At 50.0% G+C, this 285,760-nt stretch overlaps 2 protein-coding genes and 1 long non-coding RNA gene across 5 annotated transcripts; 2 read left to right on the top strand and 1 right to left on the bottom strand.

Moving 5' to 3' along the window:
• The first annotated feature begins 31,517 nt into the window (after positions 1-31,517).
• EIF2S2 (eukaryotic translation initiation factor 2 subunit beta) lies at positions 31,518-42,637 on the top strand. Its single transcript, XM_059862346.1, has 9 exons — positions 31,518-31,659; positions 35,831-36,014; positions 36,947-37,050; positions 38,012-38,147; positions 38,426-38,526; positions 38,912-39,060; positions 39,876-39,932; positions 40,349-40,434; positions 42,163-42,637. Exons 1-9 carry the CDS (start codon positions 31,645-31,647, stop codon positions 42,336-42,338), a joined length of 1,008 nt encoding a protein of 335 aa, XP_059718329.1. The 5' UTR covers positions 31,518-31,644; the 3' UTR covers positions 42,339-42,637.
• An 8,832-nt stretch (positions 42,638-51,469) lies between these two features.
• Positions 51,470-192,395, bottom strand: RALY (RALY heterogeneous nuclear ribonucleoprotein). 3 transcript variants are annotated; one of them, XM_059862698.1, is made up of 10 exons: positions 192,358-192,395; positions 148,443-148,526; positions 75,512-75,776; positions 68,767-68,839; positions 61,872-61,919; positions 60,934-61,091; positions 58,382-58,495; positions 56,985-57,130; positions 53,275-53,323; positions 51,470-53,048 (listed from the first exon to the last, which is right to left on the bottom strand). In XM_059862698.1, exons 3-9 carry the CDS (start codon positions 75,765-75,767, stop codon positions 53,279-53,281), a joined length of 840 nt encoding a protein of 279 aa, XP_059718681.1. In that variant the 5' UTR covers positions 75,768-75,776; positions 148,443-148,526; positions 192,358-192,395; the 3' UTR covers positions 51,470-53,048; positions 53,275-53,278. The 3 variants fall into 3 exon arrangements, with proteins under 3 accessions (XP_059718681.1, XP_059718680.1, XP_059718682.1); XM_059862697.1 differs by lacking the exon at positions 192,358-192,395 and adding an exon at positions 191,627-191,738; XM_059862699.1 differs by lacking the exons at positions 148,443-148,526; positions 192,358-192,395 and adding an exon at positions 191,627-191,717.
• Positions 144,065-147,772, top strand: LOC132335725 (uncharacterized). The gene is made up of 2 exons (XR_009488724.1): positions 144,065-144,258; positions 146,797-147,772. It is a non-coding gene; the product is annotated as an uncharacterized LOC132335725 (long non-coding RNA).
• Positions 192,396-285,760: the final 93,365 nt, after the last annotated feature.

Below are 285,760 nucleotides of genomic sequence, written 5' to 3' on the forward strand. Positions count from 1 at the left end.
TGTCCAGGACTGCTGATGGCTCCTCTCTGCACCCTGTGGGACTGTAGCTTGCTAGTGAGGGCATGGCTTGCACTGGGGCCACCCTTGGCTTCTGGCTTGTCCCCCTCCTGGGGAAGCCCCATTCTTGCTGCTTTCTGATGCATCTTTTTGCAGAATCCTCATTTGGGAGTTCCAGCCAATTATTGCTGCCTTCCTGTGGCATTACAAGCTGCCTTCTGCCTTATGTTTGCAGGGAGCAGAGCCCACAGCAGCTGCTTTGGGATGGAAACCAGAAGAGCAAGGACAAAGCAGATGTTTTGTGAGCAGTCCCTCTCTCTGGCCTTGGTGGCAGCTGTTCCATGGTTCAGCTGCTCTGAGCTTGTTTTCTCTTAAGATTGCTTGGGTCACCTCCAGGCCATGCTGCTGCTGCAAGGGGAGCAAGGATTCAAAGGGAGCATCCCCTTGGGGGTGGTGGCAATGCTCACAGGTGTCATCTGGTCACATTTGTGGGAACCCAGGAAATTCCTCTGGCTGCCCTGGAGGGCTTGAGACCCTGCCCAGGGGACTCAGAGCCTTTGGCACAGAGCCCAAGACCCCTGTGCCTTTAATTTAGCCCTTGGAAAAAACAATTATCAACCTTTATATGAATAATTACAAGCCATGAAAGTTTAAGTAGAATGGTAGTGAATTTATCACGGGGTGAAAAATAGATTTTTGGGGTTTTTAGAATGGGGGTTCAGGGGGCAAGATGGAGGAATCTGGGTGTGTCCAGCCTTTCTCCTTCTTCTTCTTGGCCTCCATCTTCTGCTGTGATGTTGGCACTTTTAGATTGGTTTAGAGTAGAAGCTCACTGTCTAACACAGGTATTGGGAAGTTATTGTAAATAATGTACACGTAGTTTTTAGTATAAAAAGATAACACTGCCCCGGGGGCAGGCAGAGTGCCTCTGTCTGTCCTGCTGGATGGACCTCAGCAGGGCAGGAGAAAATATTTTATAGATAAGAAAAAAATCAACAACCTTGAGACCGAGAACTGAAGAGCTCTGAGTCCTTCTTCAAGCGCTGGGCTGGGAAAAGAGACTTTGTGACACATCTCGGGGTCTCTGTGAGCAGCTGGAGGCCCCGAGACAACATTGTCACTAAAAAGGGCTTTGAGGGCCCTGTCACTGAGCTCGGGCTGGGTAAGGAGTGCTCCCAGACCTGAGCTTGCAGAAGTGTCAGTCAGCCAGGGAGGAGGTGCTGAGTTAGCCCAAAGCAGCCCCACAGCAGCTTCCAGCATTGCGTGCCTGGTGCAGGGTGCTGGGAGAGCACGGGAAGCCCAGCCTGCAAAGGGAGGCCTGGGATGAGCAGACCTCAAGCTCTGCATGGCTGCACTGAGTGTATAGTGAAACATTTTCCTGAGGCTGATGAAGTAAAACATAGAAAGAATATTTTTCCAGTTGGTGAAAGACTACATGATTACGTGTTGAAAAGAAAAGGGAAAAGGGAAAAAAGGGAAAAGGGAAAAAAAGGAAAAGGGAAAAAAGGGGGAGGAGGGAAGGGGGAGGGGGAGGGAAGGGGAGGGAAGGAAAAGGGGAAGGGGGAGGGGGAGGGAAGGTTTGGGAAGGGAAGGTTTGGGAAGCGAAGGTTTCGGAATGTTTGGGAAGGTTTGGGAAGGGAAGGAAAGGTTTGGGAAGGTTTGGGAAGGGAAGGTTTGGGAAGGGAAGGTTTGGGAAGGGAAGGTTTGGGAAGGGAAGGGAAGGTTTGGGAAGGGAAGGTTTGGGAAGGGAAGGTTTGGGAAGGTTTGGGAAGGGAAGGGAAGGGAAGGTTTGGGAAGGGAAGGTTTGGGAAGGGAAGGGAAGGTTTGGGAAGGGAAGGTTTGGGAAGGGAAGGTTTGGGAAGGGAAGGGAAGGGAAGGTTTGGGAAGGGAAGGTTTGGGAAGGTTTGGGAAGGGAAGGGAAGGTTTGGGAAGGTTTGGGAAGGTTTGGGAAGGTTTGGGAAGGGAAGGGAAGGGAAGGGAAGGGAAGGGAAGGGAAGGGAAGGGAAGGGAAGGGAAGGGAAGGGAAGGGAAGGGAAGGCAAGGCAAGGCAAGGCAAGGCAAGGCAAGGCAAGGCAAGGCAAGGCAAGGCAAGGCAAGGCAAGGCAAGGCAAGGCAAGGCAAGGCAAGGCAAGACCTGAAAATGGAATGGGTGCTTTGGATTTTCCATGTTAATAAAGGCATTTCTGATAAAGTGTTCAAAGTACGGAAAAGGCTTTAAAAAGCCACAAGAGAAAAAAAAAATCCAAACCCAACATAAAACACACAAGATGAAAACAAAGCTTACTGCCAAGAGAAGAATACTCAGCCCTAGACCATAAAGAACAATTGCAGTCCAGACAGAAAGCACCCTAAATACAGAGACAGTCTGACTTAGAAATCATAAATGGAAACAACTGTCAAAATAAACTTCAGTAGGATAAAGAACAGTCTAAATCTTAGGAAAATAAAGTCTTTTCATAAAGAACCTCATAACAGTACAATGATTGATTAAGCCCTGCTCTACTCAGTGACATTTATAGTTCCAAGGTGATTTTTTAATGTGATATTTTGAACTTGTTTGCCATGTAATTAGGAACACACACGTTTTTCTGCTTAGCTTTTAAAAGTGGATATGTTATAGCCCAATGTCTCTGCTTTCAGGATCAGTTTTTGATCCTGATGCTCTGAACATGGCTCTGAGCTCCCTGGAGCTCAGCCCTGCTGCTGTGCCCCTCACACAGCCTTGGAAATCTGAGCTCCTCTGCTCCACCTCAGGAGCTCAAAAGCAGGTCAGGACTGCTGTCCTCATGAAATCTTGGGTTCCTACAGCAGTGCAAGGGGGGAAAATACCAAGTCTCTTTGGTAGGCTTCTTATTTCCATAATTTTGGGCAAATTTTAAAGGCCATAGAGGTTTTCTGTGGGAAAGCCAATGAGAACCTGTCTCCACTTAATAGAAACGTTATTTTAAATGCCTTCACTGAACACAAACAATTCCCTTGTGTGCAATGCAAATCCCAGAATTGTGTGATCTCAACTTTGACCTCTCATTGGTGCAGTCAAAAAGAAGAGGCAACTTCAGAGGAATTAAAGACCCTAAGTCTCCTTTATAGGAAGCCCTGTGAAAACAAGAGACTCTTCCAGTATGTAATTTTAAAATTTTATTTGCACTTTGGAGATTATGAACGTGTCAAAACTTATTTTTAAGGCTGATTTGGCCATACCCAGTTCATCTGGGGCTATTTTATTTTGCTTCTGTCATGGGGTGCATGAGAGGAATTTAAAAATTCAGTTAAGGAAAAGATTGCAGGACCTGCAGTTGCCTTTGGATGCTTGTACCTGACGCAGGAGAGAGACACCTGGGCAAGCTGCAGAGATCAGTCTGTTAACACAGAAATGTAACTCTGTCCACAATACAAGGGTTAAGGTAACTTTAAGAAAATCCAGATTTTTCAAGGTTACATGACCAAATCTCAATCTAAAATTATTAATCAAAAAAGAGATCATGAGTACTGAAAAAGTGATATTTTGATTTTGCAGAATGAGCTAAACATCTTAGCACTGAGGAAGAACAGTTCAAAAAGTATAAAAGCATTTAATAAATGAAGGTTTTCTTTTGGTTCCTATTTAGTATCTGTTCCTGCTGATTTGTTTTTGTAAATCAGAGTATTGAAGAAGGGAAAAGTGCTCATCAGAAAAGGTGACCTAAGGGATTTTATTGAATTGTTATCAGCATTAACAATTAATAGTAATTGCTAATAGCAACAATTGTAAGGGCAGTCTATAGACCTGATGGGAATCTGGTTTTACCCTTTCAGGGGAGGTGATGATAAACCCTAATCCTGCAGTAAAGGTTTGCAATATGCTGTCCAAGCTATTCAGTACTACATAAAGACACCTGGAGCTACTCCTCCTGCAGCCTGGAGGCCTCAGGGGGTGTAACCTCCCACCAGGTTTCACTCCCGGTGGGAGGTTACACCCATCTCCAAAGTGGTGCTGGGTTTCCATCTCCTGCCTCCAAGTGGACTGACTGCAGTCCTGACAGAGGAAAACACCAAATCCTTGGGTTTTAGCCCAGGGGTCTCCCCAGGTTTAGGAGAATTTTCAGGTTCTTGTGTCCATATTCTTTCTGGGATGCAGGGTGTACTGCCTGGGGAAATATTCCTGCATAAAAAAAGGCTGATGATGTTTTTTTTATATTACAGAGAACCAGAGAAATAGGATGTTAGAGCAGTTGTGTTCAAACCAGGCCTCTGTGCAGCACCCAAAAAATTTTAACTGAAGAAGCTCCAAATTGTGTGCAACTTCTGTCAAGGGCTCCCTGGCAAAAGGAAGGAGGCATGGAGGGTGTTTGATGTGCAGCGAGTTTTTTCCCTTTTTTTTTTTTTTATTTTTTTTTAGATGCCTTTTCTATACCTTTTATGTATCCTCAGTATTCTTAGCATGCACTCTTGTAATTCCTTAAGTCTGAGAACTTAGCACAGTCCTGGTATCCTCTTAGGCCAGGAGACCAAAATCCTAAAGGCCTAGTGGCAGGAGACCATAAAACCCCACACAGTCTTGGGAAACCAAGGTCCTCTCTAGAGTATATCCTGTGAAATGGAGATCTGGCCCATCCAGGGGGGAATTACTCAGATGGGGCAATATCATGCCATCCATCCAGGCCTCCCATTGGGGCATCCTCGGTGGACATGCTAATTTGTAAGGTCTATGAATTGTACACACCATCTATTGTGTGTGTGCACTGCAGCTGTCTTGGTTTGAACAGACAGGTGTCTGCTAAGGAAGGCTGGAACGTACTCTGAAATGGAGAATGCAAACCCCTCCCTACAAACTATTATAATTCTGTAATTAAGGGGCTCTCAGGCAAAGATATGGGAGTAGGAATAACAGTTCTTCAATAGGAAAATTTAAAATACAAATGCAATAGTGCAAAACAAAGCCACTGCCAGAGTCAGACAGGCCCTGGCCCCTGTGTGTCAGGGTGGTGGCACAGTCCCATCCCAGGGGGGCTCAGGGTGGTGGCACAGTCCCATCCCAGGGGGGCTCAGGCTGGTGGCACAGTCCCATCCCAGGGGGGCTCAGGCTGGTGGCACAGTCCCATCCCAGGGGGGCTCAGGGTGGTGGCACAGTCCCATCCCAGGGGGGCTCAGGGTGGTGGCACAGTCCCATCCCAGGGGGGCTCAGGGTGGTGGCACAGTCCCATCCCAGGGGGGCTCAGGGTGGGGGCACAGTCCCATCCCAGGGTGTGTCAGGGTGGTGGCACAGTCCCATCCCAGGGGCTCAGCCCTCCTGCAGTGCCAGCTGTGGTTCTGCTGGAGCAGGGATCCTGCACAAGGGGGGAGTTTTCCTCTGCAGCTCCAGGGCTGCTGGAGATGGGCCTGCTCTCCCTCTGGGAATGCAGGGCAGCAGAAAGCTGCTCCTCTGGGAATGCAGTGGGCAAAGGCTGCTGGGCTGTTCCCAGGGCAGATTGGATCCAGGTAGGAATGCTTGGCTCCTCCCCTGAGCGGAGCATCTCCCCATGGGATGCTGGAATTTGATCAGCCCTGCAGGGACACTCAGTGGCCATGGCCAGCAGAGATCTCCTGGAGGGAGGATGGGCTGTGGGAGAGATAAAGAAAACTGCCCCAGGAACAGCAGAGAGCTGCCCCAGCTCTGACAGATGGGAATGCAACACCCCTCAGACACATCTTGTATTTCCAATCTAAGGCAGCAGCACATCCCACAGTGGCCAAGGTGCACCAAGAGGATCCTCATTAAACACTGAGGTAAAATCCTCTTATCCCTTATCCATGTCTGGCTCTCAATTTTTAAGACCAGGAAAAGGCATCAAGGGCACCAGTGGCTTGTGAGCCATCCCAGCCCCTGTGCCCACAGCATCACAGCACAGTGGAAAGGCAGGAATTGTACTGGGAAGAGGGAGCAGCTGGAAGGTGTAAGACAAATGTGGACTAGACCTGGCCCTCCACACAGTGCTCAGGCCTTGGAGCAGGGAGAGAGCCAGTGCTGGACATTGCAAGAAGAAAATGGGGGGCTGTGAAAGGGTGCAGGAGAGATTTGTAAGGGCTGTTTCAATAAGGAGACGGGGACCTAAAGAACTGCACTCCTGGTTTAGGGCAGCTGGAAGTATTCCAGTGAATGAACCCTGGAGTCCTGGTTGCTATTTGGCTACTGTAAAAGTAGAAAGGGTTGAGCAACAGGCAAAAATGTGAAAATACCACATTATTTTCAACACTTTCAAGGTATTTCTGAATCTATAAAAATGTCAGTTCTTCAGACTTTTAGGGAAGAGACAATTTCCTGCTGATCTGATCCCAAAACAATTAAAAGTTTCAGCTCAGCAGTTAAGTCCCTGAGGTAGAACCAGATGTGTTGTGTGCTGTCGGGTGAGGAGGGAGCCGAGGCGTGACCCAGCCAGCCCTGCCAAGGCAGTGCTACTGCTTCTGACCCAGCAGTTGTAAAAATTAAATTAAATGCAGCTCCTGTGGTAGCAAACACTCAGAGTGCCATGTGAGCTTCAAAGGCAAGAGCAGAAGTAGAAAAGAAAGAGGAAAAATATTATCTAAAGGAGCACAATTCCAATGAAAGCAGAGAAGTATATTTGTGATTGAAGGCTGATGTTTGTGGTCTTTTAAATAAGAGCTGGACAAGGCTCCAAATTATGACCAGGTGGTATCTAAAATAACTTTAGTAGATTTCTGACCCCAGAAATGTGTCCATGTGTCTAACCTTAGGGTGTGTAGATGTGGGAACAGCATGGGATGCATTAGAAGGTCTGGGTCAGGCAGGAATAGATTGAAATAATGAATATAGCTGAAAAATAAAATAAGAACTGTGAATAAAAGGCATAGCCTTTGCAGCTATAACTCCCTGGCACATTCTCTTGGGGAAGGACAGAAAAGGAGGGTGAATGGGTAAAAAGAAAATGGAAGACTTTGGGGAGCTTTAGATAAATAACGCAGGAATGGATCTGCAACAGGAGAAACATCAGCTCAGTATGGAAGTGACCTTAAGGGATGGGGAGGATATAAGACAAGGGTTCAGGATGTGCCTTACTTGATCCCCAGGCAGAGACCAGGATGGAAAAAGGGAAGGTGAGCCCAGGGCCTCCATCTCATCAGGTGTGGATGACACAGGTGCTGGAAAAGCAGGTGAGGGACTGGATCCTGCAGGTGCAGGGACTTCCCAAGGTGTCAGAGCAATAAAAGGATGCTTCTGGGTACTGGGGTGTCCACACCTCCAGCACATGGGGCCACCACAACAACCATGAATCTGCTATGGGATGCACAGCAAAATCCAAAGGAATTTGATGTCCTGAACTACACACTGGCTTCAGAGGGGGAATTAGAGCATCTTGTGCACAGCCTAATGCTACTGCCAGAAGAGTAGGAGCAAGACCTTCTGTCTCCAGCCTTTTTGTGGTAAACTGAATTAATACTGGGTTTAGCAAAGCAGCATCTTCATCTTCTGTCACAGAGAAAGTTGAAATAACCTTGGCCACAGTGGAAAACAGGGAGCCAACCCAGAGAGGCTCATTAGAGCAAGGACTGGCCATAGAGTGCCACATCCCTCTAAGGATCCTGTTTAGCATAGCCTGAAAGCAGCTGCCAGGGCTCCTCAGCAAACACCTTTCTGTTTATTAACAATTCCAGTTTGGATTTTCATGTGGGTATTTGTATCAAGAAGATTTTTATTACTGATTTTTAGGATTCAATGCTGTTATGTGCCAAACACCTGTTGCAGCTCACCCCTGTGCCTGCAGCCCTGACTGCAGCTGGGACAGAGTGTAGCAAACTTAGGAGGTGTTTTACTCACCCTGCTACTAAGGGGTGTTGCTACAAGCTTCTCTTGGCAAAGGACAGCAGCAGGGCTTGGGTTCAGCAAGGGTTTCACAGTGCCCAGCTGTGTTATCCTTGCATCATCTGGATGCAGGAAAAGTTATCTGGAGTTTACCTGGATAGCCTGTGTTGTGTATGTGGCTGTGGTGTTTCATGGTCACTCAAATATAAGATAAAAAATGAATTAACCAAGCATTAGTTATAGTTATGGAAACAGGATTCAAAATAAATTGGGAAGAGACCTGCCTGGTACAGAACAAATTGAAATGTCTGGCAGTAGATTTGGGTGAAAAGGTCGACTTTCAGGAGCTCTTCTGGAAACACACTCATTTCAGACCAGCCAGGGTGTGTGAGCCAGGTTGGTGAGACCTGAACAAAGCTCTGAACCCCCAGACTGGAACTGTCTGCAGAGAATTGTGCAGCCTGGTACGTGTGGCTGTCAGGGCCTGGTGCCAGCAAGGAGGCTGTGAATGAGGGCAGGGTTTGGGGTGCTGCTAGCAGCTCTCCAGCCACACCCATGGACAAGAGCAGCAGTAGAGATAAATTAATTTGGATGTGCTTTGCATTCTCAGATAACCCAATGCCCTCAGAGAAGAATGAAAGTCAAGACTCTTGCCCTGACCCATGCAGCTCAAATGAAAATAATGGGGGAGTATCTACTTGTAGGTTGTGGCATACCTTAGGGTTTTGATATTTGTTTCTCCTTCCCTTGGTTCTCAGTTTCTTCTCTCTTTTTTTTTCCCCAAAAAAAAGAAAAAAAACTTCAAGCACAGAGCTGAAGTCCCATGTTGGCTCTGAAGTCCTACCTGCTTCTGGGCACAGTCCAAGTCATTGTCATTTGTCCCTGTTTCAGAATTCCCCCTGTTATGAATTGAAGCAAACTCCAATAAGCTTAGTCCAATTGGAATTTATTAATTACAGCAAGCAAGGCATAAGCAAAATCAGCGCTGGGCGACAGGGGAGCCTCCGCTCGCCAAGGAGTGCCGCACCCACTGTTCGATCCAGTCTAACTTTTATACTGTATCTCTTCTCGTTGGGGACGGGTCCAGAAAGTTCTCTGCGCATGTGTCTTCTTGGTGCTAAGGGGTCCTCCTCTGCTGGGAGTCGTCTGATGAAGGCTGCTAGTCCTCCCCGGCCGTCCTCCGGTCGACTCCTCCTCATCTAGTGGTCATACCTAAAATTCTAGAACTTATGGTTTATTGAGCAAGCATTTATTAAGCAAAAATATTTTAAGCAAGCATTTATTAAGCAAAAATATACTTGTGATTGTATGCGGTTTTGGTTACACGTGGTTTTAGGTCTAAGTGTTTTATTCCCTCTATCTTTAGCCCTTTAGTGAACAGAACATGAACAAAACGCACCAGGTTCCACCACAACCCCCTTGGGTAACTGATCCTTGGGTTTTTTTCAGCTGGCTGCAAAATTAGGAATTGGAAATACAAAACGGAAGAATTCACATTTCAAACTGCACAATAAGGTCCCCAAAAGAGCAAATAATCCTGTCAGTCTCAGGAGTCACCTGAATAAAAACAAAGGTCAGAATTTGAAAGAGGATGGCTAAACTATTAGAGCCTATATAGGTCTTGATTTCAATGGCTTAAATTCAGTTTTCCTTGAGGAATTCTCACAGTATGAACTAGAAAGCTATGTACATAATTTCCTTGTTTCCTCCTTCTTCTCAATTTCAAATATGTCTAATTCGAGGCACATTTGCTAGATCAGAAATAATTATTTTTGTTGTTTCTGTCCTGCACCTCAGGCAAGTAATTCTAAGCTAAAATCTCAACAAAAGCTGGCAAAAATATACCCAGCTTATATCTTATTTCTTACCTAGATGGAACTGTTAAAGATAAACCCCAGAAGCCATATGGGGCAGAGCCTCAATGCCTAAACAGCCCCAGTCCTGCTGAGCCCTTGAGCATCCATGGAGGGCTCCTGTCCTGCCTGTGGTGCCCCATTGGCATCCTGACACTGCCTAGGACAGCCTGGATCCATGCAAAAGTGGCATGAGGAAGGGAATTATATCTGCTACAGGCATTTGAGTCTGCCCTGGCTCCATCCTGGATGAGCCCGTGGGAAGCAGGACCAGAACTGCAGAGCTACAGTGCCAGGACACTCTGGCTGAACCTTAATGAGCAAACAGCTCCCTAGTCCACTTCTGGATGCTGATTTTTCAGACTTGTAATAGGACCACAGATCAGGCAGGGAGCATGACCTGGGGTGACTTTATGATGCTTATGTCCCCATTTGTCTGTTTAGCCCAGAAATTAGTTTTGCACCTTTAAGGCTGGTTCTGAGAGCCAAGGTGGGGAAGAAGAAGCAAGGTTCGTTTTCAGAAGCTGCACTCACTCCTCCACATTCCTGCTCCTGGACTGTTTTGTGGGAAAGTCCCATTGCTGTGCTTCAGCAAGGAGTGGCTTCTTCCAAAGACACCTCTGGTTAACTGCCTCTTTCAGGAGCCCCTTCAAATCATGATCTGTCTGGATCATTTTCATCACCTTGAGACAGAGTAGAAATTTTCCAGGGTAGAAGTCCATTTTGATTTAGGTGAAATGTACATCTTTAAGTCTTTAGTTTGAAACCATAGCTATTTAGTCTGACTGCCTGTTCTTGCAAAAACCTAGGCTCAGAGAAACTGCTTCAGTGAAGGACAGAGATAAGGGGGAGGAGACAGAGATAGATAGGGAGAGAGACAGAGACTGCTGAGGGGGGCAGGTCAACCTGGCCTAAGAATTCTGTCTGATAACAAAAGAACTAGCCTAAATGCAGGAGAAGTTTGTAAAATGAATATGTATGAACCTATTGTGAAGTTGTATGCATATGTATTTGGGGAGGGGGATAACAAGGGACCTGAAGTTCCCAGAGGTACGCATGTCATTTTAGGGGAATGATTCCCACATGTGTCCAGCGCTGTAATAAACATACCGGCTTCACAACTTTCACAAAGTTGTAGAGTTTTGATTATCTCCACAAAACAACCTTTCTTAAGCCACTCTAATCACACAAGTGATTACTTGTTACCTGCTTCCTATCCTGCCATTCACCCTCTACCATCCAGCGCTGAGCCACTGATCAGGAAATGCCAAAATGCCTCTCTTCACCTGCTGGTTGGTACTTGGTGTTTACAGGTGAAGGGAGGAAGGAGAAAAGGTGCCTGGGAGGAAGCTCTTGGGAATATCCTGCAGAACACCCTGAGATGTGATGAGGGCAATCCATTTGCTCCATGTGGCATCGGTGGCATAGTGTCTAGAGGGAACCTTTCCTTTAAACATCCACCCCAGCACTGGCACTCGGGGTGCCAGGAGAAGTTGTACCTCTATGCCAGTCACCTCTGAGGCAGCTTGAATTCCTTCACAGGCTGCTAACACTAGAAATTGGGAATAGAAATGTCACTTGCATTCACATCTCTTGCATGCCAAGGGGCTGAGGCACTGGAGGTACCAGGTTTGGGAAATGAGGAGTGGAGATGTGGAGAACAACAGGGTTTCTGAAAGGAGGAAAGACAAACCTTTGCAGCTGGGTTTCTTTTCCCCATCTTTGTTTCTAAGAACGCAGGAATTTTCTTTCTTTTCCTTCCTAGGAATTCAATAGATACTCTAATTTGCTGGGATTTACATTCATTACAGAAAAATATGTCTGGTCTTTCCTTCTTCTTTCTGTTTCTTCCTTTCTTTCTCTTATACACTATCCATTTCTTGCTCTCTTTTTTAATTTTCTTTCCTGTAGAAACTTGGATTTCAAAAATCTGCACTTACCTGTGGCAGAACAGCTGTGCAGAGGTAATATATCAGTACATCCACTTCTAGGCTCTTTGCCTTCCCTTGAGAGAGACAATGGGCCTAATGACTGGGGGCATTTCCACTGGGTGATTAACCAGGGCTCGTTAGTTTTCATCTGCAATTATTCTGATTCCATGAGGGTTTGCTGCTGACAAATCTGTCCTACAGATAAAGGTGTAAGAAATTCTTCCCTGGAAGGGTGGGCAGGCCCTGGCACAGGGTGCCCAGAGCAGCTGTGGCTGCCCCTGAATCCCTGGCAGTGCCCAAGGCCAGGTTGGACAGGGCTTGGAGCAGCCTGGGACAGTGGGAGGTGTCCCTGCCATGGCAGGGGGTGGAACAGGATGATGTTTAATCTCTCTTCCAACCCAAACCATTCCATGTGCTCCCAGGTGCTAAATCCCAGTGAATAAGGATGAACTCTACTGCAGATTTATTCAGTTAATGTTGATGTTTTGATCCCCTCTCTTGTTTTTTTCTTCACACATTGCAAGAATCAAAATGTGCTTTGCTGCAGCCATACTCGAGCCATGCCAACTGCATTAAAATCAAAAAGTCAACTAAGGGATATTACATCATAAAATATCTAATAAACACAGAGGTAAGGCTGATACATCCTTTGTAGATAATATCTAATGTATATAATATGTTGATTTTGGTCTTTGCTAAGCTATAAATACCACTTTTTTAATTCTTTTGAAATATAAGATTTAAAGGCCGTGGTGTAGGCAAACATGTACTTTTATGAATGATTGGGCAGCGAAGAGCAAACCATTTCCATGTTATGTTTGGGGTAGCCTCAGGTGGTGCACAGGTCTTAACTTCTTTTATTCCAGCGCATGCCATTTTTATCACATACTTCTGTTCTCAGTTCTCTGACTTCTGCATCAGGAACAGAAAATTAATTATTTTATCTGAATTACACAGAACAAATTTACAGTAGTTTCTTTTACGTTCCCCATTTTGCTCTGAATAACCTGACCAGACCTGAGTGCATCCAATGGAGCACTGAAAACCCATCTGATTTATAGGATGTCTTCTAAAAAAGAAATCCAGACTATACCTTAGTACTACTGCTACTGTGACCCAGGAGCAGATACACATAGTGAGGGGATGCTTTTTCCGTATCTGAAGAAATGCACATAACTTGTAAACCTATAAAATGGGCTGCTGTGCCTTAGGCAGGGACTGAGCCAGCCCAGGAGTTATCACCAGGCCTGAGGAGCTTCACGCTGACACCTGGAGAGGGCTCAGCTCAGGGACCAGAATTTCTCAGTCAGCTTCTCAATGTCTGTCCTCTTCTTGGTAAATACAAATATTCCTGTTAGTCTTATGATTCTCTAGCCCTTTTCTGGATGCTCTTCAGTTCTTGACTAGTTTTATTTCATGTCTATGACTTTCAATCACTGAGGTAAGAAAACATCTGTTTGCAATCTGCTGCCTTTCACTTTGTTATGTCTTCCCTTGATCTTCCACTAAGTAGAATAGATCCTGAACCACTGGGGCTGAAAAAGACATCCAAGATCATCAATCCAACTGTTAACCCAGCACCACTGTTCACCCAGTGCCACATCCATGTTTTTTGTTTTTAAAGCCTCCACTGTTTCCCTGGGCAGCTGTTCCAATGCCTTACCACACTTCCCATTGTCTTAGGTTACAATGGAAGATGTAACCAAAACTACAATCTATCACCATCTTCATGAGCTGTTAAAAACAGCTGGGGCAGTGTTCTCTATCTCCTCCATGATTCATCTCTGATAACTCCCTCCAGGAGATCTCTGCTGTCCATGGCCACTGAGTGTCCCTGCAGGGCTGATCAAATTCCAGCATCCCATGGGGAGATGCTCCGCCCAGGGGAGGAGCCAAGCATTCCTACCTGGATCCAATCTGAGGTGCTGGGAACAGCCCAGCAGCCTTTGCCCACTGCATTCCCAGAGGAGCAGCTTTCTCCTGCCCTGCATTCCCAGAGGGAGAGCAGGCCCATCTCCAGCAGCCCTGGAGCTGCAGAGGAAAACTCCCCCCTTGTGCAGGATCCCTGCTCCAGCAGAACCACAGCTGGCACTGCAGGAGGGCTGAGCCCCCCTGGGATGGGACTGTGCCACCACCCTGAGCCCCCCTGGGATGGGACTGTGCCACCACCCTGAGCCCCCCTGGGATGGGACTGTGCCACCACCCTGAGCCCCCCTGGGATGGGACTGTGCCACCACCCTGACACACAGGGGCCAGGGCCTGTCTGACTCTGGCAGTTTAAGCCAGTGTTTTCTGCTTTTATTTTAATTTTCCTATTAAATTGTATTGACTTGAAATTTCCTGCTGGTTTGTTTTCAAATTAGTACACCCACGACAAACTTCCCCTAATATCACACTCAAACCTTCCCTGGCACAACTTGAGGCTGTCCCTGTTCCCTGGAGCAGAGCCCAACCCCCCCCCCCCCCCCCCCCCCGGCTGTCCCCTCCTGTCAGGAGTTGTGCAGAGCCACAAGGTCCCTCCAGAGCCTCCTTTTCTCCAGGCTGAGCCCTTTCCCAGTTCCCTCAGCCCCTCCTGGGGCTCCAGACCTTCCCAGCTCTGTTCCCTTCAGACATGCTCCAGAAAACTTGATTTTCCCCCAGCAATAAGTACAATCTTTTGTAAGTCTGTCTATTTCCACCCGTTCTTTTCTTCAATTTCTTACTGAAATGAAGAAACAAATTAGCATCACTGTACCTTTGCAATTTATGTAACAAACACGTGGAAGATAGTGCAGAGAACTTCTGGAAACTTGGCTATTTTCATATTTTTCATCATTTGTCTGTCTAAACATTAACATTTCTTTGAACACAAGGAACATATTTTATAGTCAGAAATACTGTTTTTGCAGATGGCTCTGTTTCATCTCAATAAATAAAGCTTTGTTTGGGATTGCACTGAAGTAAACAATACATTTCAGAGAAGATAATGCAAATAAAGGAAGAATGAAAATTGAAGCTATTTAGTTTTGTCTCAACTTGAAAATCAAGTTTCATGTTTGGGACCTTTTTGTCCAATCAGAATTTTGCCACTGTTATTAAAACCTTACAGAGACTATTTCATTCCCTTAATGAAGGGATGTCACTGCCTGGAGAACCATTTCATTTTGCAATCTTTCAATTACAGAGACATTAAATCTTTTCTCAAACCCAAAAGAATGATTTGAGCCTACTTTTGAACATATTGCAATATTGTCCAGAAACTAAATAATTTTCTGTGTTTTTTACAGAGAAGATGCCCAAACTTTACAGATCCTAATGGCATATAGGACCGAGGGATGGGTGGATGCTTTTTGTTGGATTATTTATAATCAATTATCCATTCTATTTGCAGACCTAAATATTTTTTTTTTTTTTTTGCTTCACATTTCTTTCTTTTTTTCTTGACAGACAATTGGAAACATCTTGAGTTTCCTGGGTGTAACCATATCAAGGTGTGATTATGAGCTTGTCTTCAGCCTGGAGTGTCAGTGGTTTCTTAGTCCTTTGCTTCTCAGAGCCATTGGCAAGGATTTGAGCAACAGCACCGAGTCATCAGTGAGACAGAACTTCACGAGGAATAATGTGATAATCCCCAGAATGGAGTTTTGCACGATGTGGAAACCCAGGGCACTGGGAATATTTCTCTGTCTGCTCTGGGATGCCCTGAACCCCAGGGGAGCTCTGACTTTGACTCTTCATTAATAGAAAAAGTTTCCCAGACTTCAAGATGGACTGGAATCCACAAAAGTGTGAAATGGATTATGGAGAGCAGTGTGGGTGTGTCACTGGGTGAGAAATTGAGGGTTTGGGGTTTTTAGTGTGTTGTGGATGGAAGCAAGATGGAGGGCACAGGGTGTCATCCTGGGCTTCTCCTTCATGCTTCCTCCTTCTCCATGGGTTTGGGTGGCATTTTGTCATTGGGCAGAAAAGTCCCCATTGCAGCTCTGTGGGATCAGTTATTGGGTTAAAAGGGAAAATAATCCAGGTGTCAGTTCTTAATGGGATAGTTTAGCTTTAAAAGACCTTGGAACTAGAGACTGTTGGCCATTTTGTGCCTGGCTAATGAAAAGCTGCTGAACTCACAGCAGTGAGACTGTTTTACTGATAAGAAATAATAAACACCTGAGTCTGAACATGAACTACTCTCTGAAGTGCCTTCAGTCCAGACCCAGAGAAACCAACAACTGGTACCCTCACAGCAGGAGTGCACAAAGTGCTTGCAGATGGGATAAATGACATCAAATATCTTCAGGCAGAAAGACAATCTGCCTTACCAGTTCCTCCTGCTCCCCAGACAGGCCACCCCTGTTTCTGGTTTCCTCTGACTATATTTAGAGTTTCCATAAGGGTATTATTTTTCCATATCCAAGATCACTCTCCTGAAGCCTTCCTTTGGAAGGCTGCATTTTGGCAAAGAAAACCAGTGCTGTTTGTCCAGGACATATGTGTTTTCTTGTTCCATCTTCTGCCCTCATTCCTGTCCTTTAAAACAATGCCAGGGATATTACTGCAATCTGGGATCCTCTTCAGTGTTGCAGATTATCCTCAATACCATTTATATCATTTTGAGTTATGTGAAAGCTAAAGGAGGGGCAGCAACATTGAAAGGAAAAACTGCAAAGCAAAAAGATAAAAATGAAAGAAGTCAAAAATAATCAGGAATGTGGGATATGGCTGAGGAAGATGGCACCTAGCTGCTTGTTGAAGAAGGGATATTTCTCCTAAACTGTGTCACCTTTTGGGATTGCTGGGTCTGCACAGGCAATCTTCTCCCAGCATTGCCAAGACGTCCCCACAACTGGCCCGAAATGGAAAGGTGCCTTTGGGTGCCCCACCACACCCTGCCCATTTTATGCATGTTTTGCCTGCTGATCTTGAAGATAAGCACCTCAGATTTCCCTGGAGGTGTAGAGTGGGACTCTGTGAAGTACAAGCTAGGACTCACTGGAATATTTGAGCAGAATGGTTCTGTAATTGTTTAGACATTTGGGCTTTCCTCCTAATCAAAAGCAAAGTATTTGAAATGCAGCAGTCTTGTATTAAAACATATTTTTGACTCAACCAAGCATCAGATGGCAGGAGAGATTGGAAGAGTACATTTTATTTTTTCCCCAATCACTCTGTTGCTCCCTCAGAACATGTTGTTCCCAAAATCCTTGTCCAGGCCCTGAAGCTCTGGGCCATCAGCTTCACTGATGATCCATTGCCCTGAACACCTCAGGCACACGACTCAGGAGTTTGATTCCAGCCAGGCTTTTCCTCAAGGCTGCTGTGAATCCAACCCTCACCAACTTGGACAGACTCCCAGAGAGAGTCAAAAGCAAAGTGTAATTCAGGAATCCCAGCCCAACACCTGATAACCTGACCTTTGCAAGACTCAGCTGTTCTTTAATGGATAAATCATTTTGGCAAGGTGGCAGGCAGGAGGCTGTGCCAGCCTCCCAGGGCAGGAGTCACAGTGCAGCTGCTGGCATTGGTTGTACTGCTTCCAGTGCAATCTTGTCACCTCCCTCTCATACTGGCTCTCCCTGGAGCATTGATTTAAGCATCTAACTCTGACCAGCTGGACGTCCAGGATATCCCACAGCATGCACCACAGTCATGGGGATTATCATGTGCACGTTCTCTACCATGATGGTGCTGCCTTTCTTCATCCCTCATTGAAGAATCTTCAGCTAAACTGCATCACTCTGCACTTAGCATGGCCTAAACTTTAAAGACACAATTTATGGATTTTAGTGAGTGTGGTCTAGTGAACAGTAGCTCACCAAATGTGGCAACTTGCCACCCAAACCCTAAATTCCTCATGTGTTGTTTCCTGGTTTAAGTGTCATTGTTAGGCACAAAAGCATCTTTTATACATTGCAATGCATAAGTGATAAAGCAGACAGAAAGAGAAAATGTTGAGGCAGAAATAGAGAATGCTGTATTATAGAATCCCAGGATGGGCCAGGCTGAAAGGGATCACGGTGAGGCAGCTGGTCCCAGCTCCCAGCTCCAGCAGGGCCATCCCAGAGCACATCGCTCGGGATTGAGTCCAGACGGTTCTGGAATGTCTCCAGTGAGGGACACTCCGCACCCTCCCTGGGCAGCCTGTTCACGGTCACTGCGCAGGAAAGCATTTCTTCCTCCTGTCCAGGTGGAACTTCCTGGGCATCAGTCCCTGCCCGTGGCTCTGGTGCCATTGCTGGGCCCCAGGGAGCAGAGCCTGGGCCCTGCTCTGCCCCTCCCTGCACACAGGCACACCCAGGGCTGAGGGCCCCTCTCAGCTGGGGCTCCTCTCCAGGCTGAGCAGCCCCAGCTCCCTCAGCCTTTCCTGGGCACCGAGATGCTCCAGGCCCTTGCTCAGCTCTGCAGCCTCTGCTGGCCCCGCTGCAGGAGCTCCTGTCCCTGCTGTGCTGAGGAGCCAGAGCTGGACACAGCACTGCAGATGTGCCTCCCAGGGCTGAGCAGAGGGGCTGGATCCCCTCCCTGACCTGCTGGCAATGCTGTTCCCAGAGCTTTCCAGGATCCCAGTGGCTTTCTCAGGCCTCAGGGCATAATTCCAAGCACTGCTGGCTCATGGTTAGTGGTGAAGGACCAGGGAGAAGGGTATTTGTTGGTGTGACCCTTGTTACAGACCAACAGAAGCTGTTATTCCAGGTACCCTGTTTGAACTGACCCATTCACAGCCTGAAGCAGGCAGTGTTGTGCTGACATGCTCCTGGTGCTGGCAGAAATGCAGCTCTGGAGATGGGCCACGTGCCTCCCTTCCAAAGAGCACTGAATGCAGAAAGAGAACTGGCTGAGAGTAAAGTACCTGCAGTTTTCCTTGCACAGCTACTGATGCCTTGTGAAGGCTGACCTAGAACAGACCTGGACAGAGCTAAAGAATAAAGCAGGGATTTATTAAGAGGCCTCAATTGATCCACCTTGGGCAGCACAACCCAAAATGGCCCCAAAATGCACGGCCGGGCACGGGGTCTCTCCCTGGGATCAGCTCTGCTCCATTTGCACCTTGCAGTTCATTGTCCCATTCCAGCTTTAGCCCAGGCAGTCCCATCCTGTTTTTCTCTCTTCATTCTGCCACTGTTTGTGCTCTTGGGCTGAGATTTGGGTCATTTGTCCTTGGTCCCCAGCTAGAGAAAGAATTGTTTTGTCTCCCTGCTCTGTGCAGAGAGCTCACGATCCCATAATATGAAGCCCAGACCCACACACTAAAGGAGCACAGAATCTGAAGAATATAAAAGCTAAAACCTGAGGCATCACTACATCATCTTTTTTTTTTCTTTTTTTTTTTTTTTTTTTTTTTTTTTTTTTTGCTAAGGACTCCAAGCTGCACATAAATCTAATTAAAACCACATGATACATGTGTTAAAGCTATAGCAAAAAGTTGTCTGGTGAGGCCAAAGATGACAACAAAAAGAGTGAAAAATGTTCCTTGGTAAAAAAAAAAAATTACTTCATTACCGGATGATGAATACCACTCACTGGGAATTCTCAGTTCTCCTGTAAAACAACTGAGCTGCAATTTTTCATAGTGAGGTTTAAAAATAGTTCTTGATGGCAACTGTGTGGAAAGGAGCTATATTTTTCAGGAAACCTGCTATTCCTTTGAGTTGTAGAAAGTATTTGCTTCCTGTCTGCAAGCTGAAATTCTCTGATGAAGTCTTTGACCAGGTTGTTATTTCTACTTTCATTTCAAGTTCAAGTTTCTTGCAACAAATAGCTTCAATTATCACTGTAAAAGAGGATTTTTATTTTCTGATATGAAGAGACTTTGTTCTAGATTTTCCAGGGAGATTCCTTCTGCTGTTACCTATTCAGAAAGAATATAACTCTTGATCTGGGTTTTCTAAATTTCACTGTGTATTAAAAATTACAGCAACTGTCAGAACTTGTTTAATGCCAGTTCAGGTAGAGCAGGCAGGTAAAATGCCCCATGCCAGGATTTATGCCTGTGGAGCAGACCTGGATAAAACACATGGCTGCAAGCACAGGATGCATCCCCAAAGAAAAAATGGTTGGGATGACTCCACAGATTTGTTCCTACATCTCTCAGGGCAGGAACTGTCTTCCTATATACTTCCAGAGCCCACGCTGTGAAAAAGCCATAGACATGAGGGAATGAGCCTAAGGAATGACCTCATGGATTGTTCCATGTGTGTGCTGGCTCAGGCCTTTCCCAGAGGCAGGGTGGCATCTGGTATCCAGCCAGGGCCAGCCCACCACGTGCTCGTTCATCTCTGGGGGTGGGTCTTGAGTTTCTGTGGTTGAGATGACCCTGAGGTGTCAGAAAGTCTCTTTTCTTCCCAGCCCTGCAACTGAAGAAGTCGAGATTTGTCGGTTCTGCTTGTCAAGGTTGTTTATTTGCTCTTATCTATTCCATTCTTTCTCTGCCCTGCTGAGATCTGTCCAGCAGGTCAGGTTGTGGCACAGTCCCTGCCCCTGTGGTGGTGTTAGCTTTTTATACTAAGAACTACGTGTACTTTATTTACAATAATTTTCCAATGCCTATCACCTATGTTAGACAGTCTGTCTCTAAACCAATCCAGAAGTGTCACCGTCCCAGCAGAAGACGGAAGACAAGAAGAAGAAGGACAGAACATGCCCAGATTCCTCCATCTTGCCTCTTGAACCCCCATTCTAAATCCCCAAATTCTACATTTTCACCCTGTGACAAATTCACTATCATTCCACTCAATCTCTTGTAGCTTGTAACTCCTCAGACAAAGTTGGTAATTGTTTCCATGGGCTAAAATGGAAGGCACAGGTGTCTTTGACTCTGTGCCAAGGTCTCTGAGCCCCTGCCAGGGTCTGGAATCACCCAGAGCAGCCAGAGGAATGTCCTGGGTCCTGACAGCTGGGGTGAGCTCCAGATTGGGCTTAAAACAGAAAGGAAAGGCAAGAGTCAGGGAGAGAAGAAATCTCCAAGTCACCAGTGAGCAGATGAGCTAAACATGACTTTATGGGCTGGATTTATCTCCGTCCTGGGTTACTGTTCCTGGGTTGCTGTTTACCATGGCTTGGTTTTATTATTGCTGCAGCAATAATAAAGTCATAAATTTGGTCTAGACACAGCACAGTCTGTTTCTCCTAGAAAAAGGCAGGGATAACAATAGGCAGTGAATTGGATTTTCTCCCCTCCTGGCAACAAAGTGAAGTAACTTTGGGATGGCAGACTGCTTACTGCAAGGGACTTGAGTCAGTTATTGGAGAAATCTTTCAACAAATGAAGGATTCCCAGCTTCTCCTGTGCAGAAGGGACAGCAGGAACTTCTGTCCCTCTCAGACACCTCTTTCCAAATGGCTCCCTGGCTGGGCTGTCCCTCACCTTCCACCCAGTGCCTTGAGTTACAGCACAAATCTGTGCTTGCCCTGTCCATGTGGCCTGTGGCACCAAGCTCAGAAAATCACTTGAGTTGTGTCCTCAAGGGGTGCCAAGGAGAAGGAGATGCAAATGGCAGGGAAGTGCTGAACTTCAGGATCCCTGGGCTCTGCAGCCTGTGGTTTGGGAGCAGTGTGTAATCCAGAGCAGAACAATGGGCACAAACCCAGTGTCAGCCATGGCAAAGCTGGGGTTTGTTCTGACAGGCAGTGGAATTGAAGTGAGATGGTCCAAGATGCTTTAGTGCACGGGGTTCCCAACTCTGGGTAAATTTTTCAGGGGAAAGAGGCACATAAAAAGGGATTTTACTCCCTTTCCAGTGCTGCTGCAAAATGTGGTGCTCACAGGCCAGGGAGGAAATGCTAAAACAGTCATGCTGGAACTCCTCAAAGTCAGGCTGTCTCCAAAGGGGCTTCTCTGCAGAAAGGGTTTCATTATAGAATGAACAATCTCCCTCCACTGAGCCAAAATCTGCCCCTTCACCAGGGCATGACTCAAACCAGCCTCCTGGGCTAAATCATTTGAGTGTTTCAAGTAAACATCATCTTCCTGCAGGACTTGGGTCCAGCCCTGGCCGTGATTGTTGCATCCTCATTTAGGAGGTCAGCAAAAATGAAAGGTGCTCTCAAGGATGCTGCTAGAGGCCTTCAAACTGTGCAAACCTCCCAACTCTTAGAGGATATTTTAGTAACTAAATACCTTGAGCCTTTTCAAGATGTAGATGGGGATGGATAAATCTTTGTGGCACTCACATTCTCACACTAACAACTGACTGAAAATTAAAATCTATTGTGTGGAGTAGAAAATGCAGCCAAATGAGAGTGTAGTGTTTGAGGGCAACAAATCAGCTGGGTGTGAGGCAATGCTTCATAAATCTCCAGGCACATTTCAGCTGCTTTGCCCAAGCCTTCAGATGATTTAGAGATCAAGGTGTCTGGAGAAGAAATATGGTTTTCACTTCTGCAACTTGGGCTCCTGACTTTTGTTTTCTTTCTCACTTGTCTCAATATAAAAAAAAGTATTCAATACCAAGGGAGATGTTTACTTGTTAGGAATGTCATATGGCTCTCTTACCATGAAAGAAATACTTATGGGAAAGCAAACTATTATGGAATTACTTATACTGAAATTACTCTGTGGGAGTCCAGAGTTTTCCAGACAGCTGCACTGGGATGATGATGGTGCTGCTGGCCGATCAGAAGGGGTGCCTGCTTCCCTTTTCCACCTAATGCCTTTCTTTTCTGGACTTTTATGTTCAAACCCAGAGCTGGGAACCAGTTTCTATTTAGATTTGTATTTGCAGTTCAAAGACAAACCCCCATTAGATGGGTGGCAAAAACCCTGAGCTATTTGCAGCCTTTGCCCTTCCTTTTGCTGTGTATCCCACAGATCCTAAGAAGGGTCTCCTCCTCTGCTCCAGTGGCCACCAGGATAAGGCTAATTGCTCCCTTTTTTCTCTTTTTCTTTTTTCTCTCTCTCTTTTTTTTTTGTTTGTTTCATTGGTGTTTTTGTGGGCTTTTTTGTTGTTTGTTTGGGGTTTTTTGTTATTGCTGTTGGGTTTTAGATTGGCTGGTTGTTTTTTTGTTTTGGTTGGGGTTTTTTTGCTTTAGAGTGGTGTCAGTTGTGTTTGTCTTAACCTCTTTTTTTTTGGTCTGTTTGTTTGTTTGTTTGTGAGCAATCTGTCGGTTTGTGACCAGTAATCCAGTTCTGTTTGGCTTATTGCTGTAACACAGAATATTTTCTCTGTAGCTGTCCATCACCTGCAGAGACTGAAGAGAGAAGCAGCAGCCAGAACAAGACTCCCTTGCCATGTCCCTTGCTGGAACAGAACATCAGCTCCTGCAGATAAGCAGGGCTGATTCAGGACTGTACACACACTAGACAGCCCAGAGAAGGGAAAGGGAGCGTGCATTCTTGCTCTGTAGGGATTCAGATTGCCTTCAAACATGGAGCTGGGAGACAGGTTTTTTTTTTCCATTCTGTAAAAGCTCCAGTCACGGAACTGAGTGCCCAGAACCTGCTGCTATGAGAGCCTGAGAAGAGGAGGGAGGGAGGGAGGGGCACACCAGGCTGCCTTTGGAATTCCCTCTCCCAGCTGCAGCTGGGTTGTACCCACAGGTCCCAGCTGTTGGAGCTGCCCACCACTGGAGGTCCAGCAGATCCAGATGTGCTCATGTGCCCTGAACACCCTGTGAGGCTTCCCCAGTGTATTTGGTGCTGTTTGGTTCTGCCAAAGGTGCCTTTAGCAAAGCAAACACAGCCATGGTTATCCTTATGGAAAAGATTTCATATGGGAAATCTTGGGCACTGGAGCAAGACGAGATTTAAGGTCCCTTCTTACGCAAAGCATTCTATGATCTTTTTTTTGCTTTTGTGCACAAGTGCAGGCTCAGGTTTAAACTCCCAGACATTTGGATCCTGCACACTTCTGGGTCTCTGGTAACAAGAGGCACTGAAATCACCCTCAGCTCCCAGGATCAGCATCTTGTAAAGCACTAGGTCCAGTGTTATTTTTCTGAGTATGGATTTCATGGTAGCGATGCCTGCATGCTCACACTAGAAACAATCTTTGTGCATTTCATTTCAAACTGCTACTAAGATACAGAAGCAGCATTCTTGGCCCAACAGAGCTTGTAAATTGTTTTAGTGCCTTGAAGACAGGTTGCCCTGAAGTTATGATTTGTAAGGCAATTCCATGAAGCAAACAGGCTAAAAATATTATTATTTGTAGAGAAAGCCCGGTCTGATATTCACCTAAGATATATTTATCCCGTTTCATTGCATAACTGAATCTTCTGCCTGTTTTACAAAGCTATTTGTCTTATTTTCAGCACCTTCACCTGCCACTCAGATCCATCTGAATTCTGGATAATTGAAAAAAAATCTTACATCTTGTTTAAAAACTGCCCCTTTGTCAGAGTGTGTTCCTCAGGAAGGCTGAGCACTGGTGTACCCTGTGCAGGGGCTCCAGTGATATTCAAGTGAGAAATTAATGGCAATTGGGCACTTTATATCTTCTCAGAGCCTGGGGCAAAGTGTCAGCAGCTCCAAGTGTTTCTTTCTGGCTCCACATTCCAAAAGGCCAGTACTGTAAAGAGCATTGTGGGGGAGGATTCAGGCCCAGAACTGCCACAACACTCGTGCAGCCCCACAAAACATCACTGGCAGATCCTCTCCTGCCTTTCCAGGGGCACCAGCAGCCTCAGAGGGTCAGCATTCCGTGCTCCCAGGCCAGCTGAGGTGTGTGTGAGATGGTGTAATGCTGGGACTCTTCAAAGTCTTTTTTTCTCGTCCATGGCTGTGAGTGCCAAAGCACTGGAATCTATCAAAAGTGTAACTAATCAAACCATCCCCTCATTAACCAAATCAGCTCCTTTTAATTTACTGAATGCTGTCTGTGGGTCTGCTGTCACAACTGAGGCAAGGCAAAAGCTTTCAAATGTGCCAAATACACAAACTTTCTGAATAGTTTCCTAAATAGTTTCCTCTCCCTGTGAAGGAAAGGCATTTCCAGCTTGCTTCCATGATATTACCACTTGAAAATAAGGTCAAAGAACCAAATATTATTTCTTTTTGCTTTTTAAATAATTCACAGAATCAAAGAAGATCCTTACCGTCAGAATGATTTAACAAAATGTTCATTTTCAGGCCAGCAGCTTCAAGATATTGGAGGCAACTTTAGCATCCCTGTGAGCAAGGCCATGGTATGCCCAGAATAACACTTCTCATTTTTATTTTCACTGTGTACAAAAACCACTGAGCCTCTATTTTCCAACCACGACAGTACAGAAATCCCATTTACAAATGTGGGTGAGTTGCACAGTGTCCCTTAACCCAGCTGACTGCTCTGGTGTTTGCAATTCTTTCCTACCTTGCACAATAAGGTGCTAATTAGAAAAAGACTGAGCAGAAGTCGTACCAAGCCCCCTGATTTTCCTCCTGGAGCCGACAGCCCTGTCCTGGGCTGCAAGGTATGATTTAGGGCTGTGTGCATTCTGTCCCCATCTGTCAGAGCTGGGCAGTTCTCTGCTGTTCCTGGGGCAGATTTCTTTATCTCTCCCACAGCCCATCCTCCCTCCAGGAGATCTCTGCTGGCCATGGCCACTGAGTGTCCCTGCAGGGCTGATCAAATTCCAGCATCCCATGGGGAGATGCTCCGCCCAGGGGAGGAGCCAAGCATTCTTACCTGGATCCAATCTGCCCTGGGAACAGCCCAGCAGCCTTTGCCCACTGCATTCCCAGAGGAGCAGCTTTCTGCTGCCCTGCATTCCCAGAGGGAGAGCAGGCCCATCTCCAGCAGCCCTGGAGCTGCAGAGGAAAACTCCCCCCTTGTGCAGGATCCCTGCTCCAGCAGAACCACAGCTGGCACTGCAGGAGGGCTGAGCCCCCCTGGGATGGGACTGTGCCACCACCCTGAGCCCCCCTGGGATGGGACTGTGCCACCACCCTGAGCCCCCCTGGGATGGGACTGTGCCACCACCCTGAGCCCCCCTGGGATGGGACTGTGCTACCACCCTGAGCCCCCCTGGGATGGGACTGTGCCACCAGCCTGAGCCCCCCTGGGATGGGACTGTGCCACCACCCTGAGCCCCCTGGGATGGGACTGTGCCACCACCCTGAGCCCCCCTGGGATGGGACTGTGCCACCACCCTGAGCCTCCCTGGGATGGGACTGTGCCACCACCCTGACACACAGGGGCCAGGGCCTGTCTGACTCTGGCAGGGTTGGTTTGTATTACTGCATTTGTATTTTAAATTTTCCTTATTAAAGAACTGTTATTCCTATTCCCATATCTTTGCCTGAGAGCCCCTAATTTCAAAATTATAATAATTTGTAGGGAGGTGGTTTACATTTTTCCATTTCAGGGAGGCTCCTGCCTTCCTTAGCAGACACCTGTCTGTTCAAACCAAGACAAGTCTCCTCCTGTGTGTGCAGCTTCTGCTGATGCATCCAGCATCTGTCCCTGCTAATGTGTGGGTGCTGCTAGAGTGGCACGCCTTGAACATTGAACCAAGTTTCCATGGTCTATGGGGTTTTAAAACCCACTCAACATTTGTTTTTTCCTTTACTGCAGATTTATTTTGACTGGCCTTAAGTCAATCACTCATAAATTTAGATAATAGGAAGACAAGGAGCTGCTTCAGTGAAATATCTGCATTCACAGATCTGTGACAGCTTAGAAATGGATCTAATTGTTTTTATTTTCACCAAGGACTTTGTTGGAATTCCAGAACCAAGATGTAATTTGGGTCTGTTAACACTTAAACCCTGCTGTTGATTCATATTGCCCATTATCACCAGTAAGTATGTGTCAACTTCTAGTTAAGGGGCTACGACAAGAAAATAAATCATACATCCATATGTATCCATTTTCCTCCCACTCACAATGTGTGACAGAAGATTGGGAAAAGGTTTTTCATGCTCCTGTATCATTCCTAGACACGTCTGTTAGTGTTCAGGAACACATAATCACAGAATGATTCCATGCAGGTGCTTTTACTGAAGAGCTCTGGGTGTCAGGAGTACAGACCCAAATCTGACTCCCACATGGGTTCAGGATGAACATGGTTTTATACCCTTATTGTCATATAACTACATATTAATTATAATCTTATATTGTTCTATTGTATACATTGATTTCATCCAAGCATGGATTTTGTAATTTCCATCAAACCTCCCAAACATCATTTCTCATGATTCTTTTTATGATTAAACAATAATTATATCCAATTACCAAACAATCATTGCATTTAACAATCATCTCATTTATCATATAACAATCATATAGTTTATCATAGTCATTAAATGACTATACAGGTGCAGTTTCATATGATCCAGTAAAGCCCAACATTTTCCCAGGTCCTACCAGACCCAACCTTTCTTTCCAATCCCCCTGAATACCCCCTGATTTTAGAAACATTTTATCACTACACCATCACATACCGTGCTTCCTGGCCATTCAGTCAGGATTTACTCCCTGCTTAAATGGCTGCAATTAAAATATTGTGTACACAGGGTGGGCCTGGACCAAAGCTAGTGACAATTTTTCCTGAGTGATGTGTGAGTCAAGAACTCCAGCAGTGTTTTGAACACTTTTGATCTCAATTAGCTTTCAAGGGAAGGAAAGCCTCCAGTGAAAAAAGTGACACTTCTACAAATGCAAGCCTTGCATCTGTTTTCTGTAAGAGGAGAAAAGGCTGATGGAGACAGGGAATATCAGTGTAGTTTTGGTTATGTGCAAAGGCAGAGTAGTCTGTTCCTCGTGTGCAGGAGGGACTGCTCTTTCTCAACCACACGTAGAGCTTGTCCAAGCTCTGTGTTCATTTTCCTGGCTTTTTTAGTATCCAAAGATGTTAAGATGTTTCTCTCTTTCTCTTTTTATTTTTTTTTTTTTTTCAATCTGTATTGGAAAGGGTACCTATCAAAATCTCTGTCTGCATATTATTTTATTCCTAAATGGATTTTTCTTTGATTTTTATCAAGCAGAGCAATAAACAGCAACAACCTGTGCATTAGGGCTCCAGGGAGCTCCTGGACAGACTCTGCACCCTGGCTACCAAAGCAGGCTGGCAGAAATCTGACTATAAAAGTTACATGACAAAGGCTACAGCTCCCAACATGAGCATTTCTCACACACTGGACAAAATATTCACTTCAAAGGGCACTCTCTATGGCTGTCCAGGCAGAAAGTTTAGCAAACTGAGCTGTGAGAGAAGGGAAGTTGAGCTCTCTTCACCTACAGTTTTTGGTGAATTTTGAGTACCTGGTTTGTTCAGTAACTGTTGAAAATGTCTGCAAACACCATGTTCAAATTATAGCAAAGAGCTGGAGACAGTCAGGAGAAGAACAAAGTCCTGCCTTCCCCTCTTCTGAAATAGCGAGTGGTGTGTTTAAACTTCCCTTTGCAAGCAATGCACAAGCAGTATCAACCATAAACCTCTGGATTCACAGTTTCTGGCCAATTTGAACTGAGAGCTGACTGATCTTCCAATATTCTGGGAAAAAAGAGTGCTCTGAGCAGTAACACGAGCCACTGTGCCCCACTCCGCCCCTTTCCAAAAGAGGCGCAGAGGAAAGGGGAAAACCCCTGGGTTGCTGGGGCCAGGCTGCCGTGTCCGGGCTGTTTGCGGGACTCCGCGGCGCCGCCCCGGGCATTGCCCGGGAATGGCCGAGGGAATCCGGGTGTCCGTGCTCGGGCAGGGCAGGGCAGAGCACTGCCGCGGGCATTCCCCGGGAATGACCGAGGGAATCCCGAATGCCGGTGTCCCGGTGTGCCGCCCGGGCCCCGCTCCCGCCACCATCAGCCCGGGCTGCTGAGCGCGGGCGCCCTCTGGCGGCGGCGGCGGGCGCGGCCTTCCCTCGGCATCCCCTCAGGGCCCACGCGGCCCCCGGGGTCGGGAGCGCTCCGAGCCGCGGCCCTCTGCGATGACTGCTGTGCCCATGGCTCTTCCCACTCACGACCCACAGGGATCGCTGAATTCCAGAACGGCTTAAGTGGGAAGGAACCTTAAAGCCCATCTCGTTCCATTCTCTGCCAGGGACACCTGTCAGGACACCTGGACAGGACCCAGGGCATGGCTGGAGCTGTGCCAGGGAGGGTCAGCCTGGAGATCAGGAAAGGTTCTTCCCCAGAGGGTGCTGGCACTGCCCAGGGAATGGGCACGGCCCCGAGGCTGCCAGAGCTCCAGGAGCATTGGGACAGCGCTGCCAGGGATGCCCAGGGTGGGGCTGTTGGGGGGTCTGTGCAGGGCTGGGGCTGCCCTGGGTGATCCTGGGGGTCCCTCCCAGCCCAGGATATTCTGTGATTCTCTGATTAAAGAAGAGCTGCCTGCAGTACCTGAAAATCTGCAGCATCCCTGTGACACAAGAGCAAGTGACAAAGACACAAATGTGGGGCAAATACCCAGGGAAATGATGTGGTACGGAAGCAAGAAAGAAAAGTAATCTTTTGAAGCTGGTTTTCAGGGGTTTAACAGAAAAGTATTGTAGACATCTTGGGAAAAGCTAAAACTGGTCCTGTCTTGGTGCCTGCTTTGTCTCCAAAGTGATGGCTTTGCTAACAGAGCATGCTGGGGGCCCTCACTGCCCACTGAGGCAAGGGGGAAAGGCAGAGGAAAGGAAGACCAAGGATAGACAAAATGTTTCTTGTAGGTGATGACAAAGTTAAGTGAGAGAGTGTGCATAAGTTTACATCCCCTAATGGGAAGTTATGGGCCTTCAAAAATCCAAAAGGTTTGGAAATATTAAAATGTAGAACAAACCCTTTAACAATGTTTGGGCTGATGGCTCTGCCTGCTCTGACACTATATCTTGCATGAAACAGATGACCTTTAAATGTCAGAGTTGGTTGGGAGGCAGAGTTTTAACACTTCGTGGTAAATTGCTGTTTTCATTGGTGCCACACTCTTTTCTTATGTAGTATTAGGGAAATGGAATGAGGAAGGTATTCCTGCCCATGGCAGAGGCTCAAACTAGATGATTTTTAAGGTCCCTGCCTACCCAAAACATTATGTGATTTTATGACAATGGGTTTGGAGGATCTGAGATCTGAGGAGAAGCTGAGAGAGCCTGGTCATTCAACCAATAAAGACAAGGCCCCGGGGGATCGTATCACAGAGGTGAATAGAAGACAGAGCCAGACTTCTGGGTGACAGAAAGGGCAGAAGACACAGGCTGAAATACAGGAAATTCTGCTTAAACCTAGAAAAATGACATTTTATTATGAAGATGGAACAGGTTGCTCAAAGAAGTTCTGGTGGCCCCATCCTCAGAGATACTCAAAACCCAGCAGAAGGTCCTGAGGAACCTCTTCCTGCTGCCCCTGTATGAGCAAGGAGCTTGGACCAGATACTCTGAGAGTCCTTTCCTACACCCACAAGTCTCCAGTTTTGGGGAGCACACAGGCTGACCAACCAACCTGTACCCACACAAGCTCACCAAGGTCAGCTCTCTTTTCCAGGTGGTACATGACACCTGCCTGGGGGCTTTAAGCTATTTATTTATTTAAATAGTTTAAACTGTTTTAAACTATTTAGGAGGAATTTCTTCACAGAAAGGGTGATTAGGTATCGGAATGGGCTGCTCAAGGAGGTGGTGGAGTCACCTAGAAGTGCATAAAGAAAGACTGGATGTGGCACTCAGCGCCATGATCTAGTTAACACTGTGGTGTTGGCTCATAGCTTGGGCTTGATGATCTCAGAGGTCTTTTCCAGCCTAATTGATCCTGTGATTCTGTATCCAAGAGTGAGGAACTGATTGTCTCCCAGGAGCCATGATCTCCAAAGGTGTTTTCACATTATTAAAAAGCAGAAGAATGCACATTTTTACATACAAAAAAGCCCTTCATGTTCTGACAACAGGATATTTACAACAGCATGTCCCATTAGAGACATCAAGGGCTCGCTTTTAGGATATGGTAGAAATTTCTGTTCAGAGCCAGGTCAGGAAAAGCTCAGCAAGCAAAGGAGACTTGCATGGGAATGCCAACATCCCAACACCAAGAGAGAACAGTGGCACAGCTGGAGGCCTGTCATTAGTGGTGTCCCCCAGGGCTCACTCCTGGCCCACTATCCTTGAACTTCCCCATCAATGACTTGGATGAGGCAGGCGATATCTCCCCATGAGGGTCGCTGTGCATCCCCTCAGAGGGATCTCAGCAGGCTGGGGATGGGCAGAGAGGAACCTTCTGAAATCCAGCAAGGTCCTGCACCTGGGGAGGAGCAGCCCCAGGCACCTGCACAGGCTGGGCCCAACCTGCTGGGAAGCAGCTTTGTGGAGAAGGACCTGGGGGTCCTGGTGGACAAGAAAGTCTCCACGAGCCAGCAGTAGGTCCTTGTGGCCAAGGGGGCCACTGGGATCCTGGAAAGCTCCGGGAACAGCATTGCCAGCAGGTCAGGGAGGGGATCCAGCCCCTCTGCTCAGCCCTGGGAGGCACATCTGCAGTGCTGTGTCCAGCTCTGGCTCCTCAGCACAGCAGGGACAGGAGCTCCTGCAGCGGGGCCAGCAGAGGCTGCAGAGCTGAGCAAGGGCCTGGAGCATCTCTGTGCCCAGGAAAGGCTGAGGGAGCTGGGGCTGCTCAGCCTGGAGAGGAGCCCCAGCTGAGAGGGGCCCTCAGCCCTGGGTGTGCCTGTGTGCAGGGAGGGGCAGAGCAGGGCCCAGGCTCTGCTCCCTGGGGCCCAGCAATGGCACCAGAGCCACGGGCAGGGACTGATGCCCAGGAGGTTCCACCTGGACAGGAGGAAGAAAAGCTTTCCTGCGCAGTGACCGTGAACAGGCTGCCCAGGGAGGGTGTGGAGTGTCCCTCACTGGAGACATTCCAGAACCGTCTGGACTCAATCCCGAGCGATGTGTTCTGGGATGGCCCTGCCGGAGCTGGGGGTTTAGACCAGCCCCGTGGTCCCCTCGAGCCCGCTCCGTGCTGGGACCCGGGGCTGTGCAAGCACGGCAGGAGTTGAGTTGAATTCCGTTCCGTTCCGTTCCGTTCCGTTCCGTTCCCCGCCCCTCAGCCCTGCCCTCAGCGCTCCCGCCGCCGGCCGCGCGTGCGCAGGGCTGGAACGCCGCAAGTCGCGCGAGGCGGCGCGGCGGGCGCGCGCAGGCGCGGGGCGGGGCGGGCGCGCGGCGCTGATGCAAGAGCCGAGCACGGACTGACCCCGCGGCACCGAGCGACCCCGGCCCCTCCGGCCCGCGGCCCCCGCCGCAGACATGTCCGGCGACGAGGTGAGACCCGCCGGCCGCCGCCGCCGCCCGCGGGAGGGCCTCGCCCGGGGGCTGCGCTGCGCCGTGCCGGGGCCGCCGCCATGTGGGCGCCGGGCCTGAGGCCTGCGGCGAGCGCGGCCTCCGCCCTGCGTGGGGCCGGGGCCGGGGCGGGCGGGGGTCCCGCGGGGCCGGGGCTGAGGCAGCGCGGGGGGCGCAGGCCGGGCCGGACGCGGGGCCCTCCTTGCCCGGAGCCCCGGCGGGCCGTCGGGTGTGGGCTGGGGCCGCGAGTGCCGGCAAGGCCTGGAGCTCGTCTGGAGCTCCCGGTGTGCTGCCGGCGGCCGCTCCTGGCGCGGAGCAGCCGGAGAGGGAGGCAGATGGCACCGCCACCGCTTCTCCATCGTGTTCTGCGCTCTTTAGCGAAACGCAGCCTTTAGGCAGTTACCGCTCGTTTTCTGGAGCTTTAATAGCTCGGGTTTTAACCTTGAGAGCCGAATAGCGACATCTGAACAAATAATAACTAAACGTTTTCCGGATCTGGTGGTGTTTGTCTAGGCACAGTACCGGGGAAGTTTATACATCCGTGTCTGAGAAATTTTTCAGTTGTTGTATATGCCCTGTGTTGTCAGCTTTACTGGCCTCATTTCCATTGCTCTCATGGGGAAAAGGAAAGTTTTCCGTGTGTGAGGTGTTTATCAGCCTGGCGTAGCCCGTGGGAAGCTGCTCCGGCCGGATCCAGGAGATGGCTGCTTCTGGCTTTGTATCTTCTCTCTGGTGTTGTTTGAAATACCAGTGTGCATTGTTTCCTTCAGAGCAAAGCGATCACTCTAGCCTTGCAGAGAGGCTTGTCCTGCGTCATAAAAGAGAACTGCTGTAATTACGACTTATTTTAGTGGTAGCTGTGACTGACTTACTCAGCTGCTTTAACATCTAGAATGAATACGTTGCAGTTTTGTGCCTAGATGTGTCATGGAAGCTGCAGTTCTCATGCCTGGGCTGTTCTCTGCACTCAGGAATGCTTGCATCAGGTGCTGTCTTACTCAGGTGATCACAGGGCCACGGAGCAGTTCATGGAGTGTCCTGCTTTGAATTTAGTTTGTATCAGTAAAACTGGGGTTTTTTGCGTAGTTGTTTAATTTTACATTGAGGTGATTCCCGGGATCCATAGTGAAGTTGCGCCTCTGGGCTGCTTTATGTGACAGAGAATAAGGATGATGGCAGATAACACAGTGGAGCTGGCACTGTTCTTCAGGTTGGTGTGCAGTGAGTGCAGGTGCTTTCCAGAACTTCTGGGTCTCTGGTTGCTGGGAGCCAAATACTTTGATATTGGTGTTAAGTTGGTGAAACTTTTTAAAGCCTGTGAAGTCAAGGAGGGTGAAGCCATATGAAGACAAATTAACGCTGGAAACTGGGATAAATGGTAAGAAGTTAATTGTGTGAGCTGTAGCCTAAAGTTTTCAGAGTTGTGTAGGAATGAAACTCATTGCTGGGAACATCCCTGATGCTCCCCAGAGCTGGGGCACAGCAGGGGCAGCACAGGCCCATTTGAGGGGAGAAGTGGTCTGTAAATGTCTGTTCAAAATCCTACAAAGTACATAATCCCGCTGAAGATCTAGAAGTTCTTTGAACCCTGCAGTTTTGTGAAGCTTCAGGCAGTGATATTAGAGAGTGCTGTGTTTTGATAAGTTTAAGTGCTGCTTGGTCTTAGTAATTTTGCCCCTCATCCTGGACATAAGGCAGTGTAGTGTAAGGACACCTGAACTGACTTGATCAGGGCAGGGGTGATGTCTGCCTCTTAGACATGCATGTGCTTATTCAGACTAAGGAAATGGGATTTGCGACTTCTGTTGGAATCCCTGCCCTTTGCTACTGTCTCAGCAGTTCAGAGGTTCATTGGCTTCAGTCTTGAGTTGCATTTGGGCTATGGAACTTTGATTCTGTTCCCCCCTCTGTTTTTTCACTTGCTAATTTTCTATAAGTTGGGATTTGGACTGTGTAGGCGCTTGAAGTAAGCAGCAGGTATATGGAGATGGTTGTGAGAAGGAACCTGGTGGTCTACAGAGGGGAAAACCCCATATGGGAATTTGGCTCTGAGGGCAGGAACAAGACAGGAATTTTGAATTTCTTCACACAGGAAAGGCATCCAGGTTTGTTGTGTTTGTGCTGGGGGCTGTGGTTCCTTCAGTAGAAAACCTGCAACTTTGTAGTTTGGCAGCACTAAATGGTGTCATAAAGTTCAGACTAAGCCAATGTGCTGAGCAGAGAAAAGGAATAAAGAAAGTTTGGAAACAGCTGCCTCAGAAAGCCAGAACATGAGCAGCTGGGTTATCAGGCTGATTCATTTATGTCATGACTTGTTAAAGCAAATGTGACCTAAGGCTCCTGCTGAGTGTTCCTTGAAGCCCTTGGTGAGCAAAACATTTCAGGCTTAGGCCTCCTCCTCCTCAGGTTGTGGAGTGTGCCATGTTCTGAGTAGGTGCTGGATGTGCAGAAGCCTGGCTTGCCCTGCCTGGCTGGGGTGGCCCTGCTCAAGGCCATGTGGGTTTGATGCTGAAAACCAATCTGCATCCAGGAATTGTCTCGGTGTGTCCAGCTCAGTGTGGTCAGGCTGCAGACAATCAGTCTCTGTAGACACAAGAGATGCCTTATGGTGGTTCAGATGTCTTTTCCCTCACAAAAGGAGTGATTTGGGGTGGCTGGGCTGGTTCCTTCTTAGAAGATGTTCCATCTGATTGAGGCGTGATCTTAGGTTTGTTTCACATGAGAGAATAGAAACCTCTTCAGAGTCTTGCAGAGCATCTTCATGGAAATGAGTTGGCCCCTTGTGCTGGATGCCAGTTCTGTGCACTGGGCCCAGGCAGGCAGTTCTCCTGCTGTCCCAGCAGGCTGGGGAGTCCAGGAGGAAGCAGACGTGGAACCAGTTGGACATGCTGTGATTTCTGTGCATTGCAGCAGCATGATTCACACCACTATCTATGGAAGCAGCAGAGAAAAGCCCTCTGGCTTTCTTTTGAAGATCATTCCAGCACAGTGTGTGCAACTAAAGACCCACTTCAGCAGCTTGAAAGCCTCAGGGGCTCCCGTGTATGTGCAGGCTTTGGGGATGTTGTGCTTCAGACACCCAGAGCAGTTTGATGCCTTTGGTAGAGCCTGTATGAAACATGTATGTTTCAGTAAATGGGAAGAATATCACAAGAACAGCCTGTGTAGGAGAATGAGAAGTGCAAAGAAAGGTTGTGTTGTGGGGAGAGGGAAACCACCAGACTTCAGGGGGTAGCTGGGTAACAAGTTGGAGAACTGCTCCTTGGTGAAGTGCTGGTTCTTTCCTGAGTGAGGCTGCTCATGATGGTGAAGTACAGCTCTGTGAGAACATTCTTCCATTACTGGATAAGGAACATTGGAGAAGGTGTCTAAAATGGTTTTATATAATGTGCACTATGGTGTGATAGTCCAGACAGATGTGTGTAACAAAGTGATCAGCTGCTGGGATGTCATCTTGTGTCTGAAGTGAAACAAAAAGCTTTAATGTGTTGAAATAAATCCCTCATGTCTGCAGATAATGAGTAGGTTAAAAGTGAGTCTGGGGTTGGTGCCTTCTTCACAGCCAGACAAGGTGAATTAAGCTACTTTGCTGGCTTAAGAGCTCATTAACAGCTTTTAATCACTTAATGTCTGAGGTGAAGTTTCTCAGTGTGGGGAGGGAGAAGGATGAGACCTTTGCCATTTCACAGTGTTCAGAGCTGATGCAGGTCTTGCTCTATCACCAGCCCCTTCTAGGTTTCCTCCTCATCCAGAGTGTTCTTGTCAAGAGAGTGCTGGCAAATCTTGCCTTGAATAAATCTGGGAATCAGTGTGTCTCACAAATGGAAGTGATATGTGATCAGACCATGTGCTTTGGTGGGGTTAAATTGTCCTTGGTGTGGAGTGGTGCTGTATTACTGCAAAACTGGAGTCCATAATGGTCATAAAATAGAGATAGTAGCCAGTCTGTCAGAGTGCTGCAGCTTTAAGATATTTTCAGCTGCACTAATAAACAGGTGACAGGAAACTAGGACTGCAGGAAAAGTAGCAGATGCTGTGAACTCTGTCAGTTTTCCCTTGCTGAGATTGAAGCTGAAGAGCAGTTTGGGAAAAGTTACAAATAATAAATAAGGGATGATTGTTGAGCTGCTAAGGAGCTCTTTGACTTTTACAGATGATTTTCGATCCTACTATGAGCAAGAAGAAGAAGAAAAAGAAGAAGCCCTTCATGCTGGATGAGGAAGGAGGAGGAGACACACAAACAGAAGAGACTCAGCAGTCAGAAACAAAGGAAGTTGAACCAGAGCCAACAGAAGACAAAGATGTTGAAGCAGATGAAGAAGACAGCAGGAAGAAAGGTAAAGTGAATCCGTGTAGATAAACTCAAAGGTGCTGTTTGGAGACTACAAGCCCAGTTTCAAGAGTTTGGCATCTCAGAGTTTAATGCCAGAGCATTGCTGTGTTCAGAGATCTGTGAGTGATCTCTGCTGCCTGTCTGGAGGGCAGCTTGCCCTCTTGCTTGGAATCACCTTCACAGACATCACCAAGCTCCCAGGGGCTTTTGTAATTTCCAGTTTTCTAACTCAGACCGTCCTTTGTGTAAGGCACTGAAAAGAGACTCTCTAAAATAATGTGAAGTTTAAAATTCCATGTGCAATTGTTGCAATAGTTCCACAATTATGGCTCTTTTTCATTTGAACAATTAAGCACAAGTGAATAACAGAAACATGGTTAAAGGAGTTCCTAGTTTTTGTACAATTCTGAATGTGATCACCAGAGTGTTCTTTGGAATCTTTCAGGAAGTAAGTGTATGATTGTGTATAAACCCTTGCTTTTTAAATTGAGGTCAATGTAATTTCAGGATTACCTAATTCAGAGGGCCATTAATTTAAATCCAGTTTGTTGCTAAATTGGCTCCTGCTGCAGACCAAAGAAACTGTATCTTCCTCCTGCACTTCTCTCTCTCTCTCTCTCTCTCTCTTTTTTTTTTTTTTTTTTTTTTTTTTTTTGTCCAAGCATCTCTAATGACAAAAGTAACTAATTTATCTTGTACAGCAGAAAGAAAGATGAAACATTTGAAGAATCAAAAGACACAGTTAGAAGGTACAGGAACTAAAACAGTATTTGGGGGCAGAGGGGAATGATTTCTTCAAACCTGAAGGATATCCACAGTGGTTACAGATTGTGATGTTTTGAAGATTTGGATTTTGGATGTCAATTAGAAACCTTAATGTCTGAACTGTTTCTACAGTTACACTTCTTTAGGCAATCCTTTGGTTTTGTTTTTTAGATACAACAGATGACTTGGATGATTTAAACTTCTTCAATCAAAAGAAAAAGAAGAAAAAAACAAAAAAGATATTTGATATAGATGAAGCAGAAGAAGGTGTAAAGGTTTGTTTACATAACTTGATTATGGCTGAAAACTCTCTTGCTTCCATTTTCTTGAGGTTGGCAGTGCAGGAGTTGTCTCAAGTCTGTCCTTGTGTCTTGTTCATAACTAAACTTTACATGTCTTTTGGTTTTTTTTGATGAACATGTTGCTCCTGCCTGGGCTTTTTGTCCAGAAGTGGGAAAACCTGCCTGCTCTGCACAAAGAGCAAGTAATTCACCAGTCTGTAGGAAGGGCTGATTAACCTCAAGGTTAATTGTCTTTTGGGGTTAAGTGGATGTCAGAAGCCACACACAGAGCAGTCCTCTAAAGGCCAGCACTTCAAATAAAGTGCACATATCTGCCAAGACATCTGTTTTCACTCTGGTGTTTTCTTTAGAAAGGATTGGCTACTGTGCTGTGTTCCAGAAGGTGTACAAGATATTTTTACTCTTCTCAAGTTTTATTCCAAGTAGTGTTTTTGTATCACATGTCAGTGTAACTGGCAAGCCCAGAGAGCAAGAGGACAGAGAAATGTTATGTTATGCATAAACCTCCTTTTCAGATTCTGCCTTTTGAGGAAGAAAATGTTCCTCTGATCTGCCTCAGGGGACAAAATACGTGCTCTGTGTTCTTTCAGTGTGCAGAATTGTGATAACAAATTAGAGTAGCACAGCTTTGCTTTCCCTTACTGCTGCCATGAGGGGTGTTCTGTTCCCTCCTGAGATGGCTGCTGCCTTTAAGTGCAGTCTGACCTTGTTCCTGGCTAGCCAGAACTTAAGCCAGAAGGTGCAGATCTGGCCCTGCTTATGGCAGTAGTGCAGGGTATAGAGCTCTCTTCAACATGCTGGAATTCCATTCTTACCTGTTGGGTTTCAGGGCTGTGGTGGGTGTCACCAGTATTCACTTCTACAGTGGTGTCATTTCTGGTGCTATGGAGGGCTGTGGTTAACATGGATAAACTACAGTCTTACTTCTTTGCAGGAATTGAAAATTGAAGGAGATGTGCCAGAGACAGTAGAACCTGAAGATGACCTTGATATCATGCTGGGCAATAAAAAGAAGAAAAAGAAGAATGTGAAGTTTCCAGATGAAGATGAGATAATGGAGAAGGATGAAGGTACAAGTATAACCTAGCTCAGTGAGATGCTGAAATGTAGTCCACCTTGTGTATGAATAAATTCTGTCCAAGTGCCTTTTTTGTTCCAAAATTTATCAGAAGTGTTCTATGAAAGCACTGTATAAATTTTCCATGAGTGCTGGTACCCCTTGTTGACAAACAGAGAAGACTTGAGTCCACATCTTAGTGGAATTTTCTCTTGTGAACCTTTTAGAAATCATGTAAGCATGAGGTTAAAGAAATGTTTCTTAATGAATCCCCAAAAACTTTCTTTACAGCATTTGAGGATGAAGATAGCAAAAAAGATGATGGAATTTCTTTTAGCCTTCAGTCAGGACCTGCGTGGGCAGGCTCAGAAAGGGACTACACATATGATGAGGTAATGTTCAAGAGACTTTTAAAACATATTTTCCATGTTCATCTGCATCACTAGAGCCTTATGCTCATATTTCCTATTTCTAACTTCAGATTGAAGGACTTGTAGTCAGTAGCTCATGAGCAGAAGCTAACAAGGCATGTTTTCTATCACAGTAACTTTCCCAGGGGGCATTATTGGTTCAAACACCTCTGCCATGGGCAGAGCAAACCCTTGGGGAAGCAGTGTTGAGATTTTACATTTATCAGAACACTTTAAATGTGTTCTGAACAGCAGGGGAAGTGCTCTTAGGCAAAGATAGTCTGATATTCACTGTGAGTGCTGTTAGAGGTGAGCTGCTCTGAGGACTGGCCAGTGCTCACATGGCTGTGACTCTCTTGTTTTGCAGTTGCTCAACAGAGTTTTTAACATCATGCGGGAGAAGAACCCGGACATGGTGGCTGGAGAGAAGCGGAAATTTGTCATGAAGCCCCCGCAGGTTGTGAGAGTAGGGACCAAGAAAACGTCTTTTGTCAACTTCACAGATATCTGCAAATTGTAAGTTTCTCCTTTGGATTTCCCAGGAGTAGCAGATGGATGCACTGCTCTGTGCTCCTGTAGAGTTTTCTGGCAAGTGACTCTGGCAAACCAGGAGTGGAAGCTATTTCAGTCAGAGAGTTCATTACATTTCTCTCTGAGAAGATATTTCTGAACGTGATTTATTGAGATAATTTCTAATTTTATACTTAAATTACAAGAATGGTACATGGACTGAAAACTTGGGGGGTTCATTGGGTTCTAGCAAGTTGGGTCACCAGTGACGTTTATGTGCAAGCCTCAAGGAGAAGGGTGGGGAAAGTTCTTCCTAATTTGAGCTGACTACAAATACTGTTCTCCTGGTAAATGATACGGACTCACTGTTTTTTGCAGTGATATCTGTCTTAATTATATGTTGTAAAGGCAGCTCTGTTCTTTGTGAGCACCTCTGTGAATGCAGATCTGATGGGTATCAAAGGTGTGCCAGAAAACAGGCCTAGTGAAACCCTGCTGAGGATCTGGGTTGTGCAATAAGGGTAATGGTAGCTACTAATGTTTTTTCAGGGGATGGGACAGTAAGAATGAAAAATCTTTAATGGAAAACTTCTTTTCACTTGTTGCTGTAATTTTGAGCTGGGGACAGTGGGAGGTTTTTTTGTGTGGATTATTCAGGTTCCTTGTGTCCTCAGTAATTGTGTGTGTGCTCTTTGGTGCAGACTCCTGGCAGACCCCTTTGAAACTTTCTGACTTAAGTTGGATTTACCCTGCCAGTCCTGTATGAAAACCAAATTTCTCTGAAGGGGGAAGGTTAAAAATTTCCTTACTTTTATTTTTAGATTACATCGTCAGCCAAAACACCTCCTGGCATTTTTGTTGGCAGAATTGGGTACAAGGTAAGGCTGCTGGGCTGTGTGTGTGCTTAGGATTGATATTGGTCAAATATAACATTTTTGGGGTTAGATCTGTATAGATGTGCTGGAACATGAGGGTTTTGTTTCCTGCACTGCAGTGCTGTGCTGGGTGATTGAGGAGAGAACATTTTAGTGGGGAGGTACAGAGGGAAACTCCAAGTCCAAGGGAATGGTCTTGTTCCCTCCCCTGAGACAGACAGGTGAGGGTTGTGCCTGGGCAAAACTTCCTCTAGGAAATAGCTCTTAAGTACCTCAGGATTTTGCATTTTTTTGTCCCTACAACACAATTCTGGCTGTGCTCTTCTTGAAGAATATATCCTTGTCTTGCTTCGTGTTCCTGATTTGTTTTAATGCTTCACACCTGCACATCAAATAATTAATTTTCTCTTTTTAATTAGTGGTTCAATAGATGGTAACAACCAACTGGTAATCAAAGGAAGATTCCAGCAAAAACAGATAGAAAATGTCTTAAGAAGATATATCAGTAAGTAGAACTCCCTTTCCCCTGCAGTTTTCTCTCAGGCCCCTTTGATGCCCATGGGCCCATGTATGGCCTAGCTGTGTGCCCACCATGCAGGAGGCTCAGGAGCCACAACTTTCCTTTATCATAGAATAATGCAAATACAGGTGCTGTACTCTGTCCTGCACTGAAGCATGCCAGGGAAAACAGAGCATTTGAGAACTGCTTGTTTTCATCTGAGCCTCATATCTTGGCTTTGATGAGGACTGTGGAAAACAACAGTAATTGTTGAATTTGCAGTCTGTTGTACCCATGAATTGACAGATGCAGTGTTAAGATAAGTTCTGTTCAAATGCCATTTTTGTTCTAAAATTTATCAGAAAAATATTCTATAAATTTCCCATGAGTGCTGGTGTCCCTTGCTGACAAACAGAGAAGACTTGAGTCCACATCTTAGCGGAATTTTCTCCTGTGTACCTTTTAGATCACGTAAGCATGAGGTTAAAGAATGTTTCTTAATGAATCCCCAAAACCTTTTTGTGCCACAGCTGGTCAGAGGACTCAGATTATGTGTCACAAAGCTCCTGCTTTAGTGCTGTGTCAGTACCAGAGCTGCTGACACTTCAGCAGAGGAACTCAGGGAGCACCAGTGGCAAATCTGTACTGGTTATTAACATTAAAACAGTGTCAGTGCCTTTTGTACCACAGGGCCTCCTCTTGGTTAACCAGGGGTGATGTTTAGTGTTCCCAATCAGCCCCTGTGAGCTGGTGGCTGTGTTTGAGCAGTGTTTGCAGGCAGCTGTGCAGCAGCAGCAGGGACCCAGGTCACAGGAATAGTATCCAAGGAGGTGAGAGGCCAGGCTGTGAGAAGGATTTGAACACAGGCGTTGAACAGAAATCAGTAGCTGCGCAAGAATGTAGCAGTTCAGATTCAGTCTGGATGGAGAGCAAACTGCAAAGCCTCTCCAGCTCCTAAAAGAATTGCTGGGTTTTCTTTCTGAGTTGTTCCTGCTGTGGTGAAGGTCAGTGCCTTGTTGCCAGAGCAGCAGAGGAGCAGAGGGGGATCAGGACAAGCCTGTGGAAAAGGTGAAAGGTGAAAACCTTTCCTGGTTTTTGCAGCAGCGCCAGCAGGCCCAGAGCTGGAGGCTGCAGAGGGTTGCATTCCCTCAGTGTCCATGGGAGCAGCCAGGCTTAGGCTGGACCTGCCTGGCTCTGCCCCTCATTGTGCTCTCTGCATGTGGAGCACAGCTGGCAGGTCACAGCTTGCTCTGCTGCCAGGGCTTTGTCCACCTTGGGACAACTCAAGTGGCTGCAGTTTGGGTGTGGTGGTGTTCACAAGGGTCCCAGGACAAGGGAAGAGATGAGAATCTTGACTCCATGTTTCAGATGGCTGATTTATTATTTTATGATATATATTATATTAGATCTATACACAAAGAATAGAAGAAAGGATTTAATCAGAAGGCTAGCAAGGAATAGAAAAGAAATGGAATGATAATAAAATCTTGTGAGTGACCAGAGAGTCTGAGATAGCTGGACTGGGATTGGCCATTAATTAAGAACAACCACATGAGACCAACCAAAGATGCACCTGTTGCAGATAATTATTGTTTACATTTCATTTCTGAGGCCTCTCAGCTTCTCAGGAGAAAAGATCTTGGCAAAAGGATTTTTCCTAAAATCTGTCTGTGGCAGTTAGGGTTCCTAGCTCAAGGACTGTGGTGAGCAGTGCCATGCCCTTTGTCCCTGCAGAGGAATATGTCACCTGCCACACGTGCCGCTCCCCCGACACCATCCTGCAGAAGGACACGCGGTTATACTTCCTGCAGTGCGAGACCTGCCACTCCCGCTGCTCCGTGGCCAGCATCAAAACCGGCTTCCAGGCTGTCACAGGCAAGAGAGCACAGCTCCGTGCCAAAGCTAACTAGCTTTGCTAACCAGCGCTGCAGTTGGCAAAGTGTTCTGGGGAGATGGGACTGGACAGGTTTGCCATCGGAGTGGATTTACCATTGTATTAAAGTGAGGTTGTAAAAACCACAAGAAATTTGGCTTTTGATTGATTGGTCTGTGAAATCCTTGCAAGATGCAGATCCTCAAGCTGTTCACATACATTTGCTCATTGAATATATTTTACCAACTGTAAGGAGCGTGGTGGGAAAGGAGGTGCTTTTTAATCCGTTCAGACTTCTGTAAAAGACGAGATAAATTAAAGATACTATAACAGTGAGTGTCTTGGATTTGGATTTTTCCTTCAGTTTCCTCTTCAAACACTGGTGGGAATGGTTGGTGTGTTGTTCTGCAGATCATGTTGCTGAGCTATGTCCAAGACCCAGAATGAAATTTTAAGATAAAGGTTATTTTGCTTTTACATAACGGGCTTATTTTAGTTATGCTGTCATGAAATAGAGAAACCAGTCACAGAGTCCCAGGGCTGACAGGCCAACATGAGCCCTGCTCCTGCTTGTACAGCCATGGGTGCCTTGTGCACAGGCTTAATTAGGCAAAAATAGCTCTGAGACAGTTCAGGCACCAGATTGGTGCTGAGTCTTAACACAGAATCAATAAACTGTACTGTAAGTTTTCATAGTGTCATAGTACTAAATTTTGCTATTTCTAATAGAGAAACGTTTATATTTCTGAAGTCCTGCACTCTTCATCACTTTAAAAAGAATCTAAATGCAGCAAAAAACAAAAAAGTAATAGGTCTAAATGTCATTGTATGGTGGCTGCAACTCAGTCTTCTATAAATCCTGAATTTGCAGGAGACACTGCCAAGTAATTTGGGTTCCAAATTAACACTTATTGCTTCAGGATCTTCCCATGCCCTTTCTCTGCTGGCAGTGTCAGTGACTTGAGGGGACACCTGGTGCTGTCCTCGCTGGGTTTTGTGTAGAAGTTCTTCCAGCTGGGAATGCAGAGGGTGAGTGAAGGTCCCCCCCGGGTTGCAGAAGTGGGGACAGTTGTCACTTGGTTGCCAAAATGTCCCGGGGGAGGGAAAGGTGCAGCAGCTCAGAGCCCCGGGCATCCACCCCTGCAGGTCAGGGGAGCAGCCTCCTCCCCAGGGGAGCTGGTCCTTCTGAAGGCAATACAGCAAACACCACAACTTGAAGGCTTTCTACTAAGTTTTAACCTTTGTATGTTAACATAGAGCACAGTATTGCTGGGGAGTCACTCACTTGCTATTTGAAAACTTTGACAGCACTGTAAGGTGAAAAATCAAGGTTTTATGGTTGGTTTCTTAAAAGCATTTTGAATTTCAAGTGAGCTATAACAATGTTGGATGTATCTTAAAGTGAATAAAGCCAGGATCAGTGCCTCTTGTAACATTATTGTTGTATTCTTGTTTCTTCCTCTAGCAAAGAGTCTCCTGTTGGGAGTTAAACCTTGGAGAAGTGAGAGTTGCCTTTTTGTTTTGGTGACTTGCTGGTGGGGTGCCTTGAAATAGCTGAAGAGCAATGATACTTTGTTTTTAAATGCTTGTTTTTTTCCTGGGTCAAATACCTTTAACATACTTTAAAAAATACAGCGTGGCCTTGAGCTGCTGCTGTATTTCAGTGCTTTAAATGAAAAGTTTGATTTAGTGAAATAGGATCAAAAAGATCCAAGTTAATAAAAGACTAAATCATTGTTCCAACCTCTCAGTTGTGAGCTCTGGCTTGCAGGAGAGTTTCATAGGTGTATTTTGTAGATGTGCTTTGAGTCTGTGCATGAAACCCTGAAGGCTTTTAATGACTGATATTTGAGTGCAGCATCTGGAGCTGTAGGCTCAGATCCTGCTGTGGAATAAGAGTAACCTCACTAATGCAGGAAAAGCCTGTCTAGGAGCAGATATCAGTTGGGGCTTATTTTTTTTTTTAGGAAAAACTTCACAGTACATTCAGGTAATGTTGTATGAACACAAATGCCTCATGATGCTTGTGAGGCTGATGAGAGTTTGAAGTGCAGTTGTGTTCAGAGGCAAAAAAGTTTTTACTTGAGCTGGCTGTGAGAAAGCAGCTTAGAGATGGAGTTCTTAACAGAGGAGCTGTGGTTCCCTGTGTCTGTGTGCAGATACCTTTTTGGAGGCAGAGCTGTTTTTTTCTCTCAGCTGAAAATTGGTTGTGTGGAGATGTGGGAGCCAGATTTTAGGTACTGAAAGTCCCTGAGTGAACAACAGCTGGGCTGCTCCTCTCCATGGATTTTGCTATGCCCTGTTCTCCACCTGACCCAAGTAATCTGAGCAATGCAGGGCTGTTCCTTCCCAGCAGTGAAGGTGAAACATCTTCCAGCCCAGACCATTCAAGAGAAAATCATCTGAGACTTGTCCCTGGAGATGCTGGGAGAACAGAATTGCTGTTGTGGTCAGTCAGCCTGAGCTTCCTTGGAAGAGCAATCTCTTCATCCTCACTTCTGCCAGGATGTGCTTTTATCTCCACTGTCAGGTAGTTGCAGCTCAAGGGGTTGGGAACCTTGCTCATGTCCCTGAAGTAACCAGGGAAATGGGAACATCTCCTCCCCTAATTGAGCACAAATCCGGGGGCATCAGCTGCCCTGGGGCCCCTGTGCTTCCAATTTCTGCTGAAATCACTGGTGGCTGCTATGAAAATCAGTGAGGATAAAACTCCACTGCTGGGAGCTTCTGGCCAGAGCAAGAATTTAACCATTTTTGTAACCACAGCTGGTGTAAAGGAGGGGCATTTATGAGCTGGCTCCATGGAGAGCTGGGAGGTCCTGGTTGGTCCCAGATTGTGACATTGTGCAGTGTGTCCTCCAGGTATGGCCACCACAGCCTGAGATCTGGGGCTTGGGGCAGTTCTGGGGCAGCTTTCAGGGAGACTGGGGCACCTGGGGTTGTCAGCAAGGAAAGGAAAAAGCAGATTTTCAAAGCTGCTGCTACCAGGACAGGGTTTGTCATGAACTGCAGGGGGTGTTGAGCTTTAATCAGGTGAAAGGACCTGTGTTGGTGGCTGGGGGGGAGGCACAGGAATAGAAACAGGAAATTGCTGAAAATCAAGAAAATGGGAAGGTGAGTGTGATGCTGACAGCTGAGAATCATTAGAATTTATCTGTTCATATTCTAAATAATATTTCTCCAGCTCTGTTTTGGCCCTGTGCTCAGTTTTCCCCTATAGGATTATTCCAGATTACTGGAATAGTATCCAAGGAGGTGAGAGGCCAGGCTGTGAGAAGGATTTGAACACAGACGTTGAACAGAAATCAGTAGCTGCACAAGAATGTAGCAGTTCAGATTCAGTCTGGATGGAGAGCAAACTGCAAAGCCTCTCCAGCTCCTAAAAGAATTGCTGGGTTTTCTTTCTGAGTTGTTCCTGCTGTGGTGAAGGTCAGTGCCTTGTTGCCAGAGTAGCAGAGGAGCAGAGGGGGATCAGGACAAGCCTGTGGAAAAGGTGAAAGGTGAAAACCTTTCCTGGTTTTTGCAGCAGCGCCAGCAGGCCCAGAGCTGGAGGCTGCAGAGGGTTGCATTCCCTCAGTGTCCATGGGAGCAGCCAGGCTTAGGCTGGACCTGCCTGGCTCTGCCCCTCATTGTGCTCTCTGCATGTGGAGCACAGCTGGCAGGTCACAGCTTGCTCTGCTGCCAGGGCTTTGTCCACCTTGGGACAACTCAAGTGGCTGCAGTTTGGGTTATTGTGGGCGAACAGTCAAATCCTATGGCAGAGAAAAAAGCACAATTCCATGTGTCCTTTCCCTCAGATGCAGGAGCTGAGGGAGCAGAAAGAAACTCTGATCAGTTGCTTAAATGATCTTGTGACTGGAGGAGGAAAAAGGCTTTTAGGAAGATGTTATGTAGCAGTATCTTCCTTCTAAAGTGAAACAGCTTTTTCTCCTAAAGAGATACAAGGTCAGGGGCTGGTGCTGATCCTTAACACACATTATCTCACCTGGACAGGCCTCTGCTTTGAGGGGATCTCACCTGGCTTCAGTCCCTGGGCTAACAAGTTTGGTGTTTGCAGCTCTTTCATTATCTTAGCTTTTTTTAGTCATTATTTTAGCTCTTTCATTATTTTATCTATTTCAGTGATGAAGACAGGGCAGTGCCATCGTTCAGCCAGTCTTTAGTTTTTAGAAAAAGCCTGGAGAGCTTTTCCTGTAGGTGTTTCACCATATGTGGATATAGATAAGCTCTACATTAACATTCACAGAGGTATCACAGCATAACCATTACACTCTAACGTATCCTTGATACAGAATGCCTGTCAGTCTGTCCCAAGCCCAAGGCAGCAGTTCTTTATACAGAAGGAGAAATTCCAGCTGGCCCTGGAAATGTGTTGCTGCCCAGCCAACCCAAGGAACTGGGTTTTCCTCACCAGAAGAAAAATACTCCCTCACTTCCTTCTTCTCTTGTCTGTATGGACAGGCTCTGTCCTTGCTGTTCGTCCTTTTTTCCTTTTGGCACATTGCAAACACCTGCATAATTCTGGAATAAAGCAGTCCCCACTTTACCTCTGTGTTGGGAAGCACTTTTCTGCTCAGTACCCACCAGAAACGTGTGGTCCCTCTGTCCCTCCCTCCCTCTTCAGCCCACTGCATCCCCCACAGTGGTCTCTGGGCTCACAGAAATTCTGCTTTTTTTAACAGAAGCAGCATCCTTAATTCTACATTCTGTAGTAAAGCAAATCACTTTTAAAATCCATTGTTTCTTCCCCCAGGCCTGCTTTGGGTAATTATCCCATGAGTTTGGTGTTTTTCTTTCTTCAGTGTGAGAGAACTGCACTGGGGGGAGCAGGACTGTGGGAGCAGTTTGTGCCCTGATTGTCACCAGTGGCAGGTGCTTTATTACAGGGAGGAACTCTAGATGTGATTCATTTTGAAAATAAGGCACAGAAGGCCAATAAAAATAAATTTTCAGTTACATTTTTCGTTTTGTGGACTGAAATGTCTCTATGCTGCTCATGGCCCTCAGAACCTGCTGCAGGTGTTTTTGTTCAGCACCAAAATTTCTGTTTTCCCACCAAAGCTGTGAAAAGTAAGTTCTGAGAAATGTGAGCTCATCTGAAATGAAGCTTAAAGCATTTTTCTTTGCTGCCTTGTCCCCACACTCCCTGACACCCTTGGATAAGAGAGGGGGGAGTGGTTGTTTTCTTTATTCTTCTGAAGGAGCTGACTGGGGTTCTTCTCATGTGGTGAGGTGTGGCTGCTGATGTTTCCCTGGTGGTGGGAAAGCCCTTGCTTGGGGCTGCCTGTGGAGTCTCAACTATTGCACACATGGCAGTTTGGTTTTACTTCTAGACTTTCTCCACTTTCCCAAAATTCATTCAAACAGTGTGCTGAAGCACACTGTTTCCCTCTGCTCTTTGTTCTGGATGAAGAAGGTGGCCTTTATTTAAATCCTGCCCCTGGCCAAGAACATCCCTGGACTTGAAGAAGGTGGAGTGTGCTGGGGCCGGGGCCCCTCTGTCCCTCTGGAGGTGCTGTGGGCACAGAGGCCACTCCTGAGCTGGCCCAAAGCTACACAGGGGCCACTCTGGCCTGTGGGGACAGCAGGGAGGGGCTGAGCTGGAGCACGGGGTGCAGCCCAGGAGGGGCTGTCCCAGCTGAGCTGCCAGACCTGCTCTCCTCACCTGGCTCAGGCTCATCCAGCTCTGGGCAAATCCATGGAGTGCTGGGGGCTCTGCACCCTTGAGCCTGGGCCAGCCTGGCAAAGGCAACAATCCCCCTGCAGGGAGGAAATCTGGGCAAGGAAAGGTGCTGAGCTCGGGGTTTTCTTGCTGGACCAGTGCAGGGTGTCCATCCTGCCACATGTCCTCTGTGCAGGGCATTCCCAGTGTGGCTGAGTCCTTTTGGCACCACTCCCCATCCCAGGCCTGAAGGTGTTTTCATGCCAGAGGATGGACAGGCTCCACCAGGAGCCTGTGGGGCTCTTGGCCACATTTCCACATGCAAAACTTTATTGAGAATGATGCCTTGTGAAGGCTGCCCTAGAACAGAGACTGGACAGATCTAAAGAATAGAGCAGGGATTTATCAAAAGGCCTCCATGGATCCACCTTGGGCAGCACAACCCAAAATGGCCCCAAAATGCACGGCCGGGCACGGGGTCTCTCCCTGGGATCAGCTCTGCTCCATTTGCACCTTGCAGTTCATTGTCCCAGCCCAGCTTTAGCCCAGGCACTCCCACCCTGCTTGTTTTTCTCTCTTCATTCTGCCATCGTTTATTCTCTTGGGCTGAGATTTGGCTCATTTGTCCTTGGTCCCCAGCTAGAGCAGGAATTGTTTTGTCTCCCTGCTCTGTGCACAGAGCTCACCATCCCCTTACATGAAACCCAGACCCACACACTAAAGGAGCACAGAAGTGAAAAATATAAAAGCCAAAACCTGAGGCATCAAGAAGAGGGAATTGAAGCTCCTGCAGTTAACAAGAAGACAATACAGGAGGGACACAACCACTGTGACAGACCCAGCATGTGGCTCTCACTAATTCCCCAAAGGACAGTCCTTTTACAGCTGCAGTTGCTGAAATGTTCCCCAAGTGCTGCACAGCCTGGAACTGTGATGCTCATCAAAGTCAATGGGAGTTAAAAAAGTCAGGGGGGGTTTTGTTGCATGTCCTGACTCAGACTGAGGGAATGATTGCAGGTGTTTTGGCCCCAGTGATTGTTTGTCCATGTCCAGAAGCAATGGAAGGAGCATTTGGGACTGGAGGAACGCTGCTCCACTGCTCTAATGCCTGTGCAGGGCAGCAAGGGGAGACCAGAGCACTAAAGCTTCCTGCACACCTGCTCATGCCATGCCATGCCATGCCATGCCATGCCATGCAACCCACAGTGTGTCAGCAGCCTCCGACATCCCTGTTCCTTTGCAGAGGTGCAGGCAAGGCAGCAGGGACAGACTTTGAGGGTGTTTCTAAGCAAGACCACGCTGCTTTTGCCACTGATGGGATGGGAGCAAACAGCAGCACAAGGGAGAAGCCAGGTGAGGTCCAGGACACTTGGGAATGGGACCTTTCCTCAGTGGGTGGTGGGGAAGGTTTTTCACAAAAGTTTTATTTATTAGTTTTCAAACTCACACCATGGCAGCTGTGTATGTTCAGTTGAGTGTTCACTTTATGTTGGTCACTTTTCTTCAGAACATGCAGCTGTGGAATTAATTGTTGCCTGTGGGGTTGTTCTGGAGAGAATGAACTGGCCCAGCCCTTGTCTTCCCACATCCCAGCAGGGCAGGGACAATTTCTAGGGAACAACCCCATGGGGACACTGGACCATGGAAAAGGAGGTTGAGTGCAAATAGGGTGGGAGCCTTTACATCCCTTCAAGAGCGAATGGGATCTGACACATCTTTTTATGTCATGGATGTTTAAAGGGCCTTGGGGAGGACCACACCTCTGTCAGGCAGGACAACCCTGAAGGGCCAGGAGCTGGCTGTGCCTGTGAGCCAAAAGATGAGACGGGGAAGAAAACTGGCTTGGCTGAACTTCTGCTTGGAACTGAGGAGAAAAGAAGAATTTTTGACTTTTGGAAGAACAGGGAGGCAATTTAGAGCAACAACAAGGGTGTTGTGGGGTTATGCAGGGAGAAAATAAGAAGGGTCTGAGCTCTACTTGAACTTATCTGGCTACTGCCATAGAAGACAATAGAAAATATGGTTGTAAATACATCAGCAACAAGAGTAGGGCTAAGGAGAATCTCCCTCCTTTATGGGATGTAGCTGGGGGCTGGTCTCTTTTCTCAGCTATCAAGGGACAGGACAAGAGGTTGTGCCAGGGGAGGTTGAGGTTGGGCATAATGGAAAATGTCATTTTGTGTTGGTCAGGCATTGGAACAGCTGCCCAGGGCAGTGGTGGAGTCCCCACCCCTGGAGGGGTTTAAAAGAGGTGATGTGGCACTTGGGGACATGGGTCAGTGATGGCCCTGGCAGAGCTGGGGAAGCTGGACTGGATGGCCTTAGAAGGCTTTTCCAGCCCAAATGGGTCTGAGGGAAAGCCATGCTCAGAGCAGGGGTGACCCCTCTGGCCCTCATTCCTCTCCTGACAGACCAGAGGAGCCAGCAGGGAGCTCTGCAGGTCCTTCATGGCCCACAGGTGGATGGAAGGGTGGGGGTGTCCCTTTCCCCCCACTGCCCCCTCAGCTGGGCTCTCTGCAGGCTGATGGACAGACATCACTGAGCACCAAACCCCACAACTCCTGTCCCTGGGGCCCCACCTACACCAAGGGCAGAGTGAACTGCCCTGCAGGGGCCTGCTCAGAGCTCCCCAAGTCCCTCCCTCTCCTCCAAGTAATGGACAAAATCCAAGCAGCTCTTTGCTAGGAGGCCTTGTCTGTGCTCCAAGGCTGAGATGCAGCGAGCCCCTGAGGCCCTGCAGCTCTCCCAGCTGGGTACAGGGCTCAGCAGACTGAAGGCTGGGCTGATTCCCATCTTCGTGACAGCCAGCTTGACTTGGTTTGGTTTTGGTTTTTCTTTTCCCCCCTGCTGTTGTTCCTCCTTCCAGGCACAAAGACACCCAGCCATCAGCCTGGTGCTGCTGCTGTCTCCCCTTGGAGGGAACTGGTGGCAGCCTGGATGGACAGGTGGGTGCTCAAACATCTCAGACTCACCAGAAACTCACCAGTTTTGCTCTCCAGGGCTGGATGGTGGCTCAGCCACAAAGAACTCATCCAGACTGGGTGGGCCTTGGGGAAACCTGGTCCCCTGGAAGGTCCCCAGGAGATGATGTTTAAGGTCCTTTCCACCCCAACAATTTGGGGTCACTGGTCCCTCCTGACGTGCTCTGGTGTCACCCAGAGCAACACTTGCTTAAGGAGCAGTTTTTAGCACTGCTGTCTTGTGCAACCTGGCAAAGCAGCCAGACTTTTCCAGTCCATTATGAGCTGGACCAGTGAAAAAGTCCAGAGATTAAAGGCCTGGATTTGGCCCCTGCTCTCCTGCACCAAAGAAGCTTCCAAGCCTCCAGGGAAAACCCCAGAACTCCTGTGAACAGAGATGTTTTGCTCAGCCCAGTGGGATATACCTTGGGCAAGGGAAAGTAAAACCTACAGGCAGAGCTGAGGCTTGGAAAGGGAAGAAAAGACTTGTCTGGAATAGAAGAAACAAGTGTGTGTGTATGGCAGAGAGAAGAGAGGGGAAGCAAATTAGATTTCTTTCTTTTATTATACAGGATCGTATGTACAAGGTCACCTCTCCCAAACAGCAGCAGCACAGTCAGTTCACAGCCAAACCTGCAGCTCATCTCTCCAGGCCTGGAGAACAGCTCAGGACAACTCAGTGCAGACCTTGCACAGGAAGTGGGCAAGGGCAGGGCAAGCACAGGGCTCCCTCCAACCCCTCCTCAAGCAGCCCAAACTAAGAAATGCAAAGAAAACTTTGTGCTTCAAGAGCCATGCGTGCTCCAGGATGGCACCAGGGACAGGGAAGTGTCACCCACCTGGAATTGTTTTCCCTTCACCCTTCCAAGAGATGCTGTGGATGAGGTTGGAGCACTCAGGACCACCCAGGTGTTGTGACTGGCCAGGGGGAAGGTGTGGACTCTGCTCTGGGTTCCAAGCACTGCTGGGTGTGTGTGTTCTGGAGGGAAAGGGGCAGGCGGGACACACCAGGTGTGAGTAAAGTGCCGTGTGAGTTTCATCCCGGGGAAAACGGGAGGAGCCCAGGAAGGACAAACGAGGAGAGAACGGCCGAGGCCCCCGGGCTGTGAGGAGCCCTCTGCTGCCAGCACGGGGCAGGGCACAGCAGCTGGGAGCTGGGAGCAGGGGAGGTGCTGCACAGCCACAGGCACCTGTGCCCAGCCTCGGGCATGCTGCCACCCTGGCCACGGAGCTCAGGCAGGAGCAGAGAGGTCACACCACGCTCCTGACATGCCCTGACTGGGGAAGGAGGAGGCGTGGGCAGCCAGGGAAGGTCTCTGGCTCCAGGCTGTAGGAGTTGGGTGCTCCACATCCCTTCCAGGAGCAGCTGGTCCAAGGAAAGGGTCTCATCCATGCCCCTCACTCTGCAGAGGCCTGCTCAGCCCTGACACGGTGGAGAACGAGGACACCAAACCACTCAGGGTGATGTTTGCTTGCTCCCTCCTGCTTGGGATCACTTGCTTGCCTGCAGCTTCCTCTCCCCTTCCCTCCTCAAGCAGCTTCCCAGAGCACAGCAGCTGCTCCAGCACCGACTCCTGTGCACCTGGAAGTGACTGTGGACACACAGCAGCTCATGGGGCACAGAGAAGTGGCAGGAGGTGGCTGAGCTGGAGGACAGCTCCCCCCACAGCCTCTGATCAACACCATCTTCAGCACAAGAACACAAACTGTCCAGACTGAGACACTACTTTCCCCTCAGTTAGGAAATGCTCTGGCTCTCACCTCACACAGGAAAAATGTCTTTATTGGGCTGGGCTGAGCTCTCTCTGCTCTCCTGCAAGCAGCTCTAGAACACCTCTGGCTGCCCTGGGGACACTCCTGCTCTCCCCGCTCTCTGTGGTGGCTCTGGGTTGTGCAGAGCTCCTCTGCTGGCTGCAGAGCTCCGAATCCATTGCAGGGGTGGTGGGGATCTGCTGGGAGGATGAGTTTTCTTTGCCTTTGCTTTACAGATGGATGGAAGATGTCAGGCCTTGTTTCTCCTTTGAATGCCAGGTAGAGATGACAGCAGCACTTCCATTCAGCTTGCCTTGCTCAACGTGCCAGGACAGGGTTTAGCCTCGTGCTTTCCTCACACTGTTGCTCACAGCTGCAAGGAGAGAAGGGGGAGCTACAGCACTGTCCTTGAACCCCAGAGATTTGTCACTCAGGAAAGGGGGTGAAGGGCTGGCCAGTGACCCAGCTGAGCAGCCAAGGTGCATGCTAGGAAAACACAGAGGATCAGTGGGAAAGAGCCTCCCCTGAAGCAGCAACCCCCCAGGCCCAAGAGGCACAGAAGGAGAGCTTTGGCTCCATCAGCAGCACGGGGGCTGTACCTGGTTACTGTAGCCTGGCATCCTCCATGTCTGTGTAATGGCTGTTCTCCTGCAAGGAAAAGGGAACCACAAACAGCGAATCACCCTCCTGCCCTGCCTGGGACACTGGGACACCTCCCATGTGGTCACCAGCTTGTCCCCTGCTGTGGGAGAGCAGGGCCAGGGTGCTCAGTGTGATGGACAAGCTACAAAACACACCTGGTATGGACACCTGGCAAAACCACCCATTTCCTCTGGCTGCCGATTCTGAAATGGCTCTGCCAAACAGACCTGGGGTGTGCAATTCCCTCCAGCGCGTGGAAGTAACAGAATCACAGAATCATTCTGATTGGAAAAGACTTCCAGGATCATCAAGTCCAGCCATTAACCCAGCACATCCATGTTCACGTCCCAGCTGTTCCAATGCCTGACCACCCTTTCAGTGAAGAAATTTCCCTGATTTCCAATTTAAACCTCCCCTGGCACAGTTTGAGGCCATTTCCTCTCATCCTGTTTCTTGTTCCCTGCAATTGCCCAGTGCTGCCAAGGTGCCTCAGTCCATGAAGGCAAATCAGTGTCCTGATTCTGCTGCTGAGCACAGGAACTGCTCCCAGTTTGCAGCAGAACTCATCGTCCAGAATGGTAACACTCATCCAGCATTCCAAAGGCCACAATAATGGCCTTTATAATAATAATAGTGCTGAACTGCTCCCCAAGCAGGGCTTTGGAAAGCATAGCATGTGTTTGGACTGTCTTGGTGGTCTTGGAAGTCTTTTCCTGCCTTTATGGCTCTCAGTGGAATTTGCTTCTGGGGCTGCAGTGCAGAGCAGCATCACTGGGGAATGGGGTGCTCACAGTGGTGTTTAACCTCCTGCACAGGGTGGGGATTTCGGGGGTGGAAATGGATCCAGTTGTTGTCTGCAGGGGACAGAAGGGGCTCCAAAAGGAAAGGAAAGGAAACAGGCTGTGCCTGAGAGCCAGGGGAGGTGGCCTTGCTCAGGGCAAGGCAGAGCCAGCTGCACTGGATGTGCCTTGGAAGGACTGGGAGCCAGCTGGGAACCTGTGGGGGAGGATCAGGGTGACACCCAGCTGGTGACACCACGGCAGGCATCCCCTGTACACCACTGGTGCAGAGACCCCTGGGGACCCCCCTGGCATCTAGGGGGAGGAGCAGGGCTAGAGCAAGAAACAAAGACTTTGGGACAGCATCAAGAGTAAGTTCTGACCCAGCTGAGCAGGGAAGGCTTTGTTCTGGTTCCTGATGGCCCAGGCACACCTGGTCAGGGATGTGAAGGTGGAGAGAAGCCCTGGCTGCAGAGCCATGGGACTGTGAACCTGAGTACCCCAGAGAAGTGACCAACACCAAAAGTAGGATCCCTGAACTTGAGAGAGAAGATTTGGGGCTGTTCAGGGATCTGCTTGGTAAAATCCCAAGAGATGTCTCTGGAGGCCAAAGAGGCCAGGACATCCAAACTCCTCTGGTGTGAGACTTCAGTGGGCACCAGCACCAACCCCAAAAACTGTTTAGATGCATACTGGGCAGGTAAATGACCAAAACTGCATGAAACCAGAAGAAACTCTGACTGCAAATCAACCATGGTGTGCTGTAAACAACTGAACACATCAGGAGTCCTTTAGCTTTCCTTCCAGAGCAGCTGTCTGTGAGCAGGGATCTCCCATTGAGCAGGGTCATCCCTCAAGACACCCCTCAGATGACACCAGGCATTGATGGGCTGGCAGGTGACATTTTTTGCCTACATGTAACATTTAAGGCACATCCACAATAATCTTTGTATGCCCTACTAAGTGTAGTAAAAAGCACTGACCACCAATCCAGCTACACTTACTCTGAGTTTTCCATATCCAAATTTACGGCTCAGAACTCAATCAACTCCCTCAGCTCTGTCTGAGTGACCTCTGGCTCTTCTCCTGCCACCCCCCTGCCCCTCAGAGCCAAAGGGATTTTAGGGACCCCATGTGGGTGCCATGTCCATGGTGACAGCCACGCTGGGGTGTAGGATAAAGGAGTCACTCCCAGGAACTGGGGGGACCTCAGAACTGCTCAGTGCTGTGAGCTCTGCTGAGCTCCCTGCACACACTGCCCTGACCATCCAGAGCACTCGGGAGCCTGTCTGAGAATGGCAGTGGAATGCTTCTGGTCTTGATGCCACACCAGGACCAGGGAGTTCCAGAAAATAGAGATGTGAGCTGAAACAGTCATCTTTTTCTTCTCCTCCTAATGAGGACCAGCTCTTCCCAAACCACTGCCAGCAGATGTCTCTGCAGTGTTTTCTTACCCCTGCAAAGGTAGAGAAGTGCACATTTTTTGTTGACAGGCTGTGTGCTTCTTTATCATCATTAACATCAGCAAGTTTCCCCCTAATGTCTACCATCTGTTTGCCCTGATGTAATTCAAACCTGGCCTTCCTTTTCCTGACACAGCTTGTGCCTTTCTTCTTCCCAGTGCCTGGAGTGACCTCCTCCCTCCAGCAGGGCTGAGGGATTCCAGCCACGAGGCCCCAGACCTGGAAGAGCTGAAGGACCCTGTTCAGAGCCCTTACCCAGCATGGCTCCAGCAGGACAGAGCAGGAGAGCCCAACCCAGCTGGGAGTGTTTGGAGCTGGAGCAGTTTAGGGCCTTGGGAAGGGCTGTGGATGTGCAGCGTGGGCACCCCAGGGATGGGGGGTGAGGAGGAGGAGAGGGATGCTTAGATTCATCCTCACTTCTGCTGCCACCAGTGCTGGGGTGGGGAGGGACTGGAGCTGTTCCACGGGCCACTCAGGGCAAGTCACGTCCTTCTACCCTGCTTCTCTCAGCCTGGATCTGGAGCTGATCCTGTTCTCAGCAGGGTTTTGGTTTGATAAATGACAGTGCTGCCAGTGTTACCACAGTGCCTGTTCTGTACCCAAACACTGGGCTCCCATCCAAATGCACAGATTTGTCTCTGGGTTCACCAGGAACACCCTTGTTTGGGGCAGGACTAGGAGCACTGAGGCTGCTGTGTTCCCCACACACGGCTGGGGTCAGACCTTGGCTTGTGCCATGGGACAAGTGCCTCTGGAGAGGGACTTTGGACAAGGGCCTGCAGGGACAGAACAAGGGGAATGTCTTCATACTGCTAGAGCAGGGACAGATGGGATACTGGGAGGGAATTCCTCCCTGTGAGGGTGGGCAGGCCTGGGCACAGGGTGCCCAGAGCAGCTGTGGCTGCCCCTGGATCCCTGGGAGTGCCCAAGGCCAGGCTAGATAGGACTTGGGGCACCCTGGGACAGTGGAAGCTGTCCCTGCCATGGTAGGGGGTGGAATGAGAAGTTCTCTAAGGCTCCTTCCAATACAAACCCTCCTGTTACTCTGTGAATGTCTGGTCAGCTGCAAGGGCACTGCAAATGCAGCTCATTTAACACAGCCTGTCCTTGTCGTGTGTTTAAATCCATCTAAGAATCACTTGGGAGCAGGGTGGATTGGTTTAAACCACTCCTAGCTGTGAAATCAAGGATAAATGTCTGAATTTCAAGAGCCACCCATGTTTCTTCAGCACCTCCACACATGTTTGCATGGGCAGTGCTTCTGCAGGCTTGGAAGAACAAGCTGTGAGCAACAATCATATTTAAATACGGCCAATTTCTTTGGAGGATGGAAAAACTACTTTTCCTGGGGATTTGGCAAGTTCCAGTAAAACTGTGGCCCACTTGTTTGCTGCAGGGCTGCATTACCCAAGCTCTCTCTCTTACCAGTTCATCTTCACACTCCTCCCGTGCCAGCCCCTCCTCCTCGCCCTCATCCCCGTTGAGCGGCTCCTCCACAGCAGCCTCGGCCTCGGAGGCCGTGTCCTCCTGGGACACCTCGCTCTTGCTGCTCTCCACCTTCTTCCGGGCCTCTGCGGGGACAATGGCCACGTCAGGGCTGGCAAATGGGGACACAGACTGATCCACAGAGCCACGGCTGGGAAATGGGGCCAACAGACTGACCCCGGGTCAGGGCTGGCAAATGGGGCCAACAGACTGACCCCGGGTCAGGGCTGGCAAACAGGGGCCACAGACTGACCCCTGGGCCAGATCTGGCAAACAGGGGACAGAGACTGACCCCTGGGCCAGAACTGGCAAACAGGGGACACAGACTGACCCCTGGGCCAGATCTGGCAAACAGGGGACACAGACTGACCCCGGATCAGGGCTGGCAAACAGGGGACACAGACTGACCCCTGGGCCAGGGCTGGCAAACAGGGGACACAGACTGACCCCTGGGCCAGATCTGGCAACTGGGGCCACCTGAACCCCAGGTCAGGGCTGCAACAGAAGCCACAGCCTGAACCACGGAGCCAGGGCTGGAAAATGGGGCCACAGACTGACCCCTGGGCTATGGATGGAAACTGGGGCCACAGCCTGATCCCCCAGGTCAGAGAGCCCCACATCCACTGGGATGGGGAGAAATAATAATGGTGGGAATGCTTCCTGCCACGGGGAGTTGTGCTGATTTTGAGCAGGCAGCCTGGGACACCGTGGAGAGGGCAGAGAAGGTTCTACATCCCCCAGCAGGATAGGGATAGGGATGGAGATAGGGAAAGGGATAGGGATAGTATAGGGACAGGAATAGGATAGGGATAGGGATTGGATAGGGGGGATAGGAATAGGGATAGGGTGGGGATAGGGATGGGGATAAGAATAGGATAGGAATTGGGGTAGGGATATGGACGGGACAGCGATAGGAAAAGAGATAGGAAAGGGGTAGGTGTAGGGTAAGATAGGATATGGGTAGGACATGGGATAGGATGGGATAGGATAGGGTAGGATAGGAGAGGATAAAACAGAAATAGGATAGGAAATGAATAGGAAAGCAATGGGAAAAGAATGGAATGGAATATGATAGGATAAAATAATGATAGCATATGACAGAGTAAAATAGAATAGCAGAACAAAAAATGCAAACTAAAAAAATACAAGCTAAAAAAAAAGACCAAAAAAAAAAAAATCTTATCATTTTAAATCCCAACTCCACAATTTCAGGAATTTTGGTGTGTAATTTTAGCCTGTGATTCTACCCTGGAACCTGGGGGTTGACACTTCCCTGTCAGAGTCTGGAGGAATGTGTGGTGCCCAAGGCCAGCCCCGAGGCATCCCCTCCTACTGACCTGCAGACAGCTTCTGCTCCTCAGCAATCTGCTCCAGCCGGCCCAGGAGAGCATCAATGTTGGATTTGATCTGTGTCAGCTCCGTTTTGATTGTCTGCAGCTCGCTGCTCTTCACTTGGGGGGAGGAAGAAAGGAAAGGAAGGCACTCAGCACCCTGCAGAGTAACCCCACCCCACACCTGGCCCAGGGCAGCTCCTTGAGCAGGAAGAAAAAACAGGGAGGAAGCCCAGGCTGGGAACTGGCAGGGAAGCTGCTCCCAAAAGAGCCTGGGGTGCTGTGTCCAGGCAGGCTGCAGAGGCTGACCCCAGGCCTTGGCACTCTCAGGCTGTACCTGCACTATAGCTCCTCCAGAACTGTACAGTAATATTTACACTAAACATTTTTCAAAGCAAATCAAATCATATCAAATTGGATCCTTTTCCTTCCTGAAACACCCCTGGAACCCCAAGGAGCAGAGCTCCTGGGTTCTGTGAAATTAGATTCTCATGTTAGTTTTAAATACACAGGAAGCAATCAGTCTAAAACTTAAAAAATGTTTCTCCCTATCACCCTGTGAATAAGAATCAAACCTTCAGGTACAATTACACTTCTGTCAGCCTTTCTAAATCCAGCAATGTGGCTGCCATCAGGAATGTTTCTAGTTTATAAAGCCTGAGCCTTTCAGTGGCTGGAGTAGAATATAAAAGCAGTTGTACCCCACAGTAAATTTGGATTCTTTGACCAGTGTGAAAAATGTGTATTTTATGATTGGCTTTTCGCAAATATTAAAATGAATATTATATGTGTTATGCTAGAAAGTTATGCTGTATTAATTTTCTTAAGTAGTGTGTTAAATCTAGTTTAGGTTATAACATAAGGTTAAAATAGAAACTATGCTATGTGAGATACTTTTTTCCTAAAGAAAGGACTCACACCAGATAGCAGCCACAGGACACCTAAATCTTTCAGAGAAAGAGAATTTATTGCTCTCTTATCAAAAGAAACGAACTTCTTCCTGCCTCCTCAGCCCTGAAGACACCGTCAGGATTCAGAGGAAGAAGCTGACACCGACGAGACAGAATCCTGTGTTTGAATGGAGTTTATGCATCATGGATGAGGTGTATGAATATGCAACAGGCTGTTGTTTTAAGGGTTAATCCTCTGTTAACATGGGGCCTTTTTCGGGCTTATTTTGCCCAGAAAGAGGTACCCGGACTGTCTGTAACTCTTTGTTTCTATTGTCTCATATTGTCCTAAATCCAAATTGTCCAAAATTTTTATTACCCTAATTACGTTGCTATTTTTATAACCATTTTATTACGGTCAACCTTTTAGAATTTTAAAAACAAGTGACTGGCGTTTTTCACCACCAGCACAGCGAATCCCCGCCTCATTGCCGACACTGCACTTCCCTAGGTGCACCAGCCACAGGGGCTGCTGTTCCCAGCCGTTCTGAGGTGTTTTTGGGAGCTCCCCGTGAAGCCCGAGCCCTTTCGTGGCTGGAGTAGAATATAAAAGCAGTTATACCCCACAATAAATTCGGATTCTTTGAGCAGCGCACTGAATCCCCGTCTCGTTGCCGACACTGCACCTTCCCCGGGCGCGCCCCCGCAGCGGGGCTGCTGTCCCCAGCCGTTCTGAGGTGGTTTGGGGAGCTCCCCTCTCTGTCCCCAGCCGTTCTGAGGTGGTTTTGGGAGCTCCCCTCTCTGTCCCCAGCCATTCTGAGGTGGTTTTGGGAGCTCCCCTCTCTGTCCCCAGCCATTCTGAGGTGGTTTTGGGAGCTCCCCTCTCTGTCCCCAGCCGTTCTGAGGTGGTTTGGGGAGCTCCCCTCTCTGTCCCCAGCCGTTCTGAGGTGGTTTGGGGAGCTCCCCTCTCTGTCCCCAGCCGTTCTGAGGTGGTTTTGGGAGCTCCCCTCTCTGCCCCCAGCCGTTCTGAGGTGTTTTTGGGAGCTGCCCGCGCTGTCCCCAGCCGTTCTGAGGTGGTTTTGGGAGCTGCCCGCGCTGTCCCCAGCCGTTCTGAGGTGGTTTTGGGAGCTCCCCTCTCTGTCCCCAGCCGTTCTGAGGTGTTTTTGGGAGCTCCCCTCTCTGTCCCCAGCCATTCTGAGGTGGTTTTGGGAGCTGCCCGCGCTGTCCCCAGCCGTTCTGAGGTGGTTTGGGGAGCTCCCCTCTCTGTCCCCATCCGTTCTGAGGTGGTTTTGGGAGCTCCCCTCTCTGCCCCCAGCCGTTCTGAGGTGGTTTTGGGAGCTGCCCGCGCTGTCCCCAGCCGTTCTGAGATGGTTTTGGGAGCTCCCCTCTCTGTCCCCAGCCATTCTGAGGTGGTTTTGGGAGCTCCCCTCTCTGTCCCCAGCCGTTCTGAGGTGGTTTTGGGAGCTGCCCGCGCTGTCCCCAGCCGTTCTGAGATGGTTTTGGGAGCTCCCCTCTCTGTCCCCAGCCGTTCTGAGGTGGTTTTGGGAGCTCCCCTCTCTGTCCCCAGCCGTTCTGAGGTGGTTTTGGGAGCTGCCCGCGCTGTCCCCATCCGTTCTGAGGTGGTTTGGGGAGCTGACCGCGCTGTCCCCAGCCCTGGCCCATACTCACACTTGATCTTGGCCGAGCTGTTGGCGATGGCCGACCTGGCGAACAGCTTGACGGGCAGCGAGGCCTTGACGCGCCGCACCAGCGGGATGGAGACGCGCGGCCGCTTCACCGGCACCACCCGCGGCACCGGCGACACCCGGCCCCGGTACTCGAAAATCCTGAGGGGAAAGGAGGGGAGGGGAGGCAGCCGGGGCTGGGGCAGCGCTGCCGAGCACCGCCCCAGCCCGAGCCCCGCCGCCATCCCGGGGATTGGGGCCACGGGATGGCAGCCCACAGGCTGGGCTGGACACCCTGACCCCAAACCCCTCCTTGCCTCTAAATCCCCCCAGCCCCCAAATCCCTCCCGCTCCCAAACCCCTGCTGCACCCAAACCCCTCCTGCCCCCTGACAGGAATAGTGGATTTGTCTTTAAAAAGAAGCTGTGGGTCTGCTGGTAGATGAAACCAGGACCGAGAGAAAAGAAACAATGATGAATGGGAAAAGATATTTGCCTTCACAAATAAACTTTAGGTTTGCTGATAAATGAAATTGGATATTGAAAGATGAAGGCAACAGTGGGGAAGAAGAACCCCTAAATTCAATAAGATTTAAAAATGAAAAGGGAGGGTTATACATGAGAGGGAAATCTTTGGTATCAGGCATTCTGGGAAGTCTGCACATGCCAAGTACCTCAGCCATGGGGAAAGAGAAAGGAAATATGGCTGGGAAATTGGGATAAAAAGGGAGGCTGAGTCCTCCAAAACTTGGAGAGACTCAGGGGAATGCCCCATGGCCCCTGCCTTGATTGGAATAAAGTTACTGCTTTAAGGACTGCTCTGTCTCCTTTTTGGACATAAACCTCTGATGTTTGAGGATTAATTTTCCTAACACCCCAAATGCCTTCTGCCCCCAATTCCCTCCTGTCCCCGCCCCACAGAGCCCCTCGGGCTGGCTCTCACCTGTCGTAGAAGTCATCTCTGTAATAGTCATAGTCGAAGTCGTAGCCACTGCAGAGACAGTCAGGGCACCAGGGGTTAATTAGTGCTGGTAATTCATTATTGCTGCTCCCTCACTGCCTGCTGGGCCATCGGGGATGGATCCCGTTCATGAGGGACCCTCCTGGCTGCAGGGAGGAAGACTGGGGGGGTGAAGGCAGAGGAGGGTGGTGTTGGCAGAGGGTGTTAACCTGCTTATCTCAAGGAGGAGCAAGAAGATGTGTGTGGAGAAAAGTCGGGACAAAGGGGATGTTTATGGGGATATTCATTGATTTAAACCTCTCTCCCCAGGCAGACAATGACCACGTCCTGTTTTCTTAATCTTGAGCTGCATTTTAACCCAAAGTAGGAGCATTCCCCACTCCCTGAACACCCAGTAACACTTTCCCCCTTGCTGCAGCTGGTTCTTCACGAGGCAGCACAAACCAGGTGGTTTGACCCCACACACCTCGAGCAGCTGCCCCAACTGAACACAGCACCCTGCCCTGGTATGCTGAGCTCATTAACACGCAATTAACACGCAATTAACGGCTAAGTCAGACGTGATGCTGGTGGTCTCCTCTCTCTCTGAACACACAGAATTAGTGCAGCCCCAAAAAGCAAAGCCTGTCCTGCCTCCTGCAAGTGGCTGAAAAGAATGAGAGATGGATAGGGGAGAGGGAAGGGCTGAGCCGGAGGGACAGGGGACGGGGCAGGACGACCATCCAAGAGTGCAGGTGAGAGTTCATCTGGGCTCCTGCATCTTTGACAGAATTGGCAAAAAAACCCGTGTGGCTCACTGGGATGGCTGGTGGGAAGTGTGGCTTGGACCAGGAATTCCAGGAGGCCTGTCCTGCCTATTGTGGCACTGAGCTTCCCAGACAGTGCTCAGTTTCAGTAACTGGCTGGCTTCTGAAAGATGATTTTTTCACCCTCCTTGGGTTCCCAGGTGCCTGTGGCAGCATCTGGAGACTCAGCCTGTGCCTAGGGGGGACCTGAGCATGGCTGGAGACACCAGAGCTACTTTGGGGCAAAAGAGTTGGTGCCAGGGTTAAGGACAAGGAGGTGGCTCGTGCACCTCCTGCCCCAGTCATGCCCTGCCCTGGGGACTTCAGTGAGGAGATATTCCATAAATGCCTTATCCCTGAGCAGCTGCTGCCTGTGGCATTCCATGGGATGGGCACTGCAGGGTCTCACTGCTGAGCAAGGAGACTGGTGGGGAGATGTGACTGTGGAGGTGTGATCAACACAACCCTCCCAGATTCCACTGCATGGTGGAAAAGAACCTTTTTTGACAGATGAATTCCAGATTCTTTTCAAGGCCCTTCCCTTCTGACCTGAGTTGTAGCCAACATTCCTGCTGGGCTCAGAGGAGACAGGAACATCCCACAGCCTCTGTCCCAACCTCTGCCTCATCTGTGTTTGTTTATTCCCTCTCTGGATTGAAAGGGAAAGGCAATTCCTCCCAGGGCAGCTGTTGCTGGAATGAACCCAGCTGTTGGTGGGGCTGAGGGGATGGAGATCATAGAACGAGGCACTTCCATGGAGCTTTTCATGATGGGGAACTGGATTTTTGTTCTAGCCCAAGGTGAAACCTGGAGATACAAAAGCCCTCCAAGAAAATAGCTCCCCTCAGCCTGCAAATTCACTTTGATCACTGAGGATGTTTGACTCCAGGTCTGTTTGAATCCAATAAATACAAAATACCATCAAAATAGGAACCCATTTGAAAGGAAAATTGAAGTTGGATGCTTCTACGCTGTTATACTCTCCCTCTTCAATTTTTTCCCCCTCCTTAGATGCAACTCAAACGAAATTGCTGCAATTTTGTAATATTTTCAATCCTGACAGGCTCTGGTGAACTGCTTCTGGCTCTGTCTAGCAGAGCCAGTGCTGTCCCCAGTCCCAGGGAAGAGGAGCCAGTGGGATCTCCCTGTGGCTCCAGGGCTCCCAGTGGGATGAAGCAGAGCCTTCATCCACAGCACAAACTCCCTCTGATACCTTGGGTTTTAAGTTTTTCTGTTCTGTTTTGGTGTGCACCTTTCAGCTTTATATTAATGTTACTGGGATCTTTTCCCAAAACAATCCTATCCTCGCTGGAGACTCAAGGACAATCTCTTCAAACTTCAGGCCCAAAGCATCAACATGAGAAGAGGAGGGTGGGCAAGCAAGCAAGGAGGATGAAGCTTCATCATTTGAAGCTATTAATTGGACAGTGAACTCCTGTATGCAAATGGACTAAAACTTATAAAAATGTGAGATCTCATGGCCAAGCTCTCTTTTGCTTCCATCTTGGAGCCATCCAGGTGCTGCCAGAGTGTGGCCTTTGAAGGCACCTCAATACATCTCCACTTTGTTCCTCTTAGCTCCATCCAGCCTCTCTTCCAGCTCCCTGAGGCATCACCTCCACGAGGAGCTGCTCCTGATGGGAAGCTCTCTGTGGCTTGGAGACCATGAGGCAGCTTTGGAGCATTTGTTCATAAAGAATGCAAACCCTGAGGGTGTGGGGCAAAATTCTGACATGCCCAAATTCCTTTCTCCTGACCCCAATTCACCCTCCTGGTCTGAGCCAGCTTCTCCTCCAAGCCTTTGCTCCCCAGCAGAGCTGTGGGATCAGCACATGGGCAGCTCCATGGGGCTGTGGGGATGGAGAGGAGCTGCAGCTCCAGCCCCAGCACACAGCACTGCCCTGCTGCTGCCAGCACTGTCCTGGGCACAGCCTGGCACTTGGGAACAAGGGATAGAGCCCTGAGTGGGGTGGGCACCTCCCTTTCCAGCACTGACCCTGCCCTGAGGTGTTTGGGCACCTCTGACCCACACCTGGGCTTGGCTCCAGCACCGATGGGATGAAACTCAGCTTCAAATATCTGTAGATCCCCCCTAGAGAAGGCTGGAGAAGAGGTGTAGAAGGACTGAGATGCCCAAGAGCCCAGGTGAAGCCTCTTCCCAGACCAGTCTGCTGGATGAAGTGCCAATGAACCCTGCTGATGTTACAGCACTGTGTTATTCCCTGTTTCCATAGGGATGTGGAGCAAAGCTGGGCATGCCTGTGTTCTCCTGGTGGGAATCACTCCTGGCACATCTGCAGAGCATTCCCAGAGGCACTGAGGGGGTCACACTATGCCTGCACTGCAGGGCAGGGGCCCCAGAGCATCTGTGGGTGCAAAGCCCAAGGGTGAGGGCTTCTCCTGCCCTGAATCTTTATGGGATCGGAGACACTTCCACCCTTTCCAAAGGAATTGGGAGCATAATTATGCCAGGGAGCTGGTCCTGACCTCCCAAAACACGAACCCAGCCTCTGCAGGGCTGCTTGGATTCCTGCTGACTGTGGGGCAGCCCTCAAGGAAGGCAGGGGGCTGGATGAGGGATTTGTGCAGCCTGTGGCTGTGTGACCCTGCTCTAACACAGCAGTCACTCACAGCTTAACAGATGATGCCAGGGAGGCAGGGCTGGATGGTTTTAGCAGCACCCCTGGAATCAGGCTTTGAGCACAGGGCAGGTCTGCCAGGATGAATCCAGGAAAAAAAGCAGGTGAAAGGGAGTGCTTTTAGAGGTGATTGATCCTGAAAATTCCACTGCATGTAGGATAAACCATCCAGAGACTGAGAGATCATTTCTCAGTGACCTGGCAGCTCTGTCTTTGTGTACAGGAATAGTTTCTGCTGTTTTTCATTTAGCTGGTGACATTGCACCCTTTCAGAATAAAGCAGGGAAAACCAGAGAGAAAGGCTGGAGAGCAGGAAGGCTTCAAGGAACACCCTGCTTCCACCTCCTGATGCACTGCCTCTGCTTTGTTGGCCTTTAGCAATCCAACATTCCTACTGCCTCAGGTTCAAAATGCAACTGTTCATAACTGAGGGGTGATTGTTTGCACGTGCTGCCTCTCCACCACGCTTGGGGGGCCACTTCTGAGCCCGGAGTGGAACAGCAAATGTGCATTTGAGCATCTGTGCTTTAATTCCTGCCTGGTACTGCTAATCATGAGTGCCATGGTGAGCTCAGCTCCCACTCTTCTGTCATGGCATTACTGCAGTGGGCAAAGGAAAGCTGCTGGAAAATGTGGCACTGATCCAACAGATCTTGTGGAGCTGTGTGAGACTTCTTCCTCCTGCACACAGCCAGGGCAGGGGGAAATAAAGGAACGTGGCATGAAGCCTGGCATTCCCAAAGTGCTGGGGCTGCTCTAGGCTGGGACATCACTGCTCACCTCCCCCTCTGCCCTGGGGCTGCTCTCAGCCCTGTCCAAGTGCATTTGGTATTCACTGCTCCAGGACCAGGGCCTGGGAGGGGTGTTTGGGGATGGGCTGACACCAGCTTTGGGTGTAGAAGGGGACGGATGCCGGGGGCTGTGACAGTCAGTCAGCAGTGCTTTGTCCCTGCCACCCCTTCAGAGACCCCTCCTGGGGCCACTGAGCTGCAGACACCCAGCAGCTCTTGCTCGGGTTGTCCTCTCTGTCCTTGTGGCCATGGAGCAGCTTTAGCCCCAGCTCTGCAGGGCAGGGCAGGGATTTGTGCCTCCAAAACCCCAGAGTGGCACTGGCAGAGCCACCTTCCCTTCCCAGCCAGCTGACAACATCTGGGTGGGATCTCTGGCACCGACCTGAACGTGGCCACAAATGCCCCAGGAAATCCTGTCCAGACGTTTGCTGTGCAGGCAAAAAAAAGTGTTGGCAGAAAGCAGATTTAGAGATTTTGGACGGGCAGTGAGTGACTCCCTGGGGACACAGTGACAGCAGCTCACTGCCCAGCCATCCCCATGGCAGCAGGGCCACGTCTGTGGGGGTGGCCAGGGTGCCAGGCAGGAGCATCCAGAGACCTGCCCTGTGCAAAGGGATGCTCTGAGAAGTGCCAGAGAGAGGGAGGGAGAGAGGCCCAGAGATCCAAGAGTGGAGGAGAGCAGGGATGGCAGCAAGGCTTTGTAAGAAGTGAAGGTGCCTCATGTGGAGACACCTGAGAAAACTGATGGTGGCACGAGCCTGGGTGGAGGTGGATGGAAGCCTACATCCCCAAGGATTTCTGTTTAACACCTGGACACCCACCTAGGCTGGTGGATAGGTAAAAATGTCACAACTGTTTCTTCCTGTATGTTCAAAATGGAATTTCCCTTGCCTTTCCCTCAACCCTCCCATGCAGACTTGGAGTGAGGCAAAGCAAAAGCCAACCTATGGAAAAATCCTCTGCTGTGTTTAACACAGCACTTCTGTAAATTACAGCGCTGTGATTTTCTGCAGTCTAACATTTAGAAAAATTGATGGTGGTTTGGGAAGCTGTAACCACAGCTCGCTGCAAACCTGGGATCCCTGTTTTCCAGGAGATATCCTAAGTTCTGCCAGTCCAGATGGCAAAGTTTTAATCTGACAGCCAGTCTGGGATGAAATATTGCTGGGAACAGGAGCAGTGCAGTTCTCTGGCCCATATTTTAGCATATCCATATTTGTGGGAGGGAGCAAACATCTCTCTCAGCAGTCTGAAGTCTGAAATATTGGTCATTGCAGAGGAAGGGATTAGTGCTCCAGGCAGGGCTGAGCAGTAAATGCAAAGCTCGTTAGTGCAAGATGTATGGAAGGAGCTGATGTGTGTGATGGCCCCAGCCCCACGTGAGCAGTCCACGTGCAGCTGAACTGCAGGATTTGTGTCAGCTCTGCTCCCACCTCTTTCCTCTCGGGTGGAATCCCCTGGGAGCCCCGAGAGCCATGTCCTGTGAAAGCCCAAATTGTCCCAGGGTGGGAGGAGAAATGTGCCTGAAAGCTGCTCGGGGGGAGCTTGGCTGAGAGGCTCCTGGAAGGAACCTGGGGATGCCCTGTGGGTAGTGGGAGGCTGCTGGGGCTCTGGCTGTGCCAGAGCTGCATTTTCTAACCAGGATTTGCCATTCCACTCTACCCCAGTGCAGGACCACATGGTTGAGTCTGAATCACAAGGTTCTCTTCACCCTTCACACTTTTTTCTTTTTTTTCTGGAAAAATCTCCAGTTCTCTCATGATTTCCCCTTTTGCTACACCCACCTATAGCCCCAATTCTGATTTTAGTCTTTTCCTCCCAACCTCACACCTTCCAACTCCTCCTCAGCCCCTCGGTCTCCTCACCAAGAGACTGGCATCAAAATCATGACAATTTATAAATAAAACATGTTTGGGGACCTTGTTTTTTGGTTTTGGGTTCCTCACCCTGCAGGGCACTCCTGATATACCTTTTCAAGTTTTCCCTTCTGCAACCAGAAGCAAGAACTTAATGAATTTCTCCTGCATTCCCCTGACTCCAGAGCCTGGGACTTAAATGAAAATCTTCACTTCTTGTGGAAATGATGATAAATTCTCTTGAGCTGAGGGCTCCCTGGCATCTGTAACATGCTCCATGTTCACAGACCTCTCCATGTCCCACCTGCCCCTCCTGTTCCCTTGATCCCTGGGCTGTGCTCCTCAGAACAGGCTCCCTCAGGACTTCCCCCAGCCACCTCCTTGGTTCACCTCCATCTGGCACCCCAAGGGCTTCCCACTTTCTACCCTTTTCCTCTCCCTTTGACAATCATTCTCCTCTTTCCCTAAATGATCCCTGTTCCCTGTTTTCCCCCACACCCAGCACCTCTGTGCCCACTCCTGCTCCCTGGCTGCAGGGGTTGCTCCTCTTGCTACCCCTCCTCTGCCCAGCCTGCCCCAACCCTCTCCAGGTCCAACACCTGCACAGGCGGGGCCATGCCCAGGAGATCTCCCACAACACCAACCCCAGGGGCACTGCCAAGGGAAGGAGCCCTGGGAGAAGCTCTGGGGGTGCAGCAGTGCCCAGGCTGCTGGGGGCAGGCAGCAGGGAGCTCAGGGCAGGGGCTGGGGGGTGCTGGAAGGCAAACACAAGCCCAGAGACCTCACCCACTGTGGTGAACACCTACCTGTACAAGGCAGAGGCTGCTCTCTTCAGCCCTTTGGGTCTGTTGGGTTTGGGCTCCCCGGCCATGTTGATGTCTGCAAGGAAGGGACACGCAGCTGTGACGTAGCACATCCCTGCCCACCTTCACCCGCACCCCCAGGGAGCTGGGGTGGATGCACACAGCCCTGCCACAGAGAAATGAGCTCCCCCCACCCACTGCCACCTGCCTCTGGCAGGGCTGGGGCCTGCTGGGGCTCCACAGGAAGGTGAATAAACCCTGCACTTGGGAAACCTCTTCCTTTTCCTTTCCAGAGCCACTCACCATTCCCTGAGCAGTCAGCACCCTGCAGATGGTCCTGTCCACACACACAGACTCAGGACAGTTTTCTTGGGAGAATTCAGTGTGATAAGGCAAAATCCAGACCTGCTGCAGGGTGCTGACTGCTGAGCATCCACCCCTGGATCCTCTGGGAATAACCAGGAATGCTGGGCACTGCCAGCTTGGCACTGCTGTGGGTCTGGCTGTGTTAAACTCTGCATGGTGCCCGTGCCTGAGCTGCTCTCAGGGCAGCATCTTCTGCCAGGGGAGGGGAGAACGAGCTCCTCTGATCCCCTGAGGGAATGTCACTCCTTGGCCATGGTGCCAAACGTGCTTCTGATGTAAGAATAAAGTGACACCGCCAATTTCATGGAGCTGCTGAGAGCCTGGCAATCCAACATCGGGTGTGGAGCCAGAACTCAGAGAGGTGAGCAGTGGCAAATGCCCCACTGCCTTCCCAATCAGCCCTAAACCCTGCTGGTTCTTCAGGTCCTGTGTGCATGAAGAGGTGTCAGACCTCTGGGCATGTCAGATCTGAACTGAGCAAGACAGGATTTGCTCATGTGGACCAGCACTGCCAAGCCCACCAGGAAAACATGGCCCTCAGACATGGCAGGAATAAAGAGAAAGGAGAATTTATGTAAAAAACCCCTCATATTTCAAAAATCCAAGTAGTGGAAGGTGAGGGAAGGAAAGAGCAGCTGCTGAGTCCATGGGGTTGGTAAGAAGCTCTTCATCAGCTGGTGTGAAGCCAGTGATCTCCAGGAGCTTAGAGGAGCCACCCCTGTGTTTCTGGAAAAGGCTGGCTGGGTTCAGGAGACTCTTCATCACAGCTGGGTCACCTACTGAACGTGTTGGTCCCTCAGGGGTGTGCCCTGACCTGCCCTGAGGGACCTGATCCCCCCCCAGAGAACCAGGGGCTGAGACTGTCCCACCCATGGGCACATCCTGCAGCTCCATGAGACCAGTGCCCCAAGGGAACTTTGGGATGGACCAGAGAGGTGGTGGGAGAAAAAGGTCCCAGAATGGGTTGGGTTGCAAGAAATCTTCCCTGAAAGCCCATCCCATTCCACTCCTGCCAAGGCAGGGACAGCTTCCACTGTCCCAGGCTGCTCCCAGCCCCGTCCAACCTGGTCTGGAACACCCCCAGGGATCCAGGGCCTGCCCACTCTCACAGGGAGGAATTCCTTCAATGAAGCCTTCCTTTCTGCTACCTCCACCTTAGGGGGCATCCAACCAACTTTGAGCACATCAGGCCATTCAAAACTTTTTTTTTTTTGTGGTTTATCAAGGGACTTTATGAGGAAATGTGGACAGCTGGGTCCACACCCCATCAAAATCCAGAGCCTACAAAGTGATCCAAAGGAACATCCTGCTGACTTAGGTATAACCTGGAAAATCATCTGCAGGAGCACAGGGAGGCTGCAGCAGTGCTGGATGAGCTGAGCAGGAGGAGCACAGACTGCACATGCTGGACATGGCTCTGGAGGAGCATGGACACACTGCCACTGGCCAGGGCCTTGCTGTGCAACTCCCTGGCTGCTTTTCAGGGTCTGTCAAGACCTTACTCCTGCTGAAGCTGGAGCCTGGCCTCTCTCTGAGCTAGAAGAACAAACGTGGTGTGGCTGGCTCAGCCATGGCCTCGAGCACTGCTCTGGGGGCACATTCCCATCAGAGCCTGTGTCTGCCTTGCTGCCCTCCTCCCTGCACCCTGCCCTGCCCAGCTGAGGAGAGCCTGATGGACAGAGGGCTGCACATGGGCACAGGGCAGGTGCAGGGCCAGCTGCTGCCAGCAGGAACATTTCACACACAGCCTGCTGAGCCACCAAGGCTGCTGGCACTGCCAGGGAACAAAGGGACCAGCCCTGACTTGCTGCAGACACAGCCCTGCCCAGCTGCAGCTGCCTGGCTCTGAACCCTTTCTGCTGCCAGGGTGCTGCTCACAGCTGCCAGTCACTGCTCCCACAGGCTTGAGAGCCCCTGACAGCACCAGGCTGGGAACACTCTCCAAGGGAGAGGCACTGGAAGCCCAGGAGAGGAGAAGGACAACAATTAGCTCCATGTCCTGGGTTGTAAGATGTGGTTTGGGGCTCTGTATCCTATTTGCCATCTGTCAGAGCTGGGCAGTTCTCTGCTGTCCATGGGGCAGTTTTCTTTATCTCTCCCACAGCCCATCCTCCCTCCAGGAGATCTCTGCTGGCCATGGCCAGGGAGTGTCCCTGCAGGGCTGATCAAATTCCAGCATCCCATGGGGAGATGCTCCGCCCAGGGGAGGAGCCAAGCATTCCTACCTGGATCCAGTCTGACCTGGGAACAGCCCAGCAGCCTTTGCCCACTGCATTCCCAGAGGAGCAGCTTTCTCCTGCCCTGCATTCCCAGAGGGAGAGCAGGCCCATCTCCAGCAGCCCTGGAGCTGCAGAGGAAAACTCCCCCCTTGTGCAGGATCCCTGCTCCAGCAGAAGCACAGCTGGCACTGCAGGAGGGCTGAGCCCCCCTGGGATGGGACTGTGCCACCAGCCTGAGCCCCCCTGGGATGGGACTGTGCCACCAGCCTGAGCCCCCCTGGGATGGGACTGTGCCACCACCCTGAGCCCCCCTGGGATGGGACTGTGCCACCAGCCTGAGCCCCCCTGGGATGGGACTGTGCCACCACCCTGAGCCCCCTGGGATGGGACTGTGCCACCAGCCTGACACACAGGGGCCAGGGCCTGCTCTGACTCTGGCAGTGGTTTGTTTTCTTTTTTGTACTATTGCATTTGTATTTTTAATTTTCCTAATAAAGAACTGTTACTCCTGCTCCCACATCTTTGCCTGGGAGCCCCCTAATTTCAAAATTACAATAATTTGTAGGGAGGGGGTTTGCATTCTCCATTTCAGGGGAGGCTCCTGCCTTCCTCCTGCCTTCCAGACACCTGTCTGTTCAAACCAAGACACTTCATTTGCTGGTCCCCACTGCTACAAACAGACCTGTGGAGCCCTTGCTGGCACCTGACAACAGCAGGGAATTAATACTCTCAGCTGTGGTGGTGATGGGCAGTCAGATCCCACAGGATTCCCTTGGGAGTGAAGAAGGAGGGACAAGAGCTCAGCAGGAACATCAGCCTGGACAAATTTTGCATCTCATTCCCATTCTGGCTCACTCCTCTGCATCACTGACTCCATCTGCCCACCCAAGGCAGCCCTGATCCCTCCTGCTCACACCCAGGCACCTGTTCCCACACTCAGGGGGAGCTTGTGCTTTTCCAGTCCACATGGCAGGGAATGGTGTGGATCCAGCTTCCAGTGCCTCCCTCGGGCAGCTGCCTCCTGCAGTGTCTGCAGAAGGCACCCCAGAGGCTGCCAGGACCTGCAGGGACAGTCCCCTCAGCAGGATGTCTGCAATGTCCCCTGGCAGCCCCAGCCTGTCCTCCCTCTCCACATTCCTACACAGCCATCCCTCCTGTATTTAGAGAAAAGCCTCCAACCTTGATTTTCTCACCACAGCTCTTCTCTGCTGGGTTCTCCTGCAAGGGGAACATCCCAGAGCTCACTCCTGCCAGGGAAGCACCCCAGAGCTCACTCCTGCAAGGGGATCATCCCAGAGCTCACTCCTGCAAGGGGAGCACCCCAGAGCTCACTCCTGCAAGGGGAGCATCCCAGAGCTCACTCCTGCAAGGGGAGCACCCCAGAGCTCACTCCTGCAAGGGGAGCACCCCAGAGCTCACTCCTGCCAGGAACACCCCAGACCTCACTGCTCCCAGGAGCATCCCAGAGCTCACTCCTGCCAGGAACACCCCAGACCTCACTGCTCCCAGGAGCATCCCAGAGCTCACTCCAGCCAGGAGCACCCCAGAGCTCACTCCAGCCAGGAGCACCCCAGAGCTCACTCCTGCAAGGGGAGCACCCCAGAGCTCACTCCTGCCAGGGGAGCACCCCAGAGCTCACTCCTCCCAGGAGCACCCCAAAACTCACTTCTCCCTGCAGCACCCCAGAGCTCACTCCTGCCAGGAACAGTCTGAGGAGCTCTCCTGTGCTCAGCCTGGACCACGAGGGGCAGGCAGATCAAAGGCAGCTGAGTTTGCACCTCATCCAGGACATGAACAGGACACCCAGCTATCACACAGTCCTTTTGCCTCCTTCTGGAATTCCAGCCCTTTGGGACCAGCAGTGATCAGAGGTTTCCTGAGAGGAGGTTTTCCTCACAGCAAACCTTTCATCTCTCTCTTCAGCTAAGTGAGTAGGTGCTCCCTGTCTCTTGGCCCACACCTCCTCTGTCTGGAGCATCACAAGGAGCTCCTGGGCTCCATCCTATCTCAGGCTGCACATGTGGGCAACATCTGGGCTGGAAGCATTCCTGGCACGCTGAGCTCTGCCAGGTCTGCAGCTCGACTCTCTGGAGCGCGAGAGAAGTGAGCAGAAGTTTCTGGTTAAACCTCAGAGGAAGCAGCATGGCCTCAGGACAACTTCTATGTCAGGCTGTGCCAGCAGCAGGGTGGGAATAGGCTGCAAATTGCTTTCCTTGGTGCCCATTGCTGCAGCAGGCTTGGAAATCACAATTTTTCATTAAAAATCACCATTTTTCATTAAAAATCCTCTCCCCAGTTCCAGTTCTCAGCTTGGAGCTGGTGACACCTCAGAGCAATCTGAAAAAGCAAAGATGCAGCTGGGGAGATTTGCTTGTTAGCTCTCATGCCACAGCAGTGCAGACTGGGGGAAGTTCTCTCATTTAACATCTGCTGGCTGCAGTCAGGGTGAGCTGGTCTGGAGATCAGCTCTCCTGACAGGCTGAGGGTAAGGCCTGCTCCTGGGAGAAAAGCACTGAATCACAGAATGAGCTGGGTTGGAAGGGTCATAAAAGCCCATCCAGTGCCACCCCTGCCATGGCAGGGACACCTCCCACTGCCCCAGGCTGCTCCCAGCCCTGTCCAGCCTGGCCTTGGGCACTGCCAGGGGTCCAGGGGCAGCCCCAGCTGCTCTGGGCACCCTGTGCCAGGGCCTGCCCACCCTCACAGGGAACAATCCCTTCCCAAAATCCCATCTAACCCTGCCCTCTGGCAGTGGGAGCCATTCCCTGTGTCCTATCCATGTCTTTGATACTAGGCATTGTCTTTCCCCACCCTTGTTCTTCCCCAGCAGTTCCAGAACAAGGCCCTGGGATGATCCACAACTGTGGTTTTGCTGTTTGGCTCCTACAATCACAGCTCAGAGATGAGGTTTTGGGCCACAGTGTCACACGTGCCTTTGATCCCATCCCACAGGGGAGGGGGGAGCCTTCAGCCCCTGCCTGGGGGTGCTGTTGGAATGCTGTTCTCCAGCTCTGTGCCTGGCCATGGATCCTGCTGACCCTGCCTTGTCACTCTGGCCCTGCTGGGTCATCACTGGGTCAGCTCTGACCCTCTCTGCAGATCCAGCATCCCAGTCTGACTGGGCACTGGCCATCCCTGCACCATCCCCCATGGGACTGGTGCTGTTTGGGTTTTGCCTTTAGTTCTTTGATATCTTCTCTGTATTCTTCACACATTATTTGTAACTCTGTCACCTATTGTGACTATTTTTCCCCAGTAACTTTCCAAGGCCTTTCCCCAGGCAGAAAACCAAAACACATTCCAGAGCTCCAAGCCCCGAGGGGTACAGGACTCCAGTGCTGCCTTGGTTGTTCCTGAGAACAACTCTTGGAGATCCATTCCATGGACAGAGCACAGCCAGTGCCAAAGGGGGACTCCAGAGAAGGGGCTTGACCTGGGGGGGAGTTGCCTCACCACCTGTGCTCCTAATTGGTGCTTTTTGTCAATTATGCTAATTTCCTAAAACCTATAAATACGTACTCACCCCTGGGGGGGTGGTAGGCTTTTGTGGACATCTTTCCATGACTGCCCCTGAAATCCTTAAAATAAAAATCCACTTTTATATTTGTGGAGGGATGGCTACGTGACAAAGGCCACGTAGACATGCTCTCGATAGCTGACCAAGAATTGGGAAAGTACCAGACCCAGCTAATCTGAGTCCCTGCACCTGCAAGGACATTGTGGCCTTGAGCATAGCTGTATTATGATAACAAGATGCTGTAGCTGAGAGAGAGACACGAGAAAAAGAAGATGTAAGTCGTAAGGAATGAGGAAGTAAGAGAGGAGCTGATATCTATAGTAGAACCAATAGATTGCTTAGCTTACAGAATATGTATGAGCTTATTACTTGTTGTGCATAAATGTCTGATGCTCTCATCAATAAACAAAGCTTGCTGATCACTCATATTGAGCGTCCGAGTTCTCCCTCACTGTGACAATATTCCCAGACTTCAAAGAATGAATTATTTGGGGAAGGCCACAGCACAGCCCAGCCCTCCCAGGGTCTGATAGGGGAAAGACCACAGCACAGCCACAGCCCAGCCCAGCCCACCCAGGGCTGCTGGAGAGAAAGGCCACAGCCCAGCCCAGCCCGGCCCTCCCCGGGCAGGGCGCGGGGCACTCACCCAGGCTCTGGCCGGCCAGCACGCGGCCGTTCTCGCCCAGCACGGCGGCGCGCGCGTGCCGCTCGTTGGAGTACTGCACGAAGGCGTAGCCCTTGTGCACGGAGCAGCCGACCACGCGCCCGTACTTGGAGAAGATGGTCTCCACATCCGACTTCTTCACCACCGCCGTGTTCAGGTTGCCGATGAACACCCGCGAGTTGATGGACTTGGGGTCATTCTTGTTGGTGATGTTGCTGGTCTGCACCTTCAAGGACATCTTGGACACCTGCAAGGAGAGGTGGGGAGGCAGGAGGGTGTGAGAAGGAATTCACAGAAAAAAGGGTGGGGAGGGGGGCAAAGCTCTCAGTGGAGGAAGCAGCTCCTCAATTTCAGCTGGTCACAGCGGGGCAGATCCCATCTCTGGGAGCCCCTGGGTGTTGGGGAACCACTGGCACAGTCAATCCTAAATTCAATCTATTTATTTTCAATTCAATCTATTTTCAATTCAATCTAAATTCTTGATTCTGGAAATCAATTGATCAGGCTGGCCCCTGGTTGGTTCTGTGCAGGGCCAGGAGATGAACTTTAATGATGCTTGTGGGTCCCTTCCAGCTCAGGGTGTTCTGTGATTCTAAGCTGCTTTAAGATTTAAATCCATTTCACATCTAAGTGAAAGCTTTAATGCTGTCATACCACAGCTTTTACCTGTCTATGCTAAACCACAATTCAAAGAACTCTTTGTGAAGCAGTCTGCATCCAGCACCTCGGTTCATGCCCACTTTTCCAGGCTTTCCCCTGCCAACAGTGCCCAGCCCAGCCCTCACCATGCATGAGGATGGGTTTGTCCCTGTGAGGCCACACTCACACCTGGAAGGGGACTTGGGATTTCTGGATATAAATGAAGAGATGCAAGCAGTGATCAGCCCGTGTGCTCCTGCGGGCACCTGTGCTGCACTGCCTGCACGCCGGGCTTTGGGCGGGACTTCGTGCAAACAGGAGGTGTCACTGTTAGCCTGGAAATCGCCATCACAGCAGCTGGGAACCACTCCAACCCCTTCCCGTGGCTGCCAGGCAGATAGGATCCTCCTTGGGCAGCACTGGGGACAGGTTTGCCCTCTGAGCAGGAGGGACAGGGCTGGAAGTCGTGTGAAACTCAAGGCAGTGTGACCTGGCTGCTCCAACTCCAGCACAACCCCCAGCTGTGCAGAGCTGTTCCCACCTTCCAGAGCCACAGGTATGTTTGGGATCCTGCTGTGCTGCACACACAAGCTGTGGGACTGTACAAGGTGTTCTGTGATTCACAAGGAGGTGCTGCTCTTCCCCAGCCCCTTCCAGCAGCAAGCACAGGTGTCCCCACTCCCCACCACCAGGGCGTCCACAACTCCTGAGGTCCCCAAGCCTGGCACAGGGGTTGTGCAGCTACCACAGGGCCCGGTGTCCCCTGCCCTGGCACTGCCTGGCTTGGGGGTTTTGGCTCTCTGGGTCCCAAGTCTGAGCAGCCTGGTCCGAGGTGGGGACAGCTGGTGACATTGCACCCTTTCAGAATAAAGCAGGGAAAACCAGAGAGAAAGGCTGGAGAGCAGGAAGGCTTCAAGGAACACCCTGCTTCCACCTCCTGATGCACTGCCTCTGCTTTGTTGGCCTTTAGCAATCCAACATTCCTACTGCCTCAGGTTCAAAATGCAACTGTTCATAACTGAGGGGTGATTGTTTGCACGTGCTGCCTCTCCACCACGTTTGTGGGGCCACTTCTGAGCCTGGAGTGGAACAGCAAATGTGCATTTGAGCATCTGTGCTTTAATTGCTCCCTGGCATTTCTAATCAAGAGTGCCTGCCTGCCCTGGCACAGCCCCTGTGCACCCTGTTCCCCTGGTCTGCTGTCCCCAGCCCAGCCTGCCCCAGGCACTGACAGGGCAGTGTGGGATGTTCCAGCTTTGCTGAGCCCTCAGCCATGGAGTTCCCTTTCCTACACTCCTGCCCTGGCAGGCTGAGCCTGCCAAAAAGCCACAATATTTGGGGGTTGCACCAGGATTTCCCAAAACCCCAGTGCTGCTTCTTCCTGGTGCTCTCCTGCACAGAGATTCCCCACAGGACACAAAATCTCTGGTTGCTTCTCTCTCCTCTGTTAGAGGGGAGAACATCATCACACCCAGCTCACCCTTCACCAGGGGAGCTCCATTTTGGCTCCTCAGGGATGTTTGTGGGAAATGGATTCGTAGAAAATTCTTGAAACTTGACAGGAGCAGCTAAAGCTGACAGGCCAAGAAATGCTCATAGTGTATTGTAATTAAGAAATTGATTGTAATGACATAAATTATAACATCTGTATTATCTCACCCTTCTCGTGAGACTAAAAAGAAAATCAAAGTTTTTTAAAAGCCTCTCAGTTGCTCCCTCTCTAGGTCAGAAAAGGGCACAATCCAGCAAATGCTCTCCCTTCTGAGCTCCAGCCCCTCAGGATCTGCTCCTGCCACGGTCCCACCCTGCCCAGAGTGCCCACACAGACAAGCAGCAGGGTCAGGGCCCCCCAGCACCAAATCCCAGCATCTGAAATCCCAGGACAGGGACATGGCAGGAGACTGCCCCATGGCCACAGGCAGAGGGGTTTGCAGCCTGAGCCATCCCCCAGCAGCGGGCTCTGTGCCCAGCTGCCAGGGCACAGCTCCACCTTCCCAGGGAGCACAAAGGGCTGCACACCCCATCCCTGTCACCATCCAAAGCCAGGCCACACAGAGCACTGCAGACACTGCAAGTCTGAGCCTCTCTGTGAGGATGTGGCTCCACAATAAATCTCCTCTGGCTCCAAGCCCTGCCACTCCATTAACCTGCCACTGAGGCTGGAAATAATCTGCCTGCTAAATCCAATCTTTAAAAAAAAAAGAAAAGTTAGACTTGGTCTGAGTCTGGCTCGTTGTATTTTCCCTTTCACACTTACAGACTAAAAGAGCCAGAGACTTTTGTTTTATTACTTTAAAACCAATTCCTGGCAGGCAGAGGTTTCCTAAAAACACTGGAAAAAACAGCCAAAGGACAGGACTTTCAAAGGAATCTAAGTGAATTCAATTCTCAACCTTTGGCAAGTGGTGCTCCAACTTCCACCCCTGTATCAGCCCTTGTTTAATGCTCTCGATTTGAACTTATTTTTGCAGTGCCACCTGGAAGAGGGTCCCAAAGGAAACTGGTGCAGATGGGGAGAAATGGAGACTTTTCCCAGCTCTTTGGTCACTCTGGGTACCAGCCTAAGCCCCAAGGACTCATTTCACAGAAATCCTGAGGATCTGCACCAAGCCCAGCTGGAGGCTGCTCCAGGGTGGCCCCAGTGCCCAGGGAATCTCCATCCTGAATGTGGCCAGTGCCCAGGGAATCTCCATCCTGAATGTGGCCAGTGCCCAAGGAATCTCCATCCTGAATGTGGCCAGTGTCTCCTGGAATCTCCATCCTGACTGTGCCCAGTGCCCAGGGAATCTCCATCCTGAATGTGGCTGGTGTCTCCTGGAATCTCCATCCTGAATGTGGCCAGTGCCCAGGGAATCTCCATCCTGAATGTGGCCAGTGCCCACTGAAATCTCCATCCTGACTGTGCCCAGTGCCCAGGGAATCTCCATCCTGAATGTGGCCAGTGCCCAAGGAATCTCCATCCTGAATGTGGCCAGTGCCCAGGGAATCTCCATCCTGAATGTGGCCAGTGCCCACTGAAATCTCCATCCTGACTGTGGCTGGTGTCTCCTGGAATCTCCATCCTGACTGTGCCCAGTGCCCAGGGAATCTCCATCCTGAATGTGGCCAGTGCCCACTGGAATCTCCATCCTGACTGTGCCCAGTGCCCAGGGGATCTCCATGCTGAACATGCTGGCAGTGGCTGAGGCTGTGCAGGACCTTCAGAGAGCCTGCACACTGAGGGGTGTCTGCAGTCAGGTGGCCCTGGGTGGCCTTGCTGCCCTGAGGACACATCAGACCTGCTGTGAGCCCTCCTTTCCCTGGGGATTCAGCACTGTCACAGCAGTGACTCCACATGGGGGACTCCTGGAGCTCCTGTATTTCCTTGTTTCAGAGCCAGCCTGCCCTGGCACCTCTTTCTCCCAGCCCAGGCCATGCCATGGGGACACCCTTGGTCCCTCTAAGCTGCTCTACAGCTCTACAGGATGCCTTCTCACTTTTCCATCCTCATCTGCTGGAGTCTGGGCAAGTCTCCAGCCCATGTTCTACCCACCCATGGCCCTCCTTTCTTGCAGACCTCTGAGAAATTCCCCTGGTCCCTGGGCAGAGTCTGAGCCCCTCTCCCCATCCTTGGAACCCCCCATCCAGCCTGCACTGCCCACCTGGATGCCAGGATGCTGCAGGACTGTGTCCAAAGCCCTCCTGAAGTTAGGGCAGACATCAACCAGTCACTTTGGCACAGGAGAGAAATAGCTTGGTCAAGTTTGGCCACCCCATTTCCAGGTGAGGAATGTTCCCTTCCTCAGAATCAGACGCAGCACTCACACCAAACACACCCCTGGCTCTGCTTTCACACCCCAGTACTGCAGAGCTTCACTGCTGCCACCCCCCAGCCCCCAATCAGGCAAAGCCCAAAGCCTCCCCAGGGACTGATCAGCCCAGTCAGGTGTTATTTACATGAGCCTGAAGCTCTGCCCAGCTGTTTGCAGCTGCAAACCCGAATTCCATCAGGGGCTGAGCTGATGGAGGGATCCCTGTGGAGGAGGGATGTGGGTTAAGCTGCCTCTGTGCCTGGGCTGGAACAGGCTGGGATTCAGGTGGGATGTGGGGAGGGTGGGGGTATAAAACTTTGTTTTCCCCCAGATTTCATGGGCTCTCAGCAGGTGCCACATGAGCCAGCCCTGCAGCTGCCAATGGACCCTCCCCATGTGGGTTTGCTATTAAAAAAAAGACCTGGATGAAGCTGAGGTGTGGGCAGGAAGGTACCGGATGGATCTTCACTTGGAGAAGGAAATATCCTAAGGCATCTCCCAAAATGAAGATTTTGGCTGCCATGGAGCTGGAGGGGTTGTTGGAAAAGGGGAATTTGTGCATCTCCTGGGTCCCTGCTGCCCATCCCCACCTCACACCCTCCTTGTCTGGCTCCTGTGACCTTCCCCACACTCCCTGCAGCTGTGCTGTGGTTGTTCCCTGGGCTGTGTCCTCTCCTGCCCACCTGGGGAGCTGGATCCCAACAACCCCATACAGCTGGACATGGGATGAGCAACTCCCCCTCAGGTCATTCACTTAAGAATTCACTTAGGCTTTATAAAGCCTTGCCTAAGGGCAGGACACCCCACATTGCAGGGGGCAGTGACAGAGCAGGAGCTCATCCCTTGTGTCAGAACCCAGGACATTCCTCTGGCTGCTCTGGGTGATTCCAGACCCTGGCAGGGGCTCAGAGACCTTGGCACAGAGTCAAAGACACCTGTGCCTTCCATTTTAGCCCATGGAAACAATTACCAACTTTGTGTGAAGATTTACAAGCCACAAGAGTTTGAGTAGAATGATAGTGACCTTGTCACAGGGTGAAAATGTAGAATTTTGGGGATTTAGAATGGGGGCTCCAGAGGCAAGATGAAGGAATCTGGGCATGTTCTGTCCTTCTTCTTCTTCTTCTTGTCCTCCATCTTCTGCTGTGATGGTGACACTTCTGGATTGGTTTAGAGACAGACTGTCTAACACAGGTGATAGGCATTGGAAAATTATTGTAAATAAAGTACACGTAGTTCTTAGTATAAAAAACCAACACCACCCCAAGGGCAGGGACTGTGCCACAACCCAACCTGCTGGACAGATCTCAGCAGGTCAGAGAAAGAGTGTGATGGATAAGGGCAAATAAACAACCTTGAGAATGAGAGCCAAGGAATCCCATCTTCTTCTTTGGTCTCTGGGCTGGGAAAAAGTGACTTTCTGACACCTCGGGGTCATCTCGACACCAGAGACCTCGTCACCATTGGAATTCCCACTGGCCCAGGGCCACCTTGGGACACAGGGGCAGTGCCCACCAGCTGCTTGCTCTGCTGTGTCCACTGAGAGCAGAATTAAAAATGAAATAAGGGCTCAGCTGGAGCCAGAGCCACAGAGAGTTGTGAGCCAAAAGGTGAACAGCTCCTCTCTTCACTGTTGCAGTGCATTTTGTATTATGGAACAGGAAAGAAACTTCAGAAAGTGACAGAGAAGTAGTACACTATGTCAGAGCATCACAGACTGTGGGGTTACTTTAACAATCACAGGTCTGTGCAGGGCTGATGGGAGATGGGACAGGGCCACCAGATGGCCAAGGCAAGGTCAGGCAGGGTGATGGCCACGCTGCTGGCAGGGCTGGGCAGGGGGACCTGGTGGCTCTGCAGATGGAGCTCTCCAGGGCCATCTGCCCACGCTCTGCGGGCCCTGCCCGGGCAGGCAGCAGGGATTTGGCAGCAGGGACAAGGCAAGGCCAAGGCTGGGGAATGCTCAGAGGGCTTGGGCCCCATCACTGGTGTCTCACAACCCCCTGGGCCCTGCAGCCTGTGCATGGTGCTCTGCTGCTGCCACACACGAGCCAGCCATCCCCTGGAGAAATCAGCCTCCCTTTCTCCTCTGGGATTTCTTCTTAAACACAGCACTCACTTGGCACCACTTACTGGCCTCCTTCTTCTAACAACTGGAAAAGGACATTTTAACCATGGCTGTTAATATTTCATACCCTATCCCTGCATTCCAGCAGGGAATGTGTGTCCAGGTGAGATCCAGCAGAGCCATCAGCTGGAGAACAGCACAGCTCCACAGCTGGGGGGGAGAGTGGCCTCTCCAGCCACCCTGGAACATCCAGCAGGACTCAGTCAGAGCAGATGTGTCTGCTCAGAAACACCCACAGAGCACACACATATTCCTGGTAATTCCAGGACATTCCAGTAACCACTGCTGGCATCAATGCAGGGCCATTTCCACAGCTCTGATTTCACCTTTCACCCCCCATTCCACAACTGCCAGAAGATGAACTAGGATTGGAAAAAAGACAAAAGGCAACCAGGAATAATACTTGGACATGAATAAATGAAGGTGTAAAGGGGTTCTTCACCTTCAGCACCCCAGAGAACATCAAGGACAGAGTTATTAGGATTATCCCTATTTTCTGCAAGGGAAACTGAGCTCCAGACAGGAGAGGTCTGGGGTGGAGGGGGGTGTGCCCCCAGCCTCACCACAGAGATACTGCAGTGGCACTCCCAGTCCCAAATGCCCCTAAAGACACAAGGAGACTTAAGGACAACATTGCCAGGAGTAACATTCCTTCCTTCCTTCCTTCCTCCCTTCCTTCCTTCCTTCCTCCCTCCCTTCCTCCCTCCCTCCCTCCCTTCCTCCCTTCCTCCCTCCCTCCCTTCCTTCCTTCCTCCCTTCCTCCCTTCCTCCCTTCCTAGAATCACAGAATCACTTGGAGGTGGAAGGGACCTTAAAACTCATCCAGTGCCACCCCCTACCATGGCAGGGACACCTCCCACTGCCCCAGGCTGCTCCCAGCCCCAATGTCCAGCCTGGCCTTGGGCACTGCCAGGGACCCAGGGACAGCCCCAGCTGCTCTGGGCACCCTGTGCCAGGGCCTGCCCACCCTCACAGAGGAGAATTTCTTCCAAATATCCGATCTAAAGCTACTCCCTTTCCTTTCCTTGCTTGCTGCCTTCCTCCCTCCTGCCCGTGCCATCCCCTTGGACAGCACTGAGGCCACAGCACAGTGACCCCAGGAGCAGCTGGGGACATCCACCTGCACCCAGGCTGGGCTCTCCAGCACCCTGTGACCACCAGCCCTGCCACCTGAGCCTCCACACAGCCCTGGAGCCTGGCATCTACCCAGGGTTCTCCAGGGGTTCATCCCACAAGGGCACCTGTGTGCAACTGCCAGGTGAGAAGAAAACACGGCAGGGATGAACTGAGCTTTGCACCCCAGACATTCAAGGATCCCCTGGGCCATTTTTAGGGGTGGTGAGGATCACTCCAGGGTCCCAGTGAGCTCCCACACCCCAGGACAAGCTGTGCCCACCTGCACATGCCCCTGTTCCATGCTGGGAGGGGGATGGATGCCAGCAAACTCCTCTCCCTGCCTCTGCTTCTCCTCCCTTCCTGTGACAGCAATGTCACACACTGTCCCTCTGCTGCCAACGTGCAGGAATCCCTTAAAAATCCTGCTATCCACCCAGGAACAGCCCGAGGCTGGCACTGAAGTGCTGATAGCTGTCCCCTCCCTGCTCTCAGTGCCTTGTTTCCCAGATTAGAGGGTAATTGAGAGCCAGGTGTGCAAACCCCAGGGGAGTGAGGAACTGTCACAGCAGGAGAAGGGAGAGCAGAAAGCAAACCCAACCCCCCTGTGCCTGCAGGAGCTCTTTGTGTCACTGTGACAGCAGCAGCCTGGCTCTTCTGTCCCTCTCATCATGTTTGCTCACAGGAGGGGAGATGGGGTTTTCTACCCTGGGGTTTCTATCCTGTTTTCCTGTCCTGGGCTTTTCCTTTCCTGGGGTTTCTATCCTGCCCACATCTCCAGCCAGGAACACCATCACACGTTTTTCCAGCTTGGAGGTTTGACAGATGCAAAAATCCTGCAGGGACCTCCAGCACAGGGACAAAGCTGGTCCCTGCCAGGTTTGGGGCAAATTTGGCATTTGGGGTATTGGAAAAAGCACCAACAACCTGGATGGATGGTCCAGCCTGTGGAGCCCCAGTGTGAGTGGGGTGCACCTTGTCCAGGTGTTCTGAACCGTCTCAGATACTCCTGTGCAGGGCAAAGCCCAGCCCTGACCTCACTGCTTTTTGGAGGTTGTCCTTGCTGCTTTCATCCCAAACCCTTCATGCCCAAACATCTTTCTTGCCACTTGCAAGGCAGCAGCACAGTAAATTTTTAGAGCTTGATGGGGACAAAACTCTGAGTAGGGTCTGTTGTGACAGGACACAGGGGAATGCTTTGAACTGAAAGAGGGTCAGTTTTGGTTAGATATTGGGAAGGGATTGTTCCCTGGCAGGGTGGGCAGGCCGTGGCACAGGGTGCCCAGAGCAGCTGTGGCTGTCCCTGGATCCCTGGCAGTGCCCAAGGCCAGGCTGGACATTGGGGCTTGGAGCAGCCTGGGACAGTGGAAGCTGTCCCTGTCCATAAGATGATTTTTGTCCCTTCCAACCCCAATCATTCTGTTTCTATGAACTAGAAGGCTGAATCAGCAGCATTACATGGGAAGACAAAGCTCCAGCACAGGAGTGATTTGCACTTTCCTGCAAGCAGCCAGAAAGGTGAATTTTAGGTAAGGCCTGGGCAGTGAGCATTGCCCAGCACAGAGAGATTGTCCTGGCTGTCCCACAGGCAGGATCTCACTTTGGGCAGCCATCAAGGTTCTCCTCGGCTCTGAGGGGGGATCTGGGAGAATCACAGAATGATTGGGTTGGAAGGGATCTTAAAAATCATCCAGTTCCACCCCTGCCATGGCAGGGACACCTTCCACTGTCCCAGGCTGCTCCAAGCCCTGTCCAGCCTGGCCTTGGGCACTGCCAGGGGCAGCCCCAGCTGCTCTGGGCACCTACTCCTGTTGGTTTTTTTTACTTTAAGCTGAAAAAAGGCAGTTTTGAGACAGGGGATTGCCCTGCCCAGCTCCATGGGCCATCCCCAGTGTCAGTCACTCCTCCCTGGGGAGCCCTGAGCCAGTCCCCAAACCTGAGAGCCCAGCTCTGAAGTGTTGGTTTAATAACAACACAAACCCTGCACTCTTTTCAATAACTCCTGAGTCCCCAGCAAGCCCTGCACACAGAGCTGGAGGGCTCAGCCCTCCCCACAGAGAGCAGGAAGATCCTGCTCACTGCTGTGGGCTCCAATAAACACAACCAACTGGGAGGAAAGAAACCAGTGCTGGGGTTTTCTGGGGAAAACAGCTTCAATCCTCCCAGACATGAGTGTTAAAGGACTGGGAAGTTATTAAAAAAGGGGGTAGACAAAGAGGGCACAATTATTAGACAGGTTCTGCAGGCCCAGGGCAGAATGGGGAATATTTGCAGTGCTGAGATCTGGGAGGGGTAGAAAGGTGGAGATGAGCTCAGCAGGAGGCAGACTGAAGTTGTGGGGTCCCTTTGCAAACCCTGTTCCCCCTGTAAGAGCAACCAAGCGCATCCCAGCAGGGGAGGATCCTTTCCCTGCAGGCAGAGCAGGTCCTGGGGTCCCTCCAGTGCCACCCTGGGCTGTCCCCTCTGCTGTCTGACAAGGGGCTCCTTCTGCAGGGCCTGTGAACTTCTCCCAGCACTTCCCAGGGCTCCACCTTGCCCATCATGGAATCATTAAGGTTGGAAAAGACCTCTCTGAGATCATCAGGTCCAAGCATCCACCCAGCAGCCCCTAAACCCCATCCTCAAGTGCCACAGCCCCAGGTTTTGGATCCCTTCCAGGGATGGTGACCCCAGCCCTGCCCTGGGCAGCCCGTGCCAATGCTCAACAACCCTTCCCATGAGGAAACTTTTCCTAACACCCAATCTAAACCTCCTGTGGCACTGCTTGAGGCCATCAGCATCCCACCCATCCAGTGGCAGTCCCTGAGCTCCTACTCCTCTGGAGGTGGCATCAAGCCCCTGCTGGGGACCCCTGGCTGTCCCCCCTGGCTGTCCCCTACCCCCTCTCTATGGCCAGCCCACCCCACCAGGGCTGTGTGGCCAGAGCAGGGATGCAGAAGGCACCAATGCAGCCCTGCAGCCCCTGTGCATGCCCACTGGCCCCCAGGGTCCTCCTGGGAATGCAGGGGGCCCATGTCCTGCCTGAGGACGTGGCAGGCTCAGGTTCAGCCCAGCTGCCACCCAGGGCCAGCTGTCACTCCTCAGGTTGGGGACAGCCCCAGGGACAGAGGCTGTGATGCCTGTGCACCCCCTGGGATGGCAGAGCACCCAGACATTGCTGCCTCTGGGTACCCCCAGGGACCTGGGGCTGTCCCCAACCTGAGGAGTGACTGACCCCAGTGCCTGCTCCTCTCAGTCTGTGGGGGGGGATGGGGGACAGGGCTCCACTTAGAAATGGAGTCAGCAAAGATCACAGACTGTGATTAGAGCTTAACAAGGAAACTGACTGACTCCAGGGGGGGATAACTGAAACAAGGCTGGCAATGACAGCTGATACAACAAGGATTTTAAGAGTGCAGGAGCCATAAACACCACTGGCTTTGAAGAGTGAGAGGAGGTTTGGACTGTGGCCAGCAGGCCAAGGAGCCCCAGGAAGGGGCTTTACCATGAGGAAGAGGTCTTACTTCCTCCCCAGAAGCCCACTGACTCAATTAAAGAGAAAATTACACAGCCATTATGGACATCCAGCTAATTATAATATGAGGTGAGAGCTAATGTTTATGTAATAGGTGTCATAGAAACCATCCTGGAAACAATGTGAATATGTAAAACCCTTTTGGATAAACAGAGCAGGAGTTTGTGACCCTTCACTCCTGGCTTTGGGAGGTTCCTCCCCATCTGTCCAGAGCTGGAATTTTAAGGGCCTGACTGAGGGATGTGGGACTCCAGGCGGCTCTCCAAAATGCAGTTTATTGTATCCAAGAGTTACAGCAGTCCAGGGCTGTGGGTGACAGAGCCTGTGCCTACAGCTGCCAGCTCCAGCTGCAGGCAGGCCTGGAGACCCTTTGGTTTTGGTTACAGTGCATTATATACTTTCCTTTGCTGAGCATCTTCATACAGTAGCACCAATCTATCCCTTATCTATTACCTATAGCCTATCATTACTACTATAATTACCATATTCATGTTACTATTCTCCAGTCATTAGAAGTAAGTACATTACAGCTTAAGCTAGAAGTTGTTTTTCAGTTTTCTTGCAGTGGAAAATTCTGAGACCTTTTTTCTACTTGCCACATCAGCAGGCTTGTTTGCCTGTGCTCTCTTCCTGCTTGGTAAAAACATCTTGTTTGAGGTGGGTTTATCCTTTCCTCTAAGCCATAAAACCCCCTTCTAACTAACATACACTTTGTCTCCTTAGTTATCCAGTTGGACTGGCTCAGCAATTCTTTTCTTCTATATCAAAACTTGCTCCCATCTCTATTCCTTCATCAGGTTCTACATTCAAAAATCTTTCTGCTGGGCACACATATCTGTGAGACCTTCTTGTCAAACTTTCCTCCTTCCCAACAGTAATAAACAAACTCTCTTTTCAGCTTGAATTAATTGAGGAGTGTTGTTCTCAGAGTCTCTGTGGTTGAGATGACCCTGAGGTGTCAGAAAGTCTCTTTTTCCCAGCCCTGAGACTGAAGGAGGAGTCAGGATTCCTCAGCTATGGTTTTCAAGGTTGTTTACTCTCTGTTATCCATCACACTCTTTCTCTGCCCTGCTGAGATCTGTCCAGCAGGTCAGGCTGTGGCACAGTCCCTGCCCTTGGGGGGTTTTATCTTTTTATACTAAGAACTAGGTGTACTTTATTTACAATAATTTTCCAAGACCTATCACCTATGTTAGACAGTCTGTCTCTACTCTGAACCAATCCTGAAGTGCCACCATCCCAGCAGAAGATGGAGGACAAGAAGAAGAAAGAAGAAGGACAAGGCATGCCCAAATCCCTCCATCTTGGCTTCTGAACCCCCATTCTAAACCCCCAAATTCTATTTTTCTACCTTGCGACAAACTAACCATCATTCTCCTTAAACTCTCATGGCTTCTAAATCCTCATATGAAGTTGGTGATTGTTTCCATGGGCTAAAATCAAAGGCACAGGTGTCTTTGACTCTGTGCCAAAGTGTCTGAGCCCCTGGCAGGGGCTGGAGCCCTCCGGGGCAGCCGGAGGGACGCGCTGGGTTCTGGCCCCTCTGTCGGTGCTGCAGTGGGGGAGCTGCTCCCACCCTGCTGCCCTGCCCGGCCCCGCCCGGGGGGTGGGGGGCTGCGGGCTGCCAGCAGCAATCCAGGCTGCCCTGGCAGATGTGCCCTGCAGGGGGTGGCCCCAGCCCTGCTGCTGCCCTGGCCACGCTGAGCACCGGGATCTGCTCTGGGAGCAGCTGGGCTGGCACTGGGCTGGTGCCACCTGGGCTGCCAAGGGCAGGGGCGGCTCCTCGAGCCCCTCTTCTCTGCAGTGATGTCCCCACCAGTCTGGTGAAACAAGTATATACTCCACAAAACCAAAAAAAAAAAAAAAAAAAAAAAAAAAAAAATATATATATATATATATATATATATATATATATATACACTCCACAAAACCTATATATATATATATATATATTCCACAAAACCAAAAAATAAATACATTCCACAACCCCAAAATATATAAAAAATATATTTCACCAAAAAAAAGTATGCCACAAAACCAAAATATGTTCCATAAAATCAAAATTAATATATTCCACAAAACAAAACCTATATATATATATATTATTCCACAAAACCAAAAAATAAATACATTCCACAACCCCAAAAAATAAATACATTCCACAAACCCAAAATATATAAAATAAAAAATATATTTCACCAAAAAAATATTCCACAAAACCAAAATGAATATGTTCCACAAAATCAAAATTAATATATTCCACAAAACAAAACATATATATATATATATATATTCCACAAAACCAAAAAATAAATACATTCCACAACCCCAAAAAAGAAATACATTCCACAAACTCAAAATATATAAAATAAAAAATATATTTCACCAAAAAAAAGTATTCCACAAAACCAAAATGAATATGTTCCACAAAATCAAAATCAATATATTCCACAAAACAAAACCTATATATATATATATATATTCCACAAAACCAAAAAATAAATACATTCCACAACCCTAAAAAATAAATACATTCCACAAACCCAAAATATATAAAAAATATATTTCACCAAAAAAAAGTACTCCACAAAACCAAAATGAGTATGTTCCACAAAATCAAAATTAATATATTCCACAAAACAAAACCTATATATATATATATTCCACAAAACCAAAAAATAAATACATTCCACAACCCCAAAAAATAAATACATTCCACAAACCCAAAATATATAAAATAAAAAATATATTTCACCAAAAAAAAGTACTCCACAAAACCAAAATGAATATGTTCCACAAAATCAAAATTAATATATTCCACAAAACAAAACTTCAAACATATATTTCAATATATATTTCAAAACAAAAAAAAATATATTTCATAAAACCAAAAAATATACATATTCCACAAAACCGATATGTATTTCACAGAACAAAACAAAATTTCACTAAACCGAAAAATAAATAAATAAAAATAAATTTCCACAAAAAAAAAAATATATATATATTTCACAAAACCAAAAATAAAAATATATTCCACAAAACCAATATATATGTCACAAAACCAAAAAATGTATATATTCCACAAAACCAAAATACATATATGTATTTCACAAAACCACAAAAATAAAATAGCATAATTTAACATTAAAAAATTAAAACAAATAATACAAAAGCTTTCTATATAATTAACAAGCTTTAAAACCACTAAAAGATGAAACATGCCTCTATAAAAAGCACATATTAAAAACAAAAATCCCCCCAAAAAACTGTCTCTCTTCCAACTAACAAAACAAATAACACAACCAAACCCAACTCCTATCTCAACCACACAACCCTACAAAAAAACCCCAAACCTCTTTCCCAAAGTGCTCACTGGCCCCCCCCATCAGCTACCAGACAAAAAAAAAAATACCACAAAACGAAACCCTTTCCAAAAAAGAACCAAAACACAAACATAAAAAACCCCATAAAAACACAATAATAAAAAAATTAAATCCCCCCCAAAACAACCTTAATTTTAAAACTAAAATCCTCTTATAAAGTATAAAAAAAACTTGTTTTCCCTATAAGTTTCCCTAAAAAAACCAGTTCAACTTAATATTAAACACGAACCTCCATAATAAAATACACAAATAATAAAATAATTATAATCCCATTAAATTTTAAAAATAAAAACTAAGAAATAAAAGCCGGTGAGCCCTGGCTGATGCAGGGCTGTGCCCAAACACTGGGGACAGAAGTGGCTCCCCCCAGCTCTCCTTCAGCTCTCCACCCTGCTCTGCAAAGAGCCTTCCTTTTTAATTTTTAATTAAAACAAATCATTTCAAACTGCAGCAATCCTGCCAATCCTTTGAAAAGCTGGCTCTGGTTTAAATTTCTGAAATCCTCTGTAACATGCCATAAATAATCAATAGCTGTTTAAACAAGTATTTAATCAGCTGTTAAAGGTACAATAGTCACCAAGTCAGCACTCAGTTTATGGCTGGGGCTCGTTACCATCTGCCCTATGTATTATTTATGCCTGTAGAAGATTAAAAATCTATTCATTAGAGCATTAAATCCTTCCTAATAAGAGTGATAAAGGATGACCTAGAGCTGGACTGTGGGAGCTGTCCAAGCAGCTCCTGCTCCTCACCCTGCCTTGTGTCCACCCAGCTGGGGCTCCCCCAAATGCTGCACAGAACTCACAGAATCACAGAATGACCAGGTTGGAAGAGACCTCCAAGATCATCAAACCCAACCCAGCCCCAACCCCTCAACTCACCCCTGGCACCCAGTGCCACATCCAGGCTTTGTTAAACACCCCCAGGGATGGGGACTCCACCACCTCCCTGGGCAGAACATTCCAGAACTTTATCACTCTTTCTGTAAAAACTTCTTCCCAATATCCAACCCTATCCAAGGGTGAACTTCAGCTGCTTCCTACAATATTTGCAACTGCTCACCACTACAAAGTTATTCAAGACCCTAAGTTCTTGTTCACTTATGCTAGCTTATCCAAGAGTCTAGATGTTCCCAGACAGAAGATAAAGAAATAATTTTAATAATTCTAGTTAAAATCTTTAGTAAAAGTGGGTGCTAATTGATGGAAAACTGTGGGCCATGAAGCTCAGTCACACAAATGTAAATAGTAATCATGATGCATGATCAGTCATTATTTACTCATCTGAAATCAAAGGTTTTTTTCAGAGTAATTTCCCTTGTATTCCCTGTATTTCCCTTGGCACAGCTGGATACTGTGTCACAGAATTCCCAGAATGACCAGGCTGGGAGAGACCTCCAAGATCGTGGAGTCCAACCCAGCCCCAACCCCTCAGCTAAACCCTGGCACCCAGTGCCACATCCAGGCTTTGTTAAACACACCCAGGGATGGGGACTCCACCACCTCCCTGGGCAGCCATTCCACAACTTTATCACCCTTTCCATGAAAAACTTTTTCCTGATATCCAACCTGCATTTCCCTTGGGGCAGCTTGAGGCTGTTTGTCACTGTCATATTTTCTGGAAAAATTCCCTTGCCCAGGATTTTCTCCTGGGAAGCTGAGAAGCCTCAGCTTCTCCATGTTTTGCTGCTTTGGAATGTGGTTTGGAGATTGTTTTATCAAACATGTGAATGGTTTTAACTTAATGACCAATCACAGCCAGCTGTGTCAGACTTGGAGGAATCAGTCAGGAGCTTTCATTATCATTCTTGTTAAGCCTTTGAGGTATCTTTTCTGTATTCTTCAGTACAGTCTCAGTACAGCATTCTTTAATATAATATCATAAAATAATACATCAGCCTTCTGAGAACATGGAGTCAGATTCTCATCTCTCACCTTGTCCTGGGGATCCTCACAAGCTCAACAAGTGTGAGCTCTGGTTGTGTCAGTGCTGCTGCAGACAGAGCCCAGCCCCAGCTGAGCACAGGCACCTTTCAGGAGCTGTGAGAGTGATGAGGGCAGCCCTGAGTCTCCTTTTCTCCAGGCTGAGCACCCCCAGCTCCCTCAGGGGTTCCTCACAGGTTTGTGCCCCCAGCCCCCCTCCAGCCTCGTTGGCCCCTCTGGATGGGCTCCAGCCCCTCCATGGCCTTCCCAAACTGAAGGACACAGCACTCCAGGTGTGGCCTCACCTCACAGGGCTGGGGTCACCCTAGAGCTGCTCCTCTGCACCCCCTTTGGAGACAGTTTTACCCCAAAGGATCATGGAATAGTTTGGGTTGGAGGGGACCTTCCACTGTCCCAGGCTGCTCCAAGCCCTGTCCAACCCAGCCTTGAATATTCCCAGGGATAGGGCAGCCACAATCTCCATCTGCTTCTGCTTGACAAGGCTGAAATTTTGTCTTTGAAAGCATTTTCTCCATGAAAATCTATTTTAAATTAGGGCACTTTTCTCCTAGAAGCCCTCCCTCCCCAAACAGGAGCATCCTTTGATTGCAGAATATGCACCAAGTGGAGATTTCAGGAGTCTCTGCTTCCAATCATCTCAGAAATCTCTCGTGAACAGACCAACATTCTTTTTGACAGCAGCAAAATAAATTTTAAAGGTCAATTGAATCAGATAAGCCCAGTCTGGCAGCCCTTTTAGATGCAGAATTCCAGGGACAACATTTAGGTTCTGTTCAAGAACAGAAACAAAATTCTTTGGAGGAAAAAATCTTCAAAAGAAAAAAAAAAAAAAAAAAGGAAGAAAATGAAAAGGAAACAGCAATTAAACAGAATGTCATCCATAATCCCACCAGTGCAAAACCTGATGATTACCTACCAGGCACTGGACAATGCTACATGCACTAATCTAATTAAAGGCCTTTTTTACAGGCAGCTGAAGCCAGCTCATTAGTGTGTTACTGAGATGCTCATTAATGGCTGGCCATGACTAATTTCTTGAGAATTATTCTTTAATTCCTTATCATTCCCAGCCTAACAGAAAACCACAATGTTTCCATCCCCCCCTCCCACTCACACGGGTTCTGATCATTGCCTTAATGAACACCCCCCACCAGCCCAATTGTTGTTTTAACAGCAAATAACTGATTTATTTACAGGGAAAACCAAGTTTTTGGGAAGTTTCTCAGCTGGTAATGAACTGGCATTACTGCTGCTGCTGCTTTCAGCATCCCCTGTCCCCATCCATGAGCCCAGGGCTCTCCTCCTCACATTCACACAAATCCCTCTGGCCACAGCCAGGAGCTCTGCCAGGCTCCAGGGCTGGGCCACATCCCCTGTGTCCAGGCCAGATTCCTGTGGGAAGGACATGTGGATCTCTCAGCACAGGGAAATGCTGAACTAGAAGGAAAATCTCATTTTTGTGCTGCCAATTAATTTAATGTAACCCCCCTCAAGGGCCACCCAGCTGCCAAGGAGGAGCTGCTGGAGGTGGAGCTTCACTGATGGAATCCCCTCTTTGAGCTCCACTGTGCCTTATATCATTATGGTTGAAAAAGACCTCCAAGATGATCCAAGTCCAACCATTAACCTCATCTCCTAAGCAGAGATGCTGCACTGTGCTCCAGAGCTGCTGTAGCACCCCAGAGCTGCTCTTCCCAGCCAGACTGGTCCTGCTCGTCCCCCAGGTCACCTCTGCCAAGCCAGGAGGGTGATGGCTGCTCCTTCTGAGTGACTGAGCAGAAATCAGGGATTTCCTGTCCCTGGGGATTTCAGCACAGCCCTGACCATCAGGAGACCTGGCAAAATCCTGAGCTGAGGACAGCAGGACAGTCCCCAGCCAGACTGAAGGGGTCCCAGAGCTGACTGAGCCTTCAAAATGCCTGCCCATGTTCTCCTGCAGAGAAAACCATTTAAAAAAGGTTTTCCTCCCACCTGAAGGACCTCCTGTCATGGGCAACACCCAAGTCACACAGCTGCTCCCAGAGATTGGGCTCGTGGTGTCCCCCATGCAGGGAACTGCTCCTGATGGTGATGATGGTGATGATGGTGATGATGATGATAAGAAGTGTGGAGAGCTGGCTGGGGAGCAGCTGGTGCTGCACACAGTGCTGGGGCTGCAGGACCCTGCTGGCTCTGCTCTGGGATGGAGGTGGCTCCCCACAGATCCCCCTGGTAAAGCCAAAGTGCCCAGGGCTTGTTCCTGTGTGGTGGATGATGAACCCCCAGGGAATCTGTGCTGACCCTCCTGGATAAACCCTGAGCAGCCAACCCAAACTCATCTCCTCTGCTGAGTGCTCACCTGCAAGTGCTCAATGAGCTGCTGTGGGCTGTGCCCCTGTCCCTGCACACAAACACAGGACAGGGGCTGAGGAGCCTCAGGAGCCTCACTGAGAACCTTCACCAGCTGAGGGTTTTGCCACGCTCCTTTCTTCTCTCTGAGTTAATTACCTGCTGATTGCCTTGCACAATTATTTCAGACACTTCCAATATGCAAAATGACATGAACAATTAAGACACAAATCTCTGTGGAGTGGCTGGGATGTGGCTCCCACTTCATTTCTGGTTGGATTTGCTGAGGTTTGGTTGTTTAAATGCCACCTCTGAGGCTGCCCAGGGATTGGGGAGGCTCCTTCTCTCCAGGGAGAGCATCTCAGGTGGGACAGGGAGACCTGAGCTGCTCCAGGGGCCAACTGTAGCCAGGCCTGTGGTGGGAGCTGTGGGAATCAGAGGGTTTTGGGAAAGCTGCTAAAGGCAGGCCTCAGAGCCAGCAGAACTGTGACTGGAGCTAAGCAGCAGCCATGACATAGGACAGCAGAAAAATTATTTTAAAAGTAGAAAAGCAAGGACAAATAGAACAATGGTTTGTATATCAATGCCTGTCTAGAATAACTTCCTAAGCTACAGAAAAGTTCATCTAGTGAGATATTAGGGAGTTCTAAGCTTGATAATGGAGCTCTGTGCATTGTGTTTAAGGCTCACAAGCAGGTGTTGGATTTGAAATAAGCAAGCCTTGTTTAACCAAAGGTACCTGTGCTTACAGTGGTGGGATGGAACCACTGTCAGTGTGCTTCTGCTGTGTGTGATTGGTCAGAAAACTTATAAAGTGAGTTGTAACATTGAGTTCTTGGTCTGCTGCCTGGGATGTGAGCTGCTGGCATCTTCCCATTGTCATAACCATGTACTGAGGCTGATGCTGGGAAACCAAACAGCCCAAGGCACGTTCCCAGCAGTCCTGTCCCATTTGTGATTTGTACAGAGACCCCTGGCCAGCAATAAAAGCCATTATTCCTCCTTGTGAAAAATAACAAATCCTGCTCCCCATCCACTGGCCTTGGCCTCTCCAGCTGTCCATGGATGCCAGGACTAAAGCCAGGCCTGGCTTAGCAGAGGGTGCTGTGCTCCCCTGGGGGACTGATGGTCTGGGGATTTCCCTCCCACGGCAAAGCTGAGATCACAGCCCATCATCTGCTGCTCTCCTGCTCCATCAGTGCCAGGCTGATGGGTCAGGCTGGGAGGGCACCTGGGACTCTCTGCTGATGCTGCTTTCAGCCCTTCACTCCCTGCCAGCCCTTCCTGGGGACAGCATTCAGCTCCCACAGAAGGGGCTGAACACTCAGACACCTTTTAATAAAACAGCAAGATTAGTAACCCATCATTGTTTGTTGATTATGGTCATTCTTTTCTGTAAATGAAGTTTAAAAGCCATCAACAGATTTGTCAGCTGTGACTTGTGAGCCCTCCCTGCTGCAGGGGAGTGGAGCAATGACAAATCCCCTCCACCAGCACCTCATCTGTTATGTGTGAGGAGTTGCCACGTTCCAATTACCAGGGACCCCTGGAATCCATAAACAAAGAGCTACAGAAATGTCCTCACAGCTGCTGGCAGCATTCCTCAGAGCTGGCAGGGCCCTGCCAGGCTCAGGGACCAGGCCCATGTGGCTCTCTCAGGGCTAGCCAAGCCCAGGGCCCAGCCTCGGAGCTGATGGAGCTTGTCCCAGGCAGGAGATGTGGCAGAAGGGCTGCAGGAGCTGAGGGCTGGGGCACTGGCACATCCCCCATGCAGGGAATTGCTCCTGATGGTGATGATGATGAGGAGGAGGAGTGTGGAGAGCTGGCTGGGGAGCAGCTGGTGCTGCACACAGTGCTGGGGCTGCAGGACCCTGCTGGCTCTGCTCCGGAATGGAGGTGGCTCCCCACAGATCCTGGTAAAGCCAAAATTCCATGGAAGGCTCTGTGGGGAGCCTGACACTCCTCACCCACACAGGGTGCTTGTCACCCTGATTTTTTAAGATTTGCTAAGCTTTTTGAAGTTTACATTCTTGTAACGAACTTTCTCACACACTTTCTGGAAATAACTGATTGTTTTGCATTCTTTTATGAAGGAGGAGAAATTTGATGGACTGTTGGTTTGTCCAGTGCCATTAGAGAGTGGCACTGTCACCCTCCAACCCACTGTCACTTTTGGAAATGTGTGAATGTTGCAGTCAGAAATTAAACTTCCCCTGTTTTCCCTTGAGAACGGCAGCGTGTGCGTGTCGTGTCATTTCGTGTCCTACAGTGACAGATGCTCAAATCCTCCCACACCAGGCAGGCTCCCCTCCTGCTCCCACTCACATCTGGCCCCACACAGCAGGGGCTGCTGGCCCCTGAGTCCTGGCAGGAAGGTAGAAGCTCTCCAGGTCTCTGCAGATCCCTTCTCTAACCCAGCCCCAGTGTGGGGGTTCCAGAGGAAGCTGGAGCCTCCCAGCCTCTCCCACTGGGGCAGGGCACACATCACATCTCACACTGCCTGGGTGGTGCCAGGGGACACTGGGGAGCTTCTTGTTAACACAACAGCTTACTGCCATTAAATGGCAATTTGGTCCTCATCACACTCAGCCTCCTCTGGGAGAGGCCCATGGACATCTCCTGTTTGGCTTTCATGCCTTGGGCCTGCTGGAGGGAGCACTCACAATGGCAAGTCCTGCTTTTCCAGGCACAAAATCCTGTCACTAAAACCTCTGAGATCAGCTTCTCTCCAGAATCTCCTCTGCCAGAGCCCTCTGAGGTGTCCTGGGGGAGCCACAGCAGAGCAGGGATGTGGCACTGCAGTTGTGGGGCTGCACCACAGCAGTGCCAGGAGCTCTGCCTTGCATCTGGCAGTGGCCAACACCCAACCGTGGCTGTGACAGCAGCAGAGATGGCAAAGAACAGCCCTGCACTGCCCTGTGTGTGTGCCTGACATCCTCATGCCCAAAAGCTCATCACCCTTCCTTCACCCTCACAGGGAAGCAGGCAGGAATTCATCCTGTGAAAAATGGGTATTTTATGATTGGCTTTTGGCAAATATTAAATGAATATTATATGTGTTATGTTAGAAAGTTATGCTGTGTTAATTCTCTTAAGTAGTGTGTTAAATATAGTTTTAGGTTTTAACATAAGGTTAAACTAGAAACTAAACTGTGTGAGATACTTTAAAGAAAGGACTCACACCAGACAGCAGCCACAGGACACCTGAATCTTTCAGAGAAAGAGAATTTATTGCCCCATTATCAGAATGAACTTCTTCCTGCCTTGCTCAGCCCTGAAGACGCCGTCAGGATTCAGAGGCAGAAGCTGACCCTGCCCAGACAGAATCCTGTGTGTGAATGGAATTGATGCATCATGGATGAGGTGTGTGAATGTGCAACAGGCTGTTGCTTTGAAGGGTTAATCCTCTGTTAACGTGGGGCCTTTTTCAGGCTTGTGCTGCCCAGAAAGAGGTACCCGGACTGTCCATAACTCTTTGTTTTTATTGTCTCATATTGTCCTAATCCCAATTGTCCAAATTATTATTACTCTAATTTTATTGCTATTTTTATAACCATTTATTATCATTAAACTTTTAAAAATTTTAAAAACCCAGTGACTGGCGTTTTTCACAATCCTGTTAGCCTATTTTCTCCTATTTAACCAGGCAAAACTGACATTTATCAGCAAACCTGGCTGCCTGGGGCTGTGCCTTCCACCCCTGATGCCCAGACCCCAGCCTGACTCCCAGCTCTGTTTGCTGTCCTGGCTGTGCAGAGATCTTTGGCTGTCACCAAGAGCTGTGAGCAGAAACAGATCTGTCTGGACACAGCTGCTCCACAATTATTCATGTTAACAGTAGCAGTGGCTGGGAAAGCAGCAGCAGAAGAATGATTTCATTTTCCTAACCTTGAGTGCCCCCTGCCCTGCTTGGATGAGTTTGCCTCTGTTATTTCCATCCCCAGGGATGCAGACCCCACGCTGCTCCTGCTGCAGAGTGTTTTCCTCCTGTGCTGAAGGCTCAGCCTCAGCTCTCAGCTACCCAGGGCTTGTTCCTGTGTGGTGGATGATGAACCCCCAGGGAATCTGTGATTGACCCTCCTGGATAAACCCTGAGCAGCCAACCCAAACTCATCTCCTCTGCTGAGTGCTCACCTGCAAGTGCTCAATGAGCTGCTGTGGGCTGTGCCCCTGTCCCTGCACACAAACACCAGGGCCCAGCCCTGATGAGCTGAAGCTGATGAAGTTGAATGGGGAATTCAAACTGGTTTATGGAATGTTGTGGTTCACTGCAGGAGGATTTCAGCCTTTCCCTCATCCCCTGATTAGCCAGGGTGCTGCTGTGCATGGAGTCACCCCCTGGTGCACCCACAGCCAGGACAGCCACAAATCCTGTGACATTCCTGGTCATGCTCTGGTTCTGGGAAAAGCAGGAGATTTTGTAATTTGTAATTTATAATTTATGGATTTCTATTTTACACAACAGTCTGAGCCATGCCAACACCTCTGGGACTCTGCTGATGCTGCTGTGCCACACGTGCTTAGGACCCATTACTGCATACTGCCAGCAAAAGAAACAGAAAAATGAAGAAAATTCCATTTGGAAGGGTTTTCCTAAGCCCCCTCCATCCACATGGCTTTTGTTTTGTTAAACCAGTGACAGCAGCTTGGTTCTTGGCAGGTGGGGCTGTAATGGCAGCACCTGGCACCCATTTCAGGCTGCACTGGGAGCCCACTGCTGACCAGCACTTCCTCCTGGCACCAGGGGATTTTGTGAAACTCACTTTGATTTTGTCAACCACAACTCCTACGATGCCTCTGCAGTGGAGAACAGCAAATGGACCCCAAACACTGCAGAGTCTCTGGATTATTTGGGTTGGAAAATCCTCTAAGATCATCATGGGAGTCCAGCTGTTATCCCAGCACTGCCAAACTCACCCCTGACCCATGTCCCTCAGACACGGCAGGAAAAAAGAGAAAAGAGTGTTTATTTTAAAAATGCTCTTTTTGTTGTTGTTGTTAAAAACCAAACTACTTAAGAGGGTGAGGGGAGAACTCCTAACAGCTGTGTTTGTCTCCCTGCCCAGAGGACCCCTCACTCCTGAGCAGAGAGGAGGAAACAGCCCTGCAGTCACCTCCTCCAGAGTGATTTAATTCCGTGTCTCTGTGGCTCCCACAAAGCCTGACTGCCAGTTCAGGAGGACATGTCCAACTGGGAGGTCTCTGCATGAAGAACATTCATACAAGGAGATGAAAACCTCCTCCTTTGGAGCACCCACGGGAACTCCTTATGTGGGAAAAATTCTCTTCCTTTCACTCTGGTCTTTAAGCTCCCCTGCCACAGTCCACCGAGCTGCTTTTTGGGCTCAAGATGAAGCCACGAAGGTTTGTTCACAGCTGTGAATCACCTGAAAAGCAGCCTGGAAATGCCAATGATGGCAGTGATATCTGCTACAGATAAGGTCCTAGGGTCATTAGTGCCAGTCACCCCCCACACTCCAATACACATCTGGTTTTACAGCGAGATCCCAAGCTGGGTTTCTAAAGAGGTATTGGTAAACGGAGACTTCTTTAAGATGTTTGACCTGGGACATGTTTTCACTCTGAGATCTGAACATTTACTCTGAGACCTGGCTGGGGGCTGGAGGTGCTGTCAGGGAGCCATGACAACACCCAGCAGCTGGAGGATGAGCCCAAAGTCAGATTATAAAGCAGGTACAAACACTTAACGCTGGGGGTAATCAGCCTGAGAGGCTCCTTGCTCTGAAAGATCCTCGGTTGCTCCTAAAGCAAGGCAGATAATCTTCCTAAAAAACCTGCTACCTCTCATGTGCTCCTTTAATATGGAATTCAGGGCAGTCCCGGGGCCTGATTTATACAGGTGGTCAGATTAAGGGATAATTTGGCTGAATAAATTTATTCAGCAATTTATCATACACATGACAGCTCATGCACATGGTGCTGTCTCTCTCCAGTTTCACATCCAGAGGAGTTCTCCCTTTGTGAGCACCAGGACATCCTGGCAGAAGCAGGGGCTCCAGCTGCCTTCTAAAGCCTGAGGTGGTTCTAACTCTTCATCTAAAATATCTAAGGATGAGCCTTTGGCTGTTAAACTACAGGTTCCCCCTTTTAAAGATGTTCAGGACCTACTTCAATTCTCTTTGAAAGGGTGCCCAGAGCAGCTGGGGCTGCCCCTGGATCCCTGGCAAGGGATCCCTCCCTGCCCAAGGCCAGGCTGGATGGAGCTTGGAGCACCCTGGGATGGTGGAAGGTGTCCCTGCCATGGCAGGGGGTGTAACAGGATGATCTTTAAGGTCCCTTCCAACCCAAGACATTCCATTTTTATGAATCTAATGCTGTGAAACCAAAGGACTGAGTGGAATTCTGCAGAAGCTCCATGGATGAGCCATGGATGACACAATTCATGCCACCATCACACTTCATTTCTACTCTTCAGAAGCAGCATTTCTTTGGAGATGGCACCATTCACTCTCTTTAAACCATCAGCTACAGCCTCTGAGAAATGCAATAGAGCTCAGAGAGGAGGAGGTGGGCAAATACAAACATTAAATGGGTACAGGTGGAGAAACCTCAGCCAAGCTCAAATGTGGCCACCTGGGAGCTCTGCACAGGTTGTGCCCTGAGCTCCCCATGAGGAGTTTGTGCCATGCCAAGGACAGCTCAGCAGCAGTGTCCTGTCCTGGCTGGTGCCAGCCAGCCAGAGAGGGGCATGGTCCCTCCAGAACGTGGTGGAGAGGGGTAAAACTCCCAAAGGTGAGAGAAGAAAGGGTTTAGAAAGAGATCCCTTTGTTCTTAATCAGCTTTGAGCTTATGAAATCATCATCCCCCCCTTTGGGCAGTGCCCTTCCCTGCCCCCCTCCCGCAGCCAGGAAGGTGCCAGGCAGAGCAGGAGGGCATTACACTGGAATTTGGGGAGATTTCCACACCTTTACAAAGCTCCCTGCTGCCTGGATGCCTCCTGACTAGAGAGATTAAAGGGATTAGAAGCTTATCAATGATGAGGCAGGGAAGTGAGGGGCTTTAGGAAATACCAAGGTCTTAATTTACAAGGAATGTTTAAAAATGAATGGAGTGAGGATTTTTTCCCACAGGAAGATTTCATTGTGAGGGAAGGTTATTTGACCAGTAAAATGGTTGGCCCATCCCACGTGGAAGTCCCAATGTATATTTTATACAGCACAGACAAAAAGCATCTCTTCTTCACAAGTGAGGTGAGCAGAGGGAAGGGCAGGAGGGCAGAGGACATGGGTTCATGACCACAATGAATAAAGCAAGCAGTGCTGGAGCAGAGTTGGGAAGCACGTTTCCACATGAGCAGTGTTGCAGTGGGAAGCAATATCCTGTCCCAGTTCCTTCTCAGGTGTGCCAACCTCTCCCTTCCCCTCCCCCTTGCCCCCTTCCTAAGTGCTGTCCATCAAGCTCTACATTCCAGCAAGGGCGTGGTGTGATTGGCAGAAGTTCAAAAGATGCTTCTCAGCCCTGGGATCATTGGCCTGTCTATTTGTCATTGTCCCCTGAGACCCTTCCCCTCCCACCTGGTTGGTGGCTCACCTGTCCTTTCCCTCCCCCCTCCCGGTGGGCTTAAAAGTCAAGGAGACCATGGGGTCGGGATTCTGTTGGAGCTGTTACCAAGATCCAGAGCTCTGTGACCCTGGAATAAACTCTGGATTTAACCCTCCGGCAGAATCCTCTCCTTTTCCTCTTCACCGTGGCCTGAACCCTTTCCACCAGAGGTAAACTGAGTTTCTGCCATGCCTGGACTTGTTCCGAGTGCCCGACTGCAACTTCCAGCCAGCCAAAGGTGTCTGAGGTGAAACACCACAGCTGCTGCCTTTGGTCCAGCAGCAAGGGCCCAACGAGCCCAGGCACGTTCCACCCAGTAATATTGGGATTTTATTCCAATAGAGTAGTTCATTGACTAAAAACTGTATTTTGGGGTAGGCTGTGCACCACTCCCAAAACATCCTGGTGGAGAACCTGCAGGAGGAGTAAAGTGCAGATATTTTATTTTCACACACACGTGGGCAGTGTTTTAGTTCAGCACTGGCAGCACCTGCTGTGCTCCCTCCTTGTTTTCACCTCCACCCCTGCCCTGGGGGGGCTGTGCTGTTCCCACACTGACTGCCAGCTTGGGCAGCCCTGGTTAAACCAAAACTGGACTGAGCCTGTAAGAAGGAAGGGGTAGAAAGAGCTCTTGGAGGCTTTCCAAAGAGAGGGGTTTACAGAAGATGTTCTTCCCTCTCCATTCTCCCCAGGCAGAGAGAAGGCAAGGGCAGGGTGGCTGTGCTGCAGAGGCTGCAGGGTCCTGGCTTTGGCTAACAGCCCCCAGACACTTGGATAAAAAGGCCTGCTCCACACTCCCCAGACCTGTTCCTGCAGGTTTCTCCTTGGCCATGAATGCAATTTTCACAGAAGTAATTCCCAGGTAGGTTCCTTTCTGTGCTGGCCCTTTCAGGAGTGGTTTTCTCCATCCTCAGTCCCTGCTGATGTGTGTATCCCAGGAATTCTGTAACACCAGGAACCCAGGCAGTGTGTGCCTGCAGTGAGAGCCTCATTCTCACAGAATCACAGAATGTCCTGAGCTGGGAGGGACCCCCAGGATCACCCATGGCAGCCCCAGCCCTGCCCAGACCCCCAACAGCCCCACCCTGGGCATCCCTGGCAGCGCTGTCCCAACGCTCCTGGAGCTCTGGCAGCCTCGGGGCCGTGCCCATTCCCTGGGCAGTGCCAGCACCCTCTGGGGAAGAGCCTTTCCTGATCTCCAGGCTGACCCTCCCTGGCACAGCTCCAGCCATGCCCTGTCCCAGAGACTGGAGCTGCCCCTCAGACTGCTGCTCCAGGCTGCACACACAGAGTGCCCTCAGCCTCTCCTCCTATGCCCCTCCAGGCCTTTGTCCACCTTTGTGGCTTTGTAGAGACTATCTCCAAATGCCCACCATGACTGCACACAGCTGCACCACATCCAGAAACCCTTGGAGAGCCCAGCATGGGAAGGACTCACAGGGAGACCCAGCCCTGTGTGCAACCTGCTGGGACAGTCTGGAGAGGTCCCTGCCTCTGGGGGCACCTGCTCTGCTTGCACTTCCCCTACCACAGCATTCCAGACTGATTTGGGTTGGAAGGACCTTAAAGCTCACCCAGTGCCACCCCTGCCATGGCAGGGACACCTCCCACTGTCCCAGGCTGCTCCCAGCCCTGTCCAGCCTGGCCTTGGGCACTGCCAGGGATCCAGGGGCAGCCCCAGCTGCTCTGGGCACCCTGTGCCAGGGCCTGCCCACCCTCACAGGTGGTCACTTATGCCAGGGGCTCCTCTGCCCAGGGTCCCAAAGGTCCCAGCAGGAAGGATGGTGTGTAATGTCCACACAAAAAGCCATTTGGGATGATTTTTGATGTATCTTATCTCTCACAGACCAGAGCTGGAGTCACACATTATTCTGGAGTCACACACTATTTCTGTTCGTAAAATCCAGCCCAAGTCCAGACACTTCAGTGCAGAGCAGGGAGTAAACATGACATCTGAAAGGAAGGAGAAAGTGAGAAGGGTTTGGGTCTCTATAATTAACCTTGTGACACTTGTGAATGGCTGACAGACTGAGAGTGTAAATTCTGACACACATTTTTATGTAGTTCAGCCTCCCCTGCAATGCATAAATCATAACAAAACCAGGGCCATGCCAGAGGGGATGAACTGGAGTATTAAACCTCTTAACCTACTTCTACTTCAAAACCTCTGTGCAAAGTTAAATTAAGGCAGATCAGGACTCTTAATGGAATTCAGTAATTTCCGGTGCCTCAATTAAATCCCCAAATCCCAGCCAGAAAGGTGAGGAGGGGGGAAGCAAAGATGCCCCACTGGGGTTTCCAGGTCCCAGTAGTGTGATAATGATCACAAGGTCTGTGGAGCCAGTCTGTCCCTCAGATCACCTGCTCTGTGCCTTGCAGACAGGGGCTGCATTTCCTGATCTGCTCCGTGGTTCACTCCTGCAGAAAAATCAATGATCACTGTAATCACACCCCAGAGTGCTCCTGCTATGGTTCTCCTTCATGCCCTCATTTTGGAGGAGGACCTTGCTGCTTTCTGTAATTTGCTCCTGATTTATTTCTGGGGCTGTCACCAATTTCTCAGCCACGGTGTGGCCAGCAGGACCAGAGCACTGGTCACACCTCTGCTCAGATCCTGGGGCCAGTTTTGGGCCCCTCATGACAAAGACACTGAGGGGCTGGAGCACATCCAGGGAAGGAAGGGAGCTGGGGAAGGGTCTGGAGCACCAGAGGGGCTGAGGGAGCTGGAGAGGGGCTCAGCCTGGAGAAAAGGAGGCTCAGGGGGGACCTTGTGGCTCTGCACAGCTCCTGCCAGGAGGGGACAGCCAGGGGGGGACTCCAGGGACAGGAGGAGAGGGAATGGCCTCAGGCTGGGGCAGGGAAAATTTCAGTTTGAGATTAGGGAAAATTTCATCACAGAAAGGGTGGTCAAGCACTGGACAGGCTGCCCAGGGCTGTGGTGGAGTCCCTGTCCCTGGAGGTGCTCAAAAGCCCTGTGGATGTGGCACTGGGGGACCCGGGTCCGTGGAGGCCTTGGCAGGGCTGGGGCATGGCTGGACTCCCTGCTCCCAGAGGGCCTTTCCAAACTAAATGGCTTGGAATGCCAAACTCTGGCTTTCCAAGCAGCCTCTGGCTGCCTCACGGGAGCTGCTGGTGGCCCTGGCACCCCTGGGGGTGGCTTTGGTGCCACTGTGCCCTCCCTGTGCCCAGGGTGTGCCCACGGATCCCACCTGGAGCCAGCAGGGCTCAGCGTCCCTCAGGCTGAGCACACCAAAGTTGGGATTCAGAGAGGAGGCTCCAGTACCCAGGACACTGGGACTTGGGAGAGCTCTTCCCAAACCTGCCAGGCTCTGGGGGATGGCAGAGCAGGGGTGCAGGGGGATTTCTCGTGGAGCAGAGCAGAGAAGGCAGCACAGGCACCGCGATCCATCAGCGGGGGAGAGCCAGACAACTGATCTGTGTGCTGCAGTTCCACTTACAGCCAAGAAAAATGAGCCATCAGCACAGGAATTATGTGTGGCAGGGAAGGACAAACTGCTCTAATCAAATCAACAGTGGTTCAGATAACTCCTGGAAGAACTCTGGCACCCAGCTCCATTTGGAGGGAGATACTGGGCTGGGAGGATGCTCCTGGCAGGACAACGAGGCACAGGCACTGCACAGCCTCCCCCCCTCCAGATGGATAAATAAGCACTCAGGAAGCAATGCAATGCTCCTCCAGAATACACATTCCCTGGTGCTAATATTTCCTGGCTCCCTGCTACACAGCCAAGGCAGTTTGATTTAAGCCAAAACATAAATAAAGAACTTCCCAACTGCAGGGTGAGGGGAGGCAGAAGAGGATGGTGGGGAGGAAATATGGAAGCAATGAAAGCTAAAGCTAATCGTGCAAGTTGCTGGGACTGACTGGCTCCCAGAAATGTCTGAACTGGCTCCTGAAGGCAAGGCTTTCATCTGGGTCTCCACTGCTCTGTTATTTTCCTCAAGAGAAGTGTGAACCTCGGGGTCAACACCTTGAAGCTCCTTTCAAGTTTGCTGATCTGAGCAGCAATGAATTTCCTTCTGCCCCTGTGCTGGCACAGAGCAAAGCCCAGACCCTGAGAGGTTTTTTAATTCCAAGTTCTGGGGTCCTCACCATCACAGGGATGTGGGGTTGCTGGATAGAGTCCAGAGGAGACCATGGACATGCTCTGAGGGCTGGAGCCCCTCTGCTGGGAGAGCTGGGGGTGCTCACCCGGAGGGGAGAAGGCTCCAGAGACACCTCAGAGCCCCAAGGAACACCAAATACCCTCACTTAGGGCCAGACAGGGCCATCAGGACCCTGAAGCAAGCACCCCTCCATTAGACCTCATCTGGCTGCAGGTCCTGCCCAGGGAAGAGGAAGCCCCTGCTGTGCCCACAGCTGCCCAGCAGGTTTGGCAGACATTCCCTTCCCGAGGCAGGCAGCAGTGGCTCTGCTCACAGCTCCCCCTGCTCTGTGATGTATGGCACCTGGGAACTCTCATATATCCACTGGGCAGGCTCATTTATACAGGGCTTGAGAAATAGATGGTGTATGAAGTGCAATTTGGTGTTGTAGCAGAGCTCTGTCCCCCTTGGGGTGTCAGGGCATTTGATTAAAGCCCTTTTATGGGAAATCAATATTTTCCTCATTATAACTTTCATTCTCAGGCCTAAAAACTACTGAGATGGACTTGTAAGATGCTGCACTACATGCATGCACACATGGGTCTATTCATTAGGGGACTAATCCCACAGCATTTATTTTTCTTTCATAAGGTCTGACAGAGGTAAATAAGCAGTGAGGGGATCTCTCTCTGATGGGTTAGACACCACCTGCAGCAGGCATGCACTGTTTCCAGCTGGATTAAAGGATCCTGCTTCCAAAAACTGGTTCAGATCTCCCCAGATCCCAGCCACAATCTTGGACAAAACTCTTCCAAGGCCAAAACAGCCTAAAGCCTTGAGTTACACCCAAGAGCTGTGGCGGAGCCTCCTCTGCCCTTCTGAGACCCCACTGTGTGCAGCTCCAGGGGACGAGGACATGGAGCTGCTGGAGACACTCCAGGGGAGGCCACAGAGACCCTCCAAGGGCTGGAGCCCCTCTACTCTGAGCCAGGCTGGCAGAGCTGGGGGTGCTCACCTGGAGAGGAGAAGGACCCAGGGAGAGCTCAGAGCCCTGGAGGTGAGCAGCAACTCTTCACCAAGGCAGAGAGTGACAGGGCACAGGGGAACAGCTTTGAACTGAAGGAACAGATTCAGGTGAAGGGTTTGATGTCCCTGGGAGGGTGGGCAGGCCCTGGCACAGGTGCCCAGAGCAGCTGGGGCTGCCCCTGGATCCCTGAAGTGCCCAAGGCCAGGCTGGACAGGGCTGGGAGCAGCCTGGGACAGTGGGAGGTGTCCCTGCCATGGTAGGGGGGATTGGGATGGGCTTTAAGGTCCCTTCCAACCCAAACCCTTCCAATCCCTACTCTGAGATTCCATGGTTCGATTCCCTGCTCATGGAATGAAATGAAATGAACACAGGGCTGACCTGGGATCCATGAGACACAGACTTCACTCAGCTCCTGCCTCTGCTTTTCCCTCCAGTACCCCAGGCTGAGGTCACTGTCACAGTGGGGTGACACCTGCACACAGACATCCCTTAGGGGCTGGAAAAGGAGCAGGATCATGGCTGGGATTTTGGCCCAGAGCCTGTGGCTCTCCCCATGGGTGGTTCCAGGGGGAGCACACCCAACCTGCCTGGGGCTGCTGCTCATTCCCACCCTGCATCAGCTGCAGGAACCAGACAAGCAGCAATAATAACAAAAGAATGTTTAAAAATCCCTTCCCATAGCAGCCCTGATTCATTTCCCCAAGGGCTTGCTTTGACTCCTGCAACCTGATCCCAAAGTGGTGACACCATGGGACAGCCCAGCTGCTCCACTTGGGAATGCACAGCCACCAGCACCTGCCCGGACCCAACCTCACTATGGAATCATCTGGCTTGGAAAACCCTCTAAGATTGATACCTCAGGTTTTTGCCTTTTATTCTTTTTTTTTTTTTTTTTTTTTTTTTTTTTTTTTTTTTTTTTTTTGATTCTGTGCTGCTTTGGTGTGTGGCTCCGGGTTTTATATTATGGGATGGTGAGCTCTCTGCACAGAGAGGGAGACAACACAATTCCTTCTCCAGCTGGGGACCAAGGACAAATGATCCAAATCTCAGCCCAGGAGCACAAACCCCGTGGGCTGGAGAGAGAAAAACAAGCAGGGTGGGAGTGCCTGGGCTAAAGCTGGGCTGGGACAATGAACTGCAAGGTGCAAATGGACCAAACCATAAAAATGTGAGATCTCGTGGCCAAGCCCTCTTTTTCTTCCATCTTGGAGCCACCTGGGAAGAGCCAAAGCTGTGGCTCTGGTACTGCCAGGGCGTGGCCTTTGAAGGCCCTTCAATAAATATCCTTTTTATTCCCCTTAACTCTGTCTAGCCTCTGCTCCAGCTGCTCAAGGCATCAAGATCATCGAGTGCAAATGCTTCCCCAGCACTACCAAGCCCACTGTGTCCCCAGAGCCACACACACCCACATGGAAATGATGATAAAATGATGATCAATCCAATTTCCTTTCTGCCCACTGCTGAGGAGGCAGATGAACATGTCCAGCAATGCTTCCTCTTTACAGTTTGAATTAAAAGTTTTCACACTCCAGTTTATTGTTGGTCATTGATTATGGTAACCTTGGGAGCCAAATAAGGGATGTGAGGCCAAGATGCAAATGAGGCATAAAGAGAGGACAGGTCCTGTGTCAGTGTCCCCAGCCCAGCCCAGAGCTGTGCTTCTCACACCACTCCTCTCTTGGGCACCTCCACTATTGGCTCACTTGGTCCTGGGAAGATCAGAATAAACTTCATCACCTTCTGCTGAGAGCAGTTCAACCACTCCACCCATCCAGTGTGACAAAAGGACAAACTTCTCAGCAAGATGAAAGGAACAAAGTGACTGTGACGGCAGAACGAAGGGACAAAGTCACAGCATCAGCTGGGGAAAGAAATGTTTCTGTTTGTTAGTTTTTTTTCATTCAAAATACAAAATTTCATTAACATCTGAAAGGACTGAATGTCTTCTGCTTGCTCCCTGGAGGTCAGGAAGTGTGAAGGAAAAGTTTGCAAACATTTTCCAACTCTCCCACTGTTTATTCTTGGAAAAATGTCAGATGTTCAAAATATATCTGAGGGTTTTGTGCCCAGGCACACATGGATAATGATGCTGCTTTGCAGTGGGATGAGTGTGTATGAGAAATGCCTCCATTTAGAGGAAATATAACTGGGTTGGGGTTTTATCCAGGATGAATGGGATCAGACAAAAGGGAGTTTTGAAAGGGACCCAGCTGGTTTTGTGGGGACAATCTTCCTCTGGGGAAAGCTGGCAGGGCTCAGATGGGGATCTGCTGCTGGGAACAGCCAACACCAGCCTGAGTCTGACCCAGTGCTCATCTGTGCCCTGTCACCTTCCCCAGCTCCACTGCTCAACCAGCCACACGCTCACAAAAACCCAAAATGAATTCATTTGTCTGGGTGAAGACATCCAGACAAGAAATACAGCACAGAGCCAGGCATCAGTGCTCCAAGGGACAGCAAACCACATCCCCAAGTCAGCCTGCTCTTTGTGTCCATGCCCAGCAGGAAACACCTTCCCAAGGCTGGGATGCCAAGGGGCAGCTCTGCATTTATAGCCCAGGACTAATGGTGGGCTTGTCCTCCCCTCAGGGCTGCTCAGGGCACATCCATCCATCCAACACCCCCTTGCCAGGCAGGATGAACCCCTGGTGCCTCCAGACCCCACACATGGCAGTGGGGATCTGCACTCCCCCTGCCCCAGTCATTTTAGGATTTGCCACTGAGGGATTTTCATCACTCTGAGAAGCTTAGACAGCAGAAGGGAACCCTGCTGCTTCCCAGCACTGGCAGGATTTACAGGCAGGGGTAGGGAAAGGAAACTTTAGGAGATTTACACACTTTCTTTTCTTTCCAAAGTGTCATTTTCTATTTCCTGACCTGGTTTCCAGGCTCACATCTGCACGTGAGCTCACAGGAACCCAGCTTGAGGATTAGAGGCAAGCAGGGCCTTCAATGCCTTTATTTGATTTTAAAGGTGTCAGGAATAAAGCCAGATGTGTCTCCTGAGTTCCCCAGTGGAATATGTCCATCAGGAACAGGCACATCACCTGAGAGCTCCTCCAAGCCAGGCCAGTGCTAGTGCAGAGCCAGCGCTGGCACATGGGGGGAATCCAACAGATGGGCAAAGCAAAGACATGGAATGACAGAATCCTAAAATGCCCTGAGCTGGGGGGGGACCCCCAGGATCACCCAGGGCAGCCCCAGCCCTGCCCAGACCCCCCAACAGCCCCACCCTGGGCATCCCTGGCAGCGCTGTCCCAACGCTCCTGGAGCTCTGGCAGCCTCGGGGCCGTGCCCATTCCCTGGGCAGTGCCAGCACCCTCTGGGGAAGAACCTTTCCTGATCTCCAGCCTGAACCCCTCTGACACAGCTCCAGCCACTCCCTGGCTCCTGTCACTGTCACAGAGAGCAGAGATCAGAGTCTTCCCCTCCTCTTCCTCACATGGAAGCTGCAGACTGTGATGAGTCTCCTCATCACCTCCTCCTTCAGTCTCCTCCAGCTGAACAGACCAAGACCCTCCTCACAGGGCTTTCTCTCCAGGCCCTTCCCCTCCAGCCCTTCCCCACCCTCGTGTCCCTCCTTTGGACACCAGGACCCTCTGGGCTGCTCCCCTGTCACTACAGGACACAAAATGACACGACGTGGATGTGCAGCTCTTCTGAGGTGAAAAGAGAATTTTTACATTTCTGATTCTAACATTTATAGATTTTCAAAAGTGACAATAGATTGGAGGGTGACAGTGCCACCTCTCCAATGGCACTAGACAAACTAATAATCTGTTAAATGTCTCTTTCTCCATAAAAAAGTACTAAATAATAAGTTATTTACAAAAAGTGTGTGAGAAAGTTCATTACAAAAATGTAAACATCAGAAGGCTTAGAAAAACTTCAAAAATCAGGGTGACACTCCTCCACCTGCACAGCCATGGTGACACAGGCTGGGGATCTCAGGGGGGATTTGGGGCTGTCTCTCACTGCTGTGCCAGGTGCTGCTGGGTGAGTCCTGGCACAGCTGAGGGAATGGAGATGACACCTTCTGCCCTGCCCAGGAAGGTGTGGCCGTGACCCCACCCCAGCCCTGGGCTGTCACCAGCTGCTGGGAGCTCTCTGGGGTCTGGGGGGGTTTCCAGGAACCACCTCTTTTTTCCCCATCTCTACTCTTCCTTCGGTTTGTAACAGATTTGGAAAAGCCCTTCTTGTTGTCCTTGACATCCCTGGCCAAGGACATCATCCAGGACAGAAGGATGGGACTGGGACAGGGTGTGAATTCCAAACCTGCTCCTGGCAAACCAGAGCTGCTCATGCTACTGCACCTCAGGTGTAAATTACAAAGAGTTCCATAAAAATGAGTGGCTGAGAACACCTCCAGGAAGGCCTCAAAGAGCCCCTGGGGTAAGACTCTCCCAGGAGCACGACCCTTTTAGGACATCAGAGAAGGGACAAGGACTGGGAGCTCCTGATCAATGCAGCTGCAGAAAACCTTCCAGCGAGCACAGGGGAAAATCCAGGGCTCAGCCTCTCCCCACCACGTTCCACACTCATGACCATCCACCCACAGCCAGAAAGGGCTCAGCTAGGGCTGAAAATGGCAAAATGCTGTGAGGAAGCCCATGAGCTCAGACCAACAGCTGCCCTGCACCAGCTCCAGCAGCACCAGCTGCTCCTGGAGCTCCAGGTTCTGCCCTGCTTTTACAGAAGACAATTAACTATAATTAATAATTAACTTCAGTGCAGCAGGATTGGTCCCTAAGGAAACACCAGGATGACTTTACTGGGTTTTATTCACCCTGTGGGGAACATTGCCAGGTGACAATGCTCAGTAAGAAATTTCTATGGAAATGGTTGGAATTACAAACTTCCCAACGATTTATAGACCCTTTGATTTTCAGGATGAGTGAAAGCCACAGGCCTGTGTTTTAAGCACCTTCTCCAGCACACCTTGTGCTCTCAGGGTTAGCAGATTATGATGATTTGGGGTGAAACAAGTCCTGAGAGTTTGACTGGAGGAATTAGAGTTCTCTAAAACCCAGGGGACTGCACAACTCAGGCTATCCCCAGCCATGACAAGTCTGACATTACTTGTTCCAGAAGAGAACCTCCCACTTAAAAGGCCCTTAAAAACAAGGTAAGTCTGCCAAGTTGGAGTAGGAAATGTGATTTCCCCCCCTGCAAATTCTAACCCATTGAGGACCCTCCTGAGTGAAAACATCTTCCCTCTCTCTGAAGATGGTGAGGATTCAGGGTGCTACAAGAGAAAATGCTTCCTTGAACTTCCAGGTGCTTTCTGACACTTCTGGTGTGCTGTGAATGCCCTGTAATTTAACATCTGTGCACTCAAATTTGATTTAAAATGGTCACTCACAAGTTTGAGTTTTAAAAATATATACTAGATTTTCTTAACAAGGGGTTTGAAGCTTTATTTTATTTTTCATTTGTATAAAAGAAGGTTTTGAAGATATGAAATTCCACAAGAGATAGAATTCCCCATATCCACAAAAATCTGTGGTTCAAAGATGCCAAAACAATTGCTCCTAATTCTGGAAACTTCTGAAACTCCTGAGAGGCACTTAAAAAACAGCTAATAAACACCTTGCACTCCTACAATGTGCTGTGTACTGGGGAGTAGACACATTCCCAACCACACCACATTATGTTTGTTAGAAAGATCATTACATTGCTTTTGATTAAGTGTCAGGAATAAACTGTGGATGAATGATGGAGTTTTTTAATGAGTTCAAAGTCCATGAAATAATTTTCTTCCCTGGGTCAATTAGAATTTCAAAGCAAAATTCCTATGGGACCAATTTATAGGGAGTGCAAAGAGGCTTTTGTTCTGCATTTCCAGACACTCCATAGGCTGCCTGTGTTTGGATATCTGGGATTTTGCTTACTCAGATAAGGGGCTGAATGTCCCAGCTGAGAGCTCTGGGAAGCAGCTTTTCCTTTCTGCCTGATAAGACAGATTTTGGTGCTGTGATTGACTAAAGAAAAAAGAAATGTCCTGCACAGTCTTAGGTTAGAAATGGGGCTGTGCATTCTGTCCCCATCTGTCAGAGCTGGGGCAGTTCTCTGCTGTTCCTGGGGCAGTTTTCTTTATCTCTCCCACAGCCCATCCTCCCTCCAGGAGATCTCTGCTGTCCATGGCCACTGAGTGTCCCTGCAGGGCTGATCAAATTCCAGCATCCCATGGGGAGATGCTCCGCCCAGGGGAGGAGCCAAGCATTCCTACCTGGACCCAATCTGCCCTGGGAACAGCCCAGCAGCCTTTGCCCACTGCATTCCCAGAGGAGCAGCTTTCTGCTGCCCTGCATTCCCAGAGGGAGAGCAGGCCCATCTCCAGCAGCCCTGGAGCTGCAGAGGAAAACTCCCCCCTTGTGCAGGATCCCTGCTCCAGCAGAACCACAGCTGGCACTGCAGGAGGGCTGAGCCCCCCTGGGATGGGACTGTGCCACCACCCTGAGCCCCCCTGGGATGGGACTGTGCCACCACCCTGAGCCCCCCTGGGATGGGACTGTGCCACCAGCCTGAGCCCCCCTGGGATGGGACTGTGCCACCACCCTGACACACAGGGGCCAGGGCCTGTCTGACTCTGGCAGGGTTGGTTTGTATTGCTGCATTTTTATTTTAAATTTTCACCTTAAAGAACTGTTATTCCTACTCCCACATCTTTGCCTTAATTTCAAAATTATAATAATTTGTAGGGAGGGGGTTTACATTTTCCATTTCAGGGGAGGTTCCTGCCTTCCTTAGCAGACACCTGTCTGTTCAAACCAAAACAAAATTGTAGGGACTTCTGTTGGTACAATCAAGTCTCTTTTTTCCTTGAGAAGAAGATAAAGTCCTTACAAACCGTGGATGTCTGGGATTCCCAGAAAGTCACAGCAGCACCCAGCATGTTTCCTGCCTTACTGTTTTGTGCTGAGGGCAATATTCCCAAATAAAAGACAATTGAGGGAGGAGCAGGACATGTCACCTTCTACTGTGTAGGACTTTTATTTGTGAAACACACCAAAAATTATGGACCCTTCAGTTCTCCTGCCAACTCTTCCATGATAAACACAAAGGAGGATGGATTGTATTTCACCTCTCTAACACCTGTCTAGCTGGCTGTGAAAGGGTTTGCTCCATCCCCAAGTTTCTCTCATTTGAGGCTTCTGACTCTGGCAGTGGTTTGGTTTTGTTCCTACTATTGCATTTGTATTTTAAATTTTCCTTATTAAAGAACTGTTATTCCTACTCCCATATCTTTGCCTGAGAGCCCCTTCATTTCAAAATTACAATAATTCAGAGGGAGGGGGTTTACATTCTCCATTTCAGGGGAGGTTCCTGCCCTCCTTAGCAGACACCTGTCTGTTCAAAGCAAGACAACAGTTCCCCACAACTCTTCAAACTATGCAGGGGTTTTTGCAGGCAGAGGTGTTCAGTGTAAAGTGGATAAAGGATTCCCCTTTAAATGGGATCCTGCCTGGAGCACCCACACAGGTCACCAAAAGCCTTCTGCAGAGCACAGAGAAGTGGCCACGATTTCAGACCCTGTGTAAGCCAAATGACCCCAGTAAGGGTGTCTGGAGAAGGTGGCTATGGACAGGATCCAAGCTGCTGTTGGGTGGCTGCTGTGACACAGCTGCCAGCTCCCCAAAATTCCAGCTGGAAGTCATCTCCCAAACCTCTCAGAGAAAGCTGACAACTGCTGCTGGCACCACCAAGCACAGGAACATCCCAACTGCTGGCCCAGGGCAAACCAAAGGGCCCATCCCTGTTTCTGTGGACAGGGGACAATGTGTGCAGGGCAATACTGAATAGATCACAGAATTTCATAGAGCAAGTGAATCAACATAGTGGAGAAACATTCCCATCCCTGGAAGTGCTTAAGGACAGGCTGATAGGGCTTGGAGCAACCTGGAAGAGTGAAAGGTGTCCCTGTCCATGGCAGGGGGCTGGAATGAGATGGGCTTTAATGTCCTTCCAACCCAGACCATCCTGGGATTCCGTGGACCATGACAAGGAAGCTGGCAGAGGTGCCTACTGCCCTCCTCACCCTGCCCTCATCCACACCACTGCCTGACATCAGCCCTGACCTCTCCTGCCTGCTGCTCCTCCCTGGACTGTCACCCAGAGAGGCAGGAAAAGCCTGGGAGCTGCTGGCACCAAGCCTTTGGAGGGACTTGGGCTCCAGACTGCAGTTTCTAGAGCACAGCTGTGGTCTTGGATTTAACCATCCACAAGTCCAGGTGCTGCTCTGGCATACAGTACATCTGATCCAAAGCACCACAGCATCAGCTCTGCTAAATTCATTCCTTGCCCAGTAGGATGCACTAAAAATTGGGAAATCCATTCTTCAGAACTTCCCAGCACGTCAGCTCCTGCAGCTTCCACAGTAAAACACAGCCCTGGACTCAAGAGGAAAATAAGACATGGGCTCAAGTGATACTTGGTCCAAATCTCTCCTTGGCAGAGTGAATTCCCACATTTCTGATTTTCTTGATTTTCCACTCAAGGCAGCTTTATCTTTGCACCCACAAGGACAGGCTTGCCCTCAGGGTGAAGGGTTAAGGCCATGAACTAGAGGGGGTCTCAAAGAATTCTCTGCACAGCTGCAGAAGGGAATCACAGGAAAAACCATTGGATATCCTGGGCTGGGAGGGACCCCCAGGATCACCCAGGGCAGCCCCAGCCCTGCCCAGACCCCCCAACAGCCCCAGCCTGGGCATCCCTGGCAGCGCTGTCCCAACGCTCCTGGAGCTCTGGCAGCCTCGGGGCCGTGCCCATTCCCTGGGCAGTGCCAGCACCCTCTGGGGCAGAACCTTTCCTGATCTCCAGCCTGAACCCCCTTGGCACAGCTCCAGCCATGCCCTGGGTGCTGTCCCTGGTCACCAGGGTCCACCCATGTGAAATCCTCTGCTCCTCAACAAGAAGGGGCTCTTGTAGAAGTGCTCAGTACCCTGATGCTGGTCCAGGCACTCAGTTAATTATTTGTTTAAACCCGAGCCCAAGAGCAGCATAATTAGATGCAACAGGACACCCCTCCAGCTTAAGTGTTTTGCTGGACCAGCTCCCTGGTATAAAATATAAAGTCAGGGGCTCTCTGCAGAATACAGAGGGATTTTGATTAAATTCTTCTGATGGGCAAGGCAGGAGGGAGAAATGTAGCCTTTATTGAATGCCCTCCTCAGTTTACAATTTATATTCTGAAAAGCTGAGAGCTGTGGTCTTAAGGCAGGGAGGAGGAGATCAGCATGGCCTTCAGAAAACATCCTCCCCTGCCCACCAGGCTGTGCTGACATGGAACCTAAAGAGGAACCAACCTTACTTATCTTTTCAGTCAGAAAAATGGAATGATGGTGCTTCCTCACGGGAGGGACAGGACTGTGTGACTCAGGCTTTCCCACTGGTTTTGGAAGCCCCCATAGGACCAGCACACACCTGCAGAGAGAGCTGAGCTGCTGCCTCCCAGGAGCAGGTCCAGCTGGGCACAACCACCTGCAGACCCAAGCAAAGCTCACCTGGAGCCATGCAAAGGACAGACTCTGCCTGTGGAACAATGGGGTTCCCCCCCAGTTTGGAGCTGCTGAATTTGCCCAGCAGTCAGGGTGGCAAAGGGGGGTTATCCCAATCTACCAACAAACCCCAGCTCTCTTCCTTCCTGAACCAAGCCCCTGAAATCCTCCTCAGCCAGGCCTGCTGCACAGCTACGTGCCTGTAATGACCAGAATGACAATTCCTTTCTCCCTCAGCCTGCAGAGCTTCAGAGATTCCAGGTGGGTGGTGACCTGCTAATGACCCACCACCAGCACTGCTGCCAGCCCTGCCCCAAAACCACAGGCTTTGCTGAGAGCTTCTACTAACCTGTGCCAAAAAATCCCCATATTTCCCCAAAAATCATTGAAAGGCTCTGGTTGGGAGGGACCCTGAAGACCATTTTGTTTTAACCTCACTGTCATGGGCAGAGGCAGCTTCCACCAGACCGGTTTCTCCAACCTGGTCTTGAAAATCAAACCATGGAAGATCAAAAACATCCCAAAGCAGCAGCAATGGAAACTCCCAGCTTCCTCAAGATGGCAACTTCCTCCTGCACGTTTCCAGCAGGATTTCCAGAGGGTTTTTTACCAGCAGCTGGTTTGGAGGGGGTTTGGCTGCTGCCAGTCTGAACACACTGTGGCTGGGGTGGTCAGCACTGCCCAAGCTCTGCACAGCAGTATCACCATGGTTCCCCAGAGCTGGCTGCTCTAATTCACCTCTCTCCCACCTCTCTGCTCATCCCAAGCTGTGGTTTAACCCCAGCTGGCAGCTCAGCCCCACAGAGCTGCCCCCTTGCTTCCCCTGGGTGGGATGTTGGAACTGGAAGGGTAAGGATGAGGAAAGCAGGTTGGGATAAAGGCAGCTAGAGGGAGAGCAAAAGCTGTGCATGTAAGCAAAGCACAACAAAGAATCCATCCCTCACTTGCCATGGGCAGGCAAGTTTCAGAGCCATTATAGGTTCATGGAATGGTTTGGGTTGAAAATATTGTAATTTTGAAATGAAGGGGCTCTCAGGCAAAGATGTGGGAGCAGGAATAACAGTTCTCTAATAGGGAAAAAATAGAAGTAAAATACAAATGCAGTAATACAAACCAGCCCTGCCAGAGCCAGAACAGGCCCTGCCCCCTGTGGGTCAGGGTGGTGGCCGAAGTCCCATTCCATGGTGGCTGCATCTTGTTCCACCCCTGCCATTGGCAGGGACACCTCCACCAGACCAGGATTCTGGTCCAACCTGGCCTTGGACACTTCCAGAGCATCTCAGGGTTCCTTCACCCCAGCAGTGACTCAGGCAGACAAACACCATCACTGCAAACATCACCTCCTTCCCTCTTCCCCCAGCTTTCTGTGCTCAGATGAAGACCACTGGTACTAGTTTTCCTTGTTGTTCAAGACTTAACCACAAATGCAATGAAACAAGTTGTCCTTACAGATGGATATTGTGCAAATTTTTCTTGTACTTTTTTGCTTCAAGTGAAAATGTTTCTGAGCCAAAGCCTACTCATATATATAAAAGTACAAATTTAAATTTAGCTAGAGATCTTTCTTTGAACTTGTATTTTTTTCATCCACTAAAATTCAAATGGATACAATAATAAACATGGCAAAGGACTTTAGCAAGGTTAAAAATGAAGCATGGAATTGTGGGACAATGTCAAAATTAACATTTTTCATCATTATTTGTGCATCTTTGTCCATCCTTTCTTCTGAGTCTCAGCTCAGCATATTTATGAAGTATTTGTCTTTATAATAAATCCAGATTTATCAGCCCTTATCTCCTGTGTTTGTCCATCACAGACAGACCTCCTTATCTCCACCAATCTGAGATGGCTCCTCTTCATCCATCACACGTCAGCACACCCACCACCATCCCACATGGCCTGGAACATCCCTGGGGACACCTGGGCTCAGCTGTCCCCTTCCAACTCCTCGTGCCACGGGCAGCACAGAGCTCACCTCTGTGCCAGCCCTGCTCAGGTGTGGCTACAACATCCCAGGAACACCTGCTCTGCTCCCAGCACAACCCAAAGCAGCTCCGGGGGGGAAAATCAACCCTGTGCCATCCCAAAGCAGCCCCAGGGGAATCTGCACCAGGCTCCAGGTGGCCCAGGCAGGCATTTAACCCCTGCCAGTCCATGAAGTGCCTGTGGCTGCAGGGCACTGCCTCCCTGAGCAGGGAGGGCACAGCCTGGGCAGGGAAGGTTTGAACAGAGCTCAGCAAACCCACAGCAGGGGCTGCTCAGGGCTTCCTCTTTATTCTGGCCACACTTCTGGGCAGATTTGTACCTTGTGACACACTTGGCCTTTAAATGAGTTCTGCATTCTGGGACTGGGTGGAGAAGGGCAGAAAGTGTGTTTCCTTCACAAAATAAAAAGGCTGCTTTGGTACAGAGCAGGAACTTTGTTCCCCCCCAATCCACTCTTGAGCCTTGCTGCCTATGCACACCCACGGACAGGGAGCTCTGAGAGCAGCTGTGTGGTCTCAGCAATCCTCCACCTCCAAACAAGTCAGAAATGTTCCTCAGGAGCAAAGACAGCAACCAGAGAGGCTGATTAGATGAAGAAACTAATAAAGAAAACCTTTCCCAGATCACAGAGGCTGTGACTCTGAGGCACAGCTAAACTTCAGGATTATTCCACTTACAGCTTCAGAAGAAAATTCAATTAAATGACAGCCTACCCTGAGTGCCCCCTTTGCAGGGATGCAGTGGGCACACCAAGGAGGGCCCCTCTGCCATGACCTGGGCAGGGAAGAAGGGCAGCAAGAAAAAGTGTCCAGGGATGGGAGACAGGAGATGCAGGATCCAGAGCAGATATTGGAACAAACCAGTGTGGGAGGCAATTTAAAGAAAGGAATTATGAGGCAAGGAGAGCCTAGAAAAACAAACCCCAGAAATGGATTCCTTTCCAAGGAGAGGGGGAGACAGAGTCAGCAGCAAGTGGTGCCTAGCAGGGTCAGCTACAAATGCCCCTGGATGTGACAGCACTGGGGAGCAGAGGGCTGCAGAGCCACTGCAGCAACACTGGGGCCACCTGGTGTGCTGCTGGCCTGGCCTGGAAGAAATGGGCCACAAACCCAAGGGAGTGACTGTGAAAAACACCAGTCACTGGGTTTTAGAATTGTGAAAGTTTAATAGTAACAAAGTGGTTCTAAAAATACTAATATAATTAGAGTAATAAAAATGAACAATTGGGATTAGGACAATACAAGACAATAGAAACAAAGAGTTACAGACAGTCCGGGTACCACTTCTGGGCAAAATAAGCCCAAAAAAGGACCCACATTAACAGAGGATTAACCCTTAAAAGCAACAGCCTGTTGCATATTCATACACCTCATCCATGATGCATCAATTCCATTCACACACAGGATTCTGTCTGGGCAGGGTCAGCTTCTTCCTCTGAATCCTGACGGCGTCTTCAGGACTGAGCAAGGCAGGAAGAAGTTCATTCTGATAATGGGGCAATAAATTCTCTTTCTCTGAAAGATTTAGGTGTCCTGTGGCTGCTGTCTGGTATGAGTACCTCATTCCTTTCTTTAAAAAATATCCCACATACACAGTTCCTATTTTAACCTTATGTTATAACCTAAAACTATATTTAACACACTACTTAAGAAAATTCACACAGCATAACTTTCTAACATAACACATTTATTATTCATTTTAATATTTGCAAAAAGCCAATCATAAAATACCCATTTTTCACAGTGACCCAGGTGCAAAGTCCTCCCTGACTCCCTGCCTTGGAGGCTCCCACTGCCCAGACTGGGAGCTCTGTGCCATCCTCTGCTAATCCAGCTCCTGGGACAGCTCATTTTGGGAGCCTTGCTTGACCTCCATCCCACAGGACAGGCTCAGGGACCTCTCAGACCTCCTGTCCTTGGCTCTCCCCTCCATCTGCTCTCCTGCCTTGCTGGTTTCCCTCAGTGTCGGGACCCAGGACATTCCTCTGGCTGCCCTGGGTGATTCCAGACCCTGGCAGGGGCTCAGGGACCTTGGCACGGAGTCAAAGACACCTGTGCCTTCCATTTTAGTCCATGGAAACAATTACCAACTTTGTGTGAGGAGTTACAAGACACAAGAGTTTGAGTAGAATGACAGTGAATTTGTCACAGGGTGAAAATGTAGAATTTGGGGGATTTAGAATGGGGGCTCCAGAGGCAAAATGGGGGAATCTGGGCGTGTCCTGTCCTTCTTCTTCTTCTTGTCCTCCATCTTCTGCTGTGATGGTGACACTTCTGGATTGGTTTAGAGTAGAGACAGACTGTCTAACACAGGTGATAGGTACTGGAAAATTATTGTAAATAAAGTACACATAGTTCTTAGTATAAAAAGCTAACACCACCCCAAGGGCAGGGACTGTGCCACAACCTGACCTGCTGGACAGATCTCAGCAGGGCAGAGAAAGAGTGTGATGGATAAGGGCAAATAAACAACCTTGACAAGCAGAACTGATGAACCTCAACTTCTTCTTCAGTCACAGGGCTGGGAAAAAAAAGAGACTTTCTGATACCTTGGAGTCATCTCAGCCACAGAAAACCCCGAGACCTCAGGAGCTGATGGAAAAGCAGCATGGGGTGGGGGAGCAGCCAGGCTGCTGCATTTTGGCTGCAGTGTCCTTCTCCACAGCCCAGAACTGCCCATGGGGGACCCACAGGTTCAGGTGCACCAGGAAACTCCCACCTGGAAACCTGGGTGTCCCCAGGGGACTGGCCCTGAACACCTCCATGCCAGACAGATGAAAATACTGAGGTTTAAATTGCTGGCATGAAAAACATGCTGGCATCTGGAGGGAGGCTCCTTGTCACGCAAATACATGAAATATCTAAAAAATTAAAAAATAAAAGAACTAAACCAACAGACTAGTCGAGCATCCAAGAGAAAATCTGTGCTGCTCATTAACTGCTGCCTGCTAAGTGGCCAGGCAGTCTTTATTAACCAACAACTGCAGCAGCAAACTCCAGTGACAGCAGAGCTCAGGAGCTAAAATAAATCTCAGAGAGCTGCCAGCCAAGCAGTGGAAACACCAGGGTTTGCAGCAATCTGGGATGCCTGAGGAGAGCAGGGGGAAGGACATGCAGAAATTGGCTGGGCAAGCTGTAACTACACAGAGCAGATCACCTCAGGTTAGCAAAGCTGGAGTCAATACCCAAGCCTTCAGATTTAGACTTTCAATCAAGTGCTTAATTAACAGAGCCCAGAAAAGCAGGGTTCTGCAATTTAATGAGACACTCAACGCAGAGCTAAGTGCTTCAGATATCCAAGCTTTCAAAAAACATGAGAGAGAGATAAAAGAAAGTGAAGACTATGCAAATATAACCCCTCTCTGGGTGGACTGGAAGGGCTGCTGCAAAGAAATGAGGAGGCACCATTGCTGGAATGGCTCTGAGACAGTGACAGAATCTTGATTAAGGGGCTTGATCCTCAATGGCTCCAGCTCCTCAGAGTTCAGGAGGATATCCCAGATTTCCATCTGAGACAGGGAGAACTGCCTCCTTGTCTTGGGTTGGAAATGCAAGATGTGGCTGGGGCTGTGTGTTCTGTCCTCATCTGTCAGAGCTGGGCAGCTCTCTGCTGTTCCTGGGGCAGTTTTCTTTATCTCTCCCACAGCCCATCCTCCCTCCAGCAGATCTCTGCTGGCCATGGCCACTGAGTGTCCCTGCAGGGCTGATCAAATTCCAGCATCCCATGGGGAGATGCTCCGCCCAGGGGAGGAGCCAAGCATTCCTACCTGGATCCAATCTGCCCTGGGAACAGCCCAGCAGCCTTTGCCCACTGCATTCCCAGAGGAGCAGCTTTCTCCTGCCCTGCATTCCCAGAGGGAGAGCAGGCCCATCTCCAGCAGCCCTGGAGCTGCAGAGGAAAACTCCCCCCTTGTGCAGGATCCCTGCTCCAGCAGAACCACAGCTGGCACTGCAGGAGGGCTGAGCCCCCCTGGGATGGGACTGTGCCACCACCCTGAGCCCCCCTGGGATGGGACTGTGCCACCACCCTGAGCCCCCCTGGGATGGGACTGTGCCACCACCCTGAGCCCCCCTGGGATGGGACTGTGCCACCACCCTGAGCCCCCCTGGGATGGGACTGTGCCACCACCCTGAGCCCCCCTGGGATGGGACTGTGCCACCACCCTGAGCCCCCTGGGATGGGACTGTGCCACCACCCTGAGCCCCCCTGGGATGGGACTGTGCCACCACCCTGACACACAGGGGCCAGGGCCTGTCTGACTCTGGCAGGGTTGGTTTGTATTGCTGTATTTCTATATTTTCTTTTAATTTTTAATTTTTTCCTAGTAAAGAACTGTTATTCCTACTCCCGTATCTTTGCCTGAGAGCCCCTTAATTTCAAAATTGTAACAATTCAGAGGGAGGAGGTTTACATTTTCCATTTCAAGAGAGGCTCCTTAGCAGACACCTGTGCTTCAAACCAAGACACTCCTGCAGTTCCCTCCCCTGGGTTATTTATCTGTATGGACCAGTCTGGAAGAGCCTGGAAGAGGCCAACAGCTGTGGTAGGAATTCCAGCAATGTTTCACCCAACAGAATCCCTTTAGGTGTCTCTTTTTCTCTTCTGTATGTTCTGACAGGAGGATCACAAAGCAAAATGCCCAAGCAGAGCTGGAGGTGCCCCCAGTGACGGGAGTCATGTCAGGAAGGCACCAGGACAAGGCTTGGAGAAATGAACTCCAGATCCACGTGGACCCCGTGTGCACTTGCCTTTGTCCTGCCCCTGAGCTGGCCAGGCCAGAATGGGTTAATGGGACACATCTGGACAGTCTGGGGAGGCACCAGATCAGCCACCCTGCTGAGAATGGCTCTGTGCAGTGCCACACTCCTGCTCTGAAGGCTGGAGGCTGTGGTGAACCACAGAAGGAATCCCAGAGTGGTTTGGGTTGGAGGAAAAAGCCCACCCAGAGCCACCCCCTGCCATGGCAGGGACACCTCCCACTGTCCCAGGCTGCTCCAAGCCCTGTCCAGCCTGGCCTTGGGCACTGCCAGGGATCCAGGGGCAGCCCCAGCTGCTCTGGGCACCCTGTGCCAGGGTCTGCCCACCCTGCCAGGGAACAATCGCTTCCCCATATCCCATCCATCCCTGCCCTCTGGCAGTGGGAGCCATTCCCTGTGTCCTGTCCCTCCATCCCTTCTCCCCACTCCCTCTCCAGCTCTCCTGGAGCCCATTTAGACCCTGCCAGGGCTCTGAGCTCATCCTGGAGCCTCCTCCAGGTGAGCACCCCCAGCTCTCCCAGGCTGGCTCCAGAGCAGAGATCCTAAATCCAGGGGCTTTGGGGCTCCCTGCTTGACAAACACCACAGGGGCTCTGTGGAGGGTGAGGTCCAGGGCATGGGTCAGACTCTAAACTCAGGGCTTGGGGCTTGGCAGGACTTTGGCACTTCCAATTTGAAACCTGAGATGCTTAATTCAAGATCAAAATTCTACAGATTAAAAAAAAAAATAAAATTATGAAGTACAGCAAGTGGCCCCAAAGGTGATTCAGGGCTGGAGAAAATGCTTGACAAAAGGAAAATTAAAGGCTTTGTTCTGTTTGGCTTATCAAAAGGGATATGGGAAGGTGATGTGATTACTGTGTGTAAGAACCTTCATCTGCAGACAATACCAGATACCAAAGGGCTCTTTAATCAAAAGGGTAAGGACAGAACAGGAATAAATGGCTGTAAGCTGAAGCCCAACCAATTCAAATGAGATAAAGGGCACAAATTATAGCAGGGAAATTATTAACCACTGGCACGAGTGACAAGGGGGGCAGGGAAGTCTGACTGTTGACATCTTAACTGCATTTCTGTCTGAAAGAGACACTTTAACCACCCTCAGGTTCCAGGCTCAGTGCTGGGCTGGGCTGGGAGTGAGCACAAACAATGGTGGAACAACAGTGATGGGCTGTTCCCAGCACCTCCCAGAGCCTCCAGCCTTCTCCCTATGGAAATCCATCCCCAGGGATCCCTCCCACTGGTCAGAGCAGGGTAATACTGCCCTGGTGGGAGATGCCAGCCTGCTGTGGGTGCTCCTGGGGAGCACAGATTTGGGAATCCAAATCACACAGCCCACCCCCTCTGCCACTGGGCTCTACCTCACATTTTGCAAAAGCAGCTGTTCAGATCCTGCCTGTCTGTGTAAAACAGCAGCACCAGGTGAAATGTTTTATTTGCTCCCTTAAATCAGAGCTGTGCTTTTTTTACACTGCTCTAAACACCAGCTCCAGCCCCCAGCTCTATTATTTCCTGCATTTCACACCCAGAGAATATATCCTGGCAATTGCCCCTGGCTCTGGCTTTAAGCACAGTGAACAATTACACTCAACTGCACTGGTAAGGCAGCGTTAATGAGGCTCATCCACACACTTCACTGCCAGCAGCTGCTGCACAAAGCCCTGCATGGAGCCAGGAGCTGCAGGCTGCAACCCTCCCCTGCAATCCAGGTCCTCCCTGGGTGGGAGCCCTGCCCCGGGGTTTCTCCTCTCACCAGCAGCTCCTGGGGGTGCCCAGCTGGAACTCTGAGCAGGCACCACCTTCCCACTGAGGTCAGGGCACAGCCACCACTCGCTCTGGGCACTCCCTGTCTGGCACAGAACCATGGAATCCGTGTGGAAAGGAACCTGAGACCATCCCCCAGCAACACCATCATGTCCTAATTCATGTCCCCAAGTGCCACAGCCACACAATCCCTCTTCAATCCCTCCAGGAATTCCCAGAATTCACAGACTGACCAGGTTGGAAGAGACCTTAAAGACCATCAAGTCCAGCTGTCTTGGCTTGGAAAGCCAGGCGTCTGCTAAGGAAGGCAAGAGCCCCCCCTGAAATGGAGAATGCAAACTCTGTCCCTCTGAATTGCTATAAATTTGAAATTAAGGGGCTCTCAGGCAAAGATATGGGAGCAAGAATTTCTTACTAGGGAAGAAAATAAAAAGATAAAATGAACAATGCACTAAACCAAACCAACACTGACAGAGTCAGAACACAACCTGACACCCTGTGGGTCAGGGTGCTGGCAGCAGTCCCATTGGAATTGTGGCTCAGCCCTCCTGCAGTGCCAGGGGTGGTTCTGCTGGAGCAGGGATCCTGCAGAAAGGTGCAGTCTTCCTCTGAAGCTCCAGGGGAAGAGGCAGCTGCTGTTCCTCTGGGAAATCCAGTGGAGAAGCTGTGCTGGTGTTCCAGAACCTCCAGATTATATCCAGGCAGGAATGCTTGGCTCCTCCCTCTGGGCTCACATCTCCCAATGGGATGCTGTAGTTCTTATCAGCCATGCAGGGACATTCAATAGCCTGTTATCAGCAGGTGTCTCCCTGAGGGAGGAGTGGGTGTGGAAGGGATAAGGAAAACTGCCCCCTGAACAGAAGCCAGCTGCCATGCAGATGGTGAATAGAATACAATTTGCTTGGCAAGCCAGGACACCAAACCAGCCCCAGCCCCTCAACTGAACCCTGGCACCCAGTGCCACATCCAGGCTTTGTTAAGCACACCCAGGGATGGGGACTCCACCACCTCCCCAGCAGCCATTCCAGAACTTTATCACTCTTTCTGTAAAAACTTTTTCCTAATATCCAACCTATAGGTTCCCTATTTCCAAGGGAAATATATTTCCCTTGCTGCAGAATGGGGAGTCCAACACTGCTCTGGGCAGCCTCCCAGTGCTTGGAAAGCCTTTCCAAGAAGGAATTTTCCTTGCTATGCAATCCAAGCAGCAGCCCTGGCTGGGACACTGCACACGGGTGCCACCCTGCACCCAGCGATGTCCTGGCAGCACCAGGGACTGGCACAGAGAGTGGCTCTGCACTCCCAGAGAGCCCCAGCTGAAATCATTTGGTATTTTGGGGTTCTCCCCTCTGCAGAGCATTCCAGGGGCAAGACCCAGGTCATTTCTCAAGAGGCTGAAGGAGGAGCAGGATGTATTTTCCCTGATCCCCAAGGACTCCCAGCACCCCCTAAGGGACTGCACATGACTCTGGGTGGAACTGGAAGCCCATCCCTGAGCTGGTGGGGCACAGGCTGCTCCCCCAGCCCAGGACTCCTCCATGCTGGTGGCAGATATGTCCCCATCCCTGGGAATGCCTCACTGCTCTAGCAATATTTACCTGCAGGCTGCCAAGTGCTCCTCAACTGAGCAAAGATTTGTGTGCTGCACCCTGACAGCCCCCCTGGCTGGGAACAGCATCCTTGGGCCATGGATCAATGGGATCTGCATGGCTGAGGCTGCTCCTCCACAGCCACAGCCCCAGCAAAGGCCAAACCACTCTGTGATTCTATGCCAATTTGCACTGAAAAAGTAATTTTTAACCTAAAAAACTTGAATTAAAACTCATCCTTTTAATTTTTCTTCTGTGGAACGAAATCACCGATGTTATTGCTAAGGAGAGTTATGAAATCTATAAAAGGTGGCTTTCCCATCAAATTCTGTGATCATGCCATTATTGATGTATTCCCACTCCACAGGACTTCCCTGTAAAGAGCCTGAAAAATTCTGATTATTGAGAGCATTGGTCAGCAAACTGCCAAGTGCTGGACTATTTGCTGTGATAAATAAATAAAACTGCTGCTTTGCCCTTTAGAGCATTGATTACATCTGGGTAAAACAAACAGGAAAGGAAAAAAAAAATCACAGGAGAGATTTAGATTTGCTCCTCAATTCCATCTCAGCCTGGGGGAGGAGCTGCTGCTAATTGTGCTGCTCCCAAGGTGCTGCAGTGGGTGAAGACTGAACCCAGGACATTCCTCTGGCTGCCCTGGGTGATTCCAGACCCTGGCAGGGGCTCAGAGACCTTGGCATGGAGTCAGACACCTGTGCCTTCCATTTTAGCCCATGGAAACAATTACCAACTTTGTGTGAGGAGTTACAAGCCACAAGAGTTTGAGTAGAATGATAGTGAATTTGTCACAGGGTGAAAATGTAGAATTTTGGGGATTTAGAATGGGGGTTCAAGAGGCAAGATGGAGGAATCTGGGTGTGTCCTGTCCTTCTCCTTCTTCTTGTCCTCCATCTTCTGCTGGGATGGTGGCACTTCTGGATTGGTTTAGAGTAGAGACAGACTATCTAACTTAGGTGACAGGTATTGGAAAATTATTGTAAATAAAGTAGTTTTTAGTATAAAAAGCTAACACCACCCCAAGGACAGGGACTGTGCCACAGCCTGACCTGCTGGACAGATCTCAGCAGGGCAGAGAGAGAATGGAATAGATAAGAAAAGATAAACAACCTTGAAAAGCAGAGCTGAGGAATCTCAACTTCTTCAGTCGCAGGGCTGGGAAAAAGAGGCTCTTTAATACCTCAGGAGCCATTCCAGCAACACAAAACCTGAGAGATGAAGCTTGAACCCAGCTGTGGGTCCAACCCAAACTGGAGGGGATGGCACAGCCCTGGCTGAGGGGGGCTGCAGGGACAGGGGACAGAGCTCCTCCAGCCCCCAGCCAGAGGCAGGAAGAGCCTGAAGGAGCAGGACAATGGGGAGTCCACAGAGGGAAATGGGCCCACAAGCTGCCAAAGCTTTTCCAGTGAGGAAAAGCACTGCAAGAGCAGCATCCTGGTGCAGACCAGGAGCAACCTCTCCTTCCATCACACTTTGCAGAGTGCCTGGTGGCCTCTGGGCCCATTTCCCACGCTGGCCATGGTGCAGGAACACAGGGAGGGCTGGAACTTGGACCTTGCAATCTACAGGGTGCCCAGAGCAGCTGTGGCTGCCCCTGGATCCCTGGAAGTGTCCCAGGCCAGGATGGACAGGGCTTGGAGCAGCCTGGGACAGTGGAAGGTGTCCCTGCCATGGCAAGGGTGGCAGTGAATGGGGTTTAAGGTCCCTTCCAACCCAAACCATTCCAGATTCTATCCCTGTGCCCTGCTCCAGCATCACTTCCTTCTGCAGCTCCAAACCCTTAAAAGCACAGCAGCCTCAGAGCCCAGGGGGGCTGCAAAGCTTGGGGTGGGGTGGCTCTGTCCTGCTGGTGCTGCAAGACCTACACCAGGTGAGCATGAGGGTGTCCAAGGCAGCATCAGCTCACGGCCACCAGGACAGCAGATGGTGCTGAGCTGGGACAGGGGTGGCACACACCTGATCTCCCACCACGTTTCCCAACCACAGGGATGCTTTATGGTGGGAAGTACTGCAGGCAGGAGGTGCAGGCAGGACCTGCCAGACCCCCAGGGCACACAGGAGGCTCTCAGTGGGGGAACAGCAAAAGGGGATAGCCTGCAGAGGGGACAGCAGCCACGAGATCCAGGTCTCTGTCCATGCACACCTTGCCCTTGGCTGTCCCTGCCTGCTTCCACACATGCCCTCAGCTCAGTGCCATCCCTCCCTTGTCCTGTCGTGCTCTGCCATCCCTCCCTTGTCCTGCTCTGCCATCCCTCCCTTCAGCACCCCCATTCTGTCACCATGATATCTTCTGAAAAATCCTCTTTGCCCAGGATTTTCTCCTGGGAAGCTGAGAAGCCTCAGAAAAGAACAAAACCAATAATTATCTGATTGTTTGGGAATGTGGTCTGGAGATCATTTACCAACAGGTGCATCTTTGATTGGTTCCATGTGAATTGTTTTTAATTAATGACCAATCACCATCAGCTGTATCAGACTGAGGAGTCAGTCATGAACTTTCATGATCATTCTTGTTTAACCTTCTCATGTATCCTTTCTCTATAGTTTAGTATGATATGATTGATATGATATGAGCCTTCTGAGAACATGGAGTCAAATTCTCATCTCTCACCTCATCCTGGGAACCTCAAACACCACACACTCCTCCCTGTCTCTGATGGAAAATGATGGCCCCAGACAGCCCCAATTTCCTTCTCCACAGAAGATCCTGTGCCAAATCCTGATTCATGCAGTAAGTAAGAGCAGAGCCCTTCTCAGTCCAAATGGAGATCTGGAATCTCCAGAGGCTTCCTGCAGTACAGGCTCCACTTCTAATTAACTCCTGGTGCTAACAAACCTGCCTGCAGCAGCAAGCTCCCAGGGGTGTTTCTCCAAGGGCTTTGTGGGAATGACACTGGCATCCCATTTCCTCCCAGCCCTGTCCAGCCTGGCACTGGGCACTGCCAGGGATCCAGGGGCAGCCCCAGCTGCTCTGGGCACCCTGTGCCAGGGCCTGCCCACCCTCACAGGGAAGAATTCCATCCCAATATCCCATCTAAATCTACTCTCAGTATGCCAAAAACCATTAGAAGAATCCCAAATTTTGTTCTCTGTTTGCAGCCAGAAACCTCCTGTGACCCAGGGGGCTCGCCCCACCTTCCAGAAGGGAATGTGAAACAGGATCCAGCCCCTCTGGCCAGCAGACCCTCTGCTTTTCTCTGTGAGCCCCCAAACCTTCTGCTCCTCTCTGTCCATCCCTGAGCCAGCACCTCTCTCCCTGCCAAGAGCAATCCCTGGGACAGAGCTCCCTGGTACTGTGAATTTTATGGAATATAGATCTGCTTTCTGCCCAGCTCTGAGCTTTGCTGACTCAGAGGAAAGGGATCTGTAATGATCCCCTAGATAGCTGTATTTTTCTTACCTAAGTGCTCACAAATTGCATCCTACCACCAATTTAGCAGACAGTCTCTCATTTTTTCACAACAAACATAATTTGTAATTCCAAAATGTCCCTAAAAAGCCCTTCCTTCCTTTTTATATTCCACAGTATTTGCAACTCAGCTTGGTAATTTTGGAATCAATAATTAGAAAAAGGGGCAATTAGGGTATTAATTGGGAATCACCAAGTTACTTCATAGAATATATTCCATATTTATTTATTTATTTATTTATTTATTCATTTATTCTAGAGCTGCCTGCTCTGCCCAGACTGCTCCCACCACACAGATGCTGCTCCATCCCCACAGCCCATCCCTCCTCCCAGCTGGGCTCCTGGCTGGAAACACCAGGCAAGTGATGGATCTGCTCCAGGGCAAGGGAATGCTGAATCCTGGAGGGATGAGCAGGACTCACCTTGAACTGAGCTCTGTTTGCTTTTTGGGACTAGGTGGGGAAAACCAGCCTGGTCACTGTGGAGAACTGCACTGAGGAAAGGGGAAAAGGATTTTCTGAAAACGTTATTGTCCACCATGACCACAAGAGTTCCATTTTATAAATGACACATTTTGTTTCCTGCTGACTGTTCTAGGTTGTTCCAAGAACTGGAAAATAGAGGGAGCCCAACAAAAAGCAGGTTTTTGGTACTAAAATACCAGTACCAGTAGTACTTTAGTACTACTAGAAATAAAGTACCAGTAGTTTTGGTACTAAAATACCAGTATACATCTAGTATACTAGTGTACTAAAATAGTTTACTAGTACACTACAATACTGATAAAATAGTATTATATATTATGTTATTGGCATTATGTAAATAATATTAATATTCTACTGAGATCATATTATAGTGTATTCATATTATAATGTAATATTAACTAATAATTAATTAATATTAATAATTGTGTCAATATTAATAGTTATTGTATTTATATTATATGTATTATACTACAGATATATCAAGATACTGTATCTAAGATATCTATATACTATATAATATAGTATATATTAAGACATAGTAGTGTATCTTATATATTTAGTATATATTATATATTAAGATATAGTATATATAGTATATAATTAAGTTATTAGAGTATAGAATTAAGATATATTAATAGATATTGTAATATATTATATTACATTATATTATATTACATTATATTATATTATATTATATTATATTATATTATATTATATTATATTATATTATATTATATTATATTATATTTCTTATACTATAGATATATTAAGATACTGTAATATCTAAGATAGTAAGATATCTATATACTATATAATATAGTATATATTAAGATATAGTAGTATATCATATATTAAGCAGTATATCTTATATATTAAGATATAAATGTGGTATATAATGAAGATATTATATAATGAAGATAATATAAAATGAAGATATATTAATAGACAATATTATGTTATGTTATGTTATTGGTATAGCAGTATTATATTATACTATATAATAATATAATACCAATACTAAAATACTGGGGTTTGGTAGTAAAACACCAGTGGTGTAGTTACCAGCCCAAATCACATTTCAGCCACCAAGGCATCCCTTTCCCTGCCCTGGGAGAGGTTGGGAGATGGGATCCCTGAGGCAGGCAGGGTCCCCAAATGCAGGGCCGGCTCAGGACCCCAAAGGTGACCACGAGGCTGTGGCCTTGTCTCCCACCAGGGGAGGGAGAGGATGGGTGTGGAAGATGATGGAGGAGCAGGGAGTGAGCACCTCTGCTGGCTGGGGTTAGTGGGAGCCATTCCCCTTGTCCTGGGAAGCAGGCTGCTGTTCTCTCTTCCCATTTCACAGCAATACCCAAGCCACAGGAGGCACTCTGGGTGTGCCAGACTGGGCAGCCCAGGCACACAGGAGATGCACTCTGCCTTCCCCAGCTCCCCCTGGCAGGGATCTTCCCCTATCAGGAGGATATTTCTGGTATCAGAGTGCTAATGCAGCCTGGCTTTGGGTGGATTGGCAGCTCACCACCTGCAGGATTAAGACTTCCATCAGCTGGCTCGTCACACAAAGAGCAGAGTCTCTATCAAATCCTAATACCTGGTGATTCTGCAAGTTTGGGATTAATAGCAAGGATAAGGAGGAAATGCAAGTCAGCTGAATGCAGGGGGATGTTATCCCAGTTTGGGAAGAGCTCTCTGCACCAGCACAGAGCCCTGGCACTGAGAGGATGCAGGGGATGAAGGCACAGAGGCACAAACATCCCAAGGGACTGCAGGACTATGGCAGGCACTGGAAATAGTGCTGCAAGTGAAGTGAGGTGAGGCAGAGTGAGGGACAGGGGGAGCTCACAAGTGAGGAGGTCTCACTGAGCCCACCAGAAGTGGTGTGAGGTGCAGCAGTGCCCTGCTCCTGCAGCATCAGGCAATGGCAGCTCATCAACACCTCAAGGGAAGGGATTCTGCTCTTCTGCTCTGCTCAGGTGAGGCCCCACCTGCAGAGCTGCCCCAGTCCCAGGGCCCCAGGGCAAGAAAGAAATGATTGAAACAATGACTGAATGAAAAAATTGATTCTGATTGCACAAAATTGATTTTTGATTGAACAAAAATGATTGAGACTTGACAGAACAAGTGGCAAGGAAGCCATGGAAATGCTCCAAGAGCTGGAGCCCCTCTGCTCTGGGACAGGCTGGGAGAGCTGGGGGTGCTCACCTGGAAGAGGCTCCAGGGACAGCTCAGAGCCCCTTGCAGAGCCTAAAGGGGCTCCAGGAGAGCTGAGAGGGACTGGGGAGAAGGGATGGAGGGACAGGACACAGGGAATGGCTTCCACTGCCAGAGGGCAGGGATGGATGGGAGATTGGGAAGGGATTGTTCCCTGTGAGGGTGGGCAGGGCAGCTGGGGCTGCCCCTGGATCCCTGGCAGTGCCCAAGGCCAGGCTGGACAGGGCTTGGAGCACCCTGGGATGTTGGAAGGTGTCCCTGCCATGGCAGGGGTGGGACTGGATGAGCTTTAAGGTCCCTTCCAAACCCCTGGAGCTGCTGCAGTGCCAGTCCCAGCAGACTTTCAGGAGGGACTTTGGGATCAGCCCTCAGGACACTCCCTGCTCCCCCCAGGCTCTGGAGGGGGCTCCCAGGAAGGGCCAGAGGCAGGAGCTCCATCTCCCTTCAGGAATGGTCTCCAGGGCAGACATCCTGACACAGGACACTGCTCCTGGCACGTGAGGGGCTGTGCTGGCCCCAGGGCAGGGCTGTGCAGGGACACTTCAGGGTGCAGGAGGAGCTGGGAGCAGCTGGGTCCCTGTCAGAGCTGGGACTTTCCTCCCTGGCTGCACCACGGGCAGTCTGGAGATGGGAAGGGCAGCAGTGAGCAGAGGCAGAGCCCTCCTGGGCTGGGTTTGCTCTGAGATGCCAGGGGAGCTGGTCAGAGATGGGGAAGGACTCTCCTGCCACGTGTGGCTCTGGGATGGAGCTCCTGCTCCAGGGATCACAGTTCACCAAGGAGACAGCTGAGGAAAAGTGCTCAGGAGGAAGAGATGGCAGTGCTGTAGAGAAAAGCTCAGGGAACCATTCCTGGGGTCAGTTCTCTTAGACAAACTGCCCTGAGAGTGACAGAACAGCTCCTTGGTGAGCACCTGGAGCTCTGCAGCTGGCTCTGAGCAGGATGATGGATTCATCCTCCAGGCTCATGGAAGCACAGAACCACTGGAAAAGCCCCTTAAGATCCCTGAGCCCAACCATTAACCCAGCACCAACACAAGTCCCCAAGGACACTTTTTGAACACCTCCAGGGATGGAGACTCCACCACTGCCCTGTTCCAATGCCTGACCACCCTTCAGGGAAGAAGCTTTCCCAATATCCAATCCAAACCTCCTCTGATGCAACTGAGGCCATTTCTGCCCTGGGAACAGAGCACAAGCCCTGGGCTGTCCCCTCCTGTCACAGGGAGCTGTGCAGAGCCACAAGGTCCTCCTGAGCCTCCTCTGCTCCAGGCTGAGCTCCCTCAGGAATTCTCCAGCCCTTCCCCAGCTCCATACCAGTAGTACTTTAGTACTAATAGTAATAAAGTAGTAGTAGTTTGGTACTACAATACCAGTATACCTATAGTATAGTAGTGTACTAAAATACTATTCTAGCATACTACTATACCAGTGTAATAGTATAGATGTAGCATAATGGTATATATACTAGTATAATATATAAAATAGTATAAATATATTATACTATTAGTATTATATCAATATTATTAACATCATATTAATATAATATCACTGTATATTAATATTCTAGCATAATATCAATGATGAATTACATTAAATATATTATATTATATTATATTATATTATATTATATTATATTATATTATATTATATTACATTATATTACATTATATTATATTATATTATATTATATTATATCATATCATATCATACCACATTGTATTATATTATATATGTTATGCTATGTTATATATTATACTATTAGTGTAGTAGTATTATATATTACACTATACCATACAATAGTATAATTCCAATACTGAAATACCAGGTTTTGGTAGTAAAACACCAGCAGTGTAGCTAGCAGCCCAAATCACACTTCAGACATCCAGGCATCCCTACAAACTTCCCTGGACACACTTCCCAGGCTGAGTGTGCCCATGAGCTGCACCTGTACCTCTGGAATTCCTTCACCACAGGGTCCTGGAGCCAAAATTCAGCCAGGTTTCACCCTGCCCATCAAGCTTCCAGCAGCTCACTAACCCTGCTGCGCCATGTCCTGCCCTGAACTCCCCCTGCATCACACAGGAGGCACCACCCAGGCACCAGGGCCCTACAAGAGGAAGGTTTTTCCCCAAATCTCCTCTCAGATGGGTCTCAGCAGACTTTGCACAGCCAGGAAAGGCAAGTGCAGCCTCCTCCACCCCTCCCAGTGCACCAAACCCTCCAGCACTTTAAACTGCAGCATTTATCCTCTGCTTGTGAGTATGGGAAAGAAAAAGTTCACTGGAAGACTTGGCTGGGTCCAGATCAAAAACTTTCCTTCCATTTCATACTTTTTCCTCAAATTACAAAATAACATCACCTGATTTTACGGTTCTGCAGATTTCATGTGCCACAAAGCAGCATCTGTGTGTGTTCCCAATTTCTGCCTGGCCTTGGCTTGGAGCACCCCTCACCTGCCTGTTTTTATTTACAAGTACAAAGGCAAAGCTCCAGTGCAGCTTTAACCCCCTGCAAAGAGAGAGATTGGTGTTTATTTATAGCTCCTTGTTTGCAGAGAGCCCATGGAGCAGGGAAGAGGTGTCATTCCCAGGGGAGGGCAGCTGGATTGAATCCATCAGCACACAGAGAGGCCTGGGGTGTTTCACAAAAGAACCACAACTCACAGCAGAGGAGGAATTATCCAAACAGATCCAAACACATCCTGGTCTGTCAGTTACTGTCTCCATGCAATCTCCACACGGAGCAGGATCCCCTCTCTGCAGTCCATCAGTAAAGTGCAGCTCTCCTCCCCACAGTTTGAGTTTGCTCAAGTTGGACTCTCACTCTGAATCTCCAGCTGAGTCACTGACTATAGCTGTGCTGTGAGGGCCCCACAAAGGAGGAATGAATGATGGGGACTCCATGGATATCAGGTTACTTAAATACTTTATTATTCTGTATTATTCTACACATCTAAATCTGAACCTGCCAAGCACTCAACTCTGCACACAACTCTCACACTGCCCTGAATCTGGTGACTGTCACTGACAGTCCCAACACACACACACACACACACACACACACACACACCCACACACACACACACACACACACACACACACACACACACCTGGCCCTGACAGGCCAAGGAAACAAAACTCCATCACTGTGGGTAAACAATCTCCATGTTGCATTCTACTTTGGCACAACACAGGCACAGCAAATGATAAAAATTGTGTTTTCCTTCTCTGAGGTTCAGAGAATGTGAATCCCAGAAATATTCTTGGGAAGACTTGTGCCTTGCTTTTCTCTGTGAAGAGAAGTGTGGGGCTACAACTGTCTGATCTCCAAAAGGTCTCCAGCTTCTTCAAAGGTTTCCTTTGACAGCTGGGAAACAAATCCTCCCAAAGTACTGCACAGTGCTCTGCCATGGACTGCTTGAAGGGTTTGGGTTGGAAGGGACCTTCAAACTCATCCTGTCCACCCCTGCCATGGGCAGGGACACCTTCCACTGTCCCAGGCTGCTCCCAGCCCTGCCCAGCCTGGCCTTGGGCACTGCCAGGGATCCAGGGGCAGCCCCAGCTGCTCTGGGCACCCTGTGCCAGGGCCTGCCCATCCTCAGAGGGAACAATCGCTTCCCAATATCCCATCTAACCCTGCCCTCCTTAAGCTTACAGCCTTTCCCTCCTCTCCTATGACTGCACACCTTGGTAAAAAGCAGGGTAAGGTAAGGATGGGTAGAATGGGGGGCTGTTCCTACAAAAAAAGGATATTTCTGTACCTGGAGACAGACGGAGAAGAGAGCCAGTCTCCTTTGCTTGTGCACTGATAAAAATTGTCAAAAATGGACAAGGAGGGCTTCTTAATTTGGAAAAAGGGTCAGCAGCTCACAGACAGCCAGAGACTTCCCTGACAGCATCAGGGAACTGACCTACCTTCAGGAGTTACAGGGTGATCCTGCCTGCAGTGCCTAACTCAGCTGAAGAGGGAAGAATGGGAAATGGGGAGAATGAGGAAGAGAAAAGAATAAGAGGGATAACAGAATAAAATCAATGCAATGAACAAGTTCCCATGCTCCCCACCCACCTCTGCTGAGTGCAGCAGCCAACTCCTGCAGGCCATGGGCAACTACAACCCTACAGTTCCCACATTTTATTCCCTAATCAATTCTAGCCATGCCAAGAGCTCACTGTAGAACTACAGGTATTTATAGCCAACCACCAATTAAACCAATGGTGCTGCCTTGGTTCCTCTGAGATCTTCTAAGCTCCACATGATCCAGGCAGTGCCTGTTGTACTTCCTCATTTTCCATATGGTGACAACATCCCAGCACTGTTACACTAAGGGATTACCAGCCTGATGCCCTAGCAGTCAGCAGATGGAATGAATGACAGAATTGTGGAATGTCCTGAGCTGGGAGGGACCCCCAGGATCACCCAGGGCAGCCCCAGCCCTGCCCAGAGCCCCCAACAGCCCCACCCTGGGCATCCCTGGCAGTGCTGTCCCAACGCTCCTGCAGCTCTGTCAGCCTCGGGGCCGTGCCCATTCCCTGGGCAGTGCCAGCACCCTCTGGGGAAGAACCTTTCCTGATCTCCAAAGGACATGATATATCCTACCACATCTATCTCCAGAGGCAGTTTCAGCCCCACCCTTCAGACACTCTGCTCCTCCATCAGACAGAACCAGCTCAGCTACTCGAGATCCCATGAAAATGGAAATCCCATCTATGAGCACAGCTCTGACCAAAGTATATTTTAGCAGGAACAGGGAACTATGAGATACCCACTCTGCTGAGCCTCAGCCTGCTGTGTTTTGTGCCTGTTCTGCAGGGGAGCAGGTAATAGCTCATGATCTTGCCTTGCTGTGTGTTTTTAACAAACATATGGTTCCCATTCCTCTGACCCCTTTCCCACTTCTGGGCTCAGCTTGCAAATCACATGGCCACAGATGACAAAATAACCTGAATATCTGCAGTAATGTGCTTTCCAAAGCCATTGTGGTAATGGCAGGGACTGCTCTGTAAGTAAATGGACCGTTTATGGTGTCAAATAAAAGGCCTCAATTCCTCACAGCCACCAGCAAAGCAGGGGTTCCCTCTTTGTCTGAGCTCTGGGAGCTGGGCTGTGGCAGCCACAGGGCAGCTAAGAGACAGAAGAAAAGTCATTTATTCCCTCCTTCCTTCCACAATTTCCCCAGTGTTTAAATGCAGAGCAGGAAAAAGCTTCAGAGCAGCAGGAGAGCTGGGCTGGGAGCAGCCAGGGCTCCCCAGGGCAGCCTCAGCTGCACATCCTCATCTCCAGGATAACAGCAGGAATGCAGAGCTGCTGGGCACACACCTCCCTCTCTGCTCTGAGCTGGAACCAAGCAAAGCCCAGCCCAGCCCTGTCCCTGGAACACCTCCCTGCCTGCAGGAAGCTCAGCACAGAAGCTGCACCAGGGGATGGCCACCAACCCCTTCCACCTGGATGAGACTCCCTGGGAAAGGAGATCTTTCCTTATCACAGCTTTAAGGGGATGGGAATAGCCCAGAGGGAATTTTGAGACATTTGGGGTGGAAGCCAAGCCCAAGCAAGGAAGGGGATGCAGCAAGCAGCAATCCCAGCCTTGCTGGGCCAGGAATTACAAAGCAGCAAGGTCAAGAATGGGGGGGAAAACTCATCCAAGCAATTCTGAGTGGGAGGGAAGGGTGGGAGATGATGCTGGCAAGCACAGGGTGAAATCAAACTGGAGAAATCAATAATGGGAGAGGGCAGAGGGGGTGCAAGGGACACAGGAAAAGATAAAGGCTTGCCCAGGTGTTGTGATGGCTAGTGAGCAATAAATTAAATCAAAAAGGGCAACAGGGACAAGCAAGGCACTGTGAAAAATTAATTAAAAGGAAGGGAGGCATAACCAAGGCATAAAACATGGGTGCTCCTGGAAGGATTAGAGGAGCCAGGCAATGAAGAGGCTTTGGGAAGTGTAATAGGAGCCAGGATCTGTGACCACATGGGAGGCTCAGGTAAACAACACAGACACACTTCCAGACTCTGAGAAGCAGGAAAGCATCAGGGAAAAAAAAGAAATCTCCTGCAGAAGGAGGTGCTGGCACAGCAAACTTCACTCCTTGGCTTTTGTAGCCAAAATACAGCAGGCTGCTGAGTCCCCCCAGCTGCCTGCTGCTGTCCCCTGTCCCTCTGCCCCACGGAGGGACAGGGTGGGGCACTGGCAGGGGGCACTGCCCTGGGGGTGTCTGCACAGACACAGGGAAGGGGTGAGCAAGCCAGGCTGCAGCTGGCTGCCCCCAGGGCTCCCCCAAATGCACCCCCAGGCTCCCTGCAGCCATCCCTGCAGGCATCTGTGGCATTCACATTCTCTGGAAAATCCCTTCACCCAGGATTTTTCTCCTGGGAAGCTGAGAAACTGCAGAGAAAAGGAAAACAATTCTGATCTCATTTGCTTCTCCTGTGCTGTGCTCACATGTGGGATGTGTTTGGAGATTGTTCACCCACAGGTGATTGTTCCCTTGCATTCTGTGTGAGTTGTTTTCACTCTTTGGCCAGTCAGGGCCAAGCTGTGTCAGGGCTCTGGAGAGAGTCACCAGTTTTCATTGTTATCTTTTTAGCATTCAGTGAGTATCCTTTCTCTATTCTTTAGTGTAGTATAGTTATTCTGTAATATAATATAGTATCATAAAATAATAAATGAGCCTTCTGAAAACATGGAGTCAGATTCATCATTCCTGCCTCTGCTGGGGCATCCCCTGCAAACACAACAGGCATCCCCCAGCTCCTGAGCAGCCCTGGCTGCTGCAGCCCCGTTCAGCCCATCCTGGGGTGGGTGCATCCCAGTGCCTCCTGCAGGCTGGGTGTGGGTGAGGCTGCAGGACAGGCACAGACTCACAGACTCACAGCCACATCCCTGCTGGGGCACTGGGGAACACCCTGCTTGCCCCCAGGCCTGAGCCCTTGGACACTGGAGCTGCTCCACTCTGGACACAGCAGTGCCATGAGCTGGAGAAGGGCTGGTGGGGAGAGAACAGCTCAGGCACCCCACTGGAGCATGGGGGGAGCAGAACTTGCCTCAAGTCCCATTTGTGTCTCCTGCCCATCACCCAAGGACTGCATGGGGCCAGCCCAAAGCCCTGCAGTCATTCCCTGCATCACCCACCACACTGGAAGGGGTCCCTGCCCACGAGAGGAGCTTTAAACTTCCTTCCAACCTAAACCATTCTGGGATTCTGTGAAATGATTACAGGAGTATTTTGAAGCCCTTCAAGCCACAGGGGAAAAGAGAGAATTGGCCAAGTCTGGCTCACACCTGCGTTTAAAGCAGCTTTCTTTGAAATGAACAGGCTGCCTCAGTGCTAAGGAGATTATAAGCAGAGACACCTCTGCCAGAGGAGGGAAGAAGGAATAATAAAGGCATTCAAAGCTGTGACAAGAAAATGGGGGAAAAAAATAAAAAAAAGAATGCAGCAGACTTTCTGGATCTAGCAGGAGGGGTACAAGGAAGATGAAGGCACAGACAGTGACAGGCAAAGCTGGACAAGGAACAGATTCAGAACATCTCTGTGGGGCTGAGCCACCCAGCCCAGAAGAACCACAAGGACTTTCCTGAGTCCCAGCAGACACTGAGCAGGCAGAGAAGGCTTGCAGAGAAAGTAGGGCAAGAAATGATGGATAATTAACAACACCAGGAAAAGCTCATGGCCCACAAACCTCTCCCTGCCCTGCCAAAGTTCTCCTTGGCTTGGGACCAGAGCTGTGGGAAGTCAAGGGATGGTTCACTGCACCCCACCCCTGCAGGCTCAGGGAAACTGGGATTTGAAAAGAGGGGAAAAGGGGGATTTCTTCTGGCTCTGCACAACTCTGGGTTCTGCTCCCAGGGAACAAGGGACAGGACAAGAGGAAATGGCCTCAAGTTGTGCCAGGTGGGATTCAGATTGGATATTGGGGAAATGTCTTAGTTAAAAGGGTGGTCAGGTGTGATATTCACATTCTCTGAACAGAGGGAGACATAATTCTCTCTCCCAGGATTCTTCCTGGGGAAGGCAGTGAGAAGCTCAGAGAGAGAAGACAAAACAATTCTGATCTCTACTCGCTGCTCCTGTTGTTTGGCACATGTGGAATGTGCTATGGAGATTGTTTACCCAGAGTGATTTGTTAATTGGACACCAGTGAAGGTTGTTTTGATTCCTTGGCCAGCTGGGTCAAAGTTGTGTCCTGGCTGTCTCCAGACAGTCACAGGTTTTTCTGTAGCACCTTTTTAGTATAGTATCTTTTTAGTATACTTTTAATATAGTTTTAGTGCATTATAACACAGCTTAATAAAGCATTTGTTCAGCCTTCTGAATCATGGAGTCAGAGCACATTATTCCCCCCGTTGGGGTCATCCTGATTCAATAGTCAGGCATTGGAAGAGGCTGCTCAGGGCAGTGATGGAGTCACCATCCATGGAAGTATCCAGAAAACATACAGATGTGGCACTTGGGGACATGGTTAGTGATGATCTTGGCAGTGTTGGGTTGTGCCATTCACATTCTCTGACAAAAATCCCTTCACCCAGGATTTTTCTCCTGGTTAGCTGAGAAGCCTCAGAGAAAAGGAAAACAATTCTGATCCCATTTGCTTCTCCTGTGCTGTGCTCACATGTGGAATGTGTTTGGAGATTGTTCACCCACAGGTGATTGTTCCATTGCATTCTGCTGGGAGTTGTTTTCACTCTTTGGCCAATCAGGGCCAAGCTGTGTCAGGACTCTGGAGAGAGTGACCAGTTTTCATTGTTATCTTTTTAGCATTCAGTAAGTATCCTTTCTCTATTCTTTAGTGCAGTATAGTTATTCTGTAATATAATATAGTATCATAAAATAATAAATGAGCCTTCTGAGCACATGGAGTCAGATGCATCATTCCTGCCTTCATTGGGACATTCCCTGCAAATACAATACTGGGTTAAGGGTTGGACTTGATGATCCTGGGGGTCCTTTCCAACTGTAATGGCTCCAGGACTCTCTGAGGAGATGCCCCATGGGAGGTGAACAGGGTGCAGATGTTCTGGTTCCCCACAGCACAGCAAACCCAGGCAAAGATGTGGGGGGCTGAAACAAGGTTTGATTACAAGGCTTTTCCCCAGAACCACAGCAAAACCAGGCACGAGGCCAAGGCTGCCACGGCCCCTTTGTGTCTCTCTCCTGGGAAGGGGGTAGGAACAGCCCACGATCAAGTGTTTGTCCCAGACAATCAGGGAATGTCCTGAGCTGGGAGGGACCCACAGGATCACCCATGGCAGCCCCAGCCCTGCACATACCCCCCAACAGCCCCACCCTGGGCATCCCTGGCAGGTTTGGGGATGTGTCACTGGAGGACACGAAGCAACACAAGCGCACACACCGCTGCTCTCAAGGTGAAGAAAAGGGAAGTTTGTTTTCTGACTCCAACATTTATAGTTTTCCAAAAGTGACAGTGGATTGGAGGGGTGCCACCTCTCCAATGACACTGGACAAACCAACAGTCCATCAAATTTTTCCTCCTCCATAAAAGAATCAAAACAATAAGTTATTTACAGAAAGTGTGTGAGAAAGTTTGCTACAAGAATGTAAACATCAGAAGGCTTAGAAAATCTTAAAAAAATCAGGGTGACAGGGATGTGCCCATTCCCTGGGGAATCTCTACAGAGCTCACCCACCAGAGGAAAGCTGGGAACCCACATCAGCCCTCCAAGATTGCCCAGCACATCCCAAGGTCAGCCTCACTGACCCTGTCATTCCAGTGGAACCTCCAGCTGTAGTAATTACATATCTTCTGAACAGAGAGAGACATGGTTCTCCCAGGAAAGTCCTGGGAAGCTGTGTAGAAGCTGTGGGAAACTTATAGAAAAGAATTCAAACAGTTATTCTTTCTCTTTCTGTAACCATTGTTTATAGCTATGGTTCTCCAGAGTGTGCTCTCCATAGCTCACCTACAGTGTGAGAGAAGATTCCTAAAGGCCAGTCAGCCCTTAGGTCCACCATTGTTTCTATAAGAACTGTGGATTTCTAATAATAAAGTGCCTTTTCATGCCTTCTGATGATGGAGTCTCTCTATCACCTTTGGCTGTCCCTGATACTACTGCAGTGATATTCACCCCCAGGAAGAAACCAAAATTAAGGATTTTAGCAGACAAAACCCCAGCACCCTCTGCCAGAGAGCTCATCCAAGCACAGGGGGTGTGGCACCATGTCCCCTGCTCGGCAGGGCACAGCCCAGCCTCTCCAGGCAGCACAGGCTGCCCCAAGGTGCACCACATCCTTCCTCACAGCACTGCCTGGGAAAGGGCAGGGCCTCAGGGAAGCAGCACATTTGATGATGAAATGGCAAAATAAGCAACTTCTGGGCTTGTTTCCTGAAATCTCCAGTTCAGGCCGAGCTGGAAGCAAATCTCAGGCCTGGATTCCTACAGATGAAGGACTGTGGCCACCTCACTGTTTATCTTTTCTGCATTTCTTGCTAACCCTTATTTGTCTCCTTAAAAAAACCCCTAAAATCCATGCTCACATGTCACATTTGGTGCATCTGCCAGGGCCAGAGCCATCATATCCCATCCAGCACACGTCAATGCAGCCTTGTAAGGGGAAGCTGAGAAAAGATGTGCAGGGAGAGCTATTTTTGTACTTTCATTTTAAGGCACCCCCTTGACTCCCTCCTTTCTGACTCACATTCCAGCTCCAGAACTGAGGAATGCAGCCACAAAGCTGCACCAGTCAGGAGAGGATGTTCTGCCAATATTTTCACCCAAAGTTTGAGCAGAGCCACAGCAGGAGGAGGGACTTGTGCCATCATCTGTCTGCTGTTTGCACAAGCAGTTACTTGGGAAAAGATTTTACATTTTCCATTCACACATTACCTTAATCTGAATTAACTCCAAGTCTTGAGAGGTTCTGAGAAACAGATGATTTCCAAAAGGAAATCCAGGAATGAAAAAGGAAAAACAAAAATCCCCCCATCAGATACTTTAAATTGACAATGTATTTCAGTAAGATCAAGATTTGCAGAAAACTGAGTGTTCATTAAGAATCACTTGCTCAGCTCTTGGAAGAATCAAACATTTGGGTTGATCACAAAAAACCAGCTCAGCTCTAGAGATGAATCACTGCCTTAAGAAGGTGCTTTTTAGCCCATGGCTTTCTTGGGGCATGGGAGTTTTGCCTGAATGTCCAGGTTAACAATTCCACATGTGCTCAAGTTTCTGTGCCTGCTCCAGGTTTTACATCCCAAAGCAAGAGTGGTGCAATGCCCTGGGTCCTGTTTGCTGTGGGAACTCGTGTTTCAGGGATCCAACATGATTCTGCTGATTTTCTGTTCAGCCTTACAGCCCTTAAATAACACCCAGTGCTCTGCTCTTCCCAGGTTCCAGCCACACAACCTTCCACCCTCAGACTGCACCACAGGCTCTTGTCCTGCATCACCTGGCACCTCTCCAATGCCCTGGCAGAGCTGAGAGCTTCAGGCAGTTCATTTACTTATTTAAAAGCCCAGGTAAGCCCAGGGACAGAGCCACGAGGGTGTTTATCAAGGGTTAATTAGCAGCTCCTCTTCCCTCACTCACCCAGTGTCCATCTCTGAAAGCTCCAGCATCAAGAATGGAGGGCCAGGGCTGGGCTGTCCTGGGTCCCCACTCCCAGCCAGCCCAGCCCAGCCCAGCTCCCACAGGCACTGGGGGCTCAGGGAGGGGGTGGCTCCATCCCTGAGAACTTCAGAGCTGGACACCCCCAGGGGCTGAGCCTGCACACCCCACTCCTGCTCATTAATAACCCTAATGGTTAATTAGGTCATTAATCCTAAATGACCCCTGACCATCCTCAAGCAAAACAACCCCTCATGCTGGCAGTGTCCCAGGCCAGGCTGGACAGGGTCTGGAGCACCCTGGGATGGTGGGAGGTGTCCCTGCCATGGCAGTGGTGGCACTGGGTGGGATTTAAGGTCCTTTCCAAACCAAGGCTTTCTGGCATTCTGTGCTTTGCTTTCACTTCACACCGTGTGCCAAGAGCATCCCAAACTGCTCTGCTCCCCTGCAGTGGCCAGAGACTGGGGTCTCTGTGTGAGGAGAGCTCTGCTCCCAGCCTGCCTTTGCCAGGTGGCTCCAGCCCAGTCCCATGGGACAGGAGAGAGCCAAAACCTCCTCCAGCCCCTGGGCCACCTTCCACCAGCCCAGAAATCCCCCGTGCTCCTGCCAGCCACTCCTGAGAACTGCAGGTGCCATGAGACATTCCCAGCACAGACAAGGGCAATCCTTCCTGGGAGCCTGCTCACAACATGAGTTTTACCTTCAAAATGTTGTTTGTGCCTTGAATTATTTTTACAGCAGATAAAGACTGGGGAGAGAATTTTGGGGGGAACTTCTGCTTGTGCCGTCCTCAGCCTGGTTTCTGATGGCTCACAACTCCTGTGGAGCCTCTGGAGTGAGTTCCCAGTTGAGTGATCCAACCACCCACTCCCAGACAGAGGCACCTTAGGCACAGAGGGGAGCTCAGTCCTGGAGTTGGGCTTTTTTTGGCTCGGCCACGAGCCCTGTGAGGGTCCCATCCCACAGGTTCCTCTGCCCTGGGCACTGCAGCCCTTCCCAGCTCCTGCCCCTGCCAGCTTCCAGGATCTGCAACCTCCTCTTGACCTGGTGTTCTCTAAATTAAGAAGCTGTCAGATCCCTTCCTTCCTTGGCCCACGGGGTGCTAAGAAGGTCACCACAGATGGGAGCTTAAAGGGCTGCCAGTGCCCCCCTAATCCTGGCCAGGCTGAAGTGCCCTGACAAGGACCTGAGCAGGTGATTAGAGCCTGGAATATCTGTGCTCAGAGCCCTGATGGCCCCTCCACCCACACAGAACATTTCAGCCACCCCTTTTTTCGCTGAGGCACCTAAGGATGCTCCTCTGAGTGCTGTCACTAAGAGCTCCCAGCCCTGTAAGGATGGACTCAGTAACAGCTATTTCCAACACTTTCCCTGCATTCCTGAAATAATGGGCATTTTCATCAGCCTTCCTTGCTCTCCAGTCACTCTCTGTGTTCTTCTCTAACTGCCTCAATGACAGATATTTCCCCAGTGAAATATCTCCCAAGGAACAGGAGCTCTGCAGCTCCTTCTGGAATCTACCTTTATTCTGGGTGCCACCAGTTAAGTGCAGGGAGAAGTGATAAATGAAAGAGCAAATCATCAGGCAGCAGTGGTCAGGGGCTCAGGAGTCCTGAGGGAGGGAGGAACTTGCTGGATAAAAGACAATTCCCTCCACTTACAGTAAATACCTTGTACAGAAAGAAGGGTCCACACTTCAAAACTCAAACCTGCTGAATATGCCAACAGCCAAAGCAAAACTTGGAAAAGTTTCTGCCAGTGTTCTTTGTAAAAATGTCTTCAATAGTAAAAATCCATGGATTTCTTCCATGCTGCTGAATGCCACAATTTCACTTGCTGAGTTAAATCCTGGTCTATGGAATTAGGGTACAGTAGCTGTCTTTGCCATGCAGAACAGGGGCTTTAGTCAGGTCCTGTGTTCAACCTATGTGCCAGAATATTTTGTGTCAAATATCCTCACTACCACCACGGGCAGGTGCACTAAGCTGGAACAGAAAATGGTTATAGACAAATCTGACTGAACCCAAGTTCCCTTTCTCCCTCACCTGCCTCATTCTGATTTGAAGAAGCTCAGATGAGTCTTTTCCCTGCTGTTATTTGGAGTTTTCTGGATTAATTTCCAAATAAGATCCTTATTTACTGGTGTGGTATCTCCAGGGGTCCATCACCAGCAGCACAGCTCCTGCCTCTGTGATAAGAAGTTTTATCTGATCAAGCTTGTTTTTTCTCTCTTCTATGCAGTGCCCAAAAGAGCACTCCCAGTGTGATACCAATGAAAAGCCAAGATCTGCAAACCCTGCTCCTGAGGACCCCAGCCCTGGAAGTGCCCACAGCCTGGGACACTGGAAGGTGTCCCTGCCCATGGCAGGGGGTGGCACTGGATGGTTTTTAAGCTCCCTTTCCAACTCACTCTGTTAATCTGTAATTTCTGCTTTTATTCATCTGCCCAGGAGCTGGAAGAGAAATCCACTGCTGAAAACCACACTGCAGCATCTTCCTGCCATGGGCTGAGCACAGAACGAGGACACCCTGAAATCTTCACCCTCTGCTTTAGCAAACTCCAGCTTTTACTCCCCTGAAGTCCAAGGAAACTCCCAGCAGAGCAGGCAGAGCCCTCCCTGACCTCGTGGCTCAGGAAGCACAGCAAGTTCCCAACAGGCACAGCCATTCCCAGGCAGCATTTCCCAACCCTGAGGTCATGCTACCACTGCACCTGATCCCTAAATCCTTTCCCAGCCCTCCATAAAGCCTCTGCTTCACAGAGGTGATTTCAGCTCAGCATCTGAGGGACGTTAAACTGCCTGAGTTGTGGCCTGAGGACAGCCCTGCACCCTGTGGGGATGGGAACTCCTCTGTCCTGCCCTAAGCACTGACAAACCCAGCCCCTGCAAGGAAACACCAGGGGAATGTTTGCCCCAGCCCAAGTGGCAGAGGCTGCTCTGCTGCCCCTGCCAGAGCCAGAGCAGAGCTCTGAGCCAGCCCTGGCCCCCAGCCCCACACAGCAGCTCTGCACCTTGCCTGCCCCAAGCACAGCACTGCCAGGGATGGTTTTAACTTTGGTGTTTTCCAAATTCTCTGCTGCCTGGTAACTCTGGCACTTCCTCTCAGGTGTTAGCAGGTTCTCTTCACAGGGTAGTTGGACAAAGCAATCCCTTCCCAGCTGGAGAATCAAGGACAGCCTCTACCCAAAGAGCACAAACAATGCAAAGAGAAGGGGGCAAGCCAGGGGGCAGAGACTTCATGACCTGGAGCTGCAATTGGACAACTGAACCCAATATGTAGATGAACCAAAACTGATAGAAGTGTAAAAACTCCTGACCAGGATCCATCTTAAATTCAGCCTGGGTGCAGCCCTGGCCAGGCTGCTGTGCTGCCCAAGGTGTGTCCTTTTAAGGCCTTGCAATAAATACTTATTTTGTCCATTTAGCTCTGTCTAGCCTCCAGATCAGCCTTTTAAGGCACCTCCACCTGCCTCTCCCTGCATGGCCTTGCTGTGGGTTGAGCCCAGCAGAGCCAGGAGCAGGGTTCAGCTCCAGCTTATCCCAAGCCACACTCGTTTTCACCTCCCCACGACAAACTGCAAACAGAACTTCAGCAGCAAGACAGGCAGTGAATGTGACATGCAGACATGCCCAAACCCGTGTCCAGGACACCCCACAGGGTGTGATCACAGACTCAACCACAGAATTAGGCTGGGAAAGATCTTTTGAGATCCTGGAGTCCAACCTCTGGCCCAACACCATGGCACGGAGTGCCACACCCACACCTTCCCTGGGCACTTCCAGGGATGGTGACTGCACCACCTGCCTGGGGTTCAAGTGACCAGCTCCACCCCCAGCAGCAATGGGGACAGGGGCAGCTTCTCAGCACACCCACCAACCTCTGACTCCCTGAACACTCACACCAGGCCAGGGGGAGGGAAATCAACCCTTCCCAGCAGGCTCCAAGGGAGGAATCCTCAGAGTGCCCCAGAACCAGGGCTCTGTACAGCTCCTCTCCTGCCAGGTGGGTGCTGCCCCAAATCCCAGTGCTGTGCCCTTCCCAGGGCTGGCCATGCCAGGCCTCTGTCCCCCCCAGCACACCCAGAGTCACTCACCAGGGCTGGCTGGGCACCTGGGCTCTGTCACTGTCCCCTGCCCGCAGCGGGAGCAGGCGCAGCTCCTCTCTGTGGCTCTTCACCCTGCAGGAAGCAGCACATGGAGGAGGGTAAGCAGATAATCCACGACTTTCTGGGAGGCTCTGCAGAGCTGGGAGCAAAGCTGCTGCTGTCTGCAAGGATCAGAGCTGGGACTTTCTGAGCTAAGACTCTGAGCTGCTTAGCAGGGAGCTGGAAGCAGAGCAGACAGAGGTGGTTGTGTTCCCAGGGCTGAGCACTGGGGGGGTTGTTTCAGGCTGGCTCAGGCACTAAAAACCCCACAAAAACTGCTCCACCAGGTTAATGCTAGCACAGGACAATGCTAGAGCCAGACAGGAATTTTTGGTCACCATGGCTCAGGGAAAAACCAGACTTTCTTCAAAGTGAAATGTCACTGTAGGACACGAAATAACGCGAGGTGGACACGCAGCTCCTCCAAGGTGAGAAGAGAATTAGTTAATTTTTGACTCTAACATTTCTAGATTTCCAAAAGTGGCGGTGGATTGGAGGGTGACAGTGCCAGCTCTCCAATGACACTGGACAAACCAACAGTCCATCAAATTCTTCCTCTTCCAAGAGGAAGAGGAAATGTAAGAATGCATAAAGTGTGAGAGAAAGTTCGTTACAAGAATGTAAACATCAGAAGGCTTAGAAAACCTTAAAAAATCAAGACAACAGTGAAATATCTCACAGTAAATATTTTTCAAAGTTTCGTTCATTTCTTTATTTCATATTTGAAAAATGTGCTTTTGAAACTGAAGATTTTACTTTGGGTTAGGCCATCTTGAAACTATTCCTTCATGGAATTAAAACATTAAGTCAGTTCCTTTGTGTCCCCTGAGATCTTCCTGGAACTTTAAATTAAGGGGCTTTTCTTTACCTGCCATGGCTGAGATACCTAGCTGACCTGCCCAGCATGAGAGATGTGCCAGCTGGGGACATAACCAGGATTCAGTGGATTTGGGAAGTTGTGCCTGCTGCTGTCTGTGAAGAGAGCTGCAGCCACCCCTCCTCACCTGGGGATGAGCCCCTGACCCAAACCACCTCCTCAATTCCCAAAAGCCACACTGCTGTCCCCACTGCTGGCTGCTGGGGGCAGGGCACCTGCAAACAGGTGGGGGCTTTGGGGGCATTTCCAAAAAGTGCCCTTCCTGCTCAGCCAAAAGGCCCTGCAGGATGGACACATGGGGCCAGGGCTTCCCTTCCCAGGGCTGACACTGGGACCATCTGGGGGCTCCAGGAAAAGGGAAGAGCCACAGTGGAGCCCAGTGCTGGAGAGGGATCCTCAGAGCAGCAGCTGTCCCACATGGAATGCTCCCACATCTGACTGGGATCCTGACAGCAGCACTTCCACTCACGTGGAACCCTCCCAGAGCATCACACACAACCCCAGGGCTCTGGAAACACCAGCACTGATTTTCTTCTAGCAAACAAGATCTCCTTTAATTTCACAGGCACCTCCTACTTGGTTAAGGAACTTGCTCTCCAGGGATTTGCTCCTCAACTGGGGCAGGAAACAAAAGGACAAAAAAAGCCATTTAACTGGGGATAAAGATCCATCTTTGCAGTGCCTCTCACAATGCTGTGTCATTTAAAAACAAGTGTGGAGCAGGTGTGGGATGGCACCAGCTCTGGGTGTGCATAAGAAGGGCTGACAGAGCAGCATGTCTCAGAGAGACTCAGGTGGTGCAACTTCAGAACTCCTGCTCCATTTGGGTTCTCTCTTGCTCTCTCCCCTCAAACTTCTCTGCAAAACTGACTTTTGAAATGGGTGAAAAGAAATGGCATCTCAGGGAAGACAAGGGGTTTGAAAGGAAGAGAATGGTCCCTGGAATTGTGGGGCAGGGCTGGTGCTGGTGTCCAGGATGGAGAGGGGAGAATCATCAGCCCAGCCAAGGTTCAGGAGACCAGAGCTGTCCTGATATCCAACCTAAACCCCCCCCTGACACAGCTCCAGCCATTCCCTGGGGGGCTGTCCCTGACCAGATGCCACCAAGGTGCTGATGTGTGCCTTGGGAGCTGAGGCAGGTGGGAGGGGGTTTCTGCTTTCCCCCAGGTCTCCCAGCCCCTCTCTCCATGCCCCATCCCTGGAGCAGAGATGTGATACATCACTTTCATCCTGAGGGTTTCAGAGGGCCTGCAGGGAGCAGAGTCCAAGAGCAAGGAGAGCTCATGGATGTGTTGTGCTCCTTGTTCCAAGGAAAGGGAATCCTGGAGTTCCTCTTTTGAGCTGCTGGGGAGGCTCCACACAGCTCAAGGCAGCTCAGCTGGGTCAAGCCTGCCCAGAACTGCTCCCACAGCTGAGGCTTTCCTTCTGAAGCAGCCCCAGCTCAGAGTCCTCACGTGAGAACTGCTCCAGCTGTCCATGGCAGCTGAGAGCTGGGATCTGACTGTGCCCCAGCCTCTCCTGGGCATATCACCAGGGGATGAGACTGACCCCTGAGCACTGGGAGACACTGGGAGAGACTGGCAGGCATCCTGGACAAACCACACCATTTGAGCTCATGCCAAAGGCAGAGTCAAGGCTCAGCAAGTCAGTTCCAGGCTCAGCTGGAAGTGTGAGGGTTCCTCCTGGAAAAGAGAGCCTGAAGCACCAGAGCAGAGGTCTCTGCCCTCTGTGCTTCTCCAGATGTTACCTGTACCACCCTGGATTTATTTAAATCTGGTTTTCTAACGAGTACCTTTTTTGCACCTCCTCTGGTGGGAGACAGAAGAGGGAGGAACCCCGTTTAATTGAGGCACTTTAATTAACTGCCTGCTTTGTCAAAGCCCTGCTCCTGCATTCTGATGCAAATTCCCAGCTTTTCATTGTAAACAATACCTCAGTTTGGCTTCAGCCTTAACTGATCTTTAAATGTCCTATTTTCCTGAATCCATCCCCACAGAATCCCAGTGTGGTCTGGGTTGGAAGGAACCTTGAAGATCATCTTGTTCCAATTCCCTGCCATGGGCAGGCTGCTCAGATCCTTCAATTATCACTTCTCTGCCCATCCCACCCTGGTCTGGGTTTCTTTAGCCACTGAGCACACCAGCCACTTTGCTGACCCAGCTTTGGGGCCAGGATGCTGCTCAGGAGCTGGCTCTGCTCCCACCTCTCTCCTGGGAGCAGGATGTGCCTTGCAGGAGGCAAACAGGAGAATCTCCTGTATCAGAGACAGGAAACCCTAAACCAGGTCCCAGGCCAGGATGGGAGCAGGGATAGGTTTTCCTGTTTCACTTCAAGGGGCAGACACAGCTCCCATCGTCCCTAATTTTATATTTTGACATCTCCATCTTCTGCCTGTGAATCCTCTCCTGCTGTCAGAAGGTCACCAGGCCAGCTGGAAAGCCATTTTTCACACCCTGGCTAATCCAGAGCACCTGGCTGCCTCCTTCCACTGGCAAAATGCTGACAACAAAACTAATTAGTGGGCAGCAGGACCGTGGCTGGGTGACAGCACTGGCCTTTACTGCACCAGCCAAAAATTCAAGGGATTCAGGAGCAGCTCCTGGCTCTTCCCCAGGCTCCTTTTGTGACCCTGGGCTCCATTTCTGTGCTCTGAGGTTGGTAACACTTCCCAGACGTGGCCATGCAGGTAAATTAATTTATGGTGAGGAAATAATTCATTAGGATGAGCACAAAGGTCTGTTTAGAATAAAACTGTAACTTGGTTAAGCTTTTCACCACATTTGTGCATTTGCTGAATATTCCAAATATTCTCACAATGTCTGCCTGAGCAGATTGAGTGGAATGGGGTGCCCAGAGCAGCTGTGGCTGCCCCATCCTTGGAAATGTCCAAGGCCAGGCTGGACAGGGCTTGGAGTCCCCTGGGTTAGGGGAAGGTGTCTCTGCCCATGGCAGGGGTGGGATGGGAAGAGCTTTGAGGTCCCTTCCAGCCCAAACCACTCCCTGACTCTGAGAAATGATCCTCACTTCCAAAATGTAAAAGGTCATTAAAACCTTATCATAAATACAACAGAAGACTGAATAGAGAAAATATTACAGCACCAGGAGCAGAGAATTTTCCCCACCATGTGCTCATCCACACCATGGAGGTTCCACCTTTTAACCCTTTAGCCCCTCCTAAAGTTCTGTCCATCAACTCCTCCTTCACTGTCCTGTGGTGGAGTTCACTGCCTTAAATCTTGACTGGAGGTCAGCTGCTGCCAGAGTGACAAACTGACCCTCCCAAATGTCCCAAACCCAGGTCAGCCCTGATAACAACACAAGGGAGTAAAACATAACTATACATCTGTACAACTTCTAACATACATACAGGATATTTGCCTTTTAATTGTGAGAGTCACCCATGGCATTGCTCATCTGTCACACTGACTCTGAAATGTCCAGGGCCAGGGGATGCTCTGCAGCAGGAGGCAGGTCAGGAGGGGTTCCCTCCTCCTCACTCAGCTGCTGGTGTCATGACACTGATGAAATCCACCACTGGTCCATGGACCACTCCCCATTCTACAATCAGATCGGGGCTGGCAGAGTGCCCTCCCTGTCCCAGACAGAGCACAGGCATCCCCTGGAGCCCAGCTGAATCACAGAATTCCCAGAATGGCCAGGTTGGAAGAGACCTCCAAGACTGAGTCAGCCCCAACCCCTCAAAACTCAACCCTGGCACCCAGTGCCACATCCAGGCTTTGTTAAACACACCCAGAGATGGGGACTCCACCACCTCCCCAGGCAGCCATTCCAGAACTTTATCACTCTTTCTGTAAAGAACTTTTTCCCAATCTCCAGCCTGTATTTCCCTTGGTGCAGCCTGAGGCTGTGTGCTCTGGTTGTGTCAGTGCTGCTGCAGACAGAGCCCAGCCCCAGCTGAGCACAGGCACCTTTCAGGAGCTGTGAGAGTGATGGGGGCAGCCCTGAGTCTCCTTTTCTCCAGGCTGAGCACCCCCAGCTCCCTCAGGGGTTCCTCACAGGGTTTGTGCTCCCAGCCCCCCTCCAGCCTCGTTGTCCCCTCTGGATGTGCTCAAGCTGCTTTCCCTGCATCCCTCTCCAGCACTGCCCCTGCCTGTGGGGCACCATGCCAGCCTCCAGACACCCCCAGCTCAGAAACAGAATGAAAAACATCCCAACATCCCCAGGCAGATGGTTTTTCCTGCCTATAAAACATGAGGGGGGCTTGTAGCCCCACATTCCTCTTCACAGAGAAAAGCAAGGCACAATTCTTCCCAAGAATATTTCTGGGATTCACATTCTCTGAACCTCAGAGAAGGAAAACACAATTTTTATCATTTGCTGTGCCTGTGTTGTGCCAAAGTAGAATGCAACATGGAGATTGTTTACCCACAGTGATGGAGTTTTGTTTCCTTGGCCTGTCAGGGCCAGGTGTGTGTGTGTGTGTGTGTGTGTGTGTGTGTGTGTGTGGGTGTGTGTGTGTGTGTGTGTGTGTGTGTGTGTGTTGGGACTGTCGGTGACAGTCACCAGATTCAGGGCAGTGTGTGCAGGGTCGAGTGCTTGGCAGGTTCAGTTTTAGATGTATAGAATAATCAGTATAATAAAGTAATTAATTAACCTTCTGATATCCATGGAGTCAGATGCATCATTCTCCCCCTCGCTGGGGCCATCTCAGCATTTCAACAGGGCCTCAGGGAGCAGGGCAGTGTCTGCAGAATCCCAGCACACCAGGACACCCCAGAGACAGGAGAGAGGAAAGAGAAGCCCTGAGCAGCCTGTCAGAACATCAGCAGTGGGGATAATTGGTTTGTACACATTCCTCCCCCACCCAATTACCAGCTCAGTTTGGTGGCTGATTGCACACCACTCTGGTCCAGCAGAGCTGCTGCTGTTTCCATTCCTGCACACATCACCCAGTCCCTAAATCATTTCTAATAGCTCCTCTCCTCAGTGCCCTCCCAGCTCCTTCCAGCCCCAACAGCACGAGGCAGGTTGCAGATATGGAGGAGCTGACATTTCTCTTTTGAGTAATTTGCAGTGGATTTCTTGCCTGTTTGATGTAGTCATTTTGTTCTCTGCACTGATGTGACATTAATTATTGTTAAATATTCTTATCTGTTACACACAGTTCTGTTTAGATAAAGGTCAGTGCCTGAACCCCTGACAGCGCTCGTTGCTGCCATGCTCCAAAGCCAATTTGTCATCCTCTCCCTTCAATGCCTTCATCTTGGTCTCAGTTCATTTTTCCATTAATTCAGGCACAGTAGAGAGCCATTAAAAAATGCAAAATCTCTCAGCTGTTCAGCTCAGAACTTGGACAGGGAATTATGAGGCTGAGGAGCACCAGTTGCACAGGGAAGGCAGGGAATAATGCCCAGGAAAATCCAGCAGCAGCCTCTTTGAAGGAACTGTATGGCTGCCCCCCAAAAATCTCTGCACAGTTCTGCTTTAATGAAGATCAGCTAAGCCTTGTGCAGCACATGGTGCCCTCTCCCAGCCTGGTGTGATGGGATAACAGCACAATCCTGAGGCCCTGGCACAGGGTGCCCAGAGCAGCTGGGGCTGCCCCTGGATCCCTGGCAGTGCCCAAGGCCAGGCTGGGCAGGGCTTGGAGCAGCCTGGGACAGTGGGAGGTGTCCCTGCCATGGCAGGGGTGGCACTGGGTGGGCTTTAAGGTCCTTTCCAACCCAAGCCATGCTGGGGTTTATGATTCTCTGCTGTGCCCACACCACCCTCTCTTGGCAGAGGACAAGGCCAAGCTGTCCCAATGTCCCAGAGCAGAAGCACCTCCAGCAGTGACCCATCTCCCAGAGACCTCAGGAGCAGCTGGGCCTGGCCATGGCCAGGGAATCCTGCACCAGCCTCTGCTCTGTCCTGCTTTTGATCTCTCAGCCCAAAGAATTCCCCTCTGTCCCCCTGAGGTGTCACTTCCCACCATGTCACCTGTAAGGTGGGGACTGCAGTGCAGGGACAGCCCTGCTGGGACTCACTCTAGCACCCCTGGCCCCTGCACGCCTTGGGACCCCTTGAAGAGCCAAAATTGGGTCTCCACAGCCCATCAGGAGTGCTGAGAGCTCCCAGCAGCCCTCACATGGCTGTCCCTGGGGCCAGGTCACACCGTCCTGCAGGGACACATGGCAGGGCACAGCCAGGCTGGCACAGCTGGCAGCAGGGACAGCTCCAGCTCAGCTGCCACTGCAGGGTGCTGAGCAGACCTGTGCTGCTGCCCAGCTGCACCTCGTGGGCTCCTGTGCTCCATCCAAAGCTGCTGGAACCCTGGGTGCAGAGAATTTCAGACTTTCTGTGCTGCCAGGCTCTGACCCCCAGGAGAACACTGCACTGACCTGAGGCTGTGGAGGAGCTTCCAAAATGGAATGGCAGAACTGGGATTGGGGGTGTGGAGTTTGAACAGAAGTGTGTGATATCACAGGGTGGAAAACTTAGAGTTTAAGGTAATCATAATACAGTAATATATATTTAATAATATAAAGTAATACACTGGAGCAGCCTGGGACAGTGGCAGGTGTCCCTGCCCATGGCCTGGGTGGCACTGGAGGAGCTTTAAGCCCAGTAAGATATATGTGAAGCAAGATGGAGGTTTTAGGGTGAAGCCCTTCTTCACCCCCAGCACAGCAATAACCCAGAGCCAGCCTGGTCACACTCCAGAGCCCAGGCTGAGGGAGCCTGAGAGCCCTGCAGAGCACACTCAGGGGGGAGCACAGGCCATGGAGAGGAGCTAAGCCCTCAAGCCAACCAATTCAGTGACAAGGGCCAGGGTGAAGATGCTCAGGAGGCTCCAAAGCCAGGAACAGGCCAATCCAAGGGCTCAGCTGCCTGCAAAGGTGGGCTCTGCAGAGGTGGATTTGGCTGGAGTAGCACATCATGAATCAGGTCAGTGCTCAGGCCAGCACTTGGCAAATGGAAGAACCTTTGAACCCTTATTCAAAGTGGCATTTAATTTTGCATTGTGCTAAATCATTCTGTATTTCTAAATAAAAGAGAATCAACTCCCAAACTTGTCCCCCACTCAGTGAAACACAAAGAAATGGTGCAATGTGCTGAATGCAATCAACTGTGGGGTTTTTTCCTTCCCTTGCAATCTCAGAATCATTAAAGCTGAAAAGCACCTGTAAGACAAATGAGTCCAACAATGCCAAGCCCATGTCCCTAAGCCCCATGCCCACATGTTTTTTGAACACTTCCAGGAATGCTGACTCCACCACTGCCCTGGGCAGTGTGTTATAGAGCTTCAGCACTCTTTCTGGGAAAAATCTTCCCTAATCTCTAACCTAAAGCTCTCCTTGCACAACCTGAGGCCCTTTCCTCTCTCCCTGATACTTTTCACCTGGCAGCAGAGCCTAGTCTGGCTGCACCCTCCTGGAGAGAGCCAGAAGGTCCCCCCTGAGCCTCCTTTCCTCCAGCAATTGTAACCAGCAATTCTTTTCTGTAATGGAATGGGTGGGTGTATCATCACAATTAGGCACAGTCCTTACATCCAGCCCTTAATTACATTTGTCTAATTAGAAATTCACTCAGTTATTGCACAGAGTAGAAAAAGTCCTGCCTGGGTGGGGTTACATGAGACAGGCACAGATTCCCCTGGAGCTTCCAGAGCTGACTGATAACCTGGAACAAATGGCATCTCCACTTCTGGGACCTGCACAAGGTGTGCCTAATGCTCAACAGCAGGCTGATTCTGCAGGGCTGAAAGGCAGAAATCAGGCAAAACCATCTCATTCATCAGAACCACAAATAAAGCCCTGGACAGGGAGATCCTGGCACCCCAGGCCCCTGCTGCAGCACAGCCAGGGGAAGCAGCAGCACTGCCCCCTCCCCTCTGCTAAATCAGGAGCAAGGAAGAGTGGGAGCTGGGTTGGGAAAGGTATGAGGCAACACAGGTCCTTTGCAGCCCTGGGGACACAGTGTCCTGAGGCTAAAAATACAGAGACAAACCAAAAAGTCAAGGCTAGCAAGAGGCATTAGCAGGGGCTGTTTATTTCTGTGGGCAGGGAGCACCCAGGGAGAGCCCAGCACTTGCTGCTGCCTGACGGACAGGCTGCTGCAGCTGGAGGGCTCAGGTTTCCTGCACACACAGGGAACTGTCCCCTGTCCCCTCTCACACCTTGCCTGCCATTATTTTTAGCTGCTGCACAAAGCAGGGTGATGTGCAGGAGCAGAGGGACAGGACAAGGCATGGAAACACCACCCTGGTGGAGGCTTGTGCTGGGATCACAGGGGTCCCAGGACGAGGGGAGAGATGAGAATCCTGACTCCATGTTTCAGAAAGCTGATTTATTATTTTATGATATATATTCTATTAAAAGAAAATTATATACTGAAACTATACTAAAAGGATAGAAGAAAGGATTTCATCAGAAGGCTAGAAAGGAATAGAAAGGAATGATAATAAAATCTTGTGATTGCTCACAGCCTCCACACAGGTGGTGGCTGTCATTGGTCATCAAGTAAAAACAATTTCCCATGCTGGGTAAACAATTCTCCAAATCACATCCCAAAGCAGCAAAACGTGGAGAAGCTGAAGCTTCTCAGCTTCTCAGGAGAAAAGATCCTAACAAAAGGATTTTTCATAAAATATGTCTGTGACATAGGCTCTTGCCTTGCCACCAGCACACAGATCCAGGCTCATCAAGGCTTGTGAACAACCTCATGCAGAGTGGGATCCAAGATGGAAATCTCTGTACCAGCCTTTAGCAGTGGGAGATGTCCCTCACCCTGAGCAGGACTGGGCTGCCCACAGTGCCCCACCACAGCTGGACACACCTGCCACAGGTGGGGCCTGGCCCCTCCTCAGCCCAAAGGTCCATGGAAAGCTTCCACCACCAACAGCAGTGGGATGCAACTTCACTGGGCTGGCAGTGGCAGCCCTAAGGACAGGGATGTGCCCTGAGCCTGCCCCACACAGAACCATCACAGAGTCCAGAGTGGCTTGGGTTGGGAGGGACATTTAAGACAATCTCTGTCCAAGCCCTGCCATGGCAGGGACACCTTCCCCTGTCCCAGGCTGCTCCCAGCCCCTTCCAACCTGGCCGTGGACACTTCAGGGATGGGACAGGGCTGTCCCTGCACTGCAGTCCCCACCTTGCAGGTGACATGGTGGGAAGTGACACCTCAGGGGGACAGAGGGGAATTCTTTGGGCTGAGAGATCAAAAGCAGGACAGAGCAGAGGCTGGTGCAGGATTCCCTGGCCATGGCCAGGCCCAGCTGCTCCTGAGGTCTCTGGGAGATGGGTCACTGCTGGAGGTGCTTCTGCTCTGGGACATTGGGACAGCTTGGCCTTGTCCTCTGCCAAGAGAGGGTGGTGTGGGCACAGCAGAGAATCATAAACCCCAGCATGGCTTGGGTTGGAAAGGGCCTTAAAGCCCATCCAGTGCCACCCCTGCCATGGCAGGGACACCTCCCACTGTCCCAGGCTGCCCCAAGCCCTGTCCAGCCTGGCCTTGGGCACTGCCAGGGATCCAGGGGCAGCCCCAGCTGCTCTGGGCACCCTGTGCCAGGACTGGAGCTGTCAGAGCTCAGCTCCCCTCACCTGGCATAAAAAACCCCAGTGACACCAGGGTGGAGCCACTGGAACACCAAGGGAACACCACAAGGAGCCTCTGGCACTGGCTGTGTGCCAGGCTGTGCCTCCCACACAGGGCTCTTCAATTCAATTTGCCTTCCTTCATTAACCACAATGGATTCACATCCCAACCAGAACTGAAAACAATCCATTTTGTCTCTATTTAACCTCATTGCCATGTTCTCATTCCCTCTGTCCCATGTTTGGCTCCCCTCTGATATCCAAATTCTTGCAGGGCTGACAGAAATTTGGCAGCTCTTCACACTGCAGGACAAACTTCCAAGGTAAAAAAAGGGAAACATCCCAGTTTCCTCTGCAAGAGTGACTTCAGCACTAACTACTGCAGAGTATGAACAGAAAACTCCAGACTGGTAAGTGCAGCTGATCCCTCTGCACCTTGCACCCCAGTGCATGGACTGAGCTCTGTGTCCTGCTGGAAGGAACCACATCCCTCTGGTGGGAATGCTGCTGGAGCTCTGGGATTAGCAGGCACTTGATTTTCCAGACTGATGGCAGAGGTACCTCAGGGGAAAAGAGCACCCAGGAAGTTTTACCCACCAGCAGAGGCTGTTTGCACCAGGAGCTGGTGCAGCACTGAGAGCCACAGAACAAAAGATCTCCAGTGTGGCACGGTCACTGTCACATTTTCTGGGAAAATCCCCTTGCCCAGGATTCTTCTCCTGGGAAGCTGAGAAGCCTCAGAGAAAAAGGAAAACAATATGATCTCATTTGCTTCTCCTGTGTTTTGCTGCTTTGGAATGTGGTTGGAGATTGTTTATCCAACAGGTTTGATTGGTTTCATGTGAATTGTTTTGACTTAATGACCAATCACAGCCAGCTGTGTCAGCACTCTGGAGAGTCACAAGTTTTTCATTGGTCTATTGTTAGGTCTTCTGTAAGTATCATTATAATATAATATAATATAATATAATATAATATAATATAATATAATATAATATAATATAATATAATATAATATAATATAATATAATATAATATAGCCTTCTAAGAACATGGAGTCAGATTTATCATTGCCTTCCTGCCACCAGGGACCCTGAAAATACCACATGGGATTATTAATTTTTTGTGCTCCTTTGGCCTCTGAGAGCACATCAGGTGAGGCAGAGCTGGTCTGAAACTGCAGGGAAGGTGCTACTGCTGCTCTGCCACAGCTGAGCTCTGACACAAAGCCCAGCAAATCCCAGCCCAGCAGCCCCCAGGACCCTTGGTCATGGTGCACACACCACGGTGCCCAGAGCTCTCTCCAGTTTCTCACCCTCATCATCACAGGCACCTCTTGAGAGCCTCCTCCCAAAGGAGCCAGGGATCCCAGGGCAGCCACAAGAGGCTCCCCATGGCCAGGGGAGCTGCAGGGACGTCCCCACCATCCACACAGCTCCAGCTGGAGAGGGGGATGTTCGTTCTGCAGCCAGCTGGGTGGTCTGTTGTACACCAGCAATTCTTTTCTGTAATGGAATGGGTGGGTGTATCATCACAATTAGGCACAGTCCTTACATCCACCCTTAATTACATTTGTCTAATTAGAAATTCACTCCGTTATTGCACAGAGTAGAAAAAGTCCTGCCTGGGTGGGGTTACATGAGACAGGCACAGATTCCCCTGGAGCTTCCAGAGCTGACTGATAACCTGGAACAAATGGCATCTCCAGTTCTGGGACCTGCACAAGGTGTGCCTAATGCTCAACAGCAGGCTGATTCTGCAGGGCTGAAAGGCAGAAATCTGGCAAAACCACATGGAGAACACCATGACAGTTCCTACCAGTATTTCCTACTCCTGCAGAGAGATTCAGGCAGCACATTCAGGAGGCTGATGCTGCAGCCCCTGGTGCTGCACTGGAGCCCCAGACACCCAGCGGGGACCAGGAGATGGGACATCCCCAAGCCACCACTGTGGCTTGGACACAGGGATATTCATGTACAGAACACAGAGAAAGTCACTGGGGGAATTCCTGATGGATCAGAAGGCTTTTGCAGCAGGCCAGGCAGGCAGATGGGAGAGCTGACCATGGAACTCAGATCCACCCCTCTGCTGCACCAGCTGGGGAGCACCAGGATCAAGCAAGTTGCTTGCCCTTTTTGGGTTGTTTATCCTAGAAAATTCACCAGCTGAGAGGTGATCCAGGCTGCTTTCCACAGGGGCAAGAGTCAGGTCAGACAGAAAATCACCTGGGCTAAAAGACAACCTGCTACACAGAGAAATCAGAGAATGGTTTGGAGTGGAAGGGAATTTAAAAGGTATTTTAAAACCATGGAATTCCAGCTCCCTGCCTGGGCAGGGATTGCACCCACCCCAGCAACTTGCTTTGAGCCCCATCCAACCTGGCCTGACCAGGTTGCAACCAGATGCTTTTACACTCCAGCTGGGGGGAACACTGAACCCAAAGTCATTTTAATTCCCCCCAGGGCAGAAAAGCATCTTGTGGAATGGGGTCAGGAGCTGATCTGGACTCACCCTGTGGCCCTGCAGCTTCGAAAAGCTCCTGGCATTTCCTCCTGGCATGGCTGTTGGCACAGCTCTGCACCAGGCACCTGAGATGGGTTGAGAGCTCTCTGCACCCCACAGGAGAACAGCAACAGCACTGAACATTCAGGGAAGCAGCAAGAAAATGCTCTCCTGAGAGACCTGAGCCTGATTTTTTTTTCCATTAGACTATTTTTACAGATGGGGAAATGAAGCAAGAAGGCAGAAATGGCCCCCAGCCACAGAGTTATTTACTGGTAAGGGAGCAGCCAGCTCTGCTATCAGATGTACACAGGGCTGCATTGCTACCCTGAGCAGCATCTCCACCTCAAGGAACTCCTCCCAGCTCAGGGATGACCACAGGCATGCTCCACACCTTCTCCTGGCTGGCTCAGGGGTGGCCAAAGGGCCACCAAAGAGCCCCTGAGAAGGGAACGCCTGTGCCACCCCCAGTGGCTCTGTGACACTGGCTCACATCCAGCTGGGAAAAGTCATGGCAGGATTTGAAAAAGCTGGGAGAGAAAGAAAACAGCAGGTCTAAAAGTGGAGCTACCAATGCTCCAAAAATCCTGGCTTCTCCTGGAGGGCTTTTTCCCATGAAACTGCATTTCCCATGAAACTGCACAATCTGGCAGGTGGGAAAAGGGGGAAGCAGTTACACAAACAAGTAACTCGTGAGGATAAGAGCATTTGACTGAAGGGCACTTCAAAGGAGGTTCTTTACAAACATTGGAAGGGCTCTAATGCATGTTTGCAGTCAGGTTTGGAGCTAATTTAAACAAAATGTTTAACTGCACAACCTGGTAGGAATCAGATTAGATAGTAAAATCTGAGGTTTTCTTCCTCTTCCACGGGTTTCCCTTAGGTCATGGTCCCTGCTACTCAAATTTCTCCCAGTTCTGCTTGTGGGAATAACACTTTTCCTGCTCCCCTTCCAGCTGTCAGGCTCCCAGTGCCCAGTGCCTGCAATCACAGCCCTGAGTGACTCTGAGAGACCCTCCAGCTTCTCAGGCCAATCACAAACAAACTGCAAAGCTGGAATCTCAAACATTGCTTGAAGCTGAACAGCTCTGAGAGCTCTTCACCAAAACCACTTGAGGAACAAGCCTGGGAGAAACCTCCTGCCTGGAGCAGGGGCTGGTGCAGAGGAACTTGTGTCCCACAAGAGCCTCTGAGATCCCAGAGAGCTGCTCCCAGGGCATCATCCCTGAGTGGTTTGGGTTGGAAGGGACCTCAAAACTCATCCAGTGCCACCCCCTGCCAGGGGCAAGGACAGCTTCCACTGTCCCAAGGGGCTCCCAGTCCTGTCCAGCCTGGCCTTGGGCACTGCCAGGGATCCAGGGGCAGCCCCAGCTGCTCTGGGCACCCTGTGCCAGGGCCTCAGCACCCTCAGAGTGAGGGATTTTTCTCTAACACCCAATCAAAACCTCCTCTCTCAGTCAGAAGCCATTCCCTGTGTCCTGTCCCTCCATCCCTTGTTCAAAGTCCCTCTCCAGCTCTCCTGGAGCCCCTTTATGCACAGAAGTTTCTGAGGATGATGATCCTGTAATACTCCATGAACAGGGGTAGAGTAGATGGACTTAAGCCAGAAGTTCATTTTCACTTCACTTAAAAGCAGAAATCCTCCAGTTTTAATCCAAAGCTACTCACTAAACCAGAACAGGTGTGCTAGCTGTAACATCTACTGTGGGCACCCCTGCAGCTCCCCACCAGCTTCTGCAACTCAAACCTTGCACAACAATCCCAGGAGCTGCTCAGCCAGCCCCCAGCTCTGGGGCAGATCATGCACATGGCTGGGATTCAGGGATGGGATGGGAACCCTCGCTCACACAGCTCCAAACCCAGCTCTGCTAGAACCCCACTTCTCACCCCACTGTCCCCAGCACAGGGGGACCTGCCAGGTCAGCCAGGGTCAGCAAAGCCACGAGGCAGCTGGAGCTGTCCCCTGCTGGCTCAGCAGCTCTGCAGGGCCCTCCTGGCTCACTTTACTGCTGGACACACGTGGCTGCTGCTGGCCCAGACAGATGGAGGCAGGTGGGGGGATGGCCTGAGCACATCCCCAAAGGTTTTGGAGAGGGTCCCCCCTAGGCAGCACCCCAACATGGGCTTCTCCCCTGCTCCAAGTTCCCTCTATCAGTGTGAAAGCTCTAACTCAGCTCCTGAGCTCCTTCCTCTGCCAAAGCAGCTTGGACCAGCTCCAGCACCTTCCCCTTGCTGTGCCCACACCCCAGTTCCCCCCAAACCCCCTTTTGGGCACTCCTACTTTGCAGACTCCTCCTCCAGAGCAGGGGGTCTCTGCTCAGGGTGCTCCTTCCCACAGGGCTGTGTAAGCCATGCACAGGTGAGAGCTTGGATCCTGGAGACAGGATCTGGGAGTGGGAAGGGAGAGCCCAGACCCCCCTCCCCTCTGCAGGGACCCTCCTGCTGTGCCCTGGCAGCTGCTGGGGGTGAACAGGAGCCTGCAGGGTCTGCTCCTGCAGCCAGCAGACATGGAACCCTGGCTGTCCATCACTGCTTGCTCTCCTGGCAGTGAAAGGGATGCTAAGCCTGTGTCAGTGTGGTGGGAGGGAAGAGCCACAGGGAGATGGGAGTGGGTGTTGTAGGAGTGTCAGGGGTGGGGACAGACGGGCACGAGAGATCTCTGAAGGCAGCTCAGGAACTTGGGGTTTATTGCAAAGGGCCTGGGGGCAGGGACCTGCTGGGAGCTGCCAGCCACAGCTCAGAGCAGTAAAGAGAAGTAAAGAGAGTGGGAAAGAGGATGAGACAGCGAGGAAGAGTAAAGAGAGCGAAGGTCCAGCTACAAAACCATAAATCTTCTGTGCTGAATATTCTAATTCTCACCAACCAATCTAATAAAAGATACAAATCCTCCAGCATTTACATACAGCCTATAAGAATCATTGCATCACCACACTGTGTTACATTTTAAACCCTAAAATCTCCTCTTTGGGCCCTTCTGCCAAGCCAGCAGGGTCTGCTCTGACCCTTGGAGCTGCCTGCAAGCAGAGGGTGTTGTTTGATCAAAAGGGGATTGCCTTCAGCTGGCCATACCATTGTCTGGTAACTAAGGTATCTCAGAGCTTGCTTTCATTTCAATCTTGCTTATAGTTTCCATATTCTCAAAATCTTTTGCCAGACAATCATATTTATAAGGCTTTCCTGTTTCATCTTAGCCAACAGGTGTAACAAGGTGCTAATTACAGGAGAAAGGCAATTGCCTTCAAGGTAATTACAGGGCAGAGGTGCCTTACAGGGCTGTCTGGCTCTGGTCATGGACACTGCCAGCTGAACTTCCCTCTGGAATGACCCTGACAGTGAAGGTGAAACACCTGTGCTCCTCAGGTACAGCCACAGCTGTTCCTGGGCAGGGCTGGCCCAGGAGGGAACACCTGCCCACACCTCCTCCAGAGGACTGTGCCACCCTCCCAGAGCAGCAGCAATGCCTTCACCTCCCCAGACACCAGCAGGGGTTGTGGGACCTCCACAAAGGGCTCAGCACATCCTGGCCAGTCCCCAAGCACCATCCTCATGAGCAGCTCAGTGCCAGGTGCCCGAGGGGGACAAGAACTGCCCCGTCCTGGGTTGTAAGGTCTGTGTTCTGTCCCCATCTGTGGGGCAGTGATCTCTGTTCCTGGGGCAGTTTTCTTTCTCTCTCCCACAGCCCATCCTCCCTCCAGCAGATCTCTGCTGGCCATGGCCACTGAGTGTCCCTGCAGGGCTGATCAAGTTCCAGCATCCCATGGGGAGATGCTCCGCCCAGGGGAGGAGCCAAGCATTCCTACCTGGATCCAATCTGAGGTGCTGGGAACAGCCCAGCAGCCTTTGCCCACGGCATTCCCAGAGGAGCAGCTTTCTCCTGCCCTGCATTCCCAGAGGGAGAGCAGGCCCATCTCCAGCAGCCCTGGAGCTGCAGAGGAAAACTCCCCCCTTGTGCAGGATCCCTGCTCCAGCAGAACCACAGCTGGCACTGCAGGAGGGCTGAGCCCCCCTGGGATGGGACTGTGCCACCACCCTGAGCCCCCCTGGGATGGGACTGTGCCACCACCCTGGGATGGGACTGTGCCACCAGCCTGAGCCCCCCTGGGATGGGACTGTGCCACCACCCTGAGCCCCCCTGGGATGGGACTGTGCCACCACCCTGAGCCCCCCTGGGATGGGACTGTGCCACCACCCTGAGCCCCCTGGGATGGGACTGTGCCACCACCCTGAGCCCCCCTGGGATGGGACTGTGCCACCACCCTGACACACAGGGGCCAGGGCCTGTCTGACTCTGGCAGTGGCTTTGTTTTCTTTTTAGTACTACTGCTTTTGTATTTTTTAGTTTTCCTATTAAAGAACTGTTATTCCTGTTCCCATACCTTTGCCTGAGAGCCCCTTAATTTCAAAATCATAATAATTCAGAGAGAGGGGGTTTGCATTTTCCGTTTCAAGGGAAGCTCCTGCCTTCCTTAGCAGACACCTGTCTGTTCAAACCAAGACATTCCCTGATTTCAAAGAGCATCCTCCCTGGGTTGATTTAGCCCAATTTATCCTAAATTGATTTCCCATTCCCATTGGCTTAAGGGAAGAGCAAAACAGCTTGGAAGAGTATTTCTGATTCTTGCAGCAGAGCAGATCTGTGCTGGTTAGAAAATATAAATGTCTTATTGGAGCAGGAATATCACCTTGGGATTCCTGGCTGTGTGTGTGGAGACTTCCCCCTCCAATGCTGCCCCAGCTCTGGGTCCTGAGCACGGGAAGCACCTGGAGCTGTTGGAGGGAGTGCAGAAGCAGCCCCAGAGATGCTGCAGGGGCTGGAGCCCCTCTGCTCTGAGGAAAGGCTGAGAGAGTTGAGGCTGCTCAGTTGGGAGGAGAGAAGGGCCCGGGGAGAGCTCAGAGACCCTGCCAGGGCTAAAGAGTCTCCAGGAGAGCTGGAGAGGGACTGGGGACAAGGCATGGAGGGACAGGACACAGGGAATGGCTTCCACTGCCAGAGGGCAGGGTTGGATGGGATATTGGAAGGAATTGTTCCCTAGGAGGGTGGGCAGGCCCCGGCATCACGTGCAGCATCCCACGGGGCCACTGCTGCTCTCAGCAGCCTCTAAAGCAACCCCTTCCCAAGGACACAGGGCTGTGCTGAGAGGTTTGGTCCCACTGATCCAGACTGGTCCAAGAGGGCAGCTCTGTGGGCAGAGGGGAAGTGAGACAGACTTTCCCTTTCTCCTTCTTCACCATCCTCCCTAAGGGCAGGGGAGGGGCAGGCACCGATTTCTTCTCTGTGACAGCACCCAGGGCATGGCTGGAGCTATGCCAGGGGAGGGTCAGCCTGGAGATCAGGAAAGGTTCTTCCCCAGAGGGTGCTGGCACTGCCCAGGGAATGGGCACGGCCCCGAGGCTGCCAGAGCTGCAGGAGCGTTGGGACAGCGCTGCCAGGGATGCCCAGGGTGGGGCTGTTGGGGGTCTGGGCAGGGCTGGGGCTGCCCTGGGTGATCCTGGGGGTCCCTCCCAGCTCAGGATGCTCCATAATTCTGTGATTAACAGAGCACAGGCTGAGATCCCAGCTCCCAAATCCACAGGCTCCTTCTTCCTCTCCCAGCTCAGTGCTGGTGCCAAGCAGAGCATCCCTGTGAGATCCTGGAGCTGCTGCCCTTACCTACCCCAAATTCCATAAGCTCAGGTGCCTCCCCCCCTACAGTTTTAAACAGCTTTAAAAGCAGCTCAGCATGTCAGATCCCCTAAAGGTAACCACACTGTGCCTTATCAGGGGCTCAGAGCAAGGCAAGAGTGGGACACAGGCACTCACAGGCAGGAGCTTCACCCTCCCTCCCCAGGATGGGCCATCACCTGGAGATCTCTCACAAAACACACTGACCTCTCCTTTTACCACACGGTGAAGGAATCCATTTCAAACCTTGCCTCCAGCAGCACAACATCATGTTTCAATCCAGCCCTGCACACAAAGCAGGCAGGAAACAAAGCCTGTGGCTCCAGCAGTGAAGGACAAGTCCCTAGCAGCTGAGCCCGTGTGCCCAACAGGCCTTGAGGGAAGCACTGCAGGGAACCTGTGTGCACATGGCTCAGGTGAGATTCAGCTGCAGCTCCTGGGATGTTGCAGCTGTGGTGCCTCCAAGCATGAAATTCCATGAGGAGTCTGGGGATTCCACCCACAAGGACTGCTCCTTGCAAATGTGAATCCCTCTGCAGAATCAGAACCTCAAGCAATGATGGCTTTTCATGGGTGAAAAATTTGGAGCAGCTCAAGGCAGTGTTTGGGCAGCCTTGTGCTCACCCCATTGCCAAGCTGGGGAGGGTCCAGTCCCAGTAAATGTCTCCTGAGAGTACCAGGACCCCAAACAGCAAGCAGCCTCCCAAAATTTTCATTTCAAGTATCACCAACACTTTGCCTTTGATGAAAGGGCAGGTTTGATGGAGTCACTCCAGAGCCACAGGCAGTCCTAGGTACAAAGCCATCACTCATTTTGGTCCCCAAATCCTTGCCCAGCATCCAGTGCTTTTACACAACCCAGAGCTGGGCTGTGCCCAGGAGAGCAGCAAAGCCCAACCCTCAAAACACACCAAATTAATTGGGGTCTTGAATTACTGAGATCAGAGCCAATTAACTCAATTTGACCCAGCTGCTTTAAGCAACATTTTTCTCATGCACTGGAGCTTGTTATCACACAGATTCATCTTGGTGCCAGGTGAAAAATGAGCTGTCAGAGCAGGTGTGACCCTTGGGGATGCATTTTCATCCTTTCTGGGGGTGACAGAAGGAGACAGCAGCCCAGCACTGAGAGCTGCTCTGGCCAGGAACAGCCTCTGTGTGGTTGAAGAAAAAAATGTCCAGACACCTCTTTCCCCCTGCCAACCCCCCTGCTCCACATGGAACCTGGCCAGGACACAAAGTTCACTGACAATGTGTTATCAGTAACTTATTAAAATTAATGTTTAATAACTTTGTGCCCAAGCAGGGGCAGCCACAGAGCCACCACTGCCCAGGGACCCCATGAAGTCGGCCTGCAGTTGACCAAAATTCCTGCTCTGGACACTTTTAATCTGCAGAGAGAAAGGCCAGGCTGGATGGGGCTTGAGCAAGCAGGGACAGTGGAAGGTGTGCCTGCCATGGCAGGGGTGGCACTGCAGGAGCTTTAAGTCCCTTCCAACTCAGTCTGGGATTCTGTGAAAGAAAGAATCCTGCTCTGTCCCTTTTCACTTTAAGAATGAAAAATGCAGATCAGAAGCCCAAAAGCCCAAGCCACAGCACCCACGTGAGCAGCAAACTCAGCACCTGGGGTTTTACAAAAATGAAAGAATCCTCAACAAAACTTTCCCTTTTCCTGAAAGAAAATGTACAGTTTGAGGGGCTCTTTTCTAATGAGAAACATGAAAGAAAAAAAAAAGTTTTTGAATCAGTATTTCAAAGCAACAAAGTAAGCAGCACAATAACCCCATTTTATGTGTCACTTTATTGACATCCCCAGCTATGTGAATGGCACTGCAAACCCCCTCAGTGAAGTGGAAACCACCAAATTCTCCAAATTTGTTTTTATTCTGTGAGCACTACTTTGAGTCTGTCAGATGTTCTTGTCAAGATGTCACACACTGAAGCATTCAGAGTTCCTCACAGACAAATCCCCAGCTCCAGCAGCTCTCCCCAGGCAGCAGTGGGGGCTGCTCATCACACCTGACACAGCAGCAGCTCAGGGCACCACCCTGTGGGACAGACTTTCAGAGGAATCCAGGAGAGAAGAATTAAAAGGTTCCCCTCGACATCAGAGGCCACTCAGCCCCAAATTCCTCACTGCAGGTCCAGCCAGCCTGGGCTGATCATGACTGGGACACCCCAAGCAGGATCACAGAGAGGAGATGCCACAGGCAAAGGATCACTGAGTGACTCAGGCTGCAAAATCCCTCCAGTCTCATCAGGTTCAGCCACGCCCCAGCACTGCCAAGGCCACACTAACCCACGTCCCCCAGTGCCACATCCACGTGGATTTTAAATCCCCCCAAGAATGGTGACCCCACCACTGCCCTGGGCAGCTGTTCCAGTGCTTGACAATCCTCTCAGGAAAGACATTTTCCCTCATATCCAACCTAAACCTTCTCTGGTACAGCCTGAGGGTGTCTCCTCTTGTCCTGTCACTCATCCCCAGGGAGCAGAGCCCAACCCCAGCCTGGCTGCACCCTTAGGGAGCTGTGGAGAGCCACAGAGCCCCAGGAGGTGGCACATCCCCTCCTCTGGCACCTGGGAGCAGTGAGAACCCCTCATCCCAGGGCTTGGGGCTGGAAATCCCCTCTTAGGGCTTCCCACATCCCTTCTTAGGAAACTTCCCACAAGTTTTCACCATGGAAACTGTGGTGTTAAGAGGTCCCCAGGACGAGGTGAGAGATGAGAACTTGATTCTATGTTCTCAGAAGGCTGATTATTATATATTCTATTCTATTCTATTCTATTTCTATTCTATTCTGCTAAAACTATACTAAAGAAAGAGAAAGGATCCATCAGAAGGTTAACAAGAATGATAATGAAAGCTCATGACTGACTCCTCAGAGTCCAACACAGCTGATGGTGATTGGTCATTAAATTAAAACAATTCACATGTTTGGATAAAAAATCTCCAGACCACATTCCAGAGGAGCAAAACATGGAGAAGCTGGGGCTTCTCATCTTCCCAGGAGAAGAAATCATGGCAAAGGGATTTTTCAGAAAGTATCAGGGTGACAGGAAACTCCTTGTGTTCCCCCAGCAGGTGCAATGGGGAAAGCCCAGCTCCTCACACCAACAGCAGGCACCCCATGAAAAACCTCTGGGGTCACCCCTCTGGGTGCCCCCAGCAGTGAGGAGAGAGCTCTGGCAGTGCCCAGGGCAGGCTGGACAGGGCTTGGACAGCCTGGGCACTGGGAGGTGTCCCTGCCCATGGCAAGGGAGGAATGGGATGAGCTCCAAGTTCCCTCCAGCCCAAACCAGCCCAAGGTACAACTGCAGGGCTAAGATGGCTTTTTGCCCCCCTCACTAAATATAGGAGATAAGAGAGATCAAAATAAATGCACTCATTAAATAGGCACTCACTCCTGAGAAGTGTTATGGAATCAGCCATGAACCCTTCCTGCCTACCTTTGATTGAAATAATGGATTTATAAAATTCATCTTTCCCTAACATTCCCTTATTATCATAACCAAGCCTAATGAATGCAATTAAAGCCAGAAGTCTCTCAATTCCTTTCCTTTCTGAACAGGTTCCATTTATTGGGTTTTTTTTGTTTGTTTTTTTTTTTTTGAAGCCCTGGAACAGAGGAGCAGCTGAAGTCACAACACACATAAACAGAATTAGGAATAAAACCCCAGCCCCAGTAGCTGCTCCTCCAGGATTTCCAAACACACAGCCTCAGAGATTAGGGAAATGGAGGGGTTTGTGCACAAAGCAACGAAAATAAAAGTTAAATGTTGTGTGGGGCCAAGAAGAAAGCAAATTCACCAAGGAGTAGCTCTTTCTGCCTCTATTAGTTTCAGCAGGCTGTGGTGCTTCCCACAAGGCACTAATGCAGCCTAATTGGGAGGGGAGGGATGGAGCTCAGCAGCTGCTTAGCAAACTTTATCATTATTTTCCATGAGGTCCCAATTTTCCCTGCTGCCTTGGATTTCCTTTGCCTCTGCATATTTTGCTGTCCTGTGCTTCGTTTTCTTTCCTCTCCTCCTCATCTCTGCTTTATCACAACCCCCAGGGCTGGCTACTGAGAAAGAGCCTTCACAAGCCCCTCAGAGCCTGCAGGACAGTAATTCCTGCATCCCCAGCAAGTGAACCATGGACTGAGCACCACATCCAGTTTTTTAAACACTTCCAGGGACAGTGTCCTGGGTTGTCAGGGATGTGTGTGTGTTCTGTCCCCATCTGTCAGAGCTGGGCAGTTCTCTGCTGTTCCTGGGGCAGTTTTCTTTATCTCTCCCACAGCCCATCCTCCCTCCAGGAGATCTCTGCTGGCCATGGCCACTGAGTGTCCCTGCAGGGCTGATCAAATTCCAGCATCCCATGGGGAGATGCTCCGCCCAGGGGAGGAGCCAAGCATTCCTACCTGGATCCAATCTGCCCTGGGAACACCAGGTGGCTGGTCCAGGGCAGGGTTAGATGGGATATCAGCAGGGAATTCTTCCCCAGCAGGCCCTGGCACAGGGTGCCCAGAGCAGCTGGGGCTGCCCCTGGATCCCTGGCAGTGCCCAAGGCCAGGCTGGGCAGGGCTGGGAGCAGCCTGGGACAGTGGAAGGTGTCCCTGCCAAGGCAGGGGTGGCACTGGATGGGCTTTAGGGTCCCTTCTAAGCCAAACCACTCCAGAATTCTGTGATCATCAGCACCAAGGCCCTGCCTTTAGCAGTGAGAGCCAAGGCTGTGGAGGCTCTGTGGAGATCAGGATGAATCCAAAACAGCTCACAGGCTGGGAACACCTGGGAACAGCCCCAAGAATTTTTCACCACAGGCAAAGATTCTAAGGATACACTCTCAGCAAGGATCAGAGAATCAGGGAGTCTCTTGAGCTGGGAGGGACCCCCAGGATCACCCAGGGCAGCCCCAGCCCTGCCCAGACCCCCAACAGCCCCACCCTGGGCATCCCTGGCAGCGCTGTCCCAACGCTCCTGGAGCTCTGGCAGCCTCGGGGCCGTGCCCATTCCCTGGGCAGTGCCAGCACCCTCTGGGGAAGAACCTTTCCTGATCTCCAGCCTGACCCTCCCTGGCACAGCTGAAGGATGTAGGCACCCAAGCCCCACCTCCCACCCCAAGAAGCTGCTACTGATGTGTCACTGTCATATTTTCTGGAAAAATCCCTTCGCCCAGGACTTTTTTCCTGGGAAGATGAGAAGCCTCAGAGAAAAAGGAAAACAATATTATCTCATTTGCTTCTCCTGTGTTTTGCTGCTTTGGAATGTGGTTGGGGATTGTTTATCCAATGTGTGAATTGTTTTGACTTACAGACCAATCACAGCCAGCTGTGTCAGGGCTCTGGAGAGTCACGAGTTTTTTACTATTTTTTAGCCTTCTGTCTGTATCCTTTCTCTATTCTTTAGTATAGCATTCTTTAATATAATATAACATCATAAAATAAAAAATTAGCCTTCTAAGAACATGGAGTCAGATTCCTTCCTTCCTCCTTTGTCTGGGGGACCCTGAAAATACCACAATTGGTGACCTCCCAGTGAAGCTCTGAGAGGTCCCAGGCTCCAGCCAGGTCCCTCCCTGGGTGGGTTCCAGCCTCCTCAGGCCTGAGGACACATCTCAGGAATTCCACACTTCATCTTCTGTCATTTGCTCCCCCGGAGGAAGCAAGGCTCCAAATTGAATTATCACAAAGAAATCAATTCCAGATCAAACCTCTGTGAAATTATAATTGCTTTAATGATCTGCAGGCTGGAATAGACAGGGCCCAGAGAAAGCATCATCCACTTTCCCTCTTCAGTTCATAAGGCTCCTGTAGGAATCAGCCTTTGTTCACAGGGAGCATTAGTGTTTTCTAATTATGTATTAATTTAATCTACTATTAATTTTCAATTATTGTTATTACACAGGAACTTCCCTTTTCCCAAATGTGACTGCTATGTAAGATGCTGAATTCCAAGCAGCTCTGGGGTGAGCTGACAGGCAGCTGCTTAGCCTTTAAAAAGGGGGGGAAAAAACCCTTCAACAACCAATTTTGATGAAGACATTCCAACCAAACAAAATTATATTAAAAAACAAAAGACACACACAAACCTTTCTGACTCATCTGAAAATGAGCAGCATTTTACCAGCAGCCTGTTTAGCCTAAAGGCTTAAATCATTTAGGTATGGCATGTCTGTGGAGATTTTCATTAGAACTGACATTTTGACAACTGCAAAAAAACTCTACAACAACCCTGCTCACAACATGACGGGCAGTTTAAAAATAATTATCAACCAGAGGACAAAGGCAGCCAGGGGAATGAAGTTTCACTCAAGTCTCTTCTTCCTAAAGATGGCATTTAGAAAATAATCAACCCTCCTTCCTTAATTAATTGAAGATGCAAAAATAGCTCTGGATCTTCAGCATTACACATGAGCAGGAGCAGAAGGGACAGGGCTGTGAGCAGAGCTGCCCTGGATGGGCAGCAGAAGTGTCTGAGAGTGTGGGGATTTCATTCTTGGATTTCACATTCCAGACACTCTGCTGGTCAGAGAGCTGCTGGCACTGGGGGTGGGCCCTCTTCACTATGGAAAACATCCAAAAGATGCCCAGGGGAAGAGGAAACTCCTGGAAAACACAGATTATGTCAAAGCCAACCAGTTTGGTTTCACTGAATTCATAAAATGGCCAGGTTGGGAGAGACCTTCAAGGTCATTGAGTCCAACCCAGCCCCAAACCCTCAACTCACCCCTGGCACCCAGTGCCACATCCAGGCTTTGTTAAACACACCCAGGGATGGGGACTCCACCACCTCCCCGGGCAGCCATGCCACAACTTTATCACTCTTTCTGTAAATAACTTTCTCCTAATATCCAACCTGTATTTCCCTTGGTGCAGCCTGAGTTTGTGCTGCCTTTCCCAAGAATTCTAGGGACGAGGCTTCCCAGAGGGAATGCAGAACAGGCCTGGGGCCTGTCTGCCCTGGCTGGGCAGAAGATGCTCAGATTTTCCATGAGCAGCCAGAATCCCATCCAAGAACTTGTAACCAAGGGAGAGACCCTGCAAAGGCTTCCACAGCTTAGGAGCAGAGGGACTCACACACACTGGCAGTGCACACAAAACGTGGAATTAGATAATCCTGGAAATAAATAATAATTATTATTAATAAATGATGAATCATAAATAAATAGGAAGTGCCTTTGGCTCTGCTGCTCCCACACCAGAGGGATGAGCCCTTAGAGCAGAGACCAGGGAGCACCTGAGTGACAGAGAGGTCCTGGAGCAGCAGGACTGAGCCTGCCTGCAGACTGCCCTGGGAGGAGCTGACCCACAGCCTGGGCACCCCCTGTGCCACCACTGAGCCTCCCACAGCCCACTGAGGTGACAAACCCCCAGGCTGAGGGCACAGGGAGCACCCCAAGGTCTGTGCCCCATTCCCTGAAACACACAGCCTTAACCCTGCAGGGAAACCTTTGGTCAAGCCTGCAGAACACAAAGAATAGGAGAAACCTGATTTTTTTTTTTTATTTTTCAGGAATAATAAAGTCTCTGGTTACTTCATGAGGTCAGTAAGGTTTCTTTTGAGCCATGTGGTCCAGGTGTGCCATCTGCCAGGACTCCTGCCCTGTCACAGCCCCATTGAGCACAGAGCTCCATCCTTCTATTACTGTGTATCAAAACAGCTGCAGTGAAACCAGAACATCAGCGAGCCAAGCTCAGCTCATCAGCTGCAAAAGTGTTCTGGCATGGAAAAGCTGCACAGTGAAGAAAATCTTCCTGGTACCAGGAAATGCCTCATTCAGTGGAACACCTGTGGCATCTCCCAAGAGATGTCACCAGAAAGATCAAGAACTTGGCAAGTTGAAGAAAAACTGGACTGACAGAGAGACAGAGGTGACAACGCAGGACATCTTCAAAAATGAGTATCTTAGAGCCACTTCCAGGGCCTAAAGGGGCTCCAAGAGAGCTGAGGAGGGACTTTGGACAAAGGATGGAGGGACAGGACAAGGGGGAATGGCTCCCACTGCCAGAGGGCAGGGGTGGATGGGACCTTGGGAGGGAATTGTTCCCTGGCAGGGTGGGCAGGCCCTGGCACAGGGTGCCCAGAGCAGCTGGGGCTGCCCCTGGATCCCTGGCAGTGCCCAGGGCCAGGCTGGACAGGGCTGGCAGCACCCTGGGACAGTGGAAGGTGTCCCTGCCATGGCAGGGGTGGCACTGGATGGGCTTTAGGTGCCCCTCCAGCCCAAATCATCCTGGGATTCTCCTAAAGACAGTACACAGTGGAATTAAACTGGAACCAGGGATCTGAGAACACCCATAAAGTGTGAGAAGACTTCTCATGGAAGCACAGACACACGCTGGTCCTACAGAGACCAGGGCTAAAGATGTATTACCCACAACACCCCAAGGCTCCTCAGACTATGATTTTTTATTGTATTATGATTTTTTTAATATCTACCATAAGTATTCACCCTGTGCTGCCTTTCCAAGTTCATTGCTGCAATGGTGGATGAGCACACAAGAATTGAAAACACAACAGGGGAGCCTTCAGGAACCTCAAGGATTTCATTGGCATTTGGGGCCTAAATCAGAATATAATTGAAAAAAATAATAAAAAACTCCCATACCTTCATCAGCTGCAAGGGTGCAGCACAGTATTTTAAAGAGACCATCAGGAACCTGAAATTGCAGCAGAAGAATCTGCAAACATGCACTACAAGGTCACCAGCTGCCACCATCTTCCAAGGTTTGGAAGTGTTTCTTATTGGGCTCCTGAGGTCAAGCAACATGAAAATCCTGAGGTTTTTGAGTTTGGGTTTTTTTCCCCTATGCCTGCTGCTGGCCATGCTGCTGAAATAGCTGCAAGAATAAATCTTGAAAATAACATCCCTGGAGGAGGCCAGGCAGCAAAAGGTAGAGAGGAAAGAAAAGTGCAACACTCAAAAAATAGTACAGATTTTGAAAACATGAGACCACTCATTCCAGGATATTTATCTTGGGACAGAAAAAGGCAAAAAAAACCTCACCAAGAATGGATGATTTCTATATGGAGAGCAAAAATTTACTGAAAGGTATTTTACTCAGTGAATACCACAAATAGGAATGGGGTTTGGTTCAAAATTTCAGCTGCTTGTGCCAGGTTATTACCTGGAAATAGCTGCAATTCCACCCAAGGGAAAGGTGCAGGAGTGATGGGACAGTCCAGGCGTGCAGGGCTCCTGCTTGAGCCAGGTTGGAAAAGAACTTTGAGATCATCAAGTCCAACCTACGACTGACACCTCCTCATCAAGTGAACCATGGACTGAATGCCACATGCAGTGTTTTAAACACTTCCAGGGACAGTGTCCTGGGTTGTCAGGGATGTGTGTGTTCTGTCCCCATCTGTCAGAGCTGGGCAGTTCTCTGCTGTTCCTGGGGCAGGTTTCTTTATCTCTCCCACAGCCCATCCTCCCTCCAGGAGATCTCTGCTGTCCATGGCCAGGGAGTGTCCCTGCAGGGCTGATCAAATTCCAGCATCCCATGGGGAGATGCTCCGCCCAGGGCAGGAGCCAAGCATTCCTCCCTGGATCCAATCTGCCCTGGGAACAGCCCAGCAGCCTTTGCCCACTGCATTCCCAGAGGAGCAGCTTTCTGCTGCCCTGCATTCCCAGAGGGAGAGCAGGCCCATCTCCAGCAGCCCTGGAGCTGCAGAGGAAAACTCCCCCCTTGTGCAGGATCCCTGCTCCAGCAGAACCACAGCTGGCACTGCAGGAGGGCTGAGCCCCCTGGGATGGGACTGTGCCACCACCCTGAGCCCCCCTGGGATGGGACTGTGCCACCAGCCTGAGCCCCCCTGGGATGGGACTGTGCCACCACCCTGAGCCCCCCTGGGATGGGACTGTGCCACCACCCTGAGCTCCCCTGGGATGGGACTGTGCCACCACCCTGAGCCCCCCTGGGATGGGACTGTGCCACCACCCTGACACACAGGGGCCAGGGCCTGTCTGACTCTGGCAGGGCTTTGTTTTCTTTTTTGTACTATTGCTTTTGTATTTTTTAGTTTTCCTAGCAAAGAACTGTAATTCCTATTCCCATATCTTTGCCTGAGAGCCCCTTAATTTCAAAATTATAACCTTTCAGAGGGAGGGGGTTTGGTTTTTCATTTGAGGAGAGGCTCCTGCCTTCCTTAGCGGACACCTGGCTGTTCAAACCAGTAACTCACACCTGACTCTGGAGCTCTCCCCAGTTTCCACCACTCAGTCACCATGGAACCAGCACACTTCTTCCCCAAAAGGAGCACAAAAAGTGACTTCTCCCATCTCCTGAGCTCCTCTCCAAGGGGGAGAAGGTGTCACACAGGGCCACCAGCACTGACTGACAGCTCCAGGGCTACAGGAGCTCCCACTGTTCCTGCAACCCAGATAAATGTAAAGTTTGGGCAAATTGCTTGGGCTGGCATGTTTTCTGCCTTCCTTTAAACCGAGTAACTCATGCTAATCTGCAGCTAAATCCCACCATCCCAGAGGCACTGCTGACATCAGTCAGGAATAATTCCCATTCCAAGGGACAAACCAGATCCTATTGACAAAATCCAGTGTCACATTTTTATTTAAAGGAGTCTCAGGCTCTGCTGAACAAGCAGGAGACACCTTGTTTTGAGCATTATTTCAAGGATGGCCAGATCTGAGCTGCCCCCAGAGGAGCAGGCTGGTTCTGGCAGGGTCATGTATAAAACATCACCCAGCACTGCAGCTTCTGAAGCACACAGCTTTGAAGAGTTATTGTTTATGGATGGGGGATTTTAATAAACTGGAGCCAGCAAGGCACACAGGATTCCCAGCTCCTGTGGCATTCCCAGGTGATTTATGATCAAAATAATCCAGGGAGGCAAATCAAAGCACAGCCTTGGTGGCACGCTGGGGTGGCAGCAGAGGGACAGGCAACACTTCCCAGGTGATCACCAGAGATTCCAACTCCTTTTTAACACTCCAAGTTAATGGAGACAGCCTCAGTGGAGTGCTGGAGACCCTGAAGTGCCTCAGGGACTCTGACCAGGGTGGTTTGCTGCTGAATCAGCAGCAGGGATGGACGAGGCTCCATGTGGAGAGGCTCCTACCGAACAGCTGTCTAGGCAGGCAGGTGTGGAACCCAGCCCAAAGGGGACAGTTCCACCTCAATTCCCCCCAGCCTCACCCTGCCTTGGACAAGACAGAAAAATACTGCAGAACGTTAATGAACTCCTCTTAGAAAAGGACTGGAGGCATACAGGGTGGTGGCAGGGCTGGGGACAGAGCTTGGCAGACTTTTGACAATCCCAGGGCCTCTGTGGCCCTTGTTGCTCCTCCCGAGTTGTCACACTTGGCTGTCACAAAAATCCTTCCAGCAGCTCAGGCAGAGGACTGATTTCATTCCAGTTGTGAGGAGGGAGAGAACAAGCAGCCTGCTGTTCTGGAAGCAAACTCATCCCAAAATTCCAGGAATGCAGAGCTGCTGCCTCCAGCTGTCACACAAACATCACTTCCCTGGCACCACAGGAGCAGCTGTGCCCAGCCCCTGCACAGGGAGAGGCTCTCTGGTTCTTGGCATCCTCAGGGCAGCATCCCCACCAGCACCACAGCACTGGGACCAGTATGGAACTGGCTGCATGTGCTCATCTGGAGAGATGTTCCCAAAGTGTCTGTGCCTTCCAAACACCTGAGCTTTGCTCTATTTGGCTACTGAGACCTTCCAGGTCTTTGCCAGGAGAAAGGCAGCCCCAGCAGCTGAAGAGCCAGTCCTTCACAAGGCCACTTCTCCATGGATGGAAGTCCTGGGGAATGCAAAATCCTCTTCACCTCTGACCTTTCAGGAGGAAAACCTCCTCAAAGCACTGAACTCAGCTTTTAGCCCATCTTTTCCCACCTGAGGTTACATCAAATCAAAGGCCTTGATGAACTGCTGGGAGGCTCAGCCAGGCTCACTCTCCTTGAGGCACAAAGTTCCCCCAAACCCTTCTCAGAAGGACTTTCTGCCATGAAAACGTTTGAGATTCACTGCTTTGGCCAAAGCAGTCATTTCACTTCTGCTGTGAACGCAGAGGATGGCACAGGATCCTTGATCCTTCCTTCCTCCCTCCCTCCGTCCCTCCCTTTTTTCATCTCTAAAAATAAGGAGTTTACACCCTGCTTTTAAAGCCAAGTCAGGAGAAAACTGCAAAATACTCGAGTACCTCTGTTTGTTTCACCACCAGATCAGCTGAGAGACCCCCAAAAGCTGAGGGGGCTCCACTTGTGAGCTCACCAGAACCCAGAGCACAGCAAATTCACTCCCTGCTCTGCTCCCTGCCTACACTTCCAACACCCAGGGTCCCCACTCCATCCCCTGCCCAAAACAAGCCCAGATCTCCTGCCGGGACTCCTGACTCACCAGCACATTTTCCTTTTAAAGGCCAAAACAAATGTGTTGTGGCAATAGGGATTTCATTAGCTCCCTCTTAGTTTCAGTTGATCAGCAGGAGTTGAAGATTGGTTGCACTCTGGAGCTCCCCTAACAAGGCACTCTTCATCTTATTTGGGAAGAAGGGAAGGAGCAGCCATGGGAAACGTCTCATCCCTGCATCTGTGGCTGAACACAGCAGCAGAGCAATTAGCAAGGTGCTCTCTGCAGCAGAGAGCTGCACTGGGAAGTGCTCACACTCATTTACACACCCAGAACCAGGAGTGCAGCTGGAATCCTTGCAGAGCAGGACAAGCAATTTTCAATTATTCCAGTTTCCCCTCAAGTGTTCCAACACTGCTCGTTTCCATGAAGCTTTGAGTGACTCAGTGAACTCCAGAGTCCATTTCCTCACACTGGAAGCCTACTCCAACCCAAGAGCAATGCTACCAGATCCACGGATCAGTCACAACCAGATCAGTGCTCCACCTACCATCACTCACTGCTCCAGTCCCCAGGAGCTGCTCATTGTCCCAAGCTCCTCAGTGTCCATCCAGCTGCTTCAGGACACAACTTCCCATCTCATGTGGAGTCTCCTGGAAAGCTGTCAGCACCTGTAGACAATCTCTCCTTTGCTGAATCCTTCTTTTGTTGCAGAGGCTGCTCATTTTCAGAGGACGAGGTGGCAGCTGGAGCCCTTCTTTCAGCTCAAATGTTTCCTGGTAAGACTTGTGGAGCAGGCAGAACAATTTGAATACTGGAAATATCTTCCACCCTGCACTGGGTTGCATAAGGACATCCACACATCCATCTTCATCTGCTCAGATCCCCCTCGGCCACTGCTCCAGTCGTGGTGGCTTCCAAGGTCATCTCAGCTCAGGAAAAGTAATGTGGGCAGCAGAGCCACTTCCCTCTTCAGATTTAAATGAACCTCAGGTCCTCTGTTGATCTGTTTTTAATGGATGTTCAAGGATCCTTTTTCAAGCTCTCCCTCCAAAGAAGCCCCTTCTGTGAAAAGTTCCTACACTGCCCACAGAACCCCAGGACTGAAGACAGAAGAAACTCCCAACACGTCCAAACCAGCCAGACTGGCTCAGCTCTCCTGTCCCACGGGCTGGGATCCGACTGAGGAGATCAGAGGACCCTGCTGAGTGGCAGATCAGCAGAACAGTGTCCTTCATCCCTGATGGCTTCACCCCAGGGGAGCATCTCCCACAAGACCACGCACACCTGGATCTGAGGCTGTGTCCATGAGCAAGGGGAGACTCTCAGCTGCTCTACAAGGTGTTAGATCAGGTCCCTAACCTGCTCCTGGGCATGACAGACTGCCTGTTTCCAACTCATTTTCTCTTCCACCACTGCCAGAGTCAGAAGAGGTCAAGGAATCCCAGAACAGGAGTGGCTGGGAGGAGGAGAGGGGAGGGAGAGGCATTTGCATGTGAAGAAATACAGCAAGAGCAACACAGGCTGCAGAGATTAGGGAACAGCCTTTCAGTGGGAGCAGAGCAAAAGGCAGCTGCTGGAAGCAGGGCAGGGAAGCATTTAGCATTTCCAGCTGCAAGGCTAATCTGCTATGACACTGAACCAAGCCTGGGTACACAGCCCCGATAAATCTTTCATCAATAAAGCTCATTGTCACAAACCTGGAGCACACCAGGAAGGCAGCAAACTTCACCTGCACACAGAGCCCCTGGGGGGGCTTCCCTAGGGACATTTCTCCTGGAGGCAGCGTGTGAATTTTGTGATCCTCCCTCGCTGGCTGCAGCGAGGAAACGCTGTCAAGTTGAGTCTTCGTAAAGAAGCAACTCCACATCTGACCTACATAGAGTGCACAGATGTGAGTAGCCTCACACAGCACGCCACAGATTATTTTTTTTTAATGCAGAAAAAAATTAAACACCACCTGCTTTGCCTGGGAATGTGCAGGAACAAAAGGCAGCTGTGCACAGGAGTGCAGTACAGGATTCTGATGGGAACTCGGGAGCAGCACGTCCATCTTTTTTTGTTTAAATACATTTCCCAGGATTGCCCATCCCTGGAAGTGTTCAAGGCCAGGCAGGACAGGGGTTGGAGCAAGCTGGGATAGTGGAAGGTGTCCCTGCCCATGGCAGGGGGTGGAAAGGGATGATCTAATGAACTAATGATGATTAACCCAAACCACTGGAGGATTCTATGATTTTCAAGACTGGGACGCAGCTTTTCCTCCCAGGACTGGCAGCCCTGTAACCTTGGGCAGGAGTGTGAAGGATTGACATCCATCCCCCAGGGATCCTCACAGGATCATTAACAGCACCAGCACAGGGACAGAGCCCTGGGGCTGCTGAATCAGGGCACAACCACAGCACTGCTCAAAAAGCTCTTCACCTGAGATGAGCTGCACACTCCTGCAGCACCCAGGTGACCTGGCTAAGTCCAAGTCCCTTAGGAGAGGCTGGGGTCAGGCTCTTCTCTCAGGGAACAAGCAAGAGGAGGAAACAGCCTGAAGCTGTGCCAGGGGAAGTTTAGATTCCGTATTAGGGAAAATCTCTTCACTGAAAGAGTGGTCAGGCATTGGGTCAGCTTGCCTAGGGAAGTGGCACAGTCACTGGAAGTTCAAAAACCACATGGATATGGCACCTGGGGACATGGGCAAGTGGGAGACACGCTGCTGGGTTAACAGTCTCAGAGGTCTTTTCCAACCTCAGTGATTCTGTAATTTCAGGTGTCTGTTACCTCCCAGAGTTTAACCCTGAACAAAAAAGGTAAGAAAATCACTTGATGCAGCAATAGGAAACAGGTGCTGAGGGCAGACTGCCCAAGGAGGGTGCCCAGAGCAGGGCCAGCTCCTCAACCCAACACCAAGCCTGGCAAAAACGGCAGCTATGAGTGAAATCCCACATGCCAGGCATTCCCCAGAGTCCAGTCCCTCCGAGAAAATCAGCTGTGACAGGGCAAAGCCCCGGGCCTGGGGTGGTAATGGGCAGGAGCAGCAGCCTGGGCTCGGGCACCTGCCCCTGGCTGGGGCTGGGCCAGGGACCTGCAGGGTCTGGGGGAGGCCAGAGCAGCACAGAAACGGCACAGAGAGGAGCTGGGAGCTGGCCCTGGCTGTGCTCCCAGCTCTGCTGCTGCTGCCCAAGGTCAGGCCGTGTCACATGCCCTCCTACCTGTTTTATATTTAGAGCATCAAGGCCAGAGCTTCATTTACCACCCTGCTGAAAGAGCAAATGGCAGCAATGGCTACCAATCTTACAGATTTCTCAGATTTGGGGAGCTGGGAGTAAAAAGCAACTCTAGAGGGTGAGAAGCCCATCAATACCTCCTGGTTGTCTTTATTCTCACTAGATAACTTTGAGCAAGGAAAATTCAAGGGATGAACAAAAATCCAAGGAAGCAACAGCACCGAGCCTGCCAGAGATCAAGGGATACTTGGACAATGCTCTCAGGCACAGGGTGGGATAGCTGGAGTGTCCAGGAGTTGGACTCAATCCTTGTTGGTCCCTTCCAGCTCAGAGTATTTCATATTTCTAATAAAATAAATTAATTGGCTTGCATCAGTTTTATCAGCTGGTCTATTTGCCGGAGATTCCTCTTGCTCAGAAATGTAAGACCCAGATTAAGAAGTTGACAAGCCTCAGGGTAAGAAAAAAAAAATTAAAATTCAAACTTATTGCCTGATTTAACCTGGAAATTTATAAAGCAGTCACTGGCAGCACAAGTCCTGGCTCCCTGCACCTCAGCAGCATCAGCCTGTTTGGTACCAACAGGGAAAAAGGAAAACAATTCCAGCATGGGCTGAGGGCATCTACTTCCAAAACCACTTTATTTTAACAAAAACTCAGTGGATCTAAAGGCTGTCTGCCACCACTGCACAAAGCTTTTTCTCTCACATCACTGTCACATTAGTGCAGGTTGTGGACATGCTCAGGAATGCTCCCCTCCTGTTACAACCCAGGCAAGAATTTAAAATTCACTGTATTTGTAAGATTGCTGGGCTGCTTTGCCCAAATGCATTTTTCCCCAGGATATGGCACCTACCCAGTCTGAGCATCCTGTTAAAGTAGCTCATCCTCTTTTTGGGGACTTGGAGAGAAAGGCTTTGTGTAAACAGGCAATATTTACTCCCCAACATGTTGTAGTTTGGCAGCCCAGCTGTGCAGACTTGGGGCAAGCCATAAATTACTCACATCACTGTGTGGGTAAAAGCCTCTGACTCACTGAGCCAGAATCCCCTGCACCAATGCCTCACAACAAAGTACAAAATGTAGATGTTTATGCTACATATAAGGCTAAAACCTATTAACTCTGAGGTCACACTGTTTTTCCCCCTCTTACAAACGAGGGGTTGAAAAGGCAGAAAGCACCAGCACCCAGAAGGGGATGGGGATATGGAATCTGCAAATTGAACTGCAGAAGGAGACTGCAATGAGATGACCCTTAAGGTCCCTTCCACCCCAAACCAGTCTGTGATATGATAAATGATGATAAAAGCAATGAATGCAGACACCAGGCTGGATCACAAACCCACACACAGCTCAGGCTGCTGCACCCCCTTCACTGAGCCCAACTCCTTAACCCAAAACCCTCCAGGGCCTCCTCTCACCAGCATTTTGGGACGTGCCCCAGGAATTAAGGGGATTGTGCATGTAAATAACCTGCTCCCTTCCAGCTCAGCTTGGGAGGGAGGCTGGTGTGACCTGGTACCAATTAAATGTTAACAACACCACAAAAAACTGTGTCTGCATAAAAGAGCCCCAGAAACCTGCTCCAAATGATTGATTAAACCTTCCTGCCTGTTCAGCTGTAGCTCTGGGCTTTTCCATGCTGAATTAACCACCTCTGCTGTCTGCTGCCTGTTTGACACAGAATAAATGTTCTGCTCTTAGCCAGTACTGTTTTTTTTTTCCCCAGATCTCAGCACTCAAATGGCAAAGGAAGAGATCCAAAAGTTGCTTTTCCAAACTTCCCTGCCAGCAGCTGCCAGTGTCAGGCATCACCTCACCTCTGCACCCCACTGTCTGAACAGCATCACCCCATGGAGCCCCCCAACCCTCCCTAGAGAGCAGCAAGAACAAAAATCCCACTGCTGCAACAAGGGGAGAAAAAGTCATTTTTAAACAGGATCCTGATCCCCAAACAGATTCTGCCTTGAAATTAAGTTGCACTGTGGCTTTTATCTTCCCTGGAATCCCTGCTGCTTTGCAGACTGGGCTGGAAGACGAATCCAGAACTGGGCAAAACCACAGGAGCAGCTGATTTATACTTTGGCTGAAAGAGCTTTAATTCTCCCAGCCCATCCACACAGCCCATTCATTTGGGGGGAAAAGGTAATTTAAAATATCTTTCCTAATGTCTGCTGGCAGAACAAAGATGAAGGACTGTGAGAGATGATCAATGTTTAAGGCCATTTTCAAAGCGATTTGGGGAGCTGCTGAAGATAAACAAGCAATTGGGGCCCAGGAGCCAGGCTAAAAGCTGACAGAGAAATTGCTTTTTCTAAGGCAAACAGAAGGCAAGGAATGGCTCAGTTCAGAGAGCCTGTGCTCTCCCCCTCGTAATACGAGCAGGGCAGGAGACCAAATTTAATTTCTTCCTCACAACTAGTTTAATTAAATCATCTAAGCCGTCCCTGCCTCTCTCCTGCCACGAGGTGTGGCTGTGCTCACCCGAGGTATCAGCAGCTCGGCGTTATTCCCCTGGCCTCCCTGGAAATGCTGTTTATGCTGCAGTGAAATGGCTGGGGAGCCCAGCTGCAGGGAAGCACTGGAAAACATCTCCTCATTAACAGGAAAACACCCAAACCCCACCTGGGATGTGCAGAATTACCTGCACAGCTTTCCTGCCAGGGGAACTGACCCAGGGTGTTTTCTCCTCACCCCCACCTGTGCCCTGAGGGTGCCACCAGAAGGGCAGGATGGGCACTGGATGCAGAGCCTGAGCTGCACCGAGGATTTTTCATCTTAAAATGGAATTTCAGAGCCAGCTCCTTGGCTTTGGACACAGGGAATGGCTCCAACTGCCAGAGGGCAGGGCTAGATGGGATATTGGGAGGAATTCTTCCCTGGCAGGGTGGGCAGGCCCTGGCACAGGGTGCCCAGAGCAGCTGGGGCTGCCCCTGGATCCCTGGCAGTGCCCAAGGCCAGGCTAGATAAGGCTGGGAGCAGCCTGGGACAGTCAGAGGTGTCCCTGCCATGGCAGGGGTGGCACTGGATGGGCTTTAAGGTCCCTTCCAACCCAAACCATCCTGGGATTCTCTCAGAGTCATCACAGAGACAGGTGAGGTTTTATTGGCCTGTTGAAATGTGTGAATGTAAGACCTGCACTCTTTGGAGCAGAAGTTAAAAAATTATAAATAAAACCAGTAAATTACTAGAAGAGCTCAAGAGGATTTCTGCAGTGCTTACAGCTTTTACCAACTCCAGAAGGAGCTTCGGGAGCTGTAAGAGCTCCAAGCATTGCAGATTGCTGCAGCACCAACAAAAATCCCTGTTTTACAGCAGACACAGCCCCAGGGACAGGAACCAGAGGCTGCTGAGCCACCCAACCCCTCCAGTGCTGCCCCTCAGCAGGAGCACAGCTTAGGCCAGGCAGCAGCATCAGCTCTGCAAGGTCTGTCCCACAGCAACCACTGAGATTTTTTGCTAGATTTGAAAAAGAACAATTATGTCTGAGCACCAGGCACCTGCAGTTTTCTACACAGGGGCCACATGCTGGGCCAGAAGTCACCCTGAAGCCCTGGCAAGTGAAGGATGTCACTGGGGGCCAGGGGAAAGGCAGCACTGAGGGCACTGGCACAGCACAGCTGCCCTGTGCAGAACTGGCACAGCCAGGGCTGCCCACCCCCTTCCAAAGGAACTCCTCTCACTATGGCTCCCCAGACAGTTTTCCAAAAGAAAGTTTGCTAAAGACAGAAGGGCAACACAAGATTTAGACTAATAAAGACATCAAGAGCTTTGGTGGGGGAGACCTGCAACCACCTCCTCTGTCCACCTGTGACCTTTGCCAGCCTATGCTGAACTCAGGAATTCACACATTAAAATGAACACCAATGGCTCCACATTGCCACCTTTACCTCAACACCTTCTCTTGCAGAAATTGTCTCCTGTTGAAGGGCCAGCAGGCAGAGCCCCAGGGGAAGGATGTTGTCCCTCCAGGGGAGGTGGGACACAGCAGGAATGGAGCTGCACTGCCTCAGTTATTCCTCCTGTTCTCACTTTTAACCTGGCCATTCTTATTCTGCCTGCAGTAGCAAGCTGAAAATGAGTTCACATTCATTCCCAGTGCAGCTGTATTTGTTGAAATGTAAGCTGCTTGCAAAAGCATCATCAGATAAAGCCCTGGCACTTCTCAGCTCCTTTTGTTTGGTACCATCTCCACATGGAGGTGATGCTGCAGATACCACCAGGGAGTCAATGAATTCACACAGACACAGCCCAGAGGTGCCTATCTATTTACCTTACTCTAGGTAGAAATAAACCCTAGCAACCTGGCATTGTGTTCTCTATTTTAAACCAGGTCTTTAGGAGCAAATTAAAAAAAAAAAGACACCAAAAAACAACCCAAAACCCCCAACAGTTGTGCAACATCACTGGCAAAGTCAGTGGATGTTTAGTAAAGGAAATACTTGGCTGCAGGTGCAGGGATGCTCCTGGAACAGAGCTCAGCATCCTGCTGGGCAGCTTGGGCACCAGAGGGGAAGGAAAAGCCCAGAAGCCCTGAAATCAAGTGGGGACCTTCCCTGCAAAGGCCAAGTCTTGCCTCAGGTCGCCAGCACCACACTTGCTGTACACATCTGCAACACATACTCAAGGCTTGCTTTAAAACAATAATCAAATATCGGGATTCTGAGGTGCCAGGGTGAGAAGTCCAGGAGCTGCAGCTCAGAGGTACCCCTGGAAAGGCTCCATCCAGTCCCACATCCCTTTGTGCTGGGCAGCCCCAGAGCCCTCGGCCAGCAGGACAAGCAGCATTGTTTGGGTGTTACACAAGAGCCAAAAGGATGACTCAGGCTGCCCTTATAGCCCTTCCCCGGGATCCAGAGCCAGGGCTGAGGAATTTGCTGCTCCCAGGGATGGGGGGGGGCTCCAGGGACACCTCCTGCCCAGGTGAGACAGCCCTGGCACTGCTCCTGCAGCCAGAGCTGCTTTCAGGCAGATTTTCAGACAAAACCTACTCTCCCTTCATTTAAGGACAAGCAGTCATTACAATACTCGCAGGATTTCACCTTTCTCTAACAAGGAGCATCTCGCTGGGAGCTCACAGCACTCCAGATTGCAGGCAGCAGACTCTTCCACATCCATGCTCCAGCATCATCTGTTACATCCTGCACAATATTCCCCCAGCTCAGGCTCCACAGGAGCAGCTCCTCTTGTTTGCCCACAGCCTGGCAACACCAGGATGCTGCTTCTGATTGTTTCAGGCTGCAAAAGCCCCAAGAAAAGCTTTGGTTTTGCTACATGCATGCAGACTGGCCTCTGGGAAAGGAAACAGCCTTTGCTCAGGGTTTGAAGCCTTGGCTTTGGTATTTCCAGCACCTCAAATACTAAACTAGACACAGACAGATGTTAATTCTGCAGAATACCCATCTAAGTCAATCCCTGCCCGGTATCACCTCAACTCTGCCTTTTCTACTGTACCTACAGTTAATTTTCTATTGGAGAAGGAGTGGGCAGACACCTGACCCTCTCATTATATACACACTTTCAGGTGAGACCCCCCAGGCACTATTACTCACTGGAATTAAACAGGTACACCAGGACTGGTGGCAAAAAAAAAAAAAAATAGCCCCAGCTCTGGGCACGCTGGAGAAGGCAGCAGCCTTTTGTGCACAACAGCAAAATCAACTTAATCACAAATGACAACTTCTGAAAGCCTTTACTTTGGATTCATCCTTGGCATTTTTCTAGGCCAGCTTGAAAACAAAAGCTTTGTCTTCTTAAAATGCAATTGCCTGAGGCACCTCTAAAAAAAGTGACATAACTCAGGTTTGAAAAATGCCTCCTGGGTTTCAGATCCTCCTAAGAGCCTCTTTACTATTCAGCTTGATTCAGATTACCCAGATCAGCATGAACTCTGCAGATTTAGCCCCAGCTACCAGCACAGGTATAAAATGCACACATTTAGGATTATTTTTTTAAACTATATGATTAAAGCTCTACAGTTATGAAAAAAGAACTTGTTATTGATCTGAATGGTTGCTCCCTCCCTTTTCTCCAGCAGGTTTATAAACACTCTCTGATGACAGTTTATTCTGAATTTCACTCTGCTCAGTTTATTCTAGATTTTTTTTCCCCAGCCTGTTTTTCTTGCTGGGTATTTTCAACCTTTCCATCACAAACCTCAAGCTGTGAAAAGAATGAGCAACTTGTTTTGGAATCACAATTTGAGCCTAAAATTTGATTCTTGTTTCTTCTCCCCTGCACAAACCTTTTTTATTTCAGTAATTTTACAAGCAGTGACTCTGCTTCTGCATATCCAGGAGCACAGCCCTGTGCCAGTAACAATGGGAGGGGGCAAGGAAGGAAAAGCTGCAATTTTCTGAGACAGACACAGCTACTTCCAATGCCTACAATTAACACCTTGGATAAATCCACAGTACCTTTAGCATATCACAGATTTTTATACCCATAGGCTGTTTTCTTTGAGCAGACATAAATTTACTACTAGTTCTGAAAACTCCTTATGCAGCCACCAGCGAAGAACTTAAATCAAAAGGAGTTCTGTTGCTTTTACTGAATGATTTGGGACACAGAGAGCTGTAAGCTGTCTTGGTGATGGGAACACGTTAGAGTCTTTTTCTGAATGATCAAGTCCCATCACTTACTCCACATAAACTGTTCTCTGTCAAGAGCTTTAATCCTCTCTTTTCAATGCCTAAATAAAGCATCCTTCCCAAACTCACTGTCTATTATCAGCCATTTCTAAAGAAAGCGGTTCTTAAGAGACACACCTCTTTTTGGTTTGCCGTTCTCCTGAAATCCATCTCCAACATCAGCCTGACAGAAGTAAAACAGCAGCAATCTCCCCCGGCTCAGAGAGCTAGAGGAGTGTCTGAACACCCTCCCCTCTCGAAGGAAGCTTTCACACGCGGCCAAAACCACAGAAAGGCTTCCAGGAACGGCAGCAATAAACCTTGTGACAAGCTGTCAGCCAGAGCAGGCAGCCCAGGAAGGTGCTCCAGGGTCACACATCTGAGGTTCTGCTCATGGCACTGCTCGTCAGCACCCACCCCTGCATCCCGGAGCTCACCTGGGAGCCAGGCTCCCTCCCTGTCCTTTTAGATCAATGCAAGGAGCCCAAATCCCAACAAACAGCAGAATAAAGGACAGGGCAAAATGAGCATCCCGGAGCTCACCTGGGAGCCAGGCTCCCTCCCTGTCCTTTAAAACACCGCAGAGAGCCCAAATCCAAATAAACAGCAGAATAAAGGACAGGGCAAAATGAGCATCCCGGAGCACACCTGGAAGCCAGGCTCCTTCCCTGTCCTTTAGATCAATGCAAGGAGCCCAAATGCCAACAAACAGCAGAATAAAGGACAGGGCAAAGGGAAAGCGCCACCTCCCAGTTCACTGATGAAGGGAGACCCAGAGCGGAGGCACCTGTGGAAGAGCTCAGCCCTCCTCCCGCAGCAGGGACAAGCCGGAGGGCTGGGACACAGCCCAGCCCCGCCGGGCTGATGACACAGCCAAGGAAAACAGGCTCAGCCAGGGCGCTGAGGTCCAGGGCGAATGCCAAGGGCTGGTGCCGGCCCTGCCAGCTCGGGCAGAGCGCAGCAGGGTCCGACCTGCGCTGCCACCGCCGTCCCTCCCTGCCCGGCCAGCGGTCACCACACGGATTTACTGCTGGGGGAAGGACAGCAGTTTCCTCAATAGGAAAGAAAAGCGTCTTTTCCTCTGGCCCTTAAAGTCAGCCCAGGCAGCCGTGATGCCACTGACTTCAGTCTCCTCAAGAGCCTGAGCAGCCGCTGCGCTCTGCGAAGGCCCCCGAGCCACAGAGCACGGGCTGGCTCCCGGCCCTTCCCCATGCCAAAACCACGGGAGAAATACACTCACGAGGGGGGAGTCACCATCCCTGGAGGGATTTAAGAGGTGCAGAAGTGGCACTTGGGGACATGGTTTAGTGGTAGGCTTGGCAGTGCTGGGTTAATGGCTGGACTGGATCTTAGCGGGCTTTTCCAACCTAAGTCACTCTGGGATTCTGTGCTGAGCACTGCAGCACGCACAACTGCGATGGACCGTTCCTGCAGGTGGGCTCTTGCTCTTCAGGAGCAAGTCAGAAAATAAAGGCGCACATCCAGGCTGCTGTCCATCCCGGCAGTCTGTGCCTCTGCCGCCTGGGCTGTCCAAGGGGAATCAGCCGCCGGACACCCTGCCAAAGGTACGGCCAGATCTGACTGTTTCACACTCACCAAAGCTGCTCTGGAGCAAGAGCTGGAGTTTCACACATCACCTCAAATCAAAAGAATCATTATGGTTGAAAAAGACCTCAAAAACCAGGTTCCATCCTCTGACCGAGTCCCCCCCCATGCCAACTAAAACCATACGGCCGAGCGTCACATCTGCTCGTTTTTAACATTCCCAAGGACGGTGGCTCCACCACTTCCCTGGGGAGCCTGTTCCTAAATACAACTCCCGACAGACACCAGCAGAACCGACACAATCGCGACAGAGAAGCTCCGGCGGTGCCGGCACCGCGCGCTGGAGCCCGCAGCGCTCCGTTCGGACCCGCGGGGAGCGGCGCGGCTCAGCGCCCCTCGGGCTCGATATTCCGCCTGTTTTCTCGCTACGAAGCCGCTCCCGGCCGCCCGAGGCCCCGCTGGCAGAGCAGCCTAGAATCTCCGGTCTGCAGGAGGCACAAAGTACCCCGCGACCGTGCGGTCACACCGCGGACATCCCTGCCAAGCGCCCGGGACCCGCGCAGGGCTCAGCCCCGGAGCCATCGCCACTCCCGTGGGGTCGCACCCACCCGGCAGCCGCTTCCAGGAGCGGCACTTCCCCAACCCGTTAAACGGGGAAAACGTGCATCAGGGGAGGAAAAACCTAACCACACGCAAGAATACCAATGGGGAAAGTGAAGACTGAAAAGGGGAAAAAAAATAATAAAGCAGCACTAAGTCACTATGCCACTGGCAAGGGGGACCCGCACTGCCAACACGGACCCCACGCTCCAGCTGGCGCGAGCGGCTCCCTGCAGCAGCCGGGGGAAGGGACGGCAGCACTCACCGGGCAGTCGGTGCCGGGCAGATCGGTGCCGTGCGGACGGAGGGCCCGGCCCGTCCCGCCTCGCCCGCGGGAGCCGCCGGCTCAGTGCCGCGCACCGCCCCGCGCCGCGGCTCCTTCCCGCCGACCGTACCACGGCTCCAAGCCGGGGGGGACACACGCGCCGCGGAGCGCCCACCCCTCTGCCCACCGCTGGCTCTTGCTGCTGCCGCGGTGCGGCCTGTACCGATCCGCCCTCACGAGGCTCTGCTGGGCAGGGCCGCGGCGCCGGAGCTCGGCCCGAGACAGCGCCGCTCGCCCCGCACCGCCCGCTCCCTCCCGCTCCGCTGCCCGCGCGGTGGAAGAGTCCAGAGCGGGGCGGGCGCGGGCGGGGCCGGCCGCGCGGGGCTGCTCTGGGCGCGGGTCCCGGTGAGGGAGCGGCCCCGGCGGGGCTCGGCTGCGCTCGGGGCGCTCCGTGTCCGCGGCCCCGGCCCCGGCCCCGGCTCCGGCTCCGCAGCGCGGCTCGGGAGTTGCGGAGCAGCCGCTCCCGGTGCTCGCAGCGGCGCCGCTCGTTCTTTACCTACACCCGGTTCACCAGAGCCGCAGCCGAAGTTCGCGTCCCCGCCGAGCGCGCAGCGGAGCCGCGGGTCCAGCGCGGAGCTCCTGCCCGGCCGCTCTTCCCCAGGGGCTCTCCGTAACAGCGCGATGCTCAGCTCGGCTGCTCCATTCTGTGTCCGGCTGCTCCTGGCACTCACCGGGAAGAAAGCGGTTCTCTTGGGAAAATGATGTTTCCTGACCGAAATTAACGTCCGGCATTTCGCCGCTGTCTAAAGGCGTGGGAAGCCCGGGCTGAGAGCCCCGGCGCACACGGAGCTGTGCAGGGACAGCATCGCTTGGAGGTGGCACACGGGTTCCACAGCTCACGGCAGCGGGGTTCGGGTGACATCAATGCAAATAATTTCATGCAGCTGCTCTCAACAGCGTGCTAGGGAAGGACAGGAGCGAGCCCGCAGGAGCGAGCCATCACAGAGGTAGAAATCAGAATCGCTGTCAAGTCCAACCATTATCCCAGCGCTGCCAAGCTCACCACTAACCTGTGTCCCCAAGTGCCACATCCTCACAGCTTTTAAATCCCCCTGGGCAGCTGTGCCGGGGCTGGACAACCCTTTCAGTCAAGAAATTTATTCCTCTTACATGCCTGGGATAGTGCAAGAGCACGAATGATTAATTGACAATCAAGGCAAATGCCCCACAAGTTTTCCCCACTGATTCCAACAGAATTATAATGATATTTAAGTGATCAGTTACACAAAAGTACCCGACAAAGTGCTCGTAGCTGATGGGACTGGTGGGACTGTTGAGGTGCTCAGAAGATACCTCTGAAGGTAAAGACCCTTCAGTAAGGTGAGATCTCCTGTCAACATCAAGACATCTCTGGCTGTGAGCTGGAAGCAAGAACTTGGTACCTACCAACCCAAATGAGATCGTTTAACTGGCTTTTTCAGCTTAATTTTTCTTGGGCAACTCATGGCTGACAGAGGGCAGGGATTAGATTGGATATAAAGAAGAAATTCTCCCCTCTGAGGGTGCTGAGGCCCTGGCACAGGGTGCCCAGAGAAGCTGTGGTTGCCCCTGGATCCCTGGCAGTGCCCAAGGCCAGGCTGGACAGGGCTTGGAGCACCCTGGGATGGTGGAAGGTGTCCCTGCCCATGGCAGGGGATGGGATGAGATTGCCTTTAAGTTCTCTTCCAACCCAACCCATTCCATGATTCCATGATATCCCTTCCAAGCTTCAGTTTTTCACCTGCACCATGTGCTTTCCCTTGGCAGGGCTAAAAGCCACACCAGCTTCCTGGTGGAATGCACTGTTTTCCCATGAAATCCAAATCCCCCAGTCTGACACAGGATACTGATGTCCCTCTCTCCTCGGAGAACAATGTCCTCTTTGGGTTTGGCTTTCCATGCTAAATCCCCCCTCAGAGTGAGATCACAGAGGGCATCACAGCAGGGCTGTGACCAGGGCATCAAAGTGCCTGTTCTGGCCATGGCATCTCCTGGTTTCCTTCCAAATTCTAATTCCCTTGGAGCTACACAACACCATCTCAGAATCATTTAGTGATATTTTCCCAAGACTGGAACATTCAGAGCTTTCACCAAAATTCTCCACCCACCAAAGCCCCAGGAACATCTATAAACTTGTGCAACAGCAGGTGCTTCTCTTATTAGTCCAGAATTAAGTTTTCATCAAGCCCTGATTTCTTTAGAGTCCTATTTATTATTGCTTAACAATCACTTGAAAGTCTATGGGTGGGAAGCAATACAAAAGCATTTTTCATTATTCATTAAGGACAAGTGATTCAGGGCTTCAGGAAGGGAATAGAAAGTACACAGGCTTTTCTGCATTTAAAACAATTATTTCTTATTAATAACCCTGCAGAAAAGTGCCCCGTGGAGATGTGCAGTTTGGGTGTTTTGAAGTTCAGTCTCTTGATCACAAAAAGTTTTTCTTCCCCTGTGACATTCCTCAGCAGAGATCCTGGGAAATGTTTTGTCATTTTTATTTTTAAAAAATACTTAGGTGATTATTTTTCAGGGGTGTTCCCCTCCTGGGATGGATAATAACGTAGTGGTGATTGTGGAGATCAAGACCTGATCTCTGTGAGAGTCTGTCATGAGAATATAAAAGCTGCAGCTACAGAGCAAACTTGCAGCAGGTTTGGGAAGAGGATTGGGGAACTACAAGATCCCAGGAGAGCTTGGGTTGGAACGGCGTTTAGGGTCTCATTTTGAGGGTGCACTTCTCAGGTCATTGCCATGGCCATTAGGGCATGGCCCAGCAAAGACCCCTGAGGGGTTTTGCCCCTTGTACTGGCACCCAGGTAGAGCCCAACCCATCCCTAATCCCCCTGGAGCCCAGGGCTCATCCAGCCTTTACAAAGCCACCTGCACTGGGAGGTGCTGACTTGGCATGCCAGGAGGAGACCACACCAAAGCCCTTCCCAGCACCAAGGCACTGGAGTGCTGTGGGCTTCCATGTGAGGAACCTCAGAAGATGCTCCTTACCAGCCTTTTATCCCAGGGAGAAGTGCACAGGGACCTCCAGCCTGCAGAGCTGAGGATCTGCTGATCCAAGTCCCTTGGTCTGCCCTGACCAGTCACACACTGCTCTGAGGCTGAGGAACCATACAGCAATTTTGCTGAGGTCCCTCTGGTGAGGAGGAGCTCCAGGGCATGGCCCAGCTCCTCTGGCTGTGCCTTCCCTGAGGATCTGTCCCTCCAGTCCTGAATGGGTGTCCTTGAGGCTGCAGACTGGGCAATTCAGAATTGTCACTGTCATATTTTCTGGAAAAATCCCTTTGCCCAGGATTTTGCTCCTGGGAAGCTGAGAAAAAAAATTCAGGGGGAAAAAAAAACCAATAATGATCTGATTTGCTTCTCCTGTGTTTTGCTGCTTTGGAATGTGTTTGGAGATTGTTTACCAACAGTGATTGTTTCATTGGTTTCATGTGAGTTGTTTTGACTTAATGGCCAATCAGGGTCAGGCTGTGTCGGGACACTGGAGAGAGTCACGAGTTTTCATTATCTTTTAGCATTCAGAAAGTATCCCTTCTGTATTCTTTAGTATAGTTTAGTGTAGTATTCTTTTATATAATATAGTATCTTAAAATAATAAATTAGCCTTCTAAGAACATGGAGACAGATTCATCATTCCTTCCTTCATCTGGGAACCCTGAAAATACAACAGGCCCTGGAAGAAGTCAGCACGGGGCTGTGCACTGGCAGAGTGCCATCACCAGAGAAGGAGGCACTGGGAGCCCACCAGAGCATCCATGTGGTGGGGAGCTGTTCCCAGAGTCCCACTGCTAGCAGAGTCTGGCTATGGCTCAGATTCCCTCAGTTTGTCCCCTCCCTACCACCTCCTGCCTCTGCCTCTCTGCTTGGAAAAATGGAGGAAGCCAGACTAGAGGTGATGTCTGTGGGGGACTTGGAGCCATGTAGGGCCTGGGGGTGTCAGCCCAACTGGAAAGTGGAGAATTTGGGGTCCTGCCAGGCTGGGAGAGCCTGGAGGGGCCATCTGGGGATTGCTGAGGTCACTTGGTTTGTCCAGCTGGGGAAGACAAGGCTGAGGTCAGACCTTATCAGGGGCTGCAGCTACTCCTGAGGGCAGCTCTGATCTCTGCTCTGGGATAGGGCATGGCTGGAGCTGTGCCAGGGAGGGTCAGGCTGGAGATCAGGAAAGGTTCTTCCCCAGAGGGTGCTGGCACTGCCCAGGGAATGGGCACGGCCCCGAGGCTGCCAGAGCTCCAGGAGCTGCCAGGGATGCCCAGGGTGGGGTTATTGGGGGGTCTGTGCAGGGCTGGGGCTGCCCTGGGTGATCCTGGGGGTCCCTCCCAGCTCAGGACATTCTGTGATTCCCTGGGAGCAGGGCTGAGGGCAGAGACCCTTCTTGGGGAGCTCCTCTGAGGGGGTGCTGCCTGCTGAAACATCCCAAAGAAAGTGAGTCTGTGGTGTTAGGTCTCCAGGACAAGATGAGAGATGAGAATTTGACTCCAAGTTCTCAGAAGGCTGATTTATTATTTTATGATATTATATTATATTAAAAGAAATGCTATACTAAAACTATACTAAAGAGAAAGGATACATCAGAAGGCTAAATAAGAATGATATTGAAAGCTTGTGACTGACTCCTCAGTCTGACATAGCTGATGGTGATTGGTCATTAATTAAAAACAATTCACATGGAACCAATCAAAGATGCACCTGTTGGCAGACGATCTCCAGACCACATCCTGAAACAATCAACTTCATTATTTTCTGAAGCCTCTCAGCTTCCCCCCCAAAAAAAAAAAATCCTAGCAAAGAGATTTTTCAGAAAATGTCATAGTAACATGAGTCCACCTGTGGGACCCTTCCCTGGATCCTAATTGGATAGTGGGACTCTGAGAAGATGACAGGTCCTTTTAATTCTTTTTATTGGCATGTTTGTCCTAGACACTGTGTGTGGCTGGATCCTTCAGACATTTAACTCTCTCACCCTTCTCATCACCGTGTTTTCAATCTTCCATGTTTGATTTTTGTGCTGGGAGATAGAGAAATACCAGTGGGTTTCTTTCCTCTTTTTTTTTAATATGTTTTTAATGAATTTTTCATTTAGTTTCACTCATACAGAAAGAATAACAATGAAGCAACAGTGTCAACATAGAAAGAATTTGCTCCAAAGTCACACCATGGCCAATCTGCAGCAGCAATAATAGATTTTTGTGAATCCCACTGAAGGGAATCATAAGTGGAAGGGGTGGGGAGTGCAAATGAAAGGCTCTGAACTAATTTGTGCTTTCTACACCACAAAGCCCCATTCTAAGGAGCTGTTTAAAGAACAAGCAAAAAAATAAGAAAGAGCACTCTGCCTAAGCAGATTTCTAATAGGAGAGGAGCAAGAAATACCCAGGTGCTTTGTGATGTTTAGAAAAACAAGTTGCCTAAAAAGGCAGCTTTCTCCATCTCTATCTCCTGGAAGATGACCAGGATGCTGCCAGGGGCTGGGATCACATCTGGGCTGAGCAGGCATTGGAGTTGGGCTGGATTTGCTGTCGTGCCAGACTCTGCTCTGCAGTGGCTGCCCCAGTAATGGCTCTGCTTCCCAGGCTGAGCCAGGTTCTCCTTTTATATTTGTTGTTGTTTCCAGGAGGTGTTAACACTAATTTATGAGCTCAATGGGATGACAGAGCCGGGTGAGCAGCGCTGACCTTGGAACTCACCTCTCTCAGATTTCTTTTTCCACCCCATCTCAAAGTCAATCTAAAAGCAATAAAAGGATGTTGGAAAGGGGGTGCTGGGGCTCATCCACTTGATGTTAAAGGAGAGAAAACTCAATGAACATCATCTCAAAAAGCAGGTGCCTTGCAGGTGGCTGTATCCATACTGCTGTTGTCTCGGGAAGGGCTGCACGTCTCCCCTCAGGCTCCTGCCCACAGCAACTCCTGCTAAGGCATCACAGAATCATGGATCAGAAAATCTTGAACTGGAAGGAGCCCCCAGGATCATCCAGTCCAACTCCTGGGCCTGCCCAGGACACCCAACAATCCCACCCAGTGCATGAAAGTGTTGTCAAATGCTCCTGGAGCTCTGGCAGCCCTGGGGCTGTACCCCCTGCCCTGTGTATATCCTTTTCTTCCAGGATCTGCACACTACATGCAGCTGAAAATGTGCTGAAACCAAAACCTATGCTTATATTCTTACATTTTTCTTACTGTTACATTGAGGAAATCAAAGATTTGCTGCTAAGCACTCCCTCCACCTTACAGGATACACAGCAGCTCACAGGCCCTGAATGGGAGGCAGCACAAAGAGGATTCTCTCAGAAAAGATAGAAAAAAAATGTGTTGGGGAAGGAGGAGCAAATAAAGCATGTTACTTCCAAAGATCATTAAAAAGAAACCAATTTTTCTGAAGTGTGATGGTTAAATAGCACAGGCACAGGTTGTCCAGAGAAGCCGTGGCTGCCCCTGCATCCCTGGAAGTTTCCAGGCCAGGCTGGACAGGGCTTGGAGCACCCTGGGATAGTGAAAGGTGGGGTTGGAATGAGCTGATATTTTGGTCTCTTACAACACAACATATTCCATAATTTTATGAGTTTCTTCCTCAAAACAACACTTTGTCTGCCAAGGTACTTTTTGGCCCAGAAATGCTGCCCAGCTCCAGCAGTGACATTATGAGCTACCCGGTGAAGGTGACTGCTTTGAGGGAGTGTCCCCAGGGAGAGGAGCAGGGACACCGATCACACAGGGCCACACCTGCCCAGGTAGCTCCTGGTCCCTTGGTTGTTGTTCCTGGGCACAAGCACCAATAAATCTGCCACTGTCTGGGCATCAGCAGCATTTCCCAGATCGACTTTGCTCTGCTTGGTTCAAGTGCCTGACAAATGAAGGAAGCACGAGAATGATAAAGACTAAATCTTATCTTAATAGCCTTTCATTATTAACTGTCTGCAGATTTATGTGTCACTGGAGGAGGAGGGAGGGAGGGAGCCAGGCACCACTGGGGTGAGCCCAGGCAGGTTCCTGCCTTTCCCCAGCTGTGGGATTTCCATCAGTCAGGTCTGGCTCTGTGGTTGGTTTTTTAACACCTACACTGCCTGCAGGGAAACTGTCCATGTGCTGCTCTTGGCCTCCAGGTCCTTCTCCTCTTGGATCCCCTGGGATGGCAGTCCCATGGAGAGTCAGAGGCAGGGACCAGCTCCTTGTCCCTGGCTGCTCCAGGGAAAAGGGAGAAGTGGGGGCTGTCCCAGCTGGAAAAGAACACTGAGGAGCAGGATCATCCAATTCCCCACCAGGATGCTTCCCACTGCCTTTGCCATGCTCCAGGAGAGGGATGTCGCTGTGCTCCAACAATGCTTTTATTTCACAGCACTTTCCTGCCTTCCTGTGCCACCAGACAGACACTGCCTGGTGAAACCTGGTGTGCCAAAGGATTTCTTACCTGGGAAAGCTGACAAAGCCCTGCTTGCTGGCAGCTCCTGTGAGTGTGCATTGACAAATTGATCCAGCACCCACGGGAGCTGCTGGGGAGTGGGGGAAGGACCAACCTTCACCTGAACAGGGAGGAGAAGTGTGGGGAGGGGTCTGGCAGCAGGGATAGGGTGCTACAGCTGAGCCCAGCACCCCTGCCTGGCTGCCAGAGCCTGTGCTGATGGCAGAAGAACAGCAGCAAAAAGAAAAATTCAAAGTGGCTTGGGAAACTCAGATCAATCCCTTTGCAAAGCCAGCCAGTGCCTCCCAAACCATGTGGTATTTCTGCCCGCTGGAAGCGTGGGATCGTTTCTTAAGCAGATCTTAATTTGTGTGTCCTTTAGCAGTTTTCCCTAAAAAGCCCCAAAAGGAGAGTTTCTGCTGCAGCTGCCATCCAGGAGTTCCCATTCTTAGCTAGAGCACATCCACTTCCCTGAGACCTGCTGTCATTAGGTGCCCAGCAGAAATCCCACAGAAATGCTTTAATTAAAACGGACATTAAGAGCTCACTCATTCAAGCCAAAGAACATTAGGAGGAATTTAAATGAAGAGATTTTTAAATCTGTGACATTTGTTCTAATGAGAAAACACTTTCTAATCCTAAGTGTCTCCTAATTCAAAACAGATTGCAAAGACTGCAAGTGAAAACAATTTTTTTTTCCTCCCAAAAACACGTCCTGTAATTAGTAGACCTAAGTGGCAAATACCATTTGTCCTTTCCATACAGCTTCCACATCAGCTTGGAAGCAGGAGGTGACAAGCAGCCTAGGAATGCACCCACAGGTGTCTGTATTTTGTGTTAGGACAGGTAACAGAACTCATGGAAATTTCCACCACATCAGTCCCAGAATCTGGGGGGGGAAACTGATATGGAGGACTCAGGATGCTCCTGATCCATCTAATGAGAGGGATATTGCTGCAGCCAGGGCTGGATGCTGAGGAGGGGTAGGGAAGCAATCTGTTTGCAACAGAGGAAAAACATCCAGTGATTTGCCAGAGTGGGACTATTTTTGTCTGGAAACACAGAGATAATGAAATGTGAAATAACAGCAGACAGAAAAGTGTGAAGCCTCAAATGAGAGAAACTTGGGGATGGAGCAAACCCTTTCACAGCCAGCTAGACAGGTGTTAGAGAGGTGAAATACAACCCATCCTCCTTTGTGTTTATCATGGAAGAGTTGGCAGGAGAACTGAAGGGTCCATAATTTTTGGTGTGTTTCACAAATAAAAGTCCTACACAGTAGAAGGTGACATGTCCTGCTCCTCCCTCAATTGTCTTTTATTTGGGAATATTGCCCTCAGCAGAAAACAGTAAGGCAGGAAACATGCTGGGTGCTGCTGCGACTTTCTGGGAATCCCAGACATCCACGGTTTGTAAGGACTTTATCTTCTTCTCAAGGAAAAAAGAGACTTTATTGTACCAACAGAAGTCCCTACAATTTTGTTTTGGTTTGAACAGAAAGGTGTCTGCTAAGGAAGGCAGTATCCTCCCCTGAAATGGAAAATGTAAACTCCCCTCCCTCCCTCTGAATTATTGTAATTTTGAAATTAAGGGGCTCGCAGGCAAAGATATGGGAATAGGAATTACAGTTCTTTAATAGGAAAAAGCAAAAAAATTCAAATGCAATAGTACAAAAAAGAAAAAAAACCACTGCCAGAGTCAGACAGGCCCTGGCCCCTGTGTGTCAGGGTGGTGGCACAGTCCCATCCCAGGGGGGCTCAGGGTGGTGGCACAGTCCCATCCCAGAGGGGCTCAGGGTGGTGGCACAGTCCCATCCCAGAGGGGCTCAGGGTGGTGGCACAGTCCCATCCCAGGGGGCTCAGGGTGGTGGCACAGTCCCATCCCAGGGGGGCTCAGGGTGGTGGCACAGTCCCATCCCAGGGGGGCTCAGCCCTCCTGCAGTGCCAGCTGTGGTTCTGCTGGAGCAGGGATCCTGCACAAGGCAGGAGTTTTCCTCTGCAGCTCCAGGGCCTGCTCTCCTCTGGGAATGCAGGGCAGCAGAAAGCTGCTCCTCTGGGAATGCAGTGGGCAAAGGCTGCTGGGCTGTTCCCAGGGCAGATTGGATCCAGGTAGGAATGCTTGGCTCCTCCCCTGGGCGGAGCATCTCCCCATGGGATGCTGGAATTTGATCAGCCCTGCAGGGACACTCAGTGGCCATGGCCAGCAGAGATCTCCTGGAGGGAGGATGGGCTGTGGGAGAGATAAAGAAAACTGCCCCAGGAACAGCAGAGAACTGCCCAGCTCTGACAGATGGGGACAGAATGCACACAGCCCCGTGTTTCCAACTTCAGACACACATAAATCCCTACAATATCAGCAGTCCATCAGCTCTCCCTGTCCCTGTGTGCTGGGACAGTGACCTGGTGCTGACAGCTCATCCTGTCCAGGGCTGAGCAAGATCCTCTCTGCTCGGGCCCTCCCAGGCAGGGCAGGGCAGGGCAGGGCAGGGCTGCTCCACAAACACAGATTCCTCCCTGAGCCACCACCTGGATTTGGGAATGAGGTGTTCTGGTGAAAACTGGACAGACATCAGCCTGGATCCAGCCTCCCACCTCCTTCAGATTTTGCAGAAGTTAGCTCCAGAGCTAAAATTCACCATCAGCCTTACTCCTCCAATGGGACAAACAAAAGGATCTGGATACAAAGACCCAAAGTCTGGATTGGGATGTTTGTGACATGTATCCACCTTTAGTTCCATGCACAACATTATCTTCCCTAGCAAAGAATGTGGTTGCAGATGACACAATCCTGTTTAAATCCAGATCTGCCTGGTTGCTGTGCTGGAGGGGATGGTGGTGCCAGTGGTTCCAGATGGATCAGGTTTGCCTTGTTTCCTGCTGGCTCCCTGTAAATCCATGAGCACAAATGACAGCACAATTCCCAAAAAAAACCCACCTACTTTTAAGCTTGGATCAGTAACCCTGTGAAAGTGTCTTTGTGTTCATCCTACTTTGGAAACATGAAACACTTTACCTAAGAGTCCAATTAAACCAACTTGGGCTTTAAAGCTTGGGTACTCAGAGCCATCTTCTTGAAAGAATAATCCTGAGCTGGCATAAATGGATACAAATCAATGAAGATCAAGAGACTGACACCCAAGTATGCTCACTGACAGCCCTACTTAGATCTCAGTAAATCATCTCAAATACTGTGCAAAAACTCAGAGCTGTTCTGAAACCCTGCAAACACAGAGACAGAAAATACATCCCTTATTTTGGGAGAATTCATTTGCTGGAAATATGGAGTTCCTCAGGTTCTGGGTGCAGAATTTGTAAACATAAAGCATTTAAAACAATTTGCAAGTTTTGAAATTAGGTCTTTTAATCCTGACTGTCCCCTCTGAGATTCTGCATCTTTAGGTGGTTTTGTAGTTCTAATCTCTCCTCCTCCTCTTCCTGCTTTGACTCATCACCATGGATGACCCACCATGAATAAAAGATTAGGATGTGTGAGATTCAAAGGAAACCTTTGCTTCTGGGGTCAGTGCTCCAGCTCCTGAGCTGCAGGAGCCCAGAGGGGTCAGCACTGGAGTGGATCATGTGGATGCCCTTCCAGTCACCTCCTGGTTCAGGCTGAGAAGATAATGCTTCATCTGAGACCTAACAGGGCCAGTGCTGTGAAGGCTGTCAGTTCTGGGTCTGTTTCCAAAGAGATAACAGGGCCTGTCACCAGCAAGTCCAGAGGAAGAGGGATGAAGGTTACAGATGATGGGTAAAGTCTCTAATGATGGCCAAAGGAAAAAAAAAAATAGGATCTAAACTTTGAATTTCTGCTTAGGATTTCATGGCCCACTCTGCTCCAACCCTGCAGCTGAATGCACGGAAGAGATCACCCTGTGCCAAGTGGTGCTGGGCAGATCCTCTCCTTGGATCCAGTACTTGCAGTGGGGTTTTGCTCAGTTGTTGCCACATTGAGAACTTGGAAAGGCTTCAACTTGGTTCATGTCTTGGTTTGAAAGGAAAGGTGTCTGCTAAGGAAGGCAGGAACCTCCCCTGAAATGGAAAATATAAACCCCCTCCCTCCCTCTGAATTACTGTAATTTTGAAATTAAGGGGCTCGCAGGCAAAGATATGGGAGTAGGAATAGCAGTTCTTTACTACGAAAATTAAAAATAATAAAACAAAACCAAATGCAATAGTGCAAAAAAATAGACAAACCACTGCCAAAGACAGACAGGCCCTGGCCCCCCTGTGTGTCAGGGTGGTGGCACAGTCCCATCCCAGGGGGGCTCAGGGTGGTGGCACAGTCCCATCCCAGGGGGGCTCAGGGTGGTGGCACAGTCCCATCCCAGGGGGGCTCAGGCTGGTGGCACAGTCCCATCCCAGGGGGGCTCAGGGTGGTGGCACAGTCCCATCCCAGGGGGGCTCAGGCTGGTGGCACAGTCCCATCCCAGGGGGGCTCAGGGTGGTGGCACAGTCCCATCCCAGGGGGGCTCAGGGTGGTGGCACAGTCCCATCCCAGGGGGCTCAGCCCTCCTGCAGTGCCAGCTGTGGTTCTGCTGGAGCAGGGATCCTGCACAAGGGGGGAGTTTTCCTCTGCAGCTCCAGGGCTGCTGGAGATGGGCCTGCTCTCCCTCTGGGAATGCAGGGCAGCAGAAAGCTGCTCCTCTGGGAATGCAGTGGGCAAAGGCTGCCGGGCTGTTCCCAGGGCAGATTGGATCCAGGTAGGAATGCTTGGCTCCTCCCCTGGGCGGAGCATCTCCCCATGGGATGCTGGAATTTGATCAGCCCTGCAGGGACACTCAGTGGCCATGGCCAGCAGAGATCTCCTGGAGGGAGGATGGGCTGTGGGAGAGAGAAAGAAAACTGCCCCAGGAACAGCAGAGAACTGCCCAGCTCTGACAGATGGGGACAGAATGCACACATCTTACAACCCAGGACAGTTCAGCTTCCAGGCAGTGGAGGGGAAGGTGCTGATCTCCTCTTTCAGGTGATGCCAGACAAGGAGATGGAATGAAGCTGTGTCAGGGAAAGTTCAGGTGGGACATCGGGGAAAGGTTCTTCTCCCAGAGGGTGGTTAGTCCCTGGAGCAGGTTCCCAAGGGAAATAAATGGTCATGGCAGAGCCTGCCAGAGCTCAAGGAGCACCTGGACAATGCTCTTATTCCTCTGTTTAGTTCTGGGTATTCCTGTGAGGAGAAGGGAGTTGCTGATCCTTGTGGGTCACTTCCATCTTGAGGCAATATCAGATTTTATGAAACTCCTGAAAAGCACCTGCCCAAGAAAGCTGCCTTGAGGAGAAGGGATTGAGAGGTGTTTAGGTCCCTTTGGCTGCCCCTCCTGATGGTTCATCTCCCTTTTAAACACATGCCTTGATTCCTCCAGACACTGTTGATCTCTCTGCTGTGCTGAAGTGGCCTCCAACACCCTCCAACACCCACCTTTGCCCTCTGAGAGCATTCCCCCACACAATCAGATGCTCCATGAGCATGGGCACCACCCAAACCATTACAAACCCCCATTCAGAGCACTTCTCCCATCTTCAGGTCATTCCTGGGCTCTTCTCCAGGCGCATTCTCCCCTCCAAAAGCCTTTTAATCCCCCAGCGTTGGAGCTGGGCCTGGTGCTGCTTGGAGAGCTGTGCACAAACAAACCCAGCCTGACTGCTCCCCTGCTGAAACTCCCAGGGATCACACTGTGAGGAGATAAGAACTGATTTTGAACAAACTGATTTCTTATCAGCTGGAGGTCCGATTTTGTGGTCTGATACTTCCTCTGGCAGCAGCTGTACTGGAATACCAGGACAGCTTAGGGGCTGTGGTGGCTCTCAAAGCAAACAGGGATGGCAGAACTGGGTCTGCTGAAGGAAGGCATAAATGAAATTCACCTTCCAGCATTCACTGCAAGTGAAGCTGATCTGCATTTCTTATACCAAGCAAAGGCTACAGCTCAGATGCTAATTTTATCTTGCTGGCTTTGTAGTGTCCTTGATCTTCAAGAGAATTCAAAATAACATGGAGCAAATGTATAACTAAGTCATTTTAAAGAAGGAACTGCAAAGTGCATAACTCTGCTCAAGGGGAAACAGCTTCTCTGCTAAACACAGAGTATGAAATCAGATCATGCTGGCAGACTGAACAAATGGGCTTTTTACTCCTCATCCTCACAGTGGGGCTCTTAGGGAGCTTGTTTCCATCTGCCCTGCAAATCCATCCCAGTGGGAATGTGCAGCAAAGCCAAGCCCACCCTCACCTCCTCATGGCTTGTGACAGATTGTGACAGATTGTGACCCTGCCCTGACACAGCTCCATTCCATCTCCTCATTTGGCATCACCTGGAAGTGGAGATCAGCACCTTCCCCTCCACTGCTGCCCTGGAAGTTAAACCAGGTTTAAGCCTGTCCAAGTTCTCAGTGTGGCAGCAACTGAGCAAAATCCCTTCGCTGAGCAGACACAGGTGACTGATGACACCAGGAGCACTTTGTGCAAACCTTGGGCACAGCTACTGCAAGGGACCCTTTTCTCTGGCTGGAACAGCCAGCCCTGGTGCTGGGGCTGCTCCTGCCTGCACAGGCAGGCAGACACCTCTGAGAGAGCCCAGCAGTGCCAGGAGGAGTGGGGACACAGACACTGTGTGCTGGCATGGCTGGGAGGGTAAGCATAAGCCCAGGAGAGCTGGGCTGGAGTGTTTGAAGCCCTGCCAAGCTGCCAGTGCAGCCCCCAGGGTCAGAGCCTGGGCTGCCCTCCCTCTGCAGAGCTCCAGAGGCACGGCTGAGCAGGAGCTCCAGGGCTCCATGCTCTGCTCCAGGAGCAGACTGTGCTAAACTCACTGTCCAGGTGCACCTGCTGGAAAGGTCCTCGAGGCTTTAGGGGAGCAGTTTAGATGGTGGTTGCTGCTGCCTATTTCCCAATAAGCATCTCCTGGAAAAGCTGCTTGGGTGAGCACTCAGGCAAGGCAGTCAAGTCACCACACACCACACTCACCAGGCTAGCTCAGCCAAGAGAGGCAGAAGGGCCTTTTCTATGGTCAGTTCCAGTGAGGTTTATTTCAACAGACCCAGGGAAACCAGAGACAAAAGACCAAACCATGTGGTGTGCACCAGGTTAAGGATGGGGTCAGTGGCCAAGGGTCTGAGGGCATGGGGTGGCACAAAGGGCACTGCCCTACAGGGAAGATGGGGCCAGCCACCAGGGGTTCCTGGGGATATTTTTGCCCAACGTCCAGGAGAAATGATGAGGAGAACTCCATCTTATCAAAAGGCTAATTAATTACTTTATTAGCCTATATTATTCTATACTATATTACATTACACTACATCTAAACTGAACTTCCTGTCCAGCATCTTGTGACTGTCAGTGACAGTCCCCACACACACACCTGGATCCAGCTGGTCAGTGAATCAAAACACTCACACCAGAATCCAATCACCAATTCCCTTCAGGTAAACAATCTTCCACCATGCATTCCACTTGTGAACAGCACAGGAGCAGTAAATGAGATAAGAATTGTTTTTTCTTTCTCTGAGGTTCAGAGAATGTGAATCCCAGAAATTTCTTGGGAAGTTGTGCCTTGCTTTTCTCTGAAAAGAGAAATGTGGCCACAAGGGGTATCACAACCAATGAGGAAACAGGGAAAGGAGAAACCAGGAGAATTTGGGACATATGGGGAAAGGAACTGGGGTGGATCAGTGCAAGGCTCCATGGGGAAGTCTTCTCTTTAAGCCTGGGTGGAGACTCCATGGTGTATTCTTCCAGGGCAAGGCTCTGAGGATTTCCCTGAAGGGCTCAAAGGATTCCACAGGCTGGAAAAACTGCTCCTGGCTGGGAAGCAGGCAGAGGCCACCTCAGGGTTCACCTCAGGGCAGGAGACATCCTTGTCCCTGGTGCAGGAAGAAAGGAAGGCTCAGACAGGAGCCCTCCCACTCTGACTCTGCTCCCCAGGGCAGTGCCTGCCACCAAGGAATACTGAACAATTCCCTGTGGAAAGTAAATGCTTCCTTCTAGGCTGCTATCCAGCCATGGGCCCTGCTTAGCCCCACCCCATGTCAGGTTACAGGTGAGCTGGGGCAGAGCCTGGAGTGCCAAGCAGCACTTTCAAACCAGGAGCAGCCACAGCTCTCCCACCATCATCCCCAAATTATTGTATTTACAGGGAATGTCCCAATGAAGGCAGGGATGATGAATCTGACTCCATGTGCTCAGAAGGCTCATTTATTACTTTATGATACTATATTATATTAAAGAATGCTATACTGTACTAAAGAATACAGAAAGGATACTGACTGAGTGCTAAAAAGATAACAATGAAAACTGGTGACTCTCTCCAGAGCCCTGACACAGCTTGGCCCTGATTGGCCAGAGAGTGAAAACAACTCACACAGAATGCAATGGAACAATCACCTGTGGGTGAACAATCTCCAAACACATTGCACATGTGAGCACAGCACAGGAGAAGCAAATGAGATCAGAATTGTTTTCCTTTTCTCTGAGGCTTCTCAGCTTCCCAGGATGAGAATCCTGGGCAAAGGGATTTTTCCAGAGAATGTGAATGCCACACCCAAATTATTGTCTTAGTCTGTCCCAGGCAGAGCTGTCTGGCACAGAGGAAAAAGGAGATTTCTCCATGCATTCTTGTCTTTCACTGGTACCAGGCTCCAGAGAAGTCCCTGATTTCCAGGGGAGAGGTGTAGGTGTGCAGGAATGGTGCTGCAGAGCTGTCACAGGCCTGGGAAGGGGCAGGAAGTCCCTGGGCAGACAATTCCCACAGCAAGGATGCCCTGGAGATACCAGGACATGTCCTACCTGTCTTTTTAAACTTCTACAGAGCAAAAAAGGAGAAAAATGCATGGGAAATGTCAGGGAAACACCCACCATGGCAGGATGGAGGGCAGGCCCCAGAGAGCTCTTCCAGAGGGAGCTCCAAGGACAGAGATGGATGTTCTTTCTCACCACTCTCATCAGGACACAGGCTGGAATTCCTGGGGTGTCTGTGCAGGGCCAGAACTTGGACTGGATGATCCCTGTGGGTTCCTTCCAGCTGGGAATACTGTGTGATTGTCTGAGGCTATTTGGCCACCAGCCTCCCTCCTCAGCCAGGGCTGGAGTCTCACAGCCCCATCACACCTGCTCCTGAAGGATTGGTCAGGACTTATCCTTGGGAAGGTGAGTACAAGGAAGGATTCAACCTGATGGCACCACAACCTAATCCCCCACCCTGCAGAGCTGAAGACATCAGCTGGACACAGTGGGAGCAGGACATCTGCCAGGGAATTTAGAGTCTGCTCCATGCCTGTATTGTTTTTCCAGTTGGAGATAGACAAAGTGGGAAAAAAAAAAAAACAAAGAAAAACAAACAAAAACCAACCAAACAAAAAGCCCCAAAAATTTAACAAAAAACCAAACACAAAACAAAAAAAAAAAAACCCCAAAACCAACCAACCAACCAAAAAACACCAAAAAAGCCCCCAAAACCACCAAAACCAACAAGCAAACAAACAAAAAAACCTGGAGAAGCAACTGAATTGAAAATAAGAAATGAGCTGAGGTATTTTTTTTTCTTTGCTTGGATTTAATACTCCTTGGAATAAAGCAGTGAGAAGCAGATCCTCATGCCAGCCCCACTGTCTGCCCTGGCCTCTGCTCTCCTGTGAACCCCTGCCATGGACTGGGACCCTGCACACAAATGCTGAAGGTGAACCATGAGAGGTGCTGAACCTCCCTCTTTCTTGAGCACTTTTGGCCTCCAGTCCTTTTCTCCAGCCTCTCTGTGCTTTCATTAAGAGTTTCCCTTACTTCAGAGCAGGTGCTTGCTCCTGTTCTTAATGAACCTCTCTGCTCCCTTGTAAACAAGCCCTTTATGAGCTCCACAAGCATGTGCTTGTTTCTATTTATACCTTTTCCATATCAATATTTGAAAGCACACTCCCCTACACTGCATTCCTTCCCTGTGCCCTTTTCCATCCCTGCTGCCTCTTTCCCATCTCTGCTTTCTCTCCCAGGTTCATCCAGGCTCTTTTTAATTCAAATTTATATTTTTCATTTCCTTTGTTGGCCTGAATTAAATAATTGGGAACTTTGTTTCTGAATGATTTGCATTCACAGACATCTCCATATCCCTGCAGAGGTGTCATCCTCTACACGAGCTGGAAATAGGTGGGAAGTGAACACCTAAATCCTGCAGGCATCTTCTGAGTGCCTGCTGTCCACCTGGCTTTGGAGAGAGCTACACCCATTTTTGTGCTGGATTTATAGGGATGGGACACCTCTCCTGGGAGGAAAGGCTGAGAGAATTGACCTTGTTTGGCCTGGAGGAGAGAAGGCTTTAGGGTGATCTGACTGTGGCCTTTTGGTGCCTAAAGGGGCTCCAGGGGAGCCAGAGAGTGACTTGGGACAAGGGATGGAGTGCCAGGACAAGGGGGAATGGCTTCCCACTGCCAGAGGGCAGGGTTGGATGGGATATTAAGAAGAAATTCTTCCTGTGATGGTGGGCAGGCCCTGGCACAGGTGCCCAGAGAAGCTGTGGCTGCCCCTGGATCTCTGGAAGTGTCCAAGGCCAGGTTGGACAGGGCTGGGAGCACCCTGGGGCAGTGGAAGGTGTCCCTGCCATGGCAGGGGTGGGATGGGATGGGCTTTGAGGGTCCAAACCATTCCATGACTCTGCTGCTGCACCTTGTGTTCTAAATTCTCATCTCATTAACAGAGGAATTCCTGTTCTGGTGTGGCAGCCTGTGCAAACAGGAGCTGCTTCCCCTCTCCCACCAGCTGTACCCAGGGACAAGACTTCAGCTCCTCCACCACGAGTGCTGGGAGTAGCTTTGTAATGTAAATAGGCACTCCTGGTATTTTTAACAAGCTCCTGCTTTATCCCTCTGCCTAATGAGAGCCTGGACAGAAATGCAGTGAAAGCACACGAAGGTAAGACTGCCATTTAAGCTAATTAACAGCAAATTAAATTAAACTGACACACACATATATTTTGGGCTCCTGCATCTAACAGGAGGCAATGCTGCAGAGATTTCATTATTCTCATTTCCCATCACCTGCTTTTTTTCTCCTAGCACCTTCCTACCCAATTACCTGGGGAAGGGAAAGGGAGAAAAATACTAAAGCCAATAAGATAATTCTCATTTACATAAAAATCTTTCTGCGTTGTGTTTAATAGTCTGCAAGTAACTGCAGAAGAATATATAGTCCATTCTTTAAAAAGCTCCAGTGCACTAATTGAAATTAAATTACATGGAACCCAGTGTCTGGCTCCTGCTCGTTGGGAGATAATATGCAAGCCCCAGCTTTGTGTGTTATTATATTATTAATATTGATGGATGAAGCACTGGAGTCACCCCAGAGCCACCTCCCAGGTGCAATTCCCCTTCCTCCAGCTGCAGGAGAGCCTGAACCCATCTCCCCATGAATATTCTTCGTTTGCTGCAGGCAGGGCTGGATCTTTTGGCATTCTGGACATCCAGAGCTGCAGCTTTTGGTCCCTCTTTGCTGCATTAACCCTGTGTCACCATGATATTTTATGAAAAATCCCTTCGCCAGGATTTCTTCTCCTACGAAGTTGGGAAGCTTCAGCTTCTCTCTGTTTTGCTCCTTTGGAATGTGATTTGGAGAATTGTTTATCCCAGCATGTGAATTGTTTTTACTTAATACCAATCCCAGCCAGCTGTGTCAGACTCTCTGAGTCTGTCACAGGTTTTTATTATTCATTCCTATTTAGCTTTCTGATGTATCCTTCTCTTTCTATAAAAATAACATAACATAATCAGCCTTCTGAAAACATGGAGTCAAATTCTCATCTCTCCTTGTCCTGAGGACCTCACAGCCTCAGAACCCTGGGTGATGCAAGTGCAGCCTTTCCTTCAGGTTCCTCTGCTTCTCCCACAGCTCAGTTAATCCCCCAGGAGGACACTGCCCTCACAAACAAGATTTAAGGGAATTTAATGCCAAGCTGGCAGGCCTGGAAAGGAAAGACTGGTGGTCCTGGAAGAGGCAGAGCACCAGGACCTGCTTCTCCACCTTGCTGGGAGCTGCTGGGGTTCAGTGGGTGTGGAGCTCGCTGCTCACCCTCTCCACGAGCTGGAGCCAATTAGTGCCAGTTGTGATGGGAGCACTTTTCCCACCAGGAGCTGGATTGAAACTTTTAACTTGTTTTGCACAAGCAGAGGAACACAAAATGTTCAAGCATGGATAAAATCCACAAGCTGGAAGGGTTTAGGGTACCCCCGTGCGTTTTTGTCTTTGTTTCAAACTTGCAGCTTTCATTAAAAAAAAAAAAAAAAAAAAGAGCAGAGAGAGGACAAGAGGACAAAGAGAAAGGTTTCTTGCCCTTTTGATGATGAAACTAATTCTCCTCATCTAAACTAATCCCAGGCTTTCTGGAATGACTCATGCTGAAATGGTCCCTTGGTGGTCTGGGACCTTGGAATAACAAGTTGCCAAGGTTGCACGTCAGTCCCTGCTGCTGAGGGCTCCAGGGACAGCCTGCCAGCCCCTGCCAGCCCCTGCCAGCCCTCCAGGCCTCCTGACATTCCCAATGGAGCAGGAAAACCAGGAGCTCAGTGCTGCTGTCCTCCAGCTCTTTTAAGATCCAGAGGGAGCAGGACACAGATGGAGAGCTCCTCCAGCACTGGCTCTGTCCTGAGGGGCCCAGCAGGGTCTGCCAAGGGTGCCTGGTCCTCAGTTCCATCCCATTCCAAGCTGGGAAGGGCTTTGAGCTGCATGTCTGCCTTTTGCTTGGCCCTCTGCAGGGTTAGAGAGAAGACAAATGGTTGTCTTCCTCCAGGACCTGGTTCCTCACCTGGAGACAGACTTTTGGATGATGCAGAAGGTGCCCTGAAGCTGTGCAGAACAGCCCCAGAGGAGGGTTAGCAGCTTCCAGAGTCCTGCCAGTGGTCCTGCAGCTCTGAGCAGCTCCAGGGAGCTCCCATCCCCAGGCTTGGGAGCATCAGCACTGCCTTGAAGGAGGCTGGACCTCCTTTAGATCACTCAGTCCTGCCCTAAGATCTTCTGGAGGGGTGAAGTTTCCTTTCAGAGGAGCCATCAAACACAGCTCACACCCTGACAGGAAGGGACCATCATCCAGTGAGGTAAATGGGAATGCAGGCTCCCCCCTGTGCTTCAGATGAGTCACTGGGCAAACGTTCCTGAAAGCTCCTGTCAAACAGACTTTACATTAGAGGCAGCATCACAAGGCAGAAAGTGTTTTTCTCAGGACATTTGTGAAGTCCTGCAGCTAATTAATCCATGCATTTACAAAAGAAATGCTTGACAATACACAGAGTTCAGCCAGGTTCAAGGAATGAAAGAAAATATCAGGTCAGGGGACCTGCACATCTCCTTTGGTCCATGACAGATCTCCTTAGCAGCAAATCCCAGCAAGAAACCTCTCTGCTTTTCCCCTCAAGTCAAATCCTTTGTGTCAAGCCCTATTTTTATCTCAGCCCACTGAGCTCATGAGGGTGAAACCCCCATGGAAGGACCCTGAGTTCTGCACCACTGCTTTTAATGGGAATGCACTGGGGAAAGAGCATCCAGTGCTGCTGGAGGTGCAGAACATTGGAGTGCAGAGGAAGCATCACAGAACTTCTTCCTCAAACACACAGAAGTTGTGCTCAGACCCCTCACTGGTACCTCAGGAGCCTGGCTTGTTTGCAGCTCTCCAGATCTTTCCCTTTCCTGTTTATTAAAATGGTGATTATATTTTTCTTTATTTCCAGTCATCAGGAACTTCACCTGGCTGCCACAATCTTTCCAATGTGATGGATAGTGGATTAGCAACTCCATCTGCCAGATTCCTCAGTGGTTCCTTGGAGGAGGTGATCCCTGGATTTGAATGGAAAGGGGGAAAATTTAGGTTAAATATTGGGATAGCAACAGATGGATAAGGATAAAAACATCCTGGGGGCAGACTGACACTGGGCTTGGAGGAGAAAGAAGAAAGAGAGGCTGTAACAGGCTGGTGGTGTAAGAAAAAGCAGCAGCCACCAGTGCAATCCCAGGGCTCAGACTCCAGGGGATCAACAGAGCTGCCCCTCACCTTCTGCACCCAGCAGGACTCGCCCTACCTGGCTCTTTTCCAGAGGGGAATTGGCAGTCAAATTACATTCATTGTTAGTTCCCTGGTTTTATGGGGCTTCTGTAGGTTCAGTAATTTTTATAGTGCAGCTTTGAGCAATGAATGAGGCCCTTTACAGAGTTCTGGCTGGACTGTGTGGGATTTAAAAGCTGAGCAGACCTGGGGACAGTAGGAAGGATTACACAGACTGTGCCTCTTCATGAAGATGCAGGCAGGAGCTCCCCATGGAGCTTCCATAAGGAAGGAAAAGCAAAGCCTTGCTGAAATAAACTCCTCGAATTCAGCACTGCCACCATTGTGGGGTTTCAAGCAGCCAAATCTTTCTTTTTTAACTTCCCAGGAGCACACAACCACATCCCACATTTGCTTGAGGAAACACCGGCTTCCCATTCTCAGCAGCAGAGTAAATATGGCAAAGATGAATTGGAGAAGATACCCATCAGCTGCTGGGTGGATTTCAGAATGAATTCACACAGCCTTGCCCTGCAGAGGCTCAGGGATGGTGGCAGCACACTCCCCTGGCATGTGCAGCATCCCTGGGCAAGGGGAGGCAGCCCGGGTGCCTCCGAGGGGTCAGACACACCCTGGGCAGCACTCAGTGCTGGCAGGGCTGTGCAGGGCTGTTCCTCACCAGGTGTCATTAGCACACAAGGCTCATTTCACCTTCCCTGTGCTCTCCAGCCAGGAGCCAGGAATGGCCTGAGGGCTGCCAGGGCTTTCACATCAGCTCTGCACAGAGCCCTCAACAGATGGGCAGGTAAGGGACAGAGTGGATCTCAAATTATTCCATGTAGCCTAATTATCTCATAATAACATCTTTAATGCATCTGAGAGGCTTGGAAGGACTCCTTTCATGCCTAATTGTGAGGCTTTCTGAGAGAGCAATCACTGCTCAGAGGTATTTTCCAAGGATTTTTCTGTCTTTTGCCTTTGTAACATCAGTCAAGCAAACCACTATTGAGCAGTCTCTGTAGCCTGGCTCCCTTTTTAACCTCTCCTGTAAAACCTTTGGATATTATTATCCCTTCCCTATTTGTTTATGTCTTATGAGTGCAGATGCTTATTTGGAGCTTGCATTAATGCACTTACCAAACAAAGAGGAGACATGAAAGGAGCAAAGAGAGCAGTTAGGTTGCAAGTCTCTGGGATGAGCTTGGAAGTTCTTTGTCAGCGAGTGAGGAGCCCCCTTTGATCTGCCTTCCCCGGGCAGCCCGGGGAGGGGCAGGCAGGGATGCAGCCGGAGTGAGGAGCGGCTGCAAAGAGCCCCAGCTCGGTGGGAAAGGCTCCCTCGGGGCTGCTGGAACTCCCCAGCCCTGGGCTGCAGCTCTGCAAAGGCTCCTGCTGAGCAGAGGACTCTTCTCTGGGTCACTCACTGCCCACGGCTTGCAGGGGAGTCAGGGAAATTCCTGGGCTGGGCTCAGTGCAAACACAGATCCCCAAAGAGACACAGATCCTCAAACAGACACAGATCCCCAGACAAACACAGCCCCCAAACAGACACAGCCCTCCTAACACAGCCCCCCCAAACAAACACAGATCCCCAAACAAAGCCAGCTTTCCAAACACATCCCCCCTAAAACATGGGTCCCCTAAACACACAGCCCCCAAACACACACAGCCCCCAAACACACACAGCCCCCCAAACACACACAGCCCCCCAAAAGCACACAGCCCCCCAAGCACACACAGCCCCCAAACACACACAGCCCCCCAAACACACACAGCCCCCCAAGCACACACAGCCCCCAAACACACAGCCCCCAAACAGACACAGCCCCCCAAACAGACACAGCCCCCCCAAGCACACACAGCCCCCAAGCACACACAGCCCCCAAACACACACAGCCCCCCAAGCACACACAGCCCCCCAAACAGACACAGCCCCCAAACACACACAGCCCCCAAGCACACACAGCCCCCAAACACACACAGCCCCCCAAGCACACACAGCCCCCAAGCACACACAGCCCCCAAACACACACAGCCCCCCAAGCACACACAGCCCCCCAAGCACACACAGCCCCCAAGCACACACAGCCCCCCAGCACACACAGCCCCCAAACACACACAGCCCCCCAAACACACACAGCCCCCAAACACACACAGCCCCCAAACAGACACAGCCCCCCAAACACACACAGCCCCCAAACACACACAGCCCCCAAACACACACAGCCCCCCAAACACACACAGCCCCCCAAACACACACAGCCCCCAAATAGACACAGCCCCCCAAGCACACACAGCCCCCAAGCACACACAGCCCCCCAAGCACACACAGCCCCCCAAACACACACAGTCCCCAAACACACACAGCCCCCCAAACACACACAGCCCCCCAAACAGACACAGCCCCCAAACACACACAGCCCCCAAGCACACACAGCCCCCAAACACACACAGCCCCCAAACACACACAGCCCCCCAAGCACACACAGCCCCCCAAACACACACAGCCCCCCAAACACACACAGCCCCCAAACACACACAGCCCCCAATCACACACAGACCCAGCCCCCAGCAGGTGCTGCCTGCCCCCCAGGAGCCCTGGCCAGCACAGAGCCCCTGGGACAGGGCAGAGCAGCTTCCCCTGGTGCTCAGGGCAGCAGCACGGGGCTGTGGGCACAGGGAGAGCAGGGTGAGGGGCGAGGGGAGCCCTGGGCAGGGCTGTGGGAGCATCCCCCAGACAGCCAGCACATGGTGTTCTCCATCCCCCTGCCAGAGTGGCTTCACAGACCTCCTGGGAGTAAACACACAGCAACTGTGACCTTTGGAAGTGATCTTCCACTGAGGAGCAGTGCTCTCTAATCACACAGCCATTGCCATTACTGGTTCAGAATGAACTGGTTGCCTCAGTGGTCAGTGGGAGTTGGACACAGTGGCTCCAGCTTTGCTCCAGCTGCTCCTGTGCCCTGATCCCACAGATACCCTTTGTGTGCAGGCCAGGCCCAATTTAAACAGAAAGCAGACAGGCCTGCTTGGTCTCACATTGCTGGCGTCCCAAGGGACATCAATTCCCCTCCCAACCACTTTAATTTCTTTTCATTTTGTCTGGAAACCAGCCCGTGGCTCATCAGAGTGTTTCATGATCACTCCTCAGAGTATTTCAAGAGCCAGAGCTCCAGCTGAGTCAGAAGTACCCAAAGAGCCTCTCTTCACCCCTGAGCTGTTTGTTTTCCCCCTCTTGCCTGCAGAGTACCCTGGGGATGATGTTCACTTGTGGCACGAGCACAAGGTCCCTTGTTAGCACATCAATCCCACCCTCCATCACACAGGGACCATAAATCCTTGCTGAACTCCAGGTGAGAGAGGAGAACAGTTAGATTTGCCTTTGGTTGTAGGTCTGGGTGAGGGATGTTCATCTACTTCATAATTGCTTTTGCTGTCTTTAATAGAATTGCTTCAATATTGTTTCAAAACCAGTGCACTGTTACACTGATAGAGATCATTTATGTTATACTGATAGTTACAATTCCTATCCTGTGTAGAAATTAATTCTGATGGAGATCTTTTAGTCTAATCATCATCATTAATAATTTATTTTTATATAAACATATCTTTTATATAAACATATCATAATTTATTTTTATATAAACATGTCTGGTTTACCATCCTTATTCCTGCAACACAAAGGTTCAATTACACCTGTAAAATCCTTTAAACTCCCCTGAGAGGGAGTTTAGAAATCAAGGAGGGTCCTTGCTGTACCTCCTGACTCAGTGGGAGGGTCTGCCTGAAAAACTCTGTCTGAAGCTCCCACTCTGCCCAGGTCACTGGAAAAGTGGGGATGGTGGGGATTTCCTCCTGCTGAGGAAGCACCAGGAATCATGGCCTCTCTCTGATAACCCTTGCACATTTAACATCCCACCCTACAGGAACAAGTCAGGCAGCATTCTCCCAGCTACATTTTGTTCTGTCATTCTGGGAACATAAAGAGCAAAGGCAAAAAAAAAAAAAAAAATTAGAAGAGTGAGGAAGCCACAGTGGTAATGACCCTTGCACAAAAGCCAGGGGAGTTTGCTCTCTTATCAGACAGCATCAGCCTGCTGTGCTGCCACAGGACACAGAGATGTCAGCCCATTTAGATTTCCTTTGATCTGGTAACAGGCACCAGATCTGCTGCACGAGGTGTCTGTCATGCCAAATCCTCAGCTGGCACCTGCAGCTCCTCTGAGAAACCACACACAGAGAGATGGGAGCAGCTTCAGGCTCCTCCTGCCACCAGCTCAGGAAGCTCTGGGAAGTGTTCCTTTGGGAATAAACCCAGGAGTAGCACTGCTTTGGATCTGCTGAGGGTCTGTTCCTACTCTTTCCATTCTCCATCACACCGAAGAGATTTGCTGGCTGTAAGATCACAGGGAGGGGCAGGAGGATCATCCCTGGGAACAGTCCTTGCCCTCAGCCCCACACTGCTCATTCCCTGGGCTTTCCAAGTGCTGCTGCTCCAAAACCCACATGGAAGGGGTGGTGGGTGGGGGGGTTCTTCAGGATTTCTCCTTGTTTACCTGTTCATTTTAGCTTGGGAAGGAGGCAGATTCTTCTCATTTGTGCTGTGGATAGAAAGCAAACCAAAGTTTCCCAGTCTCCATTCCACAGGGAACGGTGTCAGTGCCAGCCTCCCAGCCAAAACCACTCAAATACACCCCCAAATGCTAATTCCACACCTCCTACATGGCACCAACATCACAAGAGCTCACTGGCCCTAAAGCAGGAGGGAGGAGTTGTTGCCAGACTTTGAACTTTTAACCACAGCCTCAAGACCTCTCATTTGTCTAGGAGAAGTTTCCCATACTCCCAAGGAAAACTCACCTGGAATGCTTTTGTTGGTCCTGTCAGCATCACCCTGACACTCACACATTGCCCAGAAGCTGAAATAGCACAAGCAGCAGAATTAAACATCAGGGCACGAACAGGGAGCTGTTATGTGTTAAATCAAAGCATTCAGTCATGAGGCCAAAATATTTACATCAGAGGGAGCTCAGAATAGAAGTGAGGCAGCAAAGATTTTGGCCACTGGAGTACCAGAAAGGGCCACCAACCCCGGTATTTCCACAGCTGATTTTCACAGCCAGACCTTGGTATCTTTGTTGTAACCCCTCAGTCAGAGCACTTTGCCCAGACTCTTTTCCTACAAGTCCATCAAGGGCTTTGCTGGCCCAGCTCCAGGAGAGGAGAGCCACCAGATCTGGTTTTGAGAACATGGTTGAGCAAGATCTGTGCAAAGCTCCCCACTTATATCAGTGTCATCCTCCACCTTGATAACAACTAAAAATAAAGCGCTGCAATAATCAACTAGATTGACTAAGACAGATGCTGCTTTTAACATGTGTACTGTAATTAACTTACAGAGGGCTAGAAAGCTCCATCTCAGCCTCTTCCCACAGTGGAGGAAGTTTGCCTTTCTAATAATAGGAGCTGGTAACACATGTTGAATTATAAAGTAATGAAAGTTGGTTTTGGCAGGAACAATCCAGATTTGCCGTGCTTCCATTTAATTTCCAAGTCTGACAGGCGCTCCGCTCCCAGAGGACCCGCTGCTTTTCCTGGAGCTCCTGCTGAATTTTCTTCCATAAGGTAGGGCACAGAACCTTGGCAGGAGGAGGGGGATGTGTCTCAGGGACCCTCCTGACGATGCTGTGCTGACTTTCTCACACATGCTGGGTGGTTTGCACACACGCTGTGTGCACACCCACACAAAACCTGCCCAGCCACAAGCTGTGCTCCCCCGGGGTGGGCTCACCCTGAGCTGCCACAGATGGGATCACACAGCACTGTGTGAGCAGCAGATCAGAGATGTTTGCCTGCCCTCTCCCATTTGTGCTGCAAGGAGAAAGCAAACCAGGGGTTTCCAGGTCTCCATTCCCCAGGGAACAGTGTCAGCACCACGCCCTGTCAGTGCCTGCAGGCACGTGTGGGGCCAGGTCCTGCCCTGCCTGCTGCCTCAGGGCCACTGTGCTGGGACAGCCCTGGCTGAAAACGACACTGAGAACCTCTTGTATTGACAGGGAATGCCCCAGCAAAGGCAGGAATGATGCATCTTCAGAGAACTCCATGTTCTCTGAAGGCTCATTTATTACTTTATGATACTATATTATATTAAAAAATACAATTCTATACTAGAGAATACAGAAAGGATACAGACAGAAGGCTAAAAAGATAACAATCAAAACTGGTGACTCTCTCCAGAGCCCTGACACAGCTTGGCCCTGACTGGCCAAAGAGTGAAAACAACTCCCAGCAGAATGCAATGGAACAATCACCTGTGGGTGAACAATCTCCAAACACATTCCACATGTGAGCACAGCACAGGAGAAGCAAATGAGATCAGAATTGTTTTCCTTTTCTCTGAGGCTCCTCAGCTTCCCAGGTGGAAAATCCTGGGCAAGGGGATTTTTCCAGAGAATGTGAATGCCACAAGCACCTTCTGGGCTACAACTTCCCTCACAAATCCTCTCCCAGGCCCAGTTTTCAGAGCTGGATTCCAATGGCTCTTCACACCCTTCTTGGAGCCTGCTGTGCTGGGACCATCTCTGGTGTCAGCAGCTCCCTCCTGCATGCCTGACCTTCTCCCTGTCACTGCTGAGTCAGGAGTGGATAAGTGACACAGACTCCAGCCCAGAAGGGTAAAAGGCTAGAAGCCCCCAGTTTGTTGGATCCCCTTCTTTTATACCCTGGTCTGATACAGGTGTACCTGCCTGGTCATCTAATCAACACATTTCACATGATTGGCTAATTAAGAAGACACTCTTAGGTAAATATGAGAAAAACAACTTATTGCAAAACACCACCTGCAGAGAGTTTACCATTTGTTTACCATTCTTTCTCTCTCCGCCTCCTTAAAACTTCCCAGCCCAATTAATGGGAAAGCTTACCTGGCTTTCTCTTTCTCTGACCATCACATCTACATCTCCCTGCCTCTGCAGCTCCCCAGCTGTGTTCTCCTGTCCTCCTTGCCCAGCCCTGCTTGGCCAATTCCCCCCTTTTGGCCGGGATGTGGCAGGAATGCAGCTCAGGCAGCCAGGCTGTGCTGGCTCTGGTCTCCCAGCTCAGATCCCAGCCACAGGAACCCATGACAGGGGGGGTTAGTGTGGGTTCTGAGCCCCAGGATCCATCCTGAGTGCTCTCAGACTGTGCTCTCTGCCCTCCTGCTGGGCTAAAAGCCCCTCACACCCTCACATCTCTGCTGACTGCACCCTGAGGTGACCCTGTCCCTCTGCACCTCCTCGCTCCAGACCAGCCTGACCAGCAAAAATTGACCCTCCCTCTCCTTCCACAGAATCACAGAATGACCAGGTTGGAAGAGACCTTCAAGACCATTGAGTCCAACCCAGCCCCAACCCCTCAACTCAACCCTGGCACCCAGCACCACATCCAGGCTTTGCTGAACACCCCCAGGGATGGGGACTGCACCACCTCCCCAGGCAGCCATGCCAGTACTACATCTGCTGCCTGCACCCCCCCAGGCTCTGGGATTTGTAGAACCAGACTGTGCCACTCTGGTTCCTGCTTCCACACATTCAAAAACACCCCCATGATAATATCTGTGCAGTGTTAATGTCTGTGTGTGTGTGCAGACATCTGCTGCAAATCCTCATTCTTGAAGGGGCATCTCCAAGACACAGAAGCAAGGACAGGAATGCACTTGGTCAGATGTGGCCAAATTTTTAATATTTTTCCCCACATTTTTAAAGTCACAAGGGCACCAGAGGAAAAGTTAAGTTTTTGGCCATGTCCACAAACCATGGCACTGGCCTGGCTTGCATCTGCCTCCTCTGAGCCCTGGGGAGGTGAGCTCAGGATCCACCAGGAATGCAATGCCCTGAGAGATCAAAGGTAGGAATGAGATTCCCTTCCTGCTCCAACATTGATCCAACAAGTTCAGCCTTGAATTTGCTTTTTGTAAGACCTTACCACTCACTTGCTATCTATTTATTTAGTACATTTGGCTTCATACAAAACCATGGCCCCCCACAGCACAGCCTGAGGGGTCAGACTGAGGGGATCAGGGGCAGAACCAGTGCAGCTTTCCTTCCACTAAAGGAAGAAAAGGCTGTTTTGTGTGTTTACACAGCAACAGGGAGGTCCTGGCCCTGATGTCCTCATTGGAGGTGCTGCAGGCTGGCTGCACAGACACTTCTGGGGGAGATGGGTTTAGTGACAGGAGCCCAACACACCTGAGCAGGACCAGCAGCACCACGAGCAGGTGAAGGGGTTTCAGTTCCCACAGGAACCTCCCTCACTCCCTTTTTTCCCACAACCTGTGCAGGGTGACTCCTCAAAGGAGCTGGCCATGGTGGCTGTCGTGGTTTGAAAAGCCAGGTATCTGCTAAGGAAGGCAGGAGCCTCCCCTGAAATGGAAAATGCAAACCCCCTCCCTCTGAATTATTATAATTTTGAAATTAAGGGGCTCCCAGGCAAAGATATGGGAATAGGAATAACAGTTCTTTATTAGGGAAGAAAATATAAATAAAATAAAAATGCAGTAGTACAAACCAACCCTGCCAGAGTCAGACAGGCCCTGGCCCCTGTGTGTCAGGGTGGTGGCACAGTCCCATCCCAGGGGGGCTCAGGGTGGTGGCACAGTCCCATCCCAGGGGGGCTCAGGGTGGTGGCACAGTCCCATCCCAGGGGGGCTCAGGGTGGTGGCACAGCCCCATCCCAGGGGGGCTCAGGCTGGTGGCACAGTGCCATCCCAGGGGGGCTCAGGGTGGTGGCACAGTCCCATCCCAGGGGGGCTCAGCCCTCCTGCAGTGCCAGCTGTGGTTCTGCTGGAGCAGGGATCCTGCACAAGGGGGGAGTTTTCCTCTGCAGCTCCAGGGCTGCTGGAGATGGGCCTGCTCTCCCTCTGGGAATGCAGGGCAGGAGAAAGCTGCTCCTCTGGGAATGCAGTGGGCAAAGGCTGCTGGGCTGTTCCCAGGGCAGATTGGATCCAGGGAGGAATGCTTGGCTCCTCCCCTGGGCGGAGCATCTCCCCATGGGATGCTGGAATTTGATCAGCCCTGCAGGGACACTCAGTGGCCATGGCCAGCAGAGATCTGCTGGAGGGAGGATGGGCTGTGGGAGAGATAAAGAAAACTGCCCCAGGAACAGCAGAGAGCTGCCCAGCTCTGACAGATAGGGATAGAATGCACACAGCCCCTGTAATGTGGGACAGTGGCCACACCACAGCTGCCTTTTCTCACAGAAGAAAGCCATGGTGGAGCCTGTCCAAGTCAGAGAGCCTCTGTTTTGTGCTGCAGAGCCCGAACCAGGACATCCACTCTGCTGCTCTGCTCCCTCCAGAGGAGAGCTCGGATCTGCTCTGATGCACTGCTACTCTCCTGGAGAGGAGAGACCTTGTGTGGTGTGAGGAGGTCAAATAACTGCAGGAAAAGGGAGGGAAGGAAGCAAACAGGGCTCTCCCAGCACCACCAGGACCAGAGGTACCGATTCAGGTCACATTTGGAACCCAATGCTGCCTTTCAAAGCCTGATACTCGGACTCAAGCTAAGCACACCCAGCATTAAATCAAAGTCCTGCTACTTGGCTTATGGAATAGAATGGAATCTTGCCAAAAGTCACATTTCATGGCCTAGCAGTCACCTAGAACGGAAAGCACAATGTGCTGGACACTTCTGGCACCCCTTGTGTCACCCTAGCAGCACTTGCCCCAGCCAGCATTTGTTGTATCACAGGCACACAGGTGATTTTCCAAGGATTATATTTCATTTGGAGCAGATTTTGTATCTAAACATGCAAAATCTTCTCAGGTAGACTCATGTAATGCAGGTGTAACTCTCCCAGCTCTTTCCAACCCAGAAGAGCAGAGGTCATTTCAGTTCCATCAGGGCTGTGCCTTTGCACCAAGGGTTAACCTTGACCAAGCTCTAGCTCTCACACAGGGAAGTTAGATCCATGAAATAAAAGGAGAGGTAGAAACACATAGCAGAGGCTCTGGCTGCTGACTTCTGAAGGTTTGCAAATGCCTCCAGGTGGGGAGCGCTGCTCAGAACATCCCAGTGATCTGCAGGAGAGAACAGGCTTGGAAATACAACACACACAGCCAGTGCCTGGGAAAATGGCAAATGTAACATTTATCCTTCTGCTTTGTGGCTGGACTCAATCTTAGAGGGCTTTTCCAAACTTAATGTAGCTTTGACTGTGTCCCTTTAGTGTAAATCACTTCTTTTCCCCCCACACCTCTCACTGCTCCTCAGCAGCAGGAGTTGAGCTGGACCAGGACAATGCTGCACTGGAGAATGTTGTGCTTGGTGAGAGATCCCCCTTCCCTTCCAGGGACACAGGAACAGGGAGAGCCCTCCTTGCCTGGGCCAGGGTTCCTGGGAGGGGCAGAGCCCAGAAGAGCCCTGGCTGCCAGTCTGAGAAGGAATCTCATTTCCAGAGAGAGGGAGAGGGAGCCCTGCGAGCAGGCAGGGACAGGTCCCAGCTCACAGGCCATGGCAGAGAAGCTGGCATCCCTGGAGGTGTTTGAGAGAAGCCTGGAGGAGGCACTCAGTGCCAGGTCTGGCTGCCAGGAAGGTGTTAGCTCAGAGCTTTGACTCCATGATCTCAAAGGTTTTGTCCAAACTAATTCTGTGTGATTCTGACTGGCAGACTGGGAAAGGAGGTGCAAAAATTACTGAGTAAGGAGTGGGTGATGTTGTGGGAAACAGAGCCCTTGGAGATGCTAAAATCCCCTGCTGAGGACAGAACCTGGGCAAGGACAGGTCATTCTCCCACGTTCTGGAAGCTGGGACCTCCCTAAGGGCTCCAGTGGAAGGCTGACCTAGGGCAAGGCACTGAGAAATGCTCAAACCTCACAAAAACCTTGGTGCTTCTTGAGACAGGGACAAAGAGGTTGAGGAGCTTTTCTTGCACAGATTCCCTGAAGCCCTGGGGGCTTTAATTGTTGAAGGTAACACCACTGTAAGAATTGGAGCTATTTCCTTTACTAATATCAATAAAGGATGCCCCAACAAGGTTTTAGGATGTCTCTGTGGGTTCAGATATTTATCAATAATTCCTACATACATTCAGTTTTGTTCTTGCCACAGAACCATCCATTTGCTCGAAGCAGCACCTCACTGTTTGTGTCTCCTACCCTGTTACTCCTAAAGTTTCAGGGTGGCAGAAAAAAAAAATTAACAAAAAATACCCTCTAAACCAACCCAGCCCTGCTGCTGCCATGGGATGTCCAGCCCTGGGGGAAGAGCAGGACACAGCCACACCAGTGCTCTCTGCCTCCTTCTCACCCACAGCCACAACCCTGACTGCTGGGTTCAGCAGAATTACCCTTTATTGCCAGATGAGAGCATGCAGCAGCTCTAAAGGCAACAAAATTCATCTGGCTGCCTTTTCTATGAGTGTCTGTTCTCCAAACACAGTCAAAGCCACTTTCAGCTAGTTTCACTTATAAAAAGTCCAGCAAACCTGCGAGTTTTACACAAAATGTGAGCCATAAAGCATCAAAGGTTCTGTTGGAAGGTTGGTGAACTTTAGCAATGCCTTTGATGAAAATGGTCTGAGTTTCAAGTGTGTAATGAAACCCCAAATCATTCAAGTTTCACATGGTTGCAAATATTTCTCACAGTTCTGATCAAAGGTGTATTCAGCAGGGAAGAGGCTTTGATTTTGCAGTACAGGGGACGTGCTGAAATTTTCAAAGCCAGGCCCTGGGATTTAGCTGAGCAGTTCTTCTTGGAAGCAACACAGCTAAACTTAGCAATGCTTAGGGGGAAGGAGGGAGAAGATGCCATGTTTGGATTACTCCTGTTCCCCCTAAACCCCTTCCCAGGGGGAAGCTTTAATCCCCTCAGGGAGCCCAGGGGGCTGCAAGCCCCAGCAGCAGCTTTGGCTTCTCCAGCTGCCCTCCCTGCACATTTATTTCCAGTGCTCTTCCCTGACTTCTCTCTCCTGGCTGCTGACACTGCTGCTCTGTGCACAGCACTTCAGAGGGAAAGCTGGAGTGTTTGGAGGCATTGATGCTGCAGGACTGGCTGCTGACCCACATTCCAGCAGACAGGCACTGGAAGGGCTCCCTGGCTGCCCATGCAGGATCCCTCCACTGTCACCATCATATCTTCTGAAAAATCCCTTCGCCAGGATTTCTTCTCCTGGGAAGCTGAGAAGCCTCAGAGAAAAATGAAAATAATAATTATCTGATCTGCTTCCTCTGTGTTTTGCTGCTTAGGAATGTGGTTTGGAGATTGTTTACCAACAGGTGGTTGTTTAATTGGTTTCATGGGAATTGTTCTGACTTAATGACCAATCACAGCCAGCTGTGTTGGGACTCTGGAGAGCCACAAGTTTTTTCATTGGTATCTTGTTAAGCCTTCTGTCTGTGTCCTTTCTGTGTTCTTTAGTATAGTTTAGTATATAATATAATATAATATAATATAATATAATATAATATAATATAATATAATATAATATAATATAATATAATATAATATAATATAATATAATATAATATAATATAATATAATATAATATAATATAATATAAATAAATTAGCCTTCTAAGAACATGGAGTCAGATTCATCATTTCCTTCCTGCCACAGAGGACCCCAGAACTACCCCACTCCCCCACACTGGGTGTCCCTGGCCAGCAGGAAACTGGAAAGCAGCCTCATCCTTGCCTGTGCTCAGCCAGGAGACCCGAATCCCCCCGGAGGCAGAGGATATGCAAATGTCTGGGTTTAACAGCACTGCCGTGCTGGGAAGTCCTCATTTGTGACAACAATTTCCATGGCAACAGACTGAGCTGGCTGGCAGGGCCGGGGTCCCCTTGGAGGAGCAGGGGGAAGGAGGGAGCTGAGAAAGCACAGAGGGATGTGGAGGAGCAGCTCTCAGGGTTTGTGGCAGCAGGGCCAGGCTCCAGCAGGGCAGAGCTCCCGAGGAAAGGGAATTCTCCTGGAATGCAGTGCAGAGGATGCTGTGATGGCCTCAGGCTGGGGATAAGGACACACAGACTCTGCCCAAACCTCGGGATGCCCTGCACAGCCCGGGGCTGCTCTCCCTGCTGGGACACCCCCCCTGGCCCAGGGCACACCTTACAGGAGGCAGAGGAGCACTTTCACCCTGTGGGCAGGGATGGATCCCACCCAGGGCAGGGGGTGGCAGCCATTCCCACAGCCCTGCAGGTGGTGGCTCTGGTCCCATGTCACCTCCCTGGCCTGTTTGTGTCACCTGAAGGCAGCAGCCAGCAGCCCTGACCAGGGGCACTGACCAGGGGCACTGACCAGGGGCACTGACCAGGGGCACTGACCAGCCCTGACCAGGGGCACTGACCAGGGGCACTGACCAGGGGCACTGACCAGGGGCACTGACCAGCCCTGACCAGGGGCACTGACCAGGGGCACTGACCAGGGGCACTGACCAGGGGCACTGACCAGCCCTGACCAGCAGCACTGACCAGCCCTGACCAGGGGCACTGACCAGGGGCACTGACCAGCCCTGACCAGGGGCACTGACCAGCCCTGACCAGCAGCACTGACCAGCCCTGACCAGGGGCACTGACCAGGGGCACTGACCAGCCCTGACCAGGGGCACTGACCAGCAGCCCTGACCAGGGGCACTGACCAGCAGCCCTGACCAGGGGCACTGACCAGGGGCACTGACCAGGGGCACTGACCAGCCCTGACCAGCCCTGACCAGGGGCACTGACCAGCCCTGACCAGCCCTGACCAGGGGCACTGACCAGGGGCACTGACCAGGGGCACTGACCAGCCCTGACCAGCAGCCCGAGCCAGGCTCAGCCCCAGACCAAGCCACCTTTCAAGCTTGCCTTTCAAGCCTCAGTCACCTGCAGAGAAGCAGAGCTTTGTGTGACAGCCACAGCTCTGGTACACCACAGACACACTGCAGAGGCTGTTTTTCCTAACAGCCCATTTTCCAGGCAGCCTGGCATGATTCTACAGCTCATTCCCACACCCAGTTTCCAATCAGTACAAATAATATGCACAAGCATCACAGAGCCATCAGCTGCTGGCCCAGGGGCAGGAACAGAGCCTGCTTGGAGAGGGCTAGGGCAGACAAGGACTTTTTTTTAGGCAACAGCAACTTTATCTGGCTAATGTGTTCTGCTTCTTGAAAATTCTGTTATTTTCCCAGAGACATTTCAGTAAGTGGCCTGGTAGCCCCTTGGGATTCCATCCAGAAAATCACATCACAGCCATTTAACCCCAGAGGTGGCACCTGGGGCTGGCACATCTCACTTTTGGGTGTCCAGAGGCCTTGATGCAGAGAGCCTTGCAAAGCCAAGGCAGATTTTTCCTCCCTGCCTACCCAGCTCCCTATTTAGCTGTTTTTATTGTCCAAATAAGAGGCTACTGCAATAACAGCTTCAAAGACTGGAAGCCCCAAGGGCAGAGAACATCCAGCACCACAGAAATCTTGAGTAGCTTTAGTATTAATTGATTAAACACTTCACCCAGCAACACCAAACACCCCCATCCCTGAAATTCAAGCCTCATAAAGGCCTTGGTGCTTCTTGAGAGTGACAGAGAGGTTGAGGAGCTTTTCTTGCACAGATTCCCTGAAGCCCTGGGGGCTTTAATTGTTGAGGGTAACATCACTGTAAGAATTGGAGCTATTTCCTTTAGTAATATCAATAAAGGATGCCCCAACAAGGTTTTAGAATGCCTGTGTGGGTTCAGATATTTATCAATAATTCCTACATACATTCAGTTTTGTTCTTGCCACAGAACCATCCATTTGCTCGAAGCAGCACCTCACTGTTTGTGTCTCCTACCCTGTTACTCCTAAAGTCTCAGGGTGGCAGGAAAAAAAATCAACAAAAAAAACCCTCCAAACCAACCCCCCAAAAAACCCTAAGTGCAAGGAAAGCTTCCTTACCAAGCTCACACATCTAGAGGCACTCATTTATCCAGGTTAAATCACACTGTTCCCAATCTCCAGCCAATATCCCAAGCAAAAACCATCTCTCCCCTCACCCCAGCACACTCACAAGAATTTTAGGAGCCAACCCTTTATTCCTCAGGAGGGTAAGCACTCAGCTTCCTGCCTGATTTGCTGAATTGGGTATTTTCTCCCCCTTCATGCAAACGAGCAGTTAATTATTTACCAGCCTGTCTGTAATGCTCTAGTTTACATGCTGGAATTTACATGATTTATTAAACAAAATAGCATTTCAAAAGGAATCCTGTCATAGAGATGTCATCCTTAAAGGAGGCTGAGCAGTTTTTCCTGGAGAAGGAGGTAACTTGAGGAATTGCAGCCCATGCAGCCATTTCCAGCCTGAAGGAGCTCCCTCCTCCTGCCATCCCCAGGCTGGGGCTGAAGCCTCAGCAGCTGACCAGCCCTGGTGAGGATGTTGGTGAGGCAGAGGGAACTGCTTCCTGAGGAAGATTACACATCACTCAGGAATTCCTAAGGAATTGTCCTAAAAATCAGGAAGGTCAGCTTGAACTCCATGGTTTTAGTGGCCCTGGGAGCACTAAAGTGAGAAATTGAAGGGTTGTTTAACCCTTGCAAGGGAATTTCTTCTCTTTTTAAGCCAAGTCTGTTCATTCTTCTGCTGTGAAAATCTGATTTGGTCTGAGAAAACCTTCCATAGTGGTTGTGGTGGATCATTTGGCTGAAAAGCTTTGGAAATGTAGAAAAAAAAGTAATTTTCCTATTTAATATCCTTTTTTTTGTGCTGTAAAACAATATCCCATTTAGGAGGAAACTGCTGCTGCCTATTCCTGAGCATTATTCATTCCAGAAACAGGCTGTGATGCTGTAGAGCCTGACTAATTCCTGACTGGGAATTACTCTGTGCCTCTCAGAGCTGGACCTTCTGAACAGTCAGCCAGAGCCTCCAGCAATTAGCTGAGCTCGTCTCCCCAAAGTGCAAATGAACCCTGATGCATTTAAGGATGAGTCAAAAGGATTGAAACTGAACTTCAAATGATAAACATATCCATCATTGTCCCTGCCCTGATCACACCTGTATCAATCACAACCTCTGCAGCCACCACAGGTCCTCCACTGCTTCAAGTGCCAGTGTCCTTGCACTTGGCACGGGCATCCTGCAATCCCTAACTCACCTTTTGTCAGCCAAAGTGCCTTCTAATTTCCTATTTTTGACAAGCAGGGATGATCCATCCCTGCTAAAACAATAGGTTCATTTGTTATTGCAGGAAATGATGCAACTGAATAGAAGTTACACTGCAAAAATCTGTAAAGAAGAGGGATTTGGCTGTAAAGTGAAAGTTAGAGGTATTCAAATAGAAACAAAGTGAACTTTTGGGAAGTAGCAGTGCTTAAATCACTGAGCCAGGTTACTGAGAGATGGATGTGGAGCCTTTTGAACTGAGGTCCAGTGCCCTTTTCAAACACTCAGCTCTGCTGCCAGTCCCTGGCTTTGATGTAGAAATCCTGGGGTGAACTTTGGGTTATCAGGGAGATCAGGCTCGATAATCAGAACGGGCCATTCTGGCCTGAAAATCCCTGACAAGCTGCAGCAGAGTGTGAGGATGAATTTTTCAGCACTGACACTGATGTCTCTCTCCTTTTGCAGAGCTGAGCTGTGGAAAGGCTCAACAGCAGCAGAGTCAGCACAGCAGAGTCTGTGGAAAACGCTCAGCAAGATCACTGGGTGGCTTGGTTTGAACAGCCAGGTGTCTGCTAAGGAACACAGGAGCCTCCCCTGAAATGGAAAATGCAAACCCCCTCCCTCTGAATTATTATAATTTTGAAATTAAGGGGCTCGCAGGCAAAGATATGGGAGTAGGAATAGCAGTTCTTTATTAGGAAAAAGCAAAAAAATTCAAATGCAATAGTACAAAAAAAAAAAAAAAAAAAAAAAAAAAAGAGAACAGAGAACAAACCAACCCTGCCAGAGTCAGACAGGCCCTGCCCCTGTATGTCAGGGTGGTGGCACAGTCCCATCCCAGGGGGGCTCAGGGTGGTGGCACAGTCCCATCCCAGGGGGGCTCAGGGTGGTGGCACAGTCCCATCCCAGGGGGGCTCAGCCCTCCTGCAGTGCCAGCTGTGGTTCTGCTGGAGCAGGGATCCTGCACAAGGGGGGAGTTTTCCTCTGCAGCTCCAGGGCTGCTGGAGATGGGCCTGCTCTCCCTCTGGGAATGCAGGGCAGCAGAAAGCTGCTCCTCTGGGAATGCAGTGGGCAAAGGCTGCTGGGCTGTTCCCAGGTCAGATTGGATCCAGGTAGGAATGCTTGGCTCCTCCCCTGGGCGGAGCATCTCCCCATGGGATGCTGGAATTTGATCAGCCCTGCAGGGACACTCAGTGGCCATGGCCAGCAGAGATCTCCTGGAGGGAGGATGGGCTGTGGGAGAGATGAAGAAACCTGCCCCAGGAACAGCAGAGAACTGCCCAGCTCTGACAGATGGGGACAGAATGCACAGCCCCAGCCTCATATTGTAACCCAGGACACTCAGGAATATTGCCTCCCACCCTGTGGGGATGTGACCAGTGGAGTGGGTGATTCTGACCCACTGGTAACAGCAGAGGCATGCTCCCACCCATCCTGCTGTCTGACTTTTTTGGGATCCTGGGCAGGCTGGAATGAGTGGAACTGTGTGGCTGCAGGCTCTTCTGAGCCTCCACCCTGGGGGCATGCACACCACTAGCCTGGTTTTGTGTTTTCCTCTCCTCTTGCAGCACAGCAGAAAGAGATGTGCAATAATCACAGGTAAGGACATCCATCCAGTGAGATGCAGCACTGCCCAGCTCTGGAGATAAAGCTGTGCCTAAACCTCCTTTCAGCTGAGCCCAGGTCGTGCTGGGCCCGAGGGCTGCTGCAGGTAAGACACAGAGAGAGTGTAGGATGTGATGTGGGAAAGACAAACTGCCCTGACATGAATCCCCCCTGGATTGTGCCCTGGAGTGCTGCTACCTGCCCCATTCCCTGTTTAATGAATGCTCTCTGAACAAAAGGATGAGCAAATCATTTTCAGATGATGCAAAAAGAAAATTATTTCAAGACACATCTACCCCCTGCCTGTGAGGCTGGAGTTGTGAGTTTTGGTTACCAGGATAACAGCAGTATGAATTTCCACCTGGACTCTGTGTGCCTCAGCTGTGACCTAAATATGTCATCTCCACAACAAAATGGGAGTCTGGCACCTGAAAATGGGGAAATTTAGGTTGGATATTGGGAAGTAATTTTTTACTGTGAGGGCAGTGTGACCCTGGCACAGGTGCCCAGAGCAGCTGTGGCTGCCCCTGGATCCCTGGCAGTGCCCAAGGCCAGGTTGGACAGGGCTTGGAGCAGCTTGGGACAGTGGGAGGTGTCCCTGCCATGGCAGGGGTGGAGTGAAATGGATTTTGAGGATCCTTCCAGGCCAAACCATTCCATGATTCTGTGAATGGTGGCTGAGCACCCTGGAAATGATCTGCAGCCAGCAAACACTCTGAAGACTCACTGGGAGCTCCTCCACCAACCCCAGTGGGCACTGGATTGGATTTGTAGGGTTTTGACTCAGGTGAATCCTGCAGTATCCTTTGGGATGCCCTGTGGGCTGTGAGCAGTGCTCAGGAGGAGCTCTGGGGGCTCCAGCCCTTGCTGACCCAGAGATGGGAAAGCTGAGGAGCTCCTGGCTCAGTCCTCATGCTCTGAGCAGCACTGCCCATGGTTTGCTCATTTTGTGAACATGTTTGTCCAACTCCTTGGTGGAGAGCAAAGGATGCCTCTCAGACAGGTTTTATACGGGCTTTGCCTGTCAGACCCTGCCTGCAGCATCCTGGAAGGAAAATTCCCTGCAAGGATGAAAGTGCCACCTGGAACAAGGAGCCTGCAGAGGCCAGCAGTCCTCAGGACACAGGGCCAGGCTTGTGGCTTTATGAGCAGCCTGTCTAGGGCATGTGTTCCCCTGGGACTGAGTAAACAAAGGCTGTCCTCTGCTGTATGCATCCCACTGGAGCAGCTCTGACTTGAGACAGCACTGAGCTGCCAGAGGGAGAGAGAAAAGGGAGAAGTTGCTTTGGACTCCAGCTTCTGTCTTTGGAGCTTCCACGTCTTCAAACTTGGCTCGATTTACACAGGGCATCCTGATTCTCCCTCTCATCTGCTTCAAACATGGGATTAGGCCAAGCATTCAAAATCGAGGACAACCACCAAAAGCCCCCTTGGCCACTGAATAAACAAAGCCAGGCCTCCAGAGGGTGAAATCAATTCCTGTTAGTATTCTGTGCCACGCCACAGGAGCAATTCCACTTAGCTCTGCCTTAAATGCCACTGCGTGTCACCCTGTGCAGAAACTGATAGTTCCATTTTCAGCACATTGATCACCCATGAAATCAATGGCTTGGAGCAGGTTCACCTGTCCAGGGCTGGGAGCAGACTCAGCTCCCCAGTCCCTGCAGGGTGGGGGCTGGAAATGTCACTGCAGCAGCAGGAGCTCCTGTTGTGCTGCTCACACCAGAGGCATCCTGTGGGAGCCTCTGAATCCTTCCCCCTCAGGGAAATCCCCAGGGCCCTGCCTTGGAAGATAATGTATTTTCTGGTTTGAAAGCAAAACCAGTGAGAAGCTCCAAGTCAGAAATACAATTTATTAGGAAAAGGAAAAAAAACAAACCCAAATACATGCAATAATACAAAAGAAAAAACCACTGACAGAGTCAGAATACAACCTGACACCTGCTAGTTAGGGTGGCAGTAGCAGTCCAGATGAAATGGTCTTGTTGAAGTGATGATCCTGTAGAAATGATCTGGTAGCTCTTGTCCTCTGGAAACCAGTGGGTAAGGGCAGCTGGTTGTGACCCAAACCCCAGATTGTATCCAGGTGGGGATGCTTGGCTCCTCCCCCCTGGGCAGAGCATCTCACAGTGGGCTGATATCATTCTGAGCCATGCATGGGTCCATCAAACAGAAATGGCTCCTGGAGGGAGTTCTGACCCAAAGCCCAGATTATATCCAGGTGGGGATGCTTAGCTCCTCCCCCTGGGCAGAACGTCTCACAACATGCTGATATCATTCTGAGCCATGCATGGGTCCATCAAACAGAAATGGCTCCCTGAGGGAGTTATCTCTGAGTCACTGGCGAGGCATTGCCGGGCCCATTAACAGGAGATAAGGAACAAACCAATGCCCCTCCTGGTTTCAGCAGCTCTTGAGGCTGGGAATAGAATACATCTTTATATGGCAACCTAGGACATGTACCACGGGGTTTTCCCCACCTAGGCTAAAGAGGGGACTCAGCCCATGGTGCTCTGCAGCACTGCTGCCAATCCACATCAGATTGTCTCCCCCGTGGGCCAGCTGACCCTGCCCACCCCAGTTATTCATCCCTCATTGCCCCTGCAGGTTGCTGCCCTTGGCCCTGCCCTTTGCCCACCCTGTGCCCTCAGGGCATCGGTCACTGACCCCACACTTGAGTCTCTGCAGACCCCATGGTTTGGTCTTTGTCCCTGATCCCTTCAGCATGCTTTGGAACAAACCTTTGCTGGAAGGCATCATAGAGAGACCCTTCCTGTCCTTTGTGAAAAATGCCAATCACTTGTTTTAAAATTTTAAAATTGTAACAGTAATAAAATGGCTATAAAAATTGTAATAAAAATTAGAGCAATAAGAATTTGGACAATCAGAGTTAGGACAATAGAGGACAATAAAAAGCAAAGAAATATGGACTGTCCAGATGCTTCCTGAGCAATTAAGCCCCAAAAGCACACACACTAACAAAGGATTAACCCTTAAAAGCAATAGCCTGTTGCATATTCATTTATCTCATACATGATGCAAAAATTCTTTTCAAACAAATGGTGTTTTCTGGTTATTGTCAACTCCCCCCTTCATCTTGTTGGCTCCTCAAAGTCTGGAATGAGATGGAAGGAGTTTGGTCTTTCCCAATAAGGAGGCAGTAATTTTTATCTTGGGGATTTTGTCTTGTTGCTGGTATTTCTGTCCAAAGAATTTAGTGATTATCTTATCCATTCCTTGAGCTAGTTAGAAAAGTATCTTACACCACATAGTTTCTATTTTATAATATGCTATAGCCTAAAAACTATATTTACCACACTACTTAAAGGAGATTAATACACCATAACTTTCCAACATTACACATATAGTATTCATTTTAATATTTGTGAAGAGCCAACCACATAATATGCATTTTTCACACTTTGCTGAGCTACCTGTGGTGTGTGTGTTCGTGGACCTGAAATGGCTGCTCTGGTGGCCTTGCTCTGAGTGGCTTCTGAAGGAGACACTTTGAAGGAGGCTGCAGAACTTCTACCACCAACAGCAGCATGGGGATGCAGCAGCAGCATCCCCAGCTGCAGGACAAAAGGGGGGTTTCACTCCCTTCCTTCAGGAGCTGGTTCCTGCAGGAGCAGCCAGAGGCAGGAGGTCACACATGGCAAGGGAAGCTGCTCCTGAGTTCCACTGCCAGCCTGAAAACTTCACCCCAGGCAGAGCCAGCCCGAGGGCTGGCAGAGGAGCTCTGTGAGGAGCCCCTGGAATGCCGTGCAGGGAGCTGGAGGCTGGATGAGGGCTCTGCTGAAGGCAGCTCCTGGCAGGGCCAGCTTTAACCCCTCCAGGGCTGTGGTCCTGTCACCTTCCAGGGGACACTGCGAGCTCCACGGGACGTGAGCAGGACTGGCAGGGTGAGGAGGACACTCCCAACCCCGGGGCTGCCTGAGGCTGCCAGGCCTTTCCAGCTGGGTCACCATGGTGAGACAAGGGGATGCTGTCCTGAGGAGCACCCTGGAGCTCACCATCCTCCCCACGGGACCACGGAGAAATGGGCTGTGCAAGGGACACTTCAGAGCACCCACTGGTGTCCCTCCAGGCACAGAGGGAACTCCTGCTCCCAAGGTCGATCAGACTGGGGGGATTTTGCCACTTGGAAGGTTCTGGGCTGGCTCCAGGCTGAGGGGGAGCAGGGCTGGGGCACCTCCTGGGTGGTGTGAGCAGTCTGTGGGCTGGGGAGGCAGGTCCTGTCAGTGCTGGGGGAGCAGCTGGTCCCAGATGTGGGGTCGGGAAGGGATTTTCCCCTGGGACAGATTGGCACTGGCCACACTGGCATCCCAACTTGCCAGCCTGGTCCCTTCAGGCCAGGCTGCTGCCTGCTCACACAGCCCAGAGGTGTCCTTGTGGCCTGCACTGGGGGGAGGAAGGCTTCCTTTCCCACTGGCTGGACTGGGCAGTGTCCCTGGGGTTTTCCTGCCTTCCTGTGCAGCTGTGAGCACGGCCAGGGCTCCTCTGGGCTGCATGGCTGCTGCTCATGCTGAGTGTCCCCTTCATCTGGGTGGGGGGAGCTTTCTTTACCCCCAGGGTCAGGGACTGCATTGGGCCCCACCTGAGAAGTGACAACTCCTTCTTCTGTAAAAAGATGCAGCGACTGCCTGCTCAGGTGAGCCTGTAAGCTCCAGGGACAGCAAAGTTGGGAGTGTTGTGGGTAATGGAGCCCTGGGACAAAGAGCCACCTTTGCTCTCAGGGAGGAGAACATTTAGGCTGGATGGTCCTGAGTATCCCCTCAGAAGAAAACTGCCTGAACACATTTACACGGGCAGACAGGACAAGCAGGAAAAGTTTGAACTGCAAGAGGAGAGATTTGGATGAGCTGCTGGGAAGGAATCCTTCTAGCAGTGAGGGTGCTGAGGCCCTGGCACAGGGTGCCTAGAGCAGCTGGGGCTGCCCCTGGATCCCTGGCAGTGCCCAAGGCCAGGCTGGACAGGGCTTGGGGCACCTTGAGATGATGGAAGGTGTCCCTGCCATGGCAGGGGTGGGATGGGATGAGCTTTGAGGTCCCTTCCAACTCAAACCATTCCATGATTTCTGCCACTCCTCCTCTTGAGGATCTCTCAGGGTGTGCAGAGGTGACAGATGGAAAGCATTCCCATATGGGACATTGTTAATTATGGGGCTCTGTTGCTTTGTTTTTCTAAAGTTCTTCTAAGCCTTCTGATGTTTACACTTCTGTAATGGAGTTTCTCACGCACTTTTCATGTAAATAATGATGTTTTGCATTCCTTTCTGGAGAAGGAGGGAATTGATGGAATGTTGGTTTGACCAGTGTGGTTGGAGAGGTGGCAATTTCATCCTCCAATCCATGGTCACTTTTAGAATTCTGTAAATATAGGAGTTCAGAAATAAACTGTTCTTTTTTGCCTTGGACATCTCAGAGTGCAAGTGTCATTCATTTCTGCAACAGGGCTCAGCTGAGATTATACAATGAACAATGGGCACTGTCTCTGAGCACTGAGGACCATTTTGGGCACAGGGGACCTTTTCCAGTGAGGTTTATGGGGTGGGAAACAGAAACAAAGTGCAAAATAATTTGCCCATCTTGCTCCTTAGGCAGAGCAGGAGGGCAGATAATGCTTGAAAAGGGGCTGACAAGGGGATAAGTGAAATATCTGATGAGAAATCTGCTCTGCTTCCTCTGCTGGACACACTGGAGAGAAACCCAGCTGGTGGAAAACAGAGTGCAGGAGCTGCATAAAGTTCTCCAGCTGTATTTGAGGTGGCTGAGTTTTACTCAGAGTTATTTTACATCCTTCATTCCCATGCCACCAATGCTCTGATGGGTTGTATTTATCAAGCTCCTGTGACAGTCTCTTCTGAACTTTGACCATCAATCTATCTCCTTCTGCCTGTCTGGAGCTGACTCCAGTTTTTAGGAGCAGAGGAAGGTGCTCTGCTCTGCAGGAATTTGTCACTTTGTCACTGCCCTGCACACGCCCCTGTGGAGGCCAGTGTGGCCCTGCTCTGTCACTCTGTCCTCAGCCTCTGGGAGGTTTCTGGTACAAAACCCTCTCCCAGGGGCAGGAGTATTGTGTTTGCTGGGAATGCCCCAAAGGAAGGAATGATGCATCTGACTCCATCTTCTCAGAAGGCTCATTTATTACTTTATGATACTATATTATATTAAAATATTATATTATATTATACTATACTAGAGAATACAGAAAGGATACAGACAGAAGGCTAAAAAGATGACAATGCAAACTGGTGACTCTCTCCAGAGTCCTGACACAGCTTGGCCCTGATTGGCCAAAGAGTGAAAACAACTCACACAGAATGCAATGGAACAATCACCTGTGGGTGAACAATCTCCAAACACATTGCACATGTGAGCACAGCACAGGAGAAGCAAATGAGATAAGAATTGTTTTCCTTTTCTCTGAGGCTCCTCAGCTTCCCAGGAGAAAAATCCTGGGTGAAGGGATTTTTTCAGGGAATGTGAATGTCACACAGGAGTGCTTTCCTGGCACAGCTTTGCTCTTCTCATCCCTCTGAGCCCTCCATGTGCTGACATCCCTGCAGAGCAGTAAGGGATGGGCTGGGGACCACAGGGATTTTTTGACTAAATATTATGGGAAGTATGTCTGACACTTTTGTTACGTTCTTACATCCACTGCCTGCAGCAGGATCCCAGCTCAACAAACCCAGTTTCTCTCTGCATTTGGGCAATGCTCTCAGGGATGCATAGGGTGGGGTTGTTGGGGTGTCTGTGCAGGGTCGAGACTTGGACTGGATGATCCTGGTGGGTCCCTTCCAACTCAGGATATTCTAATTCCACAGTTTTGAGAAACCTCACAGCAATCTGTGAATTTCCTAGTATGTAAAGAAATATCATAATAGTATAGAAATATAAAGCATAATAATACTAATAAAAGAAAAAATATAAAAGAATTAAAGAAATAAAACAGAAAGAAATAAAAGAATAATAATAATAATTTAAAATAATATAGAAATATAAAGATATTTGCTCAGTGGACATCAGACCTAACAGCTTTAATTGTTCCAGTCTGGTTTTGGGTCCCTGTACTTATAAATATAAAATAATTAAAGAAATAAAAAAGAAAGCAATAAAATAATAATAATAATTTTTAATAATATAGCAATATAAGGAGATTTGCTCAGTGGGCATTAGACCTAAGAACTTTAATTGTTCCAGTCTGGTTTTGGGTCCCTGTACTGGTCTGTCCCACTCAGTCCTTTGTTGTCCCTCTCAGCATCTCTGGGAGGCTGTAGGGAAGTCTAAAGGCAGGTCTGAGCTCTCTGCCTTGGCCCTGGTGCAGGTGACAAGCCTGAGCAGCCCAGAGCAGCTCACAAACCATGCCCAGGGTTGAAAGCCCAGAGAAGATTCAGAGTGAAAGATGAAAATATTACAAAATAGGAGCTGGAAGTGATTTCCTCCCTTTCTGACCTATTGTTAATGCAGCTGTAGGGGAAATGCTAAACTCCACTGCTGTGAGCTTGGCTTGTAACGAGCTCTCCAGCACCTCTGCAAGGATTTTTATTTTAGCCTGACAGGTTTTAGAATTTAATTTTCGGTGGTTTAGAAGTTGTGACCTCCCCAGCTCACCTGAGCTCATGGAGCCCAGAAGCATTGGCTATGTCTGCTCACCCCACAGGAAGACACTTCCTCAAAATTCCCCTGGAAGTTTTATATCTGGATATGTGGGGTATGAAGGAAATAAAGGGCTCCTCATGAACATTAATCTGAAGCAGCTCTGCCTATTCCTAGAGCTGTGTCCTAGTTTAGGGCAAATTTGGGAGAGAATCCCCAAAGGGGGCCCCTCCAGAAAGCAAACCCACCCAGTCCCTCCCCCCAGCCGGTTTGGGAAGGATTCCTCAGAGAGAAGAGGAAAGAACCTGTTTATTTAACAGGCACAGCACCCCCAGCACACAAAGTGAACAATACCAGATGAGAACACTCTGTCACCGCTCTGAAAAAGATGACAAATTCAGAAAGTCTCTCCTGGGGTGGTGGCTCTGTTATCAGCCCCTGGCTCTGGGGCAGCTGCTGCAGCCACAAGGTGCAAACTCTCTCTCTTGGTGTTTCCCAGGTCCCAGTCCAGAGCAGGCTCAAGTGGTTCCAAACAGGAAAAGGAGAAACAGTCCAGGAGGAAATTTGGACTGTTTAGCTAAACTAACTAATGAGCAGAAGCAAAAGCAGGAGCAAAGCCAAAAGCCAAAGCAGCACTATGTACTGCCCTGTCTCTGTGTCCCACCAGCCGTGGGGGAGCGGCTGATAAGAAACCAAAACAAAACTTTCACTCTTCAGAGCCAGTCTTGAAGGCACAGAACATAATATCCAGCATGAACAGAACACACAACTGGGGATACAAGCATCACAACGTCACCCTAGGACAAGCTGGGCTTTGGAGATTTTCCACCTGGTCTCCAATCATTTGTGGAAGGTGTGGTTTTCATTTGAAACAAAGGTTGGCCTAAGTAACAATCTCCTGAGTGCTGGGATCCTGCTGCATCTCCGTGGCAGCAGGATCACAGTGCTGGATCCTGTTGGATTTTCTTGTCAAAGCAGGCAGGAGCAGATTGATCCCAACATCTCCTGAAGAGTCCAAGGCTCTGCTGGGCTCCGTGGCCTCTCAGCTGAGGCAGAACATGAACTGGAGCTCAGAGCTCAGAGCAGACTTTGGGGTTTAGAAGAGGTTTTCCCTGGCCCACATTGTGTCCCCCAGGGTGTGGGCCACCGTGGGGAGCTCTGAGCTGGCCATCCTGTCCCCCTGAAGGTGTTGGGTGCAGTTTGATGTGCTGGGGTCACAGGAATCAGGGACCTGAGTAGCTTGGCCAGAACCACCATGAGCAGCACCTTCCCCTGCCCATTTCCCTTTGGGAAGAGCTGCCCAGCCAGAGCAGGCTGGGAGGTGGCCCAGAGGAGCCTCTGCAGAGCCAGCTGAGCCCAGGGACCTTGGGTGAGGAGGAGGAGGAAGAGGAGGAGGTGGAGGAGGTGGAGGAGGTGGATGAGGTGGATGAGGAGGAGCAGAGCCCCTGTGGCTGCCACTGCCATGGACCAGGTCTATTTCAGAGCTGGGATTTCCTTCCCATCTCCTGCTGAGCCCTGCCTGCTTCATGGATCCTGCTGCTTTGGGATGAAATGTGACTCTGGTGTTTCCAAAGCTCTCTGGCAGTGAGGAGGAGGAAGAAGAGGAGGAGGAGGAGGCAGGCCTGTGATTCCAGCTCCAGCCCAGCACAGAAGGCAAAGCAGGGCACAGCATGGCTTGTCCTCAGTGTGTGCTGATCTTAGGAAAACTGGCACCAAGAGCCTGCTTTGTGTGGAAGAGAAGAAAACTGGCTGCTTCTTGGAAGTGTGAAGTGTCAGGATCCTGCCACCCCCACTAACATCAAACTGTAAAACAGGTGTTTGAAGCCTTTAAATATTTGCTGGCCAGGTTGGAATCTTGCTTCTAATCCTCTAAAATAGCTGTCTAGATCTCCAGCAGCTACTGGGTGCTGTTTCTGGAGCAGGATGTGCTCTCACCCTCTTCCAGTGCTGGCAAGTCAAGGAGCAGAGCCCAGACCAAAGGGCTGAAAGGGTTAAACCTCCCCCATTTGCCTGGCAGATAAACAGGACCCAAATCAGTGACAAAGGCACTGGCAGTGATGGCACTGAGGAGCTGGGTGGGATGGGCCATTAGCCTTTGGCTGAGGCTCATCCAGGAGTGGGGAATGTGCAGCCCAATTCCCAAGGCCTGGAGGAAGCTGGAACCAGAGCCCTGAGGTGGGTGACACAGGAGGAGAAGGTGCAAGCTGGGAAAAGTCCAAATATAGCTTTAAACTGCAGCCTGAGCTGAGTGAGGGCTTGGGCTCAGCATGTGGGGAAAGCACCTTGATGGTGACAGGTGCCTGGGCACTGACACTGTCTGCAAAGGGGGCATTTGCATTAGAGGAAGACAAGGAATAGATGAAATGTATATTTAGGAGAGTCCTTTCAGGCTGGGAGCTGCTGGTGGCTGGAGGCAACTTTTGTTCCAGATAGGGCAGGAAGCTGCCAACAAAATCAGCATTTTGGGGCTTGGTTATGGAGGAAGGGTAGAGAGAAGGGAGGCTAGGTAAGAGCTGGGGGCTAGAGGCAGGTGTGGGAGGTGGTTTGGGAGGATGTGCTGAGAATGCTGAGGAGGACACGGGCAAGGGCTGGAGAGGACTTGAGGAGAGGTTGGGGATGGCCAGGAGTATCCTGAGGCATTAATCAGGCATTTATCTTTGCTGTCTAGTAAACAACTGGTAATCATCTCCAGCCCTTTGTCCTGCAGGTCCTGCAGAACTCCAGCAGCTTTCTGCTGCTCCTCATTATAGCCTGGCTGGAGGACTTGCTGTGGGTCAGAACATCCAAATCCGGCTGATTAACTGGGTGAGGAATCAGTGCTGCTGGACTGCAGGATATTTTTTCTTCTCAGCTTTTACATTTTATAAGAATCCATGGGCTGGGGGCATTTGTAAGTTGGCAAAGTCAGGATCTCAGAAGCTGGGCACTGTCTGTGTGTTCTAAATCCACCCCTGGTTATGTGGGATGCAATTCCTCTTAATGAACTGTGCATGCAGGAGCTGCCCTGCCCCTGCCAGCACAGTCCCTGCAGGTGCTTGGTTAGCAGCTATTTTCTATCAGCTATTTTCAGGAGGCTGCCTGGCTGATTAACTGGGATTCCAGATACCTTGTCTTGCCTGGTAACTATTTCAGCATATGCTGAAATGTGTTTGGGAACTTGTGGGAAATGGAAAGATAGAAACTTCCACAGAGCCAGGAGGGTTTGATCTGCAGCCTTGGAGGGAGCTTGGATTGATGTACAAATAAAGTACACAGACATTAAGTAGAAAAAACATAAACTTATGTTTCTATAGTTGTAAGTAAGAATATACCTTAAGTAAATAAGGAACTGTGTTGGGCAAGATGGTAAAGATTCTATAGAATAGTGATATGATTGTATAGAGTAAGCTGAGAGTTTAAAAGTTATAATAGAAGCTTATGTGTATAGGTGTTAAAATAGGTTAGGTTATTATTATTAGGTTAAGATATCCACAGTGTAATAGAAGTGAATAAAAGTGATAAGTTAGAAAAGCAAAATAAACCTTGTAGCAACTGTCTATTAGATTAGAAAGTTATATATTGTCTTCTAACAAAGAACTTGCCCCTACTTTAAACTATGACCAACTGCTTACTCCTTTAAAATCTCTGAGATTGATGCTTATTAAACAATAAATAGTTCTTAAGCCAACAATAGTCCCATTCCTTTATTAGAAAGCAGTGACAATGATAGGAACTGTGTCCTGAGATGGAGCCCCAGGGGATGTAATTCAGCATTCTCCAGGGTGAGTAAAACAGTTGAAATTTAGTTCTTATACAGATGATTGAGAAGAATCTGTGCAGGTGTCCCAGCCTGGCCAGAACAGGGCTGGTCCCAGCCTAGAAGTGCTGATGATCTTTCTTAAGCAACCTCTAATTTCTTCCTTCCAGTTCCTTCCAAGGTGAGGATCCTGATGCTGCTCAGGTTCTTCTCCTCCTGAGTGATCTCTCAGAAGCCTTGGGTGGTGTCACTTCCCTGGCTTGGAAGGGGCCAGGTGATGACTGAGGGGGATGCAGAACAGGGAAGGGATTTTGCAGGGATCAGGTCCTGCCTGCTGCACTTTTGGAGAGGGAACTTGCAGTGCCTGGGAGGTGAAGCTCTCTGACTGACATATTTTGCAGCAGCTGCCAGAGCCAGAGTGATTTTGGTGCCAAACCTGAGCTGTAATTATTGCTAATGGTGTCATGTTGACTTTGCTGCTTGCAGCGCTCAGCACAAAGGTGGGCTCAGTAAACACAGGAAACTAAAGCCAATCCATAATAAAAACCATGACTTCTGCAAGAGTGTGCCTGAATGAACAGAGTAATGTGTGGGAACACTCATTCCAATCAAAATAACAAATTTTCCAGCATTTTCTGGTCCATTCTGACCATTCCTCATCAGCATTCATAGAAGTAAATTGTGTTTGTGGAAAGTTCTGTGAGAAAAGGAGTGTTTGAATATTAATGGAAATTACAAGAAGTGACATGCAGCTGTGTGTGGAAAAGCTGGAGGAGAAGCTCTCCGATGCCCAGCATGTGATCTTGGGGGATTTTGCACAGTTTTGCAACATCTCTGGCAGCAAAAGAGGGTGCAAATGTAGGATCAGGCGACTGACCAAGCTCTATGGGCAATAAACAGCTGATACTCAAGCTAAATGAACTCTGGGGAAAGCTTTGGCTTACACCTCCTCTGCCTACAACATTTAGCTCATGAATAAATAAATACATACATAATTACAATAGTTACTGGGTTATTAGGGTAGGCAGTGAAAAAAACCCACCAACTGACTCCAACAGTGTCAGGTTTTCTCCTTAAATTCTTCAAGCACAACTTGTGAGCTCAGTTTGTGAAGAAACTGGAGCTGAATTTATTACTCAGTCCTGTGACCGAGCAACTGTGCAGAGTTTTGTACTGGGGCCAGGGACTGCTGCCTCTGCTGCTTCCAAGGAGAAAATCACCCCCCAACAAACAGGGCACAGCAGTGACTCCCTGAATGGAGATCTGGCATTAATGTAAGGATAAAAACCAACTGGTTAGAATTTGGGACTGTTTCCTGGTGTGCACAAGTGCAGATCTTCAGCTGGGCTGAGGCCAAGGTGTGGGTTCTGTTCCATCCCCCCTTCTCCTCCAGTCAGGGGGTGATCATTAATGTGTGTGCTCTTGATCCTTCTGCCTCAAGTTCCAATCTTGCACCCGAGTTTCTATCTAAATCTGAATTAGGGATGAATTTTTAGTGAGATCTCTGCTCAGCCACCCTGGGCTGCTCTCTAGTTCTGATCTGGGTGTGTTCCCACTGGAGTCAACTCTTCCAAAATATTTCCTATTTTCCTATTTTTTTTTTCTTTTTGCTTATCAGAGAATCCCAGAATGGTTTGGATTAGGAGGAACTTCAAAGACCACCTTGTTCTGCCTTCCACTATCCCAGGCTGCTCCAAGCCCCCTCCAACCTAGCCTGGCATACTTCCAGGGATGGAGCAGCCACAGCTTCTCTGGCAGAGTTTATTTCCTTTTTAACCAATGCTTGTTCTTGACCTCTTTTCCTTATTTTGAATGAACTATTTCAAACAGTTTCATTTTATTTTGAAAAAGTGTTCCTAGCTGGTCCCCATTTCTATTTCTGCTCCTCTATTGCATGGCCCACCCTCTTTGTATTCTCTGGACCTACAGGCTCCAAATCTGCTGTCTGTGGATATTGTGGAAATTGATGTACTGTCTGGCTGAATAAGGTTGCCTGTGAAGTCCTTCTAAATAATAACAATAATAATAACAACAATAATAATAACAATAATAATAATAATAATAATAATAATAATAATAATAATAATAGTAATAATAGTGGGTCCTCTGAAGGACCAAAGTTAATTTAATGGAAAGTTTGTGGGAACATTTAGAAGTATTTTCTTGGCTCTAAAAGCTGTAGTTTGTGTGTCCTCTTCTCTGCAGGGCCTTGGGAAATAGAAGCAGGATGAGAGACAACTAAATTAAATTTTACCTGGTAAGACTGGTTTAAATTTTTACTTGCTTAGACTGCTGCCACCTTTTGGTACAGAGCCAGGGTGCCAGACTGATATGGGGGAAAAAGCCTTTTCCATGCCTAAACAGCAGGGAAGGGATTCCCTGGACATGACCTGCTTGACAAGAGCATGATTTCTGGAGCTGCTTCTCCTTCTCTGTTTATTGACTGTTGTGTATAGTGAAGTTTAAAAAGAATTATTATTAATATTGTTATTATAATAATTATTGTATATAAATTTATATTCTGACTTTTTTAGTTAAGATGTAAAATTCTATTTTTAGTAAGTTGTTTAATTATGATTTATTGTTCGTTTTAATTTGATTTGTTAAATTTTTTAGTTTTTGAAGTTGTTTGTGGATGGATTTTGAATGGTTAGATAAATTTATATAATACAATTTTCTAAAGTTTTTAAAATTATATGTATGTGTTAGTAAAAGAAAATTGACAGTGGCTTTGCTTTGTAAGGTCATATGTTTGATCGTATTAATATTTGTTATTATGTTATTAATTGGAATGGAAATAGCATTGATTTTCCACAAATCCATTTCCCACACTCCTCCTCTGTGCCCTGCCTGCACTCCCAGCTCTGTTTGCCCGAGGTTCCCCCCATTGTTTGTGGTGATCACAACGCTGCTCCAGCACCCCCAGCCTGCAGCAGGGATGCTCCAGTGCTCCTCTGAGAGAGCAGTGGTTCAAATCAAATCCACGGAGCAGCAGAGAGGGCTGGAGAACACTGTCTGATGGAGAAAAGTGATTTTTGTCAGAGAGCTTGTCTTAGGTTAGAAAAGGGGCTGTGCATTCTGTCCCCATCTGTCAGAGCTGGGCAGTTCTCTGCTGTCCATGGGGCAGTTTTCTTTATCTCTCCCACAGCCCATCCTCCCTCCAGGAGATCTCTGCTGTCCATGGCCACTGAGTGTCCCTGCAGGGCTGATCAAATTCCAGCATCCCATGGGGAGATGCTCCGCCCAGGGGAGGAGCCAAGCATTCCTACCTGGATACAATCTGCCCTGGGAACAGCCCAGCAGCCTTTGCCCACTGCATTCCCAGAGGAGCAGCTTTCTGCTGCCCTGCATTCCCAGAGGAGAGCAGGCCCATCTCCAGCAGCCCTGGAGCTGCAGAGGAAAACTCCTGCCTTGTGCAGGATCCCTGCTCCAGCAGAACCACAGCTGGCACTGCAGGAGGGCTGAGCCCCCTGGGATGGGACTGTGCCACCACCCTGAGCCCCCCTGGGATGGGACTGTGCCACCACCCTGAGCCCCCCTGGGATGGGACTGTGCCACCACCCTGAGCCCCCCTGGGATGGGGCTGTGCCACCACCCTGAGCCCCCCTGGGATGGGACTGTGCCACCACCCTGACACACAGGGGCCAGGGCCTGTCTGACTCTGGCAGGGTTGGTTTGTATTACTGCTTTTTTATTTTATTTATATTTTCTTCCCTAATAAAGAACTGTTATTCCTGCTCCCATATCTTTGCCTGAGAGTTCCTTAATTTCAAATTTATAATAATTTGTAGGGAGGAGGTTTGCATTTTCCATTTCAGGGGAGGCTCCTGCCCTCCTTAGCAGACACCTGTCTGTTCAAAGCAGTGCTGCTGTGTGCTGGCACCGTTGGCAGGGCTGGGGCTGAGCTGGGTCAGCCTGCCTGAAGCAGTGGTTCTGCACAGTCAGGGAACGCTGCTGCTCCCTCTGTGCAGGAGCACAGGGACATGAAATGACACTGGATGTTGTTTGGGTGTGCTTTTCCTCCTGCTACTCAGGGTTTCAGTGCCTCTATTGAAAGCTTTGTCCAGGAGAAGGCAGATACTCGTAGACAACAGGAGATTGTTTTCACTGAGGTATTTTGTGCTACTGAAAGGACTAAAGGCCTAAATGGAGATCTCAGTTTCTCCCAGAAGGAAGCTTTTTGGGAAGATGTCATCTAGAACCCCTCCTTTAACTTTCCAGACTATGGGATGAGGGGTCAGATGTTCAAATATCTGCAGGGATCACAGAATCCCAGAATGGGTTGGGTTGAAAGGACCTTACAGCCCATCCAGTGCCACCCCTGCCATGGCAGGGACACCTTCCACTGTCCCAGGCTGCTCCCAGCCCCGATGTCTAACCTGGCCTTGGGCACTCTCAGGGATCCAGGGACAGCCCCAGCTGCTCTGGGCACCCTGTGCCAGGGCCTGCCCACCCTCACAGGGAACAATCCCTTCCCAATATCCCATCCATCCCTCTGGCAGTGTGGAGCCATTTACTCTTGTCCTGTCCTGCTCTTGTAAACCGTGTCTCTCCCTGTCCTCAATCCCTCCTCACTGGATCCTGTAGGGATGGGGCAGTTCCTTTCTCCAGGACATGGCTGCTGTCCCCCCAAAGCCCCTGTGCAGCACTGGCAGGGATGTGTGGGGTTGATCCCATGGCAGAATTCCCTGAGAGCTGCCAGGGTGGGCTGGGTGAGCAGCAGTCCCTGGCTGGGCAGTGCTGGAGCAGCAGGATGCAGAGACCCAGCAGGATTTTAATCCCCACTGCCAAGGCTGGGAATGACAGGAATTTTTTAAGTGAGAACAGTACTCATTTCTTTACTCTGCAGGCTCCAGCTTATAACTGGGAGTTAAATACCACTATAATTCTCCTTTACAATGCATCCAAGATCTGTTTTTACAACCTTGAGCAGTTCTTTCTCACAGGAGTGGAATCCTTGACTTTAAAGACATTGCTCCCACGAACGAAGACGCAGAACTGTGTTTTACATCTGCATTGCAATGTAAATTCTGGGATGGATGCTGGAATTATCATTCTTATTCTGCCAGGAAGGTGGGATTGCCTCTGTTCCAGAGGAAGATTCCCCGGCTGGAATGAGATGAGCCTTGAGGTTCCTTCCAACCCAAACCATTCTGTGATTCTGCCACTCTCTGAGTCTGCAGTGAATAACTGGGAAGTAGCTCCAAAGGAACCTTAGTGATATGCAAAATACAGGATGTCAAGATCTGACATTCTTCATTGCTCCTAAGGAGACATCTAATAACTCACAAGTGAATGTAAATGTCATATCACTCCTAAAACATTGTGCATTCTCCATCAACCAGAATAATGACTGATTATAAATGTTCCAGTGCACAAAAAACCAACAAAACAAAAGGGAAGCATGAAATTGAATTAAAGAAATAATAATAATAATAATAATAATAATAATAATAATAATAATGCTACTCTACCTTGCTTTTTTAGTACTCTTCATCTGGAAGGGTCCCAGAGCCTGTGGGCAGGACTGCTGTGGACAAGTCTGATCACACAAACAGAAACCTGAGTTTTTCTAATTCTTTCTGGACTGGCAGTGAGGCAGACACAGAATTCTGGGGAAGCTGAAATGCTTTCGGAAGGTTTCTTTGCAGTTGCAAGCACTGGAAAACTGGAGTTGGCAGCAATAGCAGGTGAAATCACAGAACTCCAGGAGCTGAATCCTGCAGTACTCCCAGAGAGTGCCCAAAGGGGAGATCTTCCCTTTCCTCAACAGCTCCCACCTTTTCTGCAAGAGTCAGGGAATAAAGTGAACATCCTAACTTCTTAGTTTTTCTTATTTCTCTCTTTGTATATCCTTTGGTGGATCTTCTTTGAGCATTTTTATCTCTGCTGTGCCTGCAGAGTCCACAGTATCCTTTTCATGTTTCTTGTTCTGCCCATTTTTAGTTTTCTTTGGGGATTTGGGTAGAAAACACAGTTTTCTCCTGTTATTTGTCATATTTTGGATTATTTACTCAAATGCCAAGTTCTTGGGTTTTGGTTTTCCCTGGTAACTTTGAAAAATATTCACCTGCAAAATGTCTAATATGCCTCTGGAATCTGGAAAAAAAAAAAAAAAAGTGGGTTTAAAAATTGGTAGCTTAGATTGCAGGAAACAGTGGGTTTGTTCCCTTTCCCATGCTCTCGGTGACCTGTGCTCATTTTAAAAAGTAACAAAGCCAAGTGGTGTTGAGAAAAAAGAATGATTAAGAAATCACATAAGGACCAATTCGGGGACTACCCAGAGGCATCATAAACCTGGCAGGTGGTGGGATCCCAATCAAACTGCAGCTTGCCTGTAAAACCTTCTCCCTTGACATCCATTTGCAAAGGAGAATTTCTTCCAGGGCAGCAGGAGCTGGGCTAAGCTGGGTACAGGCACAGAGGGAGGGGATCATGGTGCACACACTGCAGAAAAAGCAGCTCACACCTCACACTGACCCTGTGCTCCTGCAGCCTGGCCCCTGAGAATCCCAGAATCCCAAAATCACAGAATCCCAGAATGAGCCAGGTTGGAAAAGACCTTTAAGATCATAGAGTCCAACCTGTGACCCAACATCTCCTCATTGTCTTGGTTTGAACAGACAGGTGTCTGCTGAGGAAGGCAGGAGCCTCCCCTGAAATGGAAAATGCAAACCCCCTCCCTGCAAATTATGATAAATTTGAAATTAAGGAGCTCTCAGGCAAAAATATGAGAGCAGGAATAACAGTTCTTTATTAGGAAAATTAAAAATACAAATGCAATAGTACAAAACAACACTGGCAAAGTCAAAATAGAAGCTGTCCCCCTGTATGTCAGGGTGGTGGCACAGCCCCATCCCAGGGGGGCTCAGGGTGGTGGCACAGTCCCATCCCAGGGGGGCTCAGGGTGGGGGCACAGTCCCATCCCAGGGGGGCTCAGGGTGGTGGCACAGTCCCATCCCAGGGGGGCTCAGGGTGGTGGCACAGTCCCATCCCAGGGGGGCTCAGGGTGGTGGCACAGTCCCATCCCAGGGGGGCTCAGGCTGGTGGCACAGCCCCATCCCAGGGGGGCTCAGCCCTCCTGCAGTGCCAGCTGTGGTTCTGCTGGAGCAGGGATCCTGCACAAGGGGGGAGTTTTCCTCTGCAGCTCCAGGGCTGCTGGAGATGGGCCTGCTCTCCCTCTGGGAATGCAGGGCAGCAGAAAGCTGCTCCTCTGGGAATGCAGTGGGCAAAGGCTGCTGGGCTGTTCCCAGGGCAGATTGGATCCAGGTAGGAATGCTTGGCTCCTCCCCTGGGCGGAGCATCTCCCCATGGGATGCTGGAATTTGATCAGCCCTGCAGGGACACTCAGTGGCCATGGCCAGCAGAGATCTCCTGGAGGGAGGATGGGCTGTGGGAGAGATAAAGAAAACTGCCCCAGGAACAGCAGAGAACTGCCCAGCTCTGACAGATGGGGACAGAATGCACATTGCCTTACAATCTAGGACACTCATCAACTAAACCATGGCACTGGTGCCATGTCCAGGGCCCTTTCTGTAGCAAAGTCACCTCCCAAAACCCAGCCAGGGCTGGTTCCTGCTGCCAGCAGTGCCTGCAGTGGCTGTGGGGATGTTTCCACATGTGCTGGGTGGTGCAGCTCCCACACCAACAGAGTCATGAATGGAAAGGGCAGAGCTGGGGTTATGGATGGCATCTGGATGCCCAGGGTGGGTTTGCTGGGGGGGTGACTGGGGGGTGGCATCAGCCTGGCTTGGCCTGAGACTCCTCTCTGGCATTGTCCTGCCACAGGGATAGCTGGGATACTCCACAGTTCTGGCCTGGCTGCTCCAATAACATTTGCTTCCAAGCCTCTAAGTTCCTTATGCATGAGCAATCCCCTGTTCCTTCAGCTGTCTGTGTGCCAAAGTTCTTCCTCCTGGGTGCTCCTATCCCATTTCTGTCACCACCAGAAGGCATTTCCTTCTGGCTTGCCCTCGCCTTGTGGGGTCACCTCTTCCTTCCTGGCTCTTTCCTTCCTCCAGATCCTTGGAACTCACTGTCCTAAATCCCTTCTCCTCCAAGAGAGGAGCCTGCATCCTTCACTGTGCTTTCCAAAAGCCAGCTGGCTACAAGTTCTTCCCCTCCAAGGGCCAAGGAGTGTTCACCAGGGGCTGGCTATTCCAAGAACTTTGACTGCATGTCCCAGAGCAGGAAGAGGAGAGGAGCAGCTGGGAGGAGGAGAGGGAAAGTATGGCAAAATCCCATCTGGCAAGCCAGAATCCAGAGGAAAAGCGGTGAAAAGAAAGACTTGGAGGTCAAAGCAGCCAGAAGAAGCCCAGGGGCTTGACTTGCAAGGTCCCTGTGATAATGAGAATCTGTATTTTGGGCTCCTGACCTGAGTTGTCTGAAAGAAACAATGACTAATTGTGGTGTGGTGCTGTCTGAATACAAAACCAGGGTGGGAAATCTATTTCCAAGCTGCAGCTGTTGTGTTCTGTGCCCCTGTAAAGCTCAGGCCCTGATCACCCAGGTTCTCTGGGAGCACAGTGTTGTTTGGAAATCCATGGAAATCTGTGCCCAGAATGGAGTTTTTACTGAGGATCTCATGGCAAAGGGACAATTTTTAGGAGCTCATGACTTGCTCAAGAAACCCAGATGGAGGTTGACTTTGCCCACCACAAAATCAATCTTTAGTATTTCTGGATGTCCCCCAAAATTCCCATTGCTGTCTTCTGTTAAGTTCTGTAGGGTTTTCACATTGTTTACATAGAACATTATTATTGCTATTGTTATTTTCTTCTCTTTTTCTCTGCCACGAGATGATCAGAGCCAGAGCATCCTGTATCCAGCCCATTCATTTCCTGCTTCTCCTTTAGTCCCTGCTCAGCCTTCCCTCAGTGGGTGGATCCCAGTGGGCACAGTGTGTGCTGTGGTTCCCTGCAGGGCCCTGGTGGGTGCCTCTGATTCCCTCTGCTCCTCTGTCTGCAGGACAGTTTCTCACAGAAACACTTGCAGGGTGAGGTTTGCCACCCCTGCCCACAGATGAGCCCCCCACTCTCACACTGAAGCACAGAGGTGTTTGTGCACACAGTGCTGAGCTTGTGGCAAAGGGACATTTGAATTTTCCCCCAGAACTGAGGCCTCTGCAGAGATCTAAGCTCACCGTGTGGATTATTCTTGTATTTTCAGGGACCCCCGATGAAGGAAGGAAAGATGAATCTGCCTCCATGTTCTCAGAAGGCTCATTTATTATTTTAAGAGACTATATTATAATAAAGAATACTATACTATACTCAAGAATACAGAAAGGATACTGACTGAGTGCTAAAAAGATAACAATGCAAACTGGTGACTCTCTCCAGAGCCCTGACACAGCTTGGCCCTGATTGGCCAAAGAGTGAAAACAACTCCCAGCAGAATGCAATGGAACAATCACCTGTGGGTGAACAATCTCCAAACACATTCCACATGTGAGCACAGCACAGGAGAAGCAAATGAGATCAGAATTGTTTTCCTTTTCTCTGAGGCTCCTCAGCTTCCCAGGAGGAAAACCCTGGGCAAGGGGAATTTTCCAGAGAATGTGATGGTGACAATTATGACTTTAATAAACTAGCCTCATTTTCCCACAAGAAGCCCCAGCAACAGCATCTTGACCTTGTTCCTTCTCCTGGCCCCACTCAGGGAGCATTTTCAGAATTTCTGTTTATACCTGTTCTCACTAATGAACAAACCTCTTGTGGGAACCCCTAAGCAGGCAGCAGTGTTTGGAAACAGAAATTACACCATGTACTAAATCATTCCAAATGAAATAGTTGGTGCACCAAATGATGTAAATGCATTTTATTGTTGTCTCATTAGAGATGCTCAATCCCTTCCAGCAAAGCCCAGTGTATGCAGATATAAATATCAGCTCCCTGCCTGAAGAGCCTTACGGGAAAAGGACAAACCTGGAAATGAGCACGAGCTGGGGCAGCCCAGCAGAGGCTGCCAGAGCCCCCCTGCACCCTGCTCTTTGCTGGAGGTGCTGCTCTGCTGCTCCAGGCACTGAACTCGCTGCCCTGACCTCAGTTCCTCTTTGTGACACTGGCCAAGGCTTTGGAGAGAAACACAAGATGGTATTGATCATGCAAAGTGCCCATAGAGCATGTTTTTATGGGGGAGACCTGGGTGCACTAAAGCAATGGGCTGCCAGGATTTATTTGGAAACTGGAGCACGAGGGAGGGTGAGGGGATGGACTGGAGCTATCCCAGCCCCACAGCATCAGCAGTGCCTCCCCTGGGAGTGGGGTTCTGGAACTGTGGTTTAGTCCCTGGGGCAAGCCTGTCCCTGACTGGTTTATGCTGGTTTATACTGGAGTCTGTTAACGCTGCTTCACTTCAGCCAGGACCCAACTTTTGTGGGAGCAGCTTTCCCCCAGCATTCCTCAAGGTAAGCACTAAGCTCAGGAGGTCTCAGGAGTCACTTCAGTTACCAGCAGGGACAGTGAGGCACACAGGAGGGGCAGGGATTGCTCAGGCACATCCAGGGACACCAACACAGCTCCCAGTGCAACCTCCCCCAGCCAGGGCTGGATTCCCTGGATTCAGGGCTTGGCAAACACCTGGAGCATGTTGGCAACCTGGTACAGCAGAAGAGCAGGGTCCAGGGACAGCTCAGAGCCCTTCCAGGGCTAAAGGGGCTCCAGGAGAGCTGAGAGGGACCGGGGACAAGGGATGGAGGGACAGGACACAGGGAATGGCTCCCACTGCCAGAGGGCAGGGATGGATGGGATATTGGGCAGGAATTGTTCCCTGTGAGGGTGCTGAGGCCCTGGCACAGGGTGCCCAGAGCAGCTGGGGCTGCCCCTGGATCCCTGGCAGTGCCCAGGGCCAGGCTGGACAGGGCTTGGAGCAGCCTGGGATAGTGGGAGGTGTCCCTGCCATGGCAGGGGTGGAATGGGATGGGATTTAAGAAGCTTTAAGGTCCCTTCCAGCCCAAACCATCCTGGGATTCTGTGATTCTGTGGAAGGGAAACTTCCCATGATGTTGGAATGATGTTCTCCTGAGGGTGGTGCAAGGCCAAACTCTGTGGTTTTAATTTTCTCTTCTATTTGAAAGGCTCAGAAGGAGGAAAACCATGGCCAGAAGCAAATCCCTGAGGATTTGCAGTGCCTGTCCTTGGTGAGCCCTGTGCTAGCTGAAATTTCCAGCCCCTGGAGTTCATGGGACTCCATAAAACTTTGGGTTATTATTGAGGGGCCCTAGCAGGGTGGGGGGAACCCTGCAGCTTATCCAGCCTGGTTTTCCTGGGAGTCTCCACATCCTTAGGGGCACGCTGTGGAGATCTTCATAGGTTTGTGGCAGAGAAAGATAAGCAAGTTGATTGGATTTTCTCTGCTCTCCAGAGCAGAAGTTTCCTACCAAAATTGCTCTCAGGAGGGGCAGCATCAGATGAAGCTAAAAGAAATAACATGGAAATTAATTTTAAAAAAATTAAGTTAATTTAAAATCTAAATAAAAGACAAAATTTAATGTAAAAATTTAGAAAGCTCATGGTTAACTTTGTAAAATGCCATGCTACAAGAACAGGCTGGACAAAGCTCTTTTCAGTAGCACTTGCTGGGAATCTCATGTCAAATTTCTGTGAGCACAGCAGCCCCCAAAAGCCCAGAGGGGGCTGTGCCCACGGATGGGCAAACCCCCTGTGCTCCTGTCAGCTCTGGGCTGTTGAAATAAAGATTTTATCCTTGGGAAGTTGTGCCTGGAGTGGCACAACTGAGAACACAAACCTGGATAAGGGGAGGTGATGGAAAGTTGCTGTTGTGGAGAGGGGGATCTCCACCACTTTTCTTCCAGGGAGGTCTCCTCTGCTTTTTCCTTTGTCCTTTCCTGTTTGTTCCTTTCCAACAGGATCCTGGTGTGGGGGATTCTTGTGCTGCTCCTGTCTCACCTGTCTGTGGGTCTGAGGATGCAGCTCCAATTGGAGGGTGTGGTTTTAATTGTGTTTTTGTGGAGCCCTTTGAGATGGGTAAATAAACTTTGACCTCCAGCTGCTAAATGCAAGGGTTTTGTCTGGATCAGATGGGGAAAGCTCCCTTAAATAACTGGGATGAAGAGAAAAATGAGGTTGGTAGGGGGTAGGAAAATTGACTTCAAAGAGATCAAAACACAAGAAATCCTCAATGCAAGGCCAGGCTGAGGAGAACTTCCCAAACATTGAGGTGATGGGGGCTGGAGGGAGACCAGACCTCAGTGCAGAAGCTGAAATGATGAATGTAAAAACAATAACTGTAAAAACAATAACTGCTGGTGCTGAAATACAAACTGAATTTCTGCTTTTACTGTGAGACAATGCCAAATAATGGCAAAATTTCTGTATCAGGGACAGGTGGGTTGTGCTTTCCTGGCTCTGTGGTTGATGTTTGCAACCTCACCTGCCTGAGGACAGATGAGCTGCTGCTTTATCCCTTCCTTGCTCCCTTCAGTCCTTTTCCCTCCTTGTCTCAGTGCCCATCAGTTGGTCCAGCCAAGAGTGCGTTGATGTCATTGGTGTTTTAATTAATTCTCCTGATTGCTAGAAGATAAATGGGACTGAGGCAATTGTGTTGGCTCTTGCCAAACAGGCAGCTTGGTGCAAGGAGAGCGTGGGGGATGGAGATGTCAATGTGAGATCCCTGAAGAGATGGGTGGTGTAGATCCAGACACAAAACAAGACATGGAAAAGGCAAATCCTGAGCTGCTTCACATTCTGGATGGGCAATCTTGCAGGAGCTGAAGGTTTTTAAGGACTTCTAGGAGTACCACAAAGAGTGCCCTCTTCAGAGCCATTTCACTTCTCAGCCTGCCTGGATAGAGGCAAAGCCCTGCTCTACTGACTCATCAGCATCAGCTTTCCAAGCAGAATTAAACCAGACGAGATCCTTGTCTTGAATGGAAATGTAGACACAGGAAACAGTGATCAGGGAGAAATTCTTAAAGAAATGAGATTGAATTTGGCTTTAATGAAGCCCTTCCTTTTCCCTTCCTTTTCCCTTCCCTTCCTCATTTCCTTTCCCTGACCTAGACTAAGAGCTTCTTTCTACCCCCCTTAGCTTTGAATAACCTTTTTTTTTCTTCAGGAAAGTGCTTCTAATTAGCAAAGAATGGTACTTCAGGGTGGGAGATGCTCCCATGTGTAGGCTGTGTATCAGCTACACAGAGAAAAACATTTCCAGGCTAAGAACATTGTGGTTTAGCTGGGAAATGCCTGCCTGATTTCACTTAGTGTCCTGCCAAACAGCAATTTCTGTGCAACAGCAGCAAAGGCGTGTTGGGGAAAGCCTTGGCTCCCGTTCAGATCTGCAAATGAGCTCAGTGGAGCAGGGGATGGGATCTCCCACTGGGTGTGCTCACCCCTCCCAGCAGGTTCAGAACCATTTAATTGAGGTGCTTGTGTTGCACTGGGGGCAGGGAAAGTTGTTTGCAGGACAGAAAGAATTGATTAAAAACAAAAAATCAGGTTATCAGGTTATCAGGTTACCAAGAAAGATGGGCTGAATCAAAAGCCTTTCTTGGAGCCTCAGTACATTGGGTTTGGGGATGTTCCTGAACCTGGATCTTAACCATGTCCTGGTTTGTGTTTGAGGAGGCCCCTGAGGTTTGAACAGGGCAGGCACTTGGGGTCACTTTATAGATGAACTGATTCCAACTGGGGCACGTGGATCTCACTGGAAAAACTTGAATTCAGCGTCTCAGCCCCTGAGCACCCTGGGGAGTCTCAGCTCCCACAGAAGTGTCTCTTGGGGTCGATTTGCTGTGATGTGCAGCCAAGGACACCAGCATGATTGTGTGCCTCTGGAACCCCAGGAAATGTGGGAATGCTGTGCCCCTGGACGGGCAGCTCAGCATCTCAGCTTTGCTGGTAGCAAACCTCAAACCAATTAAGCTAACATCAGGCTTTTAATTGCCTTGGTTAAGCTGGTGCAGCCCTTGGTGTGCACGCTCATAAATCAATTTAAATGCAAGTTGTAGGAAAATTTATATTAAAGCAGCACTTCAGCAGACTGCCTTTTAAACAAAAACAAGAACGGAGAGGAAACAATTCCTGGTGACCCTTTGCAGGCTCCCTGGGATGCAGGGCTGGGCTCCAACTCGGGCTGTTCTCTCGTGGAGCTGCTGCTGCAGCTGCTGGATGTGGAATCAGGAAGGGGATTAGGGAATCCTGCCTTTGGGGAAGGGACTGGGCCAGCCAGGGGTGCCTCAGCAGCACAGCAGGAGCAGACAGGAGCTGTTGGGCCCCAAAGCACGCCATGGTAAGCCCCCAGAAGTAGAAGCAGGTGTAAATTCCTGACCATGTCAGCTGTGCCTTGGCAGAGCCAGATACAGGTTGCCTTTCTTCCCCATATCCTGCTGCTGTCACCTCAAGTCTCTTGTAAGTCCAGCTTTGACTCAGTGATTTTATCCTCATGAGATTTTCTGGATGGAAGGGGAACCAGCCTTTCTTCTCTGCCACTCTCCATTAACTGAATCCTCCCTGCACAGTTTCCCTCTCAGCCCACCTGGGCTGGGGACATCTCAGGCTCCTTGGGGAGAGAGGCCAGTGCTCCAAAACTCACAGTAAAGCCATGACCATCCCTGGGAAGAAGGAAAAAGGACATTTCTTTGCTCCTGCTCCCACCTGCAGAGACTCCATGTGCCAGCTGTGATGGGCACTGTGAGTGAACCTCCCCAAACCCCACAGGTCTCACTCCTGTTTTCCTTTGGTTTCCAGGCTTTGCTCCTAATTAGTCAGGGAAGAATAAACGCAGCCACAACACAGGGAGGTGTTTAAGCCCTGACTGCAGAGTCCCACTGCTCTGGCTCTTACCCTGGGCACAGCCCTGCTGGCAGCTGGCAGGGACAAGGCTCCAGGAGGAGCCCATGAAAAGCCTCCTTACTCACACCTCTTGTTAATACAGGACAGAAGGGTGGGAGAGGATATTTTCTCCTGGAAAGTTACAGAAATTTCTCAGGCTAAACTTCTGCTGAGGGCCCTCTCAGCAGTGAGGAATTCTAATACCTTACAGCCCTGCAGGTTGCTGTTTTACAGGTGTGTTATTTGTCAATAGCTCTTTTTTTTTTTTTTTTTTGGCCATTAATCCTGGTTACATAAATAATCACTGCAGAACAGGACAGTGAGTACACAACAATCTTGCATTCACTGAAGTTCCCAGGGCTGGAATTCCTACAGCTGGCAAGCAGCTGCAGTGTCTCCTCAGTTGGGTGCTGAGCTGTGGGATCAGATGATGATCATTTAATGATGAACTTCTAATACCTGGCTATGATGATAAAAAAGTGCATCCATCTGTGCCAGGGAGCACACCCTGGCTCTGTGGGGCTGCATGGGAAGCACAAATGAGCTCTTTACCAGCAGTGTTGTGAGCCCCTGTGTGAGCTGGGAGCTGCAGCGCTGCAGCTCGGCCCATGCACTGTTAACTGGAACTTGCCTGTGTGAGTGATCCCAGAGAAAATTCCCTTAAAACCCCTCTGCAGGAGGGGACAGACTGGATGGACAAGGTGAATTCAGTCCTGCATGTCGGGTGCTTTGATAAAGACACTGCCTCGAGGAGTGATTTGGGTTTGGAACACGCTGAGCAGGCTGGAGGTGGGAGCTGTGCTATTCCAGACCTGCCAGATTTTCTCCACTGGGTTTTGGGTGGGAGCTGGTGAATAAGGATGGCTGGAGGAGGGTGCCAGCCCCATCAGCTGTGCTAGCCAACAGGAGCAAGGAACAGAATGCAGAGGATTAAGGATTAACTCATTGCTTCCCTCTGACTCAGTTTTAAACTTCTCCTGTAGGAATTGGCTCAGCTGTGACTTGGAGTCAGCTGGATTTCACCCCAAAAGACCTGGGTGTGAGTTTCAAGCCCTGGGAATATTTTGTTTAACTTAGGGTGAGCCTGAGAGTTCCCCCATGAGCCTTTGGTGTTGTTATGCTCAGTTGTCCAAGTTCTTCTCCCCTATTGCTTACTTGTATCCCCTACATGATTATAGTTCTAGAATGTTATACCCCCAAGTGTATAAATTGTTGCTTCCCTTTGTTTTGGGTCTTTGGATCCTGCCCCATGTACTGTGCTTGACTTCTACATTTATTGTTTTTCACCGTTCATTAAAGTTCTTTTTGGTCAACTCCATTGAACCTGCTCCTTTTCATTTTCACCACCCTCAGTGCCCTGGAGTCAGGGACCCAGAGAGGTTTGGCACAGCCACCCTCACTGGGACATTCTCCAAGGTGTCACTTCACTCTCCACCCTGTGGATCTTCTCCTGCTTCTTCCACTGGGTGTTTTCAGGCAGTGATTTCAAGGTTGGGGCTGCACCCAGGGAAGGGAGAAATCTCCATTCACATGGGGACAGCAAATATTTGCCAGAGTTAGGTTGGAACTTGACTTGTGCTGGTCCAGAAGGAAAGGAAGAAGAGGCATCCTCAAGAAAACACAGAAGTGCAGGAGGTCCTTGTGCACAGAATCCCGTGTGACAAGCCTGCAGGTGAAGGTGGGCACGAGCTGTAACTCAAGGACATTATCACAAAGCCATCAAGCAACTGTCTTTTATATTGATATCATATTTGTGTATTTTTCCTCTCCTTCTCCCTCCTCTCCCTTAATTGGATGTCAGCCACGTGGCAAGGTTATTCTGTTAGACAAGCTGGGAAATGACAATGACAGGATTATAATTAAGTGCCAGGACATGCAGCCAACACAATTACCATGCTGTTATTACACTGGATGATGTGCTAAAGAAGCTCATAAAAACACTGTAAAGAATATAAATCATGGGACATGTGTACAATTGGGGAAGAAAATGTTTCCCCTTTTGCTAAAGCCCAATCAGTGCTAGATAAGTCCAGTGAAAGAGATGTTTCCTTGCACTGACAGATTCCTACTTTCAAATGACTCCAGGAGCAAGCAGAGCTTCTTTTTGTTTCAGTTTCAGGTGTGGTGCTGCAAATCTCAGCAATTTTTAAGCTGGTATTGCCCCTCTGTTTTCAGCCAGTGCCTTCCACTGTACCTGCACCATTGGGATGTGTGGCCAAATCTCACCAGTTTCCAGGCTTTTCTTGGCCTTGTGCAGGCATCTGTCACTGCTGGCAGTACTGCCCTGTCTTGCTCTGCTGATTTTCTGGGTTTTCTTCCTCATAAAGTATTGAACTAAAGGCTGAATCTGCCACTGAAGGCAGGAGACCTGGGGGATTCCTGTGGAAGATGCCACTTACACCAAACACTGGTTAGCAGCTGTAACTCCATGCTCTGTTTGCAGCCCTTTCTCCTTGGGCTGGGTTGGTGTCCTGGATTGCCAAGCAAGTTGCTTTCTCTTTGCCATCTGCATGGCAGCTGTCTTCTGCTCAGGGGGCAGTTTTCCTTATCCCTTCCACACCCACTCCTCCCTCAGGGAGACACCTGCTGATAACAGGCTATTGAATGTCCCTGCATGGCTGATAAGAACTACAGCATCCCATTGGGAGATGTGAGCCCAGAGGGAGGAGCCAAGCATTCCTACCTGGATATAATCTGGAGGTTCTGGAACACCAGCACAGCTTCTCCACTGCATTTCCCAGAGGAACAGCAGCTGCCTCTTCCCCTGGAGCTTCAGAGGAAGACTGCACCTTTCTGCAGGATCCCTGCTCCAGCAGAACCACCCCTGGCACTGCAGGAGGGCTGAGCCACAATTCCAATGGGACTGCTGCCAGCACCCTGACCCACAGGGTGTCAGGTTGTGTTCTGACTCTGTCAGTGTTGGTTTGGTTTACTGCATTGTTTATTTTAGCTTTTTATTTTCTTCCCTATTAAAGAACTGTTATTTCCTGCTCCCCTATTTTTTTGCCTGAGAGCCCCTTAATTTAAGATTTATAGCAATTCAGAGAGAGGGGATTTGCATTTTCCATTTCAGTGGAGGCTCCTCCCTTCCTTAGCAGACACCTGGCTTTCCAAACCAAGACAATGGTGAATTTGAAGTTTGTGCTTGTGAGCATCTACCTTGAGTCAGGAAATGTTGACATTCACTTCAAAAGAGAAGCTGATCTGTCAGTCAGATCCGTGTCCTTGCAGAGCTTTGGGCTGGAGCTGAACTTCTCTAAAAACCCAAACTTCCCAAAGCAGGGCTGCCCAGGAGCTCTGCTGCTTCCATGGCCAGAGGCTGTTCTGCTGCAGCTTGGCCACAAAAATATTGTTCTGACAATATTTGTGCTTCAAATCTACTTCTCCTTAGAAAGCTGCCACTCTGATATCTTCAGAAAAATGACAGCTCCCCCCTCCCTTTTTTTTTTTCATCTTTTAATTGGCATGCTTTGCTGCAGTACTGCACAAAGCTGAAATTTCTAATGGTCAAATTTTATCAGTTCCAAAAACCCAGCGCTTTGAAATGAAGCGTAAAAGAAGTTAAATTGTCTCCACTGCCTGTTTTGATGTTTGATCTAAACATTCTGATCATTTGAACGATTTGAGGATATTTAGGGGTTTGAATTCCGGACTAATGTGCTGAATTCACAGCCCTTGAAGTGCTTGTGATAGCTCAGATCTGCTCCCACAACCTCCAATACCTTGATTCCTCTCGAGGCTAAGCTAGGAGAGCTTGGGTCTGAAGGAATAAATGTCCAAAGCACAGATGGTTCAGTAACCCTGCAAAACACCCTGGGCTCTTTTGTCCAGCACAGGATCAGGCCCTGAGGCCTTGCTGTTGGACTTCCATCTCATTAAAGGGGAATAAAAGCAAAGAAAAGGGGTTTCTGCCAGGCCTATATTGGTACAAATGTTGAAATATGGAGCTGGTGAACTTGATTTACTGTCCCAGTGGTTGGTAATTAGCGTGGCTATTTGTAAACCTTGCGCAGCCTGATCTCCTCTCCTGGGAGTTTCAGCAGTTTTATCTCACCCAGACACTGGCAGCTCCTCATGTTCTGGAATTACCTGGCATGGGTTTTGGGAGGGTGGTCTGAGCCAGCCCATGGAGCCAGAGCAGCTTGTGGGGCTGGAGTGACATCCCCAAAGGCCCAGGGATACAGGGGGGACTCTCTGCACTCTGCCCCTCTGATAAAGGGCTGCTGAAAAGTCTCTTTGTGATAAAACACCAAAGGCTGCTGGTGAGGCCCTATTTTCTCTGAATGGGTTTTCCTTTCTGTAAGTTCTTATCACATTCAGCCTTACATAAGGGAGAGAACTCCAGAGATGACAGGGCTTTATTATTGCTTATTATTATTTTAAACTTGCTCTTTTACAACAGGCAGGCTGAGAGGCTGCTACCTGACATTTCAGTAGATTCCTTTATTTAATGTTTTAAACCTTAACTGCTGTCCTAACTGGCAGCTGCAGGAGGGCACCTTCCTCATCAAAATATTTCAATAAAAGGGGAGCTGCTGGTTCAGCACCAGCCTCCTGCTGGGTCTGTAAGGAACAACACAGGTGCACACATGCTGGAAAGAGTTACAGGTGTGTTCTGTAGGTGCAGGAGTTCAGGAATGGAGAGCACAGGGATCAGTGTTGTCATCTTATTGCAGGGTTCCATACTATTGTCTCCTTACCGCAGCGCCGGGGTCTCTCTCTCTAGCTGGTCAGAGTGACCCTGAGAAAAGTTCAAAAGTCTCTCTTCCCAGCCTGGTGCTTGAAGAAGGAGTCAGAGCTCTTCATTTTTAAGGTCTCAAGGTTGTTTATTGCATCTTATCTATAAAATTCTTTCTCCCTGTCCAGCCAAGATCCATTGGGCAGGACAGTCAGAGGCACTCCGCCTGCCCCCAGGGCGGTGTTATCTTTATATACTACAAACTACGTGTACAATATTTACAGTTATTTTCCAATACCTATCATCTATATTAGACAGTGGGTTTCTACTCTAGACCAGTCTAAAAGTGCCAACATCACCAGTGAAGATGGAGGTAGAGAAGAAGAAGAAGAAAGGCTCGGCACGCCCAAATCCCTCCATCTTGTCCCCAGAAACCCCTACACCAAAAATCCTAAGACCTACATTTACACACTGTGAGTACTTTATTTTTATACTATCTAAACTGCCGTGGCTTTTATCTCTTCATGTAAAGGTGGTAAGTTGTTCCATGGTTCGTAATCGAACCCACTGGTGTTCTGGGCTGTGTGCCAGGGTCTCCGAGCCCCCTGGCAGGGGTCCCAGGAACTCTGGACTCCCAGAGAGATGTCCTGAGTTCTGACACCACAGAAATTTCATACTTTCTTGGTGTTTTCTCGTGGGCAGCTCCTCAGAGCACTGACTCTTCTTCACAAAGTAGCCAACTGACTCCAGTGCCCTTTTCCACCAGCCATCCCACTCTTTTATAGCACTCTTCTCCTCACTGGTTACAGCTGTGCCTGTTAAAGTCAGGCCTAATCTTTGATAATTGGCCCAGCTGTAACTCCTTAGGGGTGAGATTACTTTCTACACCATCTTTATTTTCTTATATTCTATCCCCCTACAATCACCCATGTGTCACTTGTGGGCTTGGCTGATGTGTGGGACAGCACTGGCATGGGGTGGTCAGAGAATTCTGGGATATCCTGAGCTGGGAGGGACCCCCAGAATCACCCAGGGCAGCCCCAGCCCTGCACAGACCCCCCAACAGCCCCACCCTGGGCATCCCTGGCAGTGCTGTCCCAACGCTCCTGGAGCTCTGGCAGCCTCGGGGCCGTGCCCATTCCCTGGGCAGTGCCAGCACCCTCTGGGGAAGAGCCTTTCCCTGGTAAGAGCTGCTGCATTTGTTGGTGCTCCTCTGGGCCATAAAGGCTGTGGGACCACGGTCTCTGTGCTGTGCCTGATGGATGCACTCATAGCTTTCTCCTATGTGACATTTCCCACAGTAGGAGAGACCAAAATATACCTGGGCTGCAGGTATGGGATCTTGTAGGAATGTCCTTGGCCCTGTTCATCTCTGCACAGAACCTGATCTCTTTTCATGTCCCATTCTGCAGAAATAGGGTGAAGTATGAATTCCAGCTTTTCCTCCTCATTTTCTCTCCTCTGCAAAAGACTTGTAGCCTTGGTTGCATTTCATGGTCCAATTTTTTATGATTTCTGGACACTGTGGGCAGGCAGATGATGTGGGGGATCCTTTCCTTTGCCTGGGTGCTCATATAAATAGATCGATCTATCTATCTATCTATCTATCTATCTATCTATCTATCTATCTATCTATCTCTCTCTCTCTCTCTATATATATATATAAAATCTCTCCTCAATTAGCCCTTAGCCTGCTGGGCTCAGATGATGCCTCTTCCTCTGTGAGCATCAAGGTGCTGGGCTGTGTCACACAGGCAGGAGCAACGTGAGCAGTGCTGGAAGGCAGGAGGATCACTGAGTTTTACGCAAACAGGCTGTTTGAAAGCTTGCCTGAATTGCTTTCTGTTGTGGTAAGGGTGGAAAATGTCTGGAGGCTGTGGCAGCTGACCCTATTTTCAACATGTCACTGACCCCAGAGGCTTTAGCATGAGGTTTTGTAAGGAGTTGTGGTGTCTGAGGAGCAGACTCTGCCTTGGAAAGGCTCAGGGAGGTTTTGTCTCCCCACAGCTCCTGCCACCAGCTGAGTTTGAAAAGGGTTTTGTTCCCTAATTGTGATGCCAGCAAATACAGAAATAACAGTGAGACAAGAGTGTCAGTGGCATTCAGGGCTTGTGTGTGCCCAGCAAAGGGAGCTCAGGGTGGCTAAATTGAGAGCTGGGTCGTTTTGGTGGGGAAGAAGCAGCAGGGTAAGATGGAAAATTGAACCTCAGTGTGGCTTGAGTTTTACATCCCCACTGCTCTGGTTTCAGCATTGAATCAGGAGACCATGGCTGAGATTTGGGCCTTTTTCTCTTTCTTTTTCTTTCTCTTCTTTCTTTCTTTTCTCCTTTCCTTTCCTTGTGTCGTGTCTGGCCTGACGGTGACAGCCCCCTAAGCTGTGTGTTCCCTGGCAGCAGCAGGCAGGCAAGGAGACTCCACACGGCTTCTGGGGGTGCTCATTAGCTGGGGTTTATTGGGGGTCCCACCCCAGGAGCAGCATGGTTTCTGAGGGAGAAGGGGGGAAGAGGGAGAGCCTAGGGGGAAAAGGGCCAAGGGAGAGCCTGGTCTGCCTCGCACAGCTTAACAGGGAGATTCAAAGTGGGTGTGGAATAAGACTTGGGTCAATGGGATTACAGATCCATGATACTTCAGGGGAGGATCACTTGGAATTAACCGTACATTTTTGAGGGGTGAGACAGAGCATCCCATTTAACTAAAATGTAACACCACAGCCCCCCTTCCTGCAGACACAGCCCAGCCCTTCCTTGCTGCTGGGGTGTGCAGCTCCAGCCCTGACCCCCAGAGCTGTCCCTGGCCATGCCAACTCACCTGGAGGTGACTGCTAGGTGAGAATGTGGCAGCTCTGTGCCACCCCTCCAGCCTGGGGCTGCTTCCCTTTGCCTCACCCACATTTTCCCAAGCCCTTTTTTTGTGCAGAAACTCAGCAAGCAGCAAACACAGTCTGATTTGCCCAGCTGAGTAGGGAATGGATATTCCCAGAGCCTGATCTCAAATAAATGACCTACTAAAAATAGCTGTGCTCATGAGCAGGTGAGCACCAAACACCTGCTGTAGTCACTGTGGCTGGCTGGTCTTGGGGACCAAAGTGTTTGGTTGTTTTACCTCTGTGGGAGAGCAAGTGGTGATGCCTTCCAAACTCAGGGTTTGCTGCTCTCTAGCTTTTATTTGTATAAAAAAAATTATTCTCCAATAATTACTTTAATTATTAAGTAAATTATTTAATCATTTAATTATATACAATAAAATTATTTTATTATTTTCTTAAAATAAAATAATAATAATAATAATAACAATAATAATAATTATTATTATTGTCCATTTATCCATTTATCATTTGGATAAATGGATATATGGATAACCCTCCCAAAAACTGTTTTATCCTCTTACAACTCAGCAGACCAAGCAGGGATCTTGGTGATCCCTGGGAGCTCCTGAAGAAGCTCTGCCTTATCTGTGCTGGATCCAGCAGCACAGGGGATGTGTCAGACTGGGGAGAAGGGGCAGCATTTGGAGGTGCTCCTTAGTGTCCATAATTCTGGGATTTGTTGTCACCTGACAGGATAAAGCTGGCATTTACTAGAAAATGGGAAAACTTGACTTGAAAACTTGGGCAACAGGATTTGTTTGGCTTTTTCTTATCAAATTTGCTGCTGAAACAGCAAAGAGAAACCTTTCTGTTGTATCACCAGAAAAAAACCCAACCAAACCACCTTTCTCTAGGTTGTAGTTCTTGTGCTTTTAGGAATGGAAAAGCCTGCAGCTGTCTCTGGCTATTCAAAAGAAGCAAATGTGAGACAGATCTTTCTTGATTCTGTTTTCATGGCTCTGCTGGGCACTTTTCCCCTCCTCTCCTGGCAGCAGATGTGCAGAGGAAAGGTCAGGAAGTGCAGTGCTGGCATCCTTGCCCAGCCACCCTTCCCTGGCTGCTCTCCATGGGTGACGTGCTGGGGATGTGATGGGACAGATGTCACATCATGACAAGCCCTTGCACTGATCTCTGGAGAAGTTCTGCGTGCTCTGAATGGCATTTATGCAACACAGGGATAATGCTGTGATTCCCTGGCATTTTAGGGAGCTTCTGGCATGTCCTGGGCTTGTCTGGTTCACTGTAGGTGCTGAGATGTCAGACAATATGGTTTTTTTGATTTAGAGATGGAGTAACTGAGAGGTGTTTGAAAAACTTTTATTCTATTTTTAGTTTCATGAGAAGGGTGAGACAATACAGATGTTATAATTGATGTTATCACAATCAGAAGCCAACTATTTCCTAATTACAACACACTGTAAGTGCTTTTTGGCTGATCAGTTTTTTACCACACTATGCTGTAGATGCCTTAAAGCCAATCATCTAAAACTACCCCTCATAAAACCACCTATTCCTTAATTACAATACACTATAAGTGGTTTTTAGCCTTTCAGTTTTTTACCACACTATACTGTAGATACCTTGAAGCTAATAATCTAGAGCTGAAATTTGTAAACCTTGTGCAAAGGTTTAAATCTAAACTACCATCTAATCATCTAAAACTACCCCTCATAGGTCTTACTGCAATGCATCTTTCATAGCTCTATTTTTCTAAAACATCTAGTCTCATTTGTAAGACTATCTTTTGAAACTTTATTTGAGCTCTAGTTCTCTCTCAACTATATCTGTCCTATTCTATGGCATTTCTAAATCAGTATTTCTTATCTCAAAGTTTATATACAGATACATACTGTGTGAGCTTTTTGTCAAGCCCTGAAAACTCTTTACAAATCTTTTTCCCACGCTGAGATAATTCTAGCATCCCCCTTGGACTAAATCAGGGGTTTAAAGAAACTGAAAGAGTTAAAAGTTTGGCTAGATTTAGTTAGGGGGGATAGAAACAATCAGGAGTATAGCAAGAAGAGTGGAGATAATAAGGGAGAGTTAATTATGAGCAGATGGAATAGTTAAGGCTAAGATATAAACCAGGTATTTGTCTTTAGTGTGTTTAAAGAAGCAGGATGGGATGTGGATCTGACTGTGAAAAAGAAGAGGCTGTGGCTGCACCTGGGCCCTGAACCTTGAGCTGCAGCCAAGGAGTCCAAAGCCTGGCAACAAGGCAAAGGTAAAGGGGCACTGTGACCTCAGGAGACCAAAGACCCATTTCAGACCCACCAACCCATTTCAGACCCACCAACCCATTTCAAAACCACCAACACATTTCAAACCCACTGACCCATTTCAGACCCACCAACCCATTTCAAAACCACCAACCCATTTCAAACCCACTGACCCATTTGAGGTGAAGGACTGCACAAGTGTGAAGGAACTTTGGATTCATTAAAATACACTTTAATACAAATGAGAGGTAGGTGTGGTTGGGTAATGAATATGTATTAGGTATTTGGGGAATTATATGAATATGTAAGACATTTTTAGATAAATAGAGAGACGGAGCCTGCCTTCCTTCCTTCCTTCCTTCCTTCCTTCCTTCCTTCCTTCCTTCCTTCTCTCTGTCTCTCTCTCTCTCTTTCTCTCTCTTTCTTCTCTCTTTGCACATGCCTTTGGAAATAATTCCACTTGTGCCTGATGCTGTAATGAACATTCTGCTTTTCAACTGGAGTTAGCTGAAGACTCCTCTGTCTGTGCTGCAGGACATGTTCCCACTTGGCACTGGCTCCTTGGTGCACTGTTCCCCACTCAGGACATCTTGTGGCTCCTCTGTTCCCCTGGTGTGCAGCTGGAGGTGCCTCTGGAGGCCTGTGGAGATGCCTGGGTGTGGGTACCCTGCCATGGGGAGGGAGCAGGGGCTGCCTCGGTGTGCACAGCACAGCAGCAGTGCTCAGGAGCTCTGCAGGGCTGAGCAGCCACCCCTCTGCTCTTCCAGACACCCTCTCTGGGCTGGCATTGCAACCCAGCCCACTCCTAAAGGACTCACCAGGCACCAAAGAATGTCAAATGCTTGGGAAAGGGGAAAATAATAAAGGCAAGCAGAGCAGCACTCACCAAGCTCTCTGCACATCCCATTTTGGATTGCTCTTTCCTTCAAATCAAACAATGCAATTCTGAAATCTGATGTTTTCTGACAGAAGGGCACAGAGCACAGTGTCACTAGGCAGATCTGAAGGGCTGACCCTCTCACAGAGGGCTGGGCATAAATAATTTGCTTAATGGTTGTACCTAAAGGATCAGTCCTGAGATAAGGAGACAACTTTGAAAGGTGGCCTTCAAATTAATATAAGCAATGGAGGAACCTAAGATTTGTCAGGCTGGATCAGGCCCTTTTTGCTTAGGTTTATGTTGTGATATAAAACTAAAATAGCTGCTTCTTCTGAGCAAAGTAGGAGCACTTAATGGCAGGGCTCGCCCACACGTTGTATCTTCCCTATCTTTAACAATTAACATTCAGTTTCAGGCCTGATGAACAAAGAACCCCATTCTGTTGGTGTAATTGATACCTCTAAGTGCTCTCTATTAATGTAAATGCTTCCAAATCTTCAGATTTCTCCTGTCTTGCTGAGCCTTGATTGTGCTTGAACTCACCTGGGACAAGGAGTGGAGACAGACTCGGGGCTCCTTTTTCATCCTTTAGAATCCCCACCTTTGTCCTCATGGACTGTTCTCTTTTCTGGATATTAATCAGCAGAACCCCTCAATTTTCCTAAACCAGTATCACATTCACTGCTTTTGACAAAAATATTTCCAGTTACATTCTTGTCTCTCTCTTTAAGCACCAATCCTGTTCTTTCTGGTTCACCTTTATGAGCATTTTCTGGGTGTTTTATTATTCCCTGAATCCTGCCCCTGTTTGAAGCCAGGCTGACACTTGCTTGCATGAAATGAGACCTCTGTGTGTCCAAGGACATGGCAGATTCCTGGAGCCAGTGATTTTGGTGTCTTGTCCCAGCCCTGTGGAGCTGTGGCTGAAGGGGCAGGGCAGGAGTGTCTGGGGCTCAGGGGTTCGTTCCCTGAGGGGTCTGAGCTGCCCCAGGAGGGAGGGAGATCTCTGAGTCCCCACAGCTGCCTCTGCTGCTCCTCCTGCTGTGACACTCTGCTCTGGCTCCTTCCTGCCATGCACCCGATTTATAAAATTTATTAAATCCCTCCCTGCTTCCTCTTTTCCCTGAGAGGGTTCCTTGCACCTCTGGAAATATATTTTCCTTCCTAGATTTTGTCTAGATGGATTTCTTTCACCATCCCAAGGCCATTTCCGCCTGGGATCTGATTGGATTGGATCTCCCACAGCCCATCCTCCCTCCAGGAGATCTCTGCTGGCCATGGCCACTGAGTGTCCCTGCAGGGCTGATCAAATTCCAGCATCCCATGGGGAGATGCTCCGCCCAGGGGAGGAGCCAAGCATTCCTACCTGGATCCAATCTGCCCTGGGAACAGCCCAGCAGCCTTTGCCCACTGCATTCCCAGAGGAGCAGCTTTCTCCTGCCCTGCATTCCCAGAGGGAGAGCAGGCCCATCTCCAGCAGCCCTGGAGCTGCAGAGGAAAACTCCCCCCTTGTGCAGGATCCCTGCTCCAGCAGAACCACAGCTGGCACTGCAGGAGGGCTGAGCCCCCCTGGGATGGGACTGTGCCACCACCCTGAGCCCCCTGGGATGGGACTGTGCCACCACCCTGAGCCCCCCTGGGATGGGACTGTGCCACCACCCTGAGCCCCCCTGGGATGGGACTGTGCCACCAGCCTGAGCCCCCCTGGGATGGGACTGTGCCACCACCCTGAGCCCCCCTGGGATGGGACTGTGCCACCACCCTGAGCCCCCCTGGGATGGGACTGTGCCACCACCCTGAGCCCCCCTGGGATGGGACTGTGCCACCACCCTGACACACAGGGGCAGGGCCTGTCTGACTCTGGCAGGGTTGGTTTGTATTATTGCATTGTTTAATTTTTATTTTCTTCCCTACTAAAGAGCTGTTATTCCTATTCCCATATCTTTGCCTGAGAGCCCCTTTATTTCAAAATTATAATAATTTGTAGGGAGGGGGTTTGCATTTTCCATTTCAGGGGAGGCTTCTGCCTTCCTTGGCAGACACCTGCCTGTTCAAACCAAAGCAGATTTCTTGGCAGGGAGGGACAGATACTCTCTGCTTGCAGAATTCCTGTGGGAGGCACAAGCAAGGCTGGAGGGAGGTGTGAGGTAGGATCGGGAATTCCGCTTTTTTAAAAGTATTTCCATAAATAAAAACCTACCCAGCTGTTCTCTGGGTGCCTACAAGCACTCCCCTGCCCAGAGATGATCCTCTCTCCAAGGAAACATTGGGAGTAAGAGCCAGGCCATGTTGGATGGGGCTTGGAGCAACCTGGGATAGTGGGAGGTGGAATGGGATGAGCTGTAAAATCCTTTCCAACCCAAACCATTCCATGATCCACTGATTCGAAGTGTTAACTCTTCTGAAGACCCTCCCCAGCCCCTCCTTTATCCCTGTTTCTGTGGAGATCCTGGTGTTTTCACTCTGTAGCCCACACCTGGAGTATTTTAGCAGGAGACAAACAGGACGTGTGCTTCCCTTCCCTCACCGACACCATCCGTCTCAAACTGGAGCAGACACAGGGCTTTTATCCTGACACTGTCAAATGTAAGAACGTTTTTTGATCCACTGTAGAGAAAATCAAAATGTTTAATCTAGAAAAACTTGAAATGCATCATCAACCCATCCACCCCCTTTTGCTTTTACTCACAGGACCAGTTGCTGATGCAGTGGGGGTGCAGGCAGGTTTGATTACTCTAAAGCTGCATGTTTGGTGAGAATATTATTTCTTCCCAAATATTAACCCTCCTTCTTTGCTTGCATCTGTTGGTGACAAGCTCACACTGACACACATTACTGGCCATTGATTCCTCATTGAGATATTCTCAATTTTTCAGTGAGGTGCTTCATTAGAATAATTTACTCCCTGTGAAACGAATCTAACAATCTTTAAAGAGATCTTGTGGTGACATCAAGCAGCCACAAAGCTGTGGTGCTGCACCCTGGTTCAAAATTTACTCTGCTCAGCAGTTTCATGTGTTATCACCTCATCCACCTCTTCCCTGGTTTTGCCAGAAATGGCAAAAAAAACTCCCGAGGTTCCCTCAGTTTTGTTGTTATGCAAGAGAAGAAAGTCTGATCAATTTAATGGAGTTCTCAACCTTCCATTTTACTGGCTGAGGTCTGTTTGCATCTTGTAAACAAGATTTAATATTCTTTAAAAACATCTCTGTAGAGCTGAATTCATATTTCATTAAAGTATTAAGTCATGTTTTAAGTTCAAAACCTTGGACATCCTGAGTTTGAGGCTCCCACAGAGCTGCTGTAATTTGGGACAGGATATTCCCCTCCTGAGTTCACCACTCAGTATTTCACTGGGGTTTTTGTAACTTGTTCCACTGTTGGAAAGCAGCAAAGACAAGTATTTGCTCTCCATTTCATTGCTCCCTCGGGACTCTGATTAACCTGCTGCTCATTCCTTTCCTGAGGTAAATTCATGGGTTTGTTCTTTCTCTCTGTAGGAGGAGGGGAAAAAAAAAATCTTTGCCATCAGTGCTGTGTGAATCTCTGCTAGGCTGGTGTGGGCATGGGTGGGCACCAGGCAGGTCCTGGCAGGGCTGAGGGGCTGCTTTGCTGTGGAGTCCTGCACTGCTCAGTGACACCTCCTGCTTGTCACATCCACGGGGCTCCTCACAGCCAAGGAATGAAATGTCCAAGGACAACTTGTAATCCACCATTGGGCTGTAGAAATAACACCTCTGTACCATCAAATGACCGATTTTAAAGCTGTCTCTTAAAAGGGAATCTCCCCTGGGCAGCCCCAAGCAAACCAAAGCATTGAGAGCCCTCTGAGCAGAGCAGGAAATCCACGGTGTGTCCCAGATCTTCATAAAACCAGCACTGAGGCACTGCCATGGATGCTTTGTGTAGGCTGCCCTAGAGCAGAGGCTGGACAGAGCTAAAGAATAAAGCAGGGATTTATGAAAAGGCCTCCATGGATGCACCTTGGGCAGCACCAGAGCCCAGCCAGGGCTGCACCCAAGATGACCCAAAATGGCCCCAAAATGCACGGCCGGGCACGGGGTCTCTCCCTGGGATCAGCTCTGCTCCATTTGCACCTTGCAGTTCATTGTCCCAGCCCAGCTTTAGCCCAGGCACTCCCACCCTGCTTGTTTTTCTCTCTCCAGCCCACGGGGTTTGTGCTCCTGGGCTGAGATTGGGATCATTTGTCCTTGGTGCCCAGCTGGAGCAGGAATTGTTTTGTCTCCCTGCTCTGTGCACAGAGCTCAGCATCCCATAATGTGAACCCAGACCCACTCACTAAAGCAGCACAGAATGTGAAAAATAGAAAAGCTGAACCTGAGGCATCATCATGATGCAGCAGGGCTGAGACCCTGGACCTTTGCTTGCTTCCAATCTCAACATTTTCTCCCCAAATCTGTGCCCTTTCTCAGGGCTCCTGTTGATCTCCTGCATTCCCACACAAAGCAAAGTGCTGGGGGATGGAGCCACCACAGATGTCTGGGCTTTCTGCTTTGTTAAATTCACATCCATTATTTTAACATGCAAATTCCTTGGCTAGGAGAAGAAGGAAATGCACATTTCTTTTCTTGTTCATAATCATCTTTGCTAGTCATAGGGCAGTTGGAATAATGTGTTCTCTTTCAAATGAAAACAAAGGCATAAAAATAGAGCTTCAGAACTCAGAACAGTGGCAAGATCCTTAAATAAATCCCCTCAGAATACTCGATTTTCAAATTGGTTGCTTCAAATAGATTCACCATCTTACCTTCTCTCCAGAAGATGCTTTTATCAGATCCAAAGCTAAAGGACACTTAGTCAGAAGAGATTTAGTGAGGCTTTTCTAACCATTGCCAGTTAGACCTTAGCCAAAATCAAATGTCTGTTTGTGCCTAGGTACATTCAGTTTCCTTTGCAGTTTTCCTTGGTGCAGTTGTTCATTCTTTGCAGTTGTCTCCGCTCCTGGCCCCTGCTGTTAAATTGCTGCTGCATTTCCCTGCAGAGAAGGCTGCACTTTATTGATAGATGAAGTGATTCCAAATAATCCATTGTCCAAGGCAGTAACTATTTTTCCTTAGGGAAAGCCCCTTAGCTGGAATGTGCAGCTTAACAAACAAATAAAACAATGCCAAACTCACTTGTGGATGAAAGAGGGGGAAAACATCTCAGGATTTAACTGGTGGAGTGAGAGGAATACATGGTCTGGGCAGTGTCCACTGCCTCATCCTCACACAGAGGGAGAGGGTCCCTGGGGCAGGCACTGTCTGCTGACCCTCAGGACTCCTGCCTGGCTTGCAGTAAAGCAAACATCCCTGGAATGCACCCTGCAGGGAGGCAAATCCATCAGAGAGCTCACAGCCTGGAAGTCTGGTGCCTGAGCTGCACCAAGCTGCCTCCTTGGGGCACCACGAGACACCCTGGAGACACCAAGGAATCTCAGTCCCTGAATGTCTTGGTTTGAACAGACAGGTGTCTGCTAAGGAAGGCAGGAGCCTCCCCTGAAATGGAAAATGCAAACCCCCTCCCTCTGAATTATTATGATTTTGAAATTAAGGGGCTCTCAGGCAAAGATATGAGAGTAGGAATAACAGTTCTTTATTAGGGAAGAAAACAAAAATAAAATAAAAATGCAGTAATACAAACCAACCCTGCCAGAGTCAGACAGGCCCTGCCCCTGTGTGTCAGGGTGGTGGCACAGTCCCATCCCAGGGGGGCTCAGGGTGGTGGCACAGTCCCATCCCAGGGGGGCTCAGCCCTCCTGCAGTGCCAGCTGTGGTTCTGCTGGAGCAGGGATCCTGCACAAGGGGGGAGTTTTCCTCTGCAGCTCCAGGGCTGCTGGAGATGGGCCTGCTCTCCTCTGGGAATGCAGGGCAGCAGAAAGCTGCTCCTCTGGGAATGCAGTGGGCAAAGGCTGCTGGGCTGTTCCCAGGGCAGATTGGATCCAGGTAGGAATGCTTGGCTCCTCCCCTGGGCGGAGCATCTTCCCATGGGATGCTGGAATTTGATCAGCCCTGCAGGGACACTCAGTGGCCATGGCCAGCAGAGATCTCCTGGAGGGAGGATGGGCTGTGGGAGAGATAAAGAAAACTGCCCCAGGAACAGCAGAGAGCTGCCCAGCTCTGACAGATGGGGACAGAACACACAGCCCCATTCCCAACCTAAGGCACTGAAAAAGAGCCCCTTTCCCTTGTCCCTGAGGCCAGGGAATTACCATGGACCTGGCAGTGCTGGCTCTGCTCTGTAATCCCTGCCTGCTCAAGGAAAATCCTGGATGTGAGCAATGGAGCAGGTCAGGGAGCTGAGAGCACTGCCAGGCTGGCAGTGAGGATTTCACACTCGAGCAGATTGTTGCTGCCATTCCAGCACCTCCAGCATTGGGTTGGCTGGAGCACGAGTGCTGGGCCTTGGCAAATCCAGCTTTTGGGTTCTGGCTTTTCTGCAAACTCACTGTATGTATTTTGGCAACTTGATTAATTTCCCTGAGTGGGATCCAAAACCTGGGGAGGTCAAGGAGAGTCTTTTCTGGAGCTTAAATATACTTTAAATAGGCTCCTTAAGTGTGTGTTTCTAGTCTATAACGTGGGAAATGCTCTGCCTCTCCTTTATTGGCTGCAAACTCTGCATGACAGGGTTTGTTCCTGGCTGGGGGCACAGCAGAGCCCTGATTTGGGTTGGCATCCTGGAGGTTCAAGGCAAACAGAACCCGTGAGCACCCTGCAGACAGAGGAACTCAGCTGTGGCCGGCACCATCCCTCCAAATTGTGTGCTGCTCATGGGTGGGAATGCAGAACAGAAGGGCTTGGATGGCTCATGTTTATCCACTGCAAAAATAAAACTGCCCAGGGTTAGCCTGAATGCAGGAGTTGCACTGGTGGTGAAATAACAGGGATTTGATTGTGGAATCACGGAATTCCAGCATGGTTTGGGTTGGATGGATCTTCAAACTCATCCAGTCCCACCCCTGCCATGGGCAGGGACACCTTCCACTGTCCCAGGCTTCTCCAAGCCCTGTCCAGCCTGGCCTTGGGCACTGCCAGGGATCCAGGGGCAGCCACAGCTGCTCTGGGCACCCTGTGCCAGGGCCTGCCCACCCTCACAGGGGAGAATTTCTTCCTAATTCCCAATCTGAATCTCTCCTCTTTCAGCTCCCCCTTGTCCCACCCCTACCAGCCCATGCTCAAAGTGGCTCTCCCTCTTTTCTAAGTCCCCTGCAGGGACTGGAAGGCCTCAGTGAAGTCCCCCAGAGCCTTTTCCCCGCCAGGCAGATCAGTGTGACTTCAGCAGAAAGCAGGATTCCTGCAGGCATTTCCTGCTCTGCAAAAGGCTTTTGCCTCCTTAGGCAGAGCCAGCACAGCATCTCTCATCTCAGGGCTGGTTCCTCTCCTGCTCCATGGCAGTTTTCCAAGGCACAGCTGGGGCTGTTTGCACCTCTGCCTGCAGCATCTGGGAGGGCAGGAGTGTCACCGTCATATTTTCTGGAAAAATCCCCTTGCCCAGGACTTCTCTCCTGGGAAACTGAGAAGCCTCAGAGAAAAAGGAAAACAATAATTATCTGATTTGCTTCTCCTGTGTTTTGCTGCTTTGGAATGTGGTTGGAGATTGTTTATCCAACATGTGAATTGTTTTGGCTTAATGACCAATCACTGTCCAGCTGTTTTGGAGAGAGTCACAAGTTTTTCATTATGATCTTTTAGCCTTCTGTCTGTATCCTTTCTCTATTCTTTAGAATAGCTTAGTATAGCACTGTTTAATATAATATCATAAAATAATAAATTAGCCTTCTAAGAACATGGAGTCAGATTAATTCTTTCCTCCCAATGATGGGGGACCCCAAAAATACCACACAGGAGCTCCTGTCTCTCCCCACTCTCCATCTCCCGGAGGAATCCACAATCCAGCCTCTCCCCTCACCTCCTGCACAGCCTGAGTGCAGCTGAGCCCAGAGATGTGCTGTGCATTCCTGCATGGAAATATCAGCCAAGTGACCCTCGTTCCCAGCGAGCCACAGGGCTGGGGACATCCTTACAGGCCAAGTGGGTCACAACCCCTGTCCCCTGGTCACACCAGCCCTGACAAACCCCTCAGTCCTGCTCCCAGGGGGACAGGGCAGCTGTGGAGCTGGGCTGGGGCTGGGGTTCCACTGGGTCAGATACAGATTTGGGAACTCTGGGATGGATCTGAAGAGGTTTGGATAATAAATTTGGGCCCCCTCAGTAGCCATGGAGAGGATTATGTGGGACTGGAGCAAGGGGTAGCTCAGGGCTCTGGAGGTTTGAATCTCTGAGGGGAGGAAGAGGGAAAGGCTGGGATGGAGAGGTATTGCCATGCTGAGATGGGGAGAGAATGATGCATCTGACTCCATGGATACCAGAAGGTTAATTGATTACTTTATTATACTGTATTATTCTATACATCTAAAACTGAACCTGCCAAGCACTCGACCCTGCACACAACTCTCACACTGCCCTGAATCTGGTGACTGTCACTGACAGTCCCAACACACACACACACACACACACACACACACACACAAACACACACACACACAAACACACACACACACACACACACACACACACACACACACACACACCTGGCCCTGACAGGCCAAGGAAACAAAACTCCATCACTGTGGGTAAACAATCTCCATATTGCATTCTACTTTGGCACAACACAGACACAGCAAATGATAAAAATTGTGTTTTCAGAAATGTGAAGCTACAGAGAGGTGTGAGGATTTACAGGGGATGGGCAGAAACCAGGGAGGCCAGGTTCATGGAATTCACAGAATGGCCAGGTTGGAAGAGACTTTAAAGATCATTGAGTCCAACCCAGCCCCAACACCCAACTAAGCCCTGGCATTGGTTGGGTGGGCACTGGAGCCTCCTGACCCAGTGGGTGACATCCCTGTCCTTGAGCCAGCTGAGGTCCCTCCTGACCCAAAGCATGGTGTGACCTGCCAGAGGAGGGACACCCCGGGGACACCCCGGGGACACCCCTGTGCCTCAGGACTCAGCAGGAGGACAAGGAGCTTTCCCTGTGCTCTGGGCCTCTGCTCTCCTGCTGGGAGCTCAGCAGCCCTGGGAATTCTGGCACAGGTCGTGTTCCTGAGCAGGGGCAGTGCTGAGAGAGCCTCAGGGAGGATCTGAAGCTGTGTGCTTTCACATCTTTAGATCACCCCAAAAGCCTTCAGATCACCCCTGGCTGGGCAAGAGCAGGCAGGTTTCTCCCAGCCCTTACTGCACTGCTGCAGCAATTTATGGCTCCCATGAGCTTTGCTCATTTAAAAAGTGCCCATGGAAGCATTTCTCATGGAAAGGCTCTCCAGAATATTTTAATGGGGAAGGAGTGAGTGTATTTATTTGAAGTGGTGCACTAGAAAGCTGCTCCAAGCCTGGCAGGCAGTTGTTGCCCACCACTGGGATGTAGAGAGGAAACACAAGCCCCACTGGGAACCCTTCATCACAGATTGAAAGACAAGTCCATGCCCAAGAACCCCCACAGCATTCAGCCTGATTTTGGAGTCTCCAGTAAAACTTTTAGTTCAGGTGCATTTCACTTTTGTAAGTCTGTTCCTGAGGTCAAATCTAAGGTTACACCACTGAAAATGGAGATTTAGGATTCGTGTTGCTCCCTGGCACTTTTTATTCTTTCAGTGCTACCCTAAGTTTCATTAACCTGGAGTTAAACTAAGGTTGTGCTGTTGGATGAGCATAATAAAACGCACTGCCTGGGCTGAGGAACATATTTCTTTCATGGTGCTTTAAGAGGTCTATAAAGCTGTGATTAAATGATGTCTAAGCTTAGCTCTTCTGCAGCATCTTGCTGAGAGCAGAAGCAAAACCTTGTTGGGACCTTGTCTTTAGCACAGCACTGTCACAGCGAGCTGCAGAGCCACCAGACCCAGCAACTCTGCTTATTTTAAGCCGGCGACAGCTGAGGTGCCAGTGGCCCTTTGCAAATGCCTGTAACCCGATGCTCACAGCCCGGCTCATCCTGCGGCCCCAGGAATGTGCTGGGGTGAGCTCAGGGAGCAGCTGGCACACAGGGAGGGCTCAGAAATCCCACCCAGCACTGAGCTGGGGCTTTGGAAGGCACGAGATATGCAGGGTTTGTTCAAGGGAAGCAGCTGCAAGCAAGAGAAGGAAAAACAAGGAGAAAGGAAAAAAGAAAATGAGGCAGTCAGAGGGGGAGAAACAGCTGGAGCTGTGCCAGGGAGGGTCAGGCTGGAGATCAGGAAAGGTTCTTCCCCAGAGGGTGCTGGCACTGCCCAGGGAATGGGCACGGCCCCGAGGCTGCCAGAGCTCCAGGAGCGTTGGGACAGCGCTGCCAGGGATGCCCAGGGTGGGGCTGTTGGGGGGTCTGGGCAGGGCTGGGGCTGCCCTGGGTGATCCTGGGGGTCCCTCCCAGCTCAGGACATTCTGTGATCTCTTGTCCAACACTGAGGGTGCTCCTGGCTGTTCAGTGCAGAGGCAGGATTGGTTTTGTGGCACAGAAAGGAGATAAATCTGCTTCTCTCAGTGGTGGTGGTTTGGTACTGAAGGAGCTTCCTGGTGGTTTGCTGGGAGCAAAGTGGCCCCCTTGGAGCCAGCCTGTCCCTGTTGTGCTGCATGGCCACCCCAGAGCAGGGTTTGTCCCTGCCACCCCCCCACAGCCCACTTTGGAAGGGACACAGTCATGCAAAGGAGTAAAGGCTCATCTCCCAGCCAGTCAGACCTTTCCAGAGAACTTGAGCACAGTGGGTGTACGGTGCTGAAAAATCATTGCTGCCTGACTGTGAAGTGCCAGGCATGGCAAGGAGCTGAAATCCAGGGCTTGAGAGGGCTGGGGATTAACACCAGGGGCTCAGGCTCGTGCAGGCAGCAAACTTCAGCAGGACTTTCCCTTGGAGGAGAAGAGAGTGGCTGTTACTGAGATGGGGAGAGCAGAGCTCATGGCTGTGGTGTTATTTTAATCGAGGTTGTGTAACTTTACCTTGTTCTGAACTCCCAAACTTCTCTGGCTGGTGATAGGAACAGTGCCACAGCACAAGCCTCGAAGCAAGAAGCCTTGGAAGCTTCCCAGGAAGGCTGGGGAGTCAAAGATGTGCAGCTTAATATAGAGGCAAAGTTTGAGCAGGCAGCAAAACAGCAGGGTCTGAGGGGCAGGCCTGGGTGAAGTCACAGCATTACTCACTTTCATGGCTGCCCTCCCTCCTGAGGGCCAGCTGAGTAAGGATTTCTTCCTTTGCCAAAGGAATTTCTCAAGTGGCAAGGAGAAGAGTGCTGAAGTGATTCCCACAGGGATGATTTGCCTGGGTTCAGTCAAGGACTGGACCTGCTGAGACTGCTCCCCACGGGGCTGTAAATCTGAGGCACTCCTGGTCCATGGGTGAATATTGCACAGGCTGGGATGGGAAAGGGCAGCTGAAGGGGCAGGGAAGGACAGTGACTGTTCCATGGCCACACACAGAGAAGTGTGGCCCAGAAGTGATGGCTCAATATTTACAATTTGAACACTTCCATTTCCCTATACTTTCATGTGTTATAGGGAAAAAGAATCTTTATAGTTTTACAAGAAGATTCCAGTTTTAAGATTAAGGTATCTTTTTATCTTTCTTATCTGGGACTTGATTTTGTCTTTACTGATCTTGATGTGTTTGGGTTATTTTTTTACATGTAGAGCATGTTTTTTTACATGCAGATCAAAGTAGAAAGCTCGAGGGGACTTCACACCATGGGGCTGTCCCAAGGCCAGCAGGTTGCTTACAGTGGTGAGGATGGGGAGGGGAAGGGCAGAAGGGGGGTTCCTCCTGCCTCATCTGGCCCTGGGCACACAGACCTGCCCCCCTTAGTGCCAATCCTTACATCCCAGTGCTGTCCTTGGAGCAAAGCCTTGAATTTCAGGAATTTCCAGGGCAGACTTGCTCCCCCCAGCCTGCCCAGCCCCACACTCTGAATCTCCTTTCAGCAGAGCCAGCAAAGGGTTTGCAGGCAGCTTCTGATCCCAGAAGTGATTCCTTCCAGCCCCTGTGACAGCTCTAAGTGCTGCAAAGTGAGCAATTGCTGTTATCCACACGGGGATCTGGAAATCACAGTGATTGGGCAGGATGTGAGAGAGACCTGCCAGCTGCAGGTCGTGGTCCTTTCCTGCCAAAGCCTCTTGAACTCCAGCCCTTGTCACCAGACACGTGCTCCTGGGACAGGGCACTCTTCTCACTCTTCTCACTGCATTTGCTGCTCTCTTATGGCTTGAAAGAAACAGCTCTTTTCCAGGCTCAAACCTCCTCCTGGAATACTTGACTCCAACACGAAATAGACAGAAAAGCCACTCAATAGAAAAGAACTTTGTGTTGTCCCTGTAAATCTTTCATCCAATGCCTTCCAGGCACCAGGAGAGATCTCAGGGTGTGCTCTTTGGTGAGAGCATTGCAGAGATTAGGAGGGATAAATGTCAGTCCATCCACAGCTCCCTGTCACTTAGCTGAGCTGCTGCTTCAGCAGGCAGGGAGGAATGGGAATTTTTTTTTTCAGTCCTCCACAGGACCTGTTCCTATGGAAAACCAGCTATTCCTCATGGATGGGGTGGGATCAGGCCCCCCCCAAACTGGCTGGGTTGGTGTGTCCAAATCATGTCAGGACATCCTCCAGTGCAAGGGAGAGCAGCTCACAATTCAGACTTGGCCACAGGGAGATAAAATGAGAGAATCCAGTCTGACCTTGCCAGGAGGGGTGGGGTAAGTGCTCGTGGGTGTGCTGTCAGCCTGCCCTGAGCTGCTCCTGCAGGATGCTGTGGTTTCACTGTGCCTGGAGGTGTTGAAGGGAAGACTGGACCTGCCATGGTCTGGTTGACAAGGCAGTGTTGGATCACTCAATGATCTCAAAGGTCTTTTCCAGCTTCATTGACTGTCACCATGATATTTTCTGAAAAATCCCTTCACCAGAATTTCTTCTCCTGGGAAGCTGAGAAGTCTGAGAGAAAAATGTAAATAATAATTATCTGATTCTCCTCTCCTGTGTTTGCTGCTTTAGAATGTGGTCTGGAGGTTGTTTACCAACAGGTGCCTCTTTGATTGGTTCCATGTGAGTTGTTTTTACTTAATGATCAATCAAAGCGAGCTGTGAGTGACTCTCTGAGGAGTCACAGGTTTTTATTATTCATTCTTTTCTAGCTATCTGATGTATCCTTTATAGTTTAATATAGTTTTGGTACAGCATAATATAATGTAATATGATGTAATGTAATATAATATCATGTAATATGATATAACATAACATAGCATAGCATAGCATAACATAACATAACATAACATAACATCAGCCTTCTGAGAACAGGGAGTCAGATTCTCATCTCTCACCTCGTCCTGGGGACCCTCACAAACACCACCCTGTGACCCTGTGATTCAGGAGTCCTTGCCTGGCACACTGAGCTGTGCCCAGAGACCACAGCACAGCATGGAAGGTTCTGCCTGTGCTCCCTGCTGAGCCTCCACAGGGCAGGGCCTTCCCAGGGACACCCTCTGGAGCAAGGCACACACCAGCCCCAGGTCAGAACAGCTTCAGGATCCTGGAGAGCAGCTCCTAATAGCTGAATTCCTCTCCCTGGAACATCCTGCTTTTGGCATGCCCGTCCACACTGAAGCAGAGGCTGAGCTTGGCTGGGAGCAATCCCTGGTCGTGGTTAACGCTTGGTGGGGAGCAGAGGGGGAGCAGCTGGGTCCCTCTCATCCTGTGGCTGCGTGCTCTGAGCTTTGTGAGCACCTGCACCTGCAAGGGACAGGATCCTGGAGAATATCCCCTAATTTTCACTTTTTGATGTAGATTAAACAGTGGCTCAGGAGGTCATGTTTTGACCTGAGCATTAAAGCACTTCAGGAGAGACAGTTCCTGTTCAGGAGGAGTGAATTATTCGAGGACTATCACTGCCCAGCACATTTTTCTTCACTAATGCCACTTCATGGCTAGAAAGTCTCAATTGCAAGTCACATGTGTAAACATTGGAGCAGTCATTTATCCAGTGCACAATTTGTAGGGATGACAAGTCATTTAAATAGTGTGTGTAACGCAGAAACCCCGCTACTGATTTAGTGGCTTTATTATTACACTGTCAGGAAAATTAATGTTCTATTTGCACAAAGCATCCATTCAGGCTCCCTATCTGCAGCAGCACAGAGGTTGGGATGAGGGCTGAGTGTCCCGAGGATGGAGAGCTGTGTGGTGTCCCAGCTCCCAGAGGAACTGGCCTTTCCCAGGATTGCCTGGCACTGGGAACAGCACATCCCAATTACCAGCTGAGAAGGCCAACAGCAGAGTGACAGACAGCCCTAAGTGTGAACCCACAGGAATGACTCACCCAGCACTGGCTCCTTTCCAATCAAATGGTGGGAATTCTTTTTTTTTTGGTGGGCAGAGGTGCCTAAGGGAAAAACACAGGAAGGAAAATATCAGCAACAAGCTCTGCAAAGGCAGAAACAACTCGTCTGTGTTTTATAACAAGAGGAAGGAAGATGCTCTCCCACGTCTCCCTGCAGTGTTTTCCAACAAGTTCAGTCAGATATAAATTGGCAGGAGAAGCAGGGGGGCCTGTTCCAAGGAGACCATGAGGCAGGAGTGGGATCAGCGAGGCAGGAGTGGGATCAGCGAGGCAGGAGTGGGATCAGCGAGGCAGGAGTGGGATCAGTGAAGCAGGAGTGGGATCAGTGAAGCAGGAGTGGGATCAGCGAGGCAGGAGTGGGATCAGCGAGGCAGGAGTGGGATCTGTGAGGCAGGAGTGGGATCAGTGAGGCAGGAGTGGGATCAGCGAGGCAGGAGTGGGATCAGTGAGGCAGGAGTGGGATCAGTGAGGCAGGAGTGGGATCAGCGAGGCAGGAGTGGGATCAGTGAGGCAGGAGTGGGATCAGCGAGGCAGGAGTGGGATCAGTGAGGCAGAAGTGGGATCTGTGAGGCAGGAGTGGGATCAGTGAGGCAGGAGTGGGATCAGTGAAGCAGGAGTGGGATCAGTGAAGCAGGAGTGGGATCAGCGAGGCAGGAGTGGGATCAGCGAGGCAGGAGTGGGATCAGTGAGGCAGGAGTGGGATCAGTGAAGCAGGAGTGGGATCAGTGAAGCAGGAGTGGGATCAGCGAGGCAGGAGTGGGATCAGTGAAGCAGGAGTGGGATCAGTGAAGCAGGAGTGGGATCAGAAAGGCAGGAGTGGGATCAGCGAGGCAGGAGTGGGATCAGTGAGGCAGGAGTGGGATCAGCAAGGCAGGAGTGGGATCAGCGAGGCAGGAGTGGGATCAGAAAGGCAGGAGTGGGATCAGCAAGGCAGGAGTGGGATCAGTGAAGCAGGAGTGGGATCAGCGAGGCAGGAGTGGGATCAGCGAGGCAGGAGTGGGATCAGTGAGGCAGGAGTGGGATCAGAAAGGCAGGAGTGGGATCAGCGAGGCAGGAGTGATGTCCTGCTGCAGCCCCAGGGCCTGGCTGAGAGCAGAGGGTCCAGCAGCCATGCTGGGCTCAGCCAGTCTTGTCCAGATGGGCTCATGGTGACAGATCCTGGATCCAGCCAGGAAGCCAGGCTGGGATCAGCAAGGCCAAGCCCAGGCTTAGCTGTGGTCAGGCAAGGCTGGGAGCAAAGGGATGAGCACAGCAGGGAGCTCCAGAAAGGGCTCTCCCAGCTCCTTCCCAACAGCCCAGCAGTGGGATACAGCTGCACCAGAGCTGGCTCACAGAATGCCAGAATCCCAGAATCATTCTGCTTGGAAAAGACCTCGCAGAACATCCAGTCCAAGCTGTGCCTGATCCCCACCTTGTCCCAGCCCCGAGCACTGAGTGCCATGTCCAGTCATTCCTTGGACACCTTCAGGAATGGGGACTCCAACACCTCCCTGGGCAGCCCCTTCCAATGATTAGCAACCCTTCCCATGAAGAAATTCCCCCTGAATTCCCTCCCCACCTGTGGGGTGCTTTATAGAGACAACTTTTGAACTCTTTTAATGAGGGTTCTTAATTTTCCAGATGTTGGGGAGCTTGGAGGGAAATTAAGGGAGCCACAAGGAGCCTGTGCACCCTGAGAAGCTCATCCTCAGTTCTATTTAGAGTTTTCTACCTCTCCTTTCAGAGAGAGTGCATATCCCATGAGCCAGTTGTCTGGAAGATGCATGGCCAGGGGGTACAGATGGCTGTAAATATTCCCTGGTGTGATGGCAGCAACCTGGAGGAGGGAAAATAAACTGTCAGCTTGAGAAGTGAGAGAACAAAACCGTTAATAAGAGCATCTAAACAGGCTCTGGAGCATGGAGCTGCACCAGGGAATGGATGCAGCATGGTGGTATCCACAGGGGGTTTTCCAGGAATCTCCCAGGGCAGCTGTCCTAGGCTGTAAGATCTGTGTGTCCTATTTGCCACCTGTCAGAGCTGGGGCAGTTATCTCTGTTCACTGGGGCAGTTTTCTTCATCTCTCCCACAGCCCATCCTCCCTCCAGGAGATCTCTGCTGGCCATGGCCACTGAGTGTCCCTGCAGGGCTGATCAAATTCCAGCATCCCATGGGGAGATGCTCCGCCCAGGGGAGGAGCCAAGCATTCCTACCTGGATCCAATCAGCCCTGGGAACAGCCCAGCAGCCTTTGCCCACTGCATTCCCAGAGGAGCAGCTTTCTCCTGCCCTGCATTCCCAGAGGGAGAGCAGGCCCATCTCCAGCAGCCCTGGAGCTGCAGAGGAAAACTCCCCCCTTGTGCAGGATCCCTGCTCCAGCAGAACCACAGCTGGCACTGCAGGAGGGCTGAGCCCCCCTGGGATGGGACTGTGCCACCACCCTGAGCCCCCCTGGGATGGGACTGTGCCACCACCCTGAGCCCCCCTGGGATGGGACTGTGCCACCACCCTGAGCCCCCCTGGGATGGGACTGTGCCACCACCCTGAGCCCCCCTGGGATGGGACTGTGCCACCACCCTGACACACAGGGGCCAGGGCCTGTCTGACTCTGGCAGTGGTTTGTTTTCTTTTTTGTACTATTACATTTGTAGTTTTAATTTTCCTAATAAAATTTAAAATTAAAATTAAATTTAGAATTTTTCCTAAATTTTTCCTATTCCCCATATCTTTTCCTGGAACCCTTTAAATTTCAAAATTATAGTAATTCGGAGAGAAGGTGTTTGCATTTTCCATTTCAGGGGAGGCTCCTGCCTTCCTTAGCAGACCTCTGTCTGTTCAAACCAAGAGAGCAGCAGAGCCTTCCAGCAGATCCCTTTGGGCAGGAGCCTCTGCAGAAGCCCTGTGGTGCTGGGTGGGCAGGCAGGGACCTCTCAGAACAAAGCTGGGCCCTTATCACATTCCCTATGCTTCTTCCAAAGTGAGGATGCACTCGAGAGATTCCAGAAGGCTCTCATGGAGATGTGTCTAAACCAGGTGTGATGAGATGGGCTGAGAAGAAAATTAAACACCAAAGGAGAACCAACTGTCAAAGCCTTTACTTTAACCAGTGAGGCAACCAGATATTTATCCCTTTGGAGTTCTTCCTGACAGACCACAAGCAGAGGGAAGCAGAGCCAGCCTGACCTGGTTTGCCATGTCTCTTCACATCTGCATTCTGATGAAGGCTCCCTTAATCACACGAATTGTGTAAAGCAATTTATTCTGCCATTTTTGTTTAGTTCCTTGCAGGTTTCTGAACCTTTTATAGAGCCTTGGGTGAAGCTGTTGAGCTCCTGGAGTTGTGAGGCACCAGAGCAGGTTGTCCATGAGGGATGAACATTCCAGGAGGGTTTCAGAGCACAGATGGACAGGGCTCTCAGTGACCTGATCCAGCCTTGAAGTTGCCTGCTTTGAATCTGTCTATGATTCCAAATTCTCTCTGCTACCATAAGAGTAGAACAGGGATGTTTTATTAAAAGCCAAAATGTTTATTCAGTCTCTTAAATCTGCACACTCAAGAAAGGAGAAACGATTTCTTTTTATTTATAATAAAATTCTGAGGTTTCAGAATTAATCTGATGGAAACTTTGATGTCTTCTCTGCCTTTTTTTTTTTTTTTTTTGTGATAAGTGCTTGGCTTTGAAAACTAAAAACCAAGAAATTATTAGTTAAAAAAGCAAGGGAAGTCCACTCCTGGTGACTTTCCCTTCTGGTTCTCTGAGGGATGTGTTGAAATTCCAAGCTGCTCTGGAAGCTGACTACAAGGAGACACCACAGGAGCTCAGCTCTCCTGGAAATGCTCTCTGTGTGGGAGAGGAGAGAGGGAGGCATTTAAGGATAAGAAAAGTGA

This window comes from Haemorhous mexicanus, chromosome 18 (assembly GCF_027477595.1).
Source record: "Haemorhous mexicanus isolate bHaeMex1 chromosome 18, bHaeMex1.pri, whole genome shotgun sequence".
Classification (NCBI taxonomy): Eukaryota; Metazoa; Chordata; class Aves; order Passeriformes; family Fringillidae; genus Haemorhous; species Haemorhous mexicanus.

What these genes read in the sequence shown, in the direction of transcription:
- RALY (XM_059862698.1), bottom strand. Translation starts at nt 75,767, where the DNA reads ATGTCCTTGAAGGTGCAGACCAGCAACATCACCAACAAGAATGACCCC. An exon ending in CAGCTCGGCCAAGATCAAGT is followed by an intron (nt 58,496 to 60,933) that starts GTGAGTATGGGC and finishes CCTCCCCCCAAG; the next exon opens with TGAAGAGCAGCGAGCTGCAG. An exon ending in AGGAGTGTGAAGATGAACTG is followed by an intron (nt 53,324 to 56,984) that starts GTAAGAGAGAGA and finishes TTTTCCTTGCAG; the next exon opens with GAGAACAGCCATTACACAGA.
- EIF2S2 (XM_059862346.1), top strand. An exon ending in AAGCAGAAGAAGGTGTAAAG is followed by an intron (nt 37,051 to 38,011) that starts GTTTGTTTACAT and finishes ACTTCTTTGCAG; the next exon opens with GAATTGAAAATTGAAGGAGA. An exon ending in GGGACTACACATATGATGAG is followed by an intron (nt 38,527 to 38,911) that starts GTAATGTTCAAG and finishes CTTGTTTTGCAG; the next exon opens with TTGCTCAACAGAGTTTTTAA.